The sequence below is a fragment of the Metarhizium robertsii genome, assembly GCF_000187425.2.
Source record: "Metarhizium robertsii ARSEF 23 chromosome Unknown MAA_Scf_1, whole genome shotgun sequence".
Lineage (NCBI taxonomy): Eukaryota > Fungi > Ascomycota > Sordariomycetes > Hypocreales > Clavicipitaceae > Metarhizium > Metarhizium robertsii.
Window position 1 is genome coordinate 6,742,123 of NW_011942149.1, and position 273,188 is coordinate 7,015,310.

General features: G+C 52.8%; 73 protein-coding genes across 73 annotated transcripts in view; 40 read left to right on the forward strand and 33 right to left on the reverse strand.

The window, feature by feature from the left end:
• Positions 1-4,551: 4,551 nt before the first annotated feature.
• MAA_08627 (uncharacterized protein) lies at positions 4,552-5,331 on the reverse strand (the record flags this gene model as incomplete). The annotated part of the gene is made up of 1 exon (XM_007826625.1): positions 4,552-5,331. One exon carries the CDS (start codon positions 5,329-5,331, stop codon positions 4,552-4,554), a length of 780 nt encoding a protein of 259 aa, XP_007824816.1.
• Positions 5,332-7,005: 1,674 nt separating this feature from the next.
• On the forward strand, positions 7,006-8,230 carry MAA_08626 (Protein kinase-like protein; the record flags this gene model as incomplete). Its single annotated transcript, XM_007826624.1, has 2 exons — positions 7,006-7,524; positions 7,577-8,230. The coding sequence occupies 2 exons, from the start codon at positions 7,006-7,008 to the stop codon at positions 8,228-8,230; spliced, it is 1,173 nt and encodes a 390-aa protein (XP_007824815.1).
• Positions 8,231-8,671: 441 nt separating this feature from the next.
• MAA_08625 (Emopamil-binding protein) lies at positions 8,672-9,436 on the forward strand (the record flags this gene model as incomplete). Its single annotated transcript, XM_007826623.1, has 2 exons — positions 8,672-8,921; positions 8,979-9,436. The coding sequence occupies 2 exons, from the start codon at positions 8,672-8,674 to the stop codon at positions 9,434-9,436; spliced, it is 708 nt and encodes a 235-aa protein (XP_007824814.1).
• Positions 9,437-10,120: 684 nt separating this feature from the next.
• On the forward strand, positions 10,121-11,605 carry MAA_08624 (protein kinase domain protein; the record flags this gene model as incomplete). Its single annotated transcript, XM_007826622.2, has 5 exons — positions 10,121-10,281; positions 10,335-10,638; positions 10,694-11,053; positions 11,101-11,341; positions 11,400-11,605. 5 exons carry the CDS (start codon positions 10,121-10,123, stop codon positions 11,603-11,605), a joined length of 1,272 nt encoding a protein of 423 aa, XP_007824813.2.
• A 1,039-nt stretch (positions 11,606-12,644) lies between these two features.
• MAA_08623 (phytanoyl-CoA dioxygenase) lies at positions 12,645-13,698 on the reverse strand (the record flags this gene model as incomplete). The annotated part of the gene is made up of 2 exons (XM_007826621.1): positions 12,645-12,937; positions 12,996-13,698. 2 exons carry the CDS (start codon positions 13,696-13,698, stop codon positions 12,645-12,647), a joined length of 996 nt encoding a protein of 331 aa, XP_007824812.1.
• A 1,703-nt stretch (positions 13,699-15,401) lies between these two features.
• On the forward strand, positions 15,402-22,868 carry MAA_08622 (polyketide synthase; the record flags this gene model as incomplete). Its single annotated transcript, XM_007826620.1, has 1 exon — positions 15,402-22,868. One exon carries the CDS (start codon positions 15,402-15,404, stop codon positions 22,866-22,868), a length of 7,467 nt encoding a protein of 2,488 aa, XP_007824811.1.
• A 441-nt stretch (positions 22,869-23,309) lies between these two features.
• Positions 23,310-24,227, reverse strand: MAA_08621 (f420-dependent NADP reductase; the record flags this gene model as incomplete). Its single annotated transcript, XM_007826619.1, has 1 exon — positions 23,310-24,227. The coding sequence occupies one exon, from the start codon at positions 24,225-24,227 to the stop codon at positions 23,310-23,312; it is 918 nt and encodes a 305-aa protein (XP_007824810.1).
• Positions 24,228-25,082: 855 nt separating this feature from the next.
• MAA_08620 (nmrA-like family protein) lies at positions 25,083-26,214 on the forward strand (the record flags this gene model as incomplete). Its single annotated transcript, XM_007826618.1, has 3 exons — positions 25,083-25,187; positions 25,242-25,893; positions 25,946-26,214. The coding sequence occupies 3 exons, from the start codon at positions 25,083-25,085 to the stop codon at positions 26,212-26,214; spliced, it is 1,026 nt and encodes a 341-aa protein (XP_007824809.1).
• Positions 26,215-26,460: 246 nt separating this feature from the next.
• On the reverse strand, positions 26,461-27,951 carry MAA_08619 (choline transport protein; the record flags this gene model as incomplete). Its single annotated transcript, XM_007826617.2, has 1 exon — positions 26,461-27,951. One exon carries the CDS (start codon positions 27,949-27,951, stop codon positions 26,461-26,463), a length of 1,491 nt encoding a protein of 496 aa, XP_007824808.2.
• Positions 27,952-29,110: 1,159 nt separating this feature from the next.
• On the forward strand, positions 29,111-30,099 carry MAA_08618 (Phytanoyl-CoA dioxygenase PhyH; the record flags this gene model as incomplete). Its single annotated transcript, XM_007826616.1, has 2 exons — positions 29,111-29,744; positions 29,810-30,099. The coding sequence occupies 2 exons, from the start codon at positions 29,111-29,113 to the stop codon at positions 30,097-30,099; spliced, it is 924 nt and encodes a 307-aa protein (XP_007824807.1).
• Positions 30,100-30,475: 376 nt separating this feature from the next.
• On the reverse strand, positions 30,476-31,972 carry MAA_08617 (aromatic amino acid aminotransferase; the record flags this gene model as incomplete). Its single annotated transcript, XM_007826615.2, has 1 exon — positions 30,476-31,972. One exon carries the CDS (start codon positions 31,970-31,972, stop codon positions 30,476-30,478), a length of 1,497 nt encoding a protein of 498 aa, XP_007824806.2.
• Positions 31,973-33,215: 1,243 nt separating this feature from the next.
• Positions 33,216-38,130, reverse strand: MAA_08616 (WD40 repeat-like-containing domain protein; the record flags this gene model as incomplete). Its single annotated transcript, XM_007826614.1, has 2 exons — positions 33,216-33,401; positions 33,463-38,130. 2 exons carry the CDS (start codon positions 38,128-38,130, stop codon positions 33,216-33,218), a joined length of 4,854 nt encoding a protein of 1,617 aa, XP_007824805.1.
• A 1,365-nt stretch (positions 38,131-39,495) lies between these two features.
• MAA_08615 (flavoprotein oxygenase) lies at positions 39,496-40,047 on the reverse strand (the record flags this gene model as incomplete). The annotated part of the gene is made up of 1 exon (XM_007826613.2): positions 39,496-40,047. One exon carries the CDS (start codon positions 40,045-40,047, stop codon positions 39,496-39,498), a length of 552 nt encoding a protein of 183 aa, XP_007824804.2.
• Positions 40,048-40,642: 595 nt separating this feature from the next.
• MAA_10732 (translation initiation factor eIF2B) lies at positions 40,643-43,387 on the reverse strand (the record flags this gene model as incomplete). The annotated part of the gene is made up of 1 exon (XM_011412450.1): positions 40,643-43,387. One exon carries the CDS (start codon positions 43,385-43,387, stop codon positions 40,643-40,645), a length of 2,745 nt encoding a protein of 914 aa, XP_011410752.1.
• A 3,107-nt stretch (positions 43,388-46,494) lies between these two features.
• On the reverse strand, positions 46,495-48,901 carry MAA_08614 (amidophosphoribosyltransferase; the record flags this gene model as incomplete). Its single annotated transcript, XM_007826612.2, has 12 exons — positions 46,495-46,901; positions 46,969-46,996; positions 47,054-47,152; positions 47,190-47,206; positions 47,258-47,465; positions 47,527-47,543; positions 47,598-47,959; positions 48,236-48,382; positions 48,447-48,489; positions 48,539-48,665; positions 48,739-48,804; positions 48,878-48,901. 12 exons carry the CDS (start codon positions 48,899-48,901, stop codon positions 46,495-46,497), a joined length of 1,545 nt encoding a protein of 514 aa, XP_007824803.2.
• A 4,090-nt stretch (positions 48,902-52,991) lies between these two features.
• MAA_08613 (ntf2-like domain protein) lies at positions 52,992-53,417 on the reverse strand (the record flags this gene model as incomplete). The annotated part of the gene is made up of 1 exon (XM_007826611.1): positions 52,992-53,417. The coding sequence occupies one exon, from the start codon at positions 53,415-53,417 to the stop codon at positions 52,992-52,994; it is 426 nt and encodes a 141-aa protein (XP_007824802.1).
• Positions 53,418-53,853: 436 nt separating this feature from the next.
• MAA_08612 (flavodoxin-like protein) lies at positions 53,854-54,408 on the reverse strand (the record flags this gene model as incomplete). The annotated part of the gene is made up of 1 exon (XM_007826610.1): positions 53,854-54,408. One exon carries the CDS (start codon positions 54,406-54,408, stop codon positions 53,854-53,856), a length of 555 nt encoding a protein of 184 aa, XP_007824801.1.
• Positions 54,409-57,526: 3,118 nt separating this feature from the next.
• Positions 57,527-58,342, forward strand: MAA_08611 (uncharacterized protein; the record flags this gene model as incomplete). Its single annotated transcript, XM_007826609.1, has 1 exon — positions 57,527-58,342. The coding sequence occupies one exon, from the start codon at positions 57,527-57,529 to the stop codon at positions 58,340-58,342; it is 816 nt and encodes a 271-aa protein (XP_007824800.1).
• Positions 58,343-58,563: 221 nt separating this feature from the next.
• MAA_08610 (Protein kinase domain containing protein) lies at positions 58,564-60,228 on the reverse strand (the record flags this gene model as incomplete). The annotated part of the gene is made up of 3 exons (XM_007826608.2): positions 58,564-59,017; positions 59,073-59,721; positions 59,805-60,228. 3 exons carry the CDS (start codon positions 60,226-60,228, stop codon positions 58,564-58,566), a joined length of 1,527 nt encoding a protein of 508 aa, XP_007824799.2.
• Positions 60,229-60,590: 362 nt separating this feature from the next.
• On the forward strand, positions 60,591-63,767 carry MAA_10733 (FMN-dependent alpha-hydroxy acid dehydrogenase, active site protein; the record flags this gene model as incomplete). The annotated part of the gene is made up of 4 exons (XM_011412451.1): positions 60,591-62,452; positions 62,593-62,932; positions 62,998-63,583; positions 63,730-63,767. The coding sequence occupies 4 exons, from the start codon at positions 60,591-60,593 to the stop codon at positions 63,765-63,767; spliced, it is 2,826 nt and encodes a 941-aa protein (XP_011410753.1).
• A 2,652-nt stretch (positions 63,768-66,419) lies between these two features.
• MAA_08609 (Alpha/beta hydrolase fold-3) lies at positions 66,420-67,506 on the reverse strand (the record flags this gene model as incomplete). Its single annotated transcript, XM_007826607.2, has 2 exons — positions 66,420-66,523; positions 66,591-67,506. 2 exons carry the CDS (start codon positions 67,504-67,506, stop codon positions 66,420-66,422), a joined length of 1,020 nt encoding a protein of 339 aa, XP_007824798.2.
• An 885-nt stretch (positions 67,507-68,391) lies between these two features.
• Positions 68,392-68,911, reverse strand: MAA_08608 (uncharacterized protein; the record flags this gene model as incomplete). Its single annotated transcript, XM_007826606.1, has 2 exons — positions 68,392-68,638; positions 68,721-68,911. The coding sequence occupies 2 exons, from the start codon at positions 68,909-68,911 to the stop codon at positions 68,392-68,394; spliced, it is 438 nt and encodes a 145-aa protein (XP_007824797.1).
• A 4,025-nt stretch (positions 68,912-72,936) lies between these two features.
• On the forward strand, positions 72,937-73,224 carry MAA_10734 (uncharacterized protein; the record flags this gene model as incomplete). The annotated part of the gene is made up of 1 exon (XM_011412452.1): positions 72,937-73,224. The coding sequence occupies one exon, from the start codon at positions 72,937-72,939 to the stop codon at positions 73,222-73,224; it is 288 nt and encodes a 95-aa protein (XP_011410754.1).
• A 2,011-nt stretch (positions 73,225-75,235) lies between these two features.
• On the forward strand, positions 75,236-76,021 carry MAA_08607 (HAD-like domain protein; the record flags this gene model as incomplete). Its single annotated transcript, XM_007826605.1, has 1 exon — positions 75,236-76,021. The coding sequence occupies one exon, from the start codon at positions 75,236-75,238 to the stop codon at positions 76,019-76,021; it is 786 nt and encodes a 261-aa protein (XP_007824796.1).
• Positions 76,022-77,181: 1,160 nt separating this feature from the next.
• Positions 77,182-80,629, forward strand: MAA_08606 (tetratricopeptide repeat domain-containing protein; the record flags this gene model as incomplete). Its single annotated transcript, XM_007826604.2, has 7 exons — positions 77,182-77,268; positions 77,343-77,702; positions 77,755-77,941; positions 77,992-78,054; positions 78,107-79,604; positions 79,657-80,334; positions 80,389-80,629. 7 exons carry the CDS (start codon positions 77,182-77,184, stop codon positions 80,627-80,629), a joined length of 3,114 nt encoding a protein of 1,037 aa, XP_007824795.2.
• A 1,420-nt stretch (positions 80,630-82,049) lies between these two features.
• On the reverse strand, positions 82,050-83,384 carry MAA_08605 (uncharacterized protein; the record flags this gene model as incomplete). Its single annotated transcript, XM_007826603.1, has 1 exon — positions 82,050-83,384. The coding sequence occupies one exon, from the start codon at positions 83,382-83,384 to the stop codon at positions 82,050-82,052; it is 1,335 nt and encodes a 444-aa protein (XP_007824794.1).
• Positions 83,385-84,150: 766 nt separating this feature from the next.
• On the forward strand, positions 84,151-85,562 carry MAA_08604 (uncharacterized protein; the record flags this gene model as incomplete). The annotated part of the gene is made up of 2 exons (XM_007826602.2): positions 84,151-84,335; positions 84,362-85,562. The coding sequence occupies 2 exons, from the start codon at positions 84,151-84,153 to the stop codon at positions 85,560-85,562; spliced, it is 1,386 nt and encodes a 461-aa protein (XP_007824793.2).
• A 2,636-nt stretch (positions 85,563-88,198) lies between these two features.
• On the forward strand, positions 88,199-90,353 carry MAA_08603 (transcription factor Cys6; the record flags this gene model as incomplete). The annotated part of the gene is made up of 6 exons (XM_007826601.2): positions 88,199-88,256; positions 88,357-88,369; positions 88,435-88,444; positions 88,503-89,297; positions 89,359-89,469; positions 89,523-90,353. The coding sequence occupies 6 exons, from the start codon at positions 88,199-88,201 to the stop codon at positions 90,351-90,353; spliced, it is 1,818 nt and encodes a 605-aa protein (XP_007824792.2).
• Positions 90,354-93,245: 2,892 nt separating this feature from the next.
• MAA_08602 (N-terminal binuclear Zn cluster-containing/DNA binding domain-containing protein) lies at positions 93,246-96,433 on the forward strand (the record flags this gene model as incomplete). The annotated part of the gene is made up of 2 exons (XM_007826600.1): positions 93,246-93,355; positions 93,544-96,433. The coding sequence occupies 2 exons, from the start codon at positions 93,246-93,248 to the stop codon at positions 96,431-96,433; spliced, it is 3,000 nt and encodes a 999-aa protein (XP_007824791.1).
• Positions 96,434-97,393: 960 nt separating this feature from the next.
• MAA_08601 (chorismate synthase) lies at positions 97,394-98,383 on the reverse strand (the record flags this gene model as incomplete). Its single annotated transcript, XM_007826599.2, has 4 exons — positions 97,394-97,927; positions 97,970-98,110; positions 98,177-98,276; positions 98,349-98,383. 4 exons carry the CDS (start codon positions 98,381-98,383, stop codon positions 97,394-97,396), a joined length of 810 nt encoding a protein of 269 aa, XP_007824790.2.
• Positions 98,384-99,089: 706 nt separating this feature from the next.
• Positions 99,090-100,336, forward strand: MAA_08600 (Biotin/lipoate A/B protein ligase; the record flags this gene model as incomplete). Its single annotated transcript, XM_007826598.2, has 2 exons — positions 99,090-100,049; positions 100,103-100,336. 2 exons carry the CDS (start codon positions 99,090-99,092, stop codon positions 100,334-100,336), a joined length of 1,194 nt encoding a protein of 397 aa, XP_007824789.2.
• Positions 100,337-101,781: 1,445 nt separating this feature from the next.
• On the forward strand, positions 101,782-104,473 carry MAA_08599 (Peptidase S8, subtilisin-related protein; the record flags this gene model as incomplete). The annotated part of the gene is made up of 2 exons (XM_007826597.2): positions 101,782-101,889; positions 101,960-104,473. The coding sequence occupies 2 exons, from the start codon at positions 101,782-101,784 to the stop codon at positions 104,471-104,473; spliced, it is 2,622 nt and encodes an 873-aa protein (XP_007824788.2).
• An 812-nt stretch (positions 104,474-105,285) lies between these two features.
• On the forward strand, positions 105,286-106,369 carry MAA_08598 (uncharacterized protein; the record flags this gene model as incomplete). Its single annotated transcript, XM_007826596.1, has 2 exons — positions 105,286-105,488; positions 105,937-106,369. 2 exons carry the CDS (start codon positions 105,286-105,288, stop codon positions 106,367-106,369), a joined length of 636 nt encoding a protein of 211 aa, XP_007824787.1.
• An 8,125-nt stretch (positions 106,370-114,494) lies between these two features.
• On the forward strand, positions 114,495-118,434 carry MAA_08597 (serine/threonine protein kinase; the record flags this gene model as incomplete). The annotated part of the gene is made up of 2 exons (XM_007826595.1): positions 114,495-114,769; positions 114,978-118,434. 2 exons carry the CDS (start codon positions 114,495-114,497, stop codon positions 118,432-118,434), a joined length of 3,732 nt encoding a protein of 1,243 aa, XP_007824786.1.
• A 1,262-nt stretch (positions 118,435-119,696) lies between these two features.
• Positions 119,697-121,233, reverse strand: MAA_08596 (glycosyltransferase family 4; the record flags this gene model as incomplete). The annotated part of the gene is made up of 3 exons (XM_007826594.2): positions 119,697-120,298; positions 120,364-120,966; positions 121,029-121,233. 3 exons carry the CDS (start codon positions 121,231-121,233, stop codon positions 119,697-119,699), a joined length of 1,410 nt encoding a protein of 469 aa, XP_007824785.2.
• A 764-nt stretch (positions 121,234-121,997) lies between these two features.
• Positions 121,998-122,907, forward strand: MAA_08595 (enoyl-CoA hydratase/isomerase; the record flags this gene model as incomplete). The annotated part of the gene is made up of 2 exons (XM_007826593.1): positions 121,998-122,315; positions 122,374-122,907. 2 exons carry the CDS (start codon positions 121,998-122,000, stop codon positions 122,905-122,907), a joined length of 852 nt encoding a protein of 283 aa, XP_007824784.1.
• A 316-nt stretch (positions 122,908-123,223) lies between these two features.
• On the reverse strand, positions 123,224-126,376 carry MAA_08594 (Rab-GAP/TBC domain protein; the record flags this gene model as incomplete). The annotated part of the gene is made up of 1 exon (XM_007826592.1): positions 123,224-126,376. One exon carries the CDS (start codon positions 126,374-126,376, stop codon positions 123,224-123,226), a length of 3,153 nt encoding a protein of 1,050 aa, XP_007824783.1.
• Positions 126,377-128,172: 1,796 nt separating this feature from the next.
• Positions 128,173-133,575, reverse strand: MAA_08593 (WD repeat domain-containing protein; the record flags this gene model as incomplete). Its single annotated transcript, XM_007826591.1, has 1 exon — positions 128,173-133,575. The coding sequence occupies one exon, from the start codon at positions 133,573-133,575 to the stop codon at positions 128,173-128,175; it is 5,403 nt and encodes a 1,800-aa protein (XP_007824782.1).
• An 847-nt stretch (positions 133,576-134,422) lies between these two features.
• On the forward strand, positions 134,423-137,551 carry MAA_08592 (protamine P1; the record flags this gene model as incomplete). Its single annotated transcript, XM_007826590.1, has 1 exon — positions 134,423-137,551. The coding sequence occupies one exon, from the start codon at positions 134,423-134,425 to the stop codon at positions 137,549-137,551; it is 3,129 nt and encodes a 1,042-aa protein (XP_007824781.1).
• Positions 137,552-139,622: 2,071 nt separating this feature from the next.
• On the reverse strand, positions 139,623-140,516 carry MAA_08591 (uncharacterized protein; the record flags this gene model as incomplete). Its single annotated transcript, XM_007826589.1, has 1 exon — positions 139,623-140,516. One exon carries the CDS (start codon positions 140,514-140,516, stop codon positions 139,623-139,625), a length of 894 nt encoding a protein of 297 aa, XP_007824780.1.
• Positions 140,517-143,765: 3,249 nt separating this feature from the next.
• On the forward strand, positions 143,766-148,018 carry MAA_08590 (Inositol polyphosphate kinase; the record flags this gene model as incomplete). The annotated part of the gene is made up of 2 exons (XM_007826588.1): positions 143,766-145,936; positions 146,071-148,018. The coding sequence occupies 2 exons, from the start codon at positions 143,766-143,768 to the stop codon at positions 148,016-148,018; spliced, it is 4,119 nt and encodes a 1,372-aa protein (XP_007824779.1).
• Positions 148,019-149,153: 1,135 nt separating this feature from the next.
• Positions 149,154-150,772, forward strand: MAA_08589 (FAD dependent oxidoreductase; the record flags this gene model as incomplete). The annotated part of the gene is made up of 2 exons (XM_007826587.1): positions 149,154-149,798; positions 149,858-150,772. The coding sequence occupies 2 exons, from the start codon at positions 149,154-149,156 to the stop codon at positions 150,770-150,772; spliced, it is 1,560 nt and encodes a 519-aa protein (XP_007824778.1).
• A 218-nt stretch (positions 150,773-150,990) lies between these two features.
• On the forward strand, positions 150,991-151,733 carry MAA_10735 (biotin protein ligase; the record flags this gene model as incomplete). Its single annotated transcript, XM_011412453.1, has 4 exons — positions 150,991-151,107; positions 151,163-151,494; positions 151,560-151,587; positions 151,653-151,733. The coding sequence occupies 4 exons, from the start codon at positions 150,991-150,993 to the stop codon at positions 151,731-151,733; spliced, it is 558 nt and encodes a 185-aa protein (XP_011410755.1).
• A 1,070-nt stretch (positions 151,734-152,803) lies between these two features.
• On the forward strand, positions 152,804-153,668 carry MAA_08588 (glycosyltransferase family 1 protein; the record flags this gene model as incomplete). Its single annotated transcript, XM_007826586.1, has 2 exons — positions 152,804-152,872; positions 152,946-153,668. The coding sequence occupies 2 exons, from the start codon at positions 152,804-152,806 to the stop codon at positions 153,666-153,668; spliced, it is 792 nt and encodes a 263-aa protein (XP_007824777.1).
• A 153-nt stretch (positions 153,669-153,821) lies between these two features.
• Positions 153,822-154,591, reverse strand: MAA_08587 (Ribosomal protein S25, mitochondrial; the record flags this gene model as incomplete). Its single annotated transcript, XM_007826585.1, has 2 exons — positions 153,822-154,149; positions 154,212-154,591. The coding sequence occupies 2 exons, from the start codon at positions 154,589-154,591 to the stop codon at positions 153,822-153,824; spliced, it is 708 nt and encodes a 235-aa protein (XP_007824776.1).
• A 440-nt stretch (positions 154,592-155,031) lies between these two features.
• Positions 155,032-156,786, forward strand: MAA_08586 (pentatricopeptide repeat protein; the record flags this gene model as incomplete). Its single annotated transcript, XM_007826584.2, has 1 exon — positions 155,032-156,786. The coding sequence occupies one exon, from the start codon at positions 155,032-155,034 to the stop codon at positions 156,784-156,786; it is 1,755 nt and encodes a 584-aa protein (XP_007824775.2).
• A 364-nt stretch (positions 156,787-157,150) lies between these two features.
• MAA_08585 (cytochrome-c oxidase chain VIIc) lies at positions 157,151-157,443 on the reverse strand (the record flags this gene model as incomplete). The annotated part of the gene is made up of 2 exons (XM_007826583.1): positions 157,151-157,176; positions 157,239-157,443. 2 exons carry the CDS (start codon positions 157,441-157,443, stop codon positions 157,151-157,153), a joined length of 231 nt encoding a protein of 76 aa, XP_007824774.1.
• A 624-nt stretch (positions 157,444-158,067) lies between these two features.
• MAA_08584 (ATP-dependent RNA helicase DOB1) lies at positions 158,068-161,421 on the forward strand (the record flags this gene model as incomplete). Its single annotated transcript, XM_007826582.1, has 2 exons — positions 158,068-161,183; positions 161,241-161,421. 2 exons carry the CDS (start codon positions 158,068-158,070, stop codon positions 161,419-161,421), a joined length of 3,297 nt encoding a protein of 1,098 aa, XP_007824773.1.
• Positions 161,422-162,764: 1,343 nt separating this feature from the next.
• MAA_08583 (putative protein family UPF0645, transmembrane) lies at positions 162,765-163,844 on the reverse strand (the record flags this gene model as incomplete). The annotated part of the gene is made up of 1 exon (XM_007826581.2): positions 162,765-163,844. The coding sequence occupies one exon, from the start codon at positions 163,842-163,844 to the stop codon at positions 162,765-162,767; it is 1,080 nt and encodes a 359-aa protein (XP_007824772.2).
• A 404-nt stretch (positions 163,845-164,248) lies between these two features.
• Positions 164,249-165,373, forward strand: MAA_08582 (glycosyl transferase family protein; the record flags this gene model as incomplete). Its single annotated transcript, XM_007826580.1, has 1 exon — positions 164,249-165,373. One exon carries the CDS (start codon positions 164,249-164,251, stop codon positions 165,371-165,373), a length of 1,125 nt encoding a protein of 374 aa, XP_007824771.1.
• A 523-nt stretch (positions 165,374-165,896) lies between these two features.
• Positions 165,897-168,111, forward strand: MAA_08581 (uncharacterized protein; the record flags this gene model as incomplete). The annotated part of the gene is made up of 3 exons (XM_007826579.2): positions 165,897-166,025; positions 166,111-166,923; positions 166,972-168,111. 3 exons carry the CDS (start codon positions 165,897-165,899, stop codon positions 168,109-168,111), a joined length of 2,082 nt encoding a protein of 693 aa, XP_007824770.2.
• An 8,118-nt stretch (positions 168,112-176,229) lies between these two features.
• On the forward strand, positions 176,230-177,478 carry MAA_08580 (lipase; the record flags this gene model as incomplete). Its single annotated transcript, XM_007826578.1, has 3 exons — positions 176,230-176,320; positions 176,370-176,553; positions 176,653-177,478. The coding sequence occupies 3 exons, from the start codon at positions 176,230-176,232 to the stop codon at positions 177,476-177,478; spliced, it is 1,101 nt and encodes a 366-aa protein (XP_007824769.1).
• A 3,319-nt stretch (positions 177,479-180,797) lies between these two features.
• On the reverse strand, positions 180,798-182,618 carry MAA_08579 (uncharacterized protein; the record flags this gene model as incomplete). The annotated part of the gene is made up of 1 exon (XM_007826577.1): positions 180,798-182,618. One exon carries the CDS (start codon positions 182,616-182,618, stop codon positions 180,798-180,800), a length of 1,821 nt encoding a protein of 606 aa, XP_007824768.1.
• Positions 182,619-184,212: 1,594 nt separating this feature from the next.
• On the reverse strand, positions 184,213-185,661 carry MAA_08578 (Amine oxidase; the record flags this gene model as incomplete). Its single annotated transcript, XM_007826576.1, has 1 exon — positions 184,213-185,661. One exon carries the CDS (start codon positions 185,659-185,661, stop codon positions 184,213-184,215), a length of 1,449 nt encoding a protein of 482 aa, XP_007824767.1.
• Positions 185,662-186,421: 760 nt separating this feature from the next.
• Positions 186,422-187,954, forward strand: MAA_08577 (arginine metabolism regulation protein II; the record flags this gene model as incomplete). Its single annotated transcript, XM_007826575.2, has 1 exon — positions 186,422-187,954. One exon carries the CDS (start codon positions 186,422-186,424, stop codon positions 187,952-187,954), a length of 1,533 nt encoding a protein of 510 aa, XP_007824766.2.
• Positions 187,955-198,048: 10,094 nt separating this feature from the next.
• Positions 198,049-199,164, reverse strand: MAA_08576 (Filamentation induced by cAMP/death on curing-related protein; the record flags this gene model as incomplete). The annotated part of the gene is made up of 1 exon (XM_007826574.1): positions 198,049-199,164. The coding sequence occupies one exon, from the start codon at positions 199,162-199,164 to the stop codon at positions 198,049-198,051; it is 1,116 nt and encodes a 371-aa protein (XP_007824765.1).
• An 8,101-nt stretch (positions 199,165-207,265) lies between these two features.
• On the forward strand, positions 207,266-208,380 carry MAA_08575 (tyrosine phosphatase; the record flags this gene model as incomplete). The annotated part of the gene is made up of 4 exons (XM_007826573.2): positions 207,266-207,542; positions 207,641-207,779; positions 207,834-208,190; positions 208,344-208,380. The coding sequence occupies 4 exons, from the start codon at positions 207,266-207,268 to the stop codon at positions 208,378-208,380; spliced, it is 810 nt and encodes a 269-aa protein (XP_007824764.2).
• A 1,065-nt stretch (positions 208,381-209,445) lies between these two features.
• On the reverse strand, positions 209,446-210,295 carry MAA_08574 (uncharacterized protein; the record flags this gene model as incomplete). Its single annotated transcript, XM_007826572.1, has 2 exons — positions 209,446-209,813; positions 210,208-210,295. 2 exons carry the CDS (start codon positions 210,293-210,295, stop codon positions 209,446-209,448), a joined length of 456 nt encoding a protein of 151 aa, XP_007824763.1.
• Positions 210,296-220,245: 9,950 nt separating this feature from the next.
• Positions 220,246-220,653, forward strand: MAA_10736 (amidase; the record flags this gene model as incomplete). The annotated part of the gene is made up of 1 exon (XM_011412454.1): positions 220,246-220,653. The coding sequence occupies one exon, from the start codon at positions 220,246-220,248 to the stop codon at positions 220,651-220,653; it is 408 nt and encodes a 135-aa protein (XP_011410756.1).
• Positions 220,654-223,580: 2,927 nt separating this feature from the next.
• MAA_08573 (inorganic phosphate transporter) lies at positions 223,581-224,446 on the forward strand (the record flags this gene model as incomplete). The annotated part of the gene is made up of 3 exons (XM_007826571.1): positions 223,581-223,603; positions 223,767-223,927; positions 224,052-224,446. The coding sequence occupies 3 exons, from the start codon at positions 223,581-223,583 to the stop codon at positions 224,444-224,446; spliced, it is 579 nt and encodes a 192-aa protein (XP_007824762.1).
• A 1,452-nt stretch (positions 224,447-225,898) lies between these two features.
• On the reverse strand, positions 225,899-226,490 carry MAA_10737 (uncharacterized protein; the record flags this gene model as incomplete). The annotated part of the gene is made up of 2 exons (XM_011412455.1): positions 225,899-226,362; positions 226,433-226,490. The coding sequence occupies 2 exons, from the start codon at positions 226,488-226,490 to the stop codon at positions 225,899-225,901; spliced, it is 522 nt and encodes a 173-aa protein (XP_011410757.1).
• A 928-nt stretch (positions 226,491-227,418) lies between these two features.
• MAA_08572 (uncharacterized protein) lies at positions 227,419-228,763 on the forward strand (the record flags this gene model as incomplete). The annotated part of the gene is made up of 3 exons (XM_007826570.1): positions 227,419-227,499; positions 227,570-228,224; positions 228,348-228,763. The coding sequence occupies 3 exons, from the start codon at positions 227,419-227,421 to the stop codon at positions 228,761-228,763; spliced, it is 1,152 nt and encodes a 383-aa protein (XP_007824761.1).
• Positions 228,764-229,619: 856 nt separating this feature from the next.
• MAA_08571 (stalk rot protein) lies at positions 229,620-232,258 on the forward strand (the record flags this gene model as incomplete). The annotated part of the gene is made up of 3 exons (XM_007826569.1): positions 229,620-230,007; positions 230,069-231,931; positions 231,999-232,258. The coding sequence occupies 3 exons, from the start codon at positions 229,620-229,622 to the stop codon at positions 232,256-232,258; spliced, it is 2,511 nt and encodes an 836-aa protein (XP_007824760.1).
• An 886-nt stretch (positions 232,259-233,144) lies between these two features.
• Positions 233,145-233,796, reverse strand: MAA_08570 (glyoxalase family protein; the record flags this gene model as incomplete). The annotated part of the gene is made up of 3 exons (XM_007826568.2): positions 233,145-233,206; positions 233,264-233,324; positions 233,386-233,796. 3 exons carry the CDS (start codon positions 233,794-233,796, stop codon positions 233,145-233,147), a joined length of 534 nt encoding a protein of 177 aa, XP_007824759.2.
• Positions 233,797-234,882: 1,086 nt separating this feature from the next.
• MAA_10738 (Peptidase S8/S53, subtilisin/kexin/sedolisin) lies at positions 234,883-237,585 on the reverse strand (the record flags this gene model as incomplete). The annotated part of the gene is made up of 3 exons (XM_011412456.1): positions 234,883-235,094; positions 235,148-237,292; positions 237,354-237,585. 3 exons carry the CDS (start codon positions 237,583-237,585, stop codon positions 234,883-234,885), a joined length of 2,589 nt encoding a protein of 862 aa, XP_011410758.1.
• Positions 237,586-238,978: 1,393 nt separating this feature from the next.
• On the forward strand, positions 238,979-240,160 carry MAA_08569 (uncharacterized protein; the record flags this gene model as incomplete). Its single annotated transcript, XM_007826567.2, has 1 exon — positions 238,979-240,160. The coding sequence occupies one exon, from the start codon at positions 238,979-238,981 to the stop codon at positions 240,158-240,160; it is 1,182 nt and encodes a 393-aa protein (XP_007824758.2).
• Positions 240,161-240,632: 472 nt separating this feature from the next.
• On the forward strand, positions 240,633-243,854 carry MAA_08568 (vacuolar protein sorting protein; the record flags this gene model as incomplete). The annotated part of the gene is made up of 5 exons (XM_007826566.2): positions 240,633-240,644; positions 240,747-241,760; positions 241,813-242,046; positions 242,117-242,452; positions 242,505-243,854. 5 exons carry the CDS (start codon positions 240,633-240,635, stop codon positions 243,852-243,854), a joined length of 2,946 nt encoding a protein of 981 aa, XP_007824757.2.
• A 303-nt stretch (positions 243,855-244,157) lies between these two features.
• MAA_10739 (uncharacterized protein) lies at positions 244,158-244,847 on the forward strand (the record flags this gene model as incomplete). Its single annotated transcript, XM_011412457.1, has 1 exon — positions 244,158-244,847. One exon carries the CDS (start codon positions 244,158-244,160, stop codon positions 244,845-244,847), a length of 690 nt encoding a protein of 229 aa, XP_011410759.1.
• Positions 244,848-247,750: 2,903 nt separating this feature from the next.
• Positions 247,751-249,198, reverse strand: MAA_10740 (rho type Ras-like GTPase; the record flags this gene model as incomplete). Its single annotated transcript, XM_011412458.1, has 2 exons — positions 247,751-248,520; positions 248,580-249,198. 2 exons carry the CDS (start codon positions 249,196-249,198, stop codon positions 247,751-247,753), a joined length of 1,389 nt encoding a protein of 462 aa, XP_011410760.1.
• An 8,036-nt stretch (positions 249,199-257,234) lies between these two features.
• On the reverse strand, positions 257,235-260,764 carry MAA_08567 (Calcium/proton exchanger superfamily; the record flags this gene model as incomplete). The annotated part of the gene is made up of 3 exons (XM_007826565.1): positions 257,235-257,663; positions 257,729-260,478; positions 260,584-260,764. 3 exons carry the CDS (start codon positions 260,762-260,764, stop codon positions 257,235-257,237), a joined length of 3,360 nt encoding a protein of 1,119 aa, XP_007824756.1.
• Positions 260,765-263,237: 2,473 nt separating this feature from the next.
• On the forward strand, positions 263,238-264,490 carry MAA_08566 (ATPase Rpt6 of the 19S regulatory particle of the 26S proteasome; the record flags this gene model as incomplete). The annotated part of the gene is made up of 2 exons (XM_007826564.1): positions 263,238-263,472; positions 263,556-264,490. 2 exons carry the CDS (start codon positions 263,238-263,240, stop codon positions 264,488-264,490), a joined length of 1,170 nt encoding a protein of 389 aa, XP_007824755.1.
• Positions 264,491-264,852: 362 nt separating this feature from the next.
• Positions 264,853-265,982, reverse strand: MAA_08565 (meiotic chromosome segregation protein; the record flags this gene model as incomplete). Its single annotated transcript, XM_007826563.1, has 3 exons — positions 264,853-265,061; positions 265,168-265,617; positions 265,730-265,982. The coding sequence occupies 3 exons, from the start codon at positions 265,980-265,982 to the stop codon at positions 264,853-264,855; spliced, it is 912 nt and encodes a 303-aa protein (XP_007824754.1).
• A 5,382-nt stretch (positions 265,983-271,364) lies between these two features.
• MAA_10741 (uncharacterized protein) overlaps positions 271,365-273,188 on the forward strand; it is a gene marked incomplete at both ends in the record, with an annotated part of 2,901 nt that continues 1,077 nt past the window's right edge. Inside the window, one exon of the mRNA XM_011412459.1 lies at positions 271,365-273,143. Within this exon, the coding sequence (XP_011410761.1) occupies positions 271,365-273,143 (1,779 nt within the window). The remainder of the gene's footprint in view (positions 273,144-273,188) is intronic.

Below are 273,188 nucleotides of genomic sequence, written 5' to 3' on the forward strand. Positions count from 1 at the left end.
TGCTTATTTTTAAGTACAGATTAGTATATAATATTCGGCGGATCTAGCCCTTATATACTATAAAATCTTTCTAAGCTCCTTTGATTTGTCTTACTAATTTGCCTAAACCAAGGGGAAGCATGGCGACCTAGCGTAAATTCCTGCATAGGGCGAAACGCGTCACCTGTCAGGCAATGACTCAGATATCAGCCGATACGTCATGTCTAGAATAGAGCTGCCCAGCTGCCGGGTCCCACTTTACCGCTACATGTGTATTTGTATATAACGGAGCATCTAAGGACCCAGGGCATGGCACATGTATAGGGATCCAGATAGCCCCTTGACATTATGCCTCAGGTTTATGGTAATAGAGTGTTTACTAGCTCGGACCGAAATATTTTAATTTCAATGTTATCTCTAGTCACGCAACGTTTATGCGGCGTACTAGAAATTTGAGGTGCGGGGCTCATTTGGCCTGTAGCATGCTGTAAGGGAAGGAACAGCCCCACCTTAGAACTTGAATAGCTATGTCCATGTCGAGTCAGGTCTGGTCCCACCAGCTCGACCTTGCTCGCGCTCTTGTACTGTTACACGTGCTAGAAACCAACTAATTGATTAGTTACCTTACAGACAAGAATTACTCGTGCCACGCCCTGTTTATTTGGCACTTGCAGAACTCGCACTAATAGGGGTGATGCTTATTCCCATAACGGATGCATGTAACGGTTGGGGCTCCCAAGGGATAAACCGGTCGGGGTCGTAATAATGAGCAGATTGTGATGCCTTTATTCGGTGGTATTATTACATTCAAAGTTATTATCAGCCGGGTGCATCTCAACGGCCCCGGCGAAGATCCACGACAACTAGGGACCCGAAAAATAAATTTAGAGATTATTAATAGTATAGTCGCAAGAACAGGCGTGCTCGGAAGGCGGCAGACGAGGCAGCTCAAGCCGTGCAATGGGCTGTCACCAACCTGAATAAGGATATATGTAGCGACATAGAACGTATTCCCGCTACAAAGGAGAATCTTAGTTCTGCGTCAGAGCTACGTTATTTCTTTATATCTGACTAAGAATTTTTGCTAATAATAGCAATAGCAAAAGATTCTGAAATCCGAACGCCCCTTATAAGGTTCGGGATATACTTAAACGCCGCGTATAAAGTTCTCGTCTGAGTATCAATAATATATCGCTATAGAATAGGCAGTATTACACTACCTTCTATCATACTTGAGAGAAGCTAGTTTCAGTTATTTGATACAGCTATACATACCTTTTTGCCGCTATCTAGCTCTCGTCGGATCGGGGTGGCAAAGCCGTCGTTTAGAGCGGTGGTGCAAGGCGTACAAAGCCCATGATGATAGCTGCGGTACCTGGTAACGTTACTTTGGAACGTCACTTTGGACGTCCCGCTTAAAATGGTCCAACAGATGCCAAGTATAAGTCTGCCGATGACTGTGGCCCTTGAAGCCAGCAAGTAGATGGACCTGATTGAAATTGCAAGTCATGCCTCCCTCGCAGTGACATTGTACCAGCGCCAAATTCAGGTAGCATTTGTTATAACATAAAGCGTCTGGTATCAACGAATTGCTTACGACACGATGGACATGTGTTCAGATGCTGGCATAAGTTTTCTCTACTATGCGTAGCCTTCCGGCATGAAATGCCAAAGAGTGAAGTTTACCTATCTATAATCAAGTCTTGACACGGATAGTGGCATATTTCCACGAGCCCAAATATCCACGCAGGCCACTGACTCAAGGCTTCAATCCGAGGCTTAATTTCTGGGACCATAGGGGTAGATCCTTGAATGCAAAACGTGAATTACTCGCGGCGTTATTAATTTTTACTACGGAAACGGCCAGTTAATAGTTAGTGGGTCAATTTTTGCGCGCTTTAACCTACTAATTATGTATTAGCTGTTCCCCTGGTAATAAAAATTAATAACGCCGCGAGTAATTCACGTATCAAATGGATTGTATTTATTGTGATAATTATTGGCCCACGATGTGGCGTTGTTCGGTCGGACCAATCTGCTCCGGCCTACAACCACCCTGATTGGTTGCATTAATATTATTCTGTTCCGGCACCACCAGCCGGGCCTGTGGGGCGGTCCGCAATAGGGGTTACCCAGGGCAACAATACCAACTATAAAGGCCACGATATCGGGCTGTACGTACGGAATAGCTTCTCTTTTCTTAGACTTTTGAATATATACGATTTGCATCCTGTTACTAGTAACATTAATCCCTTATGAGACCAACAGTATTGATATGTCTGGATCCACATCCAGCCCTGCCTCAACGACTGCCGTGGTCAGACTCACAGGCCTGCCTGATTCTGTCATGGCTAAAATTACCCATTTGGCGTGTTATTGTAATGGCGATGTAAGTTGCTACTGCTTTAGACCAAATTAATTAATGAAATTCATGCTGCTGAGAGAAGATGCTCGAGAACGAGTCAGACTTTAGGTGGAACAAGCCACGAGACCTGCGGGTATTTAAATAGCTTGACTGCTCTACAAAGCTACACTCATAATATATAACACTTATACTTTAGATCAATTTTACTAACATTACAATATCACTCGAAATTCTTACCATTTCGTCTCTAAAATAGAGGTCGCCATCCTCTTGCTCGTCTATAGAAGGCGTGTCAACTCAAGTCGCTCATGCAAGGTATTACGACCCATTTCAGGGCTGAACGTGGGCAACGCCATGCCTTAAAAACGTGCCCTTGACAAAGAATTGCCAGCAAACCGGTCGAAATATTGTGAATTTTCCCCGATTCAAAAAGCTGCCGTGGTGGCTACGTTATCTGCAGGTACGCTTGCAGCTTTGTTCAAAACACACCGCGTATTCGAGGTGCTTCACAACTGGACTGCAGAGAGAGCCAGAAATCCCCCAGACCACCATTCGTGCAGGGCTCATAAATTACGTGTGAGAGTCCAACATAGCAAGCTATACAAAGCACCTATGGCTATTGAGCTCCCAGCTTATCCAGCGAGGGAAGAAGTAGTCACTTTTCATTTACCGTAGCACACTGTTTCCAAGTCCCGGTCGACTCAGGTTCTACTACACCAACCGTTTATCTCTCGGCCTTTTTATCTGTTTTGAAGGGATTTGCAGACCGTTCGTGATAAATCAAGTAGATTTGAACTCTCTGCCTATGAGGTGCCTGTAAAAATACAGATAACAAGCGGTGCAATAATTGTATTACCGCGTTCCGCGGGTAAAATGCCAATTGTATTATTGCACTGCAAATTTCACCACATAAAATTAGTTCTGGCTGGACCTAATTTCACCCTGCGACCCATCGCTTTCCTAAGAAGAGGCCTTGAATCCTCTTCATAATATCCCCTACATTCATCGCTTGAATCGCCTTGCTGCCATACTGACCAAGAAGAAGTCTCCTCCTATCCGGACTAAGTCCAAACTCCCTTGGATACAAACCCGTGGGAATTCTCGGAAAGCCCTGGACACCTCCCAAGGCCGCTTTGGTATTAACAACGGTTAGGCGCGTCGTCGCACCAGTGTAGTGAAACCTATTCGAATCGGCTGTAATAATATACTTCCCTCCATCACCGTTGATTAAGACAGAGCCAACGGGCGAAGTACCGACTTGAACTTCAGCCAGAAGAGCATCAAATGGGCTGCAAACTAGTTTTGCCGCATCAAATGCAAGGAGCTTGTTGCTGTTTCGCGCCGTAACCCAGATGTCCTTTCCGCCCGGCGAGGCGAGTGCTCGCACGGGCTAACTAGTTTATCTCTTAAAAACCTTAGCCGTTACATTTGGGATCCAGCTATAGCTATTATCCATAGCCTGTCGGGGTGATTTGTTTGCTTTCGAAATAACGCAGGAAGTTTACTTCTTCTTGGCTTGTTTCCTTAGCTTTGAGGGTGCAAGACGCTTGGATATACCCTGAGTCTTTGATGCGCCGGCAGGCTTCCGTCTTGTTTGGCGCAAAGGCTTCACGGTCTGCTCAAATAAAGGCACTATAACTGGACGGTTTTTAGCCTTGTCCTTGAGTCGTTGGCTCCTCCGGGGGGGGCGAGCTAACTGGGTTTTCTTCAACTATTGCAAGCTTCCGGTCAGGCAGTACAGCAATGGTGTTGGATGCGAATCCAGTGGCAGCATTATGATCCACGTTCGATCCCTGCGGAGATACAGCCCCGGCTGGGTTTGACGGGAGGCTCGAACTTGATTTGTCCCTTATGCGAGATGAATCATGTTCCGGGTGATTCTCTGCAGCATCATGCTCTTCATTCTCTATGCTTTCAATCATTCGTGCATGTGGAGGTGCTGCTGCTGAAGAATTCCGTGGCTCAGTAGCCCCCGCAATGCCATTCTCCAACGGTGTCTGCATTTCCTGGCTATGTGATACATGGGCATCCACATGGCCAAATCCGTCTGTGGGTATTATCCTTGGCTCAAGCTGATTCTCGACAGATTGCGCATGGTCCGGCGAAGGATCACGGGTAGGCGGCATTACCAGAGGTCGTTCACATTTCCACGACATCCCAGGAAATCCACGCCATTCATCATCCCAGATGGCCCGTTTGACCCAGGCTCATTGGACATTTTGGAAGGCCAATGCATTAATATCGAGATTCATGGTCACAGTATCTCTTAAATCGGCCTCCAGTCGTTTACTCTCTCTTCGCAGCTGGTAGAGGAACTGCTCGAACGGACGGGAGGCGTTTCTCTCTTTCTCACGGATGCCTCTCCCTATTTCTCGCCGCTCAGCGGCTTCCCGAATTTTTTGGTCGGATTTATTTGGTCGTGGTCGCAGTCGCGGTCGTGGAGGATTCGAGCTGAAAGAAAAGGGAGCAGCACAAGCCGGCGTCTCAGATTCGATTTCCGAATCAGAACACGAATCAGACTCGGGAGGCTCTTCGTGCTTCCAGTCATATTTAGGGATTTCGCTCCAGTTGTCTCTCCATATGCCTTGTTCTACCCATCTCTCCTTGACTCTTTGATGACTCATGCTGTCAGGACCGCGGCCCGGGCCCACGTACATGGGATCTAGACGTCCGCTGAGCATATTTTTGTTGACTTCGTTCTCAACCTCCCTTCTCCCATCATTCCATTGGTCCATGAACTGGTGATAGGGACATGAAGCACATCGCTCATGCTGGAGCTTGAGCCTGAGCTCCGATCGTGTCAGTGGGGCTTGTGGTTCCTCGAAATCAGGAACCTCAAATTCTGTGGTGGCAGCGGACCGACAAGGCGATGTGTAGGGCGGGGGAGGTTGCCTATAGCGCGCCATATCTCGGTTGCGTGCGTCGGAGTCATTGGCGATTTCTTCAAGGGCAGAGTTAAGCCAAGGGCCTCTTATTATGCGGTCCATGATAGGCTATTCGTGGCAGTATTTAACACTCGAAATGCGATGGGGGGAACGAACCGTTTTGCAGATTAGAAAACGACGGTGGCTCAGAGATAAGAAAGTGTTTTCCGAGCGCAAGCCTAGCCACAGAACAAACAGATAAATGCCCTTGTGAGCCATGATATGCAATGCTCACAAAGAACTTGGGGCCATCAAGTTTCACATGTTGTGGACAAGCAACAGAATAAAGGGAAATGATGGATGTCTGAAAGGGTCTGGGGAAGACGCGAAGTGGGTCCATGGAGAGCACCAACCAATCAGGCAGACCATGATGTGACCAAAGAAGTGGGGCAGAGTCTTAGTACTGGTGACACGGCGGTTCGGCCCGGACGCCCCATCTGCCTCTCACGACGTGAATGAATGTGGAGGATGGCGGCTTCTTCATAAACGGCAGTGGGCATGACTTATTAAGTCTCTCCTTTGTTCAGAAATAGCTTGAGAACGCAGGTGTTGCGCGTGTTTGTGGTATCGGCGCTTTTAACCCCTTTTTTTGTTTGGTGTTGCTGTACTCCATTGTACATTCGAGCTCAGACAATCGTTGGCTCTGTGCAATTGCAAGCACTTTGGCTCCGCATGTCGAAAGGCGTCTCAGTGTTTACGGGGACTTTAACAGGAGCTGCATTGGAACCACATCTCCATGCAAATCTGCCCACTTCCGGAGCATTGACCAGGCTGCCTGTCATCTCACCAAGCTCAGCGAAGGCGCTCAGTTGCGGCTCTCAGGTAGGATATGGACCTATGGTATCCCATTGAGTGTGCGAAGGTGCAGCTTTTATAGTGGACCGGGATGTGGGCCAATAAGAAGCCAATTATTCAAAGATACTTATCCTTAATAGTAAGAAATATAAGCATATATGTACTAGTTATCTTTAAATATACATAAAGACATTTACCTCACCGTAATTATACTTAGTGATAAAAGTATCTAACAGGGGTCGCAGGAAAATAGGCCCGATACATAACCTGCACCTTCGCACACTCAATGGGATAAATGGAGGGCAGCATCTACCCGGGGTCGGTCGCATTACAGGAGTTCTTTAAGCTGCATACTTCCTTCACGCACTCCTCGCATCCACTTTGGACTGGTACACATCCAGCCATGATGGACACGTCCGAAAAACGATGATTGAAACAAAGGCTACTAGTCTAGTAGTCCTCGTATGTAGTCAAGAATTCAGAGTACTATACTAGTCGATATTAAAATGATACTTGAGAATTGGGAGACAAGTTTGTTGCGTATCTTGTGCCGTTACAATATTGTAGAGTCGAGTCTTAGGCCATTCTGCCAAAAGTGGAGGTCTCGCATAATTACGAGGTTTAATTTGGTAGATCCTCTGTTTTTTCCTCTCAACATACAATTCGCGTCTGTGCTTCAAAGCATTCCACAACTGCGTCCGAGGCAAGTTGCTTCGGAAACGCCGCGACCGAAGTTTAGCCAGCTCACACCAAAATGTGATTTTTGTCCCTCGGTATTTTGCCCCAGATCTATTCACCAAAGTCAGCAAAGAACGGTTCCCTCCAGCCACGGCTAGGCGAAACCGAAATTACGCTATAGCAACGCTGAGTGCCAGCAAAAAGGACTTGGTTTGTCCTTTGTATCCTGCCAGCTTCTCTCCTCATGCCCAGTCCATCTTCGACATGAGTGGAAATCTATCGAGCAATGGTGCCCCTGTGCTCAACTGGGCAAATACAGATATCGACAAGGAGGTTGCACTCGGTGCTGTTAACTGGGATGCTCTTCTACAATATGCCCAAGCCACTAGGCAGAAGATCGAGAAAAGCGAGATTCCATTTACCTGCCAGCTCTCTGTTGAAAACAACAAAGGCGGTAGAAACCTAGTTCGACGTCTGCACTTCCAGGACGGCGCCTGCTGGCTCGTACGAATCCAATTAGACGACCCAACACCAGAGTCAATCCAACGCCTAGAGCAAGAAGTCCATACAATGTCGGTGGTCCGAGAGCGTTCAGAAATTCCCGTCCCCGAAGTGTATGCTTACGAGGCCAACTATGATAACGTCTTTGGTGCCCCATTTATGATCATGGAGTTTTTACCCGGAGATACAATCATGGATTCATTTGGCGGCTACCAGGTTCACAAGGGCAAGATTCCCGAGAGCTTTACACCAGATTTCCATGCTACATTGGCAGACATTCAGGTATACACGATGCACCGTTCTTAGTGGAGCTATCTAACCCTCTGGAATCTAGGTACAAAAGTCAGCTATACGCTTTCCCCAGATTGGAGGCATCGTCAAGGCTTCCAACGGGGCGTATTGCGTAGGGCCGCTCCCTGGGATCGGCGGTCCCTTCGATTCGCCAGCGCAATTTCTGGAAGCCTGGGCTGACCACCTCAAGTTTCCTTACTCTGAAAAGACCATCCGTGAACGAACACCTCCACAATTGGTCGATGAAATACTAGAGTCAATCCGATTATTCCCGGCCAGACTCAAGGAGCTGGCAAAGGAATATAGCTTCCGAACAGGCCCATTCCCCCTCTTCCACACTGATCTATACTGCAGCAACATCGTTCTTGCCTCTCAATATTATGTCATTGACTGGGAAGATTCATTTATTCTGCCATGGGAGATGGTAGAATTTGCCAAGGATCTATGCATGTTGCCGCCGGCTTTGGACGGACCACTCTACCACGAAGACGAGACGGATCGTAAGCGGTTGGAGGACCGCGAGAATTATATCAACTTGGTTAGGGCGGCGGAGGCATCTCGAGGACTTGACCATCATTTGTCTGTAACGCTTGCTAACTCGACGGTGCAGAATTTCGCACATGCTATGTGGCTGTATCGGATCGATGGAAGGATTGGGTTTTACAATGATGTCATCAACTCTTTGCTAGCTAGATGAGCATCGTCGTTCTCACCAAACAAGGGAACTCAAATGGGCACTCTTGGAAAAGGGGCGCTGGTAATTCCTTTGTTTATAGCAACCGAGGACTTTAAATTTGTATTATGCGTTAAGTATCAGAAAGGATATTAATTCCCTGATTAGCCAAATACAATTAGATGCAATTAATATACAATTAACGACCAGACTCCACTCAGTTGCTAACGGACGGGTACTAAAATAAGACCGTACGTCAACCGAGGGCCCCACTAGGCTAAACTAAGCTTGGTTAATCTCAATCTTATCGCAATGCAATCTAAAAAACGTTTCGCCAATTGCCCCTTTCTTTCCAACGCCGTGGCTCGGCCGTGTGTCCTTGTTCCTTCACACCAAGAACCCAAAACGGTGCCGTCAGCCAGGCACACATTCACTCGCTCTCACGCGGCAGCGCTTCAATCCATAATGGACGGCCCAATCACTGAAGCGCTCGGTGCGCACCACCCCTATTACCCCCTGGGCGTGGCCATCCCGACATACGTCGCCAACACCATGAACGCCGGTGTCTTGGTGTCCATCTTTGCCGCCGGCTGTGGCGTTATTTTCGTGCCCACCTATCTGTTTGCCGTGAGGACCAGGCCAGCCATTTCCTTTGGCGAGGTGCTCGTTGCATTCTGGTGGGTTCTTTGCGGCTTTATTCACCTGACCTTTGAAGGTACGTTGCCGCCCATCCATTCATCCAACCCGTCCACTTGACTCATAACACGCCTAGGCTACTTCTCCTACAACCACTTTGACATGGCCAGTAAGACCGACCTCTTTGGTCAGCTTTGGAAGGAGTACTCTCTCTCCGACTCGCGCTACATGACCCAAGACCCCTTTGTTGTCTGCATGGAAACCGTCACCGCCTTCTTCTGGGGCCCTTTGTCCTTCTTTATCGCCTACGCCACCATCACGAACCACCCCTGGAGACACCCGCTCCAACTGCTCGTCAGCATGGGCCAGCTCTATGGTGATGTGCTGTACTATGTCATTTGCTGGTACAATGAGTATGTGAACGGGGTGGCCTACTCCCGCCCTGAGCGTTACTACTACTGGGCTTATTTTGTGCTGTGCAATGCCTTTTGGATTGTCATTCCGCTGGCTCTGATGGGATACAGTGCCAAGACTATTGCAAAAGTCTTTGAGAAGACCAAGGTTATGAATGGCTCTGCGAAAAAGCACCTGTAGATGAGAATGTGTCACTTTCTTTCCCCTGCTACATCATCTCATTGTCGTTGATGTAGGGCATTAGAGATGGACAGACGATAGACATATGAGGGTTGGCTTACAGCTCTCGCAATTTGAAGAAAAGGGGCGTAGAAAACCGCCGTGGTAATATAGATAGCTATGATAGATTACGAGGCTTGGAAAGAATGGCATTTGTATGTACTCATTCAGATCACACAGCTTACCGCTCGCACTGTTCAGACACTGGAAACTTCTTCCGCCGCTCTTGCTGCAAAGTCTATGCTCACTTCACCATAACATTTCCCCACAGAGGCACTTCCTGGCGAAGTTTTTTGTGTGTATGTAAAACCGCAGTACCGTTTCCACCGTCTTGGGCATCGGGAGCACGACTCCAGGCTCCCTAGCTTTCGAGCACAAATAGAGATGGCAAGATACATGTACCAACCTCAGGCCAAGAGATTATGCCAACACGTGAGCACTTACATAATATCCCTACATGTAGGCACCGAAAAGTAGCCGCAGGTCGTTCCTCTACCAGCACGTTAATCAGCGCGACGCAGCTTGGACTTCAAGATGGTCATCATCTCTAGAATGAATCTGCGAGCTCTCTGGAGGCAAAGGCCAATAGGATTATTTTCTCGGCCTCGTCAATCGTCAATGCCTCGCTCGAGATGGTCAAGTCACATGATAAATGAGCCCATTGACGAGGAGCTGCTACCAGACGACCGACTGAAATCCTTCTATCCTACCCGACCTGGCGCGGTGCTCAATGGCAGATTCAAGACAATCACAAAGCTTGGCTATGGGGCCGGCTCTACAGTTTGGTTAGCAGAGAACATTGCGTTGTGAGCCTCGATACTACGCGCACCTGGTTGCTTCTCCTGATCTTTCATATTAGCGAGAACTCGGCGGATAAATCGGCACCTCGCTACGTCGCTGTCAAGATCGTGGCCCTGGACATAGACGCAGCCTGGGAGGCAGGAATCTCAAAGCTCATAGCCCATGCTGATCCATCACATGAAGGACTAGATTTTATCCGAACACACATTGACGAGTTCCAACTAACGGGCGAAAATGGGACGCACACTTGTCTTGTGTACACTCCCACGAGAGAAACTCTATTTCAGCTTCAACACAGACTACGGGGCCAGAGACTTGCACCGCCTCTTGCCAAGTTTTTTATGTACTGTCTCCTTGAAGCTGTTGACTACTTGCACACTAAACGTCGCCTCATTCATACAGGTAACTTGAACTTAGTCCCCTGGATACCATGAAGCTAACCGCGGCCTGTCAGACATCGAGGACGACAGAATTATGGTGACGATTGGAAGTGAAGATGTCTTAACAAACTTTATTAAACGTCAAACGAAAAACCCCCAGCCAAAGCACATTCGAATCCAGGATGGCCGTGAAACCTACCTTTCGCAAGGCCACTTTGGGCCCTTGCAAGGCTCTAGACTGCTGTCAAACCTCGCTGACTTCAACCTCGACTTTCCCGGACTAGCTAATGGCAACGGTCACCTTTCTGCAATCCAATCCCATTGTTTTCGCGCCCCTGAGGTCATTCTAGGTTGCCCATGGTCATATGGTGTCGATATCTGGAATCTTGGCCTTCTAGTAAGCTGACATGTTCCAAGCCCTCAAGGAGGTACTGACATTTGTAGATGTGGAACCTCATGGAAGGTATTGGTCTGTTTGACAGGCCGGCTGGTGAAGATGGCGAGTACGACGCGCATGTTCACCTGGCCCAAATGGTATCCCTTTTAGGAGAACCTGATGAGGAGTTAATCAAGAGGGAGCGCTTCTTTCGTAATTATCGACTCGACAAACCTGTCGTTAATTCGCGTGTCAAGGAGTGCAATGCCATGAATGAGTTCTGGGGCGGTCCATTCTTCAATGATGAGAGTAGGTTGGCCAACATTCATGAGCCATGACACAGAGACTTACTGCCATTTGCCGGTAGATGATATTGTTCGTACGGACCTTGTGGAAAGGAAGAGGCTGTCAGATACGGCAACAGAACTACTTGGCGATGAGAAAGATGTATTCCTTGACTTTGCGTCTGGGATGCTCCAACGGTTACCGAGAAAACGCAAGACTGCCAGGGAGCTGCTTCAGCATCCTATCGTCGATTCTTTGAATGAATGGCCTTCCAAGTGGAGAGAGTGATTCTTCACGGCGGGGAGAACGCTGGTGCTCATTGAAGCGTATGGAAGCTTCATGAAGGAATCGTGACAGACCCGTCTGAAAACCGTTCTGCTCACACCACCACCATGATTCAGGCTGTTTCACTTACAACCGTCTATTTGTTTCTGACCGCAACCTGCGCTGTTTTCCGCCCACCGAAGAAGTATTCAGAGAAACATTCTTGCCCATTCATAGCTGCATCAGCGTCATCATATTACCGGATAGTGGCCACCAGCTGTGAGGGCATATGATAACTCCTTTCCTTCTCTGTTTTGTATCTCACAGCCTAGGGCTGAGCGTCATCTCACAAGCTAGCAGAGTGGCAAAGAGCTGTATTGCGAAGATGAACCCTAAGCTTAGCGAGCGTCGTTTGGGCAACTATGGGAATCACTTGCAAGCAATGATTTTGGCAGCCTGTTAGTCTTCTCTTTCTGGCTCATACAGAATGCCGACAGCAGCTGGCTTACAAATTAAGAACCGACATGCTGGCATAGCTCATCCTGTGTTTGGACTTGACAAGACTTTGTGTGAAAAGGGTTCAGAATGTGAGGACTTGGACCTGTGCTCATATTCAATCTAATAACTTGCTTTGACATTCAAGGTCCTTGGTTTCTTCCAACGCCCTTTGGTGTTGCACGGAAGTCTCGTAACATTGCGGCATGGACCGATCCAATTTCCACCGTTTGATCAGACATTTTTCGAGTGTTCTTGCTCACCATGGGTGACGGTGATGGGAAAGAGCTACGCGTGAACGCGGCCAAGATCGCATCCGCCAGCAGGACGACTTGGTGAGAGCGCCCTACCAGATTGAGGTACCGCCCAAGTTCTTAGCCTCAGAGACATCAATGACATTTCTAGTACGGTTTGACAATGTATTGACCATGTGCGGATGATCGAGCAAGTCTAGCACATTTCAACACCAACAGCAACCGCACATCACTAGACGCATAAAAGGTGCCGTCAGCACAAGAGTGAGTATTTTACTAGCACTATGAGGCTGAACATATTGTATCCCATTCATTTACTTGAGCATCTTCTCATAAATAGCCTCAAGATCCTTGGCAGGGTCTTCATTCTCCACCATTCCCAACCAACTGCCCGCCGGCTTCTTAAACCCCAGCAAAGTCTGCATCTTGGGACTCATCTTGAGCACCTTGCTCCGGGGCACACACAAGAACTGGTTCTCCTCTGTCCGCAGAGTCCCCCGGCAAAAGACGAGATTCGTAATCTTGCGAACCTCGCCAGGAATAGTATTATATCCCGCGCCGTGAGCGAGGGTGCTAAGAAAAATAAACGCAGACCCGCGCTCCATTTCTACATGCCACGCAGTTAGCCCCGAGAAATAAAAGCGACTTGCAAAACAGAGCCTTACCAAGAAAGGAAACTTCATCGGGCCTGCCGCGTCTATCGTGCTCCCACTTGTGGGAACCGAGAATGACCATTGTGCCGCCGTTTTCGCGCGTGATCCTGGTCCCGGCGAGGAAGCAGCTGAAGCCGTCTACTTCGTTGATCTTCATATCGGGGCGATGCTTGCTGGAGAAGATCATGTCGTCTCTGTGTAGGGCTTGGCGCGGAGAGCCGTGGCCGACGTGGAAGCCCATGCAGATACTTAGCAACGGGTCCACGACGAGCTCTTCGGTGTGCTGCTCGAAAACGGCGGGGTACCTCTCCTCTAGAATTACCTTGAGCAGCTTGTCTATGGTTTCATTCGTGTCGAGAATGTTGGCAATGGTGTCCGACTTGCCGACTAGGCCGGGAATAACGAGCGTCTTTTTGCCTATAAAGTTGTTGTAGGAGTCGTCATCGGCAATGGACGACTTTGTGTAGGGCTCGAGCTCTTCGTCAATCTTGTCCAACTCCTGTAGGGAAACGAAATCGGTCAGGATAACACCGCCGTCTCGCTCGAGGATAGCGAGAATGTCTTCTAGGGAAGACGTTGCGGGAATCTTGGTGATGGCCTTGGCGGGCTGATACGAGTCCGGAATGGGAGGCAACAGACGTGGAGCAGAGTATTTCTCGTCGGGTTTCTCTACCTCGACTTGTTTCTGCGCCGACTGTGCGTCTGAATTGATCATGGCTGGGGAGGCTTAAAGGAAGCGTGGTGTTTTGAAGATGGGCTGGTGAAGCTGGCAATGGAGGACAAGTAGTGCCGTGACACTCAAAAGAATAGACGTACAGTTGTTCAACGGGCCTGCGGCAACATGAACATGTCCAACAACAGAGCTTGGACGGGTGTGTTTTAAGGGCGATAAGCTATCCTGGCTCTTGATTGAATGGGCCTCGATGGCCAAGAGGCGGCAATGTTGAAAGGGGAAGAAAACCATCAGATGCCGCATGTATACACATGTGATAGGCCACACCGTTTGGTCAGCGCGCTCCGCATGCGAATGGGGAACGCAAAGATATCATTATTCATAACATGGGCCGAAGGTATGCTGAATGCGACAACTGACGCTATTGCATGCGCATGAACGGGCTCGACCGAGTTCGTCGGCAGATGTAACATGACGACCTGCTGAGCCCGAGTGGGTGCCTCCGATCTTTCTCACCATGGCCGGGGCAGGGCGTCCGCCATAGATGCGGTAGACCATGTTTGGTATTCATCTCTGCCATGCTATAGCAACGTGATGAAGGGCACTCCCCGCGTGCCGCGCGGCAAAGGCCTTCTCAGACACTCCAGGGTGCGACAGGATAACATGACCAGGTCCTTATGCACTCACCAGTGGACCTTGATGCCTCCAATGCCCCCAGGCCGTCAACAAATAAACTTTGGGTGCTGAGCTGAAACCATGGGACCAGACCAGACTCTTGTTCAGATTCCCTTCCCCATTGGGCGGGATGCATGTGGCGGCGAAACGGCACGGCTGGCGGAAGGGTAGTCACGTCAAACGTGTGAAAGAGGGCCGACAGAGGTTGCGGGCATATGCATACGGGGTCTGGACCAGATGATGAATGAGATCTGCACTCGTGCAGTTCGTGACGTGTCATCTGTGACACATAACTGCATGCATGCATTAACGTCGCCACTGCGGCACGGGACGGCAGGGGACCAGGCACGATGCATCCACGTTGCATCACATATAATTAGCTTTACGGAGCGCTCCATCTACAGGGATACCTTGTCTTGTGCTATTCCTGAAACGAAGAATGGGGTTGTCGTACTAATATGCTGTGATCCAGCTTATCATCAACACCTAGTATGCTGAAATCACGCGGGACGATCCGGGTTGGTGATGCCGCGTCTGCCGCATTGGTGGCTTCATACGCGGCCGCAAAGAGTCTCCGGCCGAGGACTGTGAGTCCGTGTCCCGTTTGGCACCTTCTGCAAGTCGGAAGCACAGTGGACCATCTATAAGAATACATCAATTATACTTTATTTCCTCATCCCGATATCCCAGATGCTTCCTATATCCCCATGTTGACAAAAGTATCATGTTAGTTGCCGCGGGGTCTTGTCAAATTTAAGGTTTGACATTATTCATAATAATTCCATTCTGCATATAGCCAGTCAGCCAAGACGGGTTTGCAAGGAATACCATCTCCTTCCACATCTAGGAAAGCCGTTGATAGAAAAACCCCTTTTGCCATGACTGCATGTGTGATACGGTGGTAGTCGAGTATGTGGTGAAAATAGGAAAGCCCGTTCCGCTCCTGTTTATACTCGTTGCGCCGACTATCCTCGTCCAATGCGTGACAGGACGCCGAAACCTTGCCATCAACCCCCATCGTACGAGCGCTCATCTTCTTGTTTATCCCTGAACTCGTTGTACAACTCAAGATGAGTGGCATCTCAGATCACGACTACCAAGTCCTGGTCAACGAGTTCAACGCCACCGAGGACATCTCGCTGCTAGGTAGTCGGCTGGACCAGCTGTTTGAACAAGTGGCGGATCGCTTTCCAGACAACACAGCCGTGATTCACAACGAGAGCGAGGTGACCTTTAAACAACTCAATAGCTCTGCAAATATCCTCGCGCGATGTCTCGCAAAGCGAGGCCTACAACAGGGCGATGTAGTTGGCCTCGCCGTCTCGCGCTCCATCGACCTCATTGCTGCCATGCTGGCTGTGCTCAAGCTAGGCGCCGCCTATGTTCCCATCGACCCGTCATTCCCCGCCGAGCGCATCAACCAAATGGTTGAAGATGCCGGGCTCAGACTTATTCTGCTCAGCGGCAGGCCAACCAAGGGCCTTGGGCGTTGGGCAAGTCTATGCTTGAGCGTGTCCGAGGCAAGAGATGGCTCAGTCACGGATGGTACCAACCTCGAAACTGAAATCCAAACGCGGGACTTGGCATATGTAATTTATACATCTGGCTCGACTGGGCGCCCCAAAGGCGTCGAGATTAGCCACGGAGCCGCCGCCAACTTTCTGAGCTCGCTGCGCAAGCATGAGCCCGGTTGCAGCGAGCGTGATCGCCTTCTCGCCATCACCACTATATCCTTTGACATGTCGGCCCTTGAGCTATTATTGCCACTTGTGTCTGGATCCGCCATGATTGTCGCGAATACAAGTGCGGTCAAGGATCCGCGCGAGCTCATCAGCTTAATGGCACGCCACAAAGTCACTATTCTGCAAGCGACACCCGCAACGTGGACGATGCTTCTAGAGTCTGGCTGGAAGGGAAACCCGCGCCTATCCAAAGTCATTTGCGGCGGGGAGCCGCTCTCTCGCCAGCTTGCAGACCGCCTGCTCGCCGCTGCCGATTCTGTATGGAATGTGTATGGACCGTCCGAGACGACCTACGGAAGCGTGGGCAGAGTCGGGCAAGGCGACATCGTCGTCGGCAATCCCGTCGCCAACGGTAGGATATACGTCCTCGACGACAACATGTCGCCCGTGCCTATAGGATCCGAGGGCGAGGTGTACATTGGCGGCGGCAGCGTGTCCAACGGGTACCGGAACAAGGCTGAGCTCACTCGCTCCCGGTTCCTCGTCAATCCCTTTCATGGCGGTGTATTCTTCCGCACCGGCGACCTGGCTCGCTTCATAGCGCCGGGAAAGCTCCAAGTCGTAGGCCGCATAGATGGGGTGGTCAAGATCCGCGGCCACCGCATTGACGTGGGCGACATCGAAGCCGTCTTGGTCGATCACGCCAATGTGTCCGAGGCGGTGGTTGTCAGTCGCGATGATCGTCTGGTGGCGTATTGTGTGCTTCATGCGCCTTGTCACGATGCAGCCTCCCTAGATGGCATTCTGCGCCCGTGGGTTGCTGAGCGCCTCCCGGCATACATGCTGCCGACGTTTTTTGTTCAAATGGATGCGTTGCCGCTGTCTCCCAGCGAAAAGGTCAACAGGAAGGCGCTCCCTGATCCGATAGAGGCGATGCAGCATCAAACCATGATACAGCCTACTTCTGAGCTGGAGCAGCGGATACAGGCTATTTGGTCGGATATTCTTGGCCACGATCGCTTTGGGATCGAAGACAACTTCTTTCGAATCGGTGGTGATTCTGTGCGCATAATCCGCATGCAGGCAGCGTTGGAGAAGCAGCTGCACCGGCCAGTACCAACACCAAAATTATTCGAGCACTACACGATCAAGGCACTGGCTGCCTATCTTGCTGGCACGGGCAGAGAAAACAATAACGAGTCACAAGCAGTCAGTCAGACATTTGCTGGCAGTCATGAGGATATTGCCATAGTCTCCATGGCCTGTCGATTACCGGGTGGTGTGGCTACGCCAGAGGCTCTCTGGCAGCTACTCCAAAGCGGCGGCGACACGATTATCGATGTGCCCAAGGATCGTTGGGATGCAGATAAACTATATAATGCAGATGCCAACATTGACGGCACGTCGTATTGCCGCCGAGGCGGCTTCCTCGACGCAATCTACTCATACGATGCGTCCTTCTTCGGCATATCGCCCCGCGAGGCACAGGCAATGGACCCAACGCACAACCTCATGTTGGAACTGTGCTGGGAAGGTTTTGAACGATCCGGCTATACACGAGACCAGCTGAGCGGTAGCGCAACCGGAGTCTTCCTCGGCGTCAGCAACAACGCCACGACAAACGGTACACCACCAGACCTCAAGGGATACTCCATCACAGGAAGCGCCAGCGCCACCATGTGCGGCCGTCTGTCGCACACCCTCGGCCTCCGGGGGCCATCTCTAGCTGTAGACACGGCGTGCTCGTCGTCCCTCGTCGCCACGCACCTGGCGTGCAACGCCTTGCGCCAAGGCGAGTGCAGCATGGCCTTGGCCGGCGGCGTGAGCCTTCTCACCACCCCGGGCATTCACATTGAGTTTAGCAAACTCGGCGGGCTTTCGGCAGATGGTCGCTGCCGCGCCTTCTCCGATGACACGGACGGCACGGGATTCAGCGAGGGCGCGGCGATTATAGTTCTCAAGCGCCTGTCCGATGCCCGCCGGGACGGCGATGACATCCACGCCGTGCTTCGTGGCACCGCCGTGATGCACGGGGGCTCCAGCGCCGGTCTGACGGCTCCCAGTGGCCCTGGCCAGGTAGCTCTTCTTCGCAATGCCTTGGCCCGGGCGGCACTGGAGCCAGGGGACATTGACTACGTCGAGGCGCATGGCACGGCTACCAAGCTGGGCGACCCTATTGAAGCGACTGCGCTGGCCGAAGTCTTTGGTACGGAGCGCTCCGGCTCGGATCCTTTGAGAATAGGCTCGGCCAAGTCCAACCTTGGGCATACCCAGGCTGCGGCCGGCGTGGTCGGCTTATTAAAGGTCGTCTTGTCCATGAACCATGACACCCTCCCGAGAACATTGCATGTACGGGAGCCCATGGCAGCAGTTGACTGGAAGCGAACCAACATGGAGTTGGTGTTACAGAATCGACCATGGCTGCCAAATAATAACCGACTACGCCGGGCGGGTGTGAGCGCGTTTGGTATTGGCGGCACAAACGCCCACGTCATTGTTGAAGAGTCGCCTCCTCCCGCCGTGGAAGAGACTGGGAACATTACTCTGCCGTCGCTCCCGGCTACTCTCCCGTTTGTACTGTCAGGACAAGGTGATTCCGCTCTCAGGGCACAAGCGGAGAAGCTCCGACTGCACATCGAGAGCGGCGCCGGAAAGGACAGCCCCTTGCGTGATGTGGCCTACTCGCTTGCCACATGCCGCTCACACCTTCACCGGCGATTGGTAGTGATGGCTGGAGACAAGGCAGAGACTCTGGAAAAACTTGCATCTGTCAGCTCAGGTCCTACCCAACCCCTGAGTGTGAACGAGGTCGGGAGTCCAACAGTAGCAATGCTCTTCACGGGGCAAGGAAGTCAACTGCCAGGAATGGGCAAAGATCTGTATGCTGTCTATCCCGTTTTTCGGGATGCACTAGACGAAATTGCCGCAAAATTCACAGACTTGGAGCGGCCCCTTCTTGACATCATGTGGGCCGAATCGGGAAGCGAGAATGCTGCCCTGCTGAGCCGTACGGATTTTGCCCAGCCCGCCCTGTTTGCCCTGGAAGTTTCCCTCTGGAAGCTCTGGCAGAGCTGGGGCGTGAAGCCCGACTTTTTGCTCGGCCACAGCGTGGGGGAGCTTGCCGCCGCTCATGCAGCAGGAGTGTTGGACTTGTCGGATGCTTGCCGGCTTGTCATGATGCGCGGTCGTCTGATGCAGGCTATTCCTCGCCAGGGCAAGATGGCATCAGTGGAAGCTAGCAGCGCCGAGGTCAGCGCCGCGATTCAAGAACTAGGACAGCATGACAAGGTCGAAATCGCAGGCTACAACACGCCCTTACAGACGGTTATATCAGGACACGAGGAGGCTGTTGAGGCCACATCGGTTTACATGAGCAAGTTAGGCCGCAAGACAAAGCTGCTTGATACGAGCCACGCCTTCCACTCGTTCCATATGAACGGTATGCTGGATGACTTGAGGGCCTTGGCCCAAAATATCCGGTTCAGCCCACCAAAGATGCGCATAATTAGCAGCATGACTGGTCGATTAGCCGGGGCAGGTGAGCTTGAACGGCCCGAGTATTGGGCTCAGCAGGCTCGCAATGCTGTCCGGTTTAGCGACGCCTTCCAAACGCTGGCCGGCCAGGGCGCAAATGTCTTTCTGGAACTTGGACCCAGTGCAATGCTTTGCGGCTTGGGCGCGGCATGTCTCGCCGATCCTGGTCAAGTCGGCGCCGCCCTCTGGCTGCCCTCTTTGAAGCCAAACATGAATGGGCCGTTGGTCATCCAAAGCAGTCTCAGCGAGCTACACGTCCGACATGTGCCGGTGGATTGGGCTGCATATTTCAAGCCTTTTGACTGCAAAAGAGTCATGCTGCCCACTTATGCCTTTCAGCGGGAGGATTTCCGGCCCGCAAACAAAGCCAGCTGGTTTGATGTCGCGTCACTCAGCACTGGGACCAATGATGCCGCGCCGAGAGTGCAAGACATGATGTTTGAAATCAACTGGCGTCGAGTCGAAACGAAAAGCATCCAGCCCCGCGGTGCGTGGGGTCTTCTCTGCCCGTCGGGAGAGACTGCGTGGACAACAGAGGCACAAAGGGCCTTGTTAGCCACGGGTATTCAGTTGGTGGCAGTGAGCAAGCCTCATGAGGCCGACCAGCTGGACGGCTTGCTGTCTCTGTGGGACTCTGACGCCGACACTGTCCAGATGGCACACGGCGTCACCGCACTAGCGCTGGCTCAGTTGCAAGAGGCGATCCGAACTGGCCTTGGCGCGCCCATAGTATGGGTCACCCGGCATGCCGTGGGTGCCGGAGCCGACGACCGGCCCGTCAATATCGGCGCCGGGCCGTTGTGGGGCCTCATGCGCGCCGCTCGGAGCGAGCATCCGGAGCTGCGGCTGCGCTTGATCGACGTCGATGAGGAGACGGACCGCGCCTCCCTCAGCCAGGCGATCATGCTGGCCGATCAGACAGAGATTGCTGTCCGCAGAGAACAGCTGCTAATGCCCCATATGGAGCGCGCTGGCCTGGCCGCACCGCTGCCGGTCGGACAACCATTCGTTCGAACCGACGGCGCTGTGCTGGTCACGGGCGGCCTGGGTGATCTCGGAAGCCGCGTAGCCCGTAGACTGGCCACCGCCCACGGGGTCTGTGATCTTGTTCTGGTGTCGCGGCAGGGGACGAATTCCCCCGGTGCCGACGCACTCGTCGCCGAGCTTGCTGAACTGGGTGCCAAAGCCACCATAGTTGGCTGCGATTTGGCAGACCTTGACAGTCTCGGATCAGTTATGCAGTTATTTACACCGGATCGACCTTTGCGAGGCGTAGTTCACGCTGCCGGAGTTGTTGACTCGGGTACTCTGTCATCCTTGACTCCTCGCAAATGCGCCGCGGTTTTCGCGCCAAAAGTCGACGGCCTATGGAATCTGCACCAACTGACCAAGCACATGGATTTGGATCTGTTCATGATGTTCTCCTCCATATCTGGTATCATCGGCCTACCGGGCCTAGGCAACTATGCCGCCGCCAACTCCTTCATCGACTCGCTCGCACACCTGCGACGAGCGCAGGGCCTGCCAGCCAGCTCTGTGGCCTACGGTACGTGGGCTGGAGACGGCATGGCGACGACTCTCGTCCCAACGACCCGCGCCCATCTCTCGCAGCTCGGACTGGGTTTCCTCCCGCCGGAAGCCGGATTAGAGATTTTCGAGCACGCCGTGTATCAAGGCCGCGCGCTGACTGTAGCGGCGGTCCTTGATTTACAGCGTCTCAGGGCCTATTACGAAGAGCAAGGCGGTGTTCCCCCCTTGTTGAACTCGATGCTGGGCGGAACAAAGGTCCAGAAGCCGGCTGATGAGGTCGTCAACTTGCGCGACTTGTTGGCAGACGCTGCTCCGGAACAGCATAGCAGCATCGTGTTGCACATGGTCCAAGCCACGATTGCCAAGGCATTAGGGTACACGAGGGCTGAGGACGTCGACGCCAGTCGACCCATGCAGGAATTGGGGATCGACTCTCTGACGGCAATCCTCACTCGCAACCATCTGGCGACATTAACGGGAATGGCACTACCACCCAACATTGCCCTCCTTTACCCCAATCTCAAGTCGCTCAGCGAGTTCCTGTTGTGCCGGCTGATGGACGATGTCGAGAGCAGCACGTCCAGTCCATCAGATACCGATGGCGCAACACCAAGCACGCCAACGTCGGCCGCTTCTTGCGTCGACATGGCAGACATCCGAAGGGGCGTTCTTGATTCCACATTCCAGTTCAACAACCCTGTTTCTCCTGGTGTCCCCGGGACTGTGTTCGTGACTGGCGCAACCGGCTTTGTCGGCACCTTCATGATACACGAGTTTCTTCAAAGACGCATATCAGTGTACTGCCTCGTGCGTGCTAGCGGCTCTCAAGAGGCGCAGCAACGCATGATAACCACGCTGAAGCAATACGGCCTCTGGCGGCCCGAGCACGAGCCGCTGCTTGTCTCGGTGGCCGGCGATCTCTCCCAGCCCTTACTGGGCCTCGGCGAGGTCGTCTTCGACGACTTGGCGAGCCGCGTCGACGCCATTCTCCATTCTGGCGCTCTTGTCGACTGGATGCGCCCGCTGGACGACTACATTGGCCCCAACGTCCTCGGCACGCACGAGGTCCTGCGTCTGGCGTCTTGCGGCCGTGCCAAGGCCATCCATTTCATATCCACCATTTCCACGCTGCCCATCCATGCGGGCTACGGGCTTGCCGAGCACGACGGCGAGTACGGCTACGGCACGTCCAAGTACCTTGCTGAAAAAATGGTTGTGGCCGCTCGTTTCCGCGGCGCCAAAGCATCGTCCTATCGGTTGCCGTTTGTGGCTGCCTCGGCGGCCAGTGGCCGTTTTAGACTTGACCGTGGCGACTTTTTGAATAATCTCGTTACGGGAAGTCTGGACTTGGGCGCTTTTCCCTTGATCAATGCTGACTTGTCCTCTGTGCTGCCGGTCGACTATCTGTGCGGGACGATTGCTGCCATCATGACCGAGGACCAGGAGCGAGTTGGCGAGGACTACGACTTTGTCAACCCGCAGGCACTTACGTTCAAGCACTTCTTTGAAATGATGTGCTCTGTGAGCGGTGGCAAGGAGATGGTTTCCTTTGGTGAGTGGCACCGCCGCGCGCTCGAGTATGCGGCCGCCCACCCGACAAGTTCGCTGGCCCGTATTGCTACTGTTCTTGATGGCTACAATGATAAAACTGTAGGTAGCTTGGTGAGTGGGAGTCCGGTCGGTAAGCATGTATTAGGACTGGATGCGTATCGGGCCCCGCCGTTGGATGAGGAATACGTCCGCAGGTATGTGCATTGCATTGAGGCGGCAAGGGCCAAAATGCGTACGTGAGGAGGCGTTGGAATGTACATTACACGATGGATTATGGTAGATGGTATACGTCGTTTGTGTAAATCCCACGTAATGGATTCGCTGCTTGCCCGTTGTTGGTCTCATTCTGTTCCCAAGCCTGGTGTGGGCTGACCTGTCGAGTCTATTTTATATTACGTTCTAAGCAGGTCGTTTAAATTCCTGTATAGTTTTCCTTTTCTTTCCATTTCACTAGTTATACCTGGATGCACTATTTGCTATTCAAGCTAAATCTCATCATTTTGTTCATCGGACAATTGTTGTGGAATTATACGTTGTTTGGGCAAATGACGGGGATTAGTAGTTTTCATCACCGTATATTATAGTGTGAAAAAAAGGCCTGTAAACTCGATTGATAAATAGAAAATTTGCCATAATCGCTTTCGGTGATTTATCAACCTTGATACTATGCCTTTATTTACACTACAGTATCGAGTCCGGATGCTCGTCAACCTGGCAAAGTCCGTCTCGCAAACTTCGAAAGGTGACACCGGAGAAGTACTTTTCCCTATGAGCTTCAACCTTATCCGTGGGAATTGCGCATGCTTGGCTGATAGACAACAGGTAATAGTCAGCCAGGACTTCGGTATTCTCATCCTTCGCCGTCTTGATCATGCCTGCAACGCTATGCAACGATACGTGTTGTATCGGGATACCAGGTCGATACTTTTGCACGGCGAGCCTGGTAGCGTCATTCCAGCAGCTGCGCTCCCCCGACATGAAGGTATACGGCTCCCATGAACCGCGCGGTGCCTCAATGAGGGATGCCAGCCCTCTCACAACATCGCGCGCCCATGTGAAATCCACAGGCTCATTCCCCGTCCCCGGGATTACAATCTTGTTCCCGGCCCAGTTCATGGGATGGAACTCGCCAATGTCTTTAATGTGTCGATTCTTCGACGGCACAAAGTAGTCACTAAGCCAGCCGATACAAACCAATGTCCACTCGAGATCCGTCTGGCCCCGGAGCATCTCACGTATCGGCTCGTGAGGTGCATAGTAGAAGCCAGGCTCATCTGGATACGCCTCGATATCGGCTACAAACTCGGCGGGAATGAAGCGCTTGCACCGGGGGCTCTCTTGGCAGGCCAGGATGAGGTTTCTGTGGACATTGGTATAGGCTGACGAAATATCTGAAATTGTCGATATCAATACTTCGCAATCGGCCAGAGGAGCTCTCAGAGACGACGGGGAGTAATCTGTAATGGCCTGAGCGACACCTTGGCTCTCGAGTTGGGGTTTGTAGCTTCGGGTCAGGATGACGAGTACATGGCCGGCTTTGACAAACTCTTCGCAGATGTAGCGAGTCAGGTCGCCGTAGCCAGCAATTGCCACACGCATTGTTGGGAAGCACAGCAAAGTTGCGGCTGAAAGACAGCAATGAGACGTCGGGCAGAGGTGTGAGGTGTCCCCAAAACTACGTAGGCATTTTCTCGGCGTACAGCAAAGCGAAAAGGACCAGTCCCGCGAATACAGTCCGTCAGACTTGATCAGACAACAGCTTTTGAGTCTCGACTCTCCCGGGTGCGCCGAGCGCGAACCGCGCCTGCATCGAAGCGCGGCTGGTAGTCCGTTGAGTCTGTTGTGCATGAACTACTGTTTCTGGCCGTGGGCGGCTCGTACGGATCTGTAGCCGGCATATACAAGTGTAGTAACCCGTCTTTCACGATGCTGGAGACGCAGGAAGCATGGCATGGTTACTTGCAGCAAGCTGTATCCTGGATGCCTGGCCGCAGGTAGTCTCCATCACAAGCATTCTGCATTATGGACATTGCAGCTTACCATCCGCGTTCCACTATGCAATGCAATGCTTGCTCCTGCACAAGTGGGCTGCCCAAGAGACACCTGCCGAATTGTACAATAACCGCATAAAGTTGCGATTTGTAATTGTTGACCAGTATGGCGAGAGACTTGTCCCTGCAGCCAAGATTCCCCGTGGGCAACGGATCCAGTCACTGCATGTAGTCTCTTGCTTATCGCGCCCTTTGGCGGACACATGCAGAGGGATTAGACTATGCGGTATAGTATTTACTACTGGGTAACTACCTAGGTAGTTAATCCGAGAAATACTTGGCAACCGGGCCGGTGTATATCACGAAACTAGCTCAAGTGCCGCCACGATCTGGGCAACTTGCGCGATTCCAAAACCTTGCACCATTGCACCAGTATTCGCTACCCATCGTCCTCGTCTCTACAATGGTCGTCGTTGCCGTTGCCGGCGGCACAGGCGGCGTCGGGCGCACCGTGCTGGATGCTATTGCAAAATCGGGCCAACACCAAGCCATTGTGCTTTCAAGAACAGTAAGCCTCCCGGTGCCATCCTGTTCATGCATCAGGGAAACTTATACTCTTCAGACATCAGTTCCTACCGCAGTCGACGAACCGAAACGTTTTGCAGTAGATTACAACAGTGTAGAGCAGATGAAGAAGATTCTGCAAGAGAATAACGTTCAAGTCGTTGTGTCAGCCTTGCTTCTCGTTGATGAAGCCGTTGCCCAGTCGCAGATCAACCTGATCCGGGCCGCAGCTCAATCAGGAACCGTAACCAAATTTATTCCTAGCGAGTACTATATCGATTTCCATGCCCCAATCCCGTACGTTTCCCTCCAGTCAATTCTGTCAAGGCAGCGGTTCTCACTCTTTTCCACCAGCGGCGCTGACCTGTTTACCAATTTTCAACTCGAGGCCGAAGCTGAGCTCTCGCGACATGCGCAGTTGACGTGGACGCTTATCAGGGTCGGCATCTTCCTTGATCACTTGACGATGCCGCATAACCCCAAGACAACCTACATTACCCCATTCTGGGTATTTGTCGACATTGACCACGAGCAATGCGTCTTTCCGGGCGACGGGTCACAGCCTCTTGTGCTCACGCACTCGCAAGACCTCGCGGCATACATTGAGCGTCTGGTAGGTCTGCCGGCCGAGAATTGGCCGCGCGAATCTGTCGTCGCGTCAAACAAGCTTCTGGTAAAAGACCTCGAGTCGCTTGTGAACAAGGTCACAGGTATATAGCCAGTATCTGGAAAGGACATGTCCACGCTGCTGACATGTAACAGGGAAAAAATTCAAAGTCGCATACGACTCGGTGGAATGCATTCATAAGGGTCGCATCACACAACTGCCTTCTAACACGGCCGTGTTTCAGGATCCGGCCAAGGGGGAAATGTTTCGCGACGTCGAGCACCAAGTCATGCTTTCCATGTTGAGCAGAGCGCACGACTTGCCCGGCAAGAATCTCGCTGAGCTTTTTCCAGAGGTGGAAACGACGGATATTGAAGACTTTTTCAGGTCGGGCTGGACACTCAAGCAGAGCAGAGCACCGTAGTAATGTCACTGGCAGCAGGGGGTCTGCATAGATATGCCTGGTAGCCAAGGAGTTGAGCAGATTGCTTCAAATTGCTGCAAGTTAAAAACATGTATTTAATGGGGTAGTGCAGGAACCCAGCCAAGCAGTTGCCATGTTGGGAACTCTCATCACAATGCAGTTTGGGATGATTTGTTGGACAAAGCCGCCGGAACATGCAATCCGTGACTGAATACCAACTTATCGGGCGTGCTACAGCTCTTGTCTCTAAATCTCCATAACCCTATAATTCTTCCTGGCGTAGAGAATCCAAAGCGCAGCAATAAACGTGGCAATGACGACCAAAACGCCCGAAACATAATTCATCTGGCTCGGACGTACCTGTGCATTCGCGGGAAAGCAATAAAAGACGAAAGCCACCACCGTCCACGCCAGCATTATGAAATTAGCAACGAGACCCAACCTGGGATACCAAAACTGGCCGTGCCGAAAGTTGCGCCTGCCCTGCCACAAAACCAGTACAGTGGGAATACTATAGCTAATATACTGGAGCAGAATGCCAGTGGCGATGAGCGAGTTGAAGGCCAGCTCAGACGCAAGATACAAACAACCAAACAGGGCCGTGCCAACGGCAGAACCCACCAGCGACCAGATAGGCGTGTAAAAGGGCGCCGGGAAGATCTTGCTAAAGTGCCGGTGCAGCGGGAACCCAGACTCGCGGCTGATTGTCCACGCCAGGCGAGACTGCCACGTCTGGATGGACCAGACGGACGCCAAGACAAGAATCAGAACGGGGATCCAGAGGCCAATAGCGGCCGCCTTGCTCCCCGTGATGCGGTAGAATATACCAATACCCGAGTAGTCGCTTACATCCACAGGGCCCAGGTTCACAAGAACCGCCAAGACGACCAAGAGGCCGCTGGTGGATGCTATAAAGATGGTCCAGAGCAGGGCCTTGGGGATATTTGTCCCAGGGGAGGGAATCTCCTCAGCCAGGTGTGTAGCAACGTCGAGGCACGAGAAGCACCAGTTGGCTCCGTTCAGACCAATAATAAAGGCCACGCCATCCGGCCACCCAGAGGTATTCACAGTGGTGAAAAAGTCCTTGGCGCTCGTGCGCGCGTCGGCCATGGCGAACAGCGCCACGATGATGACGCCCACCGACACGACGTTGAACAGCAAAAACGCCTTGGACAGCTTGGGCAGCGCGTGCTCGAAGCAGGCGCCAAAGCAGGTGACTACGTTAATGGCCTGAAAGGCCGCGAACCCCATCCACCGGCGGTAGACGAAATCCGGCTGAAGAAGCGTCACGATGGAAAAGGCGTTTAGGGGAACGGACAGGTTGCCCGAGGAGCCGGTGGCCACGGCGGCGACCCAGCTAATCATGGCCGTGGTGTAGGACAGGCCGCGGCGGTATCTCTTGGGCGCTAGGGCGTTGACCCAGATGTACTGGCCGCCGGGGTGAGGCATCGCGGAGACGAGCTCGGCGAGGGTGGTGGCCGTGGCGAGGCCGACGGCTGCCATGGCGAGGAAACCCCAGAAGACTTGGGGCGAGCCGCCCATGGGCATGGCCGTGCTGAGGATGAGCGGGATGCCGACGGCCGTGTTGGTGACGCCGTAGCCGATGCCGATGGCGGAGAGGGTGGTGAATGGCTTTTGCGTCTGGATGGGGACGCTGTCCTCGGGGATCAAACGGGCGGCGTGTTCGTCGACTGGCTTGGCAGCATGTTGGGGTGGCATTGTGCCCAGTTTGGCCATGATGGGTGGTTGTGACGGTTCGCGCGTCATGCTGGGCATGCGAGGACAATGGCGGAATTGTCTCTGGTTGCTGGATCCATTGATGGGGAGGTTTGGGTCTTGGGTTTGATGCTGAGGGAGCGAGACATGTTCTGAGGACAATTTCTGGGGGAGTTTGTGCGACCGAACAATGACAGAGCGAGACGGAGTGAGACAGAGTGAGACAGACGTGCGTTGTATAACCGTTTGCAAATCCTATTCCGTGGTACATGCCAGTTTGACCGTGTAGACTTTTTAAAATCCGCCACTCAGCCTTGCCCTTCCCCGCACCGCCATGTATTGCAAACGTCGGATTGGGAAAGACATGATGGCTCTGACAGCTTCAGCGACGGGCTGGAACTTGTAGCAAGGGGATGGCAAATAGCAAGCCTGTTGGCCACGTTTCTGCCCCGTGCTGTATGAGATAACAATGCTTCACAGCTACGTTCCTCCAAGCTTTACGCATCTTTGTCCGGACATGTGAATCAACGACGTGCCGTCATTTGTGCAGCCACAAGGCCTTTGGGTGGATTACCTTTTCAACGTTGACCAAAGAAGGAACTCTACCTCTCCTCCCCCGCTAGCTAAGTTTACGTAATGTCAATGGGAGCTGAGAAATGATTCTCTCCGGGGACAGCAAGCTCCTGATGTGGCCCTTCTTCCCAGCTCCCCCGTCTCGACATAGACTGCACCCCCGAGTGTGGCGGCAGCTTCCTGACGCCGGACAGGGTTTGCCATGCAACTGTCGGAATCCGGGGGTCCAAGACATGGATCCGCGAACAAAGGGGTCAAAAAAGAAAAACCCCAGGGCCAGGAACCCGCACCCGCGCCTGATACAACCTCAGATGCAGCGAGCCCACCCGTGACGTGGCAGCAGGCGGCAGCAGCGGCAGGACTGGGACGCCTCGACAAGGGACCAAGAGTCTTTATGTCAGGGACTCGGGGTCGAGAACGGGTAGAAAAAGCACGGTAGAATGCATTCAACGTTGTGCTCTTGTATACGAAAAGGGGGCCACAGCGAGCTGCGATATCCCGCGTCACCACAACACGGCGCACTTGATTCGCACAGCACAGTGAACACAGCATATTCCAGAATCCAGACATCTGACCCCCTCGCGGCCTCCAGTCGTGATCCGCCACAATGGGCGCCTTTCCTCCCCCCATTGACCCGTCTTATATCCCCTCCGTCTCTCTGACAAGGCTCCCCGCGACGGCACCAACCGCCGACATCATCGCCACCCTGGAGCGCGACGGAGCCCTCATCTTGGTCGACCTCGTGTCTCCCCAAGATGTGGCGGCCATCAACGCCGAGATCGAGCCCTACATCCAAAAGGCCAGGGCGGAAAGCCACGAGGCGTACGACCTGATCCCCAAGCAGACCATCATGGTCCCCGGCGTCGTGGGCAAGTCGCCGACAATGGCGAGAATGGCCGAGCTCGACGTCATTGACACGCTGCGCACGCGGGTGCTGCAGAGAAAGTGCACCGCGACGTGGGAGGACCGCACCGAGGACTTCTCCATCGACCCTCTGCTCAACAGCAGCCTGACGTACCACATCAGCTACGGCGGTCCGCGGCAGAGGCTGCACCGGGACGACATGATTCACGGCATCTACCACCGTGGCGGCGAGTATCGCCTGTCCGACGAGACGATGCTCGGCTTCATGATTGCTGGGTCCAAGACGACAAGGGAGAACGGGGCGACCATGGCTATTCCCGGCTCGCATAAATGGGATCATGCGCGGGTGCCGCGGGTCGACGAGGTTTGCTTCGCGGGTGAGTCTCTGAGATGCCTTTTGTCCATGGTGCCAGATGTGCTAATGTTGATGGGATCGTGACAGAGATGGAGCCGGGCTCGGCGCTGGTCTTCCTGGGCACCGTGTATCATGGCGCTGGGCATAACTCGGTGCCGGACCAGGTGCGCAAGATATACGGCTTGTTTTTTATCCCGGGGACGCTGCGCCCCGAGGAGAATCAGTTTCTGGCCATTCCGAGGAGTAAAGTGCTGGGGATGAGTGACAAGATGCTCTCGCTTCTGGGGTATAAGAAGCCGGGTACCTGGTTGGGCATTGTGAATAACGGCGACCCGGCGGAAAACCTTGCCGAGGTTCTGGGCATGGCTAACTCGTGATGGCGACTAGAACGGTGGAGAGGTTGTTGCCGCATGATGTGCGATGCGTGGATGTTGTATTTACAATTTACAATATATAGTTTCCAATGACAACTTATCAACACGTGTTTCTCATGATGACGGCTGAACCGCAGGCTTTAAAGCGTTTATTATGTTGCAAATTGTTGTTATAGAACTCCTCTCCATTGCTCCCGTGTAATAAGGCGACCTCGGCAAGTCTAGCTAGATGTGGAGGAAGAGGTAAATTGTATCAACTACTAGCCTTGACACCACCACGGTATATGGAAGCATGCCGGAAACACGGCTACATCAAAGCTATCATCGTTCAACCACTCTAGAAATACTCTATCCATCATGTAAATTCCCCAAACCACCATCACCCCAGCCCAAACTCGTCCCTCACCGCCCGTCCAAACTGCGCAACCCCCCGCTCCAGATCCGCCGCCTCGGCCGTCGCCACAAACGTCATCCTGAAAAAGGCGCGATCCGCACCGCCCCCGACGCGGCACCAGCTGCCCCGCGCCACCAGAACCCCATTGGCCTCGGCGCGCGCGCAGATCCCGTCCTCGACGGCGCGGCACAGCTCCGCGTCGGCGTCGGCATCCCGGTCCTGGTCCCGCGCACCCGACTCCTGGTAGCGCGGGTGCCTCTCCAGCGCGGCGCCCACCCACAGAAACATGCCGTGCGTCGGCGCCGTCCACGCGCACACCTCGCGCGGGAGATGCCTCTCGCACGCGGCCACCATGACGTCGCGCCGCCGCCCGTACTCCCCCGACAGGTAGTCCAGCCAGCCGGCGAAGCCCTCCGGCCCCCAGCTCTCGACGAGCAGCTTGTACAGCATGGCCTGCGAGGGCCCCGCGGGCGACGAGGGCCCGACCTCGGCAAAGTTGCCAAACATGTCCACCACCTGCCTACTCGCCGTCAGCCACCCGCAGCGCAGGCCCGGCGCGAGTATCTTGGACGTGGATTCCACGCGGACCACGCGCCCGGCCGTGTCGAGCGACAGGTACGACGTCGGCAGCGACTCTCCCCCGCCGCCGCGCCCGAGCCGCAGGAAAAAGTACGGGTCGTCCTCGACAATCAGCAGGTCGTGCCGCTCGGCGACCTGGTAGACGGCCCTCTTGCGCGCCGCCGACTGCGTCACCCCCGTGGGGTTGTGCCCCGACGGAATGGTATACAGCACAAACGGCTTGCGGCCGCGCGACGCGGCATCCCACCCGCGCAGCGCGGCGTCCAGCGCCTCGGGCACCAGGCCGTCGGCGTCCATGGCGATGCCCACCGTCCGCAGGCCCTGCGCCCGCGACGCCATCAGCGTGCCCGGGTACGTAAACCTCTCGGCGAGCACGCAGTCGCCGCGGTTGCAAAACATGCGCAGCACCAGGTCCACGGCCGACGTCGACCCGCACGTCAGCGTCGTGTCCCAGTCCGCGTACGGCGGCCGGTGCACGCGGCCCGTCGTCTCGCGGAAGAAGGCCACCAGCTGGCTCCAGCCCGAGGGCTCGCCGTAGTTGAGCGCCGACGAGAGGTCAAACGCCGCCTCGCCCTTGGAGCACGTCATGTTGCCGGCGAGAGTGGGCTTCAGCCCCCGCGGCTGCCGGCTCGCCTCGGTGCCCGCCATGCTCACCGATTGCCACGGGTAGTACAGCGCCGTGGGCCTGCCCGTGCCCAGGGGGATCGTGGTCGACGCCTTGACCGTCTTGGACGAGTCCTTGAGCGGAGATACCCCCTGCGTGAGGCTCTCGTCGCTCCATCGGTGGTTCCATCGCTGCGCGAGTCTCTTGGGCGCCGCGCTGTTGTGTGTCGACGCCGGCTTCACGGTGCTCCAGACCTCTCCCTCGGGGGCGTCGTACACCTTGTCCCGCTCCAAGTGCATACTGGCGAATTTTGCGTGTTCCCCGTGTCATAAGAGTACTAACCGAGTAGAAAGAGTCAATGTCGTGAAGCAGGATTCATGTAGAAATTGCGCGGCGGCGTTTACATACGTACTTTTGTCAAACCGATGCACAACCCCCAAATACGCCAATCGTCTCAATTCCAGACGTGATGACGATTCTCTATCAACCACCCAACAGCAGTCGATGGTGGCAAAAAGATGGGACAAACCAGTGGGATCAAATGGTCGTAATGCTCGTCGTATAGTCACAGGGAGGCCGCCACTACGTATTTCAACCATGTAGTGGCACCACGTCCAGCAGCAAACGCAATCGAAAACAACACCAGACAGGCACCAGCTGGACCGCTCCGCCAAACACACCAGACTCATCAGAGGCAAATGCCGCTGCAAGACGGCATGCAGCTGGACTACTAAAACCAGTATTCCGCCAACAAGTGGATCGCCATTCAAGCCCAGTCATGCATATCAATGGATCCGCGGCAGCAGACACTGCAAGTCACCGGACCGTTGCCTTCATGCTACGCTGTGCCACTTGCAAGTTCCGTGTGTCGCCGTGCTTGCATGGAATCTCCTGCATGGCGGAAGCGGATGCCCAAACCAGAACACACAGCTAGCCACCGTCACCGACCCAGACAGACGACGTCTCCAAATGCAATGCTTGCTTGCATGCCTGGTCATTTGTCAAGGATGCCAGCACATGTTTTTTTTTCCCCCTCAAATCGAGGACATGCCGACCGACCATGGGGCCCAACACATTGTAGACTCCCGTCAGTCCCGTCGCAAATCCCAAGCACACGCGGGTAGCAAAATGAGTACTTGATATACAGCCCTAGCATTACTAGATAGCCCATCTGTAGCCACAGATGACATATACGAAAGGTCAATATACATCATTCCAGTCATCAAGTGTGGTCGCGTGAAACTGATGAAACCAAGCCAGTCACCCTCCCCAAATAAATCCCTTCCAAACAGAGAGCAACCTCAATGATTATGGAGAAAACAAGCAGAAAATAAAAGAAACACAAAGGCAACCCTTCACTTTTTCCCTCTTGGCATGAACCAAGCCAAAACAAAACCGCGGAGGGGAATAGATTCCGGGCCAAGACGTTGCCGCTCAAACACGCAACGCATTTCCTCCCTACTCCGCCATGTCCGAATCGGTACAAAAATGTGCAAAAATAGCATCACGTCTCCCTGACAAAGGTGCTTCTTGTAGCTTCTTCTAGCTTTGCGAACGATCCAACGTCTGCAAAATGTGTTCCGAGGATCCCACAATCCATTCCAGCCTTCTTCGCTCCAAAGCATAGCCTGTTTCGTACTTTTCCATCAGTGTGTTCAGTTTTCCAATGAACCAACAGATGGTGTCGTACGCCTGCTTCACCACTTCGCGTCCCAGTTCCCTCCAATCCTGTACCCAAATGTTAGAACATCACTTCGCTACAGACCACGTGTTCAGAGGGGCAACTTACGCGTTCCGCGGCTCTCCTGTCAATAGACCGCACAGCCATCTCAATCCAATCAATTCGCTGTTTGAGCAAGTTATTGACATCCAGGTCTTTCGAAATGGCGCCAATGGCAGCCAAGAGCAACACTGGTGGGAGATGCTCGAATCGGCTGGGTGACTGCAAACTGAGGCTGCGCTGGAAAACTTCCCTTTGGTGACCGCCTTTGATCCATTTCAGCAACGCTTCCTGCAGCTTTTCGTCCTGTATCAGCACTTCAACATCATGGACATCCCTGTCCGCCTCGGAGTCAACATTGCTGCCATGGTTGGCAAAGGGGCCGCCTACAGAGGCAACCTTGCTTGCGGAAGTCACGTCTGTCTGGGAAGTGGAATCTCGAGGGCTTCCCACATGTTGACCACTGCGCAAATAGTCAGGCCCGGCCATGTACTGTTGCTGCTGCTGCTGCTGCTGGTAGGTAGGAGGCTGATTTGTCTGATAGCCGGTGAAACTGGAATGCGGGTTGGGTCCCGTCATGAAGCCATTGTTGGGGTAGCCACCTTGAGGACCAAAGCCCCGGAATCCAGGGCCGCCATCTCGGGCCTGACTTTGGAGCCCGGAAGCCCCCGGCAGCTCATGGACGGGCTGCTGTTTCAACTTCAAAAACTCGGCTTGAAGCGAGGACTGGGACGCAGCCATTGTGGACACCATGTCTGTCAGGGTGGTGACATACGAGAGTAGCTGGTCGATCTTGTTGCTGTCGGCAGCATGTCGGGACTGCATCTGCTCAAACTTGTCGTTATACTGCTGATGAACTTCGGCCGCGGCTTGCTGAGCCGACTGGGTGGCCATGTTTCGGAACGTGGGAGTTAGGCGTTGGCTGAGCGTAGCAACAATCTCTTGCTGCACGGTCGAGTTGACAGCTGTACCAACACGGTCGGCAATGGCTGTCACAAAATCCACAGACCGGAGTGACCTGTTCAGAGCCTGAGGCAGGGCACTTTGAATCTCCTTCTGCACGGCCGACGCGACATTGGGTTGAAGGTTGTGCTGGAGCACGTCAGAAACGGCTATGGTGGCCTTTTCACCAATAGCAGGGACCAGCAGCTCAGTAAACTGGTGATGAATCAAGGACTCCAAGACCTTTTGCGTGTTTTCGTTCAGCACCTCGGACACCATGTCCAACAGCTTAAGTTGGTGTTGATTGAAATTCTCGTCCCGGAGCCGAGCACTTTCATCGATCTTAACATGGAGATTCTTGAGAGAGGACTTGAGAGTATCGGATACGGCGGCAGTTAAGCGTGTTTGCATGGTGTTCATGGTCGAGTCAAGGACTTCAAAAGTCACACCAGAAGCAACAGCAGCGGTGCTGTTCGATTTTGCGGCGGATTCGGCTCTGCCTGCTTGTGTCCCGCGAGGTGGGTTGGTAGCTCCATTAGCTTCTGCTTCCTTGGCGGCAGCATTGCCCTTCTTCTTTCGAGACTTGCGCTCCGGCTTTTCGGCCTGGCCTTCCTTAGAGGACTGGGCAGGAGTCTCGGCCTCTTTTGCCTCATGACTCGGTTTTGCGGGAGTGGCTGCATCAGATCCACGTTGAGCGGCATCGCTCTGTGCAGCTGACGTGGACTGCTGGCTCGGCGATTGCTTCGGTACGGCACGATGGGCAGTGTTCTTAGCCTGCTGGTTTCCGCCGTGACTTGGATCAACTGCCTGGGGTTTATTAAAGTCGGAGACGGTAACAAGACCCTCCTTCACCGCATCGAGCACAAGGGTATTGTCAGACCCTCCAAGATCACTCTTCTTGATCAGCACGCAGGCTACGCCCTTGGAATGCATGGCGTATAATTCGAATCGAAGACGGTCCTTGTCTTTGGGGTCCTGGCCCGCCATGTGTCCCATTCCTTGCTTCGTGATCGGGGTATAAAGAATGTCCAGGCTGCGCAGCACCCCTCGATTAGCGAATGAATACTCGCGGAAGCCACTAATGATAGCCGTACTACTCGGCTTTCGGATTGAGCAAGCTTCGTTGGGTTTCAGAGGTTGGAGGAGTTTCTCAATGTAGTCAACCTGGGACACGTTCTCAAGGCTATACTTAGGAGCCGAAAAGTGTGCAAAATAGACCGAATTACGGGTGGGATGGCCAATAACAATCATGCCACTGGCAGGGTGGTACATGACGCTACAGACGGCATCGGATTCCTTGCTGTGTGGGAGGTTGAACTCTTGAACGGCCTTACCGAGAGCCAGGTCCCAGACTTGAAGAGTGTGGTTCTGCTTCATACCAACCACCATGTAGCGAAGGGGGCCTCTCTGCTCATATGCTTTCTTCCTATCCAGCAACAAGACCGAGGTCGGCCACGCTTTCTCGCCTTCAGGGGTGGTTGCCAGAGTCATCAGAGGCTCCTTTACTTCCAATGATGATTCGGCAGGCAGAGGGTAACGGTAGTCAGAGTCTTCCTTGACTTTGGTGAGCGCACGAACATCCCAGAACTTGACTCGGCCTGATTTGTCAAGAGACACGACGACTGAATCGTCCTGGCTGAATGTGAAGTCCTTTCCAGCCTTGCCAGTGTTGATCTTGAGAGAGCACTGGGCGAGGAGAGCTTCGGTATCAACAACACGGTCGTGGCCGGCCTTGAAAAGCTTATGCTGAAGAATGTAAGCGGGCCAGATGAAGTTGATGGATTTGCCACGCCCGACGGCGAAAAATTCGGGGTGGGCAGTGGAAGCGCGGGCTCGAGTCTTCAAGAGGCCACCCGGGGCATCACCGTCATGCGAGGAGATGGGAGGAAGGGCGAACCCATACTGCTCCAAGTGCGGGTCCTCAATGTGATCCTTCTCCCCGTCCTTAATCTGCACCCAGTAGACAGCACCGCCGACGCCAGTACCAATGATGGCTTCCCGGTGAACGTTTCCGCTCTCGGGAGGGGTGACAGACATGGCAACATTGAAAATGCGGTCCTTTGTGTCCGTAAACACCTTGGAATCCTTGCCATCATCTTGGCGAATAACACGTAGACCGCCCTGTTTGGACATGCCATAGGTCATGTACGTCTGAGAAGCGGTGAAGAGGTTGCGGTCAATTTGGTCGAATTCCTTCTTGAGACGGGCAATGTCCATGATGGACTCGTCACGGAACTCGGGTCGAATCTCGTCTGTTTCTTCCTTGAGGCAAATAGAATTCCACGGCTCTTGGGGGAACTTGTAGACTCGAACCTGAGGTAGCTCCTTTTCCTCTTCCACCTCAATGGTCTCCTCCAGATCAGCACTCTCCCAGCTATCAGCTACGCCGCGCACATTCTCGCCTGTAGCATTGCCAGAGTCAGATGCATCGTTCATGTACGACATTTCAGTAGCGCGGTAGACCTCGTTCTTTTCAAGGCCATTTTTGATATTCTGAACAATCTGCTCTTCAACTGACTTGACGATCTCGGTGTGAGCAATCTTGCTTGGCCATTCCTGACCAGAGGCCTCCTTGGATCCCTCGTCCTCGACGAAGCCAGCAGGGACAAGGTCGTGCTCGGCTCTGTCGAGAGCCTCCTGGGCATCCTTGTCAGCCTGGTCAGCCAGGTCATTCACGGCCTCAGCAACAGTCTCCCTGCTCTTCTCTGCGGAGATTGAGCTCTCAAACTCGACCGGAAGGGCCTGCTTGGGCGACTGCGCGGTGGACTTGTGCACGTGGAGAGACGATTTGCGGTTGGTAGCGTGGCGACTCTGATCTGGAGGGCTTGCAAGAGGGCTGCGTTCACTTCCAGCGCGGGGTTGGGAACCAGCGGGCGAGGACTGTTCTTTTTTGAGGATTTGAAAAGGCGGTTGCGACAAGTGCGAAGCAGGCTGGGAGGTGTGTGACTGCGGCGACGACTGAGTGAGGCTCCCCATCAGCTGCTGGAACAGAGCAGACATGTCAGCAGGGTCAGCAGGAGGATCCTGTGATGCGAGCTGAAGCTGCTGGTAGGCATATGATGAATCGTTGGACACTTGATGGTAGGCTTCTCTCATAGAGTTGGGCGGCTGGTGCTGATGAAACTGCGGTTGAGCATGCTGGTGGTGAGCCTGTTGCTGGTAGGCATGAGGCTGCGGCTGCGGCTGCGGCTGTTGATGCTGGTACTGGTTGAAAAAGCGGTTCGAATCAGTGGTGATCTCGGGCGACTGAGACGCTGCACCTTTGGATCTTGAGGTTTCCGTCAACATGGGCTGGTCATTCTGACTGGGCTTGGGGCGGTTCAGCAAGGCGAGCAAATATGACCTGGTATCGTTCGATGGCGAGCCGTTTGCAAACGGGTTTGTAACGGCAGGCTGGGTCTGCTGTGTAGGCTCATGGCCCACCGGAGCAGGAGCAGGAGCAGGAGCAGGGGCAGGTTGTCGAGCCTCATCATCAGTGTCGTGGGCATCATGGGCGCCTCGCATCAGGGCGGCGAGCAGGCCTGTCGGATCAGCCCCAGCAGGCGCCGGCTGGAGGATACGAGTGGGAGGCGACGAGTACTCGGGCTGCGAGTAGGAAGGTTCGCGAGACTGGTGCTGATGTTGCTGTTGCTGCTGATGATGCGACTGTTGCGCATGCTGATGCTGATGTTGGGCGTTGGAGCTGCCCGACCCACTGCTAAACTTGAGAAGGTTCAACAAACTCGCCGTTCGGTCCGTGTTGGAGGGCATTCCGCCGCTATTGACGGGAGGTGTCGGGGCCGGAGGGAGATCCATCGAGTGCTGGATATTGTCTGCGGTCGGAGGGAGGGAGGAGGCAAGGGTGTAGAAATACTCAAGGCCGCAAATGCTTGTGCCACGGCAGGGTCGAGGGAAAACCCAAAAGACGTGGCGCAATTGAGAGCCACGGCCGGCTGCAAGTTTCCGTGTCGGTTCGGACGGAAACAGAATGAGCAAAGATGCGAAAAGACAAGAACGAAAATGATGAAATACAGAGCGTCTCTCGGCCTTGCAACTCAGAACTCAGAATGCTTTCGTCAAAAGGATAAAGGACGGGCAAAAAAAAAGAGAGGTCTGGGTCAAAAGGGCGGGAGGCTGCGAGGAATTGGGTTCGGCCAGAAAATGGAGAGCAAGGAAAAGCTCGACTAAAGCCGAAGTCGCCTTAATAAGCAAATGAGTGGCTGTGAAGCGCCCGTGGAGCTGACCAGACTCGGCCTGGACATTGAAGCCCAAAACGTCCGGTGCAGCGGTGCAGCGCTGATGCCCAGCCACCTCACTGTGCTTTGGCGCAACTTGTCGACCAGTCAAAGCCCGTGCATCAATGGACGAAGATTGAACAAATCGCGAAAACAGCCAGTACTCGCAACATTGAAAGCGGTGACCAGCCTCTTTGCGAGCCGTCCTTAGTACCCCGTACGTACTCCGTACTCCGTATCGACTTTGCCATTCTACCGTCGACATCAACCGTGCCACGTTTCGACCCTGATGTCCCTGGCGTCCGAGTACCGAGTCCGCCTCACATGTTCAAAATAGCCTATAAATAAATTCATCGGATTTGAATGCTTTGGCCCATGTAAGCACGTGCACAGGACTCGTGGAATGCCAACGAGACCTCCTAATATATATTATACGATGATGTTGAGATTTTAGAGTCAGTCACTGGCATATACTATATTTTATTCCACGTAATCAGTGGCTGAGGCTATCACGAGATAGCTTTTACCACCGTGCCTCGATACATCACTAATCCTGTTACCTTTTAATACATTGCTTTGTCGTGGTTCTCTGGCTTGGGTACGGCCGCACGTGATCAATTGATGTTACTTTCACCAGGCCTTGCATGATGCATTGATTGCATGGTTATCTGGACGGGCAAAAAAAAATTAAACTCAATAATAAATAAATGCTCCGCACATACGGAGTACAAAGTAGGTAAATACAAGTCAAGGCAAGCAGATGGCCCACCGCCCTCTCCCAAAACGGCGCTAAGCCAAAACGACCGAGTCAAGCTCCTCGCCCCCACGCCATCAACACCAACAACTCTCTTACTCAGCCATCCTCCTCCCAACCGCAAACCTCACCCTAAACATTTTACCACGCCTCGCATCACGACTTTTGCGCACCGCACTCCTCCAACGCGCATCACATGCCTCCCGCCTCGTAAACCACAATGTTCTGCCTCAGAAGGTAACAAAGAAATTCTCCTCCCCGCCACTTGCACTCTCCTGCTAACGCCCCCGTCGCAGCTGGCTCCCCCTCCTCTTCATCCCTACCAACGCCTCGCCGGCCTTCATCTTCCTCTTCTTCGTGTGCACCTACTTCCTCAACCGGCCCTGCGTGTACTGCTCCATCCTCCTGCTCATCCTGTTCCTCACGTCGTGCAACTGGTCCGACCGGTGCTTCTTCGACTTCCAGAGCAACTGGTTCCTCCCGCGGCCGAGCACCGCCGACCCGTCCTTCAACGCCACCGTGGTGCAAATGGCAAACTCGACGGCCAGGGCGCTCGCCGGCGCGGCTGCCGACGCCGTCTCTGCCAAGGGCACCGAGTGGACCGGCCTCGGGGTGGAGTGGCTGAGGACGTTGTTGGGCAGGAGAGAGTGGAAGGTGGACTGCATGGACGTCTATATCCAGTTGTGATGGGAGAGACTCGGATGGCGGTTGTGACGGGTGTTTCGAGCTGTACGAATATGTCATGATAGTGTATATGAAGAATGGGTTTTTTGTTCCAATCACAAGCAGGAGGACACAACTGGGCTAAGTAGCGAAGATACCAATCAATAGCGCTGTTACGAATCGAACCTAAACCAACGTCCTCTATATAACGCAGAGTGTGAATTGATTTCCAAATAAGCCTCTTTTTACACTGAATAGTTATACCCTGCATCTAATATGTCACTGTAGCTGTAAATCACGTCAACACAGGCAACGGCGAGAGCGATATTCTATACATATGTCAAGTTTTTGTTTATTACAAGCAGAACGAAATAACCGGCCTAAATTGCCAAGATTAATCGATAGTACCGTCTTCAATCGTGCACAACCTCCTTCATATGACTAGGTGCATAAATGTATTTCCACACAGGGCTCTTTCTACGCTGCCCTGATCATACCCTATATGCAACATGTCACCCCAATTTTAAATCACATCAACACGGGCAATAGCGAGAGCAACATCCAACGTCCTACAAGGATCGTATATTTAGCCTATATTGAGCGCATAATCATACCAAATCAATCTTAATCGCCCGCTTGCAATCATGCCATCGTCATCACACAAGAAATGCATTTCCTAGAGTTCTTCACCATACTCATCACCACCCTCATCACCACTCCCGTCACCACTCCCGTCACCACCCTCATCCTCATTCCCCGCGGCTACCTCCTCTGGCATAGCCTCTTCCCCGACAACCTCAGTCTCCTCAATATCCGGAACATCTTTTGGCGTTTCCGTAGGCAAGGCTTCAACTGTAACCGTCTCGACCATGGTTTCCGTAATGGTCTCAGACATCGTCTGTGTAATCGTCTCCGCCATCGTCTCTGTAATCGTCTGAGGCACCATTTCCGTAATCGTCTCAAACTTGGTTGCTGTAGTCGTCTCAATCATGGTTTCCGTACGAGTCTCAGTCCTTTCCTGTGTAACAGTCCTGGTAATCTCAATCGTACTCATAGGCACATCATTCAACGACGTCTCAGATACCTGTGTCGTGCTGGACGCCTGGACAGACTCCGTTATTTGAACATTGATTGCCTCCCGCGCTGTTGTTTCTTCAGCATCAACCTTTGGAGGATCCACGATCCCCGAAGCAGATTCAACAGGCTTTTCGACTACGACTTGAGCAACTGGCTCCGGAATTACAGCTTTTGCGCCAACGTCAGTCGGTGTCGATGCACTCCTGACAGCAAGCATCAGTACCACAAGACTCAACAGTCCTATCAAGACGTTCCTTTGGTCCTGCATGAGCACCTTGACGGCTTCAAAGACGAGTTCAGGCAGCGAAGAGCCCTTACAAGCTTGCTGCCTGCTTTCGCGTCGTTCCTCTCGTCTTTCGAGGGCCTCCACAGACGGGGAAACCGGTGTTTCCTGCGGCGCAAAATCCGAGGATCGACGCTGTGGAATAGATGAACTTTCTGGCTGAGGTGGTGGACTCGAGCCATAAACCTCTCTCAATTTTTCCTCATCTCCCATTTCGCAGTCGTTTTCACATGGTGGGCTGGATTCGACATGAATTTCAGGCTGAGGGGGCTCCTCTACATGGACGGACGTATCCATGTCCTCGGGCATATACGACCGTTCCGCAGCCTCGGCCTCTTCGTGTCGCTGAATCTCCTCGTCAACAGCCGCAGCCGCAGCCGCAGCAGCTTCTTCTTCCATTTCCAGAGCCCTCTCCTGCTCAGCAGCCAAACAGGTGAGTTCCTCCTGGAGCTTCGAGTCAATGATGGGCTCCAGCTCGACATCGACGCGTTCCATGTCTTTCCAGCAGGCTTCCCAAGCACCGGCTCGCATCAGGCCATTGCTTGCATACACCTTGACTCGGTACACCTTGCCATCACCAAGCGAATCGTATCTGATCTGTGAGCTGCACGTCTTGCACCAATGCGTTTGTTCCATCATGCTCTGTCGAGGCGAACCGTGTTCATCATAATAATCCTCGTCTTCGCTTTCTATCTCCTCTGACAAGGACATTTCGTTTGATGGCCCCAAATAATGCCCGCACTCCAAGATTCGGGCTCTCCGTCGAAGAGGGAGGTCCAGAGTCTCCAGTAGCCGCTCCTCCAAGACTTCATAGTCATTCTGCGGGTGAGGCAAGAGAATGCCGCGATCTGAAATTGTATCGGCTGTGCGGTCTTGCAACTGGTTCCAGGACTCCCAAAGGGTTTTCCCCTCGGGGCTCAATTCACTTGGCTGAGCATTATCCAAAACATGACCCCAGACCCAGCGTGGTGGGAGCACGGTGACATGCAGCAGTACCAGTGGCGGTGTGTTTCTCTTAAATCGAGGAGGAGTCTTAGTCTTCCTTGGTGAGTACTGTGCGGAGACACTCGGTGACCCAAGCCTCGAAACAGTCGATCTTGGAGTACGGCGACTAGATCTGGGAGTTCCAGTGGCCGACGCAGGCGGAGAAGACATCTGCATTGCCATTACAGAGGATGGAGATCTGAATGTTGGCCTTCGCGTGCCCCGTATAGTGGGCACAAATTCCTCGTCCGCATCAGACTGGGGAATATCCGAGATGCGGGCAGTCCTTGTCTTTGGCGGTGAAATTTGCTTGGCACCCTCGCGATCGGCCTCGGACATGGACCCCATTGAGCTTCGAGGACTATTGTCGCTGAACACATCATCCTCATGCTCGTGATGGGAGCTACTATCCCCACCCTCGTCCGCATGAGCGGTGTGTGCGGCATGGTCCTCCTCCGAGACCTGGCTCTGACCAGCTTCCGATTCCGCTCCAAGTGATTGTCGGTGGCTCTCAGTATAAGACTCGCTAACGAAACTGGCTTCTTCTTCTTCTTCGGGTGCTGAGGCGGCGCTCTGGATAGAATCACGAGGAGTGTCAGCCACATCTTCTACAATATTTTTAGCCGCAGCGTGAATCAGCGCCTCAGTCCGCATGGAGTGCCGCCTCTCCAAATCGCCATCGGAATCTTCCATGTTCGATGAAGCGGATTCCCTCCGTGAGTCGGGGCCGTCCTCTTCGGCCCAGACATTTCTATCAAGAACCGAATCGTCCTCGGGGTCGTCGACGATCTCCTCCACCGTTGGCTGCAAATTTTCGGTGCTCAGTAGCGAATCTTCAGCCGGTGTATCGTCTGCGTCTGCTTCTTCCACACTCTGCATGATGTCTTCATTATTTGCAATCGTATCGTCTTGACCAACACTTGCACGTGAGCCTTGCTCATCATGAGTCACTTCCTTGGCACAGGCTACATCCTCATGCTCCATTGTAGGCAGTTTCTCGTCCGCAGGCTCGCTTGCAGAGGATGGGTCGACGTGTATCTCAAAATCGAGGTCCTGATGGCGATTTCGTTGTGGCATCAGAGGATGAGAATCGAGACGGCGTAGAGGTGCAGGATGCAGGGAGAAAAGCTAAAAAGACGGGAAAATACGCCACGCGATATGGTTCAAATAAAACAAGATTTACAATGCAAAAAATTCTCCGGTGGCCTGATAATGGCAGAATTGGGGGTTTTCGGTTCGGAGCTTGCATGTGGGACATGGTGGTTGGCTGGCCGAGCTCCTTGGTTGCCCGACTTTGTTTACACCCGTTGCCACGTCGACGGGTTTGTTGTGGGGCGTTGCGACCAATCTTTCGACCTGCGGTTGTCGGTGACACGATTGACGCCGCGCAATTGTCAATTTGGCCTGATGATTGAATCTTTACAAAAATCGAAATTCTGACAGCGAATATATGAATTTATGGTTTTGCATTCCATATGTCCATATTCTCGGGGTCTTTGCGGGGTTGGAATGCGGGTGCACCCGTTTCATAGTACTGCCTACTGCCCATTCCTCGATTGTGGCTCTGCTGGAATGCTAGTATCCTCATGCTGGGTGAAAAAAGAAATTAGAGCATGTAACGAATTTCTATTAATAGAACTGATTGATTCTTTGCTACAGAACTGGTTTGGCGTCAATATCTTGGGCTTTTGAAACCCCAAGCATCATATGCAGATGGTGGCTTGTATGTATACTTTATCGAACAGCGCTGTCCACACCGGATTTTATGAGTCATTTATTATTTCAGCGTTGAAGATAAACTTGGAGCTAATTATGAACTTCTTAGACCTCACGAACGCGTCTGGCAATAACCCTCGCTTACTTGATTCCACAAATGCGTGTGCTATTTGTACCTGTCGGCCCACGCCTCACATAGAGGCCCATGTAACACTCAGTTACGTTAGATGAAAGCCACTGGTTTCTGCTGACAACCCATCGTACCGAAACTTGGCTTCAGAGATGTCTCTTTGATGTCGCTTGTTCGTTCATGCCAGATCAGTGTGATCCACCTTTAGGTCAACCCCATGCACACATTCCAGTATACAGACGGCCTTTCCGATTCCAGTCAGAAGACGGACCTAATAGACGTGTTTTGATCCTAGATGAGTCCTTTTAGTTATACCTTAGAATAAGCAAGAGGTATTAACAGAGTAAACTTCTATACAAGCAAACAGGATAATATATACTAATAGTTTCTGCTTTCCCATCATAAGCATATTGGGTAGCGCAAACTCAGGTAAGGCCTGGCTAGGCTTATTTGTTTAATATGGGTGAGTATATAGCAGGAGGCCTTGGATGGCTCTACGTCCAGGAAATGAGGTCACCAAATGTAACTACTGTCCATTTGCGCAGTGAGTTAACGGATTGCGCAGCTGACAGTTGAGGTCTATGCTTGTAGCACATAATATATGCACATTCAAGACATGCAATCTACTGTATGACTCAAGATAGAATAACATGCACACAGATAGCAGTTTACAGGTTTCATAGATATTGAGAATTCTCAGACAAGCCTTCACCCTATCCCTATTATGATAAATATACATTAATAAAGTAGTGTGGCAACAGTGTCTATTAAACACCTGCCGGATCAGGCGGAAAGTCCAAGGTCGGAGTTTTGTCAAGGATGACACCTGGGCCATGGCATTTACCGAACAGCGACTGAAGGGTAGCTAGTGGAGGTTCATCGCCTGATATTGACGCCGAACTCTGAGTGTCGTGTTTCGTATGACCGCTCTGGTGCAATGCAATGCTCTTGAAGTCTTGGGACATCTGTTGAAGGGATGCTTCTCTGAAATGTCCGCCAGCCTGCTTCTGCCTCTTCCCAGTGCCTCGGTTCTTCCCATTGATTCGCTTGCCATCTATTGAGACCAAAAACCGGATTATATCATCGCCTTGTACATGATTTTCGATATTGCTACTCTGTGACTCCATACAGGCATCAACGTCTGAGCAAAATGCCAGGCAGCGCTGCAGCATTTTGGCTTTATTCTGAAGTTTATCGAATGAGGCTTGCTCTTCCGCTGATTCCGCATTTAACCTAGTATTTAAGCGCCCAGCAACAATTTTCTGGTATTTCTCAAGGCGAGCCAGCATAAAGCACATGTGGTGCATACAACCCTGGAGTCCCCTACCAAAATGCATCCCAGAGGTTAAGTCAGAATCCTGGTGTTTCTGAAAATTAGCCTGGATCTGTTCGATTTGCTCCGAAAGAACGGTGTAGAACTGGAGAGCCTTCTCCGTGCTTAGTCGTTCCCTCTCCATATAGCGGCGGATATTCTCATTCAAATTCGGGTCGGCAGCGACGCGAAGAGTAAGCTTAAGCTTCGAGTTTCTGCAAAGCCTCCTAAAGATGGGCTGTAGAGTGTTTACATGAGAAATATCACATGCGAGAGCAGCTGCGTGCGCAGGCTTGTTACATTGACGGCAATGCATTCCCTGAGCAACCCGGAAGCAAAATGAAGCAAATAGACCGCTGCATCGAGTCACAACATATTGCAATGAAAATATGAAATTAAAGTCAGTCCCAAAAGATGGATAAACGAGCAGGGTTCTAAAGGGATAGCCTTTCCAATGGGACAGTACGTAAATGTGCCAGCCCTTTCAATGGGGCAGCACATGATGGGATGGCACATCCAATGGGATAGCCCTTCTAATGGGACAGTCCTTTCTTTCGTAATACGTAGTGTGGTGCCGCTCTTGCTCAGTCTTACGCCAGGCAAAATTCAGTTGCGGTCAGTCTGCTGCCTCGCCAGTGGCAGGCAGGCAGCCAGATGTCCCCCAATCTGAAGCTGTCACTAAAACCAGTGTCTCATCATTCACCACAACTTCCCTAAACCCCTTCGCCAATACTCCTTGTCTATCGGAAGAGTCAGTCACAGCAACTGTCATGTCTCAATCATCCACCACAACTCCCCAGGTCCCCTTGGTCAATACCACTTCTCTATATGTGTTATCAACTCTCAGTAGGACCAGCCCCCAAACTTTGGTTTGTTGACTTTCTGGTTCGTCTCTTCTTTTTGGCTGGCGGTTTCTCCTGGTCTGCAGGCCGTTCCGGCGGTGCTTGCCGATGCCTGATGGCCGAACAATGCTCTACCTCCCACGATTTATGGGCTCGCTTGCGACATTATAAAGGCTGTCAAACATTAGTCACGGCTCTGGTAGCTTCGGCTTTCACAAACCACATGCTTGATATCCTCGCGGTGGTCGGGGGTAGCAGCTTCGCCTGAGCATGGCAGGCCTGCAGGTGCTGGCCTCGCAGCCACGCTTCCGTTCTCGCCCTGACCAGCCTTTTGGCTTTCAAAGCCAGCCTTCTGCTGCCGGCGGCCACTTCGAAGGTCGCTCAGGTTTTCGAGATATCCATCTGGCAGCCCAGTCACGTAACCGCCCGTAAATACGCCTATTTCCATATTCTTGATTGGAGTCTCGCCCTGAGCTGCTTCAATGCACGCCGCCGTTAGTCCGTTCTCGCCGTCGACATCTAGGAAGACAACTTCGTCGGCGCCTAGGTAATCGGCGATTTCTCGCTGCGTCCGGTTGTAGGCAATTAGAGCTTCGAAGGTCAGCGTCATAACCTTGACTCCAGTATGCGGGCTTGTTCAGTCAACGGAAATACCTACCAGAACGGTCCGCGAGGTCTATACCATACTGCACATACACTCAGTACTCTCAACGACGTATGCCAAAAAGCGATGGATGACTCACGATGTGCGGATGTGTGCAGGGTGGGGAGCATGAGACGAATACGACGCGAAGCGCGCCCGCTTCCCTGGCCAATTGGACCTGAATTATTAGCGGGAAATCCTGGAAACTAAAGGCAAAGCTGTCAATGCAGACTTACAATCTGTCGCGACGTTGCTAACACGGTCATTAGCCCAGACTCCGAAGAAAGCTTTGAAGATTACTCACTGCCTCGGACGATGCTGTCGTCGACGATGACCAGGTTCTTGCCTTGGAATTCTGACTCGACGAAAGAGAATTTACGGCGGACACTCCTTAGGCGTGAAGCCTGATCAGGCAGGATAAAGGTGCGGTGGACGTAGCGGTTCTTGACGAGGGCCGTCACGTACGGCTTCCCCAATTTCTGAGCTAAAGCAGCTGCCGCGACGTTGCTCGTCTATTCGCACAAGGTCAGCATCGTCGAACGTGAAGTCTACCCCAGCAACGTTATAATTCACCTCTGGAACTGGAATAACTGCGAATAGTCAGTGGTTAGAAAGATGAATCATGTCATCGATGTTTGACTTACTCGCGTCAATCTCCTCGACACCCTTTTCTCCAAGGACAAGTTTAATCTTCTCGGCCAACTTCTCTCCCATCTTTTGTCGACTGCGGTATACGGATATACCATCAATCCAACTCTCTAGTCGGGCAACGTATATGTATTCAAACGTGTCAGGAGTATAACCTCTCCGCGGAACGACCTGGCGAAAGATAGGAGTGCCGCCTTTTGGACAGAAGACGGCCTGGCCTGGCAATATATCCACAATATCACGAAAGCCAAGTTGCTGTAGTACAACTGACTCTGACGCCATGAAGTAATCATTTACGCCCGGTATGGTAGCCGAAGGTCGTGACCCAATGCAAAGGGGGCGGATGCCATCAGCGTCCCTATATTTTGATCTTGATCAGACATTGGCACTAGAGTAGGAGACCCAAATGTGACTTGCCTGAAGGCCAGAATGCCGAAGCCCGCGATCATCCCCGTGCATGCAAAAGCCCCGTGACATCTGGAATACACATCGCCCAATGCCTTGAAGATATCGTCGACTTTGGCGCGAGTCCTTCCCAGCTTGTGAAGGCCGTGTGCGAAAACATTAAGCCTTTGACAGATGAGATACTGCGCGACGATGCCGGCTGAGCCGGAAGCAAGATGTAATCACGTACAGAAGCTCCGAGTCGGAATCGGAGTTGATATGCCGGTGAGCTTCCTCATCGAGGTATCTGCGGAGCTCCTCGGTATTGATGACGTTCCCATTCACGGTCAGTGAGATTCCGAATGGGGCATTGACGTATAATGGCTGGGCTTCGGACCTAGAGTCAAGGATCAGATAATCAGATATAAGAAACATTTTCTATCACCATTCCGTATACGTACGCAGACGCGGTACCCATGGTCGGATAGCGGACATGACCAATGCCTAGAGAACGGTTATTTTCCGTACAGACGTTGAGATAGCTGTTACGCACCCATATAGCCCGGAAGCTGTTGCAGCCGCCTGCCGTCTGAGAAGACTTCGCTGGCCAACCCCAGTCCCTTGCACTGGAAGACTCTGCTGCCCTGGCAAACCGCAATCCCCGCAGCATCTTGTCCTCGCTGATGACATCATCAGCATTTCCACCCAGTGACAGTTGTCGCTCGATGATTTCCTGACGGCTTATGGACGTACATGCTGGAGAGAATAAAGAGACTCATGCAGATCAACCGCGGCGCTGGTAGCGTCGGGATCGCCAAGCTGTTAACGCGGTCAGCGTGTCTCTTGCTGCCCCTCGGTAGGACAGTTTCTAGGAGCGAGGAAGAAGGCGTACCAATATGGCTGAGACACCGCACATTGCGTCGCTTGATGACTTCGTATGTCCTTTCTCACACTTAGAGGTTCCGTAGCTATCACGCAAATAATGCTTTGGATGCTGAAGAATTGACTCAATCGTCGAATCACGGAAATTTTTTTTGGTGGTCGGGTACAATAGACCCACTATTTACATAAAATAACCATATCACCAAGTCGCGATTGGCTCCGCTTCTAGCCACGTGCCCAGGTGCACTGATTTTTTTCAGTTGTGCCAGATAGCGGGGCAGATAAGCTTCCAGTTTATCGCCCCTCCATCATTGATCTTTCTTCCCTCTTTTCACCGGCATCAAGGCCGGGCCCCTAGACTCGAACCCTCGACGAAGTGTCACTGCTGTTCAAGAGCAGCGCTGGCCTTACGCTTACGCTGATCAAATCTCAGAATTGACTGCGAGACGACCCAAACACCGCCGTGAACTGACGATGATCAACGCGACAGTGTCGAAACGAGTGCCCCGCACGCTTCTGGAACCGGCTCGACTCAGAACGTCGAGCCCGATGGCGAGGCGCGCAGGAAGACAGACCAGCATGTTCACAATGGAAACAATTTCCTTGATGCAGTCCTCGACAGTGCAGGTCATGTTACCATGATATCGCCCTTATGATGCCGACCTGGCTGACCGTCCTTGGATGGGTTGTCGAAATGTACCGCTTGGCGTACTATCCATGCGAAGTATGCTGCAATACGCGAAACGTCGACGAGCCGCCATCCAACAACTCAATTTTGCCATTTTTGCATATGGACATTCGATGCGATAATCTGCTGGAAGAGAATAAACGGGTGCCTCCGCTTCGCTTCGCCTTTACCTCTCCCATGGCTCCATTGCCAACCTCATATTAGTCTAATTCAGACATGTAGAGTCCTTGCCCCTAGCCCTTGCCTGCGATGCGCAGACGGTAGAGGCCGCTGGACGACTTGCGTCGTCTGTACTCAGCATTCACGGGACCTGTGCCTGTTGCTACTACGGTGGCCGAGGGAACATTTGCTCTTTCGGGGCTGACTTTGCCGCCCGTACTATAGCCGTTGCGCAAGCTTCGCGTAGGTTCGCAAAGTGATTTGCTGTCAAGGCGCCAAGGTTTAAGTCAGACGTATCAACATAAAGTAGCTATAGAAACTATCCCACCACCCTTCTCTTGCCTGCTGTGAGAAGGTGTTCAACTTGCCATACCCGGCGCTAAAGTCAGGTGTTGCAAGAGCGAAAAGCAAAAAATGCTCACATTTTGCAACACCAAGCCCACAGACACCAGAAATGTGGTTGCCCTTGCGGCACCCTACACTCCGACTCTGGACCGGTGTGTCTGCTTCAAAAGATCAACTGATTCAGCGGATCCAGTTCTTTAGCTGGGATGACTGGGCTGAATGGATGTGTTGGCTGGACCTATACATATCAAGTCACGGATCGGCTCGAGGCAGAGTTGCCCTGCTCCGTACGTCGAATTGGGAGTAGACTTGGGGCACCAAGGTCTGATGCCACCTCGTGCTTAGCCTTGAGGCGCAAATTTCGTATTTGAGGCTTGCCCGTTCAAGTCCCATAGGGTAACGGCTGCTATTTCTGGCCGACTCTTTGGTATCCCGAGTGGTGATCCGGGCGCTCATTTCGTCTACCACGTTTTTCTGCCGTCCAACTTTCTTAATTGGTCACTTGTGAAACAATGCGCCTCTCTTCCAACATTTGATCTTTGAGAATGCGTCTCAGGTGCTCAATGATGGCTGCACGGCCTTGGCGGGGTCTATATGTTCACGCATCCTGCAAAGATACACGGTGCTGTCCTCTGCAAAGAAGGAAGCGAATTTGCGGAATTCTTCCGCCGGCAAGTCTGGTCTCAAACGTGCCATTTGGTCGTAGATGTCTCCCAGTGTGACAAGAGCTAAAGCCTTGGAGCAATGTCTCAATTCACCCAACAACAGTTTTTGGTATTCAAGGTCCTTGGTATTCCTTGAGGCCTAGTTGACCATAGAGGTCTTTAAATACAAGAAATTGGTGAGGTCTTCTGCCCTGGGTCCCGTGATCGTCGCCCTCGTGTAAGCGTGTGACACATGGGGTGGAGGATTCCGGCGTAGAAAAGGCGTACACATTGTATCTAGAGAACCTACTTCGTGGGCCGTACGGTCCTCTTCCCGCCGAGTATGATGGTATGCGCTTCAGCGGTGCGACTCTTTATTCGGAGGAGAAGGTGTTGCCTTCAGGCAGGCCCACAGAATTACAGGTCCAGGCTGAGAGATTGCGCCAGAAACAGGGTACCGACGAGCTCAAATTGGATCCAGAGAGTCTGAACAGTCTGAATCTTGATGCCTTGCGCAGAGTCCTAGCATCGACGCGGTAGCTGCCTTGCCATATATGATTTATCACGAGGGATAGCCGCGGGCCTATGGAAGTCATTCGTATCTTATAGTTAGATGATGGTAGCTTGGCATCCTTTCTAGTTTGACTATTGGATTGCGCAGGACTTTTGTATTGGACAAGCATGTTAGTGTGCCAAGATGAACAATGACATTCTTCATGTCTTGATGATTTCCTTCCTATCGCGGGCCGCCAATTGAGACATATTCAAGTGCAGGTTGCTTGGGGATTCCGATGCGCATCAGCGCAGTTGGGACAACCATGTCCGGACAACGGCTATAGTCTACCACACTATATGTTGTGATATACTGGCATATGTATAAATACGTCCCACATTGAGGGTCCTTGGGAAGATGTTGACAAGCCTAGGACCCTGTAGTCATGCAAATGTTACCTCACAGTGCCCAGTACAAAGGTGTTTCGACATGTTCTACAGATAGAACGCCTGTATCTGTCTTAATATGCCCGCAAGATGTTGCCCTTGGGCAGCCATGCAGCTTGTCATTGCATACAGCCTCGCTCTCGCTCTGCCAATAGTGTTATACTGAAATGGCCCAATGTCACACGGTTACATAAGGACTACGGTCACGAGACCTAGGGCAAAGTCCCTCACCGACTTCTTATATTCAAAGAGGTCTTTGGTCAACGAGGTCTTGAGGAAAACCAAGGACCTTTGATACCAAAGCCCTGTTATTAGATGAATTGAGCTATTGACTCCAAGCCCTCTATACGAGCCCTTGTCACCTAAAGAGTTCGAGAAACGTTATCTTTTAAAGGAAGTTGTTGCTCTTATTGTGAATAATTGCTTTATCCAAGGTACCCTGGATCTTGCTTGTGCCCTTGTACCGTCACCGTGATTGATACAGAGTAGAGTGTGCACTGCTGGTATATTACAAAGCCCGAAAAGTGTCCGTAATTCTCGCATTCTCATGAACGGGACAGTGACTTGAGTCACTGAAAGTATGCCACGCTCGACGAATGGCCCGAAGCTTATTGCCTTTCCTGCCTCATCACAACACGGAGTTCACCGAAGCGTATATCCGCCCTGAGTATACCTTCGGTTCAGCAACAGGCCGGCAAGATGGCTGCATTGAATCGTCCAATATTCAATCCAACGCGGCGGTGCGAGGCAGCCCGGCAGGCGTGTCTCCTTGGAACTGTTAATCCCGGTAGTAATTACACGGGAGCTGTGGGCACGCCTCTACTCCGGGAGCCGCATCCAACTGACCAGTATGTGGGGCCGGCCATCCGGAGGCCATCCGGAGTTGATGACCCGCCATCTGCCAAGAGCTGTATGCGGGGTAGCCGCTCGGTTAGTTGGAATATCTACATTGTAAGTAATCTAGTTGAAAGCCCTCTCTGCACTGATTTAAAGTTTTTCACAGAATACGGGTGCAATCTCGGCTGGGTGTATACGGGTACTATATAGGCAAAAAATAGCTCAGCCAAACAAGACTCCGAAGATGGAAAGCCGACAGAAATTCAACTAGGTCAAGTTGCAAACTTGAGACTGGTCCACTCTGAATTGGAGTCAATGAGGACGGTCAACTACAGTGGCAAGAGGCGAGCCTACAGCATCTCAATGTAGCCATATCCAACTGTCAATAACGCAAAAAGTATCATAATATTCCACAAGAAAACGCTCAACTCCTTGACAGATAATTCCATTCGAGACCCTAATCAGCTATCCATCCAACGCACACCCAGCCACTCAGTACGAAGCCATCTTTTCTATCGCAAAACAGGACCCTTTGTAACTGCCGTCCAAAGCGCTCGAACCCTTCCGTCCTGTACGATAATCACGTCGGTCCCCTTGATGAGATCAGGTTCCACCGGAGGTCCAAACGACCAATTCTGAATGCCCAGATTCTGGGCCACGACGGTGTCCCCTTGTAGCCTAAACGCAAAGGCGGGATTTTCGCCCAAGAGCTCTCCAACTCGCCTATTCAGAGCGGCATAGCCAATACGTACATCATTGTCCGCTTCGTACCAGACAATGTCCTCCCCGTAGATGCTCTGGATACACGTCTTGCGGGCAGTCTCGTCTCGCTCGTTAAAGACGGACAGGAGATTTGCTTGAATGAGCGCCCGGATAGTGGCGTGGCTTTCGTCGGGGCTGCTGGATATGCGTAACGACATGATGGGTTTGGTGGTCATTTTGGGGGATGTCGAGTAGCCGGGACTACTTGTCGGGTTTGAAAGCATGTGTGGTCGAGGCGAGTACTAATACCTGCCGCGCTGGTAAGACATGTTATCAGTGGCGTTTGGGGGGCGCGTAAGCTGCCGCATTCAGAGACGTGAATCAGCGACCAAACTGTATGGGTATCGAGCAGCCAGGGCAGCTGGGTGCGGCGGATAACAGGCCAGTATGAATCCGGAATCATGAGGGCCCCAGTTTCCTTTCTTGGGGGTTGCTAATAATTCTCAAGTCTTGGGGAGTGGTGTTTAATAACTCTCACGTACATTCAGTACTTGATACAATTTCTTTCAGTTTTGAAGTAAAATAATAGCATATTATATTTCTTAAACTCGAAAATAATTACATGGATAGTACACGGTACGTTTTCTTCAATTTAATTGGCTTTTGACCAGGTCAACTGGGCATGGCCTCCTCCTTTATTTTTGTCCCGACGCCGTCTGCCCAGGCTCTGATGGCAGGCCAGTCGCGCGAGTCGCCAAACCGCGTCTTGTCTTCGGGGACGCAGCACGCGAAGATGAGGCGTATAATCCACGGCAGATCCGCCTTGTCGAATGCGCCGCGGAACAGGCGATGCCCCTGGAGATGCAGGCGCTCGCGCAGCCACTTGTCCATGGACGCCTCCTCCTTGGCGAGGTCGTCGTCGGTCGGCGGCATGCCGACGCTGAAAGCCCACACGCGCGGCACGTCCGGATTTCCAGACGAGAGATAGGGTTCGTTTTGCTTGAGGAAGCGCCGTCCCGGTGCAATCCACCGGCCGACGTGGATCGCGCTGCCGATCACAACCGCCTTGTACTTGTTGCCTTCGGGGCTGGAGAGAAGGGGCGTTGCGGCCGCCGGGATGCAGTCCACCTGAATGGGTGCGAGCTGTTGCGACAGTTGTCGGGCCACGGTCTCTGCTATTTCTCTGGTTGAGCCGTGGGCAGTTGCGTACGATACCAGGACGGCCATTGTGGTAAGTCTGTTTTGAGCCTCGGAATGGTACGATTTGCGCTGTGGAATGACCCTGGGTAAGGAGGTTGCATTCTGGCGTTATATCAAATTCATGTCGGAAACAGTGAGATTGGGCCTTGAATATCCAAAGCAAAGATACGGGCTGCGGGGAATCACGGTATTTGCGCCACGAGAGGAAAAGATGGAACGATGGAGGTCCCCGTGCTGCCGTCTCCGGAAGGGCTGATAATGACACCATGTCATATCACGCCACGCATGTAGCTGATGCGAAAGTGGCTGTTTGCCACGTGTAGCCGGGAGACTTGACTCACGCTAAGAACTTGCATATAACTGCTTGTACCTACCAACGCGTTCATCGTACAGATGCAGGTGCTAATCTATGGATCACTACACCGGTATGTACATGTAGGCTACATGTAGACCCGCCTATCTACCTGCTTATCTCGAGGGTATGTTAAGTTACTTAAGTAAAATGCCATTTATTATCCTTGTCCAATTTACCTTGTCTAGCCTTCTGCTGAAAATACGTATTGACATTACAAGTGATCGTGGAGGGTTTGATCAACTAGACCGACACTATAGTCTTCCGCGAACAAGTAATGAAACTCCAGAGGCGTTGTTCAAGTGAAGGATATTGACTAGTGTTTTCTTGCCTTCATCATGTGTCTCCCTAGGCCCGGAAACCTGTAGACCTATGTCGAGTCTATCATAATAATTTATTACTAGGTGCAACATGTTTGCTTCTCTAAGCGTTAATGTATTGGTTACGGCAGGTCAGGCATGTATTTTTTCTTCTTTAGGGTAGCCATGTCACGCAGTAAAGATAACCCTAACAATTCCGTGTTCGCGTGTAAGCAAAACCCGTCCATGTAAATGCAAGCTGTCTTTGTTGTTTCTACCACGTACTAGACCGGCTATCCATCAACGATTCTCGGGTACGGTAAAGCTCAAAATGCTCCTCCTAGACACGCTAAGTGGGATAAAGTTCCTCATCGTGAGAGGTTTCCACCAAAGGAAGGGTTATTATATCCTATCGCAGCTTCCGGTTCTGCCCCGGCGTAATATGATTCCAGAGGCGCTGCCTATAATGAGTAGTATCGAAATAATACGCCCTAATACGAAACTGCCGGTTTCCTCTGTATGTTAAACGTCTCTTCTGACGCACGCTTCTGCTAAAAAGGCAAGAAATTGGCATCTTGGTGTCACGGATCAGCGCGGCAAGGCTGCAAATACCTGGAAAGAGTGAGTTTGGGTTTCTTTTACCCATTATGCCACCCATAAAGAGTGAATCACTTGCACTCAAACTTTTGCTTCCATACAGTGGCTAGGGCTACCGTGGGAAAAGCTTTACCAGCAGGCAACCACGCCGTTCAATACATCACGGTTCTCTGATTTACGTACGACTAGGCGCATAGCATTTGAATATTAGCTCCCTACCCAATGCTGTGCTATTGGGATAAGTCGAACACGACCAGCGCTTATGTAGATATGCCTATCTCGGCTCGGCCCAAGTAAAAAGGACCCTGTGGAGAATTTTATTGGTGACGACGGTCGTAAGGGATATCAAGGGTATAAACATAAAATACGGAGTACACCTAATATCAAAAGCTCAGATAAGCATGCACAAGCGACAATCAAGCGCAGGATGGCAGCTGCATGTGGCCTTTTGGTTTTGTCAAACAGTGCGAAGACAGAATGCGTGTACACCTTAATGATCGATTTTTGGAAACGGATTGCCGAAAAGGGTGTGGGAGTTGTGAAGTCTGGTACGATTAAACCTTTTCCTCATGGCTGGGCTGAGCATCCCAAACACGCCACGAGGCGTGAGAAAAAGGTTTGAAGCTGAGATTGCGTGACTCCCTCCCAGTGTTACGACCGAAAAGAGTAAAGTGCCAACTGTCTGGGCGGTTACTACAAGTAGCCAAGGCTGAAGAAAAGTAAGAAAACCAGGCTGTGATTGTATACCACGTTGAGACTCGGCACACGTTTCAACGAGAGGTATGATATCACGATTAGCAGCTGGGGCACGATATCAAATGTGGACTTGTCGTTGGATTAGCTATCTAGGTAACTGGGTTGAGGTCTCTTTAAAGACAATCTAGATAGATAGCCTAATCATTGAATGAGGTAGTATTTTCTGGATTAAAGTTTACTGGCTTAATACAGCTGTGGCGCGAGCCTATGTGAGGCTCTTCGAGGCTTTTGGTGGCTTTGTTCGACGATGCCGAACAGCCATAAGCTTTTTTCGCCGACACCGGATATGACTACGAGGAAAGCTGTTGTATTTACCTAAGGGTCTAAATTTGTTCTTTTATCGCCCATTTACACACATACCATACTAAAATAGCTTCTCTTTATCCAATAATAGACTTAGAGCCCCCCTTTTTATTTTTTTCCTAAGCAGACCTTGCTAAAATAGTAATATGGTGGCAATATATTTTACGGCCGTGTAGGCCTAACGCCTGCTAACTTGGCTATAACCCTGTACAATATAACTAAATTCTAGCTGGCTAAACAAGAGACTTCCACTACTTAACTTTATTTAGTAGGGATATTTTTAGTGCTATATCTACTACTTCCCTCTTGTAAGGCCAAGTGTTTCTTACTACATTTCACTTTACCTCTTGAATACATTTTACCTGTAAAGTGACTAGAGTATTACTTAATATAAAAGTATAGTAGAATAATGTTAATACTTTTTAATAAGTGAAAAAAAGAAGTCAATATAGCTAAAAGCTTAGTATTTAGGTACTTTACTTCATAAAAAAAACTATATATAAACCAAAACAAATACTCTACAAGTGTTGTATTTTTAGCTACATGTAGCCAACGTCTAAGTACTTGACAGTTTATAGGATTAGGATTTAACTTTAGTGGCGACCGTCCGACCTCACACTGTCTTCGTCGAGCAAAGCCACATTTATAACTATAGGGCTTCCCCCCTCTTACGCGGTATTTACAAGAACATGTATAGTTCGATGTTTTTCAACACCGCTTACCGATACTGGCCGCTGTCCGACTAATCTTTCCTTCGTCCGCTGTCATGCTTGGAGACCCCGAGTTTTTCATCTTAAAGCCAACCGGCTGGCTGGATGCGACAAGATGGGAGGACAAAATGCTTGGGGCTTTCGTCAAAGAATTTCCAAGCCCAACAACCGCAAGTGTACCCACTAGTCGGCCGGAGTCCAAATCTTTATTTACACAGTATGACAAGTATGGAACAGAAGACGTATTCTTTACTGAGTTCATCATCGACACGCACAAATCTTCAGCTACAGAAGCCACTGCAACACTCCAGTCGCTCGCCAAAGTCTCATTTAAAGGCGAGACCAACGAAGCTCATCACCTCAAAGGCAAAATTCTCCACTGTAGACGCCTTACTCAGATTGACGAGTTCTTTAACGATGTTAAGGCGGATAAAGATGTCAAGGAACGAGTTCCAAAATGGATTCAACATGGAATGAAACTTCAGGTATGCATGGTAGTTGGGATTCTGTTATGTGAGGATGTTAATGTGGTATGGGAGGAAGTGGGCAAGATGGAAGTGGGAGTTAAGGCTGAAGCGCCTATTACGACCATTGTTCGGGCTGCCGCCGGTGTACCCAGTGTCGATCCGAGTCAGGATCCTGGTAATCTGAGCGTTGCAGCTAGCGCCAAGAAGTCTACAGGCAATGTGTTTCGGGCTAGTGGTGGGAAGAGGCAAATATTTGCGCTGGAACTAAGAACTGTGACCAAGGGGAAAATCCTAAACACCATCAACAGGAACGTACTTCGCATGGGTAGAACAGGCCCCTCTGTGGACTATGGAAGGAAATTTGGGAAGGATAAGGACGATTCAGTTGGGTGTTTGGAGGATGAAGAGTTATTCTTGGGGATAACTGAGTCCAAGGAGAAAAAAGGTGGGACCTCAGAGGCACACCAAGACAAGTAGTCTTATTTAGGTTATCTTACATTGAGAAATAATCTTTGACTTGAGATGTCCCTCTAGAGTATTAAATTGGCCGCTTTATTGCGATCATAGAGTAATCCAAGGAGAGGCTTTTATATTTGCCGGACCTGCTTCCGCATCGCGTTTTACATTCAGCATGGAAATATTCTTTTCTTGTGTCCCATGGAAAGTTGATTGAAGCCAGGGTGGAATGAGCGTACATTCTACTCGATTACTGGAAAAGGCGGTAATTCTTCCTCCGAGTCTTCAGCCAGTACCGTCTCGCCTGACACCATACTTACAGGCGATTGAAGAACCATTAGACCGATCTCGAGCTGATGCAATGCTATGTGGAACCCAATTTTCTGGCGAGATTTGATAGACTCCTGGCAAAAAGGACATATGGCCTCCGCGTCAGGTGGGAGCTCCAGTCCTCGAGGCAGAGGATGTGATAGCAATTGCTGTGCCCGCGTACCATGCTTGGACTCGACATGCTCGCGGAAGGACTCGATGTCTGTGAGAATGGTGGCACATCCAGAAGGACAAGGCCATTGGCGTCTGTGGAATGCCAATTCGTGCTCAAACCATGCATGACGACTGGAGTAGAGCTTGCCCGGGTCGACTGTACAGTCTGTAAACGTGCAGACGTAAGGTCGGATATCTTTTATAATATGCCCTCTACAGGGAGTCGTCGTTAGTAACGGTAGAAAAACTCCGTCTCATCTAGACTTACCTCCAAAGCTGCTCTGTCGGAAGAGGTAGTAAAAGGTGGCAAGCAACGCATTCACGCAGTCCGCCATCGGAATCTTCCGGGAAGGGTGGAATAGACGACGTTAATGCGTGGTGAGACTCGGCAAAGGATATCACGGATCGCCTACGCAAGGTATGGGACGCATCTTCCCGTGTAATAATGCCGGAAAGAGACAGGTTTGGGTCTGCGATGCTCCCATGGGAATCACTTGCTTCCGAGTTGGCTTTGCCGGTCGGCGGCCCGGCAACATTGGAAGGATTTATTTCTGCGGAAGTCGATGCCCAGTACACATCAGACCGGAACCTCGCGCTGTAGTTCATTGCATACTGAGTGAACCGACGGCGTAAGAGGCTCGCTTGGACCAAACGAGGCAGAAGCTCCGACGAGAGACGAGGGAAAAAGTGACGAATCTCTTTACTACACCTGACTTTGAAATCCTCTTCATCGGGGATCGTAGTTGACATTGCCTTTTCACAGCGGTCGGCTGAGAGCGCTGGTCGAATTATCGGCGTTAGGCGAAACAATACACCTTGTATAGAGTTCGCGAAACCCATTGGGCTAGCCATTGCGCTATTTTCGATCAAAATTCTGCTAGCTCTCTCGCTATTGATGGGGGAAGAAGATGGATCAGCTAAAATATTCGAGTCGGGGAGTTAGCTCCTTGGCTGAGAAGATTGCACAAGCAAATATATGATGGGGTTAGGATATTATTACAATCCTGTCCAGAATTGGGATCCTGCGCCTCTTCTAGAGCCGTATTCATGCCAGCAAGGCAATCCAAAATATACTCCTTCATGACCGAAGCATCGCGAAGACGCTCATCCAAGGAATAAGTCCCTTGAAGATGTGCGCCAAGGCTGTTGCACCATTTTTGGAATCGATCTCGCGCCTTTTCGGCTTCATGGAAAGTAGCAGGAGCACCCGAAAGTGCCTTTAGGTTCGAAAATACCCGTTGTGCGAGGGTATATATGGACTGTTCGGTTTTCATAGCAGCAGCACCACTTATTTTTGAATGTTCAAGGGCAAGGCCTGCTGCATCTCTTGTCGATGATCCAAATTTGTGAGTGATGTCGTCGCGCTTGTTGGGTGCTTTTTCCTCGAGTATCATGAGAGCCGGTTCATCAGAAGCCATGCCCATGATCTCTTCCAGTCTGTTGCAAGCTGTATAGGAAACGAATGACTTGCATGCAAAATACACAGTAATGATGACTGGGGCTATTGAAACTTGACTCCTTTTTGCTGACAGGAAAATGGGGAGTCGATATACGCCGCGTTCAAGCGCAAACTCTATTTCTCTCCCTTCTTGAAAATGTGGCTGATGGCGAGACATTGGAGGCGCTCAAGTGTAACACCCTCCAAATTTTTCAGCTCGTGATAATGCCAATGCAAACGCCACGAAATATGGCGTGACTCGTCTCACTATTAATTTCCACAATTCTCCTAGTTGGTTTGCTATTGTTGTCAATGTTGGGTAACATCGACGTGTTCATGTCAGGCAGCATGGAAGCCCAAATCACCAAAACCGAATCTATAGACGGTCCCGGTCATGTCATTTCTCCTCAAACGCAACTAGTTGTTCAGGCGTTTAAAGACCTGGAACAGAAAGCCGAGGCAGCGCATGGTTTAGAGATGCTAACAACTTCAAAGCGACTGGTGACCATCTTTCTTCTTAAACTTCGGGGGCATAATTTGGAATTTTTGCAGTCTCTAGCCGATTTGACCGACAACAATTGTCGGTATGTAGAGACAGTTGGCGAGGCCCTTCTCGAGTCGGTTGTTAAGAGGCGATGCGGCTCCGAGTACGGCCGATATTGTGACTTGCTGTGTCGCACATTAAAGGAACTCAAAACGATGGAAAAGTTTCTTGGCTTCACCAGATATGGGCCTGAGGACATCTCACTCATTTTCTCACGACATAAGCAACTCAAGAAACTGCTCCAGTCTCTCTGTACCCTTGGAGGCGTTGCTGGGGCCGCCTTGCAGATTTCATTCGCCAGGATCCAGGAAAACCTCGATGAACTCGTCGAAATTCGGCGACTGTCCCAAAAGGACCCATCGGCTCAATTCTTTACTGCCCTTGGTACGCTTCGAAAATGCGCTGCTTCGGCGGCTGATATACTTGGAAAACAGAATGGAATCACATGCCGATGCTCAAGGTCGCATCAGGTCTATTTCCGCATTGAAGATTGTCCAAGCCTCAACCAAAGTGAAGACGACTCTAACCCTTGGTGCTTGGCGTGCTCGCTATTAGTTCATACGCCTTCCTCCCTAATCAAACAGAAGGAGAGAGTTGGTATGACTTTTACGAACATAGCTGTCAGCCTTGTTACTGATCCACATGCCCTAAAGCAAGGCAAGACGGAAAACTCGATTCTGCCGACTGTCATGGAAAAAGTGGAAGAGGGGGGCCGATCTTCATGTATAAATTCACAAGAGGACGAGTCAAACAATAGTAGCGCTGACATGCCAGCTACGGCTAGCGACAGCCTCTGTGCTACTCTAAATGAAGCCTTGAGGCCTCAAGAGCAACATGCCGCGGATATTGTTATCTATCGGCAAGATTTGGGACTGCATCTACTAGGCCAACCAGAGATAGGATGGGCCAACCCTTTGCCAATACGCCGATGGGCTGAGAATTTCCCTCGGCGCGAGCTTTTGACAGAGCAGAAACTTCATATAGCATATAAGGTGGCCTTCAGTTTACTTTATTTGTCCTCCACGCCATGGATTCGAGAGTCCTGGACTTGGCAAGATATATATCTGACATGGCATGAGAACTTCGACGATGTCATCTACCCAGTATTCTCTGGTGACATGTCTACCTCGAAACCGTTAGCTGCTGATAATCCTCAGACCCATGGGCCAGCGACTCACAGAATCCCATCCGTGACTATTCTAGGTCGGTTCTTGGTAGAACTCTGGTGTGGCACATCATGGAAGCAGTTAGAAAAGGCTTTCCTTGCAGGGGTTGAGTCGTCGGACACGGCAGACCCTGACACTTTTATCTTTTCCCAGCTCATCAACTGGGTGAGGAATTCCAGAATTGCCGATAGAGACAAGCCGTTTTATCAAGAGGGCACTTCGTACTTTATGGCAGTAGAAAACTGTTTCCAGTGCGATTTCAACCCTGGTCCTCTCAACGGGCTGCCACTCCTCGAAAGCAATGGCTTTGCATGCTGGATATACAAGCATGTCTTGCGACCGTTAGAGTACGCACTTGAAGATTTTCGGAGAAGACAGGACCGATTACTTGGCGCTCGTCTAAATTTGAACCCCGAAATAAACAGTCCGGACGATGGAGAACCTGATAGGCGTCTAAGACTGTTTGTCAATGAACGGATTCCGGCAGACCGTTCGATGAAGTAGGTTGGCACTCCTGCAGATTTTCACACCTATATACCTATACACGAATTGCCCCCCTTTCAAAGCCATTTTTGATTCCCGACAGGCGACACATGCATTCGCGCATTAATATGCGTGCTGGCTAATCACTTTTTAACAGGGAGGACCTTGCCGACGACTGGATATGTCGATACAGCAAGGTGAAAGAACTTGCGAGAAAATTGGGACGGAACCGTCCAGATGACCCATCGGACAGGGTCAGAGTCGCAATTCTGGACACTGGTGTTGACGTGACACACGATAACCTGTATGGCCCATGGACAAAGGGCCAGATTTTCTACCAAAACTTCGTTGGCATGCCTTCAAACATACCTGAAGATAGCGATGGTCACGGAACTCATATTACGTCTATTCTACTTCAAATGGCTGAAAACGTGGACATATATGTTGCCCGGGTGTCTCCAGACGGGCAGCATTGGAAAAGCAGAGAGGTCGAAGACGTATGTAACTATTCCAGTTGGGCTTCTAACATTCTAATTTTGCGTCTTGACTGATTTGTGCCAAGGCAATACGTTGGGCCGCTGATGAAAAGCAAGTCCATATCATTTCCCTCTCTTTTGGTTTTCCCAACGTGGACCAGAGTCTGGAAGGCATCCGAAAAGCTATTCTTGACGCCCACGCAGCGGATGTTTTAGTCTTCGCTGCCACTGGAAACAAGTCCCACAGCGACTATATTGCATTTCCGGCATGTTTAGACGAAGTCATTTCGGTCGCATCAACAGATGGTGATGGTGCATTGAGCAACTTTGTTCCCGAGTTGCGAGTTGGGAAGCGTCTTTGTGCGATCGGTGAAGCCATTGAGGCTGCATGGATCAACAAGGACAACCCGACGCTTCATGTCCATTGCAAAACAGAAAGGCAGTATGGTACATCATATGCCACTCCTGTAGTCGCTGGCGTAGCAGCCATGGTCATGGATCTTCTCTGGTCAATCAAGGACAAGCGTAAATGTGAGTTTCGAACGCTGCGGACAAACTCGGGCATATTAGCAGTGCTTCAACATATGATGTGCTATAACGACAAAGATCACATCAACTATCTTAAGCCCTGGAAGTTTTTCGACTGCACATCGAAGTCCCTTGAGTCTGAGAGTAGGTGGTGTAATGTGAACACGAATGGGGCTGGTTTTTTACTCCTTGAAACATTGAGTCATGTCTACGGCAAAGGGTTCTCGAGGCGTCCTAGTATCTAAGTACAAGGGTTACCGTCACGGTCCCAGAATAGCATTGACATCAAGGCGGTATGGACGTGGTGAGCGTCAATTCCCACTTCTGAGCGAATGGAAGCATCATCAGTGCCATAGGCTACATGGGAATGAAATAAAGATTAATGACGCAAAATCTGTGGATTTGATAGCTACTAAATCTATCGTGCTGTTTGCCGTTTTCGTCCTTTTGCAGATTGTCCTTATCAGGCAGGGGCCTCCGACCGGGTATAAAGGGGTCAAATTTGCAGTATTTTCCATCAATCAACTCAACCTTTCAGTATCATCATCAACACAGAACTATCAATTGAGGCCCTAAAAAGCCTCCCAAAATATCACCATTGTCCACCATGTTGTCACAGACTATTCCGCCACGGACCAACCAACGTGGGAAATGCCGCGCCATAACGGCCATCATGTAGACCATTTTCACAAAATGGCCCTAATGCCCAACGATGGCCCGGAGCACTGGGATAGACGTGCGGAAATCGGCGAGGAGGCGACTGCCTATATTGTTGCCGACTGGGTGGGTGGTCTGCGTCGAATTATAGATGATGGCTAAGCGTTTCCGGGAGACATATATAGTCAAGACGCTCTATTTGACAGGGCCTGAGCTCCTTACCGGGCAAGACATCATGGCCAATTTATGGCGCATACGTTGAGAAAATCTAATGTGCTTGCCGGTGCTCCCCGTGGCAAGCTTTGCAGTGGCATTTACGTAATGGGAGTGTTCTTACTGAGCAGGCTGCGTTTTTGGACAATTATGCCAGTTGGCATACTGCTATTGCGCAGGGCGAAAGGGTCAAGTGTTTCTGGATCCTTTGCTGGAGTAGCTTCTGGGTCAGAAGCCAAAGACGGTGGACGATCAGGCGGATGAGATATTTACGCTGTCAAATACGAAGGATCTTGTGGGAATTTGAACCTGTTAGTAATTTCCTAGTAATCATTCTTTAGGGTCATCCCTCCAAGTTGTCTATGTATGTCGCTAGCTGCGCTCGAATCTGCAGTGGAAAAGCGTCGTTTAACAGACAATCATATAACTATTCTCCGAATCATTTGCCATTGCAATACTAGGAGCAGCCAGTTGTCTGATATTCAACGTCCATCTTGAGTGAAGTCGATAAACCCGCCGCTTCCGTCAAGGCACTCGGCTGTCCCCAGACAGTAGACTGCTGCCACAATAATTGCATGTAATCTTCACATGGAACAGCACTGCACGCCGCCTTCTTCAAGACAGACGAAGGTCCTCAATCGTCGTGAAGTTGAGCGCCCGCAGCAACAGCAGTGCGTTTTGCAGAAACAACCGCTAGTTCCGACCACACGAAGCGCCTGCATAGCCAACAAATAGAATCCAAAGAAGCCAGTTGCGAAGGTCATCTCGAGCCCACCACTTCTCCTTCTGAGGCTCTAGTGCCACGCGTAATCGTGCTGCGTTTTCATCGAGTACCGGTGAGATACGCGGAAGCTCGCTTGCCATAAGATAGAGGTAGATATAGCATGCTAGTTTACATGCGCCTTCAGGGGATGGACCCATTTCTAATCGATTCCTCCGAGATTCATCCCCGTTGAGAAGAGCAAGATTGTATTCAATGCCGCCTATTATCTGGCTAGCTAATGTCTTGTCAAGCGTAGGATGCCCCGGGTCCATTACCGCAGATATATGCCGCAGCTCCCGTATGACCGGTACAACAGGCGACTGTGCGTAATCATGTGTTGCAACCCGTTCATGTGTATAGTTACTAGTTGGAATCTACCACGTAGATTCTGCGCCAACCCACAATGGTTAGAAAGCCCTGGTAGAGAATTGTGCCAGTGGACTTGTCTCCCGGGTTACTACTATTGCAACAGCTGCAATGAGGCCGTCGATCAAAGGACCTCCGCTCGCGAGATCTCTGTTGATCAACCGCATTGCCTCTGCAGCGTGATGCGAGTCCGCTTCATGTCAAGGTCGGTGCACACCGTGTACAAAATCGTGTGCAGCAAGGCGGAGTTGGTAATAGAATTGGACAGACAGTCGTCCTTGAAGTCCAGAGCCACTCTGTTCATCGTGTAAGCCTGGTGATCTTGTCCCGGTGTATTGGCTAGTGTATAAGCCAACATGTGTAAATGACCCAACGTACAGTGTAAGATGAGCCTCCTGCTTTGCGGCCCTAGATTCAACAAAGTAGCATCAAAGGGATTTCACACGACGGGCCGAGATGGCTTGCTGCTCATGCAAGATTTGGTGCTGGAAGAGAGCCCAAAGGGAAGTCGTTGGGCATGTAGCTTTCTTTCTTTTCTTCTGACCATGTGGCCTGTTGGATATGGTTTTCTTTTCTTTTAATACATGGTGTTTCATTGCTTGGGAGCGAATCAAGTTCAATGTCTGTGAACGACTGCCTTGTGGTTCGTTGTCGTAAGCAATCGTCTGGCGGCATATCACCGGAATGCGAGGCATCGGCGGCAGTGGAAGATGCCGCATCGCAAACAAAAATGCCAGGCCGTTAGTGGTTGAAGTGAGGAAGCTTGGTTTTGTCATCAAGCCACTCTCACCCTCTGATGGGACACAAAGTGCACGGCAGGTCTGTTTACTCCAGAAGGCATGAGTTGCGAGGTTTTGAAATTTGGTACAAGGGACACGCCCGCAGGAGATCTGGCCAGGTCTCAAATGGCCCTCTGTAGATGAACACATGAAGACCAGAAACATCAAGTAGAGTGCAAAAACACGACAGAACCAGGCAACCTCACGCCCAATCCCACCCATGAAGTGAATACGTCCTTTTCAAAAACTCCACGGCCCTCGTAAACGCCTCATTCTTGACCTCCTTCTTCACAACCGCATCGGGAACTAATTTCGTTAGCAGTACATTCATTCACAAAAGCGCCAAGTTAACCCATCACCGTGAATAACTCACCCTCTAAATAGCCGTGAAATCCGTCTTGCGCAACAAACGTCTCAACCACATCCCTCTTTGCCTCCTTATTGATCCTCTCCTTGAAGGCCATCTGCTCCGCATACAAGATGTCAATCGCCGCGACCACCAACAGCACCCTCTCCGGAAGCGTCTCCGTCCTTGCCAGAACGGGGTTCAGCCGCGGATCATCCATGTGTTTGGCCCTCGCTGGCTGCGCATACGCATCAAACAGCGGCAGCAGAAACTGCAATGGGTCCGATTTGGGATAGTTGACGGGCTTGGGCTTCTTCCCTGGTTCCAGTCGCAGGTCCAGCGCACCGTAGAATGTAACGGCTGCTTTAAAGGAGGTTCGTGCCGGCGCCTGGCAATTGCGCTGCTGCGTAGCAGCCATGGCGAGATTGCCGCCGCAGGAAAACCCGCTGACTGTCATCAAGGTAGCGTCGGCGCCCCATCGACTCTCGGCGTGCTCCTGGATCCAGTTCATAGCAGCGTCCACGTCGTCTATGGCGCATGGGAAGGTGTGTTCCGGTGCAAAGCGGTACGTTATGCTGACGACCACTGCGCCTGTCTCCTTGGCGAGACGCTCATCGAAGCGTGCGTTGCTCTCTGCTAGACCGCCAATGAAGGAACCGCCGTGGATTTCGACGTGTAGAGGCCGGAGGGAACGGCCTTTTCCTGTGCCGGGGTGTTTGAAGACGATGGCGCGGATGGCGTGCGAGGGGAAGATGGGGAGGTATTCGACCGTAAATGGCCGGGAGAAGAAGTAGGGAAGAGCGTTGATGGAGTAGGTCAGCAGTGTGATGGGCTGAAGGAGGAGAGTTCGCCAGCGAAGATGGAAGGGGATGCTGGGGTTGAACAGGGCGACGAGCAGAGGGCGGTACCAGGTGGTAATGATGCGGAAGACACTGAGCATCATGATGGTGACAAGGGTTGCGATGGGTCTAGACAAACAACGTCGCTGCTATCTGAGACACAGAGGCAGACGCAGATCGACGTCTATAGTGAGCGGCGCAGCTAGTAAAGCCATCTGAAAAGGGAGGTTGGATGAAGGTGCCTCGCGGCTTGTTCCGATAATCTTCCTGAGGCATGAATGGCTGCGGCTGAGCGGTCGCGTTGGTGATCGACAGTAATCGTGGCCGCATCTCTTACCTATGTCTCGACGAAAGCATGTACGGAAATCTCGCTAAGAAAAGTCAATGTCTCGACTGGAAATAACAAAACATGATAAAATCCCAAATAAAACCACCTAGGAAAGATTGTAGAGGACCTGGCTAGCCGAGAAGCGCATCCTGAGACTACTGTGGTAATTTCAAATTGATCCAGGAGTTTCAACAGCCGACATCGGTTTGTTTTGAAACGATAGGGGCGATAGGTCCTCGGGTAGCGCACATCGCTGTTCATACACGAGATGCTCATGAGCCATGAAACTTGAGCCCTGCAGGCCTTGTGTGCCACAAGTTGAGTGTTCGGCGCTGCCACATGGCGCCGTATCCGGATCGTCACCCATGAAAAGATGAACCTGTAGGGTTTGGTTTAACATGCCAGGACCTGAGACCCTGGACGGTATATTTCTTTGTGTATTACAGTGTAGGAGTTGGACTGAAGATCTGTCATCTAAGCCGTCTCAGATGTCGTTTGTCCGTCATAATATCCGTTCATAAATCCCATCAGCTGCCTAACGGGTCGTCCAGGGCTAGGCGCCAAATGAGGACGACCAACCCAGTGAAACACAACGAAACTTGGTCTTTATATAAAACAAGAAAACCACACATGTCTGCTCCAACTAGTCTTGTGAAACATCTTACAAGTCCTCGCAGGAGTCGGCAGTAGAAGTGACGGTTGCGGTCTTGGTAGGAACGGGAGCGGTTACGGTAACAGCGGTGATGCCCCAGCAGGAGCACGCAGAGGAGTATTTGCCGGGATTGTTGCAAGAGGAAGCATAGGCAGGGACGGCAGTAGGAGCCTCAGTGGCGGCACGATACTCAATATCACGCTTTGTCACGGAAGCGGGCTCATCAGCATCAACAGTAATGGTGACGGTGACGGTGCTGTTTGACGTGGTTAGCTTGGGATTCATCCATGCCTGGCGGCAGTGAGGGTCCCGTATTAGGGTCCGGACTCGCAACATACGTAGCTTCAGGGACCACGGTGGTCTTCATGAAGTTGGAGCAGTCGTTCTTGCGGGAGGTAATGGCAGTGAGGCCATCACGGGTACCAGTGACCTGGCGAGCGCAGTTGTCACCACCGCAGTGACCCTCCCGGGGCTCAATAGCGCCAGCAACGGCGGCGGCAACGAAAGACAGAACAACAGCGGCCTTCATTTTGAGATGTAGGTAGGTAAAGAGCTACTTTTGATGGATACGATCGGCGACTCTGAGTGTGATTTGCGAAGGATTGTCCTACGGGAAGTCGGTGACAAGACAAGGGCCAGTCCACCGGGTTGAAGACGGCAGAGGCAGTCTATATATGAGAGACAGGACCAACGGACCACCAAGCACAACCATGTCACTAGCCTACTGGGGCATTGGGAACGAGCTTAGACGGAGGGATCATTCAAAAGACGCAATGTTGCGATTCTTGGCGGATGCAGCCGAGCCGGCAGCATGCTCAATACAACCTCAACGCGGTGCGGCCCTGAGGCTGGGTTTGCAAAAGGTGTCACTAGTGCTTTCAACGGAGCACTCCGTAATCCATCGAGGACATGGGCAGGGGCCCATGCATAAGCTGTACAACTCGAATTGAGTCAACTAGCCGTTTATCGAATCTCACAGGTGCGATGGGCGATATTGGCGGACGCGAGAAGAAAGGCCACAACTGGGCACGTTGACTAAAGCAGGACAAAAGGCACCGAGCCGGGGCTCAGGTTCTGGCCCAGGGTCGGTTCCCACCTATCAAATGCACCACCTCCCATATGAGGCAGGTCAACGTGCTCTGGATGTTGGGTCTGAGTCCAGAGGCAACGTGAAAGGCAAGCAAGAGAGAATGGTGGGTCGGCGCTGGTGCTATTGCGGCGGGGGCAAGTTGGGTCTGCCCGTTAATACCAGTCTATTCGGGGTTAGTCTTGTACAGAAAGTTCTCAAAGCAAAGAGGGGGCATCCTAGGACGAACCCATGGAACCCCGGGGTTGATTGACGACGGCCCGGCCTCGTCGCCTTGAAACGCCGAGAGTTCAGCTCAAAGATGGTTGGTTCCCGGACATTATTCCGTGAGATACGAAGACTGCAGTAGGGCTGGCCTGTGCACCATGGTTGTCACGTTGGAACCGCGCCGAAGTAGGTGGTGGTTGGAGTAGCGAGAGCGTGTGGAGAGAAGAGACGATGGGTATCACTGCAGCAGAAACTGACTTGGAGAAGGAAGGACAGAGCAGAGAGGCACGAGGGTGGAAAACGGAAGCCGGAGCATGTTCAGAGCAGTCGCAGACCATAACAGCAGCCCCAATTGAGTTTGATTCGGTCGGAAAGCGACTCGACGTTGGATACGGTGACATGCATGATGGGCTGCGAGTTGTGAGGGGAAAGGGAAGGCCTCTGCGGAATACGGAGTAGTGATGCAGTCGTTCCTGCCTTGTTCGATAGCAGCTTACTCCGGCAGGCGCCACCCACGCAACAGACCAATGGGTGTTGCCCGTCGCTTCAGCTGGCCACAGCTGCAAGGGCTGGTCGACATGAACATTGAAACATTGAACCGCGACCACTTCACCACTCCGTTTTTCTTCCTGCTTATCCGCCCTTTCCCACGTAATTCCCACGTAATTGAACTTGATCCGACTGCTCGACCAGGCCGTTGCCTCTTTTATTCTCATTGATTACTTGTATCACTTGGACAAATATAGTTGGCGCTCGCCAGCTTTCGAGATGCCTCAATTAGACGGGCTCCTTACCAAAGTCTTTGAAATCAATGTCCGACTTCATCACCTCGACCTCTTGTGTCGGCTTGTCTTGGCGAGTTGCCCGCTAACTAAATAGACGAGGGTCTCAAGCTGGCACAAGCCGTTGGCGAGCCGACTCTTGGCGATACACATAGCATGTACATCTGACCATCTATCTAGGTTTTTCTTGTCTGCTGCCAACGTTGATCAGGCTCCTACTCGATTTCTCGACAATGCTCGCGTGTTTTTGTTTCGAGTCAAACAGCACCTTCCACAGCACAGAGTCAATCCACTGGGGCAAACAATGAGGGAGCATTCGGCAACGCTCCCGTCGACTGCCCGGCGACCCGGTGCAGGGTCATTGTTACATCTGTCAGGATAAGCAGCGAATGATCTTGTGACGTCCCCTCGCACTGCTTATGCATGATGACAAGCTCCAGCCGCTGGTAATGGGCAATGGCTTCAGCCGGATCGGCGGTTTTGGTACGGAGTCCTCAAGTACTTTCCCCACCGCACGCCAAAGAGACCATAACCTTGGCCGCCCATCGCCAGTAAAAATGGTAGTCCATTGCAGGTCGATATTATTTTTTTTTTTTTGCTTCACGTTGCGTCAACATATCGCCCGTCTTTCCTGACAAAGGCACTATGGCTCTCTCTGGTCAACCTTTGGTGCCTTTCATACAGGGTTGGGCGGGTTGCTCGGGCGTGGCGAGCGCCACCAGGCACACGGAGAACGTTTGCCCACAGCACCAGCAAGCCGCCATAACTCACAGCACCGCTAATCAATCCGCGGCTGTGGCCCCCGCCTGGATATTGAATCCGAACCAGGCAAGCTGGTCATCCTGATCCCTGATTCGTGGTGATGCGGAACTGGAATCAGTTGGGGACACGGGCACAACCGACCAAGAGGAGGCCTGCATGCGAAACCCACGCAGCCTAGTCTTCGGAGGAACAAGTCGTAGTTGAAAGACGCCCAGAAAGGTCCCATTTGCGCACGTGGAGAGACTCAAAACAGGATTATCATGTCAGCGGAACGTACACACAGCATTTCCGTCACTCTTGGCGTTTGGTTAGCAGTGCCGTCTTCCCAAGGACACAACGACAACTTTCATAGTAAGCGCGCCACATGGCTAGAGCTGGGAGAAGGATGCAAGCTTATTTCTCCATCTTTGGCTTACAGACAGGGGAGAAGGATGCTGTATCACGGACACGTGGTCCTCGGCGTTGCATGTGTTTCCGCATGCCAAACATTTGCCGTTGTTGCTGTATGCTCCGCATCAGCATCGCGGCTCTTACCCTAAGCATCTGTGGTGCTACTATCCTTCTTTGAAGCGTATATGGATTGCCTGAGAATGACTGCCATTCCGTACATCGTGACGGTGCACTACTTGATCTTCCAGCATTGCTCAACTGTTTCTGCGGCCAAGTCTATCCGTCTTTTCCGCAGCACAACCGTCGCAAGGAATATGAATGGAATAACTGTCTTATAACAAAGCGAGGAGGGGACCCCTGGTTCACATGCAATGAGCCATGATGATTCTCTGTCATCTGAGCCATAGAACATCTTCTCAGAGGACCGCTATCATCTCATCCGTCTTGTCCATGTCATGATTGTTCCTGAAGTAGTCGCGATAGACTCTGGATCCTTCAAATTCCACAATGGTATAGGGTAGGTCCTGATGGATGGAGAGCGAAGGCGGCGTGCATTCAATTGCAGATGCCATGTTACTACTAGCACTCCAGGAGGAGAGTATATAGGTAGCTCAATAGGAATAATATTAGACTCCTTATGTACCGTGAATGAGTCAGGGTTAACGTTGGTGGTTTAATATACTACGCGGACTATCATTTTCGGGGAGACAACTGTATGGCTGATTCTTGTCAAAGAGGCCACCTCTAAACGGTCAAAATACGTCATCCGTCGGAAATTTGGCCAGCGACGAATATTCTTTTAGTGGTACTTTGACAACAGAGACGTGGGCACTATTAATCCCGTGTATAGAACAAGCCACTTGGCCGAGCTGTATACAGTTCAAGGGGAAATGACAAGTGCCATGTACCCAGGAAGTAACTGGCTCAGCTTGGCCGTCCGTTTCTATATGACTAAATCCAGATACGAATATAGACCTTTCGTTCCGTCGACGGACACGTCTAGTGGACAAGGATATGGGTTGTACAAGAAATCCTGCTGGCAAGAGACATCACCATCCCTTGCGGAAGCAAGAGATTAGAGTTGGCTTCACTGAAGCGCCTGTGCACCATGTTCCAAGGGCTGCGCTTCAAATTGCGCATGGGCTCGGAGCAACGTCGAGAGGTCGATGATGTCGTGGCAACCGGAGCGTTGGTTGTCGTCAAGGAAAAGGAAGAATTCCGAACCAGCCATACCCGCCAACTATCTATCCTGCTCGGCTCCCACAGATTAGCCGTTTCAAGTGCACCGACCCGCGGGATAAAGTCTACGGTCTCGTCGGTATTTCCATGGGGAGAGAGCGAACCGTCGTGGATCATCGGAAGACGGTGGAAGAAATCTACATGGACGTGAGCCGAGCTTCGATACCCAAGCGAGAAATCATGGGCGAGTTTTCAAGGGCGGGCGAATCGATTACCAAGGACAGCGAATTCTGCCCGTTTCTTGCCCGTCTTTTACATGTCCTGGATATTTACTCCGACTCCGTGCATCAGATTCTTCTTCCCCGAAACGAGGAACACACTCCATTGTTGGCAAACATGGCAGCACGTATGGTCTTTGACGCCTGCGGTTCCTAACCATGAGACATGTCGGGCTGGCTACTATGCGAATTTAGGAGGCTACTCCGGCTGCGGCGCGAACTTGTCTATACTGCAGGCAGACTTGTGCATCAACCATATAGCCAACGAGCATCTAGACGGGATTTCTGCCAAATACAGAATCTGCTGGATTTGGGATGGCGTCAATTTCATGACTTTTTAGACAGCGGCTCCTATTTATCCAAGTTGGCGTGCAAGAGCCTAGACTTGGACTCTTGTCCTTGAACCTGGGGGTGTGGGATACAACAGGCTAGAGCGTCTCAAATACGCCAGCGGAGTAAACAACAAAATAAACTCGTGTTATATACTCGTAGCCCAGGTTCGTCATGCCAAGGCGACTGACTGTGTGCCAAATTAAAGCAACAGCATGCATAAGAACTGCGGAATTAGATGAATCACGACATGCAGATATGCCAAGATGCAATAATGCCATCTGCGAGGCAGTCATAAAAGGGCCATACTGACAAACATGCAAAGGCTAGCAAAAGCCCCCTATGCCAGTCTATTTCCCCATGCCGCCACATGACCAAACCAACCATTTGATACCGTCAAAAGTTCCAATATCTCACGCATTCACCACCACGCCGCCATTACAGTGCACCGTCTGCCCGGTCACGCACGAGCTATCCGTACAAGCCAGAAACACGACACAGCTCGCAATCTCAGACGGCTGCGCCGGCCGACCCATGGGACTGGTAAATTCCTCCTGCGCCTTCTCATCCATAGTCGCCGGGATCAAGGGCGTCCACACTAAAACCAGTCAGCTAGGTCACGTACATGCTTCAATCTGGAGTGCAAGAAAGCTTAGTTCTTTCACAAAAACAAAAATGATGCGATTTACTGGTCTTGTACTTTTCTGACAGTCGGCAAAGCTGCGGAGGGTTGATTTAAAAAATGGCGTGTGCTGTGGCGGGGGTACTGGAACCAGGGACCTCAGTTCAATCTTCGTCGTGTTCACACCAACGATCAGTGTTCAGCTGGCACTATGTAAGCTCAAGGGGCGGCTCGGGACGTCCCATTAAATTATCGCCAAAGCCAGGGGCCTACTAAGTATCAGGGGCACATTCCAACACTGAGTGTGTGGCCAATCCCCGTGGGTCCTATTTTGGTACCAGCCATTAGCGCTTGAAGAGCTCTTGCAGCCGCTGCGCCATCCTCGATATGCCCCAGAGTCAATCCCCCTCATGATAAATAAAGACATCGACCAAATGCTGGCTCGGAACATACAAGACACAACAACTTGGGTCCACTAGAGTCTGCTGCGGAGATTCGCTGGTGCGCGAGTACTCCACTGTGTGCTCAAGGTTCTCTGTGATGGAACAATGCATCTCACTGTGCTTTGTGAAAAGAGATGGAGGCTGGGCTGGTAAGAGACAAAGCTACGTAACAAACAAGACACTTTCCGATATGTGCATTCAGTCATTGCCTGGATGGACCAAGAGACGGTTGGAAAAATCTCCTCCGGGGCCATGGACCTGCCACTTGGAATCCAAGGCTACACCACTACCAGTCCTTCAGCACCACCCGAAGATGGCATTTCGAACCACCAACAATCGCAGCTTTCAATCCGGTGCACGAATAGACTTTACATCAGCATGCTCAAGTAGCTGGCGCATTGTATGATTAGGGCCGCCAATGAGGAACGCCAAAATGTCTGGTGACAAAAGAAAAGTGGATACCATATGAATACAGCAGTGCAATGTCCCGCCACAGGTACAAAACTAGTGGGTCGCGCTGCAGCAGTCGGACAAAGGCCCAGTCCATGGATCCCATGTAGTACTTTGAAAACACATACACAAAAAACACGTGGTCGTCATCCAATACTCATGGCTTCCCAAGACACAGAGTGAGTGAGCTTGACAGAGACATGCATGCATGGCCGTTGGCAGCGGCATTTGAGGTGCCTACGTGAGAAGAATACTGTCAATATATCCCGATTCTAATAGAGACTACCGCCAGCTTCCCCGCCATCCGGGCTTGCATTTTTGACATGGACGGGCTTCTCATCAATTCTGAAGACATCATTACCCTCTCCACAAACCAACTTCTTGGCAAGTATGGACGGCCCGGTTTTACTCGGTCGATTCGAGCTCAGCTCATGGGTGTTCCAGACTCAACAAACGGCGACGTGTTCCACGACTGGGCCAAGTTGCCCATCTCCCGCGAGCAATTCGCCCGTGAGTTGACTGAACAATTCCGACTACAGTTTCCGAACTGCAGGCCACTTCCCGGAGCAGAGAAGCTCGTGACGAACCTCAGCCGTGCACGTAATGTTTCTTCCGGAAACAGCGTCGAGCTGGCCCTGGCATCCAGCACCAAAAGCCACAGCTACGACTTGAAAACAAGGGCACCGGAAACCAGACGGCTGCTTGGCTTCTTTCAGTCCGACAAGCGGGTTCTGGGCGACGATGCACGAGTGCGGCAGGGTAGAGGGAAGCCGGCACCCGACATATACTTGGTCGCGCTGCAGTCGCTCAACTCAGCCGTGGGTGATGGCGAAAAAGCCATCATGCCCAACGAATGTTTGGTCTTTGAAGACAGCATAGCTGGGGTAGAGGCTGGGAGGCGGGCTGGGATGAGGGTTGTCTGGGTACCACATCCAGATGTGGCGGTCGAGTATCAAGAAAGGCAGAAGAGCGTTCTGGCTGGGAGAACGGGCATGTTTGGGGTAGGAGACGACTGGCAGCTTGGGGATATAGATGACGGCTGGGCTGAATGCATACCTAGCCTAGAACACTTCGATTACGACAAGTACGGCTTCAATGTGCCGTCCTAACAGCTTCTTTAGGGCCGTTACGATTCAAACCAGCGCTTTCACGCAAGGATAGACATGCTCTTTGACGGAACAGGGGAAATGTTGGGCATCTATCTACTGATGCAATGAGGCACAGATGTAGATGGGCATTACGTCTATATATGTAATGCAGACAGCGGCCTACCTTGAGTCTTGTCTCGTAATTCTGCTGCATCTTTGTTCCTTGGCGTTTATTCTCTCATAGTAGCAAGTCAGAATAACTTATACTTGTATGAACGACTTGTCCGAATTATCAAGCGAATAGTGCCTGTCAAAAGATTGATTTCATCACCATCCCCAGGTGGCAGCCACGGTCCAAAACTAGGGGTTCTGCCTCTTAGTCTATCCGCGTACGTTCGGCGTACGTTGGCACCACATGCATCCACCTGGACCTGGACCTGGACCCTGCACGTGCGCTAAAATCGGGCCGTCAGCCTCCAGTCAATGGAGCTCCACTGGCAAGTACCAGGTTTGATAGTAATCATGTCAAGTCTGGTTGGAACATCACATCGAGCCGTAGGTAATCATACGACTTGGAGAATGAGCTCACCAACCACATGCTAGAAAGGCACATCATATTATTATTATATGCCTAAATGGATTCAAAATGATCGTCTGCATAATATTGCAGTCCTCGGACGGGACGCATTTACATGTAAAGTGTAAAGAGGAGCCTGGGCATACTAATTTCAGTCTGCGCGTGGGAGAGTAACCCCGCATCTGTGTCCCCGCATCCACCATGTCCGAAACTTGAAAGACGAGATAAACCATTCCAACAACTCCATCCTCCTCCAACTGGAGCTATTCAGTTCTAGTATCAGTCTGCTCTCGACTAGAACGTCCTGCTTTTGCAAGTCTGCAGTAATGGCCACATCCGCGAGCTTGGCGGCTGCCTGTCACCTTCAAATCCTGACGAATCCACGTGATAATTCTCAGGATGGTGTCGAGTAAGAAACGTACCGCCTCGCTCAACTCCATCGTCGCTTACCCACAAATTTAGCATTGTCCTCGTGCCTGGCATCGGTACGACATCCCCGGAGAACTGACCGTTCGCAAACCAAGAATGGCTCGCCAGCTTACCCGGCTCCGGTGCTGGGGCACGCATCCTGACATTCCAATATGCTTCGCCATTTGTGGGCACCATGCCATCATGGGAGTCGCTTTTGATGACAGGTTACGACCTTCTTCAAAAGTTGGGTGATGCGCGATCACAATCAGACTCGGATCTGGTATGGAATAGTCTAGGGATCCTTCCCTCGAGCCGTCCGCATGCTTACTGACGTACCTTTCCTAGACGGCCAAGCCAATCATAATAGTCTGCCACAGCTTGGGTGGCATTATAGTCAAACAGGCTTTATGCGTCGCTAACAAACAGTTTAATCGTTATGGATCAATCGTCAACGCCATAGCTGGCGTTATCTTCCTAAGCACTCCGCATCGCTATGGCGATAAGACCACGTGCTTCATACGATTTCGAGACATCTTGGAAACAACCACCGGAAAGAACCTAAAAATTCCAAATGAGAATATTGAGCAGGAAGGTGCTATTTTACTCGACCTCGCAGATAGATTCGAGGGAATCTCGTTCCGTACCCCCATACTATCCGTTTATGAGCTGAGAGAATCGAAAAACAGTTCAACACCATTGCGCCCAAAGTACCAAGTAGTTGGTCTGCAACTCTTCTCTGAGCTATAAATGCTGACTCAGAAGCTAGTTGGTCAACCGCGAAGCTTGTTCGACCTATGCGCCAATGGAAACAGTTATTGGCCTCAATCTCAACCACAACGATACATGCATTTTCACCAAGAGCGTTGGCGGTGAAGGCTTGCCCAAGTTCAACAGGTTCGTTTACGAGACTTTAATCGACGCTGTGCGTCTTGTTGCACTTCGACTCGAGGACCGTAGGTTATAAAGTTATCGGTAGGCTGCTTACTGGTACTAATGGCTTTAGAGGAATATCAATATGCAACGATGAGCGCTTACTCGCCGACAATGAGCGAACTACCACTTCAAGGTGGGTCTGGCATCCTTGATTGGCACCAGGTTATCGCACTGAAATCAAGTAGTTGAGCAACTGGAGCTCACCGAATGGCCATCGAACAAAGCAACAGATTGGCCTTCGAACAGAGCAACAGAAGGGACATCCCTTTCGGGGTTTGAACTAGTATATCCTACCAAGCCAAACACAGAGATTCGGAGATTCCTTCACCTACCTTGCTTTCTTCTCAATACGCAATCGGCAAATCAAGATTTTTGTGGCCGTGAAGATATCTTGGAGCGTCTTGCGGGCGAGCTCTTGCCTTCGAAGGACATAGTGACAGGGTCGAGCACCGCTCTACGGCAATTTGCACTTTGCGGATTTGGGGGGATTGGAAAGACGGAAATAGCCCGCGAATTCTCCCGACGTCACAGGGCTTCGTTTGATGCAGTATTTTGGGTCGTGGCTGATGAGATCGCGAAACTTGACCAACAATACCAACAAATTTCGCTGACACTAGGACTCGAAGATCCATCCGAGTGCAAGAGTCAGGTTGTCAGCAGAGAAATTGTAAAAGGATGGCTTTCTAACCCTCGAAAGCATTTATTGGCGTCGGATGATATTGTTCAGCCGGGTCAAGCTAGTTCAGAAGCGACCTGGCTGCTCATATTCGACAATGCAGATGACCCAATGATCCTGGCGGACTACTGGCCTCAGGGAACTGGATCAATTCTCATCACTAGCCGCGACCCATTGGCTAAAAGCATCTTCACAAGAAGACCTTCAGGCCTGGATCTCGGCCCACTTTCACAGCAAGACAGCATGACCCTATTCAGCCAACTCACCAACATCTTCAATGAGCCGGAGGACAACACAGCGCGACAAATCTCCGATGCCCTTGGTGGAGTCCCTCTGGCCATTTCCCAGATGGCCGGTATCATCCGTCGACAAGACCTCACCTTGTCAGAGTTCCTCGAGCTGTACGCAGACCATGAAGAACATGCCAATCTTTATGAGACAAAGTTTGACACCAATTTGGTCACATATCGTCACTCTCTCTCCACTGTTTGGGCATTAGAAAAGCTGAAGCCTCAAGCTCGACAGCTATTGGAGCTAGTTTCATTTCTTGATCCAGATGTCATTGGAGAAGACTTGTTGATGGAAGTGTCGGCAAATTTGTTTTCCGGGGGCGCACAATTCAAGAAGAGTAGCTACATTGAGGCCCGAGCTGACCTCTTGCAATCATCTCTGGTCCATCGAGATAAGACAAAGCAGCAGTTAACGGTCCATCGCATTGTGCAAGATGCAGTCATTGCAACAATGGATGCAACGAAGAAACGGCTCATATTCGACCAAGTCGTACGAATGCTGTGGGCTAACTGGCCAGCGGCTATGCCCAAGCCATCAAAGGAGCCAGAGTTACCCCTGCCAAAATCAACCGGCGGCAGATTACATGTTGCAAGGTGGCCTCCTTGTGCAGCCATTTACCCGCACATTTTAAGGACACATCAGCTGTGGTCAGCCATTACAAATGTTCCCGAGGCCACCAGTTTACTCTTTGCAAAGCTACTTAATGAGGCTGCATGGTACGTATCCCATAGTCGAGCCATTCCTTGCTATATAGTCTAATGTTACCAGGTACCAAAAAGAGCGAGGACGAACAAGGCAGTTTGATGGCTTCTTCGAAACCGCTCACAGTATCTGCGATGCCTCAACACACGCTGATCGGGATTCCCTGCTTGCAGACATCCATTTCTGCCTAGGAGCAATCGCCATGGATGCGAGCGACTTCGACACAAGCCGCATTCATAAAGAACGTTCTCTCGACCTAGTTTCCAAAATCTGCAGAGAGCTGGGCGTTGCAGACGAGAGATTATACCTCGCCTACGCGGAGCGAGGAATCTCACGCATTCAGGATAGACGATACGAAGAGGGCGAAGCCGATCTTAAGGAGGCGCTGCAGATACGCAAATGTCTCGGCAACTACATTCCGCGCTCGGGTGAGGTCAATCTGAGCTGGGCCCTTCTCGCGCAAGGCAAGTTTGAAGAGTGCAGCACGCTTCTCCTGGATAGCTTAGCGGGGAGAGAGAAGGCTCTGGGCAAAGAAGATGGGGAATCTGTCCGGACTGGTCTGATTTTTTATGCACTTGGCAACCTCGGTGCCGCGCAAAATCAATGGGACGAGAGTTTTGATTACCACCAGAGAGCGTGGCGCCACATGCGCGCGACGGTGGGTGACGGAGATTTCTACACTGCAAATGTCGCCCACAAAATTGCCCAACACTTTCTACGCTTGGGTCGGAGCGAAGAGGCGATGTGAGTGCTGCCACCTTCAGTCACTGAGCTAGACGTTTGTCTGACCTCCTTTAGTGCCATGATCAATGAGGCACTAGACATTTGGTCTGTTGATCCAAGTGCACACAAGAACGAGATTGCTCGCACTACTTTCATGAAGGGCAAATTGTTCGAGGCGACAGGTAAGACGCAAAAGGCTTCTATTGCTCTAAGAGTTGCTTGTCGCTTGAGGAAGGAGATTACCAAGGATGATGGTGATGTGACGAGCTTGACGATGTGCGACTTTGACAAACTTGTTGCCTTTTGGGCTCGTTGATGAGCCTTCTAAGCCTTTTTTTTTTTTTTTTTTTGGTGCTGAAAGCATGCGAGTGACGGACTGTAATTAGTATTCGTTCTAGTGAAACCGAATCATCCCAATACGTGGACAAGTGAGCATCAGCTACGAAGTCTGCTCCAACCGGCAATGCCACGCTCAACCAACAATGTCGACGGTGTAAAAGCAGACTTGAACGAATGGGCATTACAAATGTCCTTCTGAAGCGCAGTATTGTGAATGACGGCGCAACGTTCCAGCTACATTTCGACTGGGACATGTGCACAGAAAGCGGTCACGCAGCATGCGAGAAGTCTAGGAGAGGTGTCACAAGTCGTATACCGGCACTGCCAGGGGGTGTTAAGCGACGACATGACACGAGGGCAAGTTCACGGAAGGGGAAGACAGCTTCCTTCTCAAACTGGAAGAGGAACTTGACCTATCGCCGGCTCAGATTACAAACACCTGATGTTAATAAACAGAATATACGACCTGTTGGGGAGAAAACCATGGTCGTTGTGTCCGTAAACCCGTTTACTATAAGTCGTGTTTCTGAAGGTAAAAGTATAATAGACTATAAGTAATAATAATATACAGCTTTTTTTCTAACAAGGTAAAAGTATTCTCCTAATATTAATAATTATTCAAGTAGTATTAAAAAGCCAAGATTTTATATCAAGGTATTTATAAACTACGAAAAATTATAATACTTTTTATATTAGGTTGCCTTTTAATAGCTTTATTTATACGCTTTTCTTATTTTTATAAGCTTATAAAAATAGTAAAGGTAATAAATAAATTTTATAAATAAATTATACTTTTTGAAATGCCCGCTATAGCTATCACACACATGGGCGAGACTCGGCCCGAGCCAGGGAATTATCCTATAATGCACACCATGCATGAGATTTCATCTTTAACAAGAACAATAAAGTAATTTATCTAATAAAAGGCCTTATAATAAGGCTACTCCTACAGGAATGACTACGAGTTGGTTGCCTTGTTAGCGCCATCATTCCATCTCTGATACCATGCAGCAGAAAGAGCATTCAGCTTTGTCCCTAAAGCTCAATCATGCTCAGCGTACTTTAGCGAACCGATGAGTCGACGGATGAACAAGGCTGGTCCAGATGACAGGCCCGAGATGATCATCTTCCTCCTTTATAACAAATCTCCTCGCTGTCTCGGAAGCTCTTGCCGGTTGCGTCGCTTATACATTTCATAGTGTCAATATGCAAGTCGGTGACAATGCACAGGCTCACTCACTCCCTGCGCATAGACGGCTGTCAAAAAGCCCTAATATGAACGACTAGCAGAATAATTATAGTGACAGATTTTCATGACCAAAAAAGTTTTTCCTCCCGAAATATTTTGCCTCGTGCAACGTTTGCCGCTCAACTTTTTCAACGCCCGCTGTCCCCCGTCACTCGACTTTTGCAATGACAGGCGGCGTCCAGGAGCCGTCGAGAATGGCCTCCCGGCCCCAGTAGGCACGGATGTAGAGCGAGAAGTGGCCATCCGGGGCCGGCAGCCAGTTGCTCTCCTTGTCGGCGCCCGGTGACTTGGCGCCCGCGTAGAGGGTCAGCGAGCCGTCGGCGTTGCGGCGCAGCGTCTTGTTCTTGGTGCCGAGCGAGTAGCGCGCGAGGTCGTTTGCGTGGAACAGGTGCTTGTCGTTGTAGAGCGTCAGCGACCAGAAGCCGTCGACGGGAGGCTCTTGTCCCGCGGCAAACAAGATTTCGTAGCTGGCGCTGCCCTCGAGCTCGCCGCCGGCGCCGTCGAAATCAGTGTAGAAGTACTGCGTCTCCGTCGGCCGGTTGTCGAACATGTTGGACTTGGAGGTGCCCGTGCGGTCAAAGTAGTCGACGCCAAACTGCGCGTTGTTGGTCGAGCGATTCCAGCCGTTGCCAGCCGGACGCCCGTTGTGCTTCCACTGGAAGAACGGGTGGATGATGGTGTGCTCGGCCTCGACCGCGGTCGCAACCACGACCTTTTTCAGCTCGGGATCCTTGGCCGCCGAATCAAGCAGCAGACGGAACTGTCCGTACAGCGCCTCTTCACCTGGCAGCGGCTCGACGGTGTTGAGCACGTCGGGGAGCTGATCAAAGAATTTTTGAGGGACCACCCACTTGGTCTCGCCGCCGCCGCCGTCGCCTCCCGGGCCGGGAATGTCCTCGACGTGGGCCCAGTCGATCGTCTTCATCTCGCCGGTAAAGTCCTCGAGCGGATAAAAGACGACGCTGTTGATTACCGTCTGGATCGCCGCCTTGTCCTCGGGCGTGTCATCCTGGAAGATGCGCGGGATGGCGTTGGCGAGCGGCGTCGGGCACCGAATCACGTCGCGGACGCCGTCCGGCTTCAGGCCGCTCCATCTCGGCCCCACCAGCAGGTAGAAGCCGGGCTTGGTGTTGTAGGGCTTGCCGAGCTGGCCGAACTGGTCGGTGCGTGCGTCGTAGAGGGCGTAGACCCAGAAGCGGTCGCCAAAGTCGGGCACCTGCGCGATGACGGGCTGCTCGTCGAGCGCGAAGTAGCCGAGCCCGTAGACGACGTCCTGGTTGGGACAGGTGACAAACGTCTCGGCCGGCTCGATGTAGTCGTGCAGCATGCCGATTTGGCCGTACGGCGCGACGGGCAAGATGCCGTTGAGCAGGGCCGGCTGCGGCGCTTGCGTGACGCTGGCCGCACGATTGAGCATGTTCACCATCGGCCAGCCCCAGATGTAGGCCATCTGCGCAATCGCTCGGGCATAGCCGGGCGTCATGACGATGCCCGTAGCAGGCGGTGTCACACCTACGGGTCCCTTGGAACCGGCATTAGTTGTGGCTGCGACGAGAAAGGCCGTTTACAGTAGCAGGGGAAACTGTTTGTGCCGGCACTCACCATTGTCGGTCTTGGGGGTTTAAGAATCAAGGCTGATAAGTGAAGAAAGATGGGCTCCGATGATGGCAGAGAATGAGCGCTTCAAGCTTACTTGCGCACATCGACGAGAAAGCAATGCTGTCAACGTCAAGGAAATGATGGCGATTTTATCCTCGAGGGAGAGTCAGGATAACGTGATTGAGGCCATGGCCGAGGCCTACACCGAGTGCAACCTATGGATAGTATCTGTATATTTATTCACCTGCAGATGCATGGCGTCCAATAGCTGAACAAAATGTACCGCTTCGTTATAACAGTGTGTCGTCATAAAGCATATCATCATATTTTATTCTGCTGAATATAGCAAAACCTAGGCTACCCCTCACAAGAATTGCTTTTCCTTCCTGCAATAACTGCTCTTCTTGTAACCTATAAACGAGGGGCGCCTTCTGGCCCTTTTGTAGTTTTTCCGAGTTTTTCATTACGCATCGGCCATGGCCTCGTGTATAAATAACATATTGCCAAGACGATGTTATTCATGAGCCCTAAAAGGCGAAAGCGTAGTGAAGCACATATTTACTAGGATATTTTTATTTATTCAAACTCCTCCTTTCTTCTATCCCACCATTACTATTTAACCCCAAGCCTTTCCTCCATCTGTGCTCAACATGGCCGAGGAACTTTCACCGTTGATGAAGCAAATCAACCAGGGCAACTGGCTGCCACACACGGAGGCGGAATCGCTCCGTGACCAACTCTACTACCAAAACGCCGTGCAGGCCTATATCCTGACCATTCCCATCCTCAACGTCATCGGCCTCCGCGACGGGTCCGAGGCCCAGTTTGGATCCGGGTACAAATGTCCTCCCCATCTGGAAGGATCGCATGGACAGCCGCGCCTGGGTTTCCAACACCCAACGCCGACGTCATCTACTCCATGAGCTACCTGGATCTGAAGCAGGACGGCCCGCTCGTTGTCGCAGCGCCGCCCAACGTCATGGGCATGTTTACCGACTTTTATCAGCGCACCATCACCGACGTGGGCGCGACCGGGCCCGACGGCGCCAACGGCGGTCTCTACCTGCTTCTGCCGCCGGGATACGACCAACAGGTCCCCGGGGGCTACTTTTCCTTCCGGTCGTCGACGAACAATGTCCTTCTCTTCTTCCGCACCATGATGCCCCGGGGCGAGGATGGTCCAGACCCGGCGCCGGCTGTGGAAAATGCCGAGCAGACCCGCGTCTATCCGCTCTGGACGGCGGAAAAGGACGTCAAGCCCATGGAATTCCCAAACGGCAGCGGCATACGCATAAACATGATGTATCCCGTCGACAATTCGTACTGGACAAAACTCAAGGCCTTTGTCGACTACGAGCCGGTGGATGCCATCGATCCCATCACGCGCGGCCTCCTCGCCGCCATCGGCATCGTCAAAGACGGCCCCTTCCAACCAAACGACACGCAAAACGCAGCTCTCCAAAAGGCCGTGGCCATGGCACCGAGGATGGTCCTGGCAGCCCGCCAGCTCGGACGACCGGACAAGCGCCATCTCTATTACCCTGATCGCCAGTATCAGAACACCTGGGCCTGTGCCACGGCGGAATGGATGCAAGACGGCTACCTCGACGTCGCCCAACGAGCATCCTACTTCCAGGCCGCGTATGCTTCGTCTCCGGCCATGGTGATGCGCACCATCGACGGCGGCTCCAAGTACCCATTTACGACGCGCGACGCCACGGGCGAGTTCCTCGACGGCTCCAACTCGTACAAGCTTCACCTTCCGCCGAATCCACCAGCCGAGCTGTTCTGGGCCGTCACGGCGTACAATATCACGGACGGGACGATGACGGCCGCTGAGCAGCTCCTGCCCTCGGTCAATGGGCTCGACGGGGTCAAGACCAACGCCGACGCATCGGTCGATGTGTATTTCGGGCCGGGAAAACCCGCTGAGGCAGCCGACACCAACTGGATACAGACAGTCGACGGCCTCAACTTTTTGGTTACCGTCCGTCTTTATGGCCCTGGCGTGGACTTCTTTGACCAGACGTGGAAGCCGGATGACCTGGTAAAGATGAACTAGGCCGATAGACGGTGACTTTGCCCTTGCGGTGGAAGAATATTGGCTTCGGCAGATGTGCTCCGCATTGTGCTCACAATACTGTAAGGGAAGCCGGGTAAGTAGATTGAGCTTGAGGATGCTTAAGCCATGATCGACTGCGGGGGTAACTGGGTATGAAAAACAATTTTTTTTAATATTAGCTTATAATATAGAATTAATACTAGTTATTTATAAAATTTATAATTATACAAGTATTTTATTATATTTAATATTATTTATTATAAAAAAACTATAAAATATTACAAAACTACAAAAACTACATGTGGAAATGCTCTGCTCAGGATACAAGGCAGGTATACAGGGTAGTCCATCTTCCTCATCATAAGACCATGCTCCGTGCGGGACAAGGCGTATAATGGGCACGTTCAATATTCTCCCTCGTACAAACTCGACTCGAGAAAATAAAAGCGACGGATAAAATACTGCCGGTTATTCCATCCGCAATACCCGCCTCAGAGCGCACCATGACACAATGGCACATAGCACATGCCACATGCCCTGTCAAGCGTCATTCCCGCGGCCCTTACAAACCTAGGCATCGACGCCGATGGTTGCCTTGTTCCCGTGTTGATCCAGATCGAAGCTGCGCAATGTGAGAATACTCCATGTGGCACGGCAATAAAACTAGCTTAATCAGGGCTGGGGCAGAATGTTGCATGCCGAACTACATACTAGTTTGGTCCATAGTGGAGGCGTAAAGTGTCTGCGTATCAGTCGACAAGAACCCGAAGCATAATGAGCGATATCGACGGTATACGTGTCACTTGCAGGCCTGCCTCATGCACGGCACATTGGCTGGAGACGGTAGGAGGCAAAAGGGCAGGTGGACCGGATCGAGCTCGGTTGCAAGCAAACGCTTGTATTTCCTGCAGAGAAGAACATCTATTGTATTCATTTCCGGTCGGAGTACTCCGTATCGCGCTCGGAAAAGCCTATTGGCCACAGGTTGTGATGCGGGCACATTGACCGTTGGTGAGACCACGTTCGGATAGTAACATGTCATTTCCTGGCCTGCCTGTAGCGAATCTGGGGAAACTTGATCCTCTCGGCTGGGCTCCCGAAACATGTTGGTTGTGGAGATGATTGCGTGAGCAGCCGTCCATCCATCATGGCGGTTTGATGAGAAACAGGCAAACATGGCAGCGAGGGGCGCCCCGGCGGCAAATGCGTCGTGTCTTGTCGGCAATTGATGATTTTGATAAGCGACAAGTTGCGTTGCATGCCTACATGTACGCCACGCACTAGTATCGTCCGACGGGTAGGGCAAGACGCACGTTGATGACGGCAGCCGACTGCTCGTCAGGCGACACGAGACCATGGCTTGCCAATCGCATTTGCTGGACAAAGGGTAGTAGCGTTGTAGTAAAGGGTAGCGTTGTAGTATGAGGTAGCAAGGAGAGCCCGATAACATGGGAAAATATGAGCCTCATGCAATACTCGGTAGAATGCTTGTGATACAACATGACAAGTCCGCCTCACAAGCTGGGGGAGAGACTACTTCCAAATGCCTCTTGGTGACGCCGCTATCGTTCCTGGATGCCAACGTGGCCGACTCCACAAGCCGTACGAGCCGCTGTTGATCATCTTGCATCTGTCGCCTGCGGACAGTCTGCCGCAACAGTTGGCTCGTGGTAAGGGCCGAAGTCAGGGGGCTTCAGAATGTTCCATGCCTTCCTTCCAAAATACCCGAAACCTCCCAGTGCCATCACCATCCCGCCGCAGCTCTGTATGTACGTATGTATATACATACTTCGGATGATGGGTTCATGCCAATGACCTTGGCGCCCTCCAACATGATCGTATCCTTGGCTGAGAGATATCAGGGATCCCCGCAGTGTAACCCAGTCTCTCCACCCGAGAAGCTTCAGCGAATACCACCAGGGATGCCAGGTCGGTGAACCATGCCTGTTTTAATTCTAGTTTCATGCACGAGAGGGCCTCGGGGCTATGGTTCGCACAAAGCGTTGATTCTCCTCCTTGCGTCGGCTTGTGTAAGTGGACCTTTCTCCTCGTCTGACAATGCCGACAGGGCCAGGGCCTGCAAGCAATTCGACGCAATGTCACGATGTTGAGTGGACGAGGAGACCAAGTCCAGCGCCACCTTTCACCTTGGAGAGCCACGGGCCTGCCTCCTCCGCCTCCAGGATAGTACGGCCTTCTGACGTCCATATTTCCAAGGCTTCATTCATCCTTGACAGATCGCGTCCTGCCTTGTCCCCCCCGAGGCCTTGCTGAGCTGCAACCCCGTAGTCAGATGACGGCGCGTGACGACGTTTGCCTGTGGCGGGCCAGAACTTGTTGAAACCATTCATATTCCATCGTGGTTGGCTCATCCTAGTCTCACTCATCCAGCCCAGAGCATACGTACTCCATAACCAGTGGCCAGCGTTCGATACGACGCTATTTCGGCTGCTGGTTTCACTCAATCTCAGCAGGCCGCTGCATTACCAGGTTTAAATTAACTAGGCGAATCGCAAGGATCGCAAGGGTCGCCAAGGCCACCCTCAACTGCCGCGTCGGACGTTTTGCCTCGATTGAACGACTTCGAAAATTACCGTGCAACTTCGCTTTTCTTCACCGCCGTGGCAGCCGAAAAGATGCTCCTGTACACAAGGCTTGCTGCCCCCAAAGTCCCCAGAAAGCGATCACGGGCTGGTGAGTCTCACGAGTTGGTTTGTGTTGTGCAGCGGCCTGTCAGTCCGCTCTATGCGATCGTAAAATTTCGCTGCTAATCGCTGTCCCACACTCGACACAGGTTGCAACTATTGGTGAGCATTCTCCATTCCATGTCTTGACGACTTCGTGGCCAGTCTTCATCGCTAACTCAACGCAGCAAAGACAAGGTATTATTCCACCTTCGCCATGTCGTGTCGTTGGTGCCACTAACAAGATGTACAATAGAAGAAGAAGTGTGATGAACTTCGGCCAACTTGTAGTAGATGTCAGGAGCATGGCGAGGAGTGTCGGTATGAACCAGTCAAGCCGCGTCAGCGCCGCAACATCGAGGTTTCCAACAAAAAAGTATCAAATGAAGAATCCCCCCTACTTCCTGGGGATTCCAAGAGCTGCGTGTCAGTCCAGACAACGCCAGATCATCAGCTGGCGTTGACGGGGACATCAACCTCCCACGAAACAGACCACCCCGTTCCGTGGGACGGCTCTGAGTCCATATCAAAGGACTGTGGACGCGATTCTCTGGGCCCCCTTGGCCATGATTCATTACCTCTGTTGAGTAATGGAACCCAACACCTACCTGGGAGCCTCCTTGTCCATTCAAAGTCCAGTCACAACCCATCCCTCCCCCTCACAGCGCCTGCAGCCACCCCGTCGCCGCTGTTCGAGTTTTGTGCACCTGCATTTGAGGAGTTTTCCAACGACTACCATCATCGAGTCCTTGTGAACCATTTTTGCAATACCCTTTCCCATCTGATAGTTTTGAGAGAAGATGAAGGAAACCCATTCCAGCAACTTGTTCTTCCACTTGCGCACAACAGTCCGGCTGTTAAGAGTGCCATTTACGCCCTCGCCAGCGCCCACTTGGAAGGAAACAGGGCTCAGAAGATGGAGAACGACCAAAAGAGTATTCAATTTCACAATGAAGCCATTCGTAACCTGGCAAATCTCATAGGAAAGGGCAATAATGGAGACAAGAATGAGTTGCTGGCAACCATTATTTTACTAGTGTACTACGAGGTGGTGAGTCCGATAAACGTTTCTTTGTCGTTGTTTTGTCATCGATCAACTCACAGTATCATAGCTCGTACAAAGACGGCGTTCAAATCTGGTCGAAGGTCATTTAAAGGGGGCGATGGCGATCATGCGGAATGGACCGAGTAGAAATGACCAGACCAGTTTGTTTTTAGACCGAGTAAGTCCGCCGCAAATCAGAACACAAGGTAAATACCTAACTCGTCCAACCAGGCGTTCCGATTTTACGATGTGATTGCAGCTTTGTCATCTGGTACGGCGCCAGTGTCGGATCATCCAAGCTGTGACAGTTTCACGGGGCTCCTTGAGCAGACCGACTCACAAGGCTCATCATCGCCACCTGTCAGCGTGGACGCGTTGCTCGGCCTCGCCACATCTCTATGGCCAGTCATTCACAGACTATCGGGTCTCCTTACTCTAAAGAACTGTATGGAAGAATCAGTATCTCGTGGTGACTTGTCGGGTACTGCCGATCTGCGTGCTAGATTCGGCGCGGAATGCGCCGCTGTTGAATCTTCTCTCGAGGAATGGCAGCCGATGCTACCAGTAGTCTGTGATCCCCAGACTAATCTTGAACAATCAACCGCCAGTTTTGGGGCGAGAATGAGTCAGTTTCAAAGCATTTTCAATACGGCCTTGGCCTACAGGCACTCGGCTCTGGTGTACCTGCATCGAACCATTTATGATTCTCCTAGAGGTGACCCAACGGTGCAGCGCCATACCTCCATCAGCCTCGTGCACTGTGAGGCGACGGTGAGACACGAAGGACCTATGGGTGCACTGCTATGGCCCTTGTTTGTTGCGTCCTGTGAGGCTGTTGAACCAACAGATAGAGATTTGGCCAGCAAAGCTTTTAGGGGCATTGGCCAAAGGCAGGGAATGACAAATATCGACAGAGCTTGGGAGGTGGTGCAAGAAGTCTGGAACCGGGCGGATGAGATCGATGACCACAGCCCAGAGGCGATCATCACTCCAGGGCAGGGTAAGAAGGATCTATGGAGAAGAGTGAGCGAGGACATGGGAATGACCATCGTTTTTGGATAAGAACTCTTTGTTTCCCCTGTAGATATGAGAAAAGACGTGATAATTGCTAATGGGCTTGATGAGGAGACTTGGGACGAGACTGTGCAAAGGGAGCCGCCTATGTTTCCCAGAACAGGTGCCAAAGGCAAGCGATTCCGAGTACCCAAAGACCAAAAGACAAAGGGCATTGGAATAATATGAATGAGTGCTTTATCCCGCCATGTCCCTAGGTGACACAATGTCAAGCGGAAGCCCTGCAATGAAGCAGATTCGTCACTGAACAACATAGTTAGTATTCTGCAGTGGTCTGACAATAAAACCTGTTCCGTAGTCTACTTCGCTGGCGTGCCGTATCCCTCTGATGGCACTGTATTACAGAATCAACGGTCCACGTGTATTATGGTGTGACATGACTTGGCTCCTGTTGCTGGCAAAATTGCACTGCAGTATCGCTAAAACAAGCTCTTCATTTTCCTAGATGCGGCATCCTGTCGGGCATCCGCCGCATCATAGTTCTTGGAGCTTTCAGTCGAGACTCCAGTCGGCTAGTATGAATACTCGAGAGGCCGGTCTGCGTTGCCGGACTACCTACCCTTGTGAGAGAGGTGATTGCCTCTCACTGTTGGCGGCCTCGCATTGTGAATCGATCCTATGCTGACTCTATCATGCAAGCGATGTTGATGCGCAAAGTGAACACAGGGTCTGGTCGACAAAACCATAGAATTCCTGTTGGCTGGTAGTGTATATCGATTCAGAGGGTCATACGGAGTATAGCTAACTGGACAGGCGAGCATGCCCGCAAAGAATTTAGCAAAGAGCCTTACATTGAATGAAGTTGCCTTCGTTTGTAGACAAGTTGTAGACTATTGGGTTTAAAAACGGTGCACCGTCATCCAGGATTTTCTCCTTTGGTAACACGTTTAAAGCTGCACTCCAGACACACAGACCTTTGAACCCCCTGCTCGCAATATGACTTGATTGCCACAGCCGCCTAGTGAGCGAATGGTAAAGGAGGAGACGGAAAAAAGGTACGTATCTGCAAACTATTAGCCAGGTTGGGAGAAAGCCACAGTTTGGCCAAGTTACAGGTAAACCTTCTTCACAGCTCGGAGGACTTTACGGAGTATGGCCCGCTGATTTCCGGCCCGAGATGGATGGGTCACTGGGGAAGCCTGGCCATAACCAGGGAGTCGGCATCTTTTCCTGTCGTGCAAGACAATGCCGACGAGCCAAGCAAACGTTCCGCCGATGCTGGAGCCCGCACTGCCCCGGTTTTCCTCAGTTTAGGCTCCGTCCTAAAGCCATGAAGAGGCGCAGGATGTCGCAGGGATCGTCGTGATGCATTCCCTACATCAAGTTGCCTTGTTTGGATGGTCCCAGACGGGTAGATGGTTGATTCTGTATTGTAGCCTTGGCATGAGATGCTATTCACAGGCAACTGAGCAGTAGAGGGTCGTCTGGTATCGGAAGACTCGGCATGCTTTAAAGTTTGTGCTGGTAGTCGCACATCGGGCGGTCTTGTGCTATTATATGTCGATGTCGTCGAGTCGAGCTGAAAATAAGGATGTGCGGACCAAACGGCGCGGTTGGGCGGAGTCGAGTCAACCCAGCCAGCACCAACCAGAAGTGGCAGCGAGGTTGTCTCAGTCCGATACATGTTTTCGGCTTCATGAATATGTACGTGCATTTCTGCAAGTAGGTATGTACTTGCAGAAAATGCATGTGTCTCGGGACTGTACCAACCGCAACCTTTGGAGAGATGGGTTTTGTTGAGGGGGGTGATTGTGGCCAACTTTAGAAAGCTGATGGCGCAGAAAATGACGAGTCACCTCGAAATATCCGTCTAGAGGTCTTGATGTGCGTCTGCAGAACGGGTATAGTGTACAATTGCAAGGCAATCGAGCTACTTTGTGCATGTATTCGCGTGTCGTGCCGACAGGATGTAGCCCCTAGGTGAGCCGGTAGGTACACGGGACATGCGTACTTGGTCGCTTGCAGTCCAGGGCAGGAGCAACCAGACCGGCCCACCGCCCACCGCCCACCGCCCACACACCCCTGCCTCCCGCCTGGGCCCGCTTGTGGTTGCACCTTCCCCGGTCTTCCGCCCGTCCTCACGAGTTGGCTGGGCTCCATGACCCCCAATGTCCAGGAGCGACCCTTGCAACCTCAGAGACGTGACTGGCACCCAGCAGCACATGCGCACTCTGAGCTTCTCTCCAAAGCTGTCAGTCAACGCCATCATTGAACGCCAGCGCCGGCGCCAACGCCAACGTCCACGCCAACGCCTCGGCCAAACAATAATAGCCAACAGCTCTTGCGGCACGCGGGAGCTGAAGACGCCTCTATTGCACGTCGGCATCTCTAGGTCCCGTTAAGTCGTCTTGGCCATTGTAGCTGCAATTTCTGGACGTCTCCGCCTCGGGCTTCTTGTCCGACCAGCTCGACAAAGGCCATCCAACAGTCTTCAACGTAGGCCGCCACAAAACCACCACCTCATCATCCCTCTCCCGTCAGCCATCAGCCATCAGCCATCAGCCATCCGCCATCTGTCTGTCATCCGGCGTCCTTTGTTCGTCTGCCGTGGTCGTCCTCTGCCCTCTGCCCAGCGCTGAGCAGCACGGCACCACCATGTCCGCTGACGTCTCGGTTTAAGCACCCCCTCTTCCGCCCTCTTGCCATTTATGCTTTGCGCTGGCTTCGTCTGAAATTTGTGCGCCGCACCCCTTTGTTCCCTTGGGACCCGTCCTGCGCCTAGTATCGTGAAGCACGACTGGGCCGACCCGCGACGCCCAACCCGAGCATTCCCCGCGAAACAAAGGCGAGCATCACCCAGTGTCCCTCTCGTCCACGCCACCACAACGACAAACACCTTCACACCGCACCTCACCGTCATGGTCATGGTCTAATCAAACCATGACCTCGCTGCTCAACAAGACGGATTCCGGTCCTCCGCCGCCTCGCCAGATCCGCTTCGTTAACAATCAAGGCCAACCGCCGTCCAAGCGGCGCAGAATCAACGCCGCGTGAGTCCATCGTCCTCTTTGTCTCAGCCTCTGCGACTCTGCATTGCGTCGCCGGCCTCCCCAAAATGCTGCCTGCCATGTCCTTTCCAACTACCCCTCGTGCGCCTCGCCATTCCTCAAAACACAGCATGGCCTGAATATTGTTCGAGTCCAAACCAAATGGTCCGATCCTCTAACTAGTACTGCAGTTGCTTGACCTGCCGACGACGGAAGACGAGATGCGCCGGTGAGCGACCGGTCTGTTCGACATGCACCAAAAATGGACATCAGTGTCAGGGATATCCAGAAGATAGCCGAAAAGATGTTCCTGTAGAATCGCTTGAAGCTAAGCTTGCTGCTGAAGACGATGACATCCCCTTGGATGACATTCCAACCGAGGACGACAGCAAGAAAACGGGGCGCGAGAAATCCGATGCTATACCCACACCGCCAACCACCAACAGTGTCGTCATCGTCAACGGCCATGAAACCAAGAAACATGGCTCCTTATCCCCATATCGCAAACCTTTCGTCGCCCGCACTGAACTAGACACCCTTAAGCCTCCCATCTCTCCGACACAACACGCATCACACCCTTCAGCCAATTCCGACGACACCCCAGGCTCACCGACTTTGCGCCGCAATTACAACCATCGAGTGCCATACTTTCGATATTTCGGTCCCACTGCGATTGTGCCTGGATTCAAACAAATGGTCGTATCTGTCCGAGACAGGCGCAGGTCTACAGGAGGATCACAGTCCGCAGCATCGCCATTGTCAAATCCGAGTGGCCTCCGTGGAAGCAGTATTGCCGTGGGTAGTGATGTTGCCGTGGAGGACATGCCGGTTTATGACCCCAGTAGTCACCTACCCGTCCACCCAGTCATCCTGTCTCTGGTCGATACCTTCTTCTTGCACCTGGGCTGCAATTATCCCTTCCTGAAGAAACCCAAGTTTGTACAAATGGTCAAGGAGAAGCGAGTTGAACCCATACTCGTTGATGCCATATGCGCCATTGGGGCCAGGTTTTGCGACATTTCTCAATTCACTAGCGGGAACGACAAGATGCCTAGGACGGAGAGGGGCCAGGTTTTCGCACAACGAGCCAAACATGCCACTGTAGAAACGTTTCCCTGTCCCTCAGTCGGAGCCGTCCAGGCATTGCTTCTCATGGCTTACGAGGGCTTCGGCGCCAACCAAGACAGCGCGTTATGGATGTATCTCGGCCTTGCCATTCGGATGGCTGTGGATTTAGGCTTGCAGAAGAGGGTCGGCATCCAATATCAAGGCGAGAAAGATCCATGGTACACAAGACACAGAAGCCGGGGAAATGGAGATTCTGAGAGTCCAGAGGATAGGAAGACGAGTGACTCTGATGCCCTAAGCCTTGACGAGCAAAAGGAAGTGGAACAAGAGCGCATCGACACGTTTTGGGCCGTCTTCTTCCTGGACAGAGTCATATCCTCGGGTACGGGTCGTCCAGTCACATTTCGGGACGACGACTTCGAGCTGCCCTTTCCAGCCGCGAGGGTCGACCCTGAAACCGGGTGGCCGGTGCTCTTTCCAGTGCTTTTGGAAATCATCCACTTGTACGGGCGAGTGTCTGACATTCTAAATAACATCCGCGATGTCCGCGATCTCACCGAGGACAAATGGCGCAAACTTGCTACAATGGAACACGAGGTTACCAAGATGTATAAAAATTGGGATACCCGGCTGCAGTTCAATGTCAGCAACTTCAAAGCATATTTAAACCTTAGGCAAGGGACGACCTTTATACTTTTGCATTTTTGGTTTCACGCCCTGTTTATTGTACTTCACCAGCCCACACTGTTGACACCTTTTGGGGGACTGCGGACTGAGCACCAACTCCTTCCAGACAGTCGCGAGCTGAGCATGAGCAGTGCGAAAACAATTTGCGACATATTGTCATTTGCCGACCTCATAGACCCAATAAGCTTCATTGGCAACCCGTTCACCAGCCAGCCAATTTACATTGCTGCATGCGCTTTTCTCATGGAATCAAGTGCCAATGCGTCTGAAGGCTCGTCGAGAGAAAGCTCCCCCCCAGCGGTGACGAAGCGTCCAGCCACGCAGACAAAGACGTCAAACTCTAAGCACTCCAGGCACTCGCTTCTTGCTTCTGCAGCAAACCAGAATTATCAGCGCTGCTATAACTCATTGCAACAGATGCATGCATATTGGGGAGGCGTTAAATACATTCTCACGGCCCTGGACCAGAAGGCCAAAGGTATCTGGGATTGCGAGACATATACCTCTGAAGAGTACGAAAGCACAAAGATGCCACCTCTTCAGCCTGGAGTTGCTGGTGATTTTGGCCATTTGACCCAGACTTCTCCGAAAGTTGGCGGGCCGCCCATTGCTTGGAGCTTGGCTGGCACGGCGAACTCACCTAACTCGAATCTGACTTTGATGTACCAAAACTCAAATGGTCATCCCGTGAGCAATGCTCCTCATCAACACGCTCGGAGCGTTCAACAACGTCAAGCAAGCACGCCTCCAGGAAATATGCTTTACGACCCTATCAGACAAAGTATGCCTGCGGAACCAGGTAGCATGTATCCGCCAGCGGTTCCACCATCAAATCTAGCTGGGCCGACTACTTCGCCTCGCTGGACTCGGGCTAGAAGGCCGTCTACTCTATCTAATGCAGCCGGCCAGAGCCATGTTGCAGGGACCAGCGACGGTTTCTCCGATCCTGGGGCCGAAGGATCAAAAGTTTACATGCCCTCCGGGTTTACCCCCGTCAGCCAACATTCTGCCAGCTATGAAGGATATACTGCGTCGCCAACGAGCAATTTGGCAGACGGTAACTCCCAAGGCCGCGGCGGGGGCACAGCCAACAATAGTGTTTATTACGCACAGGGCATGCCATATCAATCATCCTGGACATTCGGAAATGGAAGCATGGATGGCATCACATTCGACAGCCAGGATATTGATATTGGTGCTTTGGGCTTACAACAACCAGATCTCATGAGTGGATGGCTCGAGTATATTCCGAGTGATGGTGATGTCCTCGGCCTATTCGAGAACCATGACATTAACAATGGGCAAGGAAATCAGACTGGTCAATAATCAGCAATCCGAGTCTTTTCCCCATACCCAGTTGGCTATGAAGAATTGCGAAAATTGTCGTTTGTTTTTAAAGATGTATTGGATGAGACCTGATTATACTTTGAATGGGGCATAGAAACGGCACCTCGATCAGTTTGGCGTGGCGTTTACAGCGTGGGGGGCATTGGGATTTTTGCTTTCTTGATTGTATCACATTGGACTATATATAGTATTTTATGACTTGGGGACTGGCATGGGACAACAGCAACAAAAAGTGAGGAATTGCGCCGGGGACTTTTGCGACTTGTGACTTGGGCTTGGGACACGAAATAATGTACGGATACGGGCTTTTGGTTGATTTGTCTTGTATAATGAAGGACAAGTGGAATGTTTGGGCGTAGTAATTATTGCATCACGGCAGCATTAGCGTGCTTCGGCATGCAACATCGCACACAGCATACGGTACATGTGTCAAGGTTCATTACGACGCATTCAGCTTGAAGAAGATCTTTTTTTTTTTTTTGAGCAAAAACTTGTTGGGCTCGGCTGTCTAGAATAAAATATATTTGGAGCCATTTTCTGGCTCAGCGCCGAATCTTGTTTTGCAGATATCTAACTCCACTAAACCAAGTCACATATGCGTCCGTAAACTCCTAAACTTTGTTTCGATTGCGTCTCGTATAGTTTTTTCCCACATGTATATGTTTGTATCCAGTCGTCACGGGCGTTACTTGTGCTTGGCCATCCGGATGCCCATCTGCCTCGCGTGCTGAGCCATGACAGCGTCAGCAATAGCCAACGCCGCCATGCCCTCTATAATAGGCACCGCACGGGGCACCACGTAGGGGTCGTGGCGGCCCTTTACCGACAAGACCCCCTCGCCCGGGGCGTCGTATAAGGCCGTGGTTTAGTCTTGGCTGATGGTCCTCGGGGGGGGTACAGGCAACGCGGGAAGATGGGCATGCCGTTAAAGATGCCGCCCTAGATGCCGCCTGAGTTGTTGGTCTTTGTGTGCAGGCGAGACCTGGGGATGCCCGTCTTGTGGGCGGCGGCGTCAAGGGCGGGCGCGGGGATGAAGGGGTCGTTGTGCCTGCTACTGTTTATTTCGGCGCCGAGGAAGCCGGAGCCGATCTCGAAGCCCTTGACAGCGGGGATAGAGAGCATAGCGTGGCCGATGAGGGCCTCGAGCTTGTTAAAGGCCGGCTCGCCGAGGCCGGAGGGGGTGTACGTTACCGTGCCGCCGGTGCTGTCGTTTTGGTCGCGCAGCTCGGCGACGCGGGCCTCCATGCGCTTTAAGGCTTCGGCGTCCGGGCACCGCACCGGCAGGAACTCGTCGACCTTGTCGCGGGTGATTGTGTTGGCTAAGCTGGGGAACGTGGGGTCGGCGCTCATGGCGTCCGTATCGCCGAAGAGCTTGATATTGCCAACCGACGTGACAAAGGCGACAGTTTCCACGCCGTACATGTCCCTCAGCAACTTCTGTGCTGCGGCGCCGGCGGCCACGCGGCAGATGGTCTCGCGCGCACTGCTTTAGCCGCCGCCGGAACTGGCCCTAACGCCGTACTTCTCCAGGTAGGTCCAGTCGGCGTGGCTGGGGCGCGGGTAGAGGTCGATGGTCTTGTTTCCATAGTCCTTGGGTCGCTGGTCTTCGTTGGGGACCGTCAGAAGGATCGGGGTGCCGAGCGGCCAAATTCTGTGCTGGAGTGGATGATGGCTCTGTCCTTTTCATTGCGCGGCGTGGCGATGGCCTGTTGGCCTGGTCACCGGCGGTTTAGCTGAGGCTGGATGTCGTCTGACGAGTTCAAGGCCCGGTGGGCAGTTGTCGACGATGCAAGAGACGGATTTGCCGTGGGACTCGCCAGCGCTGGAGATGTCGGTGTCAGATGTGGTGGATTGGCGGGACGAGGGGAGGAGAAGGGGCGGATGCGATGCTTACGTAGTAACCCGGAAGTAGTGTCCGAAGGTGGACATGCTGGGCGATTGATGCTGTTGAGGTTTGTCTCGTGGGATGGTGAGGAGAATTGAGGGAGGGAAAAGCGGATGTTTTTTGACTGATATGAGCCGATTTCGGTGGTGACTACTGGCGAAATTCTGGGTTTGGCGGGGGAGGGGCAGGACGATGAGCGCATGGTCAATGGGACTGGTGCCGTGCTGTTGGAACGGATAATAGACCTAGCAAGGCATCTGCAATTGACTTTCACGCTTGTAAGTAATGTGATAATTAAACAACATCAAGAAAAAAAAAAGTTTCGCGGCATACCAGAGGCCTCGTAAATTGAATTTCACGACGAAATCCCCACGTACATGACACAGCATCCTCATGTCAGGGTAAAGATTTATCCATTAAATGTGGGTCCAGGAGGTACGTATGTACACCCAATGCAGGCGAGAGCCAAAAAAGCTCGTGTGGACTCCCTTCACCGAGCTCCAAATTGTCGATCTGATCCCTCACGCTCTTTGTAAAACAAGTCAGCCTGCAGACCTCAATTCAGTCTGGTCCGGGACGATACGCGGGTAAACTGCCCTGATCCCCTTTCCAGGCAGGCATATCCTGTCTGGTGAACAGCTTGTGGTTGGTAGCTCAAGTCTCGTAATATCTCCTTGACGTGGAACAACAGCTCATCGCCTCAATGCGCTTCTTCGCTGAGCACTTCGTCCTCGCAACATCATTGGTGGCATGGCTCGCTGGGGCCCTTCGATGAGGCGGTTCACCTCGGCCCTCAAGACAACATGTCATCAGACACGCCTCTTCTCTGTCGAGGCTGCCGCTCACCACGCCAACAAGACACAAGTCTACATATCTAGGTCCAATGATCCTCTCTTGAACCTCTCCGTCGAGCATAGACTGCTGCAAACCACTCCGCCAGAGTCGACTATTTTATTTCTCTACGTTAACTCGCCATGCGTCGTCTTTGGCCGGAACCAGAATCCGTGGCTGGAGGTCAATCTATCGCGACTTGCGCAAATTGTGAACCGCCCAGACGAAATCGGATGGAGAGACTCTGCAGTTAAGCTTGTCAGAAGGCGCTCTGGTGGTGGAACAGTGTTTCACGACCTTGGCAATGTCAATTTCAGCGTCATTTGCCCTCCGCAGGCGTTTGATCGGGATAAACATGCGGAAATGATAGTTCGGGCGCTTAAGTCACTGGGACGACCAACTACGAGCGTTAACAAACGGCACGACATCGTCATGGACGTACAAGTAGATGGCAAGCCAGCTCACAGCACATTCAAAATCTCCGGCTCTGCGTACAAGCTGACGCGTTTGCGATCCTTGCACCACGGTACATGTCTTCTTCGCAGTCCCAATCTGTCAAATATCTCGGGGATGCTTCGGTCGCCGGCAGAGCCCTTTGTGAAAGCCAGGGGCGTTGATAGTGTGCGGAGTCCGGTGAGGAATGTGGACTTGGATGTCGAGGTGTTCAAGGACGCGGTTGTCGGAGAGTTTGCCAAAATGTATGGTGACTTTGACGTGCAGACAGAATTCGACAGTCGCGCATCTCAGGATCAAAGGATAGCCAGTGGGTACGAAGAACTGCGATCCAAGGATTGGATATATGGACAAACCCCGCGGTTCACATTTTGCACTCATCCGTTTGAGGAGGATCCTCGCCATCGGCCTGAACTATCATTTGATGTAAGCAGGGCAGACACATATCAAAGCAACTTCTCCAGCTGACACCGGGGTAGCATAAAATTCACTTTGAAGCAAGACATGGCATCATTGAACGATTTAGCATTGCCGGGCAGCAAAACTTTGACGAGCGGCAGCTTATCAACAGTTCTCTCCATGACATCTCCAACTGGGACACGCAGCTTTTTCAGGCTGGCCTGGGAAGGAAAGATGCTTACGACGTTGGAAGCTGGATGAACCGAATTCTTGGCACCGAATTTACACAAATCTCGTCGCCTGCTGCCATCTAATACAATCAGCAGCCGTTGCTGTCATGCCGGATATTCAATAGAGTCCTTGAATCATAGAGCGTGTAGGATAGGTACATCATTTTCTTTGCAACATAGCACCGCGCACAACATACGGTCAGCCATCCTCGTAAATGGCCTTGGAATATGGTCTTCCCTGGCTACGCAGCGCATGAACAGGTGCGAAATACTGCGTGGCATTTAACTGCGACAGTCGATCGGGTAGTCCCCTTTATTCGCTGGTTATGAACGACCAAAGCCTTTTGGGACGTAACAATTTGCCTTTGGCAACCAGCCGCAATTACCTTAGTATGGGTGCGGTGATACCAATGCAGCCACATCAACTACGCAGTCGGGAAATACCAACGCAGCAGTCATACGTCTTTAAAACTCCCGCATATCGGCAAAGCTCACATATACGCGTCCCCAATTATTCTCAGCGTGAATTGTTCAACGTAATTATCATGGAAGCTATCTGCGTCAATCAAAGGTGCCTGGACAGTCTGATCTGCCTATACGACGTACCATTCCGAATAGAGTAGGAGATGAAGAAAGGCCCAAAATGGTCAGGGGCAGTCATCACCGTCAAGTACGTTGAAAGCCCAGTCGTGCCGCGAATTCCTCGTGCAGAGCCAACCTAATTGCAAGTTCTAGAATACGGCTCCGGTATCAAACACTGTTTGCATTGTCCATGAAGAGGTGCGAAGGTATCATCTCTCTCCGCTGCCGATACAGAAGGTGGCAGACTCAATGATACAACAGCAAATCAGCATCTCGGCATGTCTAAGCCCGAACCATGGAAGAAGCCACCGGAAGAACGAGAACCTTGGACCTTGTGTGCTGGTCCTGGGACGTCACCGCAAGGCAAGGATCCATCTCATTTACAATTCCGTTTCCTTGCTGCCGGCCTCGGACACAAATTGGGTAATGAAAATAAAAGGATATCTGTGTCGAGTACATGCGTTCCCCGCATGGACATTTAGGGCCCAAGATGGTTAGTTGCATGCGTTTTCATCGGACTATGTAGTATGTACATAGTAGTTGATGATGGGGAATTTGGACAACACCCCACTCAATCTACAATCTATTATCGCCAGGGTATTTGCTCACCTTCCGCATCGAGCAGCCCATGGCGGTGGTATCGGAGACCATTGCTGCAGCACAAATCGGACTAAATATGTAGACACGGTTAGGTAACTGGCCGGGGTCTGAACTATCCTCTTTGTCAGCTTTGTCGCTCGCGGTATTGCTAAGATAACAATGGTCTGAGCATTCGGCTGTACGCGACGTCGCCTGTATGCGGCTTCCCTGCCGTCCTTGGCTGCAATGTATATATCTGCTCTCGCCGACGCTGCCGTGGAAGGGGAAGTGCTATTTCAACCTTTTCGTATTGTTGTTTTATTCAGTCTTTGTCGCAACTGCCGTGATCCGCTTCAACCCAGGTTGTAATGGTGAAGCTCGAAATCTTCACGTCGCTTCTTGCGGCCGCTGCGACAGCTCTGGCCGCATCAGCTCGAGTCCCTGGAGGATATATCGTGGAACTTCAAGACGGCCATGTAAGTAGCTCTCCTACCATGTTCTTTATTTATTGCAGAAAAAAGATATTGTGGTCTGACCTAGGCTCAGGACGCCTCATCTGTGCTCGGAGCTCTGAACGACGAAGCCACCACTCGCATGAAGCTTGACTACAAGCTTTTCAAGGGTGTATCTATCCAGCTGCACGATATTCAAAATGCCGAGAAAAAGGCAGAAAAGATTGCTCAAATGCCAGCGGTCAAGAACGTCTGGCCAATTGACCTCTTTGGCGTGCCCGAGTCCAATGTTCGCGTGGTCGGAATACCAGAAGCCGGCAAGATCTCCAGCCGAGATGGTATAAGGGCCGACACCTTCTCGCCTCACGTCATGACTCAGGTGGACAAACTTAGAGCCAGGGGAGTCACGGGAAAGGGCATAAAAGTAGCCATTATTGATACTGGCATCGACTACACGCATCCTGCCCTGGGCAACAATTGCTTTGGCAAGGGCTGTCTCGTGTCATTTGGCACCGATCTTGTTGGCGACGCCTACACTGGATACAACACCCCGGTGCCGGACAACGACCCCATGGACTGCAACGGACACGGATCACACGTTGCCGGTATTGTCGCTGCTCAGCCAAATCCCCATGGGTTTACTGGCGCGGCGCCTAATGTCACCCTTGGCGCCTACCGCGTATTTGGATGTGACGGCCTGGCTGGCAATGACATTCTTATTTCCGCCTTTAATAAAGCTTTTGAAGATGGCGCTCAGATTATTAGCGCATCTATCGTCGGGGCCCTCGGCTGGACTGAAGAGCCCTGGGCCGTCGCCGTTTCTCGGATTGTTGAACAAGGCGTCCCCTGCGCCATCTCGGCCGGCAACGATGGCGATCATGGACTTTTTTACATTAGTACTGCTGCCAACGGCAAGGGAGTTACCGCCGTCGCGTCGTACGACAACATTCTCACGCCCTCTGTGCACTTCCATGCCGGCTACAGCGTCGATGGCGGCAGAGCAACAGACTTCCTCTATGTTCCCGGAACGCCGGCCCTCCAAGGTGTTTCCATGCCGCTCTATGCCACAAGTCTCGATACCACTATTGCCAATGACGCTTGCACTGCTCTGCCGGATAACACGCCTGATCTGAGCAAGTACATCGTTCTTGTCCGTCGTGGCACCTGTCTCTTTGCAGACAAGGCTGTCAACCTAGCCGCCAAAGGAGCCAAGTACATGATTGTTTATAACAACGTCGCCGGCGACTTTGCCCCCACGCTTGATGATCCTGCGTCTCTCATGAACGGCTCTGGCATGGTCACCCCTGAAATTGGTGCTTCGTGGGTGAATAGCCTCAAGGCCGGGTCCAACGTCAATGTCGACTTTGTCAGCTTTTCCAAGTCCCAGTCTGTTACAAGCGAGGTTGGCAACAATGTCACCGGCGGCGCAATCAGCCTCTTTTCCTCCTGGGGTCCGACTTGGGAAATGGACTTTAAACCGCAAATCGGCGCCCCTGGGGGCAACATCCTGTCGACATACCCTGTTGCCAAGGGCAGCTATGCCGTCATGTCTGGTACCTCCATGTCCTGCCCTATCACGGCTGCCATTATTACCCTAGTTTCAGAAGTCAGAGGCACGCGCGATCCTCGGCTCATAAACAACCTTCTCTCTGCTACCGCCAATCCTCAGCTATTCAATGACGGCAAGCAGTTCTACAGCAGACTTGCCCCGGCTGCCCAACAAGGCGGCGGCATGGTCCAAGCCTACGACGCCGCGTACACGACATCCCTCCTGTCGCCCTCTAGCCTTTCTTTCAATGACACGGACCATCGGGTTCGCGAGCTTAACCTCACCATCACCAATACCGGCACGAACCCGGCAACCTATCGACTCGGCCAAGTCTCATCCCTGACCATGTACACTCTACAAAAAGGCTCAGTATACCCAATGGCCTTCCCAAACGAGGCAGCGGGCTCCTACGCCAGTCTTGCATTCTCGCAGGACAGCGTGACCGTCGCCCCCGGCGAGCAAGCAGTAGTGGACGTCGTGGCCACACCACCCGGCGGCCTTGACGGCGCCCGTCTCGCCCTCTGGTCCGGCTACATCACGGTCAACGGGACCGACGGCTCGTCCCTGTCGATGCCGTACCAGGGCCTCACCGGCTCCCTGCGCAACTCGACAGTGCTTGCCTCGGACCAGTCCTGGATCTTCCGCTCCAGCGACTCCAAGAAGTACGTCAAGGCGCCCGACAACACCACGTTCCTGCTTCCCGCCGCGGGGAGTGCCGGCGCAGACGACGTCCTTCCAGCAGTCTACGTCGGCCTCGCGCTCGGGTCGTCCCAGGTGAAAATCGACGTGGTGCCCATGACCACGTGTCCGCCCAAGAACCTCACCACTGAGGCCATGGGCATCAAGACCATCGGCCAGCCCTCCGGGTTCCCTAGCTTTTGGAACCCGAGGGGAGTCAGCTGGTGGTCCTGGGACGGCAAGCTCGACTCGGGCAGGTACGCGCCTGCAGGGAAGTATCAGTTTGTAACCAGGGCGCTGAGGATCTACGGCGACGAGAGCAAGACGCAGGACTGGGATGTGGCCAGGACGCAGTCGTTTTATATCAAGTATCGCAACTAACTGGCCACGGTACATGTTGGAATACGATCTAGGTAGATGTCACGAATAGAGCAGTAGACAAGATAAAAAACTTCAGCGCCCGTGTACCGTTGCAAATTGATCAAATTCTCTTTCCTCCCCTTGGGAAAGACGTCTTGGGCGCACGGCCCGGGCCCGTCCGCAAGTCTAGATGCCACGTTGGACACCAGTGTCACTTGGCGGATATAAAAGAGCGATGGCCGCTCAGCGCACCTTCAAGAATCCAGGCATGCGGGGTAGATGGGAGCAACGTAGGATGACCAAACTTAAATTTCATCAAGTTGAGTCTCGGATCATGGACATGCGTACATTCCTTTCAGCGTTGCAGCGAGCGCATGGCGACGTCGATGAGTCGATGAGTCGATTACCAGTCCCAACAGGGTAGGGAGATTATAACTTACGGACGTCGCACGAGTCACACACTTGGCCGGCATTGGGAATTGCCGGATCAACGACAAACCACCTCATTTCTCGCCGTTTCCTTCTCAGTTTTCTGCTTCGCCTACTACACTCCGACTTATCCGACAACATGGCGGCTTTGAGGCCGTTGGACATGACAGTCAGACTACTGATTCTACCCCAGTACCTGATGGGAGGCCACCCGGACGATACCGCGGGCTCAGGGAATCAATCTATTCACAAGTGAACTTGGTATACACGTCAACAACATGCTAGAGGAGTAGAGGGTGCCGGGGCTGTCGGGTGCAGCCGTCGACGGCGGCGAGGAGTACGCCTAGGCGAGTGACGATGAAATGCCATGGCAACAACATTCACAATGACCGGTTCACGCTTACATGACGCCAGGGTTCTGGATTTGCCGTCCTCCCAGATACCCCAGCAACTCCGGAGACATTATAGCACGGAGGCTCGACACCAAGGCCTTTGTCGACGCGGCTCTGGCTCAGCGGATTCTGAACGGGTCACATTCTGTCCCCAACGGCGGCTGGAGCACGCCCATCGCCTCCATTGTCCGCGACGACTTCGTCCTACAGGACGAGTAGGCGACCAACCACTTCACGCTGGAAGACGCCGCAAGTCATCGCACGAGTATGCCTCGCCACGACATGGCGTAGGCTCGTCACAGGGATGAAATGAGTGCCGAATAGGGACCTTGTTCGAAACCTTTGCAATCTGCCCTTGACGGCTCCCCGCGGGTCAGTTTCCAGTAGTACTGTAATCTCATATATATCACGCTATCGCATGTCGTGTGTTCGCACATCGGAGCGACAGGCGCCTTTGGCACATTCGTCTTTTGGTTCCGAGATCTCCGGTATGGCATTGCCATATTTGGAAATACCGCCGGCGCTTTGAACTCGGTCGAGACGCTCCTCTCGCGGGGGGTGATCGAAGACAGACTCGAGGTTCCCAAGGACCGCCGCATCGGCGTATCAGGCCAGTAAGTCATGATGTATTGCAAATGGCCTGCTAACTTACCGAGCCACCAGACTAAAAAAGGAGCGCCAGAACCTCCGGGACAAAATCGTCAACGCTTTCGACGTGCTATACACCGAGAGACGGTCGCCCAGAATCCCGCCAACCCAAAACACCACCCATCTCGCCGGCGCAAACTTGGACCCGGGCTACGGAACCACACAGCTCAAGGAGACAACAGACCCTGAGGACGCGGCGTCCACGGTCCTCGTCGGCAGCAACCGCAGCGGCATCATCATCGACTCCGACGTGCTCCTGCGGCACGTCTCGGGAGGCTACTGGGTCCTCTATCTCAGCTCCGTAGAGGTGCCTCTGGAAATGGGCGCCGCCCTCGCCGCCGAGCTCAAGTTTGGCAGCGACGCAAACGCCTCTGCCCTCAAGATCATCTGGGACCAGGCCAAGCCGGGTCTGCGCGAGGTCAAGGTCCTCCTCAACAAGGTAGAATAGCGCATGGCCAGGAACCAAGTATTCCACTACACGGCGCGATCGACGCGTAGACGCCAGAAAACCCCCGTCAAGCACCAATCATAAACCGCTGCCCCATCTCACGGCGCATATCGCCATTTCAATGTACGTCGATATCCGCGGCCTCCTCACATGTCCACCTCGACAAGACAATCACAGTTCAATAACGGAAGCCACGGACAAACCTTCACCTCCCCACCGCCATTATCTGTTTCCATAATGTGCCCTGGACTCGGCTATAACACCGTCGTCTCCCTAAAACCTATGGAGAGCCTGGACATATTGGCGGGAAGACGACAACCAAGTCCAGGGCACAGATTTTTCGGCACAGGACAACACGAGCCGGGGAAGTTTGTCCAACAAACCCCCAACTCACCAACAGCATCTCCCCAAACAAAAACAGCCCGATTCACCGGTTCGACCGCCCCTGATTGGCGGCGGTTCTAAAATCCCCCATTGGCCCATGTCCCTCGCACCATCTGGCCGAGAAGAAGAGCAGAAACAAGAGTCAAGACATGAAGGCTTCCAGCTTCACCCACACACACTAGACGATCAGCAGACCACACGGCGGTGGATCCCGCTGCGACGCTCGCCAGAACCCGACCATCCACCACGGGACGCGTCGTGGTGCCCGGGCAGGCGCCGGGCCTGGCATGTGTGGGATGGGGGAAAACCTGGATGCTGGGGTAATTTGCTTGCCACGACGACTGCCGACTGGCCATGTATAGGAGATTTGTGATATAGGTGTCGGGTGATTTTCCTTGGTGGCAAAACATGTGCATTGCGCTACTCGGTACGACGCAGCGAGGTTGAGGAGGCTCGGTTTGGCCCAGTAGCCGTCTGTACTACTACCAGTTGACCATTTTCACCATGTTCCCAGGGCGGATAGCACGGCCTTGGTCGGCGGCGTGGGTGATTTGAAATAGAATACTGGTGCTTGTGACTTGGCTACCCGGTCGCCCGCCTTCAATTCTGCAAGTTTGGATGCGGACATGGCGTGTATTCAAAGCCAACGCCAGTCACAGCGTCACAAGGCAGTGCTTCTCCGTGAGCGAGCGAGCACCGTGTTTCGCCTTTGAAGGAATAGCCATTTCCAAACATTCGCCCGCAAGTGACGCAGTGCGTGACGCTACATCCCGATTGCCGAGCGCACGCGTCGATCCGCAGCGCTTTCTCCACAAATGAAACAGGCCGCTACGAACTGCTCCGTTGATGCCTGGGTGTTCAACCGACATGTTGGAATGCGGCATCCAGTCACCGGCGGTGCTGAAGCGTGGCTGGAGTATTATACTCGGCCGTTGCGCCAGTGACGGGCGAGGACCGCCTCGGCTGCACCGAACCAACCGCTGGAGCATCTCCTCCGTTTACCTGGAAGGGAGCTTGTGCGCACGACGCCAGCCAGATGAATCCAGGAATGGAAGATAGGGCAGTTGAAGCAGACGTAGCCTGCTGTGTGGTTGTCATGGAAAAATTCGTCTAAGCCGAGTCTGGGCCTGCTTTTGCCGGGCAGCAGTCCCGCGTGGCAGTGGAGCCAAAGATTGATTATTGACAACTCGTCTGTGCGGGAAAGGTGGCACAGATGATAAATAATTTCAAATAAAGGCGGTTGAAGGACGGCGTGTTGACGGCAAAGACAGGTCGTTTTTTTTTTTTTCATTTATCCTGGTCAATCAAGCCGCGGCAGGCGCTTTCCTGTCATGCAGTCAGCTTTAAAAGACGCCATCGCCCATCGCCATCTCATTCTGTAATGTACATAAGCTGATACTGACTGGCGTATTCCGTACGCACCCAAGATACATTCGTCTCCGTAAAGTCGTAAAGTCGGATGGTTTACACTAGGCGGGCACATGGTTCAAACCCATGCCGCGCTCCAAGTCTGAAAGATGCATTGGTTTGCACTGGCTTGTGACTGCGGGCCACCCCGGACAGTTCGACCGGGATCCTTCAAGGTGTGCGAATGTGACGAATCACAAATGCACCACTTCCAGTTGCCTAACATGCCGCACTAATACCAAGGCTGGCAGAGCCAAGGGCAAGCAGACCAAGGTGAGCAAGGGGACTGGGCACCAGAGTTGTTTGCACTTGCTGCCACGACACGTCGTACATACATACAATGCAGCGTCTTCAAACGGCACAAGCAGAAATATCGGGAAACGTACCAAGGACGTACCTGGGAAGACGATACAGGCACAGTGCGTCAGATACATTCCGTTTCTTCAGTCCCTCCTCCAAAACGGAGAACCAACATGAATCCACAGACGAAACACAGGACACTGCGCCTCACCGTGTCTGTGCAGGATTCTTGCCATATGAGCTTCTTTCCTAAACCTTGTAAAAACATGTGAGGCTGCTCCTTGGCCTAACCGACCCGTCGTTGATAGACCAAAACCTAATGATAATCTGAAATTGTCAACATCCCTCCATTCTTGAAACTTTGAAATTTTTTTTGTCCACCTACAATAGAGGAAATGAGCCGCACCATCCAAAGGTTGTTCGCGCCGGGGGGAAAATAGCAAGGGAAGACGGTGACCATTACAACACATCGACGTCTTTGTAAAACGCACGATGTGACGCCCACTCAACATATCCAAGGGCAATGGCAAAGCCGCAAACCGTTCGTGCGGACCATAGTGGCTACGTACCGCCAGAGAAAGGCCCTGGGTCTGAGACCCTGTGGCCCTGGGCGGAGCGGGACGAGCGGCTCAAGCCTTGGTTCCTTCTTCCCGTCGTTAGTCAACCACGCATGAATGATGAGTTTATGAATGGAGCCAGGAGCAACTTCAGACTCCTCCTCCGCATTCATCCATTACCCACAAGCGCGCCAGCCGTCACGATGCTCGAGGGGACAACCTGTAACACGCCCATCGTGGACCTGCGTGGGGGAGTTGGAGGCTAGACCAGACGTCGGCTCTTCATGGATGCTTCGAAATGCTCAAAAACGCAACCCTGACAGACTGTTCCACTCGCATCTGGGCTGACCACCTCTTCTGTACACTACACCTGAAAACGCCTCCTCCATCCGTCCTCCAGCAGCACCAAGGCTTCTTGTACGTGGACAATGACGGAGTGGCCAAGGTGCTACGAGGCATTTAAAAACCATCCATCTCATACCGAGTACATGCCGGCGTTGGAGCATCCAACACGGCGCACATGCCAACCAATTCATTATGCAGGCCAGCGCAGAACTTACTTGAATGAAATATTTCCCGACCCAAGCCAGGCGCACCGAGCAGGCATGGTGTAGTGGCTCATCAATCGACAGTAGAAACTAAGGCAGTCGCCCGAACAACCTTATTGCTGTGTCGTAGCATGTTGGTCTGTATTGTACTCCGTAGTTTAATGCAACGTCCGGCGCAGCAATAAAAGCGGGAGACCCGCTGCCGGGCCAGTAATATTACTACCACGAAAGCCGATCTACTCGGTAAATTGTCTCGGATCGCGGGGGCCCTGGGAATTGACGGTTCATTTATCTGCAATGGTACAGGCAAGCATTGGAAACCGCTTCTGATGCATCATTTTGACTGCTGCACGTTTGATATTGTATCACATGCAGCAAGCAGTTGTTGAGCCACTGATTGTCGGCAGAACGGCCATGGAGATGACGTGGCGAGCGCAAAAGTCGACCTTTATCTTGTTTTTGCTATTTCCGGCACGACCATGAACGATAGGAGTCTTCCTTGAACCCTGAGGCTCTGGCATGACGTGGGCGCATTACCTGTGTTATGGTAGTCGCATTCGACCATGGCAAGAAAAAAAAAAAATGCATGTCGGCCTGACAAAGGCGACGACCTCCGACAAGAGCGGATTGGTACAGTAAACATGGGGCACCGCAAAACAGTGCAAGTGTCCAGAAGAATACCAATATACTGCAATTGCAATGGAGGTGTCTGGAAGCAGTAGAGCCGAATGCGCGCCGTCCCTCACCTCCATGGTTTAGAATGGGGAACCGTTCCCGAACCCAAGCCTACTTGGGCCATTATGATAAGCTAGCATGCCGGTCTATGCCGAGAGAAGATGGGATCCAAGGAACCTGAATCCAAGAACCTTGACATTAGAGATCGTGAGTCTGACATCTGGCGGACGGGCTGGGCGAGGCGGTGGCGCCCATGCCACCCAAGAGCTGGGGTGCGCACCGCTACCTTGGTAGTTGGCTCCCCAAGCTTTGCAAGTCCAAGAGTAGTAGTAACTCCGTCCTTTGCGAGTTGCAAGAGGGCCCGAGCCAATGGGAAGGCCGATGCTCCGTGTCTGTAAATTAGGCTCTACAACGGCACTCCCTTGGTCAAGTGGCTAAGCCATGACTATTGTGAATCTCGCTTTGCCACTTGCACTTGTGGCAAACGCCCAAAGACTACCATCTCAATACTCGGCGTCCCACCCTCGGTGAGATCAAGGCAAAGGCAATGTCTTCTTGCATATAATCGCTTCGGAAATAAATTGAAAAGACGTGACGATACGGCGTTGTTCCTGCAGGCAGATGCAATAATTACCCTGTTCCGTCCAGAAGAAAGTCTCGGCCTAGGCATTCCACAGTCGGTCTGCGTCTATCGTCTCCCGCTATGTGTCGATTGAAGTGTGTGCTCTGTACTCGGTATGGGATCCAACAATCCGGCGACGCGGGACAAAAGTGATGCTGGGAATGCTCCCAGAAATATCAATGAATGGTGTGCGCTATTGCCAATTGTGGCAGACGATGCGTCTGGAAAGGGCAGCAATCTCTCCAACTCAGCTCGCACTGTGGCAACCACCTCACCTTTCGAATAAGAAGGGACATTGGCCGTACCGTATGGAGCACCGGGACTAATATTTTGCTGGGAGAAACGGTGGAAGCTGGAGAGTATAGATCCAATGCGGGAGTTGTGCATGTGCATGGGAGCTTCTCCATCTTCTCCATGCTGGCAGTTCCCAGCCAGGTGCTTTGTAAGGAGTGCTTGCGACCCGATATCCAACCAGTCCCAAGTCGAATGGGGACAGATGCACCTGATTCACACCTTCGTCCTGTTCCTCATGACGAGCCCGGTGCAACTCTGAGCTACAAGTGCGAAGCGAAATAGCAAGGCGGAATGCAATCGAGATTGAATGAACAGCCAGAGTTCCATGATGTACCACGGGTCTGCCTGGACGGCACTCCGTATTGAAGCCGAGAACTTGCTGTGCCACTGCCGTGCTGGTGCCGTTGCCTGTGCTTGTGCTTGTACGTCTGCTTAGAGCGAAGATGATGGAATGGGTATCATTTACCTCCGAGGGCATGTGAAGATGTTGAGATGGCTGGCATGCTTGCCATCAGATAAAGTTTCACCAGGCGGGATGGGCATTTGAGCAGCTGAACAGTGGAAAGTCGAAAACGCCTCCCTCAGGAATTGAGATAGTTTGGGGCGGCGTTGAGACGGTGTTGGGTCCGCACCCAAAGTTATTGGGTGATTGGCTCCTTCCCTTCCAGTGGTTGGTTATCGCTAACGCGGCAGGAACCATTCATGTTTCCACAAATAGCTGGGACGCAGCCAAGCACAGGGTACGTACATGCTATTGCACATCAGTGATTCAAGTACCAGGATCCGGGTCCCAGGAAAAAAAAATTGGTCGAATAGAGTGACCAACAACTTATGTACGGAGTAAAACAATCAAATATGGCTACCATTGGGGGTTTACCTGGATTTTTCAAAAGTCCGGTCCTCGATTGAAGCGCTACAACCCAGGGACGGGAATCGATGAGGGCATCGTCTTTTCACCACTCGCTTCCTGGTCTGCCGATTACAACAAGAAGGAGGCTCGCAGTCCAATGGTTGGCCATCAGCGCTGCTTATCACTGCTGCTCTTTCAGAGCACATGTCTGGTCAGATTTGCGGCATGGCGCTCGCCGCCCAACTCACCAAGCCCGCCCATCCGTTAGACAACCCGCCAGATTAGATTGACTTTGGGTTGGGCAGCTTTGGCAGTTTGGCGACTCCCCACGGCCCATGGAGAAGCACTGCGGGTGGTGATACGGCAGCTTCGGCGCTGGCCAAAGTTTGTTGCGAGCCCCTATGTGCTCGCTGCCGATCAAACCACTTGTCGACTCCAACTCGGACCTGCAAGAATTCAGGCAAATCTCGCCTTGCAAGTGAGATGCAGGTTGTGCGGCGGCGGCCAGCCACAGGTGAAGCCACCGAAGGGGCCTGCGATGTCGCACAAGAGGACCAATGGCGATGAGGCCGCTGATAAGCTCCTTGGCATGCGACGGACCGGCGAGTTTGGTGAGAACTGCCCAATCCCAAGACGCGTCGAGACTCAACCCATTGTATGTATAATAGTCTCGGTACTTCGCACCCACGACATCACAGCCCGAGCGACGGACCACCTGGCACAGTGAAATCAAGGCCAGGCGGCGACTTGGGTGACTGACGGGGAGAGGAAGTCGAATTACCTGGATAGTTGGCTACTTTGCTCCGAGAAGTTGGAGGAAGTGCTTGAAGACTTGACCCATGCCATCCATGCCACCCATGCCGTCCATGCTGCAGCAGCTGCACCTTTCTGTGCTACTAAAGACCCCTTGTCAGCCGGCCCAAGCGGTACCAAGTCCCACGGACACCCACTTGTTATCGCGCGACGACGTTCCCGCCGGATACGTGAATTGGGTACGGAGTAGATGAGGCATGCTGAGGAAACGACAAGGCCGGCGGACGCAGGGTAGGAGGCAAAGATCGAGGGTTGGTCTGCGAGCGGTGGCGCCATGGCTGAGGCTTGTACAATTGTACGGAGTAATCTGCTCCCCAGGATGAGCTGAGCTGGGCACAAAGTTTAGTTGGCCGTAGTCCGTACTCGAGGAAGCAGCACTGTCGAGACTGCAATCATGGAGGGCCAGAGTCGATGGTTCGATCGTCTCCGTGCTCGGTACTCCGTCGTGCGCATGGCGCAGTGCAAGACAGACAACCCGGCGACGTCGGCGCACAGTGCCATCAGCAGCTGCACGACCAGTGGTCTTGGCGTCGCACTACCGCGTTATCAGCGCCACGGACAAGCTGAGTGGCCGGGAGGGCTGGTATCTGCGCGTGTGGTGACGCATGTAGCCAGGGCGCTGCACCGTGCGATCTGGCCAGTGCTGACGGTCGTCTGCCGCCGCCATTGAACCTTGGGACCCGGAAGCCTTGGCCCGGTCCAACCCCGTCCGTCCCATGTCATGGTCGCCGACGAAGGAGAGTTTTGGGAGACCACGCCAAATATTAGCGAGTCCTTGAAAAAAAAAGAGGCCAGCCCAAGCCTCCAGCCCCTGTCGAGTTGCGTGCCAGAGGGCGGTACCTGCACTGTGCTGCAGGTGACGGCACTTGTACACCCGCCGTTGACTGCTCACGTTCAGTCCATGTGCTCATCGTGTCTAATCGAGCTGCGCATAATAACGTTGTGGTCTCACCAGGTTGCTGCTCTGTATGGAGGAAACAAGTGAGTGACATTGGCACTTGGAGAGACGCAAGTATCTAGGCACTCTGGCGCACATGGACAAGCAATACAATCAAGAGCCTACGTTGGCGCAAGTATCGGGTACCTCGACGCCTCTGTCCTCGATCGCTCCTGCCACCCAGTCTGATACCTTGCGCTTGCTAAACTTGCTGCTAGTACTCCGTAACTTGCGCACACCTGCAGCACCAAGACGTAGTAGTGGGGGTGGCCCTCTTTCCCTCCCCTCCCCTCCTCCCCCAGCCAGGTCAATCATTTCCTTCTTGACCAGCCTGCATCCACCACTTACCCATCGCAATCCAAGACAAACCTCTGCTGCGTACCAAGTTGCTCGACTGTACGAGACTCTACTCCGTGCTTGCATCCCACTCAACTTCATCACTTTTTCTCTTAATACCTGTAACACCGCGCCGCCGCCGTCGCCGCCATTCACCACTCTCGTGGGCCTCGCAACCTCGCAACCTCTCTGGCACGCCTCTGCCTCACACCGCTCTGCTCCAAGCCGCCGCTGCGACCTCGCCCTGCCTTTGCTGTATGCCTTGATCGACTCGACCGACGACGCATCTCACGGCCATGCGGCGATAGGGTTCTGGTCGGCGCTCACACCCAGCCTCCTTGGGCCAGCTTGCCCACAAGCATGTCGAATCGAGCGACGACCATCTTGTAAATGGATTGCACGATGGACTCATCTCACAGACCACAGCAACAATCATCACAACCCCCGCCGGAGCCGACTGCGCTGCAGCCTCTGCACACTCATCTCCCGCAGTCGACATCGTTGCCGCTTCGTACCGCCAGCAGCACGCCTGTATCCTCCCCCGGCCTCTTCAGCCCGTCTGCCTCGCGACACAACCTCGCCAACCTTCCCTACACTTCCGTCTCCGAATGTAATACGCCGGCGCCAATTGGAAGCAGCCCGTTTCTTCACCCGTTGCAGACTCATCGAGTTAGAGAGTAAGTCGACTACCGCCCACCATCGCCATCATCCTCCTCCTTCCACCCCCCTCCCCATGCCGCCGTCCGCGCCGTCTCCCAAAAACGAAATGTTTCAGCACAAGAGGATGCGGCAGATGTCGGCCATTCTCTTGCTCTTATTACCTGCTCCCTCTTGCAAAACATTGCGTGAATGACCGTTTTTCTGACCCAACGCCACTCTTCACAGAACCCACAAAGCCCTGATCGACTCTGATAACATCACCGGCCGCAAGTCCATCAACCAGTATGAGGTCATTGAGGAGATTGGTCGTGGAATGCACGGCAAGGTCAAGCTTGCTCGAAACCTCGAAACTTCTGATAATGTCGCCATCAAAATCATTCCTCGATTCTCAAAGAAACGACGACTGGGTAAAGTGATGGCCCTGTCGCCACAAGACAAGACCAAAAAGGAGATTGCCATTCTCAAGAAAATCCGTCATCCCAACGTCGTCGCCTTGCTCGAAGTCATCGACGACCCTGAACTAAAGAAGATCTACATGGTACTCGAGCATGTTGAACTCGGTGAGATTGTCTGGCGAAAGAAGGGTTTACCGCACATCTGCCAGTATGAGCGACGCAGAGTCGAACGAGAAATGGGCGGCCCTGCGCCCTCCGCCGAGGAGGAGCGATACAATCAACATCTCGAACGCCGACAAGCCATCAAAGAATTAAAGCGGGCCAAGATGGCCCAGACTTTCGCCGGTCCCTCTGACTACTGGAGCGTCGAGCATGGTGCAGCCGACGAGGGGAGCAGTGTAGGGCACTGGTCTCGCATTTCCTCCCACGAAGACTTTGCCCTCACTGACGGGCCCTCATCGCCCTCAGGCTCGCGGCGCTCCTCTGTGGCCCCCTCGAGGTCAATGTCAATTGCCTCAACCGGATTGATGCCTTCTGAACTCGCCGAGGACATTTCGTGGGTGGACGACATGGAGACACCCGGCCCTCTTCACTCAGCTCCGGGCTCTACTACGGCTCTCGACGGCACCATGCATGGAGCGTACACCGAGGATGCTCCTCGAAGGCAATTCCGAGAGCGATCTCCCAGCATGGCCGATTCCATCATTTCTCACATGTCTTCTGTTGACTATAACCCCTACGCACACGATCCCTTTGCCGAAGACTATTCCTTTGTCCCCTGCTTCACGTTTGATCAGGCTAGGTCTACATTCCGTGATACAGTTCTGGGTTTGGAGTACCTCCACTACCAGGGCGTCGTTCATCGAGACATCAAACCAGCCAACCTCCTTTGGACCAAGGACCACCGCGTCAAGATTTCCGACTTTGGTGTTTCCTACTTTGGGCGGCCCATCCGCGACGGTGAACCCGACGATACCGTATCCGAGTCTGAAGCTAAGGACTTTGACGACGACCTGGAACTGGCCAAGACTGTCGGCACTCCCGCCTTCTTCGCCCCTGAGCTCTGCTATACGGACGTTGACAGTAAACATCAGCCCAAAGTCTCGGAGCAAATCGATGTATGGTCACTTGGTGTGACGTTGTACTGTCTCATCTTCGCTCGTATTCCGTTCCTGGCTGAGGATGAATTCCAAATGTTCCGAAAGATTGCAACCGAAGACGTACACATCCCCCGCCGCCGCTTAAAGCCCGTTGATCCTTCAACCTCTCCGGCAGAGCATTCTCTTTACAAAAGACAGAATGCACATCCATACCGGGATGATAATGACCTAGAGTATGAGGACGTGGACAATCTTTTGTACGACCTCCTTCGCCAGATGCTGACCAAGAATCCGGAGAAGCGAATTCGTCTCCGGGATATCAAGCGACACCCTTGGGTTGTCCATGGCATCAGCAACGTCGTGGGCTGGCTCGATGACACTGATCCAGCACGTCCTTCACAGGGCAGGAAGATCCAAGTCGACGAGAAAGAAATGTCATACGCTGTCGTTCCTCTCACCTTTTTGGAACGAGCCCGATCAGTCGTGAAGAAGGCGGTGGGCAGGGTCATGCATCCGCTTGTGGAACGCAGCGACAGCAAATCACGAAGACGAGCCACCAGCAGCGTAGCAAGCTCCGCTGGCGACAGCATATTTAAAAATGGGGGTGCGAACCTGCATCCCGGTTTTGAACGGCGACCAAGTCTTCGTGGCGGGGACTACTTTGGCAGCGTTGCCAAAGACGTGCTTGCAGGATCCAGCCAGCCGACCATCACGGCTCCCTCGACTGCTACTGTTCAGACCGATGGTGCGTATGACCCCCTTGCCACAGTTTTGCAGCCAGTCGAAGGTGCCAAGGATCACCGCCACCATCAGCTATGGACCGCTCCCGGAAACAATGATGCCAGCAACGGCAGCTCTGACTTCGCCTCCGCAACCACGTGCTCTCGACGATTTCAGCGCCATGCTGGCCACCGCAAAATGGCGCCGCAATTTCTGCAGCTTGTCCCAGCTCTTCCTGAAACACAGTCCACCCCCGTCACGCCCCATGTAGAAGTGCATCCACAGCTCCCCCGGGATGGCAGTCGGAGGTCCCGTGCTCTTGAATCCCAAAGCGAAGACAACTCCCGATCTGCGTCGATTGAGCGGGGCGTCTTCATGAGTGCAGATAAGCGTACCAACGGGTCTTGTTCTGTTTCGACAGCCACAGCATCTGGAACCATGCATCGCCATCCCGGTCCCATTAGATCTCTGGACTTGGGAAGAGGAAGTAGAGGAGGATACAATACCCCTTCCCCGCTGTCTTCGTCACCACAAGCAAGCTCTGCTACGTACCAACACGGGCAGCCTCGCTCCGATCCAAATCTCCAAAACCGATTTGGATTTGGCGTCAATGCTCAGCAAACTGCTGCAGCACAAGGCCACGGGGCCAAGGCCTCAGTTTCCCTGGTAGACCAGAGCGGCATTATATGCATGAGCCCTGAAACAATTCAAGCGGCTGTCGAGCCTCTCTGCCAGTCTCAAATACTGTCTCCCCGAAAGGTCGAGCCCGCCAATGTCCCCTGTCCGCCGTCACCAGGTTCGCAAGATTGGACGCAGCATCCGGCAGCGCCGTCGAGAGATGACACCATGACCACGACCAAGTCATCTAGCCTGGAATCAATGGATGGTATGGGAACGCCTCTCACGAGTCCGAGCGAGACGACTAGCCCTTTGCATACGGACCCCCCCAAGAGCGCCTCCGGACGCCTTCTAGTGTTCCAATCGGATCCGTCACTCCCCGCTCTGCTAAGCGGTGCCAGTTCCGTCTCTGCCGATATGGAAGCTGAACACTTGGCTAGGTCCGGTAGTGGTGGACAAACATGCCGATATGAAGGATCCTCCGAAGCGATCACGCCACCTGCACTTGTGAAGGAACCAGCCAGTGGATTTCCCATGACTTCAATGTTTAAGCATTCCCAAAGCTTGGGTGGCGACTCCTCGCTACACCTGCAGCTTGAACATGACAGAACACATACTCCTGAGGACATGGACTCTCGGACACCTCGTGTCGACGAGGACGAGGATAGTGACGAAGGGATTTTCCTCATGACCAAGTCTAAGAAGAAAGCATCGCCAACCAGTGCGTCACACTCGTCTCGTCCGTTTGAGGCTAAAAGACGCGACACTGGTGCGAGCACCGCTAGCGACGAGACAGCCAAGAAGGTGTCCGTTTATGGCGAAGATTCCATGCGTCTCCGGGACTCATGAAACTGGCGTTTGTCCTTATATTTGCACCCGCGCAAGTCCAAGTAACGGATGGGTTGGTGCACGATTTCGTTAGACGAAAGATGGTTACCTGGATGCTTCCTTGCTTTGCAAAGAGTCAGGAAGTCTGATATACCCGAATATTAGACCGCGATACCACGCTTGGTTTTTTCCCTTTTAATGGAACTGGATGCAAGACGCAACCAGTGATAGATGGGCCTTGCGGCCTTTCAAACTTCTTTCTTGTTACTCAAGTTATTCAAACCAATATTTCTCTCTTCCAGCGTTGTACGCATCAACGGCATGATTCAAGACGGAGACGGAATTGATGCCTCTTCCTAGCAGGCATAATGATCAATGAATAGCGCAACAGTACTGACTGACGACCTAACGACATGACGTACCTTGCGCAGAAGAGGCATGGCACTGGATGAAGCCATGTGTTGAAATATGCAGGCATATTTTGGAGACGATTGGAACGAGATGGCCCAAATCTGCCACGAGCAACTGGACTCGGATTGCATTAGGCGACACGGCGCGTTTGGCCCTTGAATTTTCTTTCTTACCTCGTCTGTTTTGCTCTTTTTTCATCTTTCTGTCTACCTTCCGCCGGGACTATGCAGCCCGGCGTGACACATTAGAATGGATCTAGGGTGGTATTTGTCTCTGAGCAGACGGGCTAATGAACGTCGGGATCCCGTCAGGAGGTTTGTTTTATTTCTCCTCTTCTTTTGACTTGTTTTTGAAACTGTCCGTGGGTGGCCGGAGTAGGGATGGTCCTCGGGGGGGTATTTTGTTCCGCAGGGTTTGAATATTGCATGGTACCGGCAGCATTGCATATATAGATACATCTGGGAGGTTAGCTGTCGAATGAGCCAGCCGTCGGCAGGCATGAAATCAGTATCTGTTTATTTCTTCTTTATTTTGGAGAGGCTTGGCCTGTGTATTGACGTAGTGTACATAATGGAGAATGTCACAATGTATATGGACGGCAAAGAATGTGTATCACTGCGTCGTTGTGCATAATAGTGCTGACCCTTGATTTCTATCATGTGCTTTTCTTCTCTAAAATCCTCGTGTGAGGGCGGATTGTCTTGTAGATTTGGTTATTTCCCTCAACACGCCTGCCAAGTCAAAACATTGGTCTCTCTATCGCAGGCCCATGCAGCGCATGCATTTCCAGCGCAAACACGATGCCACTCTCCCGAGGCTCCACGGGCACGCAGGCACCGCCGAACAAAACACGTCTATTGGACCGTACGCCATCAAAATGCAAACCAGGCCGCCAAAACGGCGCAGGCGGCGATAAAGGCCGCCAGGACACCAAAGCCCGCGGCGCCGGAGACACGCCTCTCCTCGGCAAGACCCGCAATCTGGACCAGGCTCTCGTCCAGCGTCTGGGCCATCTTGTCCCGGCCAAACAGCTCCCTGACGCGGCGCCGGCCGGCGTCCCCCATGGCGGCAAGCTGGTCGTCGGGCAGCGCGAGGCAGCGCGCCATGACGTCGGTCCAGGCAGGCGCGTCGGCCGGGTCGCGCAGCCAGCCTGTTTCCCGGTCGGCAACGGTCTCGACGGGCCCGCCCGTGTTGGCGGCCAGCACGGGGACGCGCGCGAGCATGGCCTCGAGGGGCACGATGCCAAAGTGCTCGTTTGCCGGGGTGTACACGAGCAGGCGGGCGGCGCGGAGGAGCGCCGCCTTGAGCGCGCCGGGGACGCTGAGGAGGAAGAGCACCTGGGCGTCTGGGGGCGCGGCGGCCGAGCCGAGCTCCGCGGGCGTGAGGGTGTGGTGCGCGAGCGAGAGGGACGTCGCGAGCGCTTGGAGCTCGGCGTGGTAGAGGACATTTTCGGAGACGCGGGCGTCGTAGCCGCCTTTTTTTTTTTTTGCGAGGTTAGCCATTCCGGCTTTGGCGTGGGGGAGGGTAGGAGGGCTTTACCGGCGAGCACGAGGCGCGCGCCGCGTCGCTGCTCCTCGGGGATCTGGGCAAACGCCCTGATTGCCAGTCCAATGTCCTTCTTGCGCTCGAAGCGGTTGATGCTCAGGATCAGCTTCTTGCCCGCGGCGAGCTTGGCCTCGTCTGGCGCCGTCTCGTGCGTGGTGTGGGTGTCGACGCAGGGGTAGACGACGTTTATCGGCACCTTGTTCTGCAGGGCGGGCCAGGTGTTACCCACGATGCCGCGGGTGAATTTGGAGTTGACGGCCACGGCGTGGGCGAAGCCCATGCTCCATTCTTCTAGGCGGTCGAAGGGCACGCGGTACAGGCGCTTCACGAGGGATTGGCGGCCCTGGGCGAGCAGCAGGTCCGGGAAGTGGCAGTAGAAGAGGACGGGCACGTCGGGGGCGAGGAACCGCATCAGAGGGAGGCCGGCGGAGAGCTGGTCGACGATGAAGGCGCGTGGACTGAGGGCCGCGAGCTCGCCCGTCAGGTGGATGGTTAGGAGGAGGTGGATATGGCGGAGGATGGCGCACAGGATCGTCAGGCGCGAGAAGATGGAGGGCGGGACGATGGAGTTGCCGCGGACGCGGACGTCGAGGGTTCCTTGGGGAGGAATTTTTTTTAGCAGGAGACTTCAAGGGTCAAGAAGCGGGGAGGAGGGTTACCATCGCGACACTCGTCGAAGCAATGTGTCGGATCGCAGTGGTTGGTGAAGATGACGACTTTATGGCCGCGGGTTTGCAGGCCCACGGCTGCGTCGACGACGAGGCGTTCTGCGCCGCCGATGCCGAGGTCGGGGTGGAAGAAGACAATTGTGCTGGCGACAGCGTCGGTGCCTAGGGTAGGCGGGTTGGGCGTGCTTGCGTCCATGACGGCGGCGATGGGAGCGTCATGGACGTTGGAGAGGTGGTTGGATGTGAAGGCTTCATGTGGTTGAGGACAGCTTTGAGCTGGTGGGGTGAAGCAGATTGAGTGACAGGCTGCAGGGGTAGCTCTGCTTCGGGAAAGTGGGGCAGGTTCAGGACGTCAAGGCAAAAAGGGGCTTAATTAGAACGCCTGATGCCGTGGTAATTAGCATGAATTTATCTAGGCATCAGCGTAGGCGAGGTCAATGGTGTAAGAGCCGCATCGACGTAACGGCCGGCTGCTCGCACACCATGTACCTGCCGCCGCGCCGTGCCAAGCGTGCGACCATACATTGTGTATGGTATGTATGTGGCCCGGGGCGATTATTCTATCGCCCGACGGACTCCCGTTTGGGCAAGTACACGACACCTCGGCCCCCTCTCGGGTAGACCCAAGGCCAAACACTACCAGACAGCACACGAATCAATCACCAAGTCGACACCAGCCAGGCACAGCCTCCCATACTTTGCCCTATCCCCAACCCGCGGGGAATTCATCATGAAAACGCCGGCAGTCCTGCGCGGCCCAGCACTCCCGGCCTGACATGTGGACGGATCCACCCCCGTCCCCGTCCCCCCGTGTCTGACCCCGGAGCGGGTCCGTCGCAATCACAAGCCGAGGCTCCCAGCTCAACGCCAAAAGCCCATCCTATATCTCAACTCCCATCCCACTCTCCCTGTCCCCCCCATCTCTGCCTAATCTTCACCAGCGTCATCCCGCCTCCAACAATGTCCCTCTTCACCGTGCCCATCCCCCCCTGCGGCGCCCACCCAGGCGGCTCCATCACCGCCACCCAGCCGCAGCCCCAAGTCTACCTGCTCACCTTCGTCTCCCCCCCGGACAACCGCCTCACGACCGCGCTCTGCCGCGCCCTCCTCCAGGCCCTCGACATCCTCGAGTTCGGCGGCTACACCCCCGGCGTCGTCGTCACCACCAGCGGCATCCCCAAGTTCTACTCCAACGGCCTGGACCTCGAGCACGCCATCAACACCGACGGCTTCTGGCAGCTCTTCTTCGACCTGTGGACGCGCCTCCTAACGCAAGTCGTCCCCCCCCCCTTTCTACCTCTTGCCATTTCACTAACCAAACTGTAAAAAAAAACAGGTACCCGATGCCCACGGTCGCCCTCCTCAACGGACACACCTTCGCCGGCGGCCTGATGCTCGCCCAGGCGCACGACTGGTGCTCGCCCGGGCGCCCGACTACCGCCTGGCCCCAGACCCCAAGGGCTTCCTCTGCCTCAACGAGGTGCTCTTCGGGGCGCCGCTCAAGCCCCCCATGGCCGCCATCTTCCGGCACCGCCTGGCGCCGCAGGCCTACCGCACCGTGGCCCTCGAGGGCCGCCGCTTCACGGGCCAGCAGGCCGTCGAGTACGGGCTCGCCGACGCCACGGCCGCGTCGCTCGACGACGCCCTGCGCTTCATCGCTGAGCGCCAGCTGACGGAGAAGGCGAAAGCCGGCGTCTACGGCGTCATCAAGACGGAGCTGCACAAGGACCTGCTCAAGGAGCTGCGCAAGGAGGGCGTCGACAGGGAGGAGGCCCGCTTCAACGAGGACCAGAGGCTCGACGGCGAGCGGAAGGAGTTTGGAAAGGTGTGGTTTGAGCAGTGGAGCAAGGAGAACAAATCTAAGCTGTGAAGAAAACAGAGAGGACGAATCAAGGAATAGAGATTTGACCATCATGGCACAAGACTGCATGTATGGCGTGTATTTCAATATATGGGATATCAGCTGCCTGGGTGACAGGTGTTGGTTGCCTGCCGTGTACGTTAGAATCATGGTCCGACTTGACTGCTGACCGCTGGAAAACACGCTTCACGACAAGTCCCCCCTGCTTAGGAGCTACATATAAACATGGAACGTTTTATATGACACTAGACAAGAAATAGACAAAGGATATATATGTGGGTATCATCTAGCCAGCTCTATCCAACCACCTCTTTATCCTGTGCATTTAAGCTTCCATCGGCCGTGGCTCCTCGACACTCAATCCTTCGTCCTCCGCTGCCTTCTGGGCCGTCTTCTTCTGAGCATTGCCATCTCGTTCGGCCAGCATGTCCTTCTCCGCCTGTATCGCCTTGTTCCGCCGCTGCTCAATATCCTCGCGCCGCACAACTCGTCGCAGTGCTTCGCCAGCTTGAATCAAGCCGTCAATGCTAATTGCGTGTTCCGTCATGTGGTGGTTGATGTATGTGTAGACTCCTGCGGGCGTGTCGCATTGCAAAAGATTCTGCTCATTCAGCTTCAGCAACGCCAGCGCAATCTGGAAGAGAAACGTGCTCCCGTCATTAGTACACAGCACCACATCCCACACCCGGAAAAGGGCCTCGGCGCAAAGACAGTCAGTAAATACCGACAGGAACCACTGGAATGTCAACGCCTCAAGCTCGATCGAAAGCGAGTCGAGATGTGCTGACAGTTTGGGAAGCACCGTCGACACAAATTGCCGCAGCACTTGCTGGTCGGCCCGCGACGCCATGAGCGATTGGTCGTAGTAGCCGTGCGGTAGAATGCTTTCAATAATTGATGCCAGGATCCAAAACGCTTCTTCTGCCGACGGCATGATGAGGAGAAGATTCGCCGCAATCAAGTTCATGCCCTGGCAGTATCCAACATCCTTGTTCCGGCGCGAGTACGCAAGGAGCAGCTCGTTCAGCTTCTGTACTCCTGGGCCCTTTCGAAAAAAGATGTTGTCTGTCAGCGTTCGGTGAATATCCATTTGAATCTGGCTGACCACTGCCGCGTCATCATCCTCGCCGTTTTGTGCGACAAGGTCCTCGTAGTATCCGGGAACGCGCAGTCCATTTGCGCCAGAACATTCAGACCAGACCTTGGCGCGAAATGCAACGGGTATGCCGCCAAGCACCAGTGACTTGAATTCGTTCCACTTGGCCCGGCCCACCTTGCCCTTGTTCCCAAGGCCCGAGATGCCAATGATTTCACCGTCTGCCACCCGAGTCTCGGGAAGAATCACTGCAGGTGTCTCGAAACGAGCCTCAGCGACCGCTGCAGCGGCTGCCACGGCAGCCTGGCCTTCACGTCGGCGCTCGGCTCTCACCTTGCGGAGAAAATCGTTCCATTTCACCGTCTTGTCGCGCTGCAATGCGTCGTGAACATCGCTAAGCTGTTCCAGTAGTAGCTTCACCGGCTCCGTGTCTTCCGTGGCAACCGCAGTGACGATTGCGTCCCTGTCTGCGGGCTGTGTGGTTTCATTGTCAACTGCAGTTGTCGTACTTGGCTGTGGAAGAACCAAACCAGCGGTTGTGGGCACAATACTCGGTCCCTTGAACGGTTCCGGCTCGTGAATTTCGGGAGTCAAGACACCAGTGCCCTCCAATACCTCCAGTGCAGACGCACTAACACTTGGTGTATGGCTCAACAGCTCAGTAGGAAAAGTAGCAATCTTCAGATAATCCTGCCATCGCTTCGGCTTGCTGTCATCTTCGATTCGTTCCTCGTGGCTGCTGGGGCTGCCAGGTCTGCCACCACTTGAGACGCTCCATTTAGGGCTTGGAAGCCCTTCAACAAGATTTGGAGATATTCCGGTGCGGCCGTTGGTGAGCATCTCAGTCCGGCCGCCTTTGATCTGATCTGCCATATGTGCCGCTTCCCGCTGTCTCCTCTTCCGGCGCTGATCGTAGATGAACCCAAATCTATCCGTTAGAAACTCGCCTTGGGCATTGTTCTGATAGATATGGGACAAAGTGGGAGGTTGCGATTCAGGTGGCAAAATAGCATCCATCTCAACAGGGCCGCAACTTTCCTGTCGTGCATTGATGGCATCCGGTGGGCTGCTCGCCATATTTCTCCACATGTCTTGTGCTTGTGATTTTGTGCTAGTCAAGGGTTGTGGTGTCTGAGAAGTCCGCCGCATGGCCATCAAGGCCTTAGGGTTTCCAGCCATGGACGCAACCCGCGCAGACTGGGCTGTCCGAATACTGGCAGTTGATCCTGCTCTGGAGGCGTCGCGAACAGATGCACTCACAGCTCTGCCTCTGACTTCGGCATCTCGTGGGGTCGCGGTGCCTCCAGCCACGAGCCGCAAGGCGAGGCTTGCCAGAGAAACCGACGTCTTCCGCTCAGAGACTGCTGTAGAATGGACACTAGAAGCGCGGCTTGAACTGGTCGGGTTTGTGGTTGTGTTGGGTTCTGGCGGAGGAGTGAATAGATCGTCCTGGATTGTTGGTCGCCTGTCCATGCTTGACTGTGAGCGTACTATAGTAGCCGGGTTGGCGTCCTCGCCATTAACACTGACACTGCTCGCACGGGTTCCTCGTTTTGCAGTTCCGCTTCCCCAGAGGTATTCCTTCCATCCACGAATGGTTCCCTTGCTATTGCCGCCTGTGCGAACTGTGGCATCTCTTCGCTCCGTTTCTCCGTATACATGCGCTGTCATGGTATCTTGCATCGCATCGCTCATGAGATCCGTCAGCCCATTCTCCCCATCGCTATGTCTGCGTTCATTGGATCGCATCTCAGCCTCGACCGTCTTGAGCCGGTTCTCCAGGTCCATGTTTGACAGACCACATTCCCTAACAATTTTCCTGAGCGCTCGCTCCCGCTCATCGGCTCGTCGACGAAGCGCAGCAATTTGAACATCCCTCTGCGCCAAGTCTTCGGCAATTTGACGAACGAGCGGGACCGCTCCATGCCGGGAAATCAGCCGCTCGATGTGACTATCATCAGCCCGGTGTAACGCGCCCGGGATCGATTGTCGCAGTGGAGCATCCTCAAACAAGGCATCGCGAGACGCGTTCTTGCCTGTCAGACTGTCGACTATGGAGAGGCCTCTGTTGCTGAGGTTCCTCATACGGCCATTCTCTGAATCCTGAGTGGCCGTTTTGAGGCGCTCCTCTTTGTTGTGGAAAAGGCTCGCATCAGTAGGGTCGGGGCTGAAACTAGGAAAGCTGGTCAAAGACTTGTCGCTCGCAGCGATACTGCTTGCTGAGCCATTTGGCTGACTGAGGAGCCGGCGACTGCGACCAGCACGCAGCGTGGTGCTCCGGTTACTTCTAGTGCTTCGGATGGAACGCGTAGATGCTACGCTGTGCTGCGAGAATGAACGCTCGAGATGACATGACGACGTGGGTTCTGCCGTCGTGTCCATCGCTCAAGGGGAGCTTTGTGGTGCGGTAGTGGTATCGACAATGCACAAAAGTGTGGTGGTGGTTCAAAGGAGATGTGGCTATGTCCCTCCCCGACAGAGGTGCATGTCGAGAGGGCAGAGGACTGTCCTCGGTACTGGTTTGTTCGTTTTAGTCGTTGTTTTCCTTATGCGAGCTTTATTGTTGAGGGCCGCGTTGTGTGCCAGGTGTGGTGGTCGAAGCGAGAACGACTGGCTGAGAGGCTGCAAGCCTGTCCATGTGACAGCTTTTAGTAGCGGATGTGGGCATTCACCAACAACAACAGCAAGAAGATGATGGTGACGGTCGCGTAGCAAATGTTTGCAAAGGGGTGCAAGAGCTGGAGCGTGTGGGATTCGAGGGATGGTCGCGGGCAATAAAGCGCATGAATGGAGTCCGTCAGAGGCAAGTCGAAGCGGAAGCGGAAGTGGAAGTGGACTCGTCAGTCATGCTCGTGTTTCTGCATGGCGACTGCCGTTTGAGTTGACGGCGGCGCCACTCCTTCCCTTGACAGTGGCGTCTACATGTGGGGAACCAAAGACCAGAGCAGCCGCGGTGCGAGATGGCAGTCTCGCACAGATTACGGTTGGTGCGTGCTAGCGCGACGAGACAAGCGCGGGAAGGAGCGATCAAATACTCTGTATTCCAATGCTGGGGAAGGAGCGTCCCGTGTGCTGGCCGGCACTTGGGCGCTCTGCTCTGGCATCCCGTCGCCTTCAACACCACGACTCAGCAGCCATTTCATTCTACCCAGTGCAACCCCCGGCATACATGTACGCATGCCGGCCACGCGCGCGACTGCTGCAAAGCCCGTCCGTAGCGCCCGTGACGTGATTGTGACAAGCCAGCGCGGGCGCCCATCTCTACTCCGTGTGCCATGGCCGACACGCAAACCCGTTTTCCACGCGCACCAAAAACCACCAAAATAGTCTACTCGTCATTCGCGACCAACAAAAGTTTCACAATTCGCAATTTTCTTTTTCTTTTTTCTTCTTTTCTCACGCTTCAGCCAGCCGCCCGTCCCCACCGCAGTCACGACCCCTGTGCGCCCCGTCCGTTCCAACAAGGCCAGCCACGACATGAGACAAGCCGTGAACAAGGGCCGACTGAACACCGTGTTGACTACCGGCTGCCCCCTGGAATCCGCGCCGCCCGTTTTCTCCCTGGGCAAATCGTCAGGCGCCGGCATGCGCTGTGATTACACTGGCACCAAGAGAAAGAAAAAAAAGAAAAACCAAGGAGCTGGCGAAAATGCCACCCTCCCGCCCTTTGACCTTCCCCCTTTGTCATGAAGGGGAAAAGAGGCACGGAATAGGTCGCTGATGCACGGATATTCTCGATGCTATGCAGGCTCGCCGCCTCCCTTCTCCACAATGAGACATGCAAACAAGCATCTTCAGCCCTGTCTTTGCCTGACCAGTCTGTCGGGCCCCCAATCAACCTTCGCTCACCCCAGCCTCCGTGATCCATGTCATCATCATCCATTATGCAGTTTGAGGCCAATCAGACCCCCCATGATAGATGGCACGGAATCTTTACTCATCATCTGATTCGACGCTGAATAACTCATAACTCATCATTGAATACCATCTACTCATACACTTTCCCAACCATGTGCAAAGACTATAAACACAATGCCCAAATTACCCTAATCCAACCGGCCATGTTGCGCCCAGTAACAAAATGCATTTGCAGAAGCAATCCAAACGCCATGCTCCTTCTCGCCTTCCACGTTCTCTTTTACTTGCAATGTCCTGTATAGTCTGCCTTCTCTGCTTTGCTACTGATTTTCGTGAATGGTATTGTGCCACGCTGTTTCGGCTTCCTCCTCAAGCTGTGCTCTAGCTTGTTCATCTGCCATTGTCTCCTCGTCAATTGCATCTGGACCGTTTAGATTCGAATCGATAGGCTCCGATTCCTTCTCTTGCACCTGCGGCCGCTCCGGGTCGGGAACGAGTCCGTCATTAATCAGTGTCTGCAGCATCTGGTCTCGTGCTAGGACTTCTCGTCGGCGGACGGCAAGACCATCCAGCATTCGTAACCGTCCACAGCTCGCTACGAGAACGACTTGGTGCAGCCGTCTCCGCAGCCTCGTAGCCTCGTCTAGCCTACTTGCAAACATCTCGTCCCTAGCGACGTCGGCATCAGGCAGAACAAAGGGATCCGCCACGCCTGAGCCGTCAGTCGGTACCAGAACTTGCAGCGGAGCGTAGAATCCCAGCGTCACTGGGTTGTCGCGGACATCAAGCCGTGTCAAATGGGGGAACTCTGTCAACAATTGTGTTACCCGCGTCGAGTCGGCCAGTCTGTTCCCCGCCGCGAGAAGCTTCTTGAGTCGAGGGATGAACTGCAGAGGCGACAGGTCACTTAGCGCATTGAAGTTGATGTTCAGCGTTCGCAGGTTTGGCATCAACTGGCCCATTTTGTCCGGAAGGCGCTGCAGCCCGCAGTTGGATAGCTCGAGAAGCTGCATGTTGAGAAAGTCGACCCGTGGCTCAAATTCTCGCATGTAGTTGCCTGACAAAAATAGCTTGCGAACTTCATATGCACTGGATAAGAAGCCGAGATCCAGTGGAGTTTTTCCTCGTTGCTCACGAAGGGATAGACTATCCAGCCGGCGAGTTCGATCAAATCCACATACCTGGCTGATGTGGTTTCTATCCGCGTGTATTGAATGGAGGCTGGGGAATGAAGCAATGTCTAGCACAAGCAACTCATTGTCACTGACATCAAGGTGTCGCAGTGACTTCATGCACTCTGCCATGGGAAGATCCGTTAGTTTGTTCTTGGATAGCTTTAAACGGGCCAGCGCCGGAAGCATGTCCAAGTTTTGCACGGAGCTGATTCGATTGCCGCCCAAATCCAGGTCCTCAAGCCGTACAAATCGCGACACCGCAAAATCGACTTCCTCAATCATGTTGTTCCTGGCCCGCACATGCAACAATCCATCGTGAGCGTCTAAGCCATCCAGACTTGTAAGCTGATTATTATCAGCCTTGATACTTCGAAGGTGCACCAGGTTCTTCAAAGCCGACAGACTCGTCACGTCATTGCCAGAAATATCCACATATTGCAGGTTCATCAGATGATCCCACGATGTCAACTCCGTCAAAAAGTTTTGAGACACCTTAAGTTCTCGGATGGTTGAAGGCACGCCCTCCAAGTGGTTCAGCTTATTTCCCGACACATCAAGCGTTACCAACTTGCCGCAAAACTCGTCCAACATGTGAAGGCTGGCAAGACGCTTGTCATGGAGGTCAAGTTCGGAAAGATCTTCCCAAAAGGATTCATGCGGCTCTGCTTCACTGAGTCGGTCCACCAGTTCTCTTATCGTCATGGACAAAACTTTATTAGAGCCGTCCCCTGTAGCCATGTGTCGAGGACCCATGACGTAGCTGACTTCAAATCCAAAAGATTGGTCGGCATTGTTGAGAGTGAACTCGGAGAGGGGGCTTAGCGATAGCTTGCCAACATTTCGTCCGATAAATTCACTATCTTCGGCAGATAGAGCGAGCGCCCTGTTCCCTGGTGTTTGGCTGAAAACAAAGCTCAGGCTGGCCCGCCGTCCGTCCGGCGTCTTATGGCTCAGCATGCTTTGCTCCCCAATGATACTAAGCTGGCGGTCTTCATTTGCAAGCTCAACAGTGCTCTCTTCGTCTTGCTCGTCAATACGAGATACAGGACGAGGGATAAAGGCTGGGCCACGGAAAGATGCTTGTCTCAATGGAGCCTGGCTGGGGTTTGCGCGAACATGCTGAGAGCCTTTCCTCGGTTTAGCTTCCACCTGTGACGAGGATCTGTGCGGTGACCGATGAGTTGATGCTTCAGCGTTGTTAGCCTCGTCACGGTCGTCCGATTCCTCAATACTATCCAGGTCTTCAGGAGATATGTCCCGTATCACAGATGCAATGGGTGAAGAGAACGAGATGGTAAGGTTCCGGCGTTTCGTCAACGATTGAGCATTGCTCCCTCTGTGGTGGCCAGCTTGGGTTTTGGTCGTAGAATCTCCTTTGCGATAGTCGGAAAGACCCTCGACTTTTTCAACTTCTTCGTTCGTGAAGGCCCCGTTCTGAGGACTCAGATGCTGACTGGGTGACAGGGTTACATATCCTCTGCTCACCACTCGTCGAGGGGGGCTCCTTGGTGAGCTTCGCTCCTCGGGGTTGTCCATCGCTGGCTCCTTGCCAGCAGTAGCAAGTCTAAGATTATGCATCTCCTTTGTCATGTCAACTGAAAGATCAGGAATACTAGCGAACGGATCCTCTTCACTGTCCTCCGAGGGTAGAGTATCGCATTCCGGTACCGACACTGACTCCTTTCTCTTGATCCACACCTTCTTGTCTTTGTCCAAACACATGCTGCCAACTCTGTCAGGAATTAAATGGGATACGCTCTCTGGCATTATTGTGCGCCTAGACTCGGATCCCCTCGAAGACGCCGATGGGTAGGTTTGGATTGTAGATCTGTTCGATGAATGTGAAGGATACTCTTGTGACGAGCTCCCCTGCTCTGTATTGGCGAGAGGATTGGTGGTGATTCGCACATTCGGGAGGTCACTAATTACTTCACCCCGCACGGGAATCGGCATGATATTGGATCGCAACTGATTTCCTCCATCAATTCGTCGCGTTGGATCCTGTGATGCCGGCATGGCGTTCTTTGCAAGACCCAGAGATCTCACCGAAGATGAAATGACATCGCCCATATCACTGAATTCCTCATATTGTTTCAGCCTGTTCGCCAACTCTGGGTCATCTTGACGTGGAGGTACCCAAGATCTGGGGTTTCCTTCTCTGCTAGGAGGCCGGGAGAAGGGCTCACTTGTGGAATCTTGGTAGGATTCCGCGCCTGATGATGGTCGTCGATCTTCTGCCTCAATATACTCCTCAGACTCTTCAAGGCTCGCCAGCTCTGGCCGCACTTGGTTTCGAATCATAGCCATTATTTGAGCCGCTTGGTCCACAAAGTCCTGAGTGCGTATAGATGGCTTGCGGTCCGTCTCGGTCGGAGCATCACTTGGTGGAGTTGGGAGCTCGTTGGCAGGGTTCCGAAGATGTGACTTCTGGGCTTGGCCATATGACGCTGATGAATCCCTGCTAGATGTTGGACTTCGTGGCTGCAGCATAGGCCTTGAAGCTAGAATGTCGGGATCTGCTACTTCAAAATCACCAGGCAGAGCATCTTTGCGCTTTTTACTCGACGAGAGCGAATGCATCTGTAGATGGGCGGTATCAGCTGCTTCTTCTTTAGACTCTCGGCCAAACGCAATATCTGATCGATGCAGTGTTCGCCTTCGTTTCGGTGTCGGGTGTTTCGAAGGAGAAGTTCGCGGCCGCTTGCTCTCTGACCCGAGATCCCGTCTGGGTGATCCAGACGTGACTGATGCTCCATTTGATGATATGGGAGTCTCGCCATCTCTTACACGAGATGGCGTTTCGTTTTTGCTGCGTTTCCGCTCGATGACTAGACCAGAGTAGCCATCAGGCGAGGAATCCTGTGCTTGAATTCCTCGGAGCGGATATGATGGCAGGGAGTGCTCATTTGGCGCAACGTTTTCTTTGCCCACTACGTCAGAATCCTCGTAGATTTCGTCGGATATGTCACCTTGAAATTCAAATCCATCCAAGTCGCCCCCACCAAATTTACTGATGTTTCGTCTCTGCAGTGTGGACGCAGATGGCGCACTTTCATCCTCAGGGTGATGGTCAATAACATCGGACGTCGTGGACCTTTGGGACGGGCTGCCCGATGTCTCCTCGAATTGACTAATACGCCTAAGCAAGGTTTGGTTGGTAAATGTGTCGTACGGCCCAAATAATTTCAGGGGGCTGGTGGCTGGTGGTCGAGTCTGTTCAGGTACAAGCTGCTTCTTTTCAGGACTCGGGAAGGGTGCTCGGGGCAGAGAAGGACTTTGCGTGATCTGAAACGTAGGGTATGGGTTCGTTCCCAGAGTCCGCACTGATGGGAACTCTTTAGGAGTACTAGCTTGTAAAGACTCCTCTGGAAGCATTTGTGATGTGTCGGCGCCGAGTTCTGAGCTTAAACCCCTGTTGTAAAACGAGCCGTCGCCGGACCTTCCTCCACGTTGCACGTTGATGAAGCCTCCGTTCTGGATATAATCTTCGGTTGTTTCCATGTTGGCTGGAGGTCTGGGACTCGCATCAATACCAGCCTGATGGTTTGCCTGAGAATCAAGCAGCAATTGATTTACTCGTAGTCGCTCCAGCTTTTGCCAGAGCTGATCGACGGGCACCTCAATCGGGGCAAAATTCACATTTCCGTTTGTGCCGTTGTGTTTGCCGATCAAGATCGGGCTGAAATCTTCATTTCGCGTATCGCTCTGACCACTAGGCTTCCTTGATGCGGCTTCTTTGTCAAGGGGGGCAGTCAGACAGCTGTCGTCGCGGGATATGTCGTGTTCGGTTTGATGCTCCGGCGTGTCGTCGACTCGAGGCTCTCCCGATTTACGAGAGTCAGGAATTGGCGAACTTTCGTTCAATTTATACTTGATTTCTTTTTGCAAGCGCCTGGGGCTCGGGCTCGGCGTAACATCCTCGGGGTATTCTTCATCCTCGTCAAAATCGGGAAATCCGTCAAGGTCCTCGTCAGTAACAGGTTGGGGGTATGTTGGTGGGCTTGACGGCATCGTCATGTCGACATGTTGAGATGTATCACCACCGAGTCTCGACCCCTCTTCGCCTTCTTGCGGAGGCTTGAACATGTCTTGAAGACCAACTGCAGCTGAGCAAAAGAGGTCTCGTTGTTCGCCATATGCAACGTCACCATATACCAAGCGCCGCTTCCATTCTGGAGTCTCGCTGTTTTTATCTGGGGATCCTTGACTCGGCACTCTGTTGTGAACAACAGATCCATCTGTCTCATTCGAAATGGATCGCGATACGTCTGCGCTGACTTCTTGCGACAGCTTCGAAGGCAATCTCTTGATGGAGATGTTGATGTCGTTGGCGCTGCGTTCGCTTAGAACATAGGGACTATTGCCGTCTGCTGAAGGCAACGACGACCTGTTGCCGGCTCTGCGCGGTATGCGACTAGGGAACTGTTTTATTTGCGGCGTCTCGATTTCGTCTGGCGATGGGAGCGGTGGGAGCTGTCCATCAGATGCATCTGATCCAGGCTGAGAGACCCAGTCCTCCGACAGGGAGTCCAACCAAGCATGCGCCATGACAAGGCAAGTGATCTGAGGATGGAAAATAGATTGGAGTCAATTCACTGGAGCGCCATGTGGTTGAAAGTCCGTGAATGCTTGTTTGTGGTAGGTGGGGTTGTGGGTGAAATGGGCTGTTTTGTTATGAATGCGCCGGTTGAAATGCAGGCGATTAAAACCAAATATAAATTTAATGTACAAGAGGCCTTCGCTTGCTGGAAGCCCAGGTACACTTGTAGCAGAGAGCGACTGAGGCAAAAGTATGAATATGCGGCGTCAAATGGCAAAACAAGTTAAGTTGGTCAAAGGCAATTGGACACGCGAGGGCTTGTGTGGCGCGTTTGCTTGTGGCAGACAAGTCAAGTAAACAGTCAAACCCTTCTGATTGGTGGAGTTTGTTGCTGTGCCAACTGAACCCAGAATAGCTGCATCACGTGGGCCAAGATATTCATGTTCGCCGTAAATGGTGCTCTGCAGCTGAATTTTACGATGCACATTTTTATTTAAAAAATTCGGACCTATTCAGAGCAATATTCTCCTTTTCTTAATCATTTTTTTATTCATTCAACACAGAGTGGCTTCACCAGGAATTGAAAATGAACAATAACGCCCCGGCCAACGCTCATTAACGCGGTATCACGTGCATCCGTGAACGCGTTTCGCGTCAATGCTTCTGAGGAGGCTGGCCTATTCAAGTCATTTTCTGCCTGTCTCAAGCTTCGACAATCGTTGAGTGATTAAGCAGTCAACCGCTTAGCCGATTAAGAACACCATTCCTACGCATATTGAACACATCAAATGCAGCTTTTACAGACCATCTTGGTTTGTCCATGTCCTGAGTTGGCCTCTGCCGAGAATCGACAAGATGGCAGGTGACAGGGGCGTGTCGACCGAGCTAAAGGAGATTTGGGGTGACGACACTGTGTATTCAGCGTCGTTCTGCCAACCAGAAGATGTGTTGTATGAAGGGTCAGAAGATGAGGACTACGAGAATTCAGCTGCGAGACGACGCCGTTACGAAGAAGCTGGGCAGCGATTTCTAGACGGTGCTGTTCCTTTGCTATTCTCCGCCGCTTTAAGGGGACCATTTGACAGACGCTCAGGTTTTACCAACCCATGGATATCCGACCGTCACGCGGGGACAGCTCGCAGCTCGACAGCGTCCTCTAAGCACATCGAAAAAGTTACGTCATCTCAAAGCAAGAACTCGGTCCGCAAGCCCAAGCCAGATCCTACGCTGCCGGCCCATTCTGCCGATTGCCATCTGCCTAGTCCCGAGAGCCTTAAGCAGGCTCCGTATACCCAAGAGCCTCCATATCTGGCAGCAGATGGGATTGAAAAAGTCAACAAGTGGAGGGAGCAGGTTGACCCTTTTGCCGGTAACAGGAATGGTTTCTGGGTCTCTGACGACGCAAAAGTTTCAACATCCATCAGAAAAAGAAGCGCGCCTGGGTCCGAATGGTTGAAGAAAGTGTCTGCAAAAAGACATCAGTCTACCACGACGCAAAAACGGCCCCCTCGTCAGGAACAAGAAGATGACGAGTTGGACGAACTCATGGCGGATCTGCCGTCGTCTAGCTTCGAGAACGCAGCACCAGTTATGTCGCCATCCAAGCGGAGATCACCACGAAACGCCATGCGAAGAACCAGTTGTAAGGTACTGGTAGAATCTGATGATGAACTCAGTCCTAACAAGACTGCTGCTGCAACTCTTTCATCTCCTGTGTCACTGCGGAATGACCCAGTCATACCCGCCTCTTCAAAAAGAAGTCAACCGCCAATTTATATTACGTCATCTATTGGAACTCAAACTACCCCATCTCGCCTACGACATGTGAAGGTGTTAGATACCTGGAGTAAGAACGGGTCGCCTTCACAGGAGGACCCGCCTAGCGAGGAACCCAGAGTCAAAGTAGAAGCCGCGAGCGGGCAAGACATTGAGACTACTATTGAAAATATATCCAAATCTCGCTCTGTTACCGAATCTGAACCCGAAACCATAGCGGATGAAGACGACAATGGCTCAGCAATGCTGGTCGAGGATGAGTGTATTATAGTCAACACAACCTATGAAGACATAACCTGTGAAGACGCGACTTCGCAAGCTACGAATGGTCAACATGAAAACCAGCGCTATGAACCTGAGTCACCTCCAAGCAATTGCAAGGCCGAAATGGACGGTAACTCGGAACTCATCGCTCAGAGGGCCGATTCAGACATCAAAATGGACAATCTTCCTGGCATTAAATCGGAGCCGCAAGGCGTAGCGGAATGCGCTGTTCCGGATTGGACTCGGAATTCTACAGGACCCGATAACAATAGAAACCCGGATGATTCGCCTGTAAAGGAGACCGATATTCCAGTTGCACAATCACCTGGTAACTGGGTCATGAAAATGGAATCAGTGGGTGAAGTCGTAGCCCATCAATGTGGCGCTGACGTAAAACTGAAGGACAACCTGCCAGACATGGATTCGGGAGATGATTCAGGAAACTCATGTGCTGCAACACAAAAAACCTTTTCGATACGTAACATTGAACCAAACCGTTCACAAGACACAGGCCACGCTTCTACATCAGACGACATTGCAGTTGATGATGAAAAGACTGCTTCCATGGAAAGCGAGTTCTCTACAACTTCCACCATGGACTACCACACGCAAAGTGATTCGGAATCCGTCAAACATGAAACTCCTACAACTCCTCGCCAAGCTGAGCGTGTCAAAGAAGACGCATCTGAATTCAGCTTCAAGACCATCCTCAATCGATTTGTTCCTTCTAGTCCATGGAACAAACTGACACGACTAGCTCTTTCACCTTCGTCATCTCCTTCAGCAACTTCCAGCAAGAAGCGTGCGGTCACGAATGAGTCTGCAGATCAAGTAGAAGAGGCAGATTCTCAACCCAGCCAGACGCATAAAGAAGGATTACCAAGCCCGCGTCGTAATGAGCTCATAGGTGACTTTGACCAGTTACATAAGCCGGCTCAAATCCAACAGAAAGTCTCATATAGCCACAGCGACAGGCGGCTGAAGGACTCAGAGGCAGATGATCAGCGCGTTCCTGAGTCCCAGCAGAGCCCATGGGTCAATACGGATCATGCCATATTGTCTAGGTCGCCATTGGGCATTCTATCACTAAACATCTCTGGGGCAAAGTCATCCAGTAACGAGGCCGAGAATATTGCAGCAGTTTCCCCATCTAATATCCAAAACCCGTGGATGCAGAATCCATCATCCAATGCCGCATCATTAGATCAGTCATCATCGAGTCCGATCAACGAAAATGTCGAACAAATGCCGTTCGCCAAGCCATCATTGCCCCGACCAAGGACTCCCGAACCCCAATTTTGCGTCAAGTCTTTCTCATCGTTTATGTCCCCATCGCCGGATCGGAACCGAGGGGAAGGTGTGTCACTATCCGCGTCTGGACAGGTATTCAAAAGTCCCCAAGGATCTTTCCCGTCATCTCTGAAAAGTCGATGGAGCCAGAAACGCCCAGGTCTGCGTGTTTCATGGGCGGCGTCGCTTGAAGAGTTCGAAGGAACGCCATCACGAGAAGATGCTCGCACAGCCCGTCATATGCCAAAGAGGCAGACCTCACCGCCACCGGAGAACCTTAGCGGCGATTTCCGGCAAGCCCACGACACCAAGTTCGCAAAGCACTTTGAGGCTGTAGCAAACCGCAGAGACGGACAGTCACAGACTCTCATCCCCACAGAATCGCAGCAACTACAGAGTCCTGGCCCGTTCGCCATGGCTGAAACTTTCATGACAGCTGACACCAACACCGCGGGATTAGTGTCCAAGGATGGAGAAAGCGCGGAGCATACTGAACCTCGTGCATGCAGTCGAGCATCAGAAGAGCCGATGGATGTTGTTGAAGACATGGTTCGGGAGATGGGAGATTTTTGGGACCCCTGGAACATTGATGCGGAGCTGGACCAAGCACGAAAGGGAGCGTCAGATGGACAGACATCTAGCATTGAGACGTGAGGGATAGGAGATTATCAGCCATGGGCATTGCGGATGGGATTTTTGGCGTTTGGCGGGATTGGCGTTTGTAAAGTCTAGAGTTTCCTATACCACGATTACAACATGTGATGTTAGCGCATATTGTCAACGACTGTTCATGTCTGTCTGTAACACAATCACAGTATACCCTAATGTTTAATATGGATAGTCGTATTTATACGTTTATATCTGCACAATGGCATATCTGCTGATTGTGCTCCGTATTGCACTCAACTGCTCACTTTGACGTCAAGGCCATATTCCCGGCTTCTAAAGCTCTTGCGCACCGCGCATTTTATGTACATCTTTACTAATCCCATTGGGTACGCCCGCCTAATCGTTGTTGATGCTTTGATTCTTCAATTTCAATGCCATTTATCGCGCGGTTCGAAAAGGTCGAAGAAGCTTGTTCGACACATAGCCGGATGGAGTGTGCTTCGCTGCCCCCCCGGTCAGGCATGGTTCTTGAGCGAGGTGGATGGGAACTTGCGTTGTGCAATACCGGGTGATAGAGTGCAAGCACTGAATCCTTCTCTGGTAAACCTCGCCGGTGGGTATATGTTGCCGATGTAAATAAGTCCGTGAGAGTCATGTCACTGCATGGCTTGTCTGACCTATGATCTGGGTGAGAGTTACCTAGTTCGTGTGTTGTGTACTAATAATTGTGTCCGATGTAAAAAAAATATGTGCACCTTGTTATACGTGTTCCTTCAGTTTTTTCCGTGGGCTGTCACTGCGTAAACTAAAAGTTGGCATTTGGAAACTTGGTGTAGTATGTTGGGCGTGGTTTCTACTCAAGCGTTACCGATACTACGAATCTAGGCGTCGGGTTCATGGCCACCTTGGTGAATGTATTCTATGAGCCAAGCAGTCCAGCAATGAGAGAATGCGGTTCGGTCTATCTCTTTGACAAAAGGCACCTCTCGCGATTGCCAAGTTGCGCTTGACTCCAGGGTAGTACAAATTTGCGGTTTCTCGCCAACGTGGACTAGTTTACCAATGCCAAGTGAACAGTCAAAGATGTAACCATTCGGCCAAGTGATTTGAGAGAACTTGAATCGACAGTGTCCATGGTAATGCGTCAAATAGCGCTGCTCCTTCCCAAGCTCCCAAGCGGTCAAAGATACCCTTGTACGGTGTTCTCCAGTATTGGAGCCGCCCGGGATGCCATGCAAGACACGTCGATTCGTAAACGCCACCAAAACAACACCAGGCACGGATTTTTTTTCAAATGCATTGAAAGCACGGGCCGAGGCCAGGGCACAAGTCGAAAATTGTATGTACTCTTTGTGCTGTAACAGTTGTCAGCCAGTGAGTGGCCAAACGGCTGCATCCGGCCCAGAATAAACACTCTGAAACGTTGGATATCCAATGATGCACGTCAATGCCGCAACGTGGGGTGTAATTGCCTGGAATCGATCAACCTACAACCACGTGTTGCTCTCCGTATGATATTATGGGCGGAATGATATGACATATACAAGCATTCCCCCTTTCTCTGACGTATGCCTTCACATGGGGGACTGTGACAGAGGCTGGCGAGGGTTTGACTCGTCCTCTGTCCATGTTATCCCCACGCCTCGCTCGGTTTGGGTTTGGTCATGGAAGCTTGGATCCCTTCCATGGTGGATTGACAGCTCGTCGTGCGCCCTCGTGGACTGCTAAAATTGGGTTTCTTCTTCTTTTTTGACAGATTGATCCAAATTTCGGGGACGTCTTCCGGTGCTTGGGGCAGGGATGGTTTAGTTAGTTGCAGTCTAAGCGGCCCCTTGGAGGAATGGGGCCGGCGGCGAGTCGTGAGATTTAAGACTCGGTGAGACAAGAGAGCACAAGCTCTCCTTGTTTTGGCACATATGTAGGAAGAGAAATGTCCTGGTGACGTGTCTGGGCCCTAATAGCCAACCGGCAGATGCATGTGGTCGCATGGCAAGGGGGAGTTGTCAAAAAACCATGGTGAGAAAGCCAGGTTTCATCCTTCTCGAGATATCTTTGCAAAGATGTACCTGGCACGGAATAAATCTGTCTGAATTTCGAAACGACATGACGCTCAATCTTAGTAGCTACTGGGAAGCAAGCTTATTCTGCCGCCGTCAGCAAGAATGATGGCTCCATCAACGTAGCCCCCTGCCTTGCTGGCCAAGAATAATGCGACACCGGCAAAATCCTCCTCAGATCCGACTCTCTCTAGTGGCACCACGCTTGAATGCAGGGCTCCCTCCTCCCTTGGGTCCTTTTCGGTTTTCATGTATGACATGTCCTGGGTCATCTCACTAGGGAAGAAGCCTGGAGCAATCGCATTGACTCGGATTTTATACTGCGCCAATGTGGATGACAGCTGCTTGGTTAGCTGAGTAATGGCTGCTTTGCTTGCGCTGTAGGAAAAGCCAGCGAAGGGCCTGCGCGAGAAACTGGCAATGGATGAGATCAGAATAATCTGAGACTTTGCTGCCACGGTGGCTCGCTTGTTTCCCTCGTCCAGTAGGTCAAGAAAGGCAATGGCTGTGTAGAATGCGCCAGTGACGTTCACATGCAATGTGGTGGTGAAATCCTCCATGTCTGGCTTCCATAACTTCTGTTGTAGGCTCTTGATGTCGTCGCTGGCGTCATAAGGTGCCGTGGCCGCCTTGATCACGCCACTGTTGGCATAGAGCACATTGATATAGCCCGTTTCCTCGCGTACCAGGTTCGCTGCAGCAGCAAGACTGTCTTTGGAAGTGACGTCGCAAACAATGGTGTGAACCACGTCCGGATTGGATGCATTCTTCTTGGTTGTGAGCAGGGCCTCTTCCCGTCGACCAAGTATGTACACTGCCTTGGCGCCATTGGCTACCAATGCATGCGTGGTAATGGCACCAAGGCCAGAACCGCCGCCAGTGACGACAGCAACAAGGTCTTTGACCCCAAAAAGTGAAGCTGCATTGTAAGGTGATGATGATGATGATGACATTTTTGCGAGCCCTTTTTGTAGCAGTGTCGAGTTGTCTCTGTCGACTTCAGTGCAAGCAAAGCATCAGCCAAAGAGTTTTTCAAGACCAAAAAACTTTCCAAAGCGCATAGCTAGGACAAATTCTTAGCAAGGGCATCCGTGACACGTTGGTCGTCACTCTTTGTTGATTACAAATACGGAGTAACTACTAGCTTACTGAAACAAGGTAGTATGGCGCAGATGCTACCTATGCCTTCGTGATATCTCCGCCGATCAAATGCGGGGAACAAGTGTTGATTTAGCGTGCTGTAATATCGTGAGCATTTGTCGGGGGAAGGCAGCGAGGCGACAGGATTGGGCATGTGGGAATGTCGGAAGTTCGGAACGGAGAGCGAACGGAGAGTGCATACGATCCTCTCGGCACATAGCAACAATATCGAGGCACAGAGGGAGGAGATTCTCACAGCGTGAAACCCGCTACGTGCGAATTCACAAGAGACAATGGCCTCGATCAACCCGCAAAGGATTTTTGGATTCGACCGTCGACAAGATTTTGAGGGCACAGGTTGTGTCGGGTCAGGCACGGGCAGAGCAGAGCGCATTACCCAAGTCTCGTCGAGGCAGCGCATGGAAGGAAGGAGCAACCGCGGAGACACGCCGAGCGCTCAATGTATGGGCGACTCGACGGTCAGAATCTCCGATGCATAAATTACTTTGTTCCACACCTTTGCTGCCATTTCGACATGTCAGAATATCTTCTTAGTACTACCAACTCTAACATTCCCCACCATGGGCTCGGCCCTCGACACATTATTGCCCATGACCGTTGAGTGACGAAAGTTTGAAGTCTGAGTCACCTTTCCCTCCCTTTGGTACTGCGACTGGACGCAAAAGTGGGTTGGTTGATGGTCAACCTGCAAGACAAGTTGGATTCATTGCCACAATGCGCTGTTTTATGATTGATGGCCATTGGCGACTACGAGGCATTTTTACCTTTTCGAGGCACAATAACTACGACCAGCTTGCGTGGCCGGATGACTCACTAATTAGACAAATAAAAAAAAAATTAAAAAAAATTAAAAAAATCCACCGTATTGTCTTTATTGACGCAGGTTTCAACAGTCAAGATGATCATCTCTACCGAAACTTCGTTATCCGGAGTACCTCGAGGTCACCTCGTGGAGACTACCTACCTAGGTACTTCGTAGTTATGCGGCCCTTTTTTTAAGCATGCTGCCAGGCTCCAGCCATGGCCTGACAAGCGAGGACTTATTAGGGATGTTGAAACGCAGTGAAGCGAGACCTCGGACCTTGGATGCGCGGGTGTTGCAGAATGAACTTATCAAGGTGCATCAAGCTTGATGCATTGTGGTACCGACGCCACGGGTAGCTGCCGAGCTCCGACGGTTTCTCTTGATCAACATCAGGAACGATATCTGTCCTGCAATACCATCCATGGCCTTGCCCTGCCTTGCCCTGTCCTGTGCGAGCAAATCTCATCCGGGACGTGCTACTACTGGAAGCTGAGCACTTGCGCAAGAAGTATCAGATGCCGCCCAATGAAATTTGGTTGATTCGTCCATTTCATCCACATGAACCACCAGCTACACTGCATCGGTGCAGCGCCCAGCCAATTGCATCAGACTGACGACCACGATTGGGACAGCAAGTCGCAAGTATTAAGAAAATCATTTTGCCTATGGACAGTTGTCGGTGAGCAAACCTGATGCCGTTATTGGCTTTCGGTGAGCGCGCTCCATTCGGCACCTTGTGAGCCCACGTGGAGGCGTGGAGACGTCTTCTGGAGCCAGAGTAGTAGGCACGGATGTTGCTCTACCGGGCACAGAGCACGGAGTACGGAGTACAGGAGAGCAGATTTGGTGATTGGCTTGACTGGCCGACGATTATGGCGGTGCATGGGATAGGCTGTGTCGCAAAACCTGGGCCATGCGAAAAGATAACAACACACCCCCAAGCGTGGTAATCTGCAAGCAAATCAGCGAGTCCACCAGCATAGCGATTGGGAAGCCGTCGGCTTGCATGTCATGGACACTATCTGTCAGACCCCTGTTTCCATCGATGCTAGGCCGGGGCCTCCTCCCACACGCGTATTCCCGTGCTCGTGGTGTTTGCTACCTGGTTCGTCGCTTCTGTCGCATCTCCGACCTCTATCAAGCCGGGGCGGCGTGGGAAGTACGCAATACTCGGTACATATGTACTGCAATACCTGGCGGGTTCTTGGGTTCGTAGATTCGCCTTAGCCTTGACTTGACAATACTAATGAAAGCATCATCTGGGTCCAGCCACGGAGCCTTGGAAGCTCAGACGTCAACCGGGACCTTGCTGCTTGCTGGTGCTGCATGAGAGCCACTGAAACCCCGCGATCAGCCCTTGTGGCCGCATGTAGTGTTCCCACTCGCAACTCACTCTAGGCGCGGTGCTTGGGTGCCACCTCGGCAGGCAGTTGACAGAGAGGGAAGTTGGTGTTTGCGAAGAACAACCAGTTCCAGCGCGAGAGGCTGTCGACGAGCGAGGGCATATACTCCGTAGCCTTGGTCCGAATGCAGAAAAGGTTGGTATCCTCCATGCTACGAAGAAGGGTTTCATACTTTCATACTCCGTACTTCTTGTCAAACGTAATTAGACAGCTCGACCGAATACATGTGCTTATGGAGCACACGCCCCCGTGCGATACGGAGTATTTGGATAGATAAGTTCCGTAGTTGGCTGCGAGACATGGGCTCCTGAGCGGCGCGGCTGTGGTGGTTTCAAGGGTGGTCTTCCGAAAGTCAAATCTTCAATGTTGATGTTGACATCTGGACGGGTCGTGGTGGCCTGGCTCAATTGCAAGAGCGAAAAGCAGACATCGGACTGTCTGGTTGCATGGCCTTTGGCAGGCACTCAGTTGCGCCAGCTGGCCATTCAATGCTGCCAGTCCACTGCTCGCTCCTTCCCTCTCCGCTCTGTCAGGGTTGCAGTCCTCTGAAACTGGCGGTACTGAGGCCAGGTACTCCTTGGTACTCAGGTCCACCATCGGTGTCTGCTACATGCCGCCGTACCCTGTACTCTAGGCAGCGGCCGACATGGAGCCCAGCCAAGCCAAGCCAAGTTAAGCCAAGCCAAGTCAACCTTCGCAAACACCGTCCGCTGGTGTCTTATTTTTCCTTCCTCCACCCTCGCCGCTCAACATCACACCCTCGACACAAGTCCTGCATTTGCCGCGAATCGATCCTCCCACGCTGCTGCCCTGCCGCGCCCAATGTTTTCCTCATGTCCAGCCCGAGTTCCCAGCCCGAAAATGCCATACCCCCTGCACCCCTAGGTCAAGAGGCTCAACCCGCCGTCGGCGCTGTTCCAGATGCAGCTTCGACTGTGCTGGTGCCAGCGTCGAGCAGTGCGGATGAGGTGTCCGGCCAGCCCCCGGTCTTTTCTCAGGTCATCCAGTCTTCCTCCCGTACACAGCCCATCCGCTCCAGGGATGCGGACCAAGCCTCATTCAAGGACGATATAAAGTCTCGCCGCCCCAGCCAGCATGGCCCAAGGCAGCCCGGCCCTTCACTCTTGACACAAGCCCTGGCATCTGCTCGTGGTATCCCTCAAGGTCAGAAGCAGAGCAGCAATAACAACACTCCGAGTAATAATATCCCCTCCACTCACGACAACAGCGGCAGTAGCAGTGCTAGCAGTGGCCGGTCGTCTAGATTTCAGTTAAACGGCCATCTTCCTCCTCCCGATCGCGAAACGGAATCTACCACCTCGCATAGCCACACCGCAGGTCGCCCAACGCCTACGAAGCATGGAGAGCACCAAGCCTCCGTAGGTCGCGATCCTTCCCTGTCCTCCTCAGCCATGGCCACACCGGTCATGGTCCCGGTAGCCTCTGTTGCGATACCAACCCGAGACTCTACCTCTATCCCACGCCAGTTCAACCCTTCCAATCTGTCCCAAGCCAGAGAGATGCTCATGGAGCACCGAGATTTCCTCGATAGAGCCAGGGGCCGTGCCTCTACCTCTCTCGACCTCGACCGTTCGACTACCGATATACTCAAATCTCGAGCCTTCTCCCTTTCTGCAAGTCCTGAAGAGGCCTCGACACCGACTAGGCCGTCTTACTTGTCCAATGACCCACTCCGGTTGCCTCCCACCAAAGCACTCAATAACTCAACTTTGGATGTCGATTCCCGCTTGTCGCATCAATCATCTCTGGAAAGTAAAGTGACAGTCAGCCCTGAGAAAACCGGAAAGATCTGGTCTATTGGTTCAGGTGGCGGTGACGAGGAGGATGGCTTGGTTGAACAGTCAGTTGCCGAGGCTATGGCTGGAGTCGAGCCCAACGCCCGAAGTCGCAAAGCGAGTTACAGTCTACGATTTTTCAAAGAAGGCCTTCCACCCGAGGACAAGCCGAGACGGAGGGATACCAAGACGACACCTCGCGATAAATTATCGCCAACTTCGGAGGAAGGCATTCAGGATGACTCAACAATAGCCACGGTGACCCCGCCTGGCCATCGCATCGAAGAACCATCTACATCCCAGAGCATGCGCAGTGGTTCCAGTTGGGTTTCCGACGACTACTTCAATCTAGAGTCTACCGATGCCGTCGCCCAGGTTGACAAGATTTCTGAGACACTCCGCTCGAGATTGCGACCAGAGGGTCAAGAGGCCACATCTAAGCCGATATCGCCACCTAAGGAAGTGGGGCCGACTCCGGCTTCACAACCCGACGTTGTAGAGGGGCAACGGAGGTCAGCTGATGACCAACAGGAGGGGAAACGCCCGTCTAGCAGCGATATGGCCGGTGCCGGCTCCAAAGCCCGCGATAAACATAATGGTATTGGCCACGATGCCGATGCCGATGCTGATGCTGAGGATGCTGATGAGTCTGGCGAAGAGAAAATCTCGTCCGCCGTCTTTCTGCCCCACCAGGAGATACAAGATACCCGGACCGCTGCCCCAGATCTGTCTGGATCAGCCCAAGTACAACGACCAAGATCCATTTCACGCAGTAGTGCTCATCCGTGGCTCGTGAAGGCTGATGAACCTGAACCTGAACCTGAAGTGCATGGCAAGGGGGAGACAATCGCCGCCACCGACAATTCCCGTTCCGAACATCGTGACAATCATGCTTCGCCTGGCCTTGAGCTTCCGGAAAAGCCCACCGAGGCTGCCAACGTAGTCGAGCCTATTTTGAAGAGCCAGAAAGCGCCAAAGCCCCAACCCACTGTGACACAGTACGATGATCATGTCCATCACCACCAACACCACCCTCGCCAGCCACTCGAAGCCATTGAGCTAATCCCTTACAAGCATCAAGTGGGTGGTCATACAACGATTTGGCGCTTTTCCCGCAGAGCAGTATGTAAGCAGCTCAACAATAGGGAAAATGAATTTTACGAAACAATTGAGCGGTATCATCGTGATCTGCTTCCATTTCTTCCTCGGTAAGTGTAAAGTAAGCTTGCACGAGCGTTTTATTGCACATGGGCAAGTTGTTGAGGCACGGCCAAGTGGCTTGGTATTCGAAAGCTGCCCAGCTGTAGTTCTGATGGTATATCTGCTAACATGTTCGGCTCAGATATATAGGTGTTTTGAATGTGACGTTTCAGAAGCAACCACGACGGAAAAGCACAGTCAGAAAAGATGAAGCATCCTTGGCCGGACGCAAGAAGGCTCTAGATGATAATAATGACGCAGAAAAGATGCTGAATGGGACTGATCGTCTGGCTACCGACGTGCCCGGAAACGAATTGACTGATCCGGCGCCCACGAGAATTGTCAGCCAGTCGCTGGCAAATACCGCTTTGCAGATTCCTACAGTCACATTCAACGACAACAAGCATATTTTGCCAAGAAATCTACTGCAGCCCACCCCGCCACCAGAGTTTTTTCGACGTCGCAGTACCTCGTCTGCGAAGATATATCAAAGTGTATCCAAGCCTCAGACGCCTCGGCCGCACTTGGAAGAACGGCCCAACAGCTGGGGAGCAACAACAATAAACAAACGCCTTCGGAACGAGGTCTTCAATGACGCGTTTTTAAAAGAGCCTGTTGAAGTCCAAAAACACCGCCGCCCACACCAGCGTGCAATACCCCGACCTACGATGCAGCGGCTTCTCAGACCCACAACTTCTGACCCAAATCTTGCTGCGTCCGATAACCAGATTGAGCTCGAACAAAGGCCTCCCATCAAGGTTCAGCCACCCTCGCCGCATATCCATCACAATGGACATACCCAGAGCGACCTTGGTGCCGAAACTGCATCTCTGCCTGGACAATCAGAGGATGTGGGTGCTCCTACCAAGGACCTTACTGGAACTAGTGCCCCAGAACCCGAGATTTTAAAAGCAACCCTCACCACAGGTAGGAGGAGACGGAGGTACTCAGCAGGCGGGCTTAGACGGCGACCAGAAGATGTCCGGGAATCCCGGGGCGATCTCAAGTACTTCGAGGAAGCTGACGACGCAGAGTATAAAACCCACAACGAGCGGCTAGCCGCCGAAAAGTCTGCAAAAGATGGCGAGGCCAACGTCACTGGGCATCAAGCCGTGTACGACGACGCACCAGTTCACGGTCCCGCCCTCATTTCACCGCTGGATTTGACTCACTCTGCAGTACCGTCTACATTACCGTCTGCTCTTCCAAGTCCCACAGATGAATTCAAGAAAATTCCCCGACCCATCAACCCGAAGGAAGCCAAAACTCGTGGAGATCGTGTAGAATATTTTCTCTTGATGGAAGATTTGACTGCTGGCATGAAGCGACCGTGTATGATGGACCTCAAAATGGGCACGCGCCAATATGGCGTAGATGCAACTCCAAAGAAGCAAAAGTCGCAACAGGAGAAGTGCCGCACAACTACCTCTGCGGAGCTGGGTGTGCGTATTTGTGGCCTTCAGGTCTGGAATGCTAGGACACAGTCGTATGAATTCCAAGACAAGTACTTTGGCAGGAAGGTGAAGGCCGGGCCAGAGTTTCAAAATGCCCTGCAGAAGTTCCTCTACAATGGTGTCGACTTACATAGCGTCCTCCGCCATATTCCCGTCATTTTGAAGAAGCTTGCTCAACTGGAGCAAATCATTCATGGCCTCAGGGGTTACCGATTTTACGCCGCCAGCCTGCTCATGTTTTATGACGGCGACACGTCTGAGGAGGGAGGCTACGAAACAATGTACGACTCAGCAACGGATGTCGCAACAGATACCGAAGAAACCACCCGCCGACGACGGAGGAATCTCCGAGAAATCGACTTCAAGATGGCCGACTTTGCCAACAGCCTAACGCCCATGGATGATATACGGGACAAGGCCTGTCCCCCACGGCATCCAAATGAGCCGGATTCGGGCTTCTTGAAGGGGCTGAGGAGCCTTCGACAGTACTTTTTGCAAATACAAGCGGATATTCGAGCAGAACTGGACTTGGGGCCTCGCAGTGGCCGTGGGAAAAGTCAATGGCTGTCTGGTCCGATGGACGATTTGCAGCTTGATTTTGAAGACGATTTGGACTCGGGTTCACTTAGTCTTTGATGTGCACAAGTTTTACCTGTTTCTTTTTCTCACAGTGATGAGATGTTGTATTGTTCAGATACCCTACTCTTTCTCGTTCAGACAGCTGGGCTTGCCATGCTGTCACGTCTTTTGACATTCGGTCTCTGTAGCGTTATGTGTCTCTTGCGGAATTTTTTTTCTTTTCCTTCACACTAACTTCTAGTTCCCTTCTCTTTAATCATGTCCCCTGCTTCAGAATGTATAAATCGGAACATGGCCGACCTGCGCTTGCGACAAGGCTTATTTATACCACGTTACATACCCTGCATCGAGTTTGGCGTACCACTTTGTTGGCATGGCTCGGCCATGTTGATACGAATCTCGTTTATGAGTTTGGCTTTTGTTTGTGTGCGAGTGCGCGTCTGGAACGATGAGTCGGGGAACGGATCGGTGTTTTTGGTTGCTTGTGTGGCGTTTTGTATTCGGGGAGCTTACGGGATCGAGAATGCAAAAACAAATCATGTATTGAATGTTTATAGTTGGTGTTTGTCTGATGTGGAACTGAATGACCCTCTCCTATTTATTATTGCAGGCATGCTTTTCGGGGGTATGGGAAATTGGAGGGGCACGGGATATCAAATCAGGCATGGCATGACATGACATGGCAATAGAATATGTTAGAGAAAACTATCACTAGACTTCTATATATGACGCCCGCAGTGCCGCGGATGAAGGGATACGGCCGAGTGCGCAGCTCGTGTGGAGCGAAGGAATGATTGCTGCTGATGCCATGTTGCGCAGCTGTGTTGTAGTGTTTTCTGCCATTCTCAAAAGTTAGGTTCGTTGCGTTTATTGCGTTCACTGCGTTTATTACGTTCACTGCGTTTATTGCGTTGATTGCATTCATTGCTAGTGAGTAGCTGCATGGACCCGACATGCGTCGCGTTGTTGGTTTCTGTTCATGGAGTGGCACGGCTTTCAGCAGGCATGTTGACGGGGTGTCCCTTTTCTGTTCAAAAAAGGTCAACAATGTTCAAGATGAGTTTGGACGAGCCTGGTGTGTATATAAACTGGCCGAGTAGTGGCAGTTTTCCATGGTCATCTTACCCTTTTACTTCACCATGGTGATTTGCCACCCGCGACAACAGCAATTACCATCACACTATACAACACCATGTCTGACACCTCAGCCTACGGCGACGACATACGCGATGACGACACCTTGGTAGACGACGATAACAGCTCAGTCAGGTCTTTTGGTTCAGTGAGCACTGTGGTCTGGAAAGGCCCGAACCCAAGTCTCCCCGACCGGTTGAGATCGTACTGGCAAGATCACACGCCTTTGCCACCCCTCGACGACATCAAGATCAGTTCCGATATACCTGATCGTGTAGATGTCGTCATCATTGGCAGCGGCATGACAGGCGTGGGAGTGGCCTTGTCCTTTCTCCAACTCATGGCCTCAAAGGGAAGGTTTCCTGTCGTTCTCGTCATCGAAGCAGGAGAGATATGCAGCGGGATGACGGCTCTAAGTTCCGGGTATATCAAGTTTTTACCGCATGTAAACACACACGCGGAGCAGTGGCTGCCAATCAAGGTTTTGGATTTACAGGTGAAGAATGCACACGCACTGAAGGAGCTGGCGTCAAGGTACCCGCATGCTCACGCGAGGGAGTTCGAAACGGAGGAGCTCCACTTTGACCCTGAAGAGTTCGAGGAACGCAAGGCGGTCGTGACGGATCCGAACGGATTCATGGGTCTGAACGAACAGTATCCGCAATACAAAGTAACCATTTTGGAAGGGGATGAGGTACCCAATGTAAGTGACAGGTACATACCTGCCTGCTTGGACTGTTTAGAAGCGCTGACCTACAGCAGTATGGACATTTACCCGCGTATGGTGCTCTATCCTACAAGGCAGCGTCGATTCAGCCATATCACCTCGTCACGAGTATATGGGGGGATTTGTGCAGGCAATATGCCAACCTCCGCATCAGCACGAACAATTCAGTCAAAAAAATTGAACTCACCACAGACTCGTCTCACCCCTACAGGGTCACATGCTCCCGGGGAACTCTTCAAGCTCGACACGTCGTCCACGCTACCGGCAGCTGGGCCACACGCCTCCTGCCTGCTCTGGAAATAAGCCTAGCGCCTGGTTTGGTGCACGTGCTTTTGCAAAGACCAGGCGCTAGTTTCCCACAACGCGAGGGGAAGCACTCCTGGACTCTCAATCCCGGAAATTTACCCTTTACCGTGATCCGACTGCCCGATGGGAATGACGAAATCGGCGAGTTGCTGATTGAAAGGGAATGGATGACCAGCGGCGAGATGGATGACGGGGAAATGCAAAACACGTGGAAATATCTCCATCGCCATATGAGGGACGTGTTTGGACGGGAATGGCTAGACGAGGCGATAAGGGGGACGCTCTGGCCGAGAACTGTAGGGATGACGGGTGATTATTTGCCCCTTGTGGGAAGGATTCCTCGGGAGTATGCCAACAGAGAGGTCCTACACAGTGACCAGGCTGCTGTTGAGGCCGCTGTTCCTGAGCATGGTGGTTTGGCAACGCCCGGAGAATGGATTTCGGCGGGTTACAGCGGTCGGGAAACGGCATTTGCGTTGCTCTCTGGCCACGCCGTGGGAATACAGATTGCTGGTATGGAGAACGAGGAATTGGAAATGGTGCCTGGGAGACCCGGCGGAAGGTTGAATGACTGGTTTCCAAAGGAGGAATTGAGTTTGGACGGCGACAGGATGATGAGAGCGAATTTGGGACCCCTAAACTGAGGAATGACTGTTCTGAAAGCAGTCCTGAGGACGGCACTGAATCGAAAGTGAACTTCCATTCACTTTTGGCGGAGATCCTGCATGATCCCCACTTTGGCTTTTTCCCTTTGTATAAGCACAGATAGAAAGATGAATCTCACTCCAAATCCTGACGGCAACCACAAGGCTCATGTAATGTAAAAGCAAGGCGCATGGTGAATTCCAATCAGGTAATCGACATGAGTAACGACGACGCAGCGTGGATCGATTCCTGGCGGCACTCGGTCCCAAGTCGTCTTGAACGAGAAGATCCCTTTGAAAATGACGGCTTCGAGGCAAGGTGCTCAACCAGACTGGTGCGTTTCACGTCTGCCGCGTTTCTATTCCGTCCATGGCTTATAAGAAACGCAGACATTCCGAGAGCCAGATCCGCCGCCCAGGTCAGCAAATCGCGGCTTCTTCCGGTCCATGACGCCATTTCGACGGTCGACTGTCCAAGAAGCCGCAACCGATCGACCCCAGGCAGGACATGAAGTGCTTGAGCAAGACTCGCTGCAGAGATTCGACACGAGGATGTCCACACGTTGCGATGACAAGGGCAAACGAAACTTTCTGGGCCTCTTCTCGAGGAAACGGAAACAGAGGAGTCCTAGCCCGTCGCGTCGTCTGGCGATGGGTGGTTCACTGCGACTGAGAGTTCTGTGTGTTGGCGACAGAGGGTGTGGGCAGACGGCGCTTCTCTAGTACGTTTTCCCTTCTTTCCTCTCATAGTTTGCTGGGGAGGGGGCTGAACTGAAAACTCGAATAGTCGTGCGAAATTCGGGAGATTTGTAGACGTACGTTGATGTTGTTTGAACCAAGATGATTCAATATGGGGAAAGGAGAATGCTAATACGTATAGACGGCGGCGATTTCCCGAACGCCGTACGAGACATATATCCTCGACAAACGGTACCATTGCCCGGCCACCATGGAGCTATAGGATACTTCTGGCACGGGAGACCTAGAGACCGTTTCGAGGCTCTCGTACATGTCGTGGGGTGCAGTCCTTCTCTGCTTCGACGTCAAGGAGAAGAGGGGCATGTTCAGGGTGATCCACTGGGTATTTGTCCCTTGCTGCAAAGATGCGAATCGTATTGACCGAGTCAGTGGCAAGAGGCTGTTAAGAATGGATTCTGTAGAGATTCACAGCCCGTCGTGTATCTCGTCGGCACAAAGAAGGATCTGCGCATGGAGTGTTCCTTTGAGGACCATAGATTGGCGGTGGAGGGCGTGGGAATGGCGTTTGGGGCGAGCTGCTGCGTGAGTCGGCGCGAGGTGAGAGGCGCGTTCGCATGAAATCGATGAATGCTGATGATGTTAGGGGGATTGGCATGCTAGACGGATCGGGGCTGATGGGTATGTTGAGTGTTCGGCCGCGACAGGGGAGGGCGTTGAAGCCTTGTTTGGGACAGTTGGGAGGGCGGCACTGGGGATTGGTGATGGCTATGATGGGAGGAGGGTGACGAAGCCCAGGTTAAGTTGATTGTGTTTCATGACGGACGCGGTTTGGTGTTGCGCAGCTTAGGGGAGGCAGGTGGGCAGATAAAAGTAGTTCATCGCCAGCCACATTAATTTGTCTGTATGACAAGAGAAATGAGAACGATGAAGTCGAAATCAAAACATAAAAAAAAGCGCAAAAATAGCATTGTCTCCTTGAGCAAATTTATTGGCCCAAGCCCAGTCCATGGTTGCTTTAAAACATCAATTGACATTCAACCTGCCAAACTGGAACGCACCTACCCTGTACAGAACCACCCCGGCTGCGCTGGCTGCACCAACAGACTGCTGGACAACCTGGCCACGAATTCAAAACCTCCCCATTGTTTTGTTATAAATACTCATGAGGTAGTGCGTAGTGTTAGCGGGCGCGGCATGTATGCTGGCTGGTGGTCCAGATAGCCATACCTCGTGGGACAGCAAACAGAAGCCCCAGTACCCAAGACAACCGTCATCTGGATTCTCCCGACCCTCATGCTCCCGAGTCCCGCTCATGAACCTCCCCATCACATCATGGTCGTAACAACCATACAGCTTGTCTCCCTCCTTGCGGGCCTCATCAGCCTTGCCGTCTACGTAACTGTAAGCCCACGCCCTTGCACGAAAACGCCTTCTAAAACCTCATCAACGTTGGACACTGACCCCATCGACACAGACACGTCACATCCAGCTGTCTCAAGCCCGCCGGTCCAGGACCTGGCCCAAACCACCACCCTTCCAAGCAGAGACCCGGCTCCCTCAAAATGAGTACTACCTCTTGGTCCTCGGCTCAGGCGGGCACACCAAAGAGATGCTCATGATGATGGACGACGGCACCCGCGACTTTGGCAACTCGCACCGTCGCTATCTCATTTCCAGCGGGGACAAAATGTCACTCAATCACGTAGAGGACTATGAGGCGGAATTGAAGGCGACGTCTGAAAACCCGGGCACCTACGACACCCGCGTCGTGACTCGGGCCCGCAGGGTTCACCAGCCGCTTTGGTCTACGCCGTTTTCTGCCCTGCGAAGCATCCTCGACATCTTCCCCGTCTTGCTGTCCCCGCCGAAGAACGAGGTTGGAAAGCAGCTCAAGTACCCGGGGATTGTCTTTTCGAATGGACCGGCGACGGGCTTCTTTGTAGCACTGGCGGTGCATTTGCTGAAACTCTTCTGGGTGGTGCCGGATGACTGCTTGCGCTTCGTGTACGTGGAGAGCTGGGCGAGGATCGCGACGCTGAGCCTGACCGGCAGATTGTTGTATTATACCGGCTTGGCGGATGCCTTCTACGTGCAGCACGGGGAGGTTGCCGAGCGGTATGGCCTTGTGAATGCCGGGGAGATGGTGTTTAATTCACGGAGGGCCAGGCAGACTCGGCCTGGCTTGGATCGCCAGTAGTAATGTGTACAAGATTCGGTTGGGGTCATTCACAAAGTAGACACGGCATGTTGAGACGGATAGGTAAAAAAAAAGACAGTTCTAGTCTTATTAGACAGATGTTGTACATGGTATACAGTGCCGCTTATTCCCATACTTTTATGGCTTGGCCAACTATACAGACGCAGCCTCAACCAGCTCCTCTTCACTGTCTTCGACTCCAAACGTCTCGATTTCCGAATTCGATCTTGCTGCCCTATTCGCCGTCTCTTTGCCCGCCCAAATCTTCCAGTTTTCAAACTCCTGGTCCTCGAGCTGCAAGCCCACGTCCAGGCGGGACTTGCCAAAGTACGCCCCGACGTGCTTGGCTTCCTCGACCGCTACCCTCTTCTCAATCTCCTCCTCCTGACGGAGTCTGTAGAATTCTTTGCGCGCCGTGTCGTAGGCTTTGCGTTTGCTCATCTTTTCGGCATGCATGAGATGTAGCTGCCGTTGGACGACGCTATGTACGAGTTAGCCCGCCAACCACTTGATGTGTCTTTTTTTTGGCACATTTTGCCTTACCATTCGCCTGTTAGGGGGACACCGGGCTGTCGCAAACCCTTACTCCAGTCGCAATGCTGGTGATCTTTTCCGTCTAGTTCGAGAACGATTCGTGGCCGGGCTAGTTCCCACGGGTGGTCTTTGTAGAAACTCGTTCGGAGAGCGTCCTCGGGGTAGCTGATACTTTGGGGTCGGTACAGCTTCTTGGGCTTCTTGGCTTTGGGGTTCGGCATGCGATGCCTGGGCGTGACTGTGCGGACGAGTGTCTCAGCGGGGGGAACCGAGTTCATGACCTGGTACCATGGTGGTTGGGCGACGGTGTGGCCCGCGAGCATCTGGTGGTTCAGCTCTTGGGAGACGGATTGGAAGACCCGCGCGGGCCGTATTTGTCGGCCGCCCATGATGCTGTCCTGCGGAGACGGGGTGTGTTAGAGATTGCAGAGCATCGATATTCGGTTCGAAAATGGAACGTACAATGGTCTCTGGGATCAATTGACGATTTGGTATGAGATGGCACGGCTGCGCGGTTGATGGCGTAGTCGCAAATCCATGAACGGGTGGAAATTTTGGGTGGTCGGCAAATTGTATGGCCGATACGAACCATCTGGCAGCTCAATGATACCACAGGACGTTGTGGCGGATTGGTTCAGCGGAGATGACCATTAGCTATAGTGGGACTGGGGAGTTGCCAAAAATTAATTCAACGAGACCAGAGTCCCACCTCAAATTCGAGATCCCGTTCCTCCATCGCCTTGCATCCTGCGCCAAATTTACCATCAACTCATGACTGACTGCTTGCACATGCATATATTGCTGGGCATGTCATCATGAGGACAGACCCATGAAAATATCTGGTCGAGTGGACGGCTCTGTCCGTGGAGCGGTCCTCAACCGCCCGTCGGCGGGCTTCAGAAATGTGCATACGTCAAGGAGGACTATTTGCAGACCCATCGACATTGCGGCCGAGAGCACGAGAATAAAACCAGCGTCTTGCATGAAGAGTTCCCTATGGATCTTGTCTACCTTTATGCCAGAGAGCCGTCGGCCGTCTGTTGTGCAGCCTCGGCTTGCCTGTCGCTGCTACAGCACCGCGCCGGAGACCCTGGCGGCTACAGCAAAGAGTTTACCCTTCTCGCGGCTGCTTTCAAAGGACCAAGAGAAACGACATTTGATGTCTTTCGTCGGAGAGAGAGGAGAAGGCAGTGTGCAGGAGCATTTCGACTTCCACAGGGACCCTTATCGCAGGGGATATGCGCAGCCAGACGGCCCGAATCTACAAGTCTCCGACAAGAAGCACGATGTGCAATATCCATCGAGGGAGGAGACATTTAAGATAAGTGACGAATTGCAAGCGCACATATCAAAGTTATACGCTGCCATCGGGCAACGACTGCGCCACCCCAACCGAATTACGCTCGAAACAATTTACAAACTATACTCTCAGCTGCCAGAGCCTCGCATGCTCTATCTCACCTGGCAATGGCGAAGCAGGCTTCTGAAAGTAATGGGAACGCCCCCTAAAAGGGACATGGAGTCCATGTTGCGGTATTTCGCTCTGGTCGCAGATGTCAAGAATGCTGGTCTCACACTGCGACGTACGCAGTGGAACTTTGCCCTTGCTTTTGCAACCAAGTACGCATCACGCCCCACAGCGCAAGAGATGGAATCGGCACTCCGATTATGGAGAGAAATGGAAAGAGAGGCCAATGTCATGGGCAACGACGTGACGTTTAATGTTCTCTTCGATGTGGCTGCCAAGGCGGGCAACTTTACGCTTGCCGACATGATTTACAAGGAAATGGAGAGCCGAGGAATTGAGTTTAACCGCTTCCACCACGTCAGCCTTATTCATTACTTTGGACTACGACTAGACTCGGGCGGTATTCGAGCTGCCTACAAGGAAATGGTTGACTCGGGAGAAATGATTGACACCATTGTCTTGAATTGCGTCATATCCGGGCTTTTGCGCTGTGGAGAGGAGTCAGCAGCCGAGGACACCTACGAACAAATGAAGAAATCGCACAACTTGGCATTAAGCATGCCGCAGAGAGATTACATGATGAACAAAGTTGTCACCAGAGTCTTGATGATGTTTTCAAAAGTTGGGAAAAAGCATCCTCAGCTCAAGGAGTCTCTTCAGACCAATATCCAACTTGCGCCTGACCTGCACACCTACAAACTCTTGATCCAACATTACGCCATCCGGGTCGGGAACCTGGCAAAAGTGGCGCAATATCTCGATGAGATGAAGCATCTGAATATTTCTGTGCACCCTACCATTTTTCTCGTCTTGTTTAAAGGATTTTATCTGCACGGTGGCTTTCTGAACTCAGATTGGAGCGAGCAGCGATTGAACGGTGTTTTAACGTCGCTGCACCAAGCTAAGAACAGCTACGGCAAGGCGTTTCGTATTGAGCAGTGGCTTGTCATTTGGGCTTTAAGAGCTACGAAAAAATGCTCCTCGAATGAAGCAGTCCTCGAAACTTTTGATGCCTTGGCTCCGCGTTGGGATATTGAAGGCGAGCGGCAGCAATTCCTTCATGCCATGATGGAAAATATTTTGCAAGACAAGGATATGAAATCAATGCCGAGATAGGACAGAAAGATTTGAGTCTGGAGGGAAATATTGGCTTGTATATGATAATAATGGGCTTTTGGCACTGTACATGTAGTAAACTTGGTTAGAGTAAAAATACCCCTTGGATCATACTTGTAAGATAGGAACAGAATGAACCGTTTTTACCAAGCAATTGACCCGTTCACACATGGTTCCACGGAATCGCTTGTATCGGGCCGAAATTCAAGCTGAAGAGCATGTCGGGATGAACAAATGGAAATTTTTGTTTACAGTGGTATCGACTGTTCTGACGTCTATCGTAGGATTGCCACAACAGTTCCCCAATCACCCTCTTTATTTTCTCAATAACCGACCATGGGATCCTATCCCCCAAATCGCAAGCTTACTGCTCCTTGTAGGTCTGGTAGACTGTATCTTCTCGTTAGCATCGATCGCACGAACCATGTTTCCGAGTCGGCGAAATGACGCACCAGCAATGCCGAAGGGGGCAAGGAAACCAGTGGCCATGAAGGCCCAGTAGCCAGCACCGAACCACTTGCTGCGAGGGTTGAAGGGAATGTTGGTGTAGGGACCCTCGGGGTAGTGGTAAGGGGAGGACATGCGAGCCCGGGTGGCATGGAAGCCTCGGCGGGAGACCAGCGAAGTGGTCGTACGAGCGGCGGCGCGGGAGAGCATCTGCGGACGGGAACAGGGTCAATTAGTTGTGCGCGGAGTGGAGGCGTCGAATTGAGAGGCAGGGCGAACCTTGGAGACGATTATCGCGATGCGAAGCGGATGGATTGGAGCTTTGGTGAGAATCGACGTCGTGACAGGTCCGAGGCAATGATGGTGGTCTGAGGACAAAAGCAAACGGTTCGGCGCGAGCTACTGGTCATGTGATCTCAGTAGGTTCTCGCTCGGAAGGGGCCGGCTATACTTCGGCATAAAATGTGGAAACTTGGACTCTGCATGCATCATCGAAACCCAAAGTGTCTCTCACCGCCTGCGCTTCCATGACCCAGGAATTTTTCTTTTCTGCCAGCTAAACTGCCCAGCCCACATGGTTTAGACGGTGGAAGATTTCAAGTTTAATCGCTGATTTGCCGAACGCTCTGCCTTTTCTGATTTCGCATTTTCGTTGCGTAAATGCATTTGCGTATTTCGGCGGCCAATTATTACCTTGGAGCGCTGTAATTGTTTGCATTATATTTTGGGATCTTTGTCCCCTTCTTCATCCTTTCACCGGCACCTGCAAGGGCTGCTATTGCCCAATACTGCACTCAAACCGTCCATAGATGCGAGACAAGACCGCCGCCCGCCATGGATGAGTTGTTTGATGTTTTTGACGGCCAGGCCGGAGCCCAGAGCGCTAGCGATTCCGAAAGAGAGTTTCAAACGTCTCGAGCCCGCGACAAGAGCAAGAAGCGCAAGGCGGATGAGGCCATGAATGGCACTGCGGCTGTGGAAACCCCAAAGGAAGGCGATGATGGTGATATGGGCGACGCCACCGAGGTATCCAAGGCGGAGGAGTCCGAGGAGGAGGATTCAGATACCCCCAGCCAACAAGACAAAAAGAGACGAAAGAAGGAGGATGGTACCGGGCCTGTTATGACGGATACGTTTCAAACAGCCACGTCAAGAGAAGTCGCTGGTGCGGCAACTCTGATACCGCAGGATTCGTCCTTGGTTTTGTCGCATAACATTCAGCACCAAGTTGCTTTGCCACCCGATCTGGACTACGAATACGTTCCCCTGTCGGAGCACAAGTCGCCTGACGAGCCTGCGAGAACATGGAATTTCAAGCTGGACCCTTTCCAAAGCTTGTCGGTGGCGTCAATTGAACGGGATGAAAGTATTCTTGTGTCGGCTCACACTTCTGCTGGCAAAACAGTTGTTGCTGAATACGCCGTGGCGCAATGTTTGAAGCGCAACCAGCGAGTCATCTACACCAGTCCCATCAAGGCGCTTAGCAATCAAAAATATAGAGATTTCGAGGCAATCTTTGGAGATGTCGGTCTGATGACTGGTGATGTTACAATCAACCCCACGGCGAGCTGCTTGGTCATGACTACTGAAATTCTGCGATCCATGTTATACCGTGGCTCAGAGATTATGCGAGAAGTCGCCTGGGTTGTTTTCGACGAGATTCACTATATGCGAGACAAGACTCGAGGTGTTGTGTGGGAGGAGACCATAATCATGCTTCCCGACAAGGTCCGATACGTCTTTTTGTCCGCCACCATCCCCAACGCCTTTCAGTTTGCCGAGTGGATTGCCAAGATTCATCACCAGGCTTGCCACGTCGTTTACACAGACTTCCGACCCACGCCTCTGCAGAATTACTTTTACCCCTCTGGCGGCAAGGGCGCGCGAATTGTGGTCGATGAGAAGGGCAACTTTAATGAGCACAACTTTAATCTCGTTATGAAAGAGATTGAGGATAAGAAGGGTGCCGGCTCCAATGACATCAACGCGAAGCAAAGGGGCAAGGGCAAGAACAAGAAGATCAACAAGGGCGGTGTGGACGAAGGTTCCGACATACACAAGATCATTCGTATGACCATCAAGAAGAAGTTTAACCCTGTCATTGTGTTCAATTTCAGCAAGGCAGAGTGCGAGAATATGGCCTTGAATATTTCCAGCCTGTCGTTCAATGACGATTCCGAAAAGGCCATGGTGAGGAAGGTTTTTCACAGCGCCATTGAGAGTTTGTCGGAGCAAGATCGAGAACTGCCTCAAATCAAGAACTTGCTTCCTCTTCTGGAGCGAGGCGTTGGCGTGCATCACTCAGGTTTGCTGCCGATTCTAAAGGAAACCATTGAGATTTTGTTTCAAGAGTCTCTTCTTAAAGTTCTCGTTGCCACTGAGACCTTCTCCATTGGATTAAACATGCCTGCCAAAACGGTCGTCTTCACCCAAGTCACCAAATGGGACGGTGTCAAGAGACGGCCTATCACGTCGTCCGAGTACATTCAGATGGCGGGTCGTGCTGGACGTCGTGGTCTCGATGCTCGTGGTGTGGTCATCATGATGATTGACGACAAGCTTGAACCGGATACCGCCAAGGGTATTGTGACGGGTCACCAGGATAAGCTCAATTCCGCATTTTACCTAGGATACAACATGATTCTCAACCTGCTGCGAATTGAGGCGATTTCACCCGAATTTATGCTTGAAAGGTGCTTCCATCAGTTCCAGAATGCCGCCAGCGTCCCCTCGTTGGAGAAGGAACTGATGTCGCTGCAACAAGAGCGAGACGGACTCTCCATACCCGACGAGGCGACAATCAAGGATTACTACCAGATTCGACAGCAACTCAACTCGTATACTGAAGACATGCGGGCCGTCATCCAGCAGCCCACCCACTGCATAGAGTTTCTTCAGCCAGGACGCCTGGTGCAGATATACAACCCCAAGGAAGCTCATGATAACGTTACAGGAGGCCTCGACTTTGGATGGGGTGTCATCGTCAATCACTATCCTCGACGGGCGCCCAGACTCGGTGAACCCGAGTGGGAACCGCAGGAATCGCACATCATTGATGTTATGCTACCTATTTCGGCATCAAGTGCCGACATTACTCCTGGCCAGCCGACTGGAGCCATGCCGCCTGGCCTCAAACCTGCTGGCGCAGACACCGCAGACACTGCTACAATCAATGTGGTAATACCCTGCCTACTTACGTGCATGAAAGCCATCAGTCAGATCCGCATCTTCATGCCCAAGGATGGCCTGAAGGCCGATGCGGACAAAGACCAAGCACGCAAGTCATTGGCAGAGGTTAAGCGCCGGTTCACCGACGGCATCCCCATTTTGGACCCGCTGGAGAACATGGAGATTGTCGACGACTCGTTTAAGAAACTGCTGCGCAAGATTGAGGTGCTCGAGTCCCGACTCCTCGCCAACCCCTTGCACATGTCGCCCATGCTCCCGTCCCTCTGGGACCAGTACAGCGAAAAGGTGCAGCTCATAGAGAAAGTCAAGGAGAAGAAGAAGGCCATTTCCAAAGCTCATAGTATCGCGCAAATGGACGAACTCAAGTCGCGCAAGCGTGTTCTCCGCAGACTAGGTTTCATCAACGAGTCGGAAGTGGTGCAGCTCAAGGCGCGCGTTGCCTGCGAAATCTCGTCCACCGAGGGCCACGAGCTGCTGCTCTCGGAGCTCCTGTTTGACCGCTTCTTCAACGAACTGACCCCCGAGACGTGCGCCGCCGTCCTCAGCTGCTTCATCTTTGACGAAAAGGTGGAGACGCAAGCTCTCAAGGAGGACCTGCAGAAGCCGTACCGCGAGATCCAGGCCAAGGCGCGCATCATTGCCAAGGTCAGCCAGGAGTGCAAGCTCGATGTCAACGAGGAGGAATACGTGACGAGTCTCAAGTGGCAGTTGATGGAGACGGTCTACGCCTGGGCTCAGGGCAGGCCGTTTATCGAGATTTGGTACGTTTTTTTCTTTTTCTTCTTCTTTTTCACAAATACAAAGCTAATATCCCGTAGCAAAATGACAAAAACCTACGAAGGCTCGCTGATTCGTCTCTTCCGGCGACTGGAAGAATTGCTGCGTCAGATGGGGGAGGCAGCCAAGGTCATGGGCAATGAGGATCTTGTGAAGAAGTTTGATGAGAGCTTGCAGAAGATTAGGAGGGACATTGTGGCTGCGCAGAGCTTGTACCTTTAAACATTCTCGGCCTTGTTTATAGTAGGCGTAGGCATTGGACTGGAGTTTTGGAGTGTAAAAGAGGGGCATTTGGCTCGATTAGTTGTAGTTATTGGAATATAATGCGGCATTCTTGCCGTGTGGTGTGCTTGTTAAGTGAAGCTGTGGAAGAGCCTTGGTTTTGCTTCTTTGAGAGTCCACGAATTGCGTCACCCATTGTTAGGGGTCTCGTTTAGTTTGATCTTGACTGATTGGCCTAGAGGACCTGAAATTAGTATTTGGCTTAAATGTTGATGTCGGGACGTATTTTTTCGATCATGGTCATCCTCTACAGGAGCCACTTGACCTTTAGCAGTCTCACACATGTTCAATCTAACGACAACTTCATGAAGTAGTGCCGCAGGCGGAAGGTCCCCTGGTAAGGCCCCGGAGGGCAAGTTATTAAATAAGCTATGGGAGATATAAGAGCTACAGGTATAACGCCAGCCTGGCTCAATGAGGGCGCACGGAGGCCCGCTTGTCAAGATTTGAACTCCCAGAGTGTCATCATGGCGAGCAAAGACACAAATTGGGGCCCCAAACGCCTTCGCATAACAAAGAATGAATGAGCGGATTGCAACTAGATTGGCTCCTCCATATCGTCGTTGTAAAGACTTTACAGACCAAGATTTGCGTCGAGTAATGCCCCTTCTCAAGATACCGTATAGAAGACCACTGCGTCACTTCCCGCCAAGCCTCCTAGATTAATCACTGACTCTGTAGACCTGAAAGGATGACTGCAATCGGAGCTTGCAGACGAATTGGAGGCTCGTGCCACCGCACGCCATGGAAAAGAGCGCCGTCTTTGAGGATTGGAAAACATCGATACCAGATGTTTCACGACAAAAGACACAGAGTCTGCGGTTCGACACTGCACTGTTTACTGGAAACCATTCCAGTTTGCCAATCAAGGTTCTGGTGGTGCCGTCGACTTCCGCTACACGCTCCATGGAGAGTAGCGCTGGGCGAGGATCATCCACTGGCAAGGAGCCCTCAACTGCACCGAGGGCCTGGCCTACGGACCCTCGATGCCACGGCATTTGTTGCGACTGGGCTTTGATTTGGCTGGCCACGTTACAACTCGATCATGCGTGCGGAACAGGACGTAGTTGTCGGACAGTTGGCCGCGTTTTGCTGCATCACCACACCGCGGCGGGATAACCAGACAGCAGAGGTGTATTCTGAAAACAAGCACAATGGACATGCAGGCCCCGGACTGTGGGAAGCCCAATGTTGACGGTGCTGCAAAGCTCAATTTCAGTACCCTCAACGGAACTTGCCCTAGTCAATATTTTTCCCCCTAAAAATAAACCCAATACGCCATGCTACCTCTCCCCCGATATACCCATGACTATGCCCACCGTGACGCTCAAAACGACGCCGGAGCCCACAAAGATCTGCCACTTCTCGCTCCAAAGGCCCTGCCTCAACAACCACGTGATGCTCCCCAGCGGGAAGAAGAAGCCAATCATCATGCCGCGGATGAGCACGTCCAGCACGGTGGACATGTTGCTCAGCTCGTCCTCGAGCGGGCTCGCGGCGCTCGGCAGCTCGCCGGCGTTGGTGTCGATCCACGCGTCTTCGAGGCGCCTCATGCCGTCGGGCGAGGGCACCGAGTCGGGCGTAAACCTCTCCGTCTGGATGGACGCGAACTGCGTGCGCAGGGTGGAGATCTCGGACGACGTGAAGCCGGCCTGGAGCAGGCGGTCGAACCCCCTGGGCCGGGGCCGCGTGCGCCCAGCCGGGTTGGTGGGCGGCTCCGGGCCCGCCTCCTGCGGCGGGTTGGCGGCCGAGGCCTCCTCGGCGGCGAGTTCCTGGGCGGCGAGCTCATCGCCGATGGAGCAGTTGACGTATACCCTGGCGGGGGCGCCGTCGACGGCTTTGCCCTTGGCCTTGGCGCTGGTGCTGGATGATGATGATGGTGGCTGCGGCGGCGGGGGAGGCGGCGGCTTGAGGACGGAGCTGAGCGCCGACGAGTCCGGGAGGAGGCGGCCCTGGTAGATGAGGCGGAGGGGTTGCGGGTGGCGAGACGGGTGCGGAGGAGGTGCTTGAGGGCGAGGACGGTGGTGGTTTGCGGGGATGGGATGTCGAGGTCCAGGTCGGGGATGGAGGCGGAGAAGCGGATGGTGAGGAGGAGCGGGTGGATGCGCGCGGCGGTTGTCATGGCGGCATTTCGTGGGTTGGGCGTGTGGCGCGAGGGTGGAGGCCGCGTTGAGTCTGCGAGAGTGATGGCGAGAGTGGTGAGATTGATGCTGTGATGGTGAGGTTGAAGTCGGAGGTGAGAGCGCGAGTGAGTGAGATGGGGTGACGTCGAGAGGGGCCTGTGATTGGCCGACGAGCGCGGGAGCCAAGATGTTAAGCCACCAGCTCACAAAAGCGCCGACAGTGCCCACAGGATGAGACATATTTGGAAACGAAACTGGAACAAGGAACAGTCTGGTCGCTCGTTGGCAGCCAACTACGCTGCCGGGTACTGTACAATCCGACTTGGGTCGCATCTTCTCCCGCACCAGAACCAGAAACCGAGACATGGTTAGTAGTAGTAGGACTCAATGTATGCCGGGCAGAGAGCCGAGCAGGCCGCCCGCTTTCCATGTCAGTGCGCAATCCGATCCAAGACATAGCGACGTTTTTGGCCCCCGTGCCCGTTGTTCTGGACTGCCGCCTATGCAACCGAGTTGGTGCGGTCGGACGTTGCCCTCACCGGAAATCGAAGCTGGCTCAACTCTCGACCCCTATTCTGTGCTTCGTGATCTCCCTCCGTTCCTCAAGATGCCATTCGCTTGATATCTTGTCCTTTGCATCTACAATGCTCCTCAAACAAGTTGTCTCTCCGCGGAGGGCAAGGCCGCTCCTCCGAAAAGCGTACCGGAGCGTGCCCCTCGTATCCGCCATCACCATCTTGATCCTCCTTGCGCATTATTTCCAACCCGCCCTTTACGAATTCATCGAGTACGCACGCCAGACACACCCGTGGTCGGCACAGCGCCAGATCGAGCAGCCCTTCACCCCGACCAAGCAGGAGTTGGCCTGTCTCCATGGCTCGGCCAAGTCTTCAAACACCTCCAACCCGCACGATATCCCCAACGTCGTGCACTTCCTGTACATATTCAAAGAACCGCTCGCCCAAGCCCGCGGCATTCAATTCGACTTTGTAAACTACCTCGCCGTGCGCAGCGCCAAGATATCCCTCCGCCCCGACGAAATTCAGCTCCACTACGCCATTCTCTCGTCGTCCGGCAACTCGGTCAACTCCAAGCTGCACCCCGTCACAAACCCGTGGATCCGACGTCTCCGCGCCGACGTGCGTCTCGTGGAACACAAAATCGAGAACCCGTACGGCGAGTCCATGCACCGCATAGAAGACCTGATGCGCCTGCAGATCCTGCTCGACAACGGCGGCATATTTCTCGACGCCGACTCCTTCGCCCTCCGGCCGTTTGCGAGCCTCCTCCACCCGGCCGGCTCTCACGACGCGGTGCTGGGCTACGAGGGCGGCAACCGGTACGGCATGCGCAACGCCGTCATGGTCGCCCGCCGAAACAGCACCTTTATCAACGACTGGCTGGAGGAGTACATACACGGCCCGGTGCGGCTCCAAAGCCCCTCCAAGAGCGTCATGCTGCCCAAGGAGCTGGCGGCCAAGAAGCCGGGCGCGCTGTGCGCCTTGTCGCCGGGCGCCTTCTTCTGGCCGACCTGGACGTGGAGGCACGTCGATTGGATGCACGAGGAGCTCGGCGAGGAGGAGACGGAGCATTGGGAGCGCGAGATTGAGAGGAACGGGGGCGCGCTGTTCCACGGCCAGTTGGCCTATCATGCTTGGAGCCAGGCAGCGCGGGAGAGGTACCTGTGGAGATTGAATCCGGAGGTGGTGAGGAGGAAGAATACGCGGTTTAATTTGCTGGTGAGGAGGTTTATGGAGCAGGATGTATAGCGGGTATTGGGCATTTGTCGTTTCAGCGTGTTTATAGACGTTGCGTTTCTCTGGTAGTCATGTTTTGAGGATGGCGCGCGGTTCATGACGTATGGGTATTCTAGACGCAGTAGATAGAGTGGATTAATTTGTGCTAGTCTCAGGTATTGATTAATTAAAAATTAATTCAAAGTCAAGTAATTCTTGGTGTCAAGCGGCAAGCAGGCGCGGGAGGAAGAGAGGCGCATTCTGAAGTGGTGATGTTGGTAATAGATGGCCAAATAGACGCCGCTAGCTGTAGCCGCGTCAACGCTCCGCACAAGCGCGATGGATGTCGGCAGCAGCGCTGGGGCCACAATGCAAGTACTCCGTACGCCGTCCTGTTCTGCGACACCACTAGTCCACAACATTCTTCTCACCGCCTTGGCAAAATCTCAGAAACCGTCTCTCCCAGCTTGACCTACGTCGTAGACCTTGGCCTTGACACATTTCTAACGACTCTTGGCTCCTGCGCGCACCTTGTTCTCGTACCAGACATGCCACCATGGCGCGCTTTGGGCGTGCAAAGTTCCTGACCTGCTTCTACTGTGGGAAGCGACCGGGCATCAAGTTTGACGGCACATCTCGCGACTTTCTGTGCTTGCATTGCGATGCAACCAACTATCTAGATGAGGTGTGCGCTGTACCCAATGATGGCACACGATAGCTGGCGAAGCCTGGCCCCCCTTTCGTGTCGTATATGCTGCTGACCTTGATAGAATGGCGAAATCACAGACCCCCCTGTCGCAACCGAGCATGAAGCAGCGGCCGTCCAATACGCCGCACCGCAATCTCCCTCGCCTTCTCAAACGGACGACATTTTCTGCCAAACATGCCTCAAGAACCAGCACTTGTTCACAAAGTCACTGGCCCAGTACTTCCCTGATGACCCTTCAGACCCCGACTACCCCGAGCTCGAGCGCAACTACTACCGCTACCGACGGAACCTCGAGAAACGATACCCGCAAGTATGTAGCGATTGCGCCGAACGCGTCGAGGAGAGAATACGCCAAGCTGGTTACACCGCCAAGACTGACCATTTACGGCGTATGATGAGTTTGAGCCGGGGCCGGAGGACCAGGAGGAGGACACCGCTTGATTGGGTAAACACGCTGGGGAAAACCTTGTGGCGAACGAGTTTCCTTTTGCAATTGTTGTGGCATTTTGTTATGATCACGCAGGCACTGCAGCAGAGCAATGATGGCATGTATGATCCCGACGATCAGAGTGTATATGCCACGGCTATGTCATGGCTCAAGCTAGCTATTGGCCTTGTTCCCAGTGCGGCTACCTTGATTCAATGGAGCATTTGGACTGCTATCCTGGCGGTGTGGTGGAACCCGCATTTCGTGCAGGTGAATCGAGGATTTACCAGGCACCTGCTGGGATTTACCCAGTGGTACTCGTTCCAGGGATTGACCATATTCTTTCGGTTCATCTTCCGCGGCGTGGTTGATGCGAATGCGCAAACCGCAGGCTCTGGCACAGCCAAACTAAGCGCCCATGTAGCCATGGCGCTGGTCATGACCGTGGTGAGTTGTCTGGCCGCGGGTCGTGTGATATTTTACTAACAAGGGCAGATCCACGTGTTGGCAGGTAGATCTATTCGTGTAGATACCTCGCCCTTGTTTGCGACAGAAGACAGACCGCTGGTACCGAAGGAAGCGAAGTCGCCCAAGCAGAGAAAACAGGATGATTCCAAAACCTTCTCTGAACTAGTCAATGATGCGCTTGATTCCGCAAGCGCAACACCGCAAAAGTCGACCATGACCGACCAGGCCCCGTCTCCTCAATCACCATTCAGCCCTCCGCGACCCCAGACCAGTCGGCGGCTAGTCTTTGGTGGCGTGAGACCAGCTGAGACCCCCACAAAGCGGACGGAGCAACTGCAGTATGATGAAGAAATGGACTGGTCGCCGATTAGATCACCGCACCGAGCTCTCAACGACAACGCGACGCCTTTGACGAGCAAGTTTGGGCGGACGAATGATGAACGTCTGTCATCGCCAGAGGCAAAGAACCCTTTCTGGTGCAAGGTTCCAGCGGCCCCTGTGAATCCGGCTCAACGACTGCGAAATCCCCAATGGTCACCGGCCCCAACGAAGCATGAACCTGCAGAAACTGGCAAAGTCATGTTTACAAGACGGGACCATCCGCCGACCTCGTCTCAAACCACCCTCGGCAGCGACACGAATGGCGGCGTTGAGTTCAAGCAACCCAGGTTTTTCGCCCCGCAGAAAGACCACGATGCTAGCTCCCTGGCAGACTTGCTCAGCCAGAGCTTCACACTGGGACAGGACCAACAAGAAGAAGACGCCGAGACTGCGGCAGAACAAAGCGGCTCAACCGCACCGGCTAAAAGCATGCCCCAAACTAGCGCCAAGCCCAGCCCCGAACCAACCGTTCTAACGGTCTTGTTGTCAGCATGGCTGCTGACCATGTTTGCAAATGTGCCGTATGCGTGGGAAGTGCGTCTCACAACCCTCTTTGTGGCTGGCGTCATAGCTCTCCGCAGGACTGGAGACACAAGCTATACGCTTGGCAACAGGATGCCCGGACCAGCAGCCTACATATTATCGGCTCTCGGCGCCGCAGAACTGGCGGCCATTTGCTGGGTTGGATCCGAGGTGTGGAGTGGGCAATCAGATCAAACCGGACCATATGGCGTGGGGGTGCTGGTTAGTATGCTTGGCCACCAGGCACTGAGGATGGTATTGTAAGGATGCTTGCACGGCGTTTGTGGCGGATTCTACAGCGATGCACTGGGCTGGTTATGGGCGGCGATATCGGCATTTAGCATACTTGAAATATGGCATTAGACGGCGTTTTTTTTAGAGGAGCAACAGTTTGAGGAGGAGGCTTGCCATGAGGCAAATGGTGATGTTATGCTCACACTGGGCTAATGTCTCAGAATGTCCGTCCGATTCCATTGTGAGCGGAGCATGTCGCACAAAACTCGTAGGCGTGGCAGCAGCCTTGTTTCCTCGACTCACACCTGCACATCCATCCCTTCCCAGCAACGCCCTCGTCTAACAAGAGCCGGCTATGCAAGAGGCATCAAATATGCCGTCGCGGGCATCAATTCCGGTGTTGCGGGGCTGTATCGCGGGGCCTTGCCCATCCTCGCTCAAGGTGGCTACCGGAACTGGCGCCAACGACTTGATGCGCTTGGCCATGATTGTGTCCAACCCCAGGTCGCCTCGAATCAAATCAAGCGCGATGCAAAAGATTGCCGCGGTCAGCGTAAACCACGGTCAAAAGAAACATCCCGCTGCCGTCATCGCACTCTCCGCTAATAATACGGTAGTTGGCGAAATGTACAGACTGTCAACATACAACGGGCCGAGCGTGTCCGCCAACCAAGGAAATTGATTCACGGCTGGAAGAGTGCGCGTTCAAAATTGGCGAGTAGTGCAGGCAGGCAGACTACCGTTGACGAAGAGCGCGTAAATAGCACGTCCTTGCTCAGAGGACGTGTCAACGGCCTATCTACGCCATGGAGCTGAGGGCCGGGCGACGGACCGCATCGCGAGACCTCGAGGCCCACGGACGAGCACAACGTTGTGAACGTGGCTGGCGGACGGCCCATTGGACTACTGGGCCCGTGTACAAGGCCGGGTCTGGCTGCTGTCCATTGTGGCGAGGCATGGCGACGCCGGGCACCGAGATGGAAATACTCCCGGTGCCGAAGGCAGATTCTGCGCAGAGGGCGGAAAAGACGGCGCTGCTTGCTTGCTGTGGGAACCCCTGCTATTGTTTTCCGGAGCACCGACCGATAGTACGGCCCGGGAAGCACGCCGACCGCCTTGTGATTTGGCTCGGGAGAATGTGGGAGCCCACGCCTTGGGGCCACGAGCTAGACGGAATGGCGGCGTCGTGAAATGGGCGCAAACGGAGTCGAATACGCACAAGGGCAAAGGGGTGAAATCGCAAGGCGGGGGTTTGGGATTCATCCTGCTCGACGAACATGTCCCGGCCGGAATCGAGCACCGGCCCGTCGGGCGCGTAGCTACTACACTACACGGGCGCACTCTGGAAACAGGGGACGCCAAGGCCGGGGGTTGAAACAACCTCCGCGGTGGGGCCGGTAGGGCGGGACCCATGGGTACGGGGACTTTGGGAACGGAAGGAGGCAGGGTTCGGAGGAGGGTCCGTTCTTGCCTGGGCAAGCCCTGTGTACTTGTGCTTCGGAGCGTAAGATCGAAGAGGGTGTACGACAGTCGGTTAGTTTGGCATGCCAGACACGTTGGCAATGACACCGGCTGTATGCCCTAGCGCCGGTTCTGGCGACATCAACTCTCCGTGGGATAGTTTAGCGTCGTACGTATGCTTGTTTCGGCAGTTTAGGCTGGCAGCTTCTTCACTTGTAGTGAACAACGTGTTGGCGTGCATACATCATGTCTTTGTCGTGTTTTGAAGGCTGGATCCATCTCTCGCTTCCCTAGGGCTTTTTAGCCTGCGTCCAACTGGCATGGTACATCTACTCTTGTGCCTCTCAAGTATAATATATACTTCATCGCGGTGAAGGGTAAAAGTGGTGACGATGGCAATTATTTGCAGCATCCGGCATCTTGGTACATCACCCGGGTCTCGCCCGTGAATTGGAGAGCATCTGTCATCAAGTAAGACTCTATCTATAGCCATGGCACGGGGGCTGGCTGCACACCTAACCATGAAATTGATACGCCGACTTTGGAATCATCGTCCTGTATACTGTCGGGATGGAGCATCTTCTTCCGTACACCCATCAGGGCACATCCAAAACCCCGGTAGCCGACTCCATCTCTCGACGGCTAGGTCGAAAGTTAGGTTCTGATCGTATTGACTCGAGATCTTCACCCATCGAGCTCAGCGGAGCGCCGTGAAATCTCATCAGTGATTTCCGTCCGTCACTGCTATTTTCCCACTTGCCATTGAGGCCGTACCGGACGGCCATGGGATGGGATATGTCCACACAAAAGCATGGAGGGGGTCGTACAGGATGCATTTTGCATGGCGGATACGGAACACGTTCTTCATGGCTTCACTTCAGCGACGCCTGTCATCCTGAGGGGTCTGTGCCCGGGTGGTCTTTCTGTCGATCACTCACGTTCCTACCCAAGCACACACGACGACCAAAGTAAGCGTACGGGTGTGACGAAACGAATATAGGGAGGATGATTCCGGGCAAGAGACAACAAGTAGGGCAGTGCAGAATGGCTCCCACGAGTGCATTGTCAGAGGTGAGCAGTGTGCGTCCCTTTTTTTTTTGTGAGCATCCATACATTCAAGTTTTCCGGAATACCCTGAAAATTTAGAAATGAGGCGAGCTACAAAGTTCTGCATCCATGCGAACCTCGTCGTTGACCCAACAGCTACTTGGGCCATGCATCTCCCAACTGGCACCTTCTTCACAACACGCTTCCCGTCACACCTCATCAGTGTACATAAATGCCTCTGCCGCAGAACAGCTCATACAACCAATCAATATCTCTGGCCAACACAGCCGTTTCCCTGGGCATCAGACCATATAGGAGACGTGACGATGTTTTCGCAGGTGAAGAGTTGACCACCTGCAGGCTGCAGTGTGACTGTGGTTGGCCATGTACGAGATGACCCGGTAGCTCAGATCTCATATTCTGCCGTACGCGCAAAAGGCCTGCCGGTTCGATTGGATCTTCTCGAGTTGTTACAAGGGCATGACCGCATAGATCTTCCGTCGTCTGCTCCTGGCGCAGCATCGGCCAGGAAGTGAGGCTGACTTCTTCTCATAAGGCAGCCAGAGCGCATCATGTGGTGACGGAGCGGGCAGTAGCACAACATGAATCCTGGTACGACCCGTGTGCGTGTGATTGCTGGCCAGTATCGGTATCGACGGAACCGATTGGCTCTCCCATCTCCAAGTGACTGCTAGCCAAGGCCAGAACGATTTACCGTAGCTACCATCTCTCCTACCCACTGGAAGCCAGGTACCCGGACCCGGACGTCTTTTCCCTGGCTGCCGGCGGGGTGTGAGGGTGGGAAAGCCCACGGTATTCGCGCGCTCGTTTGTCCTTCTGTCGAATCAACGCTGGACAATGGCCGGATCTGGAACCGTGTAACGCTATGCTCTCCCTCCGATTTGACAATGGGACTAGGTTGGAACCCATGGGGTGTGCAAGGAGGGGATTTGGCAAAAGTGTGACGTGGTGGGTGGTCTACGTGCAGCTTCTATTTTCTAGATTTCCGCTGCACTGACAATTTCTACCTCTAGCCGTTATGATGGTCCGTCCGTATTCTGCCAGTCCAAGATGGACACCGCCCCCTCCTCCGTGTATGTGGTGATTCGACCTGACGGTATAAAATGCTGGGCTGCCTGGCCGTCGAAGCCAAAGCGTTGGGGCTCTCCTTTCCCAACAACATATTTCGCCCCGGCGTGAGTCGACGTACTCCTCACCAGTTTTATTGATTCCATCGTCATTGCTGTCTCGCAATCCCCAAATGGCCTCCCGGTCCACGTCGTCCGTTGCCGTTGAGGTCGGTAGTAGCACCGCCAGGGCAGCAAGTTACACAACCCCAACTCTTGGCCCGCGGCGTGACTCCGCAGCAAGGTTCGTACCACGATTCAACGAGGCCGAGAGCCAAGATGATCTAGATTTACTCATATTGTCTGCCACTTTTACTCTAGGCCATGTACGCATGCAAACCGAGACAACGGCCGGCAGCCAACTACCGGAGTGATGCTGGCCAGATACCTTGATGAGACCCGTCTGGGGGAGATGTCCATCGGTGAGGTATTTGTGACCATTGTTCTTGAAGAGGCGATTTACGGTGCGGCAAAGGAAGGCTGTTGAATGGGCGAAAGGGGTGTGTGGGCTGCCTCAGGAATCATGTACATGGAGCTCGGAGCGAAGCGTAATGTATAGCTACACATCTTCTACGGACTTGATTTCTGTTTAATTGAGATGATGAATGAATTTTTCTTCTTCTTGTGCCGAAATGCGCAATGGACAGAGACGTTGCAATATGGACCGCCCTACAAGGGGCTTGGGGGCCAAGATATTGCAGAAGGCAAAGACAGCAAGGTGAAGCGTGGTGTGGATGATGAGCCATTGGGGTTGCCGAGATCGACTGCGACGCCCCTTGCAGGTAGACGAGCAGAGCAAGTTGCAGAGCAAGTTACAGAGCGAGTTGCAGCGCGAGTTGCAGCGCGTCAGACCATCTTGGTACAGCGCGTGGTCACGCCCTTGGATGTGGTACATGATAAACGCCAATCAAGAATGTGGCATCACATTATAGGGCGTCTTTGACAGCCGGCTTGGTCCAAGTCTAAGAAACAAAGGGACCAGGCATTCGAGCGGCTCCGTCAAAGCCTCGTTGGCTGCGTTGGCTGCATTGGGAGACGTCTTCCACAGGAGCTTGATGGCTGTTGTACCTCTTGTCTAGTTTACCCGCTCACTGGGTCGATTACCAAGCTTGGACGGGGCTGGACAGCCTTGTGCCAAAGTTAATCATGCCTAATTACGTAAATTGGGAGTCAAGAGGCTGCGCAATGCTCTGTTCTTGTCTACAGTCGACTGAGAACTGGGATGGCGGAGACTCTGGAATCTGCACACATACTGAGCTAGAGAGGCTGGCGGTCAACTTGAATTGTCGGCAATGAGGTGGGGTATGCAAAAAACATCATCAAGGTGGATTCTGAAATTACGCAGGATTTTGTTCGCGCCTTGTTGCACAAACTATCAAGCTGTGTGTGTGTTGCCTGGGCCAGACTGCCTTACCATTGCCAACGCTAAAGGCGACGGGGATGCATAATGACGCGGTTACAGGGATTACCAAAGAATGAAAAGGCGAAGATGAAAGAAAAAAAGACAAAAACAAATGCAGGAGGGTGCAGAATGCGATCGTCTACATGCCCAGCAGCACATGACAACAATGCATGAGACTCGCGCGCGCGCGATCCATCCACCGTGGCAACAGCACCAGGATAGCTAATGGCAACTTTTTCGGGCAGCAGCCTCGGTAAGCCGAGCAATTCCCTCCCGCAATGGATCATTTTTGCCTTCTGTGGCTCACTCCTGACCGATGGTGAGGAACGAGGCTGCGGCAGCCGCAGCTCAACTCGTTGCCACGGGCGGCCACACAAGGGTGCTGGAGACAAGACGGGCGGACCAAAAGCTCACATGGCATCGGATACGCTCCAGGAGCAAACAAGTTTGTGACCCGGGCTGCCATTCTGCCCGTCAATTTCAAACACGTCGGCTTGCCCTGGTCCCACGCACGTATTCCCATCACCATGTCACGTACCGGGGCCAATCCAGATGCAAAACTGCGCCTGTGTCCCTTGGGGCGGTGCCGAAGTGCAGAGGATGGGCCCTGAATTGGATGACTTACAGTTGCAACAGGCGATGTGAGCTGCCAGACCGGAGTCAACTGCAGTACCGAGCACGGCCGGTGAGACACGCATCATTGTAGTCTCGAACCTGCGCTTCCCAGGGGCTTGGGCAGTGGTTCGCGCCAGCCAGTGGCGTCTCGACCTAAACACTCGGTAAACCTAGTACTGCACTGGTGCCATGCTAAAGAGAAATTGGGCTGAGATTCTCAGAAGCCAGTCCCTGCACGTAGTTCGCGCGAGGTTCACCGACGCCACGGCGCAAGGCGTGAGTGGCTGCTCTACTGGCCATCGAGCTTCCAGGCTAGAAGCCGAAAAGGAAAAAAAAAAAACCACCACTAAAGTAACGCAAGGTGACGCATTTTCTTGTGCTTGGGGGCTGACATGATGGTCTAGAGGTGCAGTGTCTGCCGGCGAGGGCGTAGAATTCTCAAATGGGCCGTTGGGATAAGCACGAGCACAGACGACAATTGAAGACGCGCCGAGACGGGGCATGTCTGCATTGACCAAGTGGTTATGCCGCTGGCCAAAGCTCCCGGTGCGCAATGAGGCGTGCGTGGTTTTACACACGAGAAGTTGCGGAGGGAAGAGACAACAAACCCGGCTCCCTGGGTACGGACTCCGGAGTACCTTGCACCGTTCAAAGCGCGACCTACCTGGGTGCGCAGTTGCAGTAGAGGGCAGCAAGTACTTGGCCACCTCAAGTCGCCCAATCATGCCATCTGGAGCAAGAAGTATGAAAGATGGTCAAGTGGTTGTAATGACCACAGACATTGCATGCATTGCTGCAGTCACTCTTTCTCTGCATCGTAGGACGGGCCTCCCCTACCGTTTGCCATTGCGGGAGCCAATGGAAACGTGTATCCCTGCAAAGGCCAGATGATGGGTCATCTGGGCAATTTGTCTCCAATAGAGTGAAGAATTTCTCCGAATGCAGCGATACTATTGTGCTCACTTTTCTTTCCTATTTTGGACCGTTTTGACGCTGTTGCTCGGTCCTTCCTCGAGCACGGATGGATTCAAGGTTTATTAAGCTCCCGCCCGTTACGAGTTTGACAGGCGGATCCTCCCGTCGGCGACCAACCGAGCGGGACGCCTTGCCTAAAGGAGTTACGAGCGTTGTCGCCCAACCCATTACTCCGTACCCACGGCGTGCAATGGATCGTGGGTGTGGCATACGAGGGTTTGGATGGACAAGGTTGGGGCTGGCTATCCCCGCCCCCGCGGCGCGCCCTGCGTGGTTTGCGGCAGGTACCATGCAAGAGGTATGAGCAGCATGCCAAGTGCATTCATTGCCATGTTGTTGTGAGAGCAATACGCGGGGACGTGCATACGTAAAAGTGTAGGCTATAATGTGAAATAAAGCCTCGTCCTCACACATACGACCATAGCCGCTAGCAAAGCTCAGGATCCCGTCCGATCTCCCACGACAACCTAGTGAGCGCTGGATTAGTAGCTAGGTCGGTGACGCCTAGCGAATACCCAGTGTTGTATGTTCTTTTTCTTTTTTTTTCTCTCTTTTGCCCGACGTAACAGTTCTGCTACCCAGTGCCTTGTGTGTGCACTTTAGGACCGGATTGCCAAGTAGCCATGCCTCGTGGCTCGCAATACCGGGACGGGCAGACTTTTACGTATTCGTAGCAAACGCTTTGTAGCTTTTTTTCGTTCTGCTCTTCCTTAAGAAGCGTCTGGTTCATTTTGACTTTGCGGTAGTTCCAAGCCTTGCCGTGGATTACGCTTCTCGGGCTGAGTAGTATGCTTCGAACGCTTGCATTATTTTACGAAGTTTTCGTTAAACTTGCTGTCCTCGTGTTTCGCAGTAAATTACCTTTCAACTAGAAGAGGGCGACCAGACGGCTATCTCTGGGTAATATTAACGATCCACTACTTAACACTGGCACGGCAAACGGACCGACCTTCCATTTAGGGCTTTATGCCCCCGCTGAAGCCCATCTTGGCATGCCATTTATTTCTTTCTAGGAAACGTTGCCGTTACATATAACAAGAACCGAGGCTGGGGTTAGCGAATTGCTTGCATCGTTCGATACTTCTCAGCATAAGCCGGGGCTAGTAGTAAGAGAGGAGCGTGGGAGCGATCCTTCAGTCTTACCGATGCATGCAAACACGGCAGGCCTAGACAGGAAGGATGTGAAGCTAGAAAACTTGTGTCATCGCCGTGCATCAACACTAATCCGTCAAAGTCAGCTGCAGGTTTTAATGGGTTATTGGTCTCGCAACGTCTCCGCCATGGTCAGACGACGATAGTTGTGTGCGGTACCCGCTGGTTAAACTGGTGATGGAGAAACAAACCACAGAAGGGGGAATGAGGAATATAAGATCGATATGCTTCCCATGAATAATAGATTTCTAAAACAACAGACAAGAAAGAACCCTCGGTTCCACAGCTTGTTGCGCCAGAACAAGCTCCTCGATCAGATTATCAGATACTTGTTGGGAATATTATTCTTTATCAACTCTTATTTTTAAAATGCTGCTTAAGACGGTTCTGGGCTTTGTAGCCACTGCTGCTGCTGCTCAACTTACTGCCGTTGATCATATCAAGGCTCTTGTAACCAGAGGTTCGTCGACACTTGAAGTGCCTCTATAATGCTTAACCCTAACTAACAGAACATCTCCAAGCGGGAACGGAGCGTATCTCTAACAGAGACTTCAGCGCCATCAGGTTCTACTCCCAGCACGCTGCCGCGGCATACTGCAATTTTAATGCCGTTCCCGGTGCGCGGATTACGTGCCAAAATAACGCCTGTCCACTCGTCATGCGAAACCAGGCTGTTGTGGTGGCGTCGGCCATGTAGGTCCCCCTATTCTTTTTTCCCGCTCAAGCCTCCCGGCTATCAGCCCTATCTCCTTAAGCAATAATTTTTAAATCTTTATTCTGACACAACCCCAGTGGCGACGCCCTCGGAGTCGGCGCGTACGTAGCCGTTGATTATGTCCGCAGGGAAATCGTCCTTTCCTTCCGTGGCAGCAACAATATTCGCAACTTTATTGCTGACCTTGCCTTTGCCTGGAGCGACTGTAACCTCACACAAGGATGTAAACTCCATACCGGCTTCGCCCAAGCCTGGTACGATATTAGTGACGCCATCACCAAGGCTGTGAGATCTGCTCGCTCAAGTAACCCCAATTTCAGGGTCGTGGCCACGGGGCACTCTCTTGGGGCCGCTATCGCAACTCTTAGCGCAGCCTACCTTCGTCGCGACGGTCTCGCCGTTGACCTGTACACATATGGCTCCCCGCGGGTCGGTAACAAAAATTTCGCAACATGGTTCCTTACACAACGGGGCGTCCAATGGCGCGTCACTAACGGGGACGACCCTATTCCCCGTCTTCCTCCTCTCATCTTCGGCTATAACCACATTAGCCCAGAGCTCTGGCGGCCTGGCGGCGATGTCCAGACCGTGTGGCAACCCTCGACGACGGCCATCTGCAAGGGCGTTGATAACACCGATTGTAACGGCAGTGGTCTTTCGCCTGACCCCTGGGCCCATCGGAACTACTTTGGCAGCGTGGATGCCTGCGCTGGTTCTTCGTTGACTCTGAGAGATGCCCGGGGACTGCCTGAGGACCTCATCAACCGCCTTACCGATTGGAGTCGACAGGACCGGCAGCTTTCGGGGAGTCTAGGGCATCACGGCGATGTGGAGTTCTTGCTGAAGCCTTTGGACGAATCCCCGGCTTCGGCACCGGGGAAACACGAATATACGATAGTATAGTATCCGCGGCGCGAGTGGCTCTGGGAGTACCTTGCCGGTGGATATTAGTTGAAGTTGGGCTTTATACAGGCGGGCCCCTACAGAAGACGTGAAAATACAATTTGCAGTAACTAAGTAGTTGACGTAATCTAGCCAATGTTCCTAAAAAGATAGAGTACTGCAGCCGATGCCGCGAATATTGGTTTCAGATGGAAATAGATTATAATGGCATTTCATTTGCACTTCCGGCTCCCTCTGGCTCTCATTGGCGTGGAAACTGGCTTGTTCTCTGCTTTGGCGGCCGAGCCTTGCTTTTTCAACAGCGTAGAGCTCGCAGAAACGACTGGTGTGGACAGTAGCCTCTTGAGTGCGAATTATTTCTTGACTCTAATCGAGGCATGTCAATTGCTCTCGGGGAGACTATTCCGTTATTAATAGGCTACTGATATTCTATGAAAAACTGATGACGACACCTACGAGTCGACTAACGTGACGCAAACACCAAGTAACGACCATGACGCTGATTCCCTTCGATGGACGCCAGGATATCCGGCCAATTATTATCAACAGGGCTCTTTATTCTACAGGTCAGCAATGTCTCTGTCCTAGCCGTAGTACGGCTCGATACCTTTTCTCAGCACTGCACGATGCCGTAGCACAGCATTGTGGGTGGACGCGTGGATGGACGCCGACACCCAATATCTGCAACATGGTATCCGGTAGATTCAACACGGGCCCGGACAAGAGCCCTGGGCACAAGCGGTCCCTTCATGTATATATAGTCGTCATTGATCCCTCTCTTGCTCTTGGGAAACCGAGGAGCTTTGACATGCTTCAAATTGTACCTTTGACAGACAGAGTAACCTCGTACTATTGTATTGATTGGCCTATGCATTTTGCATTCTTGAAAAGTCTAAAAGAGCGCTGTCAATTTAATTGCGGAATACTAATATTCCACCGCAGCAAAAGACAAGAAAATAACCAGGCCTCAAGCGGACAAGATGCATTCCTCTATCATTCCCGCTAATCACCCTCCTCACCACTGCCAATACTGCAAGAGCCATTGTATTACCAACCCCTTCATTTCCTCGTACAATATCCACAGAATAGCTCTAACATACTCCAGGGCGAGACTTACCAAGACGCTATTTGCGCAACGATTTCGTTGCCTTTGATAGAAGACAAATGCACTAGCATGTTCTTCGTCACGTATGTAAACTCCTTCCCGTGTCTACTCAAGAGCATCTGAACTAACCAGGAGCCAAATAGTTCCGTTGCCAGCGATGGCACGATATGCGAACAATGGATGTAAGCGCCAGCATAGACTTTGTACACCAAGTCACCTCTCATTAAATATACATCTAGGAACTCGAACACCTGCGAAGGCGAGTCTAATGAGCGCGTGTATGCGGTACCATGCTTTTCATATAGCCGCCATAGTCCTCATCCCAAATCCATCAAATGCCGCTCCATGGAGTAAATTGGACGACAGCTGGTCGCCTCCGATCAGGCTTACATATGAGAGCCTCGGTGGTTTCCATGGAGTCGAAGCTCGGCCGGCCAAGGCAGAAATTCTTTTTCCCCAATCTACTTGATGTTGATATCACATAATACTGTACATGTCGGAAGCCTAATGCGCCGAAAAGATGGTCTTGAAAATCCACGCACAGTGGAAAGTGGTTTGGCGCGTGTATTTACATGGTTGGGAACGAGAGATGGAAGTGGGCAAAGGGGGTATACTTTGGGAGAAAGGGCGTCGGGAGGGTAGGTTGGGCCGAGAAGGTCTGAGGGACAATGTCACGGACGGACCCTGCAACGTCGGGATTACTGTAGATGCCAGAATCTGGGGACTTTTCTCTGCCGTCGGTGACGAAGGTCTGAAGTGGGAAAGATGGCTCTGGACATGACAGCCGCACAAGGGCGTTGAGTTGGCGTTGGGCGAAATTTGCATCGCAACTTGTTGTATACTTGGCTGCGGAGCAGGTTGTCGCATTGCTGATCAGTCATGTCTGCCTGGGAGCGTGGGCAGCATAGCAAGAACTGATTACGGCGTGCAGTTTCCATTATGATTTGTCAATGGCATCCAAGTCGGTGGTTATATCCTGTCTAGTACTGCAGAGCAGGCACGCAAATCATGATGGCGAACGAACATTAGCCCTTGTCTCACAGTGCGTCGGCTCAACGGCCCCGCACATATCCTCGGCCGGTATGGGTCGAGGACATGTAGTCGAGCCTTGTTGGTTGGGAGTTGTCATCATTCTGTAATAGTCGGGCAAGGCGACATTGGGAGAGGCACCACTGGTCCACCGCTCCAGACACACAAGACACAAGTCACTGTCCAAGGCAAACCTCACTCTACAAGACTTGATACCTGGGAATCATTATTTATATACATACGCGTAATATGGAACAAATTAGCCTTGGCCCCTCGGTTCCAACTCGACCCAAAAAACATCTCGTCTCTCTTCATTACTCAATACACTCGCAGACCAATACACGGACTTTTACGTCTCTCGGACACCACCGCTATACTTGACGGGCACAATGGCTAACCAATCCGTGCCGTCCTTGGTTGCAGAGACGGGCCACCAGGCCACGGCCGCCGTCGACGCCGGTGCTGGTTACCCCGGTGCAAATCCAAGTACAAACCAAGCACAAGCTGTCACAACGCAGATGCCACGCTGAATGCTGGAGGCTGCGAGACTTTACCTGAGGCGTTACACTTGGCTGAGCTATATCAATATTTGGATTACTTTCGTACATCTTCATCCATATCACATCACATAGTAGGGTGGTTCTATTACCGATATGCAAGGGGCATTCATTGGGCCAAGGATGTCTCACTCAAGATGACAACCTTGGCCAAGTTGTCACTTCTGTCGGCGGCTTGCCCCAAGAAGGAGACACAATAGTATCCGCTGGTAAACCTAGCAAGGGCGCATGCGACTATAATAGTAGCGGTCCTCTTGTCGACCAGGAAACAGGCAATTGAGGCCTTGGCGACGGCACCCGGGGTCCCTCAGCATACTAGAGACGGAAGCTTCGTCCTCTCCGGTTCTGGTCCTACAGTCATGTTGCAATTGTACACGTCAAACAGGGGAATCAGAGCCGACAACAACAGTTTTTATAAAGTAGCTACTACAGTACGAACGTGCTCTTGGGCCTTCACTTTGCTGCCGCGTACCCAGGCATCCAGTTCCGCCTATCCGCCCTGCAATGAGCCCCTTTCTCCATACGCTTCTGTCCCAAATGCGTGAGTCTCCCAGGCTGCGATGGTAATAGGAAAGCGCCCTTAGCTATCATAGCCTGAGAATATGGACTCGTCAGTCGCATTGTATGTCTAGGCCTCGGTAGACTTTGCCCCAACAACGGGATTCTTCTCACTCGAATCGATCGGCTTCTTGGTACACGGACGGCTAGGAGTTGCGGCATTTGTAGTCGTATTCTGTGTTGGCTCCTTGGTAGGAGTTGCGACATTTGTAGTTGTATCCTGTGTCGGCTCCTTGGCAGGAGAAGTTGAATCCTGCTTCTTATCCTGCGTCTGCTCCGAAGAAGCCGACTCCTGCTCCCCAGCCTGTGTCGGCTCCTTGGTAGGAGTTGCGATATTTATAGTCGTATCCTGTGTCGGCTTCTTGGCAGCAGAAGCTGACTCCTGCTTCCCAGATTTTGTCGGTTTATTTTTGTTAAAGCAGATACTAGAATTACCGGGATCAAGAGTAGGGTTAAAGCACTGCAATCCATGACCACATTCGTCATCATTTTTACAGATTTTAAATACAACTTTTAAGCAGTTGTTCAATTCATCAAGCTCCATATTGCCAGCTTCCCGGCAATGTTTCTGAGAAAGAGCACATGAATACTTACCCAACTCTCGAGTTTTGCAAATTTTATCGGTCTCGTTGATCTCAGGAGAAGCCGACTCCTGCTCCTCAGCCTGTGTTGGTTCCTTGGCAGCAGAAGCCGACTCTTGCTCCCCAGCCTGTATCTGGTCCTTGGTAGGAGTTGTAATATTTGTAGGTGTATCCTGTGTTGGCTCCTTGGCAGGAGAAGCCGACTCCTGCTCCCCAGCTTGTGACCGTTTCGTATCGCACACCCCATCCTCTTTGTAGCACTCAAATCCATGACCACATTGGTCATCATCCTTACAGTCGATTCCAAGAACTTCCACGCAGTGCTTCAATTGATCAAGCTCCACAATGCCCCTACCCTCCGTGCAATACGATCTATAAGTGAGACATTGGGCCTTGCTGAGCCCTCGTTTCTTGCAACTTTTGGCGATCTTGTTGATCTCAGCTAGTTGAGAAGCTAACTCTTGCTCCCTAGCCTGTGTCTGGTTCTTGGCAGGAGAAGTTGAATCTTGCTTGTTATCCTGTGTCGGCCCCTTGGCAGGAGAAGTTAAATCCTGCTTGTTATCCTGTGTCGGCTCCTTAGCAGCAGAAGCCGACTCCTGCTCCCCAGCCTGTGACTGTTCCCTTTTTGGATAGCAGGTACTATCATTGGGTCTATCAGGATCTTTTCTGCACTCATACCCTTGACCACATTGGCCATCATCCTTACAGTCGGTTCCGAGAACTTTCACGCAGTAGTTCAATTTATCAGGCTCCTTAATGAGGCTTATATACTGGCAATGCAGTTTATAAACGTCACATTGGGCCTTAGTTATCCCACGGGTGTCGCAAATTTTGTCGAGCTTGGCTTGGACATCAGTTTGTGGAGAAGCCGACTCTTGCTCCCCAGCCTGTGTCTGGTCCTCCTCGGCATCAGAAGCCGACTCTTGCACCAGACCACCCTGTATCCGGTCCTCATCGGCATCAGAAACCGACTCCCGCTTCACAGCCTGTGACTGTTCCTTTTTCCTGTAGCATTTACCAGGATAAAGGCGTGCATAAGGAGCCCTAGCTCTTATGCACGTCCATCCATCACCACATTGGTGATCATCAACACAGAAGATGCTTTTTTTTCTCAAACACTTGTTCAATTGAGGAGGGTCCTTATTGCCATCCTCCTGGCAAAGCCATTTATAATCGTTACATTGGTGCTCGTCCATTTCTCGGGATTTGCAAATTTTGTCGGCCTCGTCGATCTCAGATTGTCGAGGGTTGAGGGTTGGCACGGCTATAGCTAGTCCGGCGCAAGCCGTAAGGATGTTGAGGTACTTCATCTTGTCGGCCTGGGCCTTGATGATGTAGATTGTAGTAAGAGTAGCAGTATATGTTTCTAGTAAGGAATGTAAAAGTGGGTGGTTGAAGAGTAAATAAATGTAGAGAATTTACTCGATGTAAATACTCAATCGAAGGTGATTACTAAGTACGATTTGCATAAATTCTTGGAGCGCACAGCCTCTAAACTAAGATTACTAGCATGGTGTCAAAATATACATGAGCCTAGCCTTCTAGTTTGTACCCAGGTATTAGGCAAGGCGGCCGCTTGGTACGCAAATATTGAAATGTATCTTGTCTGATAACCATATCTGGCATGACTTGTAAAATGATGAAATGCATAAATATATAAAGTAAGAAACTAGCTTTTGGTAAGCCTAAACAGGGTAAAGGCGGGATTCTGCATAAACTAACACGAATCACGAATCATGCTGTGCTGAATCATGCAAGTAATGCGTAAATTTGTGGCTCCTCTTAGTTTACGCAAAATCATGCAAGTAATAAGTAAATTTATGGCTCCTCTTAGTTTATGCAGAATCACGCGTTTATAGTATTAAAACAAGATTAGTATAGAGGCTAAATAAAATAGAACAAGTTAGTGGTCTTGAGCGTGGAATAATAAATTGACCCCTTATTATTTGCCACCGTATCTCTAACATTATACTACACACTAGTGCCAGCCCAAGGTAAAATAACTTCTGTAATAAGATGTCTTTCGCATTATACAACCCACTGTAATTTACTTGTTATCAGTCCATACCAATGTAGATGCATAACAAACCTTCTTTGATTAAAACTGTTGGTAACCAAGTCGAGTATTCACTGTTGTAGGCCAAGTAATTAGTCTGAAACTCGCCATTACTCGGGTTTTCACGTCTATTCACCATACCGACACGTCACGGCTTGGCGTGGCTGGCTTTTCAGCTATCTCAATCTGTGTCGAGCCAGGCGCACGGTGCCGGCATTGTGGGCAGCATACAGCACCCAGTTTCAAATAAAGTATACATCAATGGCCATTCGGGATATGCGTGCGAGCTGCATCAATCACTGGCGTGGCTAGGAGTGCCCATCACTGCATGCATCAGGCGATGCAGCCCATGTCTGGGTAGGACGGAGACTTGCCATCATATTCCCAACCTCATGCGCGACCCTAGCTATCGCATCCCTTGTCATTGCTGCCGTGGCCCAAGGCCGCTCACAGTTCTCAGCCGCCGAGTGGCAGTTGGTCCAAAGTGACACGCTGTCATGATTACCCCGTCGGTCGGATTGACATTCTCGGGAGATCGTGCATGCGGGAGCTGAGATTGAAGTCGGCAGATTGTCAGCTCTTATGCACGTAGCGCAAGAGGTAAATTACTGATATGCAGAGATACACTCCTCTGCTGTTTGTCTTCAATATTTGCAAATTACCTGCCAATTGGCAGCCGTCGAGTCCCTCGCCTTGGCAACGTCACGGGTGTTGGGTCCATTCGAATCATTACACTGAATAACCGACTTGACCTTGACAGCTACTATTTCTTATTTCTTACATGTATACAAACTACCAAAATCCACGCGAGTCTAGTAACCCACTCTCCCTCTCATGTGTCCCATTTATCAGGAGCCACCGCGTCTCTGGTCCATGAAGCGCTCGATAATACCGTCCGCCGCCGCGCGACCTGCTCGAATAGCACCTTCCATAAACCCCGCCCACCGGCTGGACAATTCCGTCCCGGCAAAGAAGATATCGCCCACAGGCGGTGCGGCGAGGTCCTCCCCATAAACAGTCATGACATTAGGCGGGCAAAACCCAAAGTGGCCACCGCGCGAGTACTCCTCCCTGTTCCAGCGCTGCACGATCCAGTGCTGCACATTCTCTGCCTTGGGACCAAAGAAGCGGACGTACTCGCGGGCAACTACCTCCTGGACATGTGTATCGCTCATATCATCGAGCCTGCGGGCGTAGTTGCCCACAAGGAAGCCCATGATGATGCCGCAGGAAGCGTTGGCGGGCGACGCGTCAAAGGTAAACTTGACGTGGGAATCAGCGAGCCCGAATGCCCGGCCGCTCAGTCCGTCATCGCGCCAAAAGGGCGTTTCGTAGACGGCAATGACCTTTCCCACGGCGCCCATGCTCATGCGCTGGCCGAGCATGGAGCAGCTAATCGGCAGGGGGGGGTCGAATCGCAGCCGCGACACGAGCGGCGGCGATAGGGCGAGAATGACGCTGCGAGCCGTCACGACGGACTTGGGCTCGTCGATTCGAGGCTCGATGTGGACGATGTACTCGCTGCCGCGTTTGCTAATACCGGACACGGGAGAGTTTGTCCTGACGACGTTACTGCCGAGACGTTCGGCGAGCCGAATAGCTAGAAGCTGGGGCCCGTTCTCGACACGCTTCTCGAGACTGCCGCCCTTTATGCTGATTAGTTGTGCCCAGTTGCCTTTTCCACCGCGCTCGGGGGAGTTGCCGTCGGCTTTTACGATGTACGTCAGGGCCTGGAGCAGCGACACGTCGGCTGCTTCGGCGGACAGGACTGCCCGCCACTGGGCGAGATGCACCGCCACTGCCTCGGGGTCTGAGAGGTGGGCGCCGATCCAGGAATGCAGCGTTTGGGAATCCCATTCGACGGCCTTGGGATGACTCCATGGCGTGGTGAGATCCAGTTCCGCGGCCATCGAGTCGAGTTGGACCACGACGGCCTCGAGCTGTTTAGTGGCTTTGGTTGAAAATGCCGATGCTGCAGACTTGGGGTCTTCTGGGTCAAATAGCTTGCGCTCGCCCGAGGGGGAAGAGACGACAATCATGCCTTTGTCATATGTATCGAATAGCCGAAGGCCAAGTCTCTCGCTGAGCGCGATGGCTTCTGTCTGACCGAGACCGATAAACGACGCTCCCGTCTCGGCATATCCGCGTACAGTGGGTGTGGTAAAGTGCGAGTCGTAAATCTTGCCCCCGACGCGGTCGCGTGCTTCGAGGACAACGACTGACTTGCCGGCCGCCACGAGCTTCTCGGCCGCCGCAAGGCCGGAGAGGCCTGCTCCCACGATAATAACGTCTGCCATGGCTTCACATGGCTTGCAAGTAGCGCTGGGCTGAAAATGTCGATGAGGTGATGGAAGGATAGTGAGCTAGGAGGGTCAAGGCGCAAAGAGCAGCAAGTTATTGAGGATGGATAGAAGATGCAAGACTACTTGACTCGAGAACGAATACGGCTTTATATATAAGAGAACAGTGATATAATATATAGATCTAGTACTATCTCAAAACAACCCTGGGGACCATTAGCTTGCTTTGTGTAGGTTTCTGTTGCAAGTTGCCTATTTCTATTCACGGGCTACCGCGGACGGCCGATGGCGACGAGGCTGCGAGCCAATAAAGGCACCCCAGCAGCACTGCCGTTCGACACTCGACTCGACGATAGCTTCACACAGATCCATTACCGGCGCGACGCTTTGTCGGCATCAGTTCAACGGCAGTAGCGTTGGATTGCCTTTATTGGCCAGGAGGGTCGGCCCCGTCGGCTGTCCGGACTCCGAACTAGCCGAGGCTTCCGGCGCCGTGGCATTACATGCACGTCCACGTCCGGGGTGGGGGTTCTTCTTAGCCCCGATAAGATGCATGTGGTCCGCCCCGTGGCGGGAGCAGTTAATAGATGGAGCCAAGACGGATGAGGAATGCCATAGCGAGCCGAGTGGAGCATGGCGCCGATCGCTTTCCAGGGGGATATCGGAGACGTCAAGACGGACTCGCATCCAACTTCTGGCGGCATCACAATCTCTGTCTCTTCCCACCACGGAGACCGTCGACATGTTCAACCCCAGCATGGCCACCTCCAACCGGGCCCCGACTGGGAGCAGGAAGAAAAAGACCAGGACCTTTTCAGGCTGCTGGACCTGTCGCTCGCGCCGCATCAAGTGCGACGAACGTCGGCCCGTCTGCGACCGATGCTCGCGCGCACGCATCGCCTGCCAAGGCTACGGCGTCAGGCTGAATTGGACGAATGCTCCAAGCAGCGGTGCCACATCGACTGACGGTCGGCCAACCGTGTCCGGCAACGACAAGTATGCCGGCTCTGCCGACAACAGAGCGGGTGCCGCCTCTGCCGCCACAGGTTCATGGGAATACGCCAAGCACACACCGCCGCCATGGTCTTATCCAAGGTTTCGCTCTGTCCAAGTTGACGAGCTGGCAGTCCCTTCGTGCCAAAGGGACCTACTATATCACTGGGTTTCCTTCATGTGCAAGAACATGGTGCCGGTAGATTTAGTCGATAACCCGTACCGACTTGTACACCTCCCCTTTGCGTTCACCGGCATCAACCTGCCAGTCACCCAGTCAAGCAGCAACCTCGCTCTATTCCATGGCCTCTGTGCCGCCTCGGCCGAAAATCAGTTATACCTGGGCGTGGCGAAACCCGGCGTCACAAAATTGCTCGCCGCGCGCCACAACCGCCTCGCCCTCCAGCATCTGCAGCTCGCCATCAACTTCCAGTCCCCGAGAGACAGCGACAATGTCACGGCCGTCCTGAGCGCAATCCTGTTCTGTATACTCGGAGATGTCGTCGGCGGAGAGGCCCGGAACTGGCGCGGCCACGTACAAGGCGCCTTGGGGTGTCTTGCTGATCCGAGCGAAATCGAGGTCCAGGCCGGCTCGCACATGCACATGGTTCTCGAACAGTTGCTCTGTCTTGCCGTCTTCGGAAACGTTGAGACCACGTATGACATTGGCACGCTCATCGCCAAGCTTCCTGGCGCCATTAGCTACATGAGCCAGTACCATGGTGTTGACAAGTTTATCCTGCGCTCGGTGTTTGCCATCAACCAATACGTCGCTGGCATCGGGAGCAGGTCCGACACGGCAAGAATCAGCAAACTAGAGCTACGGCGACTGGAGCTCCAAGCCAGTCTTTACGCGCCAGCTACTGTCTCTCCGGGGATTTATTTGCGTCGAGAGGATGCCCAAGCGGCGATGCATTATGCGCACGTTTACTATTACGCGTTGCTGATTTATTTCCAGCGGTGCCTTTACCAGTCTTCTCCTGAGAGTGTCTCCGGCATGGTTGACCGTGCTCTGTGCCATCTTGAAACAGCCGAGGAGATTGCCGGCGCCTCAAACGGGTGTATACTATTGTGGCCGTGTCTCGTCATTGCCGCCGAGTGCGGCTCTTCGTGTATGAAGGCCCGGGCGTTGGAGTGGTTCAAGCGGAAGAGGCGGCATGGCTTTGCGAGTGTCGACACGGGGGCCAATATTCTCACCAACTACTGGAAGTGGAGAGACGAGAATCCCGACGAGGCATCTCGTACGACTTGGCAGGAGTTTGTGAGGGGAACCGAGGACGATGTCGTGCCAATATAAAAGTGAGCCTACTGAGCTAATGCCGCGTCTACATTGTCCAAAGGTCGAGAATGGCAGTGTCTTCTCCGGCGTGTCAATGTTGGGTTGGTGCTGTGTAGACACGCTATGAAACTGAGACCGAGGCGAGTTTAGTTTCATGAAACCAGACGCTGGTATACTTTTAGTTTTGTATGAAACGATGTCCAGTTACAGCGCAATATTTTGGCAAACGCTATACTGATGTGCGACATGCCCTCCAAGTTGCCCAAGGATGTTTAGTATTTTCCGTCTGCCCATACTGCCAATCATTCACGTTTGCTGTCACTTTCCGCCCCCTTTTCCGTGTTTATATCCTCCGTGATTCTACAGCCGCGTCAATGTCTTGCGCTCTCCTAAACACCCCTAGCGAGGAGCGGTCTACTTTTCCTTTTTGGCATACTTGTCCAGCTCTTGATGCACTCGGGTACCTCTACCATTTCAGCAGATGTGCTCCTTCTATGTCTCGTTCCCGAGAATATTCGCTCTGCCTCTGCAAACATGGGGGGCATGCAAACTGTGTCAACAGCTATTTGGCTGGGTTTTGTTTCCGCCGCTCACTCGAGTAGCTCTTTTAAAGTGCTGGGTGGAGGAGAACACCAGCCACATATTCAGAGGCCTATTCGGTAAGCCGATAATACTTTTCCAACTTTAACCAAGCGACGTAAAGACGCGCATAGGAGCGTAAGTTACTTCAAGCCTTGATTCTGGTCTGCGTAAAGCGATAATGGAGGAAATCCATATGCGAAACAACGTGGTCGAGCGTATTTTCTCGGCCTTGACGTCCCAAAAAACTGAAACTAATTTTGCAGTCGTGTTGGCGTCGTGCCACCATGTTCACCATGCGGCGCGCCACACAACGGCTGGCTTGATCAGCAACAAGGTTGTCATCGCCAAGGGGGAACGAACCATAAAAGCCAATCGCTCATGCTCCGCAATGCCGCATGCCGAGTCTGAACTGGGCCACCAGACTTCCCGAAATGCCCGTTGACGAACCTCACCAGGCCTCACTCCGACCCATTCATGTTCGTGTGGGCCATATAATCCGCATCAGCTTTGCGGTCCTCGCGCCAGCCACGCTGCGAGTGAAGCCCGGGACGGAGCGACTCGTCGCCTTGTCTGGTTCGCCAGTGAACTGATGGATCGCAAGAGGAAACTAGGCAGGCTGCTTCTACGAGTATTTTTGGCTGTGCGCCAAAAGGAAAAAAAATTCCCGAAAAAAATCCGCAAGATCATATACGCTTGCGTAGCATCATCATGGCGACAAAAGGCTCACGCCTGTGTCCAAGTGGCGACAACCGCCGCAGCCTGCACCAAGCCCTGCGAATTACTGTGTGCGCCCTCCGTACATAGATCAAGATGAAACGTGACCTCTATCTTTTTCTGCAGCAGGTGCCTGTTTGTCTCGGTGCTGACAATTGCAATGTCTACAGCAATTTCCTGCGGGGCTTCATCTTCCTTGGTCATGCATACAAAGTACTTGATATCTATAGTGCCTATTCCGGATGATTACTCTTTTGGCTCGCCGGTCCGTTCCATGTGTAGGGTGAACCAAATACCAATCAACGTCTCTTGATCCACCCCCCTAGCCGCTCACCTTGATTACGTGACAAGTTGATCTCGACTCATCCGAGCTCAATACGGGTTTTCCCTCCAGAGTACGGAGTACGCACGTATACTATCCATGTCCACACCAGGCAGACCCTGCCAACGCATCACAGTGGACCCTGGCCCTGGCGATTCTGACAGGACGCTGCACTATGACAGGACGCTGCACTAGCGAGCGGATTCGCGGTCGAGAGCTGCCTTGCAGGGCAGCACACGTGGCGGGGTGGTTGCAAGGTGCACACCAACGGGGGCGGGTTGTGGCTCTGCTTGCTCAACCCGGGGTCGTCGGATTCTAGTGTTCCATGCTCCGTGCTCCGTGCTTCCCATCACTAGCCGTCTAAAATCTTCTGCGACGATTACCCGATAAGTCACCATGCAACACGGAGTACACCTCGACGGGGATGCACGTTCAACCTCAGGCGTGCGATAATGATGGGATCGGTCCAGCAAAATAAATCGCCAGTGTAGCCCCTTGCCGCCCTCTCCTACACCCCTTTCTCTCCTCACCGTTTGCCAGTCCCAATTCGCGTCGCCGATGCTTTCGAGCGTCTTCATCCTGTCAACTAGTGCACGAGCCTAGGCTTATCTAATCTTCGGACCATTTAAGCGTTGGCCCAGGCGCTAAAATTAGCTGCCGAGGACGGCAAGTGGGGGCCACTGGCAATTCCCGCGCATCACTAACCCTTTTTGGCGGCCTGGCCCAACAAAACAAAGGGAACTACTTGGCTCCTGCTGAAACAGCAAGACACACATCAACAGACTTGACTCATCCAGGGATGCGACGGATGCTCGGGAGACTTGTCATACCCGTTTGGCTGCTGAAGGCACACACATGTATGCATTTTGTGCATTTCGTGCGTCATGACGATCTGTCTCACCACTAGTGTTGTTGGCCGGCCTACGAAGTACGCGAACCGAGAGTCTGCTCTGGATGAGACGAGCCAGGAACTGCCAGCGGCACAGAAGCATCCACGGCGACTGTCTTTGTGACAAACACCATCTCAAGGGGCAGAAGGGCTTTTTTTACCCGTGATTTCAGATTGTCTCTTTTTCTTTCAATCGGGGTCGAATGGGCGGGTTGCATTTTCCGTCCCTGATGACGGGCACACGCCGCGGCGGCCGTCCACACTCGGGTCATTCTACCGATAATGGCTTCCAGGACACCACACCCGCATGGTCTGTAATCAGGTGACTCCCTGGTGATGTGTGTTTGATTCCTCGTTTGCCTCACTGCTGCGACCTGGTGTCTGGCGCACCTGCACCTCCCCCTTGCACATGCAGTGCAATCCTCCTCAACCGGGCGATGACGGGCTCGTAGAATCCCGCATTGGGCAGGGTGAAGAAGCTCCTCGGGCCCAGACTCCATGAGTGCTGCCTTCTCGCCCGATGTTTGAATGGTGAAGCGGGGAGTTTGCTGCCCGCGGAAGCAGCAGAGTCTCGCCCCTCGCGGCCAGTCTGGCGTGTTCCTATTCTCTGTTGTCATCAGCAAGAAGATGGTGTGCTACGGAGTACTACAGCTTCGGAGACCTCCCCCAGACGTGTAACCACCAGTGTCGAAAATGCCACTGGGGACTGCCGTGCCCACCCAGGAGCGTTTTTGGCTACTCGCGCCGACGCTGGGCCACGTAGGTCCCCCGTAAGCAGCCACCGCAGAGTTTGTGCACACGAACCATGTGTATGGCGAGACCCGATGGCATACATTACAGCAGCAGCCTGCTCCAGCCGGCAAAAGCAAGCAAAAAAGCCTCCATCGCCCGCCTATCAAAAGCACCACGGCGAGCTGGTCCAGGCAGACCAGTCGACGGGAGGGCCTCCCAGGCATCAACGCCGCACGGGAGCGGTCGCCAAAGTCAAAGAACATTGATCTCGCGCGAGCCCCGGGCCGGCCTGCCAAAATGTACGAACCCGCGAAAGCACGCTGTTCTACTGGCTCGCGGGCGTCATCCGCCCTGGCCTTTTGCATTAGCTCTCCCCCCAAGACAGGAACCGGAGCTGTTGCCCGCTGCATGCACCAGTCTCGTGGTGGTTGCGAATCTTCAATATCCCTGGGCCAGTCGGCGCCCCTTGTTGCATGCGCGTATTTGGTTCCTGTGGCCGATGTGGCGGAGAGCAGGTTCCGGAAAGGAAGGGCTGTCAGGAGTGCCTAGGCGCGCCGCACAAGGTCGACAAGACAGCCTTGGGGCAAAGCACCAGCCTTGGTGGGCAGGAGTCGAGTGGTGGCCGCCCCAAGTCCGGAATTCTCTCCGCTGCCGTGGTGCAGAACACATCTGGGCCGCTGAATCGCACCGCTCCCATGTAATGCATGGCGAAGGTTGTGTCTGGGAGTCCTGTTGAACCACTGGGGGGGTTTATGCAGAAACAGGTTCTCGCGCAATAACAGACCATGCCGAGACGCCGATACCCGATGCGCTCGTGGGCTTGAGTATGTAATATGTGTGGACTTTGCTTCACCATCACGCAGCTTCACTGTCGGCCCGAGAAGTCCGGATCCCGGTCTCCTTTTCTTTTCCTCTGCCGAGCCTATTTTGGGACCTTGTTGGCAACGGCCAAGAGTGATGTATTTGCGAAAAGAAAAGATTGGTCGCCCTCTTCGCACCCTGCGGTGAGCAAGATGCGTCGTCTGCGGAGATAGGTCGCGGAAGGCGGGTCAGAAAGGCGCAAAACGCAGGCAATTGGCCGTATACTTGTTTGCGTTTGCAGCAATGGGGCAGGATTGGCTGTTGACATTGGTGCGCTGCGAGATGCGCATCATCAGACGCCGCCAGCCTGTCCGGACTCCATCCCATCTGATTACTTAAGTGGGTTGCATCTTGCAGAGTACATGTTTGGACACTTTTGGCTCACAGCGCCGAAGCAGCTGTGTCTGTGCTTGTGTGAATGTCTGCCATGGCATCCGCAGCCTGCGGCAGACTGCCATGTGTAGGATAAAAAGGCTGCCTGCGCCCAACTTGAATCGTCGTGAACTGGACAGTGTTTCCAAACCACTCAGCTCTTCCATCGTTATCACCACTCCTCCTCATTCTGTTGTGTGAGACGCTTGTCCCGGCATATTTGTGCCTTGATCTCGGCGTCCACCGTTGATTATACTGGGCCTGCACTGCTTGTCAACAGGACCCGATACATTGCCATCATGGCCGATACCCAAAAGCGAGGGGTCTCCTCCCAGAATGCCGGTCAGCAGCAGAGCTACGCAGATAGGTTCGTCTGTCTAACAGGTTGTACTTGAACATCAACGTGAGCAAGGTCTAACATGGCGACGGGTGTGTTTTTAGGCGGCCTGAAGCCAGCGCTCCGAGCGCCGGGAAAACGAAACGCTCCAAACGCAACGAGTACATGCTCAACCAGTACGTCTACGAAACCAGACAGGAGCAACTCCCAATAAATGAAATGTTTGTGCAAAAATACCGGTAGGGAAGGGAGACCAAGCTGCGTTGTGTAAATAGTACCATGGGCCTTGGGAAGGAAAAATATAATGTTGCAGAGTTGGCAAAGAGAGAGATATTCCGCGGTGGCACGTACTTAGGTAGCCAAATACATCCAAAAGGCCGATGCAGAGGCCCCATCCGTCAAATGCGGGCCCGAACAAATAGCTTCAATGTTGTTTGGATGTCCCCAGGTCCCTCCGTGCTTGAAACAACCATCAGTGAAGTAACGACAGGGATTTTGGTAGTTGTCTTTGACTCCCTAGCCCCGGCACCTTTGACGTGAGCGGGGGAAAGGGTTGCTGGGTTTGACCCCTGTATTCTCAGCGCATCGAATGCTACATGGCATCTTGACGGCGCAAAGGTCCGCGGCAGCCTAGACATCCTGACGAATGCCATCCAGCCCCGAGCTGTCCAACACCTGGGCCAAGGCGCGATTAGGGCCTACAGAGGTCAAAAAGTGCCTTCGGCCGCCTTTTTAGTTGCCTCGTAGGCAATGGCATGTTGCATAGGAAGCTTCTCAGACTGCCGCAAGGTGAGCGATGACCCGCCAAGATGATGTCGAAGGAGCTTACAAACGTTCCTAAAAATACACACAGGCCCAGCGTGGTGCTGATATAATAGCCTGGGCTTCTGAATTGCACGCCGGCGGAACGATTTGCGCTGGCCAGCCCTGGAGGAAGGGAAAGTCGCTGAACGAGCAGGCTCGCGGTGGATGGTGGGTGTGCGCGCCGCCAGATTCTCGTTTATCGCCCTCGCTTTCGCGGACCAGAGGCCTGCCTGGCGTGGTTCCGACTGTTTCCGGTTCGTCATGGTGTATCAATTGCGGCGGCAGAATTTTGCCCTTTGGCCTTTTTCAATCTGGCAGTGAGCCATCGGGTGATTTCGCAGGTGCACTGGGCATCTCATAACGTTCCGCGGGCGGGCTGTGCAGGAGTGAAAAAGGGCAGACAGCTTCCAGGCATACATTGACTACGTACGCTGCTGCCATTGTTTTCTTCGCCAACCGAATGCAAGACAGGGAAGAAACCATTCAAGCCCCCCCCTCCCCCGGCGCGTTGAAAGGATAGCACTACGCACCGTATGCCATGTTCCGTCATGGAACGCGTCACTGGTTTCACACTGAGCACATGGTCTAAAAATGTAAAAATCTCACCCACAAGGAAATTGTGCGGATCAACTGTCTGGCGTGGTGTGAGTCAACCCCGTGTCTGTCGGTTGCTGGCACGCACGGCTTTGGTTCTTGCGACATAGGGCGAGGTGTGAGCTGCGGCGGCTGCGCATCAACCCAACATGAACAGGGCCAGTGGGTGAAAAAATAGTCGAATCTGACAGTCTTCTGCAAGATGGCGTTGGGTATTTGGCTGGCCAGGCCGACAAACTCGATCGGCCCGATGGTATCCGCAGGAGGAAGGGAGATCGAGGCAGACGCACCACGCGACGCTTGTTGATCGCCTAGGGCTTTGATTGACTTGCATCGCATCACATCGCCATGGTTGTGGCATTGGGCACCGCTACACATTTCAGCACATCAGAAGCAGATCTTGCCTCTGTGACGGTGTCACAACCTCAGTGGCGTCTACCCAAGCCTTTTTGATACAGCTCCACCCAGCATGGTGTCCACGGGTTCTGCACGCCAGGACGCGAGGCTGTAGTTTTTTTATTTTTTAAACACATTTTTTTTTCCAACGACAAGAGTGCCCACCTCATCTGGTTCGGACACTCTGACACGTCGCCCTCGATGCATGCCAGGACAACCCAACAACCTGGTCGCTGGTTTAGCTAGGAGCCGCTGGCATTCACGTCCCCTCCTCCCATGCACATATGCATGCAGACTCCTCCAGAGACCCCAAAACTCTGTATGCCCGCAGTCAACGAAAGCATATCCAACGGGCAACTCGTCGCGAGTCGCGACCTTTTCTCGACGTAGCCGAGACGACGTCAAAGTTCAAGTCCAAGCTCTGGCTTATTCGGGTCTAGGCCCAGCGGGGAAAGTGGGGAACGGCCCGCTCCCGCAATCTTGAATCCATTCACCGTTGTCGCTTCAATTCCTTTGTTGGCCCATGTCCAGTCTACACGAGAGACGTTGGCCCAAACCCACGACGACCAACGTGCCGCAGGATCCGGCAGACCGCATGTGTCGGACGCAGCGGGCTTCGTCGAGCAAACAAAAAAAAAAAAGACCGGCAATCATCCGCGCTGGCCTCCTCGCTTCCCGGACGAATGAGTGCCCGCGGTCAGTGCGCGCGGCACATGGCCGCGACGGCGATTCATCACCAAGGCCAAGCAAGGCCAGCATACCACGGGCGAGCAAAAGCCCACCAGACAGTGCACGCCGCTTCCGCGAGGCCAAGATCCCGGGAGACCCGTCGGATCAGCTTCCGCCCGCACATAGGCACACACGTCGTGGACAACAGTCGTCTGCGTCTTTTTGCTCTGAATCTCTCGCCCTTGGAGCCAAGACGGCTACTCGTGGCCGGAGGCTAGTAGCAGTGCGTCTATGCGTCTACTTGCTCGAATCGCACCGGGTGCTCTTCCGCGCAGGATGTAATTGGCTCGCCAGCGGCTTCAATGTCACGAGCCTTGAGAAAAAAGGAAACAAGAAAAAAAAGGCCCACGGAACCAAGATGGCATTACGATCGGCAACTCTAGCCTGTTAGTATGCCGTATCGTAGTCGACACCCTAATCTGGCGTTACATCATGAGACATGGATGCGCACGAGCTGCCCATGCAGGGTTCTTCTGCAGAGCCGTTGTTCTGCGTCCGTCGTATGTTTGGTCTTGAGTCAACGCTTGACGGGCAGGGATTTGGAAGCTTCAGCGACTGTTCTTTCTCAGGGCTAGACTTTGTCGTCGTCTGGTTGGCTCAATTTTCCTTTGGCATACCTTTGATCAAATCGATGCCAAAAATAGGCTGTTTTTGTGCCGAGAAGGAGCCACTGGGCCGTGTTGGTGATGGGAATAATATCGACATGGACTTCCGTTGCATATAGAATGCTGCGTGACGTGATCTTGTTATTGTTGGTTTTATTTTTTTTAAAAGGAAACATCTAGCATAATCGTTGCCGCAAATAATTCTGATTTGCCCGTACATCACGATAACCACCACCATGGCCTTTTCGAGCGTCTTCGGAGGCCTGGACAATAAAAAGGATGCGTTAGCAGCGGTTCCCCCCCTGCAGAGCCCGCTGTCAAGCTCTGCCCTAGCCAGGGTAGAATCGTTTGGCCATCCCTGGCCAACTTTGAATTCTCGATCGGGAAGAGTTGCGACTGGCAGGGGCTGGGCGGGCAGGGATTGCGGTCAATCCCTGCCTGCTCTAACGAACAGCCCCTGTCCTGGTGCCGGTGACAGGTGGTTACAATACTGCTCCCTTTCGTTTTTCCCCGGGGCGTACCACTTGGTAAACAAGTGGGTGTTTCGTCGTCATTCCGCAGACCCCCTGGCTCCCGTTGTTGCGTCCAAGCAAAATCACCTGGCCTTGATAGAGCAACACCACAGCACGATGCTGACGATGGGACACGTTTCCTACAGTTGGTCCAGACAATGTTGTTGAGGCACGCCCGTGTGTAGGCAGCAGTGTCAGAAGGTCCTATAGTTCCCATGTCTTGTGCGTGACGTCTCTATTGTTGGCAACTTGGCAGTGGCAGTTCCTCGCCGGCACATCCCTGACATTCGACGAGAACGAGAAGAAGAAGCAATTCTCCCCATGGTTAGGCGTAGGCGTGAATGAAACCGCGCAGCGCAGACAATTCTTTTTTTTCCTTGTCAGCTAGTCACCTCCATCATTGTCTTCGGGCCGTATTGTGGAAAGTCTCGAGGCCGGTCTATAAAAGCCGTGCCGCCGCCTCCCGTGGTCCCAGGACCTCATCGGTATTCCCATCTCCCAGTGCAATATACACCTGTTTGGCATTCATCTCAACCCCTCTCGTTCAGAAATCCACCCTTGCTTATACCATACTTTATCATGTCTAATCAGTCCACGTCCTCGTTGGCCGTTGAAGCAGGCAGCTCTGCTGACACCCCACGCTCGTATACGCAACCACCACATGCGTCGGGACGAAACGCCTCGGCAGGGTAAGTGCCAACAGGACGCAATCGTTTCCCAACCCCAGCCAAGACGTGGTCTGTTTACTAAAATCGCGGCAGGTCACCTCCTACTCTTCAAGGAAGGCTTCAACAGCTGCCGTCTTCCCCGCAAACAATGCTGTGCCAGTACGTGTACGAGACAGGCGCAAGTCGGGTACCTGTCACGGAGCGGCTTCAGCAGTAGAGAATCGTCAGGTTGGATTTGGTTTCATGTTTGTTCTTGCAAGATAGATCTGTTAGTTCGAAAAAGGAGAAAAAACTTCAACTGCTCCCCATATATTTGGCCCTTTTGCCGTGATTCAAGTTCACTGTGGAGTTTTCCAACCAATGGCCCTCAGCGGCCGGGCTTCATTCTTATTCCCGAAGTACATGTCTTCTTCCTCGCCGTCTCGTGGACTCGAGGGGGGAGAGTTGCGGCCAGCCAACCAAGGCAAATATCCCGAGGCGGACCTCACCGACATTACTCGCAAAGTCGCAGTGCTGGGGCCCATGCCAAGTCAGGTCGAACCGGATTCTTCACATCCAGGACTTGTGTGTGATATGCCAACTTGGTCTTCTAGGGGTTGGCTTTTACTAGCTTATATACAACCCCTGCCAAATGTGACGAGTCACACTCACGCTCACATGCAGCACGAGCTGCAACGTACATAACCGAGACGAGGTGCCTCTGTCACAGTCTACGCTCCAATATTTTACAATATACTACCATGTATCACAAAATATCACAATATACAACAGTACACCGTAATATAATACAATATATTAGTCTACACCTCTTGATAAATAATAAGTATATACAAGTATACTCTGCGATACACCGCACAAGTATACCCTGCCCCCAGCTCGCTGACATGCCACAAATGTACTTTTTGTCGCACCTTTATCTCAGTGTGACATGTCCAAGAGTGGGGGAAAGCCTCGTCCCTGAAAGCCACGAAATTACTACACAGGTTACACCACAGTCACAAAGTCCGCTGCCTCTCGCTTGTGTAGCAGCAGCCGCCATCAACGTGTCTATCCACGGCCCGGAACAGAAATTCATCCTCCGGCTCGGCACTCGCCCAAACCCACATCTGCTCCAGGCCCGGCTTGGACTTTGCCAGCACAAACTTTGCAAACTCAAATTGACACGTCTGCTGGCAAAAGTCCACCTCCATATCCTCCCGGTGAAATACGACGCCGGCTCTGCGCACAATCGCCAAGTAGTCGTCCTTGTCGTTGCCGCCTCCAAAGGGCGCAACGTGACCGGCGTACTTGAGGAGAAGAGTATTGAGAATGATTCTCGACATGCGGCCGTTTCCGTCCGCGAACGGGTGAATCATGACGAACTGGTGGTGGTAGCGCGCAGCGAGTGTATACGGGTCACGATGCCCAGACAGCTCGGCTTGCGTGATATCGTGGTTCAGGTGCTCGACCATTGCCGTCATATAGCGTGGCACGGCCGCCGCTCGCATGCAAAGACTTGTCTTCTTCTTCTTCTTGTCCCCGGGGCTGCTGTAGCAAACCGCCACTTCATGGGTGCGATACTTTCCCGGCACAACGTCGTCGTCGATTCCCTCGTAGAGGATCCTGTGTGTCTGTAGAATAAGCTCTTCAGACCAGGCCCCGTTGTTGAGAATGACGTGGTCAATCATGAAACGAAGGGCGTTGGCGTGGCCAATGACTTCTCTGCGGGATCGAACAACGTTGGCCATGTCGCTCTTTCGATGCGTTTCGGCAAGGTTCTCAAGGTGCTCTCGGTAGGCCGGGTCCTCCTTGTCGATATACGCATCTACCGGCTTACCGCGAAAGATGTCCTGGCAAAGTCGCGTGGTGATTCCAAGAGTAGAGCCTGCTGTCTCAATGACGTTGGAGCCGTAGATGAGAGTGATGAGAGACTTTTCGACCCAGGCACCGGCAGACGCGGCGATGCCGCTACTCTGTGACTTTTTGTGTGCCTCGGTCATGATGGTGGCCATGTCTACCGGGAGCTGCAGCTTGGCCTCTTCATCTCGAAGGTTGTTGCCAAGACGAAGGCGGTGCCAAGAAGGCCAACCCTTGGCGAAAGCGTTTCCGAGACTCACAGACAGGGGATGCATTTTGACGGAGAGAACGAAGGAGAAATATATTGGTGTGGGGAAGCCGATATATCGTGCGTCGAGACGGAGTAGATATATGCCAGCATTGTCCGCTTGCCTTGCTGCGTATTTTATTACCGAGGCGCAAATATTTGGGGACTTGGAACCTTTATATAGACGCCCAGTCCTAGAAGCTTCCATGGTCAACATTAGAGTTGGCTTAGGAACCACTTTGACGCAAGTGTTAGACTTTATCTTATCTTACTATACTTTCTGTGTACTAACGCTAAGCCCTTGGCGCGATTAAGAATTGACACATTTTGTTTTAGCGTCTCTTGTGAGTGATCTCCAGAGTGAGATTGTATATCTGTAGCAAGTTTCTTAGCAGGCTTGTCTAACTTGGTATCGACTCTGACTTGTAACAGGTCCAGAGGAATAGAGCAAGCTTTGCTGCTCCAGCTTAGGTGCTTATTAAGACTGATACTAAATGCATTTTCTAGAGGGGATGACTATGACTGTGCCTTCCAGCCTCCCGGGACATCTATGGAGGTGTGACTCACATACCAAGTTTCCAGCTTTGGGGAGCAGGCAGAGACGACCATAATCTCTGATACGAACAGCGGTGAGATAGACGCGCCTCGGTCTTCCAAGCGTCGTCGTGACTCTCATGCTACGGCCAGGCCTGTTTTATAACCCAGGGGAAGCCTCATTTAAATACTCTCCGTCTCTGCGAGGTAAATTCGACATTGTTGAGATTGCTAAGATGTGCTGGACGTTGTCAGTTGACCTCCGTGGTCTCGAGCTGTTCGTTAGTCAGTCTGGTTAATCCCCCTTTGGCGATCTTGCCGCTTTGACTGTCCAGGGATTGGGGGCTCTTGTTGCAATAACAGCTTATCCGTGAGCAAATTTCACGGGGGAAAGAGAGCTAAATATCGCAAACTTGATGATGCTGAAGTTTGTGACGATGCCCCGAAAAACCCCCAAATTGGACGTGCCTTTTTGTAGCTGATCAGACCCCTTGCCTCTCCATCAATAGGAATGCCTCGCATGCAAACTCGTAATACATGTTACTGTATCTGTACTACTTGTATTTAGCAGGCTGCGCTCCTGGAATGAGTGGGATGTGACGTTGTAAAAGACCGCTTGTGCGAATCTCTTCAAACTTGGCGATGAAGCAAGCCCTGTCGTTGTAGGCCAGCCCTAAAATTACGTGGCATTGAGAATACTGCCCGTGGGATACGACGTGTTCTGAACCTGTGAGTCAATCACGGTGGATGTGTGTCCTATGCAGTGGGAGACAAGAGAGTTTAGACAGATAAGGGACTTGGCTATCGAGCTTTATACTATCATATACTACAGTGTATTGGAATATACTTCTTAATTGGCAAATATATTCTGCTGCAGGCTGTATTCCCCATGCTCAAAGGCCAGGCCATAGACACACACAAGAGTAAAAGGGACAAGTCGGGGAATAAGGGTAATTCGTCTTCCAGAGGGTGAAGTGAGTTGGGTAGAGTCTCTTGTAAACAAAGGTGTCGACGTATGTTCTTGATAAACACCCATTATATGGATCGTATTTCAACTCGTCTGGCATTCGTGACATGCCATTGCAATCTTCGTGATCTTGGTCGAGTTTGGCCGGTGGATGTACTATGCGTTCGGTTCTTGTACATTCACCGACCGGGATACCTTCCAATGTACCTCGGAAAAGCTAGCCATTGAATCAATAATGCCCTTGCGACCTGTGCAAATATTCAGAAGGTACGGTGAGCCATCTACCAATGATCTTGTCTCCTTGAGGCCGACGATAGTGGCTACCATTTCCTTCTTCGGCATGGAGCATCTTCGTTTCGCATCCCACGACGTCTGTGACATGCACATAATGATCCTCACTTGAGAGAAATGTAAATCCATGGCGCTGCATACACGCCTCATTTCTGTGGATGAAATGCGTACGCAGGTCCGTATCACAAAAGAACGTTAGGCACGCCATCTTCGCCCAGGAACATGTGCAGATTTTGCCAGTCGGTGCCACGACTCGGCTAACCGAACTGGACCGAGGGATAATTACCTATTGTCTTCTTCAGATTTTCCGGTGGTTGCCCTTGAATCAAGCAAAAGAGGCGCTCAGCAGCCTCGGAGTAAGTACTCTGCGGCCTGTACATGAATTGTCACGGGAATGGCTGCGCCGTGCATATAAATCGCAGCGGCGCACCACTTTCTAGGTTCCCAACCGCGCCTGTTCGTACGGTCCAATTTGCCGGTCAGTGTGCAAGTACACGTGTGCTATGTGCTCTCAGTATATGAAATACTCCAGGCCCGGCTTCGGATTAATAAGGCTCGTGAGCTGCTCGTTCCAAACCAGGACCGCGGACATGCGTAATCAAGGTCTGCTGGTTCTGCTTAGGACACGTCACCATGAAAGTAGCGATTCGAGGCCATCCCTATGCCCAGAGTCACCTGGGGCCACTACCTCTTGGGCCACACAGCATCATATTTGGGTTATAAGAGATCGTAATGGCTGTTACCGGGATCGGTGGATGTTCCCGAGCATTTGCCATCAGACCAAATCGTTCTGTAAAGCCCCAAAAATATCTCTAGTGTTTGATCCAAAGTATCCTCGGATACGTGCTCGTCAACGGCGAGCCAACTTATCGCCTGTATACCCTGTCACCGCAGAGGGTGATGAGCTGCTTCTTACCTGTTGCGAGTCGGGCCTTCTCCAGGTCGTCCATGTCTTGCGCAAGTGCCTTTACCATGAGCAAAAGCTCGTGATAGTAATTAGCTTCCTATTCTTCTTGTTAGAAGACACGGCCAAAGTTTGACAACATCGTAGTCAGCAGTTTGGCAGCTGCGGTACTGGCTTAACCTCTCTCTAGCCTCGTGACCTCGTCTCGAAAAAAAGGTGTCGTGAGTACGGCAGCAGGCCACAGAGGAGTCATGTACCGGCGACGACACCAAAGATTTCGTGACGGCGAGTTAAAGACCTTTACCGCGTGGAAAGTGGTGCGAGGATGAAGTTTGCAAAGTGAGGCTGTTGTAGTCATAAGCGCATAGCAGTGTACTCACGGAGAGTATACCGTCTCGGTTCATGTTAGACGCGTAGAGATATGCAAGCGTCATCATGGCCACCAAGACCCCTCGGCAGTCCTGCAAGCAGCCATGGCCATCCCTACAACGGCATGATATTTCTGAATATGGTCTTATGTATGCCATCATCAGAATGAGCCTTCCAAGATGCAGGGATGCGTGAATGTAGTACCCGACACGCGATGGGGTCTTTCCCACCACGATTTCAGATGTGACTTTCGTGACAGTTGCCCCGGCTCTGCTTCACCCCTCCTGTTCTAGGATGAAAAGGCGCAAGGATGCGACGAATAGCTTTGGTCCATATCTGCGAGATACAGACTGTAGTGTGTTCCAAAAGGTTGGTAACATCTCCGCAAACAGTCCATATTTGTCCTACTCTGTGTCCTATAGACCCGAACAACTTGGAAACAGGCGGGCTGTATTCGGGGTATCGACTTCTCTAGTTCTACGGGAACTCCTCTGCTGTATGATAGGAAATACTCATTCGAATTGATGTGTGTCAATTGTTCGGCTCTAGCCCTCGTTCGCTCTTTCGTATTGCGGAGACTTGGAGTTTCAAAGTATATCCAAGCAGAGTGACGCATCCGGCTGGGCGCTGTGACAGTTTTACCTCATGGGAGGGAGTCCATGAGACGGATGAATGGAAAGGTACCCCCCAAGAAAAGGCGTTCGACAGCAAACAAAGAGACCCTGAGGGATTGGGAGAGCGATCGGGGACGTTTTTCTTGGAGATGAACGTAGCAACACAACAAAGCACACACACACCATTATAAGATATGGGGCGCACATTTCTCTCGTTGTTGTCCTACGAATTTCGGAGTTGATTGGGATTCATCGGCGAAACGGCCAGTGCTTATACCATTGCGCCTAGTGTGTGTAAGTGGCTGAAACACTTGCTGCGTGCCAACTTCTCTTTCCACGATGACCGTCAAGTGTTCACAGATGACGGCATTTACTGTTTTGAGTCTTGGGTGACTCCTGTTCTGCAAATTGTTTCGCCCGAACGCACGCTCCGGCCAGTTGGTGGGCAGACGTGACGCATCTCGCATCAGTTCATGGACCATTCTGTGGGCATCATTCCGCGGGCGCCATTGACAGAAAGGAGGGGCATGCGACGATAATTTTCGCCCATGCACAACCGGATATTGCCGGCCAAAACCTGGACCGTCGAGCGAACAAAGGCAGTAGTATATAGAATGGCAAGCGAATATCGTCAACAGCCCCCTGTCGACAGTCCAAGACATGCATCTCCTAGGATTTGGATGTCAAGGGCCGACGAATCGACAAGTTGTTCGGACAGGCTGGGCACGCCTGAACCATGGAGGTCCCAAGGGCGCTGATTGGAAAAGGAAGCGAGCTGAACAATAAATTGACACAAACCTCGGTGAACAGGGAGGATTCATCCGGGAGAAGCGACGGGTCGTTCATTTTTCCTCGCGCATTACTATGCTTTGGGGGCTTGTTATGCTTCGTCTCGGTGAAAGGAATCGGAAACTCGTCGCGTGAGTGGGTTTTCCAGGTGTGGCCATCAGGTTTTGCTTCCCATCTTTCCCGAGTTCGCGTCTTATGAGATATGCTAGGTACCTAGGTATGCTTCCCCAGCTGCATATTTCTGCATCCTGGACGGGCCGTTGCACTGTTGTACTGTTGTAATGGGCATCCACACCACAAATGCAAGCTGTGCTACCAACAGGTGACTGCAGGATTCACAGGCACCGCCCTTGGTAATTATTGTAGCCCTGCTTGTTGCCATGGCTCTCTGATTCCCCCGACCCGCAGCGCCTTGTAAGGAATGTTGTCGTGGATATCCATCTGTGTATGGCAAGCTATCGCGTGAGGTGTTGCCGCTCGGCAGCCAACAATGCAGGTCGAACTGTGACATTTGGCGTCTGCAGCGCAAACTGGATGAGACTCCAGGCGGATCGTGTCTCGGGTTGTTTCCTTGGTTTGGCAACTGTTTTCAAGTGACGCGACCCGCCTCCGTATGAGTCAACATCTGCGACAGCCCAGCTGTGGATGGATATTGCCCAAGACCTTGCAGCAACGTAATAACGCCATGTCGTCTTTGTACGTTTTGCCGCTGTCATCTCATGTACAGTGCCATTGGCGACTCCCATATCACTTTTGCGATGCCGTTAGAGCATCAAGAGGGGAAGGAGCAAATGTCTCCCGCCCAGCATCTTTTGCATCCGATCTGACGATTTCCGGCGAATGGGATCTGGTTTCATGCAACCTCCAGATATTTTGATTCGCTTGCCCCCTCCCCTGCCGTGCGGAGAAATCTTCTGCGAGATGGCGGGTCTTGGCTTAACAAAGGGACTGACGCATGGTGCCACACTGCTGTCCATATGTACACATTGGCGGTATGAGCGCAAATGAAGCCTTCGTGGTTTGACTGGCAAAGGAACGAATTGGTCCATGTTCCACATCAACAGGTGCGCCAGGCCCTTGTTTCAACTCGACTCTTTGCTAGGTTGGGTGGCAAAAATAAAGGCTGGTACTCCGTACGTACAATGAGGCCTAATAATAGTTGTGACGCGTCAGGCTGTGTGGCTCCCCAGTCCTGACGCCTGCGGCGGCGATTTCATTCCCACGAGACAAATGTGACCTGGAGGGTTGATGGATCGATCAGCACAACAGAAACACAAAATTCAGGGTCCACGACTTATCCGCCGGGCGGGTCTTTGGGCGACAGAGATATCGATCCCTGTTCACTCTCCAATCCCGACGCGTTAAGTGGTTGAAACTGGCAACCAGAGGCCCTCAGTGGCAGAAGTGGCCCCAATCACGGAGTACGGAGTAGATGCATACACTTAAATCCGAGAGCCTCTTTTCCCTCCTCCACACAGTTCATCAGGGCCAAGAACGACAAAGCTTTCTGAGGCAGTACTATTGGTGTCCCTTTTCGCTTGAAGTTTGCCATGGCGGGCCAACGGCAACGCCGATGGCAACGCAATAACACATGCCTACGTGCTGATGGACTGAGCATATGGCGAACAAAATACCTACAGCCTTTGACCCGATGAGCCAAGCTCTCGATGCAGAGCCGTGTCAGACCAGCAGTGGCCTCTGCCGCACTGGCTCACCAAAGCGTAGTGTCACACCTAACCAAGCCGAACAAGCCGATGATTTGCAGGGAAACCCTCGCGTCACCACAGCAATGCTGGCAGACCTGCCCTGTTATGAGACGTCAACGATAGTCTCGTCTCTCTTTGTTCTGTTCAAGCCCTTCATTCGTGCCCACAGTGGTAGGGATTCCTTTTGTCCAAAATGTACAAACATCTGCTGTTTTTGGGTCCCCATCATCGGGGAGGATGCCGAGATTGCAGAGACTTCTTCTTAAACCCCTGAGCATCTCTCTGCTGAAGCTGGACCACCTGGCCAAGTTGTAGAGACCTTTGTGTGTATTCTGCAGGCTGTCAAATCACCCCAGCGACCAACAAGCTGTCGTCTGCCCAGGTGCATCGGTAATAAACTGACAAAATTGCAACACGATATGCTATGTAGCCTCGTTGGTGATTAGCGCGAGGCTCCAAGGGCCAGAACAGGGATCGGCGATGGCTGGTGTTAGTACACACATAGTACTCCGTACGAGCTCGGCCTCGACGGAAGCGCGTCAAGATTCCTCGGAACAGGACAACCATACTTGTCTCACAGTGTCAGGGGTCAATGTGCTGAAATGGCACCGGTAGGCCAGATCTGGCGTCTTGGTCTGCATGCCCACTCAGTGTTTCTGCCCCCGTGGCTCCCAGTGCACTGCAACCAGTTCTCACTGTGAGTATGGACTCGGCTGCGCAATTAGTACTAGTCAGTAGAGTGTTTATTGAACTAAAAAAGGACTGGAGGGCTCACTGACTCTGGCCCAGTCCATCCGCCCTTGGCTTCGGATAGCATGGAACGTGGCTGACGAATGCCGGAAGACCGGGCCTGTTCTTCGCCTTGAGCCAGCACGTCACGCGTGCAGTATGACGAGCTGATGATGTACAAGGCCAGTCCATGAAGCCGACTTGAGAGTAAACAGAGGTAGACAGAGCAGGCGAAGGGGAAAAGCCTTGGTCAATCCAACTGAAAGCACTTGGCAAGAGAACTAGCGTGACGACGGTGCACGATTGAAGTCATCAAAGACCAAAATTTAGAATTTATACCAGCAGATCACTTTGTTGGCTAGCGCGTCTATGGCTGCTGAAGAGAGCGAACCGGCGAGCCGTCCATTCAATGTTGAGTTAGCGCGCCTTCCCTGCTGGGCAGCCCACAATGGCAAGCCCACCCGAAGGGTCAAATCTGGTTCCTTCCTCACTTGCGTTCAGACGGCCGCAGAGTACCTGCCTTTGCACAATTATCCGGCATGCGAGCTGGTCTTCCCCACAGTGCCGGCGCCAGGTTTGACTCTCACTGGCCAGGTGTACTCGTGGCCCCCGTCTGGCCTATTCCTGCCTTGGTTGCCTGCCGAGTCTGCAGTTGGGACCTGCCTTGGACCTGCCCACCCGAACTGGACTCCCCCGACCCTCGTCTCGCACATCCTCAGCACATCCTCTTCTTCCGTCTTTTCACTCCATCGTGAGCCGTGACCGAGTTGTGCACCGTCTCTGTGAACTTCTTCCTCTCTTCTGTATTTGACCAACTTTTCCTCTTGGTGTGGGACAAAATGGCTTCGCACGTCCAGCTTGTTACCGCCCGGATGAGGTCTGGTCCTTGTTAACCCGCCTCGTGTTAACGCTCGCGAGCACCTGTAGGCAGGCTCCCATCCCGCCCATGATCCATTGCGCCTTTTTTTCTACAGACTTCAGCAACTCGATTATAACCTCGAAACGAACCGACTCTCCTGCCAGTTCTCCCATATATTCCGCTTCATCCATAACTCTTCTCCTACTGTCACACGAGACAGTCCCCGCCCTCGACTACCAATCCGTACCAAGAAGACGAGACTTCGTAATCAAAAGCTTACACGCGCTCAAGTGTCCGGGTCTCTGCCTGCGCCGATACGCTAGATAAAGGCTTCCCAGCTGCCGTGGAGCTTTACCTGCTCTATGCCATGGCATTTAAGAGAGGCTCGCGCATACATGCCAACCAAAGGCCCTCAACCGACGAAGGGCACCAAAGCCAGATGGCCTCCGCATATCTATCTCGGCGAAGTTCCTGGAACTCTGTTCACGATGACTTGATCGAAGCCACCCAGGACAGGGAGGAGAATCAGCGCAATGACATCATAAACTGGGAGTCACAGCCTACGACTTCTCAGTCACACAGTCTCGTTTCCGACGACAAGGACACATCTCCGAGCGCTTCAAGTAGACATTCCGAAAACTCGGGTATGTCGCGGTTCCAACCATTTCTGTTTACTGCTGAATCATCGCAACTAACAACTCTCCGGCAGCAGCATCTACGTCCTCCTCTGTCTCCGTCTCAGACTCGTCTGATTACCTTGCACCTGCATCAAATGGCCGCCCAGTCAACTTTGGTGTAGTTTTCCCCGGTGTATACCGAAGCAGTTATCCAAAGCCCGAGGGTTACGACTTTTTGGGTAGTTTAGGACTCAAAACAGTCGTGTAAGTTGCCCTTCAGTTGCCCTGTACAAGTTATCAGTGCTAACATGCTTAAAGGACCCTGGTGAAGAAGGACGAACCGGATCACGACCTGGAGTCATTCTTGGCCACCAATGGTATTCGCCAAGTCATCTTCAATATGAAGGGAACCAAAAAAGAGGCTATTCCCATGAGCACCATGAGGTCTATTCTTGAGCTCGTGTTGGATCAAAAAAATTACCCTCTATTGCTCCATTGCAATCATGGTAAACATCGAACTGGCTGTGTCGTAGCTGCAATCCGCAAACTTTCGGGTTGGCAGTTGGATGCCGTCGTGGATGAGTACAGGGCCTATGCAGAACCCAAGGTCCGCGAATGCGACGTTGACTACATCAACGCATTCCCTTGCGGGCCACTACAAAGCATGTATGACCTGTACGGAGAACCCGCTAGATTCAGCCCAGTACAAGTACGGACCTTTTTTCGAGGCCTTCTCTTTACGTCGTTTGTGATGGTAGTATGGCTGGTTTCAGGGTCTCACATAAGTTTAGGACCTCACGACTCAGTCGTGTGAGACCACTTCCTCAGTCTACCTCGCAATGGCAAATCGTACCGACGTTTTTAACCTGCTCTGCAACTATTCGTGTCGGCTTTTTCGCCTGGCCACTTTGAGCCATGAATGACAGTAACACCTGCCTCTATACTACCAAAAACAAGCAGGTCAACAAAGCTCAACGTCCGCCGATCAATGAATCGGAACACACATTACCATATCATATTAGACTTCACAGAGAGAATCGCTACAGTTAATACCCATGGTACATGGCATTTTGGTGGCATCTCCACCCTGTTTTTGGCATTGGCCCCTGGTCTTTTTCGATTTCTACCGAAGAGAACGGTAGCAAATCAGACGCATTGTTGGACATTTTTTTTCATCGAGATTATTTGATGAGCCAGGTTGGGGGCCTAAGAGAAAATCAAGAGCTGAGAAAATCTTGAGGCGGCGTTCTGGGAAAGAAAGAAGTGTCTTGGGGTTGGTGATTGGGGAATTGTTTAATGGCATAGCCCGGAATAAGAATTGGCCCCAGCGTTGTGCAGGAATTCACTGGCTACCTTTTTTTTTGGTTTGAGTTTTCTTTTGTGCTTTATGAGGAAAGCATGTATCATTATGGATAGCATCAATAGACGATTGCTGCCGCGGATGAGGAGCGACTTGTGATTATCTGTTCATGCCAGTCATCTGTGTCTATCATTTTGTTGGCGATTTAAACCATGCAGTTGCCGACGGTAACAATAACTGGCAAATCACTTGGGTGTAGTTGATTGGTGTCGCGCCCGAGTGGCCATAGTGTACAATACATATACAGTGGGCAAGTGTGTCTAGATGCTTGGCTTTTTGAGTGGGATGCGGACAGTTGTGAAGTCAGTGGTGAATACGTCATAAGCGGACGCCGTACGGACGTAGATGGAGCAGGATCACGGCCTAGTGTGAATATTTCTCATTCACGTCAAGCCTGGAATCCTTCCAGATGTCCATTCAAATTACACTCGTCTTGATTATGAGCATACAAAGCCCGACGCGATGCAAGGGAGTCAAATCATGAGTTTATACATTACACCATATTGTACATGCACTCTTTCCCGGACAGCGGTCTGGTCTGACAAGTCAGCCCGCGTCAGTCACCTCCGCCTAGTCGTCCTTGGGCGCCCATCTATTCCTCCTCGTCCTCTCCTCCTCGTCCTTTGCAAAGTCGCCGCCAAAGTAGACCCATCCGCCGGCAACGGCGTTGGCGGCCCCGAGCCCAATCGCCGTTCCTCTCACCAGGCCCCTCGCAGAAAACTTGCTCCTCAGGGGCTGGCGCCTCCGCAGCGCGAGCAGCGCATACAGGCCCGACCAGGCGGCTGTGAGGCCGGCGCTGCCAGTCGGGTATCCCGACAGGTTGAGGTACGACGAGAAGAGCAGAGGAGGTGTGAAGAGGAACAGGGGCAGCTTCTGGAGTGGACGCGCGTGGAGGGCTGTGACGAGGGTTGCCAGGAGGGCCGGGGGGAGGGAAGATGCTAGGATGGACGAGTTAGTTCAAACTGCTGTTGCTTTGCGTATTGGTTATCCGGGGCGAGGCGCGAGTGTTGCCTGGTGGTGATGTAGCAATGACTCTTTCCTATATCTCCAACGTGACAAGGGTGGATTTGCTGCCGGGAATGGGAGATTACGCCGACGTGAAGGAATCGGGTCTCATTCGACGAAGCTTCCATGCATGTCGAGGCCACATACATGGGAAGGAGACTGGGGACGTGATGATGTGCAGAGTGAAGAGCGCCAAAGGGACGGCGTGGGAGTATGACATCGAGGCCGGCACGCAGCAAACGGAGCGCGTTTCGGAACAAGATGGGCCCCAATGGAAAGGAAAACACATTGGTTTGCAACAGCAAAGGACTACACTGGAAAACTTACATCCCCAGTCTTGCAGATGCGCCACGACGGATTTGCTCTGGGATGGCGCGGCTGGAGCAGTTGGTGTATCGCCTTGTGCAGCAGCCATGATGGGGGGCAATTGGTGTCTGGTACTGATGCCGACGACACTGGCGCGGCTGCACGAACAGCTTCGGGGTGAAGCAGAGCCTGACGGGTGGTGGTGCTGGGATGTGCAAGCGATGCAGGATGTGCTGCTGCTCATGCGGCGGACGATGAATCGAGTTGGCTGTTGGTGATGTCTGTGAACTGTTCCAATGTCGCAAAAAAGAAAATGTGGTCCGAGTGACGCCGCATGAAATGCAGAGGGTGTTGCACAGGGTCTGGTCGTCGTCGAATTGGGGAGCAACTCCTCCTGGCCTGCCTTCCGTTTATGGGGCAAAAAGTCAATTGAGCCGCATCAAACGCGGAATTACTAAGCCTCAACCACGCATTTTAGAGGCTGCCCTCTCTCCATGGACATCTCAAGGGATCAAAAACAGAGCAACATGCAGCTATAACCAGCACGCCGTTTTCCGTCGGGTTTGCGCGACCGGTTCCTAGGCGAGCCCGTTGCACTCAGTCGCACCTGGTTGACTCTTTTCCCGGCACCAATTTCCTTGCCAGCTTGCCAGACTTCTACTCCGGAGAGCTATTAAGCTGTTGTTCCGCAATTCACGTTCCACTCGCGACTTCTAGATCCCTGCTCCGCATCTGCACCAGGGCCTCCGCTCCATGCAAGACGAGGGAGAGGGAACACACTCCCATCTGGACTAGGATCACTAGGCTTTGGGCGAAGCACACATTGTTAGCCGTCAAGATGCCCTATCGAACCACCGAGACCCGTGCATCACCAATTGCATGTTATGTCTTGTCCACGGTAAATTTTGTATGACGGCGCATGCGGTGTGGTTCCCAGGGTTGCCTGCATGTGATGCAAGCAGATCCAAGTTCGTCAGCCCTCATCAGGCTGCAGTCTCCTCGCGTCCTCCGTTGAGTCACGATCGAATCGGAATCCACTGAAATGAGATTTCCAGAAGAACTTCTGATGATCCCCTCTTTGGTGCCACCATTGCCACAACTCAAAATGTCTCGCCAAGCAAGGTCATGGACCTTGTGCTTGACAATTGCGGGGAAATAAGTCTATTCATATATGCATCATAGGGGGTTGTCCCATTTGTCAATCCGGCCACCTCGTCTCTGTAGTGTGGTCTATCGCTGCCAAAAAGAACAAATCCAAAAGCGTTTAACGAAAAAACTATCAACACTGGGAAACGCTCAGGCTAAATGTTAACAAAGATATGCACGTGTCTTGCGACGTCGCAGCTCAGGTCCGATCCAACTATGTATGTGTCTGTTGCCTTCTTTTCCATCTCATCCCTTGCTGTGTATAAGCCGCATCGTATCATGCGCGTTGATTGATGATAAGCCCTTGAAACCGATCCATGAAGTTAACATCTAACGTGCTGAGGAACCCATCCCCTACTGCTCCAAACATTGCTACTGTCAAGGTGCCGACGTGTAGCCCACAGATGTCAGGATCGATTCAAAACCAAAGATGACTATTCCACGAATCCCCAGAAGAGAGAGAGAGAAAAAGGGAAAGAAAGTGCCGCAAAAAAGGTCGCAGATATAATCGCAGGTCGTAACATCGTTAAATTTTCGTGAATCTATATGCATATGCTGTGCAAAGGAAACAAGGGAAACAAAATGACAAGTTGTGATGTACAATCTCTCGGTCATCCTTTAGAAGATGAAATACGGCAGTGCCCCAATGGCACCTATCCATATGCAATCACCTCTAGGCATAGCCCACATTGCCCGTCAGTGGTTGTCAGTGGTTGTCAATGCTGGTCCTGGTTTTGAGACCAAAATCGGGGATCCTCATTCGGATCCATGTGTTGGTACATATCGAAGCCGGTATGATTGGAGTAGTTTGAGAATGCATGGGCATCATCCGTGTACATTGCCTCCGAAGTTGCGATGAACGAAGAGCCAAGGCCAACAGCGCTTGTGCTGCCATCCAGCATCCATGGACCTTGTGTGTAGTTGCCAACAGCCGTGAAATCTCCGATTGGGGCAGTTGCAGGATACTCAGAAGCCTGTGCTTCCATCGTCGAGGACATCATTGGGTAGCCATCAAACGTAGGCATTCCATGACCAGCGGGGACGGAACCCTCATGATACACGTTTCCGGCAGTTGCTGCTGAATCTCCTCGAGAGCTGCCAGACTGAGGAGCAACTCGCCTATCCCTAGATTTGGATGAATGGGATTTGTGAGAGCCTTTTGGGCTCCCACTGCCATCACGACCACTTCGTGAACTGCCTGCAGAGTGAGGGTCAGACTTTCTGTTCTTTTTTGAACGAGAAGTTTCCCGTCTATATTCGCAGGTAAGGCCTTGAGCGATGCACCTCTCGCACCCGTCCTTATCGCCGCTGCATTTCAACTGCTCTCGAAGAAGACCTGATTAGCCTCAAGACCCAAAAGTTCATATTCACATTGTGTTAGGGCTCGGGCTGCCTTGTGCTCTGGGGACGGATTGTGGATGGATTCTCGTTTGGGCGGAAACATAAAAGCCTTTATGAATAACGGAGCAAATAATTAAAGGCTTGCAAGAGATAGGCTTATTACAGTAGAAAACAACTCCATGATCCAGTGGTCCTGCTGTGCAATTTAAAGAAATAGGGTCTTTCTGGCGCAGCGTACCTTCTTCTCATGGCATCTGTTACAAGCTTGATGCTGATTCGAGCGTGCTGTCTCATAGTCGTGAGAAGTTTTCAGGTTTTCGACCTGTCCTCGACCTCTGCCGTACTTCCAGGTACCGAACATGGCTAGCTTCTCTCGCAGAAACTGCCCAAAACAAAATTGGGGTGGTGAGTGACGCAAAAGAAGACAGATTTGATATATCCAGCTACTCCACGAGCTAGAGGAGATAGACTCGATGCTTGGTGAAGATTGTTCCGAACGGAAACCTTGTTCGATGAGGTTGTCTAAGCAGACAAGATGAACGTCAAGGCCAAACTGGTGAGCGTAGCGGTAATATATAGAATGAGGAGAACGGAGAGAGTAGGCTGATAGACTTGTTGTCTGGGAATGGAATAGTCGAACGATGACGGTAAGGCTGAGAAAGGTCCAAGATTATATAGCACCGAGGTCAACAGGCCAGACGGCGAGGGCCGAGCTGGATGAGCAGCAGGCATCCATGGGTGTATGGAGTCATCGTCTGCATATCAACGAGTCCTTGCCAAAAGCCGCACGCCTCAGGCCCCGCAAAGAGTACCGCGAAGATTGGGACATGGTTTCCAGAATGGTGTGCCAAAGGTACTCAAAGCGTACCAGACTAGCTAGGGAGGCGTGGGTGGAAGACAAGGAAAGGGGTAACGGCTCGTATCACGGAGCAAAGCCAGACGAGAGGAGGGCAAAGTAAGGGTGTATGGGGCATAGAAGACGGAGAACGGAGTGAGTGGATGAGAAGGACGGGCTTGTTGGTTGTTGTTGGTGGTGGTCGTTGGTTGCTGGACGTTTAGACTCGGAGGATTCGAATGCTCCAAAGCGTGTTGGTTGTGTCGAGAAACCACCCACTCGAGCGCTTGATGTCAGTCCGCAGCGGGTGTCAGCCACAGCCTCGAGGTCGCCAGGTCGCCAGGTACCCAAGTACCGAAGTGCCTGAGGAAGACACGGTGTATGGAGTAGCATGTTCCCAACGTCCATGTCAAGTCATCGAGTAGCTCAGCATTGAAGACAGTGGATACGCCGTACTGGACACTTTGAGAGGACATTGTGCTGGAGCATTCGGGGTGAGGCCAGGCTGCAGTACCCGCTAAACCAAAGCTGCCAGTGGATGTGAGCCAACCAGACCGGCACAAAGAGGATAAGCCAGGCGAAAGTGCTAAAGTGCGCCTAGCTTGATGCAGGATGGGCAGAGTACGGAGTAGAGGAGCAAGAACCGGGGAAAGAGCATTGGGCTCCCAAGCAGCCAAAGCAGGACAAGCGCAGGCACGAAAGAAGCACAAGTGGCAGGAACAGGCAGGAGCAGGCAGGAACCCCGTCCGACGTCACTGCCAAGTCTCTCTTTCCCCAGTGCCTGGATCCATTGCCTCTTGCAGCCCTCTGGTACATCCGGGCCCCCAGAATCCCAGCATATTATGGAGCATGGAGTTCGGAGCTCTCAAAGTCACAACTAATGCTCGAGTGCTCAAGTGCACGGGTGGCGCCCGAGAATGGGAAGTGGAAGTGCGGAAGTACAAATGTCAACTGGTTGATGTTTCGTGGTAGTTTCTAGGCAGAACTGGGGCTGGTGCTTGCGATTTCTTGCAGGGGGCACGGTGTTGCATCCACCGTAGCCGCCCGTTGCCGGCTCCTGGGTGCTGCCCAGATGTCAATGATTTAGCGTACTGTTAGTTGCTCCAGCACGCTACTGTACGTACAGTTTACAGCAGCTCTTGCCGTCACTGGTCTCTTAGCATGCCCCACCATCACCCGAGCACTGCACTCGCGCACAAGCGCGCTCCACGAATGGGTCTGGTTACTGTGTCAGTCTCATCAGTTCAGTGCTAGTCAGGGTATCGGCCCCCACCCACAACATTGAACTCATAATTTACAACCGTCAGACCCAACATCGCCGTTTAAACATCAACATCAAACTCTCGATGACAAGTACCAGCCCTCTGTACGACAGAGCTTTCTTCAACACCCTACCGCCCCTTTCTCCGCGTCAATGCGTGCCCTCGGGACCCCGTGCTCCCGCGCCTCTCCTGACAAGCCAAGATCAAAAAGCATAGTACTACATGCCAGCAAGGGCTGTTTTTCTTTTGTCGGATCTGCCTCTCCAGTGCCTTTCTTCAGGCCATCACTGTCCGGGATAGCACCCTGCAGCATCGTCTGTCATCTGCAGACCCCGTCGTTTGCTCAGTTCGCACCACCGTCGTGCCACCCCTACAGCATGCAGGAGGAAGATCCTGGCGAGGCTGCCTAGTAAGGCCCTAAGCACGTGTGAACAATGGGGAAACAATGCATGGGGAGAAACCCTATCTCCGACGCAGACGAAGTCATCTGCCGTCGTACCAAGCAAACATAAAATGTGCTTAGCAATACGGAATGTTGCTCTCACGCTGGTCTGCTAAACCTACTTGTGACCCGTCTTGTTTACACGAGGTATTTGTTGTTGTTTTTGATCAGCACAAACGAAGACCCGAGCGGTTTTCGCCTCTATGATGGCAAGCCTTACCAACAGCCAACCCATCGCACTCCATGGGCGACCAGACGCTGACCAAGCAGAAACAAACGTTTCAATCATGATAATAGCAACACATTCATAATCTGGTCTGTTGGTTGATTGATCATCCAGTCCGTCCGTGGCGGTCGGGGACGTCCACCAATGGCACAGACGGAAAGGGTACTCTACAACACTACAAGCGGCAAAATACCGTTTCTCGTCAACTCAACGGTTAGAAAGAGGCTTATGCGTTAGTATGGTACGTATTTTCGGGCGACGAGGGCGATGCAGCCGGTAAAGGTCAAAGCCTGTCGCAAGTTACCAGACGTGGACAACAGGTTTTAAGCTGCATTCCATCGTCAGCAGACAATGTTTAGCTGCCCGAAACATTTTCTGGACAAGACAAGACAGCACCATATGGACACAAAAAGCTCGGCATCGGTTGGTCGCTTTACAAGACAAAATCGGCACTTCTGCTGCCCCTGCATCCTAGATGTTATATTTTCTTAAAAAACAAAAGGTTTGTTGGCCCTTTGCATCACAGACACATCTCGAATTAGGCAATGTAATCTATGAAAGCAAGTCCAAGTCCGGGACCAGATGCTCAAACCTAGAGCCACAATTGGCCTTAGCCGTTTTTCAAACGACGTTTTAGCGACGACGGGGCCAGCATCTGCCTTCGTATAAAGTTCTTTCCGATTGGTCAATCTCTGCCTTTTCACCCCTAAACCAAATAGGGCTGGTTTTCTCGCCCGCTTGACGGTGTGGGCCGGAGAGGATGGTTCTACTCCATGTCACCACCAGATTGCAATTTGAACACTAGGGGCAGCAGACGACCGAATGCCGCGTGGAGCCCCGAGGCTGAGAGGTGTCTGAGCCGTGGTCCGGAAATAATTTGACCAAAGTTGGCAATCTGGTGTTACTCAAATGGATACCAATGGGAAACAGCAAAGAACTATACAAGATATCCACGTCTGGTATGAACCGACACAGCCCATCATGGCTGGGCAGATGCCATTGTTGCCCAGTGGTAATCCGATCTCTCCACAAGGTTACGCCGTCGGGTGGCCGCCATTCAACCAGACGCCAACATTCAATGTTCTGTGAAGAGCGCCCCAATTCCCCACTTGGCAGGCTTCCAGATATGACTTACGTCACCAAAGACCACGTCGGGGCGACCCTGCCACAAAACAATGTATCATGCCATAAAAATAGGAATACTACAGGCATGCTGTATACCGCTTCTAGGACAAACCAAACGACACGGCCATCGTCATCAGAGAGATATTGGTTTCACATGGTCCAGGTGCTTTGAAATTTCACGGATTGCTATACACGGCGTCAACAACTCCTTCTCCGCTACGAAGTAGTACTCTCCAAATGACGGTGCATTAAAAAAATGTGTTCCAACCTAGGGATGAAGGATTCTTCAATCGTTTCGAGACCAGGATTGGAAAGACCCATCGAAAGGATTCGTGTGCCACGCCCCAGCCACGATATAATGGACGGACAAGAGACCGGTATCAAAATGCCCAGCCTCGGCCAATGTGTCATGAAAAGGTTGTGCACGAATCCAAGTCTGTGGGCAAGCTTGGAGTTGGCTATAAAATTCGTCGTCACGTTTGGCACGAGCCGCGCAAGGCTGTATTCGGGACAGCTCCCAAATGCAGGGCTCACAGTGATTCGCAACAGCCACAGGAAGGTCTATCCCCCAATCCACAATCAAATGATCATAGCTTATCCACTTACTCCCAAGCCTGGTGCTGGCGGTTTGATCGGCGGCACGCAAATACCCCGGCGTCGGCCAAGAACCAAGCCAAGTTCAAATGGCATTCCTGGTCCTAGAGGTGTTAGGGTCACCAAGGTACTCACTCTGTAGAATATTCTGTGTAGCCCGGTGACTAGGACCACCAATTCCGCTTACATACCTTCCATCAAAGCCACAGAACAAACCTTGCAAGCAACCCTGCCTGTCACACAAGGTCAACTAGCCAATGTGGGTAATTAGCACGCTGACGAGCGCCATGCGCACGGCTTGACTGTTGCATCCGCCCCAAGCCTCTCCCCCGCTGAGCTGAAGAGCAACTATAGACACACGGTTGTAAAGGTAGCATAACTTCTCCTTTAAACTTTGTATCAATCGTCAGTGGCGAGTCGTTGTCGTGCTAGTGTAAAAAGTCATGGCGGCTACTTTAACTTATTAGAAGACCAAGATTGATGTGCTCTGGAACCGATACACGGTATCACGAGTGAGCCAAGATATACAGATGATTCGCGGCATGCAGGTCGCTCACCAAACAACACCTGTGATGATTCAACATTACATATTATAGGTATTTAGAGGAAGCAAATGCATTTCCACAGTGAGAGCATTACAAGAAGCGTATTTTTCCCCTTCAGCATGAGAATATTTCCTGTCACAGTAAGCTTAGACTTTCTCATCCTACCAGTGTCGCTACTTGTAATAACACCATGGCCTCTTAAATGACTTGAAATAGTATCAACACGAGAGACATAACCGCAAGCCGCAGTCCTGCCTTACATTTCTGATAGCTGACTACACCCCAGGGTTGGGCTCAAATTATGTCAAATTGCCCTTGTCGTTATTTTCGTTTCTCGCCTTGTGTCTTCTTACAAATACAGCCAGGTTACACCGCCAGGGGCGACTTTTTGTGTCACGGCCTCACAGGGCATGAGACACGGTCCTCGAACATTATCCACAAGGAGATGGTTTTCCTAGGAGTCTATTTTGGGCCAATCTGGGCAGCCCTCTCTCCCTCTTGTCGGCTTTCAGCATCGGTCACTGCAGCTGCGTCTCGGCTTGGAACATGGAACAAAGTCCACTTTGGGTGGCCCGCCTTCGTCGATAGGCCTCGCTGTCTGCAGTCCATTCGGTATATTAAATTCGGCATTCGAATCTTAGCGCCCGGAAGCGCGTATACGGAGTACACCCTTGCGCTCAAGCAGGCTTGGTGGACCAACATCGTGCGTGTTACCAGTATCAACGGCCATTCGAGCACATCAAAATTTCGTCACGGCCGAGAATCGTTTGTAACAGAAACCTGCGAGTGTGGGTAGAGATCCACTAGGGATGCGAACAACATATGCCTACCGAAACCACTGCGGTGGAAAGTAGAGAAACCAGACACGTTTGTCTTTTGTCATTTGTTTCGACTGTCGCTATTTCCACCATGAAAGGGGACCCTTTGACAATGAGATCCGTGGCTTGGCTTGGGGGTCCTTGTCACTTCTCATTTGCGCTTAGCTTTTACACTCACGCCCTATCTAGATCTTGGATTTGCGGCTAGCATCTCTCACCCCGTTACAATGCTCCTCTATTGGTGGGAGTGGAATCAGCTTTGCCGATTAGAGTAAACCCCGCCGCTGCTAAGTTCATTACGAACTACGGAGTAGAACTGGACTGAAAGTCTTTGTTTGTTTCACACCACGAATTGTCGAATGCCCTGTCCGCGGGGCCAATTGTGGGAGAAAGATTGACAAAACAACTGCACTTGATGGGCGGCTATGTCTATTTGAACCGGCGACTGCCATACACTAGCACCTCTACTGCAGTTTCAATTGAGCCAACAGTGATAGCATCAAGGGCACGCTAGGTTTGGATACAAGTAACTCTTAAAGTGCAGGGCGTACGGTCGGTCATGTGGACCAGCATCCGATGTCATGCAGTGGGAGTGCTCAGTGTGAAGGGGCCGATACTGTACGCCCAACTGTCCTGCCAGGAGCTTGCGTCTATAACTTGCTTGCCACAATCACTTGGGCCGAGTGGTTTGTCCAGAACCCAACGACAATGGTTCTGATTCAAGATGGCATTGTGACCACCGTCAGCAACATGCGCAGACATGACAGGTCCATATAATAAGGCTCGCAATTATGACAACGTTTTTGGGGGTGCTATATTCAGTGTCTAAGGTACTACTCTCTCCCCGGGAACACGTCGCTCCAGTGTAGACCACATGGAGGCCGACGTCGTGCGCCAAGTTACCCGCCTGCCAGCAGGCTTGGCCGCTACCATACTTGTACAAACAAACAAAAGCAAACCCGGATTAAAAACCAACCATTCCCGTCTCGTACATGTTGGCACTTTTGGCCGCCCTAACCCCGGATTGAGTCTGAGTCTGTGTGCGATTGCCGTGTTATGGTGGTTCGCGAGACCACAGCACTCCCGATTTACGAATGATGCGCCTGGTGGCTGCCGATTGAACAAGGTACGTGTCGAAGAGGCAAAATATTCGGCGTGGCCATCCTTGTCGTTGTCGGCTGATGGCTGACGGAGCTTACACTCGCAGGGTCTCAGAATATTACCGGCGGCAGGCTCTAGAAGTCTATATGCTTCACCGGACTACGTTCCTTCCGTACAATTTGCAGATGCCCGCATAGATAAAGGTATTGTTTGAGGTTCATATCTTTCTTTAGCTCAAAATAACGTCCGAACGGTGATTCGACGGAGACGGCGTATTCTTCGTTATTGGATGTCAGCCTCTTCAGGAGATCGTGACCCTTCCAACGGAGCGGAAACGAGATGGTGAAAAAGGTTCCCCGGTCATTGGCCAGGGTGTTGTCCGTCATATCTTCAACGGTCATGGTGTGACGTTGGCCGCCTCCGTCGCCAAGGGGGAAATGTTCTGTGTCTGAGGAATATTTGTGATCATGGTGGCCATGGTGGCCATGGTGGTGATCGTGGTGGTGGAAACTCGGTCCGTAAAAGTGCTGCCCCCCAAATTGGACGTGTCTCGGTGGTGGTACAATGCACGGTTCGAAGAAATCCAGATCGTCGAGATACGCACAGCCGTCAGAGCAACACATGATGGCCTTTGACGACGAGCGATGCCGCGTCAACGAGGAAGACGAGGATGACGTACGCGACGAGCGTGACTTGCTGTGCGAGCAGGAGAAGCCCCAGTTGCAGCCGCAGCCTTTGAACTTGACGGCGAGGGAAGATTCTCGGGTTTCCCTGATCCGGCAGGGCATTTGGAGTTGTGTTGAGGTGACTGCCTCTACGATAGATGTTGTGTTGGTGTTCGGAATGAGACTGAGGCGTGAGGTCGTAGTTATATGGCCGGCTGTTCAAATTTTCGGCCGTCGTCGTCTTTGTTGCTCCATTACAATGGCCTTTGGGGAGCAAGTCACGACAAACAGCATGGTGTGGCAGCCATCTTCCTACGCAATAGCACAATGCCTCTTTATCGACGGCACAGGTTCTAAAGGTTTGTGAATACAGGGCCTCCCTACACGCGGGTTGCCGCTGTGATTGAGGACATGACGTTGTGAAGCGCTCAACAGAAACCGGGTTGAAACATTCGAGCGGAGCGCAACAAACGCGCGCAATGACCTTTTTTCTTTTCGCCGACAACTCTCTGCAGCCAGGGACAAATAAAGGGCTGCTTTTACGCTTTGCAAATGGGGTGCTGTCGACCTCGTACTTCCTTTGCCTGCTGCATGCGAGCATAGAAGCAAGCACTGCCCGACCAGGCCTGTCCAACAAACAGTCCTCTCTATCGAGAACAATGGCGCTGCCTTTTTCACCGGCCATCGGCAAGCAGGGCAATCTACAAAGAACGTCCGCCGTCACCAAGGCCTTTGAGCGGAACGGCCAGCGGTGCGCAAAGAAACTTGCATTCAAACAGGGCTCAGCTACCGGGCAATGAATGCATCTAACGCCGCTGATGATCAGCATGGCCCTTTTGTCCTTTTTTATTCTCTTGCCGGCCGCGAAACTCCGCCGCTATAAGCGTCTCACCAAGACCCTCGCTCGCATCACCCCTGGCTTTTTGTCGTAGGGCTGACGCGGGCTTTGTGAGAGGTCTGGCGGGCAGCGCCCTTCTAAAAGCGGACGGTGCAGCGAGACGGTGACACAATGCGTGGGCTTTGGGGCCGCACAACCAGGCTTGCAACACTTGCAGATGAAGAGGGGGGGTGGTTTCAATCGTCGCCTTGGTCGTGGTCATTCAGGTGATGGGTGTTGGTCAGCGACTCGGCGTGCAAATGCGGTGTTCTATAGGGTAGGCCACGACGCCTGCTTCTTCTCACGAACCGGTGCATCACGAGGTCATCAATAAAGACGGGGCATCTACGCGGTGTTCTCTGGCTTCGTGCCTGGTTACTGTTCCCGCTCACCGAAGGCGCTGATGAGCAGGCATGCAACTCCGGCCTCGTCTTGTCCGAGAGGGTCCCGTGGCATCACTGGCAGAAGCTTCCATGCTTCCACGCCCGGCAAACGCCACGTGTGGTGGCCTGCGCCAGCGGGGGCCAAGGGGGCCACGCATCTCGAGGCTTATCTGGAACCTCGCCCTGTCGCGGCCGACAAGTCCCGGGGTACTCCATCCGGCTCGTCTTTTGGGCAGTGGTGGTGAGCGACGCGACCTGACGGTCTACTTTGCTCAGCCAAGGGGCCAACGGTTCCTCCATATCCAAGGCAAGCGGGCTGAAACTCGGCGGAATTCAGGGCCTGTTTGGGGGTCCGACGATACAGACACCGCCCACAGGGCGATGAGCTCTCATTCAGACGTCGTTGGCCTGAGACCGGAGGACGGCTCGCGGGGTTTAGGCGGTACGAGGGTTAGTCTGGACTTTTGTGCTTTTGGGCCATGCGGAAAGAGGATACGGGCCCTGGAATTTGACGTGTGAAGCGGGTGAAGCGGGCTTTGCAGAGTTGCATTGTGGTGGTGCGGACCATGATGTTCTATGAGTTGATGGTTTGATGGGATGTAGCGTTTCTGGGCGGGGTCAACGGCTCGTTATCGTTTAAGAGAGAGTTGGTTGGGACTTTGGTAAGACTACGTTTTTATTGATGCCGGCTGGGAGAACGGATCTGGGTGCTTGGCGCGCATTTTGCATCAAGAATTCCCAGGTTTTGGTACGAGCAATGAAGGCGCAGCGCGTACGTCTCGAGTTACGTCCTGGGTCTGTTCGGTTCGCCCTCGCCGTGTCTTAACTGCAGTTGCGGAAAGACGACGGCATAACCTTGCCGTTCTGGTTCGTTTGGCTCACTCCTTGACGCAGGCACATGGCGGCAACTGAGCCATGCAAAATACCAATGCCGCCGTTACAAATTGAGCGTACCTGATAGCCGAGAAGAGGCAACTCGGGAGATCTGCAATGCCATATGGCGGACGTAGCTCGGCCCTGGACCCAGGGAAGAGGAAATGATATATCGAGATGCCGCTGGTATTGATGCCGAAGCGGCCTCTTCACCTCAAAGTAAAGCTGTTCCCGGAAATGCCTTGATGTGCTGCTCATCTATATATTCGATGAACCGAGGTGTCTATCAGTCATGCGCCATCTTGTTGGGCAGAATCTTTTATGCAACCTGGCTGTCTAGTGTGATGTGAGTCTGTGGATACTTGGAGGATATCTGCTGTACAAAACGCACGTCAAGAACACTCGAATCCGTCGTGGAGTTGATGCGCCCTCATTCCGATGATGCTTACACCAGAGTCGAGTTTGTGCAGTATTGTGGTTCTCGGTCGCCGGCAGAACGAGCAGATACATTGCATATGCTAAATAAACAGGTTCTTCAGCGGCAGTGGGTGAACCGTAGGACGTTGATTCCCACACTTTTCTTGCAAGTCGTCTCTCCAACAGCGTGTCCTGCTTCCTCAGCCTGGAGTTGAAGGTTCTGCTTGAGAAGTGAGAATAGACAACACTTCCTCTGAGCTCCAAGGAATGTAGAAAAATTCACCTCAACACCATGCTTAGAGTGATGGCTTGAGCTCTCATTTCACCATGGCGTGCAGAGAGATTGACCATGACTAATGAGTTGATGGGATGTCGCATCAAGCCAAGCCCAAAATATCCAGACGTCAAATCGGATCCGGAAAAAGGTTTCTAACAGAAGAGACAGGCTGTGGCTGAGGCTGTGAGTCCCCTTGCACGCCACGGATCTCTGCGGCCAACCAGAGCACGTCAGCCACGCCTCCGCCACCCATTTGAGGCAAAAAGGCCAGCGAACCATCTGGAAAACATTTGACCCTGACCAGCCATAATAATTCTCCTCGTCACTTCCTGGGAGCCTTGCGACCACGTCCCCGGTTTTAGAGTTGCACGTTTTGCATTGTTACGCTCTTTGTTGACATTGTTGCCGACTGTCGACTTTATCCTTTTCTTTGTCGCCTGCCTGTCCACCTATTTATTGACTTCACAATGGCCGGCCTCAACCCCCAGATGTGAGTAGCGAATCTTTGTTTCCTCTGCACGTGGACATGTGTTCGATCCCCCCTCCATCGGGAAATATCACGAGTCGCATGGCTTCATGTGCGCCGGTGCAGAGGACATGTGCATCGAATCTGTACCGGGAGACAATGTATGCTAACATCCTGCCCTCGATAGCACCAACCTCGTCATCATGTTGGGCATGATGCAGGTGTCGAAGCGCATTCCCTTTGACGACCCCAACGTCCTCAACACCGTTCGCGCCGTCTACCTGGGCAGCAATGTCCTCATTGCCCTGCTGTACCTGTACATTGGATCGCAGATCAACAAGAAGAAGGGTATGGCTACCTAACCCTCGTGTCTCGGGCCTGTTTTGCGGAACAAACCCCAGCTCGCACCTTGGTTGTCGTCGAATATAGAGCGCAACAAGAAAAAAAAAAAAAACTAACCCGTATACACTAGACCTGACGACGCTCAAGTACGTTGAGCCCCCGCCCATGGGCTCCACGGAAGAAGGCAAGCTCGTCACGACCACGATCCAGGCCTACGACAAGGACCAGCTCCGCGCCCTCTTCCGCGGGCAGATGATGGGCATCGCCATCATGGGCTTCATGCACCTGTACATGAAGTACACCAACCCCCTCCTCATCCAGAGCATCCTGCCCGTCAAGAGCGCCCTCGAGAGCAACCTCGTCAAGATCCACATCTACGGCCAGCCCGCCAGCGGCGACCTCAAGCGCCCCTTCAAGCAGGCCGCCGGCTTCATGAGCGCCATGCAGCAGGGCCAGGCCCAGAGCGACAAGAAGGCCGTCGAGGCTGCCGAGAAGTCGGGCCGCGGCGGCGCCAAGGAAGAGTAGACGGGGAAAAGGGGGACACGGCTAATCAACACGTGGCAACTGCATAGACGATGCTGGGGGCCCAGGGGGGTGGGAGAGGCTTTCTGATGCTTCTGGTACAAGCAGAATCCTTGGGGCGGGAATAACAACACGGGGTTGAAGGGCGATAAGCCACCGGGTTTGTTGGATTGTATTAGATGTCTGTACCATGGAATGTAATTGGTTTCCTTTGGCGAATTCGCGGCTCCTCGGCTCGGGATTTTCCCCATCGAGGCAGCGAGGTGCGTTTGGTGACGGGGGCCCCTACAACATGACCACGTTGCTGGCACAAAGTACCGGGTTACTTATAAACATGCCGACGGGGGCATTTGTGGTTCCACTGTCGCGTGGTGACGAGACGCACATGCACGTACGTATTAGTGGTTGCTGCTAGTACATGATGACGGTGTCAGATACAAGAAGGAGTTGTTTCCCTGTTTCCCTGCCGCCGCCACGACCTGCAGCGTGTGTCCTTCATCGCCAGCTTATTCCAGAATGATCCAGTGGCTTCATGCGAATTGCCCGCGGGGGCCGTTTGGTTTCCGCCTGGGTCGGGTGACTACTTTGCGCAACTCCTTGACGCCGATCACGCCTTTGCCCCGGAGCCTGGAAGCGTCCTCGGGCGTGGGTAGAAATCTGGTCGTATTCGACCACCGTGTCGTAGGGGCTGCCGGCTCTCCGCGTGGTTTTCCGCCTCCCGACGTAGCACGGCGTACTGTAGTTATTTCTTGGGACGAAGAGCGCCTGGGGATGCCGGCCCTGGCTGAGGCGTAGCAGTTGTAACTACGATGTGCGCGGCGCATATGACTTTGGCTGTTGTTTGTGCCCCGATTTGCAACTACGTACGGCCAAGTCCACGGCTGGCATTGAACTAAACTTTCAAAGAGGCCGTTGTCAGCCGTTGTTTGGTTCGGGTTTACCAGTCGCAGAATGGGAACAGCCAACTCCGAGGGCACGATGCATAGTCTACTTGTGGAACTTGGTTCTTATATCCTCACGCCCCTGGGTAGCGAGACAAGGCATGTACATTCTACGAAAGTCGTACATCTCACATGTAAGTACTTATTTATCCCTGAACCATGACATATGTGCTGGGTTCGCCGTAGGATACGGCGTCTGCTTGCGCCTGCTCGGCAAACAGTGCTTGCCTTTTTGAGAGGTATCAATGGATACGCAGCCCTCGCCATGTTGCCATGTGGCTATACGCGTGGCAGGTATGCGCGTTTGCTGACTTGCATGTCTGCCCGCGTTTCGGCGCATCGAATGGGCAGACAAAGTCACCCGGCTTATGTTTCCATCGCTAGGCCTGTCATGTACACCAAACGTCCCCTGGCCAACGTGCCACATGACATGTGATTCTATCCAATGCAACTTTGCAAAATCAAACTGTCATGCTGCGAGTTCAGACTGGTGTATTTGGCTCTCGTGACCCGTCTAGTTCCTGGGAGCGGGCCGGCACCCAGGTGTCCTGGGCCTTTTTTGTCCGCCTTTGTTGGGGAGCTCCTGCGGACTGGTGCTGACTCTCGCTCGCTTTCCACGTCTCATGAAGAAGAGTGCTGCGATGGCCCCGATGGCAATAACACCGACGGGGATGTCTACTCCTTTGCTGATTGTGACGGCGTTGTTGTTGTTGGGGTCTGGTTTTGGAGTTGGTGAAGTTGTCTGAGAGGCTGAGCCTGCAGTTGGAGCGATGGTCTGGTATCCGGATGGTGTATGTTCTGGGCCCCATGAGAGAGTTGTTGTTGCGGGACCGTTGGCAATATTGGCGTTTTTGTCCCGAAATTCGCCCTTTTTCTGACCGCAGCACGCGATGCCATCCTTGTCGGAGCAGAATGAGCCGTCGCTACAAATCGTAACTTGGGAAAACCGCCTGGCGGATTCGTCTGTCTTGACCACGTCTTTTGCGTCCACGGCGTCAGTTGCTTATGTCAAGGTTGGTAAAGTATGGCTTCGCTCTCAAAGTTGTACCCAAGGCCCCGCCGTCGAGACCGTGTAGCTGTGCCGATTGGTATAATTCACCAGACATGCCGTATTCGCAAATCTGGGGGCATAGGCCCTTGCCCCAAGGTTTGACTGCACAAAGCCCCCTGATAAAAGGACCAGGTCTGTCTTCAAGTTTGTGATACAGGCGGTTCGATAGACATGTGGCATCGACGCCGCCGCATGCATCAGATCCAGGGCATCGAGTATTATTCGCCCAGGCGGATCCGTCGTGGCCGTAGCAAGTAATGACCTCATTATATCCGCAGCACGAACTGTGCCTATCACTGCCGCCAACAGCCCAAATACTATGTCTCTTATAGCTGGCATCTTTTGGCGCGGGGTTGAACGTGAGAAGCTGGCAACGATGCGATGCCCCCGTACGGCTCGGTGAATGCAGGCTTCATTATAACTGCTTGGTCGCTCTCAGCCAAACCGGTCAGATAATAATCACAGGGATGCGGCCCGGGGTGGAATAAGGAGGCCGAGCATGCCTGGGCAACCTGGGTTCGCATTATGACGGAACCGAGTGCAGTCCACGAACAGGTCAGCAATCATGATCTCGACTTGCAACTCATATTTCATTTGGTGGTTGAATAGGAAGACCAAGTAAAAATGAAGGCTCCATGACTTTGAAAATGAAATGTAAACATTACAAGTGGCTCAATTTCTTGGACGGGAGATGGCGTATTTCTGGTGCATCTGTTGATGCGGAGTCACGTTTGGCGCAGCGCTTTCGAGTCTGAGCCAGGAAGGTGCGAGTGACATCAGGCATCCGGCATCCGGCCGCCCCCCACAGTTGGCCCCTCTACTTCGCATCATCGTGAACATCTTGTCGCAGCTTGAGCATCCTCACGTCTCACCACTTTAACACAGCCGTATTTTGTGTAGCGATAACCAACGACTTGAATCTTCCGTGACCTACACTCCCGCTCCCTATCTGATTACGTGCCGCCGCGTCAGCTCCAGCTTCAATGGAGCGAGGGACAACGCCACCTCCGTCTACAACGGCACCTGTCGCCTCGCCACCGACGCCCGAAGTTACCAGACGAATCGTACGTCATTTCATCGCCATTGCGAAGCCTTTAGTCTTTTCATTCGCTTAAACTTACTGATATCTTCCAGGAAGAGAACCGATTGCGTGCCAAAGCCATCCGAGACCAACGTGAAGCCGAGCAACGTGCTGCTGGCAAGACTTCCAACACCCCCAAGTCTGCGGCTGGATTTGTTCCCACTGAACATGTTCACGTCTCCAAGCCAGTAAACGGAAAGCGCTTGTACAGTGAAATCTCTACGCAAGCTTCGTCTGGGATGGCGTCGGGGACCAACCGCGATGGCCGTAACAAAGGCGACGAAGAGGCTTTGCGCCCAGCCCGCAAATTTACCAAGTTTGTCGATTACAATATGAGCTCCATGACCGATACAAAGGGCGGTTTCTTGACAACAGAAGATGACCCTCATAACTACGCCTTGGGCGCAAAAAAGCCGGGACAGGAAGATGAGCAACGACCAAAGGACATGACTGTCCAGGAGTGGGAGCGCATGCAACTAATCCGGAAGCTTCAACGACAAAAGGCGGGACCATTTGAGCCTGGAATCAGTGTTTTAGACGATGAAGAGAAAAGGAAGAAGTGTAGAGAGTGCAAGAGCCTGGAGATCGATTTTGTCTGGGAGGAGGTCTTTCATATTTGCGTTTGCAACAAGTGCAAGGAAAAGTACCCCGAGAAGTACTCACTCCTGACCAAGACGGAGTGCAAGGAGGACTATTTCTTAACAGACCGTGAGTCTTTTTTCTTTTCTTTCTTTTCTTTTTCTTTTCTTTTTTTTTTCTTTTTTTTTTTTTTTTTTTTTTTCTTTTTTTTTTTTTTTTTTTGCTCGTATTCTTCTTACTAACACGTAACAGCCGAACTCCGAGACCCGGAGCTCTTACCCCATCTTTCGAAGCCAAACCCGCATAAATCTCATTGGCATGATATGATGCTGTTCCTGCGATTCCAAGTTGAGGAGTATGCGGTCAACACGAAATGGGGATCTGCAGAAAAGCTGGATGCAGAGTATGAAAGGCGAGAAGCACAAAAGAAGGCGCGGAAAGAGGCCAAGTTTAAAGAAAAACTGATGGATTTGAAGCGCAAGACTCGAACAGATGCCTTCCGACGACAGGCTGGTACGCTGGGCAAGTCGGGCGCAAACAAATTCGGAGATTCCATACGAGATACGAAGCATGTCCATCAATGGGGCCGCACTGTAGAGAATGAGGAGGGCATGACGATAAAGACGTGTGTTGATTGTGGCATGGAAGTTGAAGAGCTGGAATTGTAATACATTCGAGGTGCATGGAGTTGGATCAAATGGATAGATGGATAGATACCCATGGAATTAGAGTTTTTCAGCATGTGCACGTGTTCGAATAGAAATGGTGAATATGAATGAAGCCAAATACCAACATGCCAGACAACGGTATTACGTGGTCTCGAGCCTCACCGTTGAGAGAGAACCTACATCCAAAAACTGGAAGTGAACTGCGGACAACTTTCGCAGATAGCCCAAAGTTTCATATAGATCTAGGCGTCTCTGGTACTTCAGCAATGGAGTAACTGTATGTTCTGTTCATAATCCACATTCCACACATCCCTCGACACGATTGGGTCCCAGCCTCGCGTGCGCAGTCCGATGTAGTTGTTAGCAAACGCCGAGAAGAGATCGATACATGGCGCATATGCACGTATTTGCAGCAAATTAGGAATTCACACAAACTCCATGCAGCCAAATCCAATGACGAGCTCTCATCGTGTACTCTGTATCCTGAAGTCCGCAGGGAGACATGGACCCACTACCGAGGGAGGGCCCCAGGGGCGAGTTGATGCCTTACGGCCTCACAGCAAACGACGCCCTCTAATTGGCCAGCAGGAGCACTCGCATCCCAGCAAGGAACAGCAACATCGGGAGCTCAAGGTAGAGTTACACTGGCAAGTACTCGACCGGTTTGATAAACCTCATCGATTTCCAGCCCCAAAGCGCGCCACTACCGCAACCTTCAGGACATCCGGAGCCATCTTGTACGCACGCGCAACCGCCGACGCCTCGTTGCTGCCAGCATACGGCAGAGCCTGCGAACCAACCTCTCGACTGGTGTAGGCTCTCCATGAGCCCGCCTATTTAATCGAGGCGCGCCATGATGGGCCCGACCGTGGGCAACGGCGTGGGCGGGATGGAGATGGGTATGGGTATGGGCATGAGCATGCATCCAAACGGGACAAATCAACCTCAGGCGACCGAGTATACTCTGCAAGGCGTTATGCGGTTCTTGCAGACCGAATGGCATCGACACGAGCGAGACAGAAACGCCTGGGAAATCGAGAAACAGGAGATGCGAGGGAGGATAGCTCATCTCGAGGGCCAGGCACGGAGAGCAGATGCCACTCAGAAGGCCCTCAAGAAATATGTTACGATTCTTGAACGAAAGGTCAAAGACCAGGCGGCAAAGCTGAAGGGCACAGCGGCTACGGAAGCGGCCGAGGCGGCGAAGAATGACCGTGCTGCCAAAATTCAGGAGAAGCTTCGAAGTGAGTTGCGCTCCGCCATCTCCAAAGAGCCCCTATGACAATGCAGCTAACAAATATGTAGCTTCGTCGGATAAATACAGCGTACCAGGCGTTGAGGGCATCGAGGTCGAGAAGCCCGATGATGATACGCAAAGAATCGAGCTGAAGACGTTCCTCGACCAGTGCCAATCCGAATTTATGTACTTGATGATTACGCCCGCCAACCCCCAACCGCCCCGCGACTCACCACCGCTTCCGATGATTGAGGACTTGCGCGAAGTTGAACAATTTGGGATGCCACCACCCCAGCACATGGATCGACAGTACCAGATGCAACGACAGAATGCAAACCACGTCCAGGACTTCAACGTGATGAATGCGAGACAGCAGCCTCCCCAGAATGCCGGGCCTCAAATGCAGCAACCCTCGGCCAACTTTGCTCCGAAGCAGGAGCTACAGCCACAGCCGATGCTTCGATCTGCCGGCGATAATCAGCAGGCCATGTACGGGACGCCCAGCGATTGGTCTGCCCCCGTATCCGTGACGACCCGTCCCGTCGAGGAAAACCTGCCAGGTCCCAACCACGCTGCCGAGGCGCTAGGTGGTATTCAGGACGCGACGGAGTCGAGAGACAAGATTCCGCCAAATGCTGATCCCGATGGCTGGGACTTTCCGGAAGGTACCTTTCCAGAACCTGGTACTGTTCCACAGAATCCCCCGTCTGCAACGAACCGTCCCGACACCGACGTGTTTCCCAACGCCGAGTACCTGCCCAAGTCGCCCAACAGAGTACCCAGCGGTGGACATCGGAGAAAAGGCTCAATGTCAAGAAGACGCAGCGGCGAGCATGAGTTGGGACTGGGATCTAGTCAAAAGTCGGACAGTGGCAACTTCAAGTTGCGCTTTGGACTACGGGGTCATCTAGATACCGTCCGCACAGTCATCTTCTCTGGTGGTGGCAGCCCGGGAGAGCCTGAGATTTGCACGGCTGGCGACGACGGCATGATTAAACGGTTCCACATTCCCAGGCTCGACCATCCTGGCCCGTTTGCCGGAGCCGCCTCTGATTTGGATGTCATCGCCAATTTCACGCACCGTGGTCACTCCGGCTCGGTTTTGAGTCTGACATCGTGGTCGCCTGCGCCCAACTTTTCTACTGGTGGTCGTGCGCAAGGCGATGGGTGGATATTTTCCGGCGGCCAAGATGCCACCATTCGTGTGTGGGAGCGCGGGCGAGTCGATCCCAAGGCAACTCTTGAGGGGCACACGGATGCCGTGTGGGCTCTGTGCGTCTTGCCCACGACGTTGGGTGCAATATTCGGTACATCAAGTCCCTACGGGAACGCAGATCGCATACTGCTCGTTTCTGGAGCCGCAGACGGATCAGTCCGTATCTGGTCAGTGAGCGCTCCGCCACAGCTGAGCTCACCGCAGCCAGGCTCGAATCGGGGCATGACTGGCCGCGGTGGCAGAGTCCGCGGCAACTCGATGAGCTCTGGCAGTGGCTTCTCAAACTCGCCCCAGGCCAGTGTCGCGTCCAACTCCCCATTCCACTACACACTGGTGCACGTGGTCTCGCGGGGGGACGGCTCCAAGGGCAGCCCTACGTGCATCGCGCCGCTGGGGACCTCTGGCGAAACATTTGTCGTGTCCTACTCGGACGCCGCCGTCATTGTCTACGATACCAAATCAGGCGAGCAGGTCGGGTCGATGGACAGCATGGAAACGTACGACGGGTCCGTCAAGACGGGCGTCAACGCCATTGTGGCCACGACGATTGGCCTAGACCAGGGCAACCAGCACCATGGCAGCAGCCTGGGGGGAGAGGAGGAGAATGCGGCCGGGGGCCCGACGGGCGGGCGATCCATGGCGGGCTCCGGCGTGGAGGGCACGATTATTTCGGGGCACGAGGATCGATTCGTGCGCTTCTTCGATGCCAACAGCGGTACGTATACGCCATGCGGCTTCCCTCCGCCGAGATGCGTGGCAGCTCTACTAACTCTTGCCCTTAGGCCAATGTACGTACAACATGCTGGCTCATCCCGACGCCATCTCCAGCCTGTCACTTAGCCCCGACGGCCGCGAGCTCGTAAGCGCCGGCCACGACGCGTCGCTGCGGTTCTGGAGTCTGGAGAAGAGGTCATGTACACAAGAGATTACGAGCCACCGAGTGATGCGCGGGGAGGGCATTTGCTCATGCGTTTGGAGCCAGGACGGACGGTGGGTGGTCAGCGGTGGCGGCGACGGAGTAGTCAAGGTATTTGCGCGATAGTCAAGGGTTTTCTTTTGTCTTTCTATATAAAGGGAGAGGGATGGCATGAGCGAGGGCCTCTTTTTTTTTTCCTCTTCTTGTTCGGCTTTGTATCAATTGGCATTGTTGACGGCGTGCCTGTGTCAATAGCACCCCTTGGAGGGCCGTGTACTACCTTTGATACCCGGCAACTGTGACCTGTCAATTTGTCTGGCTGCGATGGTGACGCGACTGCCGTGTGAGGGCATGTATGTACATAAGTATGCGACGGTAGGACCGTTTTGGTGTAGCCAATCGACTCTGGTCCGACTCCCATCTCGATTTGTCCGACGTTGCACAACGTCCATCCCCCGCAGTCTCGAACCATTGCGGTTCTTCGCCGCTCATCCGCGCAACGGAGTGAAGTATGTAACTATTTCGGCGGCGGCGGGTGAGTATAAGACGAAGCGGCATTCTTGGCCAGCGCCTTGGCAGCCTCGCGCATCGTCGTGATGTTTCCGCACTACGGGGACGCGTGGGAGGCGCGTGAGCGTCTTGGGCATTGCGGAGAGGGTTAAGGTGAGAGAGGAGGGCTCGCGGTTGGTCGTGAATCTAGGACACCCGGGGTGTGCTTGTGTTTAGGGGCTGGGGAGCAGGGGACTTCGAAGTCGTGATGTGGTCGGGTAGTGTGACGGTTGAAGAGGGAAGTCGTTTGGACATGTCACAGCCTCCAGGTGCCTGCTGAGCTGGCACCGACGAGGTTCGGAGCCTGCTGGTGTCATTGTAGGCCGCCTGTTCAACGAGTTGATTCTCAAATACACTACGTCCCGGGTGTAAATAGTACAAATCCCTCCAGTCAAGACACGGCAAGCCCTCACAGACAGTCTGTCGAAGCAACGCAGGGCAGAAAAAAACCAACGTATCCCCATCAAGTACCATTCTTCACCCTCACCCTCGCGGCCTCGGTCCGACGTTCCAAGGCGGTGAAATCTAGGAAAAATCAGCCACGGCTCCGTTCCACCAAACATCAGGAGGAGGTCGACCGACCTTCTTTGAGCAGCGGGCCGCCCGACAGCGTAGTAGGCAGCGCATTCACAGCGGCTTGGATCTGCGGTTCCCCTTGTCAAATCGACGTCGATGAGACGCGCACAGGCGAGGCATTCACTCACATTCTCCGCCACCAGCTGACCAGCCAGCTCCTTGATGCTGTCCACCAACTCCTTCAGCTCGCGGCAGCGCCTGTTCGCAAACACCAGGGGCACGCGGTACGCGCCGACCACGACGCGCCTCGGGTCGTACCAGCTGACCGCGGCGGCCGGCACGCTGAAGTGCTGGTCCGCGAGCCACTCCAGCAGCCGGGCGTACTCGCTCAGCAGGTAGTACGCGTACTGCTCGGTGCGCCGGTCCTTCCTGGCCTGGTCGATGAGGCGGCCGTCGACGGGCCCGCGGTCGGCCACCTGGCCCAGGAGGTTCTTGGTCCCGGCGCGGCCGAGCTTGTGCGCGGCCATGCCCTGGTGGACGAGGGCGATTGTCGTCGCTGCGCTCGAGAGGGTGGCTTCCACGGCGCCCACGCTCTCCATGACGGACGGCTGTCTGCTTATAAGGCGGTTGTGCAAAGGACGCGAGGTTGGTGGCGACTTGGCGACACGGGAGCAAATACGGGAGATATTCGCAATGGTGATGCTACATTACCGGCGGGTGACGGCGGTGCGATAAATGACGGCAAGGCATCCGGCCTGGCGAGCATTCTGGCTGCGCACTCTTGTCCTTCAGCCACATGGGACGTTGAGTTTCTCGTCGTAAGTGGCTCCGTGTACCAGTGGTCCGAAGAAGTACGCAAGACGTAATAAATGGGGGGTCGCACGCCTCTTGCTCACATGGATGGGTTTCGTACCGCGGTGCCGCAAATGACCAAGCCATGGCAACATTAACTCTAAAACGGCCCTGTGCAACGAGTCACGGAACCGGCTCTCTGGCCATATGGACGGGACTGCAGCACCTGCCGTCGACGTGGAAGTGGGCCAAATATTCGTGACCAGGCGAGGTCGTTGGTAGTTAGACGTCTAGATGGCTGAATGGTGTTGAACGTGCGAACTGTCGCGTGACAACCGATGGACTGTTCTTCATATTGGTTCATATAATTTAATAACACCGGCCCAATCACAACACCTACTACGATGGCTGCTCACAGTCATTCGAGTCTTCCGTAGTATAGTGGTCAGTATGCAAGCTTGTCACGCTTGAGACCCGGGTTCAATTCCCGGCGGGAGAGCCACTTTTCTTTTTGTCCTTCTACAGCTCAAACAACATACGATGATACCTTCAATTTTTTTTGTCCCTCCACGTTTATTTTCTTGATTTTCGTTTGTTCGGGGACTTATTTGTTGGCACCGGTGTCTGTTCTTGTCAAACGTACCTAGGTAGTTGGGCTTGTGCAGGAGTAGGCGTGATAGATCAGACAATGCACGATGTTTCACCATCCAACGAGCTTATTAGTGTTCTGGCCACGAGGTTCCATTGGCTAAATGAAAAATATATATATAATAAACAGACGGCTGCACATCTCGGCCAGCATGGTTCTTTCTCGACATTATCGTATATTCACAAGGTGCGCGTAGAGAGCCAAGACTCGACTTGCTCTATTCTGAAGATGCTGATCTGATGCCTTACGACAACTCCCCCAGCCAATTCTTCCACCGGTCAGCGCTCAAACTTGACGCTTCCCAGCCTCCCACCCTACCGCCTAATCCGATATCAACCAGCGGTACCAAGCTGGGACGCCCGTGCGCACACTGAAATGGAAAGGCACATCGCGATAGACGTTGGACCACTCGCTTGCATTCGTCCTTGCCGAGCTCATCATTAAACATGATGGCACCTGTACGTTGTCAGTGGGCTGCACGAATATTATGGTGTTTGTGGTCACCTTACTTCGACAAGATCTGGAGTGAAGCAGCTCCAGTATACCTTGGGGACAGTTGTGGAAACTGGAAACCCACGGTTTGCCCGGCTCATAGACCGGCTGAGGTGGTATAGTTCTATCCTCCAGTTTCCAGGTTTCTTTGCGTACTAGGTCAATCACCAGCTTTGGTTCGGTCCGACACCGCTCTAGAATGCTTGGCGGAAGAGACTTGATCTCAATCTGGTGCTCACCCATGCTGCTCGTCTTGCACATGACGTACATGATACCCCATGTACGAAAGTGGCTATGAAATCGACCCAAGAGCTCGTATTCTCTGGCTGAAACTTCAAATACGATTGGCTTCTCCAAAAGCTCTGTCACAGCTCGCAGAGGATTTAACTGAAAATACTGAGACATTAGCTCCTCTAGGCGACACCTCTCATCCGCCGCGTGTTGGTCTAGCATGATGAGTGTCGATGATGCTTCTGTACCTTGGGCCACGTTTGGTGTGTGCAGAGGTAGCCGGAGTAGAAGAAACTTCTTGTCAACTTGGCCAATGACCTCAGCTTGAGCTAATGAAGTTCGGGACAGCCGTCCATTCAGGGCCATGGCAGCTGATTCGAACTGTACATGATATTCTCGGGCGTAAAACTTGCTGCATGGCCCATCATAGTTCGCATTGACTGGCCGCTCTACGGGAATGGCCTGGTCCAGGGATGGTATTCGAGGCTCCGTTAATTCAAAGACGGGGTTCTTCCATGAACGTATGATGTTCTGCAGCCATTCCTGGGGTTGGGCTTTTGGCCTGCCTTCCGAAATCTGTTCAACTGGCCGTGTCAATCTTGTCTTTGGTGACGATGTTTCAGCCTTGCTATCTACTTCAAGGCTCTTTGTGTTGTTCTTTTCTGTAGTTGCCTCCACGAGGACCTCAGGCTCGTTCGTATGTGGGCTCTGGACAGATACTTCGATCTCAGCAGCATCGTCAAATGGCCTTTGCAAAAGTACACCATTGTCACCTACAAGACGGCGAGTTGTAGGCTTATCGGCTGTAGCGGGACTCTCAACAGATTGGTAGGCGACCTTGGGTTCAGCGACAGCCCGCCCGACTTTGAGACGATTCCATGCATCGAATGGGCTGCATGGTCGTCGGGGTTCTGGTTCTGGGGTTGCAGCAGACGGTAGTCGAGAAGACTTTTGGCCCTCGGATATAGACTGCCTGGTTACACGTCTTGGAGGGTGCCTGGTCCTTGCAGTGACTGGCACCTCAGCGATTCGTTGGATTTGCTTGGGCTGCAGCAAATGCTTCTTCAGAAATCCGTAGCAGACAACTTTCAGAAGGTCAATTATGGCCTGCAGACTATGTTTTGAGTCCCCGAGGACGTCCTCCATAGCCAAGTCTTCATCGGTTCCGAGCAGGTGTATCTCCAGATAGAACATTGGCCACCGTTCAATGCCCTTTCTAGGCTTCCCCGGAATACCACCAATATGCTCCTCAGTGTCAACCACACCAAAGTTGGAACCCTGGAAAAGCTTATTGGCCTCTTCGTAAAGTACATTGGTGCCAAAGCTGTTGGGTATCGGTCGAATGCCGAGGCTCATTATCTGCGACCGACGAGTTGCGACCGGGTTTGTTGATATGGCTCCCTTGATGCGGACACGGCGACATGACGCTGATACGGGTACCCACGAGCCGGCGTCTTCGCTACCGGCCAGGCCTGACTGTGTGAATATCCGTGAAATCCGCGATACAAACTCGTTATTGCCCGATCTCAGACGCTGTTCCCATTGCGTATTTGCTTCCCTCAACGAGATGGACACTTCGGTTGGCCACGCCAGCAGCAGCCCGGCAATATCTCGCATCAGAGATTCCCATTCTCTGGCGAGCCGAACACGGTCAGAAAATAGGAGTCCTCGCTGCTTTACCCTGACGGGCATTGACCCAAATAGATTGCGAATATTAATGCGGGTTCCATGGCTGAATAGTTCGAACCGCTGGTCTGGCAGGGCTGGAACATGGCGAGCAAGCACCTTGCCATTGTGAACGGAGAGAGATGCTTGAGATGCGTGGTGCCTGTGATGCGACGTAGCTGTCAGGAGCGAAAGGGTGGCGACGGAGGCAATGAAGTTGCCATGACTGCCGTGGATGTTTGGATTCGGCGGACTCTTTGATGTGTCTGGTGAGTGTTAGCCCACATCTTGCATGTTGCAACAAATGAACACGGGACAGCATCGCACGATGTAGTTTACACAGGCCGCCGTCTTGTTCAAATTCACTTGGTTCTATACCAAGCCCATTATCTTGGACAGTGCAGTTGCCCAAGACATAGTCGAGGCTGATGTTGACCTTGGTGCAGCATGCGTCCAGGGAATTGGTGAGCAGACCGCACACAACTTGGTTTAGGGAGGTGATTTCCGAGGAGGACTTGATTCTGTCAACGACATCCTTGGGGAGGGGGCGGATGGACATGATACGCACGTCCCATGTTGGCGCGAGAGTCGCGAGGTGAGAGGTGTGTGTGGTTGAGGTTGAAGCAAGTGGATAGTTGGAGGCGGAGGAAGCAGCTGAAGCTGAGCTATGGTGGGGGCAGATGGGCCAGATGGGCCGGATGTACCGAGTACCCGGTCCAACCGGTAACGCTCCACTCGATCAAGAGTACCAGGATACCTGGGCACCCAGGTGGGATTGTAACTTGTACTTCATGTTCGAGCCCAGCAGACCAAAGGTTTGTGTAAGGCAGCACTAGGAGGATAAAATCAGCGTCAGGGCGAGGAATGTGTCAGTTGCTCAGTAAAGTTGTCTAGTTGAGGTGTAGTGTCCGCGCGATTCTATTCTTGGGGACCTTTTGGGCCCAATTACTCACGGTAAAAAGCCCACGGACCTCAATCTGCGCGCAGTTCCGGTTTGTTCTTTCAGCATTTAACGATGTGGCGTCGTCTCGGGGCCAGATGACCCGTGGGCACCAAGCAGCGCGAAGGGGTAGGAAAATACCCAGGCTTCAGGTGCTCCTGAAAGTCCAGGATGCTGAAGTCAAAATCGAATGCATGTGGCGCAACTTGTTGGGAGCGATCAAGCGACGCACGGCAGCATTGAAACTGGATATGTCTGCTACAGGGGGAAGGTGCGCTGAAGCGTAGCAGCCACAGCGGGTGCACCGCCCGGGGCCAGCAAGCGATGGGGCCTGGGACCCCTGACATGACCTAAACCCACTGGCCAGCGGTGCTAACTGCACCCCGAGGTACCTGGATACTTCCAGAGGCATCCAACATTGAAGGCCCAAGCAAGTGCCGGCCGGCCCTGGCGTCCTCGAGTTCCAAGTTTGGATGGAGTTCAAGGTTTGTGTCGATCATCCGTAATGACACACTACTTCACCCCGACATCTCCGTCCTCCATCACCCTCTCTCGTTTAAAGCGTGCGCCCACCTGAGACGACGTGTTCCCCAGCGCCACCCTTATTTGCAGAGTGCCCCGTGTCGCCCTCGCTTCAGTTGCAAGGGCCGTCGTCAACCTCCGCCTAACACACGTGCGATTGACGTCGTGATCCCACAGCCAAGCACACAGAGCAAGGGTCTGGTCGCTGGGCTCTGGTCTGCTCCTCAGACCCCGAGAACCTCGACGTCTGCTCCCACGTATAACCTTGTCCAACGCCGACCGTCTGTTGCCTGCCGTCGGCAGCTGGGACGACCGCAAATACTCCAGCTTTCAACAAGTTTACCTGCCTGGCTGTCATGGCCGCGATGGATATGGTCAATGAACCTCACGGTAAGCTAGCCCAGGCCTTGCACCGTCAAACTTACCGCCGCTCTAGATGGCCGTTGCCCAGCCCTTTCCAGCCTTCTCTACCTCACGAAACACACATCTAATGAATTCTTCTCTTCCAGACCGACAGGCGCACCGGCGGCGTCCCTTCTCAACATGGGTCAAGAAATTGACCAATTTCAAGTCATCCTCCGACGGCGACCGCCCCAAGCGACACATGAAGATGAAGCGCGGACCTAAGTTGAACAACCCTTATCCTCAGTCCGGCCATGTGAGCCAAAGCCAGCCCAACGACCCCAACGACCCGAATGGCCTCGACGGCCCCGTCAACAGGACGAACCATGCCGACACGAATGGTGATAGCTCCTACTCCTTTACTACTGCCCGAACCGGAAGTATTACGTCGCTTGACCAGCCCGCACGAAGCTCCGTTGACGGCCTTGGCCTTGCGCCTACAACGGCTGGCACTGTCTCGACGGAAAATGAAGCTCCACGATCTATTACTCCCAGTCACGGAGGAGCTAGTTCTTTGGCTGGAACCAGTCGTACCATTGGTGGTGGAATAGACGGCCGAAGAGGAGGGGATAGCACCTTTTCCAGCCCTGCTCCTTCGGTACGATCTTTGACTACGACTCTGACCACGATTCAATCTGTGGCTCCCAACGGCAATACACCGTATGTTGCGGCGCCCCCGCATAGCAACACGCAATCCATACAATTCAGCCAGCCGTTTCCCTCCACGTCCCCGGCGTCGGCAATTCCGTCGCATCTGGCACCGACCAGCAACCCAACCACGTATACTACTGCGACTGCCAATAATCTCTTGACCGACAATGCCTCTATTTTGACACTGGCCTCGTCTAGCAAGCGTCGTCGTCGCCGCTCCATGGACACCGACGCATCGGTGCGCGCACTGGCCCCCTCATCACTCTGGGGAGGGAGTCGTGAGAGTCTGCCGCTTAGTGTTCTCAGTGCCAACATTGACCAAGGGGGCATGCCGACGACGCCTGGAGTTCCGGGGAGCAATTCACGCCTGGGTCCAGAGCGAAACAGCATCTACTCATCTACGGGCGTGGCTCCAGCCATCACCAGTGAGAGGAACAGCATTCTTGCCAAGCAAGGCGACGGAGCGAGTGTTCGGAGCGGCCCCTTGAGTCTTGGACGGCCGGATAGCATTAGCGGAAGTATTGCGGGTGTAACCAGCCCGTTGGCCAGTCCGAGGGAGGAGCCGGAGCAGCAAACCCCCAAGGACGACGGTGCGGCTGCTGGACCGAAGGGAGAGTAAGCTGTGTGGTTGCTATCATGAGTAAATGAATGACTAGGCGTTGTGCGTGTTGGCCTGTGGGAAATTTGGCTTTTGGGCTGGTACACTTTGTTTTGGAGCTTGGGACTAGGAATTGGCTGGATGAATAATGGCGGATAGGAGTAGCATACGAGATACCCAGGACCACAGCTAGTCTGGGTCGGAATTGACTAGTAGTGGGCAAAGGTGCAGGCAAAGCGCATCGTAAAGAATTGATTGATATTGACGTTGAACGGCTGGCGGCGTCGGGCAGTGACGTGTGGTGACATAACTGCTGGCCTCGGTCAGCCACCCCAGAGGTGTGGCGGTGCTTGGTACTACTAGTTGAGTTGACTGAAGTCGCCCCAGCCAGCAGAGCTGTCTCGAGCTGTCCCACCCTCAATCGTCATCGCGAAGACAACCCACCAACCTCACCTCTCCATCTTATCGGCACTCAATCATCTGATGCGTCGACATGGCAATTTCGGTACGTGTCTTTTGCTTCCCTCGTGGCAGAGGCTGACCCATCTACCCAATCTCGAGACCTGCTGCCCGCTACCTGCCCAACACTGCTGCTGACACCCTCTAGTGGAAGTCCTTCGACTTCTTCGAAGTCTCCCAAGTCTCCCTCCCCGATGACGAAACTCGTAGCCTGTTCGACGCCAACGAAATATCCAGCATCTGCTCCGGATCCGACAGTCTCTTTCTTGGTGGCAGCGATGGATCCGTCAGCATCATCGGCAAGAGCTGGAAAGCAGTTAGGACATTCCAGGCCCACGATGCCGGACGAGTCACGCACATGCGCCAAGTCGAGGGGACGAGCCTGCTCATCACTGTCGCCGAGGACCTGAGCAGTGAGCCCGTTCTCAAAGCCTGGGCGCTGGATAAGCTCGTCAAAAAGACCAACATGCCAACCTGTCTGAGCACCCTGACCATAAATAACGGCCGACGGCAATTTCCGATTTCAGCTTTTGCCGCCTCCGACGACCTGTCCCAGATTGCCGTCGGTTTTGGTAACGGTGCCGTGACGGTTATTCGGGGCGATCTCATCCATGACCTTGGCACCAAGCAGCGCATAGTGTTTGAGTCTGAGGAACCAGTCACCGGTGTGCAGCTTGCGACGGATGAAAAGCTAACGACGTTGTTCATCTCCACGACTACGCGGATAGTCAAGTTGGGGTTGTCTAGGAAGGGTCAGGGGCTTCCCCCCAAGACTGTGGAGGATAGCGGCTGTGCGTGGGGATGCATGACGTTGGATAAAGAGACGGGCGATGTGGTGGTGGCGAGAGATGATGCCATCTACACATATTCATTGGATGGTCGAGGGCCGCCAAAGGCATATGAAGCTCCCAAGACCTTGATTGCCATGTATGAGAATTACGTGGCGCTCAAGTGTTTGCCGACGGGGGTCAATGGACGGGATCCGGATAGTATGCGACGGCGATTCGGGGGCGGCGGTAACGACGACTTGTTTAACGCTACAATGTTTGTTCTGCTGGAGCCGGATCTGCGAGTCATTGCGCACTCTGAAACAATCATGTCCCCTGTGAGGTTCATCTTTGATGTTTGGGGAGACTTGTATACTATGTCGGAGGAGGGCAAGGTGAGCCTGAACCGCACTGCTTGATCCTGTGTCCGTGGCTGATGTTTTGCAGATTTATCGGTATCATGAAAAGCCGTTGCAGCAGAGGTTGGAGATGCTGTACCAACGCAACATGTTTCCTCTTGCTATTGAGCTGGCACAAGGCTCCGGAATGGATAGTCAGCAGCAGAGCATCATTTATCGCAAGTTTGGTGATCATTTATATCAAAAGGCTGATTACGACGGAGCCATGATGCAGTATATTCGGGCTATCGATACCACTGAGCCATCGCAGGTTATTCGCAAAGTATGTTTTGTTTTTGCCTGCGAATGAATTGAACGTGAAAAAAAAAGACGTACACGTGCTGACCAGACAGTTTCTTGATACCCAACGAATACATAATCTCATTCAGTACCTTGAACAATTGCACGAGCACAGAAAAGCTACGGCTGACCACACAACATTGCTCCTGAATTGTTACGCAAAGTTAAAGGACATTGCCAAGCTAGAAAAATTTATCAGGTCACCAGGAGACTTGAAGTTTGACCTAGACACAGCCATTGTCATGTGTCGACAAGGGGGATACTACGAGCAGGCCGCCTATCTCGCCAAACGGCATGGGGAGACGGAGCTTGTGGCCGATATTCTGATTGAGGACTCCAAGAGCTACGGTGAAGCGCTGGGCTACATCTGGCGGCAAGACCCTGAAGTGGTAGGTTCGTGTCCGGACACACTATCAGCGTGGCGACTGACTTGTTTCGTAGGCATATCCATGTATGCAAAAGTACGCTCGGGTCCTCATCGAAAACTGCCCCAAAGAGGCGACGAAGCTCTTTATCGATTACTATACAGGGAAATACCGCCCAAGAAAGTCGACGGTTGCCATTCCTGGTGAAACATCATCGACCGGCGGCCTCACATCAGGCACGTCCAGTGCAGTGCAAAACCTTACTAATTATCTACCCTTTCCCTATATGGGCACATCCTCGGGACCAACTGCAACACCGGGCACGCCTAGTAACATTAAGCAGCCGGCAAGCAACGGCACCCTCGAACTTGGCGAAGACGACCATCCTCCGCCAAAGTACACGGTGCCGGCACCGCGAACTGCATTTTCTTCATTCATCGACCACCCAGATGAATTTATCACGTTTCTTGAAGCATGTCTCGAGGAGGGAGATTTGAAGGTCTCGGATCGAACAGATTTGTACACCACTTTGTTTGAAATGTATTTGTATAAAGCCAGCGAGAAGAAGGGCCACCATCGAGAGGAGTGGGAGGGCAAGGCGAAGAAGCTGATTGAGGGAGAGCATGTACCCATGGAAAGCTCCAACGTGCTGTTGCTGTCAGACTTGTCCAATTTCCGCGACGGCACTGTCTTGGTCAAGGAGCAGGCCGGGCTGCTTTTTGACATTTTCCGATCGTACACGTCTGCCAAGGACACGCGCGGCGCCATCAAGGCTCTGAGAAAATACGGCCCCGAAGAACCGCAATTATATCCAGCAGCCCTCGCATACCTCACATCCGACCCGAAAGTCCTCGAAGAAGCAGGGCCGGACGAACTGGCCAACGTGCTCTCCAAAATCGACAAAGATGGGCTCATGGCTCCTCTGCAGGTGGTCCAAACCCTCGTTGGCCAATCATCGGCCGGCGGTGTGGCGACAATGGGCATGATCAAACCCTACCTCCACGACACGATTACACGCGAGCGCAAAGAAATCCAAGACAATCGCAGGCAAATCGACACCTTGCGCGTGGACACGGAAAAGCGGCGAGCCGAAATTGCAGACTTGGGTTCTAAACCGGCCGTCTTCCAAGCAACGCGGTGCTCGGACTGTGGACAGGGGCTGGATTTGCCGGCTGTCCATTTTCTGTGCAAACACAGCTTCCACCAGCGGTGTCTCCGTGGTGGCGAGGGCGACGAGGTGGAGTGTCCGCAGTGCGCGGGGGGCAACGATCTCATCCGCAAGATGAGGGAGGAGCAGCGGAAGGCGGCGGAGAAGCACGACCTGTTTAAGATTGAGCTGGAGGGCAGCGAAGACAGGTTCGGGACGGTGGCACGGTGGTTTGGCAGGGGGGTGATGGACGGACAGAATAAGGACGATGATATTTGAGCAACTTTTAGCGGTCTACTTTATCAATTAACATGTCGGAATGACACAGTATTAGTCGACAAGGCTCTGTCATTTTTTGCAATAATCGATGTAAGCTCCCAGGTGACGTTGGACGGCCTGTGAAACGTCGTCTCGGCTCGGCGGTGTTGGTGAATGGGCCGGGCCGGCTGCATGTGTCCCAATCCGGCAAGTCTCACGCAAGTCAGTTCAAGAGTGGGGCCGGCGTCAACCTCACCTCACCTCACCTCTCCCGCCCTCACTGCACCGCACTTGACTTCCTCCCCCGAACAAAGACCGCCCGCGATGCCCGACGCGCCAATGTCCACCAAGCAGACGGCCGCGCGGTTCGCCAACGCGCTCCGGTCCTTCTCCGCGTCCGGGGACGCCTTCCGCGTGCTGTCCACGGTGCCCCCTCGCACGGAAACACCGCCGCCGCCGCCGGACAGCCTCATCGTCCTCGACTCGAGCTTCAACCCGCCTACCCGGGCGCACGCGGCCATGGCCTCGTCGGCGGTGCGGCAGGCCGGCCCCCGCGCGCGGCTGGTGCTCCTGCTGGCGGTGACCAACGCCGACAAGGCGCTCGGCCCGGCGCCGCTCGAGGTGCGCCTCGGCATGATGGAGGCGCTGGCGCGGGAGCTGGCGGCGCCGCCGGTGCAGGTGGACGTGGCGGTGACGACGAGGCCGTACTTCCACGACAAGGCGGCGGCGATGGAGGGCGCGGGGGGGTACGGGCGCGCGGAGCAGGTGTTTCTGTGCGGGTTCGACACGGTGGTGCGCATCTTTGAGCCGCGGTACTATCGGGGCAGTGGGGGGATGGGGAGCGCGCTGGGGCCGTTTTTCCGGCGGGCGAGGCTGCGCGTGACGATGAGGCCGGACGATGCGTGGGGGACGGCGGGGGAGCAGGCGGCGTATGTGGCTGGTCTGGAGGGGACGCTGGGCAGGAGCGGTGGTGATGCGGCGTGGGTGAGGAGGATTGAGTTGGTGACGGGGTGAGGGGGCGTGAGCAGCTCGAGGGTGAGGGAGCTGGTGAGGACTGGGGAGAGGGGGCCGGCGGGGGGGGGCGTCCGAGGTTGCGAGGTGGATTGACGAGGAGGGCTTGTATAGGGAGTAGTTGGTGTGGTGGTGGTGGTGACGGAAGTTGGGTTTGTATTACGTCCGGAGGCTGGGTATCTGGTCGGCTGGGCGGGTTATTTGTTTTGTATCCGGGCATAGAGATGGGTTTGCTTGGCTTTCACTGTTGGTCTGCGGCTCACGATACACGAGGAGGCAATGGCACGATTTCCATGTCCTTGACGAATGTGTTTTTGTGTTTTGTAAAAGCAGCTCGACGACAGAAGCACAACTCCGCTCTGCTATGCTTCGCTTGGCTTTTACAGGAATTTCCCAAAGTCCTTTCCACGGGTCAAGTATGCTTTCTGCAATCCATTCTTATACTTCGTGTGAATATCTTTGTGATATTCTTTGTCACACTCGGCTTTGCCGGTGCCCTTGCACTTTTCGCACTCAGAATTGTCCCCGCGACACTCGCAATCGTAATCAATAGGCCCAACGAGAGTATTTCCGCAAACTTTGCATCTGCACTTCTGCACGTGCCGCCACATTCTCTTTTCCTCATGTGCAAGTCTATTGCAATTCGAACATAGTCGCCCGCACCTCCCGTTCTCCATACGCTGGGGCAGCTTTAACTAGAGGGTAATGAGCGTGTAAGGGTCAAAGGATCATGATGGCCCGGACAAATGATGCAGTATAGGGAATGTGTTTTTGTGTTTTGTAAAAGCAGCTCGACGACAGAAGCACAACTCCGCTCTGCTATGCTTCGCTTGGCTTTTACAGGAATTTCCCAAAGTCCTTTCCACGGGTCAAGTATGCTTTCTGCAATCCATTCTTATACTTCGTGTGAATATCTTTGTGATATTCTTTGTCACACTCGGCTTTGCCGGTGCCCTTGCACTTTTCGCACTCAGAATTGTCCCCGCGACACTCGCAATCGTAATCAATAGGCCCAACGAGAGTATTTCCGCAAACTTTGCATCTGCACTTCTGCACGTGCCGCCACATTCTCTTTTCCTCATGTGCAAGTCTATTGCAATTCGAACATAGTCGCCCGCACCTCCCGTTCTCCATACGCTGGGTGGGAAATACGGTGCATGCATGGACACCTCTCGTCTTTACCCCTCTTGGGGGCTTCCAACAGTACGAGCAATAAATTCCCCTAGCATTTTACTTTGTATTAGTGAATGCTTTACTTTGTACTAGGGTGAATAAGATGCATACTCTGATGGTTCGTTCCCAGAAGACGGAGGCTGTAAATTTTCGTTCTCGCAATTCGGACATATTTGCTCGTCCTCGTCTGACTCTACGTCGTCATCTTCATCTTCTATGATGCGTAGTTGGCGAATCTGCTCCGGTGTCAGGTTCTCCGCACAGAATTGGCAAAACACGTCCCTAGTACGTTACTTTTTATTAGTGGGCGCTTTGCTATGTAGTAAGATGAATGAGATACATACTCTGATGAGTCGCCCTCCGCATTCAGAAGTATTTCCTCGTCGTGGTTTAGCAAGTTGCATATGTGAGAAACCTGCCTCCCCGGCTGTGTCAGGTCCCCCTGACAGTGTCCGCAAGTCAGACGCCTAGCACGTTATTTTTTATTAGTAGGCGCTTCGCTATGTAGTAAGGTGAATGAGATACATACTCTGATGAGTCGCCCTCCGCATTCAGAAGTATTTCCTCGTCGTGGTTTAGCAAGTTGCATATGTGAGAAACCTGCCTCCCCGGCTGTGTCAGGTCCCCCTGACAGTGTCTGCAAGTCAGACGTCTGGCACGTTATTTTTATTAGTAGGCGCTTTGCTTGGTAGTGAGGCGAATAACATGCATACCTTTCTTCCTCCATTCTGTAAATGCGGATAAGAATCTCATGCAGTGGTGTTGTGTTTGTCGATTTTGGAAGTTGAAAGGTTGCAACTCGCGCGGTTGGGAATTTAAAAAAGAACCCCGGGATTTGGGGGAATGAGAGCTCTTCATATACCGCAGGATGTCGTTGAACAAGTCATGTACTCGATATAACAGATGATGTTGTGTTCGGCTGCTGTTATATCCAGCACAGGTAGTGCATTGCGCACGTCTAACCCACATCATAAGACCCTGTTCTGTTTCTACTCTGTTCAGCAAATGTGACAAACTACTTGGCTCATGTATTTGTTCAGAGCTATGAGGGCCTGTGCTTTCACTGCTCATCCAACACGGACAATATCCGACAAAGACACTGAGCACATGCATTGCATGGTGTGAACCATGAGGGTTTGTGGTTTCGCTTCTTCATCTGACAGATGCACTGCAACTACGCGTGCATTTTGTCTGTAGCAAAGGGGCTTGTTCTGCCACTGTTCTGTCCAATACAGTACTACACTATGTATGCATTGTGGGAGCTGCAGGTGGCAAGGGCTCGCAACAAAGGGCGTTGGGCGAACAAAGGTTACACAACAACAAAGGCAAAGGTCACGAGTCCAGCGTTACAGCTCTGGACAGTTCATCTTCGCATATGGTGGGAGGCATAGTCACAATGCCCCCTGCTGATGATGGAGGTGGCCTTGGAGCACTCATTGCCAAATACGAGCTGGTATTGAGCGGCAAGGCTCCTCAGACTCTGTGTCAGCTCCGACAGATAAAGGTAGTCAATAGCTCGGTGCTATGCAGCTGGCTACGGGTTGGCTAACCAAGTTCTCTAGGAGACGATGGTGCGATTCTACACGGTTTCCACGGCCACGACGGCCGAAGCGTTGATGAACCGAAACAAACGGATGCGCCGCAGAGGAAGCGCTCGTCGCGCAGGACTCGACGTGGCAGGCGTTTGGTAGTGGGTTTATTTGGCTCTGATACTTGGCAAGAATCTGTCGCCACTATGCGTTTTTGCTTCTCTCGAGTTGCCGCTCCCAAGCTGGAATCGCCCATTTGACCATGTACTCTGATCTCATCAGCTGTTGGGCCGTGGGCCGTTCCAAAGGCTCATACGCCAGCATACTCCTCAGCAGCTTTTCCAAGGCCTGCATTTCCCCTCCTTCAACATCCCATTCACAAGTCTCGGGCGTCATGCCACGTCCCATGTCCCACATGCGTTGATGCAACGGTCGGGAAACAGGGGTGTAGATTCGTTCGAGGTTATGAATCCAGGAGCCATCTGGGTTAAAAAACTCGTGTCGATTCTCCCATTTATCCCACCAACGCGCAGGTGGCCGTCCCAATGTGCTGATGATGTCTGCGATAATATCGTCTCGATCGCCATTAAATGTTTCAAAGAGAGGCCTTTCACCCAAAACTTCGTACAAGCTCACGCCAAGTGTCCATACATCCGCCGCCAATGTGATGGGTTCTTGAAAAAAGTCTTCCGGGGGCAGGAAGAGTGGTGGCGTATGCAGCTCGGGGGAGCGCTCAGTAGCCAGAATAAAAGATGTTCCGTAGTCGGATATAGCCATTATAGGGTCTTTTAGTTTGTCGGCGGCCATTTTCATGTGCATGGGATAGACGGCATATGGTGGCGCGTGAGGTTCGACAGCAGCGCCATCAACTCGGCTAATAGCGGCTTGATCCAAACGGTAACTCTTGTATAGCAGGCCAGGGCTGAGTTGGCCGACATGTGGATCGCGAAATAGAACATTTCTTAGATGCAAGTCTGGATTTGGCGAGCTATGGTAAGGGGAGCACAGTGAAGAGTTTAGGTGCTAAACCTACCTCCATGGCATATGCCTCGTGAGTACAAATACGCCACACCCATGATCAACTGCGCTGCAATGGACCTCGCGGTCTCGGTCGGAAACATGAAATTTATCGAGTCTTGTTTGGATGCAGCGACGCTGCAGCCGGCCGCTTCTTGTACAAGGCAGGTATGTCGCCCGTTTGGGCCTTCTATGGAGAATGCATCTAGTAAATGAGGGATGGAACGCTGCCCTGGGTGCAATGTGTCGACGCTCTGAAGTTGGCCAAGGATATTTGCTTCGGTATTTTTTAACGATTCGCCTGCAACCAAGACCTTCAGTGAGACATAGCGATCCAATGTGTTGTCTCGGGCCAGCCAAATTGTAGAATAGCCACCAAAGCCAAGCTTGTGGGCAATCTTGTATCGGCCTTTTTGGAAAGTGTCTCCAATAACGATGGGATGGTAGCCACCGATGGTGTAGCTCTCAAAATCTTCCAGGTCCACCTCAGGGACATAAACAGCCTCGGGCTGTCGAGATGTATTGTCGGTCGTGGCATATGAGCATTGAAGATCCGGTCGTCGCTGAAACGGTATTCGTAGATGGCTAGTTGCCCGTCTGGGGCGTGTAACAGCGTGGCTCCAAAGGAGCCTCATGGTTGATGTGGTCGCGAAGGTGGTTGAGTTCAACGAAATGAGAAATTTCACGTGATGCTGTCAAAACCGCACGGGCCATGTACCCCGCAACGCATCATCCCGAACTCGTGGCACCTCCAAAAATAGATGTCGGGTCCCCTCGGAACAGAAGCACATTTGCGGCGAATCGGCACTTTACGCCTATTTATGGGGACCAACAGACTCTATATGCACAAGACGTCGGTGGGTTTTGCAAACCTGAGGCCTAACCGTATAGCAAACATCGTGTAGATGTTAAAAGGAAAAACACGCCAGTTGACATCTACCAAATTAAACCTTGCAATTGTGTGAGGCCTCCACTTTTGGCAGAATATTTACATTTTACAGTAGGTCAAGGCAAAAAACAATGCAGGTAATAAAAAAAGTTTGTATATTTTTATAGAACACTAGACACATGTCTTCTATCACTTGCACCAAATAACACGGCAAAGCCAACAGATTTGTAAAAGGAACGCTCATCCGTCGCACTTTACATATTGTCCCAGGGCTCGAGGTATATGATATTCTTAACAGGTATGTACGCCCTTTGGTAAAAATGGCGAAAGACTCGACGGTGGACTTTCGATTTGCAGGGAAGGAATCCCCAGCCAGAATAATTATTACACCGTCTGTCTCGAGAGTTTTCCTTGATGAATTTACAGGCTGTGTAGGATTTTGTCGTGAGAGGCTTTTCGCATTTTTCGCACAGGCACGTGTGCAGGTGCTTCCAAATCTCGTCTTCACTCCCAAAGCCTTTGTCGCATTTCACACACAGTAACATCGTTTGACCGCGGTGCGTCTTCTTCGTCTGAAATAAGTGGCATCGATGGTACTCGATCTTCGTCACGTCCTCAAGGCAGTGCAGGCAAAACACGAGCCTGGTGCATTCCCTTCTGTTAGTGGGAGATTTCGTCTATACTTGAATCAAGGTGATACATACTCGGCCATTTTAGCCTTTTTGTAAAGCTTCTTGTTGAAGAGACTCGAGTGAAAGTGGTGGTGTGTCTTTGGTTTTTGAAGACGACTTGGTCTTTGTGGCAGCGTGAAACACCTGGGACACCATGGCTCTTTATAGTCGGGGTGAATTCTGGCAATGCTGACCTGCGCATGTATAATAGTATGCAGTCTGTTTGCTCTGTGAATGTTTTTCTCAACAGAGACATTGAGCTAGGCGTGAATATAGTCTCAAGAGCGAGGTTTGTTTTTTCCGCGACTGTTCGGCCCAGCAGAGACATACAGCTGCACGTGTATTGGACCTAGATCGTGAAGCTTGTGAACCCGACAAAGATGGTGTGAAAAACTTATGAGGGCCTGGATTATCCAAATAGCTGTGCAAGTGGCTAAAAGCAATGCACAAACAACAACTGACTGTAGACGGCGTTCCCCGTGCAAGTCACCACACCGCAATCATAACTCAAGCGGTTATACCGGCGAAGGCTCTGAAGAGCAGTGAACTAATATTTATGGATTAGTCAAATTCCTTTAAAATACGCGTGACCATAATCAATTTGACTTTGGCGGAAAAGCCCACCTTTCGCTAGGTAATGAAATACCTGGCAAATAGTCCGTCCAAGTAGCAGGGGAACAACGCCTACTCAATAAATTAATAGGATACAAGCAAAAGATGTCATTAGTTTTGAAAAAATTTAGGCAGACATAAGGCCACCTTGTACAAACTACAATATCGGTATCATATGGGTCCTACGATCTTCCCCGACTTTTCGTGTGTAGAAAGCCGCCACACATTATCAGCTCTTCACAACCAAAGCTCACAACCCACTAGTCGGAGCATCAAGTACTGGACTTGCTCCGGTGGTCCTGTGTTTGTGAACAAAGACGTTTGTTGGTCTGGGGCTGGTCATGTAGTCACTGGGCGGTAATGGCAAGCCAAGTATCAACGCATGGCTGGGTTTACATGTGTTGTGTAGCACAAACAGAGACAGGATAACCAGGTTATAAAAACGAGTGTATTTATAATGCTAAGCGCTTATTATAACCCTCAAAATGGTGAATATGTTTGAGAAAGTAATTTTTTGGTAGAATTTCGTGCTTCTTTCCCGCCCCGTCCCGCCCCGTCCCGTCCCAACCTGTCGCTTTTAAATATTGGCGTGTTTGTCGTCTGCTGAAGGCGCGCGATAGAATAGGCCTGGTCGTCTTCATGGTAGTCGCGGTGGTGGACGAGGCAAATCCCCAGCTTTGAACAAATGCTCCACAGACCGGTCACGTTCTTCTTTTTGGGCTATATTCGAAGCTATCTGCAACGCCGGTGAATCGAGAATAAGGTATGGATAGTCTTTGCGCATGATGTTGGCCATGCCCACATGAAGGGGATCCTGACATTCCCGAACGACGCGCCCACAGTCTGTAGGCGCAGGCTCGTTACTGTAGCTGTCCGGCACCGAACCAAGACGGCTCAATGGTTGTTCGCAGGTAGGGCAGGGGCACTTGGCTACGTGCCCCCAGATTTGGTTATTGTTATAACAAGCCACCTTGTTACAACAGGCACATACATATAGGTGGTAGACCAGGTCATCTGGCCTTCGCTGAGGCGGAGGCTCGCCAAGGATCCCCGGGAGCTCCAAGGCGGATGAATAAGATAGCGGTTGCCCCCGGAATTGTGTAAATTGGTGGAACATGTGGGCTGGAATTGTCTTGGTTCCGCCCAAATCTGCATGGCAGATGTTGCAAACCTCATCAGCCATGGTGATGTCTATGTCGGTTTTTGTTATTAGTCGCAGCCCTCTATAGGTTTCGAATAGATATACATACCCAGACGTCTTTGGTGTGGTTTTGTTTGTTTTTATCTTTTGTTCTCGGTGGCTCTCTTGGAAATTCTTCAACAGTCGTCCTATGTCTTGTCTTGATTGCTCTTTCAAGTCAAGGGCTCTGTCGTAGCTTGCCGTACAAAAGGGGCCTTTGGATGTGGGAGATTCCATGCCTTTATAGTTTTTTTTACGCCGGCCGTACTGAACTACATTCATATTGAGACTGAAATCCGACGTCTTGTTCCTTCACTGCTCACTGCTCAACATACATTCACAGGATGACGGAGACATAACCACTGAAGATGGCGAATATATTCGAGAAAGTAACTGATTGGTAGAATTCCGTGTGTCGTTCATATCCTTCCCTGTGCCTCCTGTGCCTCCTGTGCCTCCTGTCCTTCTCTCACATGGCTCCTTCGAATGTTTGCGTCTTCGTCGTCTGTTTGAGGTTTGCGCGATAGAACGAAATCGAACTTGTGGTCGAGGATGCAAAGGCATCTTGAACCGCCATCACCACGCTGCCACACCTAGAGGTTCGGCTACACCGGTATTCATGTCCGAACGTGCGATTCTTGACCTTGCTTCCGTAGGTCTAGCCACTGTGTGGTGCCCTCCCCCCCTCTCCATATAACTTATTCCGTTCAAAATCTCGAAGGCTCAAGGCAGTACGTATGGCTCCGTGCTTGTCATTGTGGCACGTCCATCTGCCGGTGCCCCCACAGAACGAGCACGAAGGACGGTGCTCAGGAGGGCAGAGACAATCCGTCATTGTTGGAGTCGTGACAATCCGATAGCAATCCCCGCAAACGCATTCCCCGAAATGCCGCCAGACCTCCGGTACCGTTAAAAACAGCTGTTCACAATTTAGACACTGAAACCGGGTTCCCTGTTCGGTTCGAACGACTTTATATGCAGGCTGTCTAGGCCTGTTTTCGTTAGCGGCTGCGTTCTCCAGTGTGCGAAGAATGATACATACGCAGGCATGTTTTTTTTATGTTTAAAATTCAGTTGCGGTGTCTGTTTTTGTTTGTTGTCTGTTGTTTGTCGCCTTTCGAAGCTAGGGTCTTTGTTGTGGTTTTCAGTGAAGAAGGGGCCTTTGGATCTGAGGAATTCCATGGCCTTTTATGGTTTTTTTTATGCCCGTCGTACTGAGCTACGCTTACACTGAGACGGAAATCTTACCTCTTGTTCTGTCACTGTTCTGTCCAACACAGACAATGAACTGCTCTCGAAAGACCTGGACCGTGCTGCAAGAGAGCGATCAGATGCACCATCTGTAACATGTGGCACTACCTACGCCAAGAAAAAGTTGGCTCCCACATCGAGACCTCTGTGAAGGCGGTTTGAACACGCAAAGCACACGATTGCACCGCCGCCTACTTGGCACAGCCGCTGACACTTGATTGTAGTACGCCATCCCTTGTCGGCTGTCGTCGACAAGTCGTTTTTTAGGCCTTTTTTTCCACGGCCCTACTTTGTTTCACCAGGACTCAGCCTCTTCTCGGCACTGAGCCCTCCGGAGTCGCGCATCAACATGTAATGAACACCTTCAACATCCTCTTTTTAGATCCAGAATGACGAGGCCATGCATCCAACATCTCCCCGTACTACCCCCACCGTAATATGGCATGCGAGTAAGCAACACTGCTTGCTTTGTTGGCTCCTCGACATACATTCACAGCATGACTGAGATCCGCTGCACAGAGACGCTTCCTTGATACATGACAAGACCCAGCTGAGAGCGACATGTTCACCGAAAGGCAGAAAGGTTTTGAAGCATTCATTGCTAATTTCATCAATCATCTGCCTGGCATTATGCAGACCACGAGGCCCGATGCCGCCGTGAACCCGCAGTATACGTATCGGCAAAGCGTAAGCAAAGCTCCCAGTCCTGAAATGAGCGTGCAGCATCGCAAGCACCACTTGCCAACCTCAGTCCATTCACTGCAGTCATTCAGTCGGTATTGCACCCGGCACACAGTAAGCTAGATGGCTGACTACATGAAAGGGCTGGCAAGGTCCAGCCGCGGGGGGGGAAGACAAACCAGACACGGTACCAAGCTGTGCCTCTCCTTCCAAGGCAATCCTGTGAGCTTCTTTCTTGCATCTGCAAGTCCCCGCCACGTCGCATGATCACAGCGAGTGCTTAGAAACGTCCATTCATCGACCAAAGGGCGACGGTCGCGTGAGCAAAATATCTCGGCGAGATTCCACAAAGCGAGGGGAAGGGACATGGGCACATGTGAATTTCTTTCGCCTGCATCAAGATGAAAAACTTCTGTCGTCATCCAGTGCAGGCATATCGCGATATTGAACATCTTTATTCTTTGTTGTGGTAATAGATGCTGGCTGGGACGGCGCCTTGATGGAGAGCTTTGCGTACACCTTCTCTCCTGTCCAAGTTTCTCTACGAAACAGTCGAGAAGAAAAGAAATCAGGAGCGCAGCAGCTCTCCGGGCCCTTCTTTCTCTTCTTTTTTGACCGTGCGTGTGTGTTTGTTCTTTGTCCTTTGTCCGTGTCCCAGGTCCCTACCCCGTGAACAAAGGCCATGGGGACAGACTCGGCCGCCACGTAGTACAAGGGACGGCGGTTCTACTGCCCTCTGTATGGGCAGCGATACAGAGAAAATGGCATATCAAATGGGCGCTGCATGCAATATTTGGTATGAGAGGCAATGAGAGTTTCTGATGGAAACTCGATAGGAGTTGTCAAGCGGCGCCCCACTACGATCTGGTTTAAAGTATTCTAGCGAATCATCTCCAGGGCCGTAGAGATCAGCTAATGAGGAGCCTTGGACCAATGCAAGTATCCACAGATGTTGCGAGTTTCAGTTTCCCTCTTGATCACGAACACCAAGGGTAGATACCACACGACAGCAGGAACTTTGGCTGAATAATGCCAAGTGTGAATATTCATACAGGTTCTTCATCAAGCTTTGAAGAGAGTGTCTATAAGTGCTTCTAGCAAAAGCAATGTACATGCAAAGTATGGCTCCATCGCAATAACTACCTAGGTACCCGGTAGATTTGCGAGACCTCTGCTCCGTGGCGGAGATGGCAACGTCAAGAACTGAATTTTGGCTCGTGTGCAATCATCCAGACGCGAACAAACGCGCTCCCAATTAGCCGAAGCATAGCCCAGGCGACGAGACGCTTCTGCACAATTTCCAAGGCCCGCTATCAGCGTTTATGCAGCCCTGGTTGACCAAGTTCACACTGTGGCCAAACCTGGCATGAGTGACGGCCACTATACATCCTAATTAGCCCGGTTTAACGTCGAGCTGCAACAGGGGCCTTGACAGCTGGGCTACCCTATGACACAAGCGCACTCTGCTTGGAGTACGGCAACGGCATGTTCGAGATGACTTGAACAAGGGAAAGAAAAATTCTCTATGCACTGAACACTCTTTATCTATATGTGAGATGAGCGCTGTATGGAAACATGTGTTTTTTCACAATTACACGTTCAAAGCAACACATTATCACAGCAAAACATCGTAAAAACAAAAACAAAAATTTTTTTTAAAAAAACAACACCAGACAGCACAAGTCCCGGACCACGACGCAACATGTGCCGTCCTGTGCACCACCCTGCAGATGCACACCAAGCCACATGCAAAAGAGTTATGCATAATCATCAAGCAGACCTCGCCGATGCAAAGCAACACAACACAACACAACACAGCGCACCATGCAATCTTTGCTCCCTGCACCGCGTCCCAAAGCCGCCAAGCAGGCCACCGTCAAAAAAACCCATAATTCCACCGAGGCCACCGCTCTTTTCTCACCTTGCCGAGATGAAGCCGCTCCACAATCCCATGAAGTCTCTGCACCCACCAGCAAAAACCGCAAGGCCAGAACAAACGCAGCCCGCCAGACACATCCACACCGGACCCGCCCCAATCAAACAACCCCACTTTTCCTCTCACCGTCAACTCACATCCCCTTCACATCCCCTTCACCAGGGCGGACCCCTGCGCGCCGCCAAAAAATACTGCCGCCCAAAAAAAACTTTTAGGCGGTCACGCACTCACCGCCCGCCTCGCAAATCTTCTATAAAACAACCCTCTGCCGCACACTCTTTCGAACTTTTTTTCCTTTCTTCTTCATGTCGACAATACTTCAGTAAGCACACACCCAACTGCTCACTCTCCCACCACCGCAACAACACCCGTTCTGACAATCTTTGCAGGAGAATCATTTCTATAGTGTTCGACCTTCTCTTGGTTTCCTACAGAAGCCACAGAATCCACCCTGGTTGATGAATGTATATCCTCGACGCCCTAGAGTGAAAGCTCCGGTTCCTCTCGCTCTGTCCGCAAGGATGGCGGTGTCTGCATCTGCAGATGCTGTATAGAGAGATTGTTCCCGTATGGCATGGCAACATGTCGGGAAGCTTTGTTGATGATCTCGACCCTGTTCGTTGTTTGCCTTCGGGCGCATGGGCAGGGTGGGCGTTGATGGACGTCTGACAGGTTTTCTTTTTTCTTTTCATTGCGCTCTGGGCTTGACCTGGACGCGAGGAAGAGTGTAGATCCAGACTTGGGCCTGGGGTCTGGTTGAAGTATCCATTCGACCTACGGAGTACCCTACCATATGAACAGCGAATCATGGCGACTGTATGCACAAAGACCTCACACTTGCCCAACGGAACTTTGCACACAGTTGTGCGCCCTTCTGACATCCGTTAAGGGATGCTCTAGCGGACGCATTTAGCCGCGTAGAAGCCTATGCCACGAGGTGCAATTAACTCGCTACACATGACCAAGTAGCATGAGCACCGATGTAAAAGACTACCCAAAGCACGTAATCAAGCATGAACACACCTTGTGCAATGCAAAAGCATGCCAGACTACGTAGCACCAAACCACATGTGGGAAAGCCCTGCTCCGCTCAGCCGAGTCGCCTAGTTTCCACAAACCACAAAGAATCGCTGGAACGAGAGCACGACGCGGCAAACAAACAAACAGCACCCCATCACACACGACTCAATCAATTAGTCTCATTGCTAACGAGCAACGGCAGCCCGAGTGCCCCGAAAACCACCAACGTCCCAACGATGCAAACAAACTCAAACAATGCTTTCGTCCAGCCGTCTCGATACACAGCTTCGTCAAGTAGAGATACACGTACGGAAGCCCGCCCTTCCACATCACCCATCCATCTGACCTGGGCGCCTGTGCGGCAGGACAGGGAACCATAAAACGTCTGTACAATTTGTAAAGTCACTACACCCTTCGCGCCCCATCATTACTCACAATCCATACGCCCGCCCGCTCGACCCGCGGCCTATTGTCTTGAAACTCTTGTAGTTCCCGTCTTCGCCCATGACATCGAACCGTTCAATGCCCATCACCTCGGACGTAAAGCCGCTAAAGTAGAACCCAATCACCACCACAAAATACGTCAGCACCAAGATGCTGCCCTTGAAATAATTGCTCTTCCCCTCGCCGTAGACGTAGCTCAGCAGGAACACGCACAGGATAACCGTCACCATGTCCCACTGCGGGAACAGCAGAGAAAAGGTGTACAGGCTCGGGTCGCTGCCGCTGGGGATGTGGGCGTACACGGCTGAGAACAAGACGAGCGCAGGAATCTGCAGCAGGCAGACTTGCAGGGCGTACGCGGAACCAATTTCCATTGACAGTGCAATGTTTCCGTTCATAGCAAACGAGATGGCGTTCTGTCATGACGATTGTTAGTATTACATACCATTCTCTTTCTTTTTCGAGCGAGGCGCCCACTTACCAAGAACTCGGTGGTATTGGGAACAAGTGCAAAAAGCGTGATACCCAAAAACTTTTGATCAATCGAGAAACTCTCCAACACAACATCCACCGTGTCTACTAGAATTTCCGCAATGACGGCATACAATACGGTGGCTCCCAAGAGGATGATGGAACTCTTTGCGCGCCCCCAGTTTGGAGCATCGTGGCCGCCGCCTCCATGGCCTCCAGCATGCACGGTTGCAGTTTCACCAGCTGCCGTGGCTTCATCAGCCTGGTTCTGATGCGTTCGGGCGGTGCCGTGTTGGCCGGGGGCAGAAGATAGCTTTCGCAGCCTTTCCCGATCCCTCGACGCAAGCGTGGCCGCAGTGGCGGCAATGTGTGCAACTTCCCGGGCGAGAGCAGTGTTGTCCGCTTGGCTGAGGCCAGGCACATTGACGGTAGACCGAATCGTATCGCTGCCCTTAGGAGGAACTACGTGTGGGGTTGCGGCCGTGCCGTTGGCGGCAGCGTCTGGGCCGGATGTGTGGCGGGCCATTTCCTCGGGGCGAGGTTGAAGCCCGACGTGCTTTAGTGATTGGCCCAGAATGCGTTTATAGAGATGAGAGTCGCGGATATCCGTGCCAGTAGTTTCGGCTGCTGAAGGCTGTGAGGCCCGAAGTAGAGATGCCTGGAGTTGCTCCTCGTGCCTTTTCTCTTCGATTTCGGCGTTCCAGATCACGGCGGCGTGGGTTCGCAGCGTGAACCACAGTCCGATCAGGTATGAGAAGAAGAGCATGGCAGCGGCCAGGTAACAGTACGGCCGTACGGCCTCGAGATAAAACCGATCGTCAAGAGCTGGTGCCTGGGAGAAGTAGCAGCGACGACAATCCCGAACATCACCAGCACCATCTTCTCCACCGTGTTCCAAGTCCTCGCAATCCGTGCAGCTCAGCTCATGGGTCCCATAGATTTGATAGAATAGTGTCGGACCAAAGGCACCCACTACGGCAAATAGTAGCATGGTGGATGTGACACCAGCCGACCGGGCATTGAATCTCTGCGTCTTGCGCTTGAGGGCGCCAAAGCACATGGAAATGCCAGGCAAGAAGAGGATACCGGCGAATATGCTGCCGACAATGCTGCCTTCCACGAGCTGACCCTTGCCCTGGCTGAGAGCAACGCAGTAGAGAAACACTTCGACAACAGTGGCGAAGAAGGCATTGATGGCCGCGCCCAGTCCCATGGACGACTGGGCCGATATGGATGCAACCGCCTGGCCAATAAAATAGGCCAGGGGGATGATGGACAACAGACCGGCAGTAAACAGGAAGGCTGGGGATGTAATGAAGCTCTCCACGTGAAGTACGCCTTCGAGGACGGCCCAGTCGAAAATCACAAAACACACGACGGCCATGAGGTTGATGAGAAAAATGTTGGTGCCGTCAACGGTGTACTTCCAATACTTGGAGCCAACGGCTCGGTAGGTGCACACTAAAATGGACGAGTCGGGCGCGTCCTCGTTACGCATGTAGCCCATGTGAGTCTCAAACGACAAGGCGAGTGGGTGCCGACGGAGGTGATCGAATAGGAGGATCGTCACCTTGCCCATGGGAATCCAAAAGACGAGAAACCAACAAATGGCAGAGGTGACGATCAAGGCCGGCGAGATGAGGCAGTAAAAGAATATGAAGAAGATGACCCTGCCAATGTTCCACTCGCCCCTGCCAAAGAGGCGCCGTCGTCTCTTCATGCGAGGGTGCATATCGCGAGAGGCACCCCGTCGACCCCGTCCCAGCAGGCTGTCAGTTTCGCTGTGCTCGGAATCGATACTTTGTCTTGATCGCCCGACAATGGATCGGTTGCCATCGGGCCCAAAGAAAAGCCGGCCGTACTCTAAATCGCCGCTCTGCCACTGCTCATACTCGGAGATACTTCGGCCTTCATCTCCGTCTTCGTGCGAGTAGGCTTCGTCCTTCTCCAGACGTACAAACTTGCCAAAGGGGTAAATCAGGTAGCCGGCCAACCCCCATAAGACTCGTCCGTACTCTTTGCCGCTAGGGGCCGCTGCAAAAAGTAAGCAAACGATGGCTCCAAGAGCGGCAAAAAAAGCCATCCACCATCCAAATACAAGGGTCCAGACAAGGTTGAACAGTAGAAGCCAATTGCTCACTCGGCCTCCAGGAGAGGAGTGAATATCGGCCTGGGCAAACTTTTGAATGGACCGATCCTTCTTGTACAATGCAGGCTTCCAAACTCTGATACCAAATGGATGGGTCTGGTTTATTGCCTGCTGTCTGTCTTTGAGAGTAAAGCTTTCGGCCTCGCTTATCTCGCCGTCGGAATCACAGTCAACGTGCTCTTCCAGTGGCAACTCATCACTATGCTCTGGTTCGTCTTCCTCTGTCGTCGTGGTGGGAACACCCCCGGCGCGAGTTTCCTCCTCGTCTTCTCCATCGCCGCCGGCTCGATATGACTGGAGGCGTGACAGTGGTGTACTAGCTTGTTGCGACCGTCGACGAGTTGAGTAGCCCTGGCGCTCGGCAGCATCGGCCACAACCTCGTGTGGCTCATCGTCGGCAGAGAAGATTTCGCCACGGTGCGGAGTGTTGGAAGACGTCCTCCTGGACAGGGGTGGTTTTCGCAACCGGGGAAACGACTTGACTCTATGGGGAGGTTTGAAACCCGATCGCGACGGCTGAGGCGTTCCTTTCGACTGGGGGCGGTCTTGTGATTGCGACGACTCGGCCGCGGTTTGGCTACTGCTTGCGGTGGGAGGATTGTTTATGGACCCTACAGGTGACGGCGTCAGCATATGCGCGGATGTCAAGTCGCGGCGAGTAGCGGCACATTAGATAGATGGGCAGAGAGGAGGCGAAAAAAAGGATTGACACGTACCATATCCCGCGCCTTCGGGTCTGTGTCGCACAGTTTCGGTTGACTGGTAGCTCTCGCCGAAGCCATCGCCGGGACGACTCGGTGTTGTGTTGTCGTCTGTGTTGCGACGTGCGTCGGTCGGGGATGTGAGTGGTGTTTGACGGCGTCCCGACGACGCGCCGTCCTTGCTTGGAGTATCCATGGTTCACAGGCAGCGGTACTCCGGCCGCAGAGTTGCCGTGCTCAAACAAAAGTCGATCAGCAAGGTTGCAGTGCAATGCAAAGAAAAGCTGCGACCGGGATTAGGAGAGTGCAGAAGCAGCATGCAGCGGAGCTCTGGCCAGCTCAATCAAGTACTCGAAACGGGGAGCATTTCCTGGCGCCTGCCTCGTGTGAAGCCGATGCAGCGTCTCGGAAGCAGCAAAAGGGAACTAGAATCGGACGGGATTGTTTCTGCAGCAAAGCACGCGGCGGAAAACAATGAGCGACACGAGGAGGAAAGCCAGAGTAAGCACCGGCAGACGCGGCACCGACGGAGTCAGTCCCACGACTAAGGCACGGGACTAGCGTGGGAGTTGCTCGGGGACGGAGGGGGTCGGAGCAGCTTGCGGCGTCGTCTGGAGCGTGATGGATGGGTTGGTGGAGAGTGATCGGACGAGGGCGATGGAGATGATGGCCGGCGAGGCGTCCAATGCTGGCGCCGACGTGAGAGAAGCCGAGACGGGTTTTGCCTGGATGCCTCACGCACTGGAGAGGCGGAAGACGTAGGCGGCAAAGAACTCCCACCAGTCCGTGGTGGAAATGAGGATGGAGAAAATACAAAATGAAGAACCAAATAATAAAGACAGAGAGAGAAAGAGAGACGCCAAGTCCCTACCTAAGGTAAGTACGTAGGTAAGAAGATCCCAGCTGGGCTTATTGGCTGTGGTCCTTGGCAATCCTAAACCTTGTCTCTGGGCTTGGCACCGAGCACGACGCCTTCTTTGGCTGGGCGTCGCCCACGCCGAGAGATTCGGTCCCAGAGTGGATGCAGCCGAGCCGGGCTTCGAGTTTAGGAAAACCGAGTATCAGATGCATCATGGCATGAAAATAGGCAAATCGAGGCAACTGCAAGCCCGTCATTTATCATCGCCATCATCAATCAGGGGCCCCCTCGACCTCCTCCTAATCCATCAAATCAAAACCTTCGCTCGCCCTCGCAACCACAACATACATTGGCCATTGGTCCATAACAAAGGGCAAGAAACTCCATACCAATGCTTCGCAAGGCCCCAACCCAGGCTCCGGGATCGCATCATCTGTCATTCATCATCTGTGACTCGAGCATCTGGGATGCTACATGGCACCGTTTCGGACCGTCACTGCTGTTGTGTAACATCCTGAACATGATTCCATCAATGCTACTGAAGCTTCTATATGTTGTGGCAAGGCTGCCAAGTCCATAATCTCTGCCACCCAATACCGTGTGTGCGTCTCTACGGCTCACCATGCCGTCTTGACCAATATGAGGAGACGCCTCGCGAGCTCCTCCATATGATTTGCCCCCATTTCGACGTCACGCAGCATCGACTCCGTATCTTTTGCCAATAATGACCGTCATAGGTATTGTAAGAGGTTGCGAGTTGATGAGGTAGTTACTGGATGCCACCATCAATTTCCTTCCGCCTCGCCATGTGCCTAGTAATCAACTCATGCCGAGTTCAACACTGGATGCGAGACACCAGACTGTCCGTTGTTGTTAGGGGTTGGCCCCCGCGTGACTCAAAGAATGGAGGAACCACGAAGCGCGTGCAGTGTCTCTGCCTCCCTTCGGCCCCTTTGGGTCCCTTTCGAGGCGTTCCATGCACGCTCACCTCACATTTGGGGTGGCAGTCGTGCGTGGCCGGCTGCAGGTCTCAACACTACCGGTTTTGGTGAATGGAAATTGGGCCTGGAAAGACGGCGGACAGCTTGACCGGAGAGCACCTGTGTAGCAGCAGACGTGCGCGTATTCCGTCCATCGGAGAATCCCATGACCCATCACACGACACTCCTCGGCATCTTTTCGATCGGTTCGAAAGACTGATGATGCCTGACCGGATACCCAGATTCTTGGATCCCCAGATACGACCGACCACCGGGAAGACCAGGCAGTCATGATCCACTGCGGCCCGACGGTTGGCATGGGCCTAGGAACTGCAGCATTTCAGCTACGTATCGCCTCCAGTCATCTCGCCATGCCTTCACCAGCTTGCAGAATCCCCACCCTCCATGCAAATGCAAACTGGTGGCTGCTTGGGCCTGCGCCTTTGTTTTCCCCACAACCTTACGGAGTAGGTGTGGTTGAAGGAAGGAGGAAAGCGGACGCCACTTGAGACGAGCTTTCTCGGAGCCCGGCAGAACACTTCTTCCGGCTGGCCATGACCGTGCCCAGCATGTCGCTCCCAAAGCCAATGCCATGGCCAGCTGCTTACGAGACACCCTGCAGCCTTGTCCAAGCTTCACCTCGAGGTGCACATCACCAACATCCAACGCCATCCCGGCAACCACGAACAACATTCCCCAAACGATTCGAGTCCATCGCATCCGGTATTTCTAAACTTGCTCCGGATCTGCGTCTAGCAGCCGACATCTGCGACGCCTGATTCTCCCTTTCCCTTCCCTCCCCGGATAGACATTTCAGCATACAAGACATCATGGCGCTCGACGAATACTACCACAACAAGATCGAGGCCATGAAGCTCGAGATCCTCAAGGGTCAAGCAGCTCTGCGCCGCCTCGAGGCCCAACGAAATGACTATAACTCACGCGTGCGGTTACTCAGAGAAGAGCTCGGTCTGTTGCAGCAACCCGGTTCCTATGTCGGCGAGGTGGTCAAGGTCATGGGCACCAAGAAGGTGCTCGTCAAGGTGCACCCCGAAGGAAAATACGGTACGCTACAACCACCCAAGAGAGACCATTACCGAGATCCTCTCCGCTACTAAAGGCCCGCAGCTAACATGGATCATACATAGTCGTCGACGTTTCCGACAGTGTCGACGTAGCCAAGCTCACCCCAGGAAAGCGCGTCACCCTCCTCTCCGACAGCTACAAGCTCGAGAAACTCCTCCCCTCGTCCGTTGACCCCCTGGTGTCGCTCATGATGGTCGAGAAAGTGCCCGACAGCACTTACGACATGATTGGTGGTCTCGACCAGCAGATCAAGGAAATCAAAGAAGTCATCGAGCTGGGCCTCAAGCACCCCGAGCTCTTCGAGTCCCTGGGAATCGCCCAGCCCAAGGGCGTGCTCCTCTACGGGCCCCCCGGCACAGGCAAAACCCTCCTCGCCCGAGCCGTCGCACACCACACTGCCTGTAAATTCATCCGAGTGTCCGGCTCGGAACTCGTCCAGAAGTACATTGGTGAAGGATCCCGCATGGTGCGCGAGCTCTTCATCATGGCACGTGAGCATGCGCCGTCCATCATTTTCATGGACGAAATCGACAGCATTGGTTCTTCGCGAGTCGAAGGCTCCTCGGGAGGCGACTCGGAGGTCCAGCGCACCATGTTGGAGCTCCTCAACCAGCTGGACGGTTTCGAGCCCACCAAGAACATCAAAATCATCATGGCCACGAACCGCCTGGATATTCTGGACCCTGCGCTCCTCCGACCAGGCCGCATCGATCGTAAAATCGAGTTCCCGCCTCCGAGCGTCGAGGCCAGGGCGGATATTCTGCGCATTCACAGCCGCAAGATGAATCTTACCAGAGGTATCAACTTGACCAAGATTGCTGAAAAGATGAATGGCTGCTCCGGCGCAGAATTGAAGGGCGTGTGCACAGAGGCGGGCATGTATGCCTTGCGAGAGAGGAGAGTCCATGTTACGCAGGAGGACTTTGAGCTGGCTACGGCCAAGATTCTGAACAAGCACGACGATAAGGAGGTGTCGTTGGGTAAGCTGTGGAAGTGAGGCCCAGACAAGGCACGGAATTTGTCTTTGTTCTTGCTGGCGAGGGTGTGCGTGGCTGGCTGGTCTGCATATAGAGAGGGACGGGCGTGTATGGATATCTAAATGTACCATTATTCGGACATGTCTCTGTTTTCCCCATGCGATATGTGAACCTCTCCAACCCGTGCCTAATGCATCAAATCATATGTATGTATTTCTGGCTAGGTTGTAGTTGTACGAGCTACGGCATGTCGAGCTTGAACCTGGACGACAAACTAGCACAAACACAGGATACAAAAATGCCAGCAACAAGACATCTCAAAATTATAGCCTTCATGATTTTATACGACTACTGAATATGAACTATCAGTGGCCAGTACCATCTAAGCTTGCTTCTCGCCCTCGGGAGACACGACGCCATGCATGCCAGTGTACTTGGACACCTCGGCCGGTTTCCAGCCACACTTGTTCAGCAGCTCCCTGTCCTGGAGCTGGTAAACCTGCACCTTGAGCGGGCGGCAGCACTTGATCATTTCCTTTTCGCTGTCGCTGCCGAACCCCCATGCCGAGAGATCACCGCCGGGGCACGTACCTGCCGATATATTGTTAGACATGGGGCACAGAAGGACGGCGGAAAACACGGACAGAGTGGAAACATGAAATGGGGGGAGGGGGATGAGGAGCAGGGGAACACGTACTCAGGGCCATGAGGAGATCTTGCTCGGCCAAGAACTCGATGCTGTCGCCGGCCTGCGCAGGACTAGGGTTCATAAAGTAGCGGCCTTGCTCGTCGAGACCGGTGGCCTGGAAGATGTTGATCACGTCGTGGACATCCGACTCGTGGAGGCCGTAGGGCTTCACGGCCCGGGTCAAGTTTGAGTGGCAGTGGAAGTCGTACTGCTCTCCGGCCAGGACGGTGTTGATATAAGGGTCGCAGCGCGTGCCTAGCAAGTCGTGCACTCTTCCGCCGTGGGGGTTCACGCCGTACCAGTCGAGGCTGTCGTGGATGATGGTCGCCAGGGGCCGCATGTATGGCAGCACTGACCAGAGGCGGTCGTGCGTGCTGACGTGCGAAGCATGGAGCTGCCTGGTGCGGCTTGCCCAGAAGCGTTCACGGGGGTTGTGGCGATTCCATATGTTCAAGTCGCCTATGTGTGTGTGTTAGTTTTCAAAGGGTTCAGCCGCGGGAGGGAAAGTCGTGGGTGCGACTGGGTTTTATTATATGGCTGGACAACATCAAGCGACTGCGCATCGACTCACCGACTTGGGGCCCTTCGGGGGTGCTAATCTTGACAATGGAACCAGCTGGCGCTTCCCATGCTCTGCCTGCTCGAATGGGAAGAGTAAATTCGTCGATCAGAACGCGAGGCGCCTTCTGTATGGTCGCGTATACCTCTTTATCAACCGATAGTGGCGATCCGGCTGTGGGCAGATACGCCGGAGGGGCCTTGGGGATGCTGTCCCTCGCCTTGATCCGTTGCTCAATAGATTCTCTGGCCTGAAGCGCCGACATGGTGATCGTTTTGCTTGCTTTTTGACTGTTGTGAAGGCTGCGGCGTTTATTCTACCTCGAGTTCCGATGATCGGAGTCTGACGGAATCCGGTTGGATAGTCCGCTTCATACAAGACTGTCAACTTGGCTTCACCAACATTAGTAGGAGTCTGGAATAATTTGTATGCAAATGAAGACTTACCCAGTAACAGTCAACTTGAGGTATCATATCATAAACATCATTTGGGTGACTGCCCTCGGCCTGGCTATTGAAGCCGGGTTCGATTAGTCAGGCATCAAACTCGACGAGAGGGCGTTGATGGGTGGATCATGGCGGAGGCGGGAGTCCGTTCCGTAGATTTTGGAACTGGACTCAGTCCAAGGCACATAATTCATCACATGGTCGCGATTCAAGCCAGAGAAAAGCAGCAATTCGGAACAGGGCGATCGGGTTGGCAACGAAGAATGCTTGCGCAGCCGGTATCATATTCGATAGTCATCACAGCGAATCTGTCTCTCAAGCGCCTGTATGTATGTAGGACGGAGTAGCTTCGGTCTCGGCTCCGTTGAGAAGCCAACTGCTCTCGGATGTGGGGCAAGTGAACTGAACCCATTCTCTCTTTCCATGTCATGCATGATGAAATTGCCAGCCACAAAGCAGACGAGGGGGCAGGGACGATCCATTCCCGTCGCGGATGCTGCTGTGTTACCTGACGGTGTGCCTCAACCGCAGAGCCAAGTACTCCGTACCGCGGAGAATGGCCGCCAGCGCTATTATAGCCACAAGGCCCTGAGTCCCGAGCCATCTGTAGGGATCAAGGCTGCCGGAAGCCGTCGCGCGAAAACAAGGCATGCTTGGAGCCAACAAGTTGACGCTACGAGCTAGTGTCGGACCAGCACCCGTCCGGCACACACACCAGTGGTCCATTGTTGAGCACACGAGGGTCTAGAATCATGGATCGGCATGACGTTGGAGGAGATCTGCACAACAGGCCTCAGTTGCGGCGTAAACTTGAGCAAATGAAATGCCATCTGACGGCCTATCCTTGGCGAAGGCGGTAGCATCTTGACAAAACAGGTTGTCTCTTGTGACTGAGGTGCCAATTGAGAGACGCCGGGACGGTTCGACAGTCGCAGAAGTGTTGGAACCAGCACTCCGTATTCTGGCCATGCAACTACATATTGTGCATGGCCACCTTGGCTGTGCCGGAAGCGATGAACCAGCAGGCGACAACTCTCTGCGTCTCGTGCCTCGAGGTGAACAGTACAGCACGCACTGGACCTCGCAAGCCATTCGTGCTGTCTTTTCCCCAACCAACAGCCAAGTCATATCCCACCACAAACAACCGGCGACAGGCAGGCCACGTCTTGTCGTGCAGAACCCCCTCTCCCAGCCTGCGGTCTGCAAAAGGACCCTGCATCTTGGCTCCAGTCGCAGTTGCAAACGCAAGGGGCGCGGTTGGATGTCAGATGGGAATCTTGGGCGTGTTTGGTTGGCCGTCAATGCACCAAAAGCTTGTATAGGCGAGGGATGTCGGTCGACGTGATGGGGGGCGCCTTTCGGCGGAAATGGCATTCCCCTAAACCCCCTCTTGGCAGTGCTTCGGCAACTTCTGACGGATGGGACACTGAAGCTCGATCTCGTACCGTGTAGTGACAATATTGGATTGACGTGATAAAAGGTGAAGGCGGCATCAACACAATTCAACTGTCGAGGACTCGAGGGTCACGAGCAGCTTTTTCACGTCTGGTGCCGGATATTGAGAGCCTGGCAACTTGTGGTAGCCAGTCGGTCGCTCCTGCCAGAAGTTGCGACTTGAACCGAGCCACACTACCACCACGGACGACTCCATGTCAAGCTTTTCTGTCTTTTTAGAAATCAGTCTGCCATTCATGAATAATGTATTTGAAACTGCCAGCGAGTTCGACCAAGGTGTCAGCCTCATCCCCAGAGTCGACAGAGTGCAAAGCCTCCAACGCAATGAGCCAACATGAATGGCGTCCCTTGTCGGTGTCGCCCTTGATTTCATTCCCTGCACCCGCATAATACGGTTTAGGGGCAGGCCATCACGACTTGACTGCCCGTCATACCCGCCATTTCGCTAGCGGCTATTTAACATGCAACAGGGAGCCATGAAGCCCCTTGAGGGGCGTTTGTTGGGTGTTGTGTACGCCGTAGGGTTATCGGAATCGTACCATCCCAGCGCCATGAGGCTGTTCAGTACTCCGTAGTATGTGGATAGTCCATGATTCCCATGTCCCCTTTGAGATTCCGTAAACTACCTACACACACACACACACACTCGCGCGCGCGCACGCACGCACGCACACAACACTACATCCCGCTGCCGCTGTGCGAGGGCCCAGAGCAGCTTATTTCCATGAGGGATGGTGGTATTGCAGGCGAGCTTGGATACAATGGGTTGCAACGGGCCCCGGATGGCAGCCTCACTGCCGTCACTTGAAAAACTGTCTTGTTCGAGTTCAAAACGGCAGACATGGCCACTGTACATACACCAAACACATGACCTGTGCAGTGGGTTCATCAGCAGAGAAGCACGTGAAGCATACCGAGTACCAGAAGTCGATGCCAGTTGAGTGCCCGTAGGAGCAGAGCAGCCTTGGGCCAAGCAAGCGTGACGAGCTCGACGTTCTGATAAGGAACAACTGACACGACACATCTGACGTCATGCCTCTGCACTTTGTTACGGTTTGCGTTACGACTTTTTGCATCTCTGCCGAGCCCATAGGCCGAGCAGCGTCTGCAACCGCAACATGAGACAGATGAAGAAGCAAACACGGGCTGCAGAGGGAAGCAAAATTCACCCATCAATGGTGGTGAAGGCTCGGCTTTTCTGCCTGGCTGCATTGTGCAGGATACTAACAGGAAATTTGCGTCTCCGCACGGTGTAGTACCAGATGATGGCCAAGTCGACTCGCCGAAGAATAGGCATGACGTCGCGGCCTGATGCAACTCGGCTACAGTCTGACCTGACACACTGGGTGGTTTGCAGCCATCCGTCCTCTTTCTCTTGATTGGTCCCGGATTGTGGTAAATGCGGTACCAGTGCTATTGTTGGCTTTCTACAGGGTAGGTAGATGGCGCCTAGGAGTACGGAGTAGACGGGCTGCAAAAGGCCTCGTGCCATCATGCTCATTGGGGGCTTCTTGCTTGGATGCAATGGAAGCAACATTGTATTGGCATCCAGGCGCAGCAAGGAGATTCAAGCACTTGGATGATTCGAACTCGCCTTTGATACGGACGGAGTATTGCGCCATGGTTGCAATGGTTGTTCGTCTGGACGTACTGTACGTCCCTTAGTCAGTGGCTGGAACGGTTACCCAGAGGGGTCTTGCACACGACAGTGTTGGCTGCACTCGGTACGGTGAGAAGCGGCGACAACGGGCGAGTGGAGCGTCCAATGTTCGATGTGGATTCTCGAGAATCGAAAAGGGTCTCGACTCGAATCGCCAAGTGTCTTGCGGTGCTGTGACGTTTTGCTGGGGCGCCACGCATGTGTTGGTTGGTGGAAGGCACACGCGAGCCCCTCTGACGCCGTCAGGGAACAGTCAACGGGGCACTCTTGTCGTCTGTGAGAATACGGAGTACGGAGTAGGGCGTTTTGATGGCGCCCCTGGCAGCGCTACGATCAACGATGGCAGCACTGCGCAGTGGGATCCTGGGCGGAGACGCTCGGCGCCTTGATGACGATGGGCCGTGGAGCTGAGGAGGAATAGCAGCCAGAATAGAGGTGGTGGTGGGCGGTGTTCTATGAAACGGAATGGAGGGCGCAAGAGCCTGGTCGAGTCAGCAGTCCAGAACGTTGCAAGCAGTAACTACAGAGTATCGGTACTCGGTGCGGAACCTGGAGGTGAAGCCCTCGTGGCAGCTTTACGTAAGTCGCGACGTACATTGAATGCTGCTTTTTGACTTTGACCTTGGACTGGAGCTCAGGTACCGGCTACTGCCGCCGGTTTCGCGGTGGCTGGCCAAACCCACCAGAGCAGGCGGTGCTCCGTACTGGACACCATGTACAGTGGTGTTCTCCGTACCAGCTTCATCAAACATGCAATCGACAATCCAGAAAGCTTGGCTCACAATCCCGGCGACGTCTTTTCTCCGAATTGCACGGCTGTGGACCCCAACTCGGACGAGATGCAAGCAGGCAGCATGGAATTGTCTCGAACGTGCCGACTCGGTCAGATGTTGCAGTCGCAATACCGGGTGAGAATAGCGTGTTCAATGCTGCTCTCGGCCCCGGCAGCGCACCTCGAGGCCTGGTGCCAATTCATCTCGAACGAGGTGGGCTTTGCATCGACATGGAGCTGGTGAATGCCGCTGTGTCCCCGGCACACGGAGGAGACACAAAGTCGCATGTAGATACGTGTTCCGGGCGGCAGCGTGCATCTGGCCGTCTGTCCATGGTCGTCCGCATGCACATGCACACGACGACCTGTCAGCCAGTCCCATGGCCGAAAGAGGCTCTCTCCCGGCTGCTCGATTACCTACATGCGCCTAGCCTCTGTGTTACCCCGAGCGTGCAAGTGCAAGTGCAAGTGTGCAGGCAGCGTCGCAAGCCTCATCACGCTCAAGCCCCAGGCCCCGAGCTTCCAGCCTCACGCCGTGCCCGGGTTCTGACCGCCGCCCTGTCTCCTTCGTCTCGTCCGTCGTTGCGAATTCGGGGTCCCTGTCGATTGGCACGAGCAGAGCGCAGGGCGCAGACTCCTTTTTTAGTCGTCTTGGCTGCTCCCCCCTGACCCTTGGACGACGACCCTTCTTGCTCTCCCTTGCGCTGCTCGCCTTTATTCTGGGCCACGGATTGATTACGTTGCGTCTTGGAAATCATCCGTCTGTTTAAACTTCTGCCAGGCCAGCGCCACTGATCGCGAGACCCGCGGCTCTGGGCCCTGTCCTGTTCGCCACCCAAGTCCGTCTCAGTCGCAGGCCTGTCTCTGCCGCCAGTCAGGGTCCCCTACCATTTGCGTGCTGCTCCGTCTTCGCCTTACCGCCACTCTGGACCTCTGACGTCGGTGTCGGGTGTGTGTCGGGTGTGTGTGTGCGAGTGTGTGCGTGCGCGCGCGCTGGTGGTGTGTGGAATACTCCGTACATCATTACCCACTTTGTCATTGTCGTCGACTTCACCCTTCATCTTTGATTCATTTTTTCTTTACTTGGCCTTGCACTCCTTTCCCTTCTTCATTCTTGTCGACGCCAGCAACCTGACCTGTTGGGGACGCAGCACAGTATACTTTGGGCCATCGTCAAAACTTCAATTCTACCAACACAAGCTTTCGCCATGCACCTGCTCTAGGACCTCGAGCATTTGTGCTGCACATAGTGCTTCGTCGCCTGCATCATCCCGACTCATCCACCGTCTACCAACACGGCTTGCTTATTGCATCATGAAGACTCAATCGCGGCATTCCCCTGCCGCAGTCAGCCCTTATTCCCACCACCACTCTCATGGCTCACGTCCGCATAGGGCGACCAAGCCCACAACCTCACCAGCAACCTCGCCGCGAGCGCCATATTCCGTCGGTCAAAATTACCCGCCAATGCTGTCTCCTACCATGGCCGTAGAAAGTGCCCGGGCTCCAAGTCCCAACTACTTTGGCCTGGTCATCGAACCCAGCAATGACCCCAGGGGGTCGTCTGCTCTAGCCAGAGAGAACTGGAGTCCTGGCTCGTCTGTCAAGTCCTTTGCCGCAGCCCTGCCAAAACAAATCACCTTGGACCCGAATCCCGAATTCGAAGCGTTCAGGAAGGCTGCCGATCTGAACAGGGGCAAGTCCTTCTCACTCGCCACATCTCATGTCATGTTGCCGACCTCACACCCGACTCCTGTCCGGCCCCGACCGCCTAGGTGGCACACGTATACAAGCGATACTGGCTCCGATGCCTCGTTCCCAAAGTCCATCAGGTCCCTCAAGTCAAAACTGACAAGCAAGAGCGAGGTCGACCATGACAGCCTTCACGACTCGGCCTATGTTTCCTCGGATTCGAAACGCAACTCGGAGTCGTCATTAATACCGCCAACCCAGATCACGGCTTCGATGCCTTTTGAGTCGCCTCGACAAATCGACACGCCTCATCGGCGACCTCATCTACCCCGAGCAGACCCCCACGATTCCCTTCTATCCTTGACCCTGCCCCAACCGGACCCCCCTTCACCCGAGCTGACCGATATAACGCGTGCTACGACTCTGCCGCCAAAGTTGGAAATGGGTCCGTCGTCCATGATATCCGGTAGTCAACTCCAAGCCTTGATGGAAACCGTCCCCGAGGGCAAGATGCTCTTGTTGGACATCCGCTCTTCCCAGAGCTTTGCACACTCTCGCATCCAGGGGGCATTGAACCTGTGTATACCAACCACACTGCTCAAGCGTTCAACTTTTGACCTCAAAAAGCTACAGCAAACATTTCAGGGAAATTTGGATTCAGAGCACTTCTCTAAGTGGCGAGACACGGACTGGATTGTAGTCTATGATGCGCATGCGTCCGATAAGCGCGATGCCGTTACAGCGCAGAATATGATCAAGAAGTTTACCAATGAGGGCTACCAAGGAAATACTGCAATTCTTCGCGGCGGATTCACAATGTTCAGCGCCATATTCCCCGAACTCGTCGACACTTCGTCGACCAATCCATCATCGTCTACACAGGCGAATTGTGGCAATACCAGCAAAAGCACGCTTGCTCCGGTCATAGGCGGCGTCAATCTCCCCATGACCGGGAACGATCACAACCCATTCTTCTCCAATATCAGACAGAATATGGATCTCGCCGATGGTGTGGGCCAATTTGAAATTGGGCGACCCCAGGATCTGGAATCGCCATTATTGCCCACATGGCTCCGTGATGCATCATCCCGGAGTGATCATGGCAAAAGGGTCTCTAACAAGTTTTTAAACATCGAACTAGACGAACAGTCACGCATGCGGACTGCATATGCAGCCTTTCAACCTAACCAGAATCCGCAAGACTGCAGGTTCCAATTATCAGGCGTTGAAAAAGGAACCAAGAACCGCTACAAGGACATATTGCCCTTTGAGCATGCCAGAGTCCGGCTCAGGGAAACACGCGGCGGGTCGTGTGACTACGTCAACGCAAGCCACCTGTCTGCATCAAGGAGCAATAAACGATACATTGCTACCCAAGGGCCACTGCCTGCGACGTATGAGGTGGGTTTCTGAATCCTTTTGCGTTTGCTCGTTGATGTCTAGAGC